This window comes from Fusarium tjaetaba (genome assembly GCF_013396195.1).
Source record: "Fusarium tjaetaba strain NRRL 66243 chromosome Unknown NRRL66243_c0000212, whole genome shotgun sequence".
Classification (NCBI taxonomy): domain Eukaryota; kingdom Fungi; phylum Ascomycota; class Sordariomycetes; order Hypocreales; family Nectriaceae; genus Fusarium; species Fusarium tjaetaba.
Window position 1 is genome coordinate 1 of NW_023501408.1, and position 250590 is coordinate 250590.

Sequence of the window (250590 nt, forward strand, 5' to 3'; positions counted from 1 at the left end):
TATAAAGTCAGGTCTTAACATGTTTTAAAACTAGTTATCTCTTCGATGAACCCTCTTATCCCAATAGCCAGACCCCCGGCCTCTTCTCAAATACTAATTCTTAGCCTCCTTTTCATCATACACAGCCATCTCGACTGGATGCCATTTCCCAATACACAGTCCTTCCAGCCCTATTCAAGCTTATTTCTGCGGAATGTAGTTGCTAGAATAGATGCAGTTACAAGAGCCACAATCCTGAACTATCTTGCGATACGTGCTCTCATCCTTTCTCCTAAAGGTTCTCCATTCGCAACAGGTGACGAGGACTCGGCCTGCGCCAGCTGCGGGCTGGACTTCGGCGGTTTCCATTTGACACATCTTGATATGTTTAAGATAAATAATCTGATAGCTGAAAAGTGTTTTTTCTTGATATTAGAGTTATCGAATTGTTTTGAGGTCAGAGTTGTATACTGGGAGAGGATCGTTATTTATACTTTTTGGATGTTAGTGATCCAGCATCCAACCTCCCGTGCCTTTCGTGGAACGGGACATAATATGAAGCTTCTTGAGTCTTTTTCTATTGCGTTATAATCGCCCTGACTTTACGAACATGTCACGGCGATTTCGTAAGCGCATCTGCTGCGCAAGACGTCTGTGTAGGACAGCTTCAGTTGTTGGAGTCACGAACAGCCACGCGATAGTGTCTCAGACATAGATTCACATTGGAACGGGGTGATACTGATACTCTGTGCATCTTCAGAGCATGGCTGCATTGTGCAACCCCGGCGCCGATATTCATCATATCACGAGTAACTCATCCATCTTCGTGACAGATGAGTCATCGCTTCTCAAACTGTCACACCAGCTACTTCCGGCTGCTGAGCTCTCTAATTTTCCAGTTTGAATAGGTCTCTGGCTCAGATTTATGAGCTGCCAACCTAACGTCTTGAGCATCACTTCACAGGATATATCAAACAGATCAAGATCGATTCACCGGCCTGGTAATGATGCTGATAAAACTTTCAAATCTTTATTTATATACGTTACACCTTCGCTGTATCCCTACTCAGGAACTCCTGACTAAATGCGTAGTCAGTATACCCCCTCGCTATCTTGGGAGTATAAAAATACGTCCTATCATAGCCCTCCAACCCAACACCCGCCTTCAAACGAAACACAAGATCCGGATTCGCGACAAAATATCTCCCAAACGCAATCAACACATCATACCCCTTGTACATCTCATCAACAGCAGTTCTAGCTGAATCACTCTTGAAGCCACCCGACAAGATCACAGGACTTGTGTTGTTCCACAGCTCAACAATCCACTTAACTGTCCGTTGACCACCGCAATCAGCATCATCGTTTCCGCGAATACGAGCTTCTATGAGATGAAGGTACGCTAGACCAAGTGGTTTGAGCTGCTCGACGAGATAGTGGAACTGAGGATCTGGGTCGTCCATGAGCATGCCTAGAAAGTCACTGTAGGGACTGAGACGCATTCCAATCTTATCGGCTCCGATGGCTGCGATGATGGCTTTTGAGACTTCGATGTGAAATCTAGCGCGGTTCTCAATACTTCCTCCCCAACGATCTGTGCGTTTGTTGCAAGTGTCTTGTAAGAATTGGTCAGGTAGATACCCATTCGCACCGTGGATCTCAACGCCATCGAAACCCGCTTGAATGGCATTTCTCGCAGCAGAGACATAGTTTTCTATGGTAGTCTGGACATCATCCTCTGTCATTTCTTGGGGAGTTGGCATCGATGGATCAGCCGGGACAGCACTACTGGAAAGAAGTGGATAGCCCTTTTTCTGGAGAACATCAGGGTTGCCAGCTCGCCCTTGATGCCAGAGCTGACAAAAGACTTTACAGCCCTTTGCGTGAATTGCATCGGTTATACTCCGCCACGCTGTGACTTGTGCATCGGACCATATTCCAGGTGCGTTGTCGGAACCGGCTGTGCTTTCGGATATGAAGGTTGCTTCGCTGATGATGAGAGTGCCAGGTGTTGATGCGCGTTGTTCATAGTATTCTATTCCTCCAGTTAGCTTTGATGGTTTAATATAGTTTCGTGGCTTGCTTTGTTACTACTGACCTTTTGTCATGGAAGTTGGGCAATGATCATCGTCGCAGCGGTATCTGGTCAGAGGCGCCATAACGACTCGGTGCTCCAGCGGAGTTGACCCAACGGCCAGTGGCTCAAAGAGTCGCGACATGATGTTTCTGTTCACAAAGAATCTCTTGTCGATGCGATTAGTTTTCGAACCAAGTATCGCAATGATCACAGTGTCTATCGAAAATAGTGTGATGATGGTATCAAACCCCCTGCAATAAATATAACCCTTTCATTCATTCATCCCCACCAACAAACTCCTCGGTGGGTATATCCACCCTTATCGCAATCATCCGGAAAACTTATCCAGACGTCGGAACAGAAGATGCCGATAGAGAACCAGTCCAACGCCAGCCGATTTATTCCCGACAGGGACATTCTTGGCCGACGGGGACCTTTGCAGATGCTCATGTCTCGTCGAATGAACACAAGGCGGGGGATTCGGGAATAATGGTTCCTGGCGGGAAATGAGTGAGCTGGGGAATTTGATGATGACATTGCAAAATTGATCATCGTTTCTTCACTGGGTGGAGGTTGTTGCGTGTCAAAAATACAAGGGCTTCGGAGGAAGTGATTATCTCCCTCCTCTCATTTGTGTACTCTCTACCTTACCACTCGGGATTGTTTTCAAAGATATCGTCACCATGAATAACGACACCAACGACGGAGATACATCGACCGACAGAATCACCGCTTGGGAGGACACCAGGCAAATACCATCTCAGGTTGCCAACAATGACAAACTCCAAATGTCAAACGTCGATAGCAGCTCCAGCACACAAATACCAGACCAAACCAGCACAGACCAAAGCGACGCCGAAAGCATAGGCGGCCAACGCAACAGCGATCTCCCCCGCAAACGCCTCCTAATCTCCATAACCGCCCTCTCAGTATGTCTCTTCGTATCGTTCCTCGACCAAACGAGCGTGTCAACAGCTACACCCTCTGTAGCGGGCGAGCTCAAAACAGGAACTTCGACGTCATGGATCGGAACTTCGTTTTTGATAGCGTCAACGGCATTTCAGCTTATCAACGGCCGACTTTCGGATATCTTTGGGAGGAAGAATATGCTGTTGCTTTGTTTGTTTCTTATGGGTGTTGGGGATTTGGCTTGTGGTTTTGCAAAGACGCCGGTGCAGTTGTATGTTTTCAGGTCGATTGCTGGTGTTGGTGGTGGGGGGATTAATAGCTTGGTCATGATTATTGTGAGTGATATCACTTCACTACAGAATCGAGGGTACTATCAAGGTGAGTTGTCATAAACATGCTTATCGAGCTTTGGTTAACAGGAACTAGGTATGTTAGGAGCCATCATTGCCCTTGCAAACGGCGTGGGACCCTTCTTAGGCGGTGCGATCGTTCAATCTGCGACTTGGCGATGGGTTTTCTGGATGATACCCATCATCACTCTACCTACTACAGCAATTATCTGGTTCTACCTCCCTCTCAAGCATCGATCCGGAGAATACATGGCGAAGATAAAAAAGATCGACTACGGAGGCATCGTTCTCAACATCGCGTCAACGCTACTACTTCTGATCCCTATATCTGGAGGAGGCGTCACATATGCCTGGACATCAGCTTTCTTCATCGCCACCGTCATCATCAGTATCTTTCTAGCCATCCTCTTCGTTCTGTTCGAATGGAAATTGGCAAGGCTACCGATCATGCCTCTTCGACTCTACCGCGCGCCTCATTGCTGGGCGCTTTACCTGCAGTCTTTCTTGACGGGTTTGGCATACTTTGGCAACTTCTTCTATCTACCGCTGTACTTCCAATCGGTTCTCGGATATGATGCGTTAGTTGCCGGTGCTCTAATCTTAGCAGTGGTCATTCCAACATCACTCACGTCTATCCTTTCGGGGCAGTACATGAGTCGCGTGGGGAGTTACATGCACTGCATCCTAGCTGGTTTCGCTCTATGGACGCTTGGAAATGGCCTCACGCTTATTTTCGATCGTGAAACGAAGTTAGGGCCCCTCATCGGCATTCTCATCGTTGAGGGCGCCGGCATTGGGTTCACTCTGCAGCCTACACTCGTGGGAATGTACGCGAATGGTCGCAGCGAAGACAGAGCAGTAACAACTGGTCTGCGAAACTTTATCCGCACAATTGGCGGCGCGTTTGGAGTAGTCATCTCGGGCGTCATCCTATCAAACACGCTGAACAAAGAGCTTGGTGGTAGAGGTATCGTGTCCAACGACACGATCGCTCAATTGACGTCATCAACATACTCGTTGAGCAGCATGGGCTTGTCGCAACAGGATCAGGATATTATTCTAGATGCGTACATGAAGGGTCTGTACTACACATTCCTCTTCTTTACGGTATGCACTGGATTAAGTCTGGTTCTGACGTTTTGGGTTGGAAACACGAGCCTCAAATCGCCAGCGAAAAGTGAGGACGCGTCGGGTTCGACAGATCGAGAGATGACGGAGGATGAGAGACCTGGGCAGGTCGATCTCGAAAAGGCACAGCGATAGACACAGAGCTTCTTAAGTTATTACAGGCAATAAAAGTTTTTGTCGGTTATTCATAACTCTTGGCCACGAGAAATTGTTGGTGGTGGAGGGAAAACTCGTTGATTGAAGGCGGCGTGTCATCAATGAGACGACGCGAAACTTGGTGGGAATACGGCAGAATATTGATAAGAGACTATTGACAGTACTTCAAGTGACATGCACGATACGTCTGACTAGATGTCGTTTTGTTAGTGCAGCAATTGTAAGATCCCCGCTATACGGGGTACTTGGGTGCTGGTGTTATCGTCACCAAAACAAAGTACCTTTCTTCTGAGGTCAGTTTGGCGCACCTTCACCCAGCTTAACATGTGTTCGGCTTGAGGTTCCCACAACAGATAGTCATAATGACCAAAACATCTGCATTTCTCTTGCATAAGTAAGAAACCTATTATAACATATACTAGTAGAAATATTTAAGAATTAATATAAAAGCTAAATTGCCAGGTTACTCTGCATTGCGACTGTAATTTACTATTTATCCCATTCATTCAGCATTCTGTTGCTCTTACCCTACACATCCTGACAGAGAATCTTTCTATCCCCATTCGGTATAGTCTTATCGTCGAGCCTTGTGTGATAAGCGGGAATAAACTGGACCAACCACAAGCTTATCGTCCCAAGCCATAATGTAACGTCCGTTATCTTCCCCGCGTTCCTTATCGTAGACACGACTCATGACCCCGCGCTAGGGGCGTTTTCCTGACCCGGTCGGATATAGGAAGGTCGAAGGAGAGGGTCGGCCCAAAATTCGCCGATGGGTTCGCAATAAGTTGGCCGGCATCGAGATAAGGCATTGAGTACAGCTTGCTTATAGCCCAGCCATCAGTCCACTGTCTAACTGTGTTGATCCAAAAGTTTCATTCTCAGAGTCTAGTGTTATTGCCTATCATGCCTACTACTTTTGCCTCGCACCCCGATTACGGCTATGACCGTGATTTTAAGGGATATGGAGAGAAGGGTTTAGTTGGGTTGAAGTGGCCCAACAACGCCAAGATCGCTGTATCATTCGTCATCAATTACGAAGAGGTAAGTCAACTGCATAAAAATAGCCCGATAATTGTATCTTCACTGCTAATACTCGGGGCATTAGGGCGGTGAGCGCTGTGTTCAAAGTGGTGATGGCGTCTCAGAGACAAACCTCCGGGAGCACCCTACGACACCACGCATGAACGAGCGCGACCTCAACGGCGAATCAGAGTACGAATATGGTTCTCGCGTTGGCTTCTGGCGCTTATTCAAGCTCTTCAACCAGCATAAAATGAAGTTTACTCTCTACGCTGTGGCACAAGCGGTTGAACAGCAGCCTGAAGTAGCTACTCGCTGTGTTGAAGAGGGTCACGATGTAGCTTCTCACGCTTACCGCTGGGTAGATCATCATGACTGGTCTGTTGAAAAGGAGAAGGAGTACATCAAGAAGGGAATAACCAGTCTGAAGAGCCTGACGGGATATGCTCCTAAGGGATGGTACTACGGTCGTCCTTCACCGCACAGCCGCACTCTAATCCCCCAAGTCTACGAAGAAATGGGTGAAGAGCTCCTGTGGGCAAGCGACACATACGCAGACGACGTCCCATACTGGATCGATCTCCCCACCGAGCGAGAAAAGCCTAACCCAAAGGGCTGTCTGATGGTTCCGTACAGCTACGACTGCAATGATTTCAAGTTCCACGTCGTCACTGGCTTTCGCGACTCTACCAGTTTCTACACTCACCTCAAGAACGCTTTTGATGTGCTGTATGAAGAGGGAGAGGCGGGTGAGCCCAAGATGATGACTATTGGTTTACATTGTCGTATTATTGGAAGACCGGGACGGTTTAAGGCGTTGAAGGATTTTGTGGAGTATATTGCGCAGAAGGAGGGTGTTTGGGTTGCGACGAGGACGGAGATTGCTGAGGTTTTTAGGGAGCAGTTTCCTTATAAGAAGGGTGAGTTGGCTTGATAGAGTAGTTAAAGAGATGACTCATGATTAGTCGCATGCCCTTGATCTGTTCTACCCTGAGGCCGAAGGGCGTCAATAGCTTCGATGAAGGTAATAAAAATGGTATAAGTAACACATCTTTTGTAGTTATTTGATGATAGCTAATGCAAGACGTTCACTGTCCGCTGAAGTCCCAACCTCTGCTCAGGTCCAAGTCTCCCTGCGACAAGTTCCAAACATCTTTGCAGCCCTTCGCCGCTCCAGAGAACACGTTTGAGGTGGACAGTTCTGAAGCACTAGGATCTTCACCTAGCATCTCGTTCCACATGTGCCAGCCATGCCAACCACCAGGTGCTTCCTCATCAACCTCCATAAAGGCCTCTTTAACGGCGTCCGAAACAAGATCACGCATTGTGACATCGTCTGCCTCATTGCTAGTTTGCAAAGTGGCGCCGGACTGATGAGACGATAACCCTGGGCTGGCGCTGTAACCCGGCCGCTCGAACTTGGCCTGCAGAGGGGGAGTCTGATGTGCACCCATTCCCGTATCACCAGACAATCCACCAGGGCTCATTAGCGTCTTTAGAAGACTACCAGATAATGCGTCAAAGATATCGCGGTACTTGACGGCGCCAGCCCACTTTTCGCCAAAGACAGTGAGACTCTGAGAGCATGCTTGCGTAGCCTCGACAACGTGATAGCTGAATAGGCTCTTGTCCTTCCAGATACAGTACATCAGAGTGAGCCCAGCGACGAAACAGCTATGTAGTGAGATCATGGTGTATGTCAGAGTTCTTTGTTGGTTGAGTCGTTTGTATGCGATACAAACACAAGCAGCTGATCGCGCTGTTGTGATGAATCGAGGGTCGGTTGTGGCTAGAGATGGAAGTAAGACTGTGAAGAGAGCCAAGACTGCCTTATGATATTGGCTACTGCCATTAGACTTATTCACAAAGATGACTTGAAAGGAGGGTACTTACAGACTGTAAAAGTCACCAGCATCCTGGTTCGTACTCTCGGGATCGTATAGCCAAGTGATCTTGCCATTATCTTTGGGCGACTGAGGCGTCGTCTGAATCCATCTATCGAGGTCTGCTCGTATAGAAGCCATCTTTTGATCCAGCTTGACGCGTTCTTCAACTGGACCAGAGAAGATATCCTTATCGACCCTAAAAACAGTGCGGTGAATGCGGGACTGGATCTTCTCGAGCTTGATGATATGAATGAAAGGTTCGATGTTGCACCACTCCACTGCATGATCGTCACACGGAGATAATGCATGCGTCAAGTCCCAATATTCTCGTCCAGGGTTTGACATCTACCTCGAGTCAAAGGGTTACTCCAAGTGCGGGCGAGGGTGACTTACCGAAACATTGATGTCTCTATCAGATATCGCAAACGCCCTACCAAGCACCACGCTTGTCCCCCGGTCAAGACAATAACACGACCAAAACGCTCGTCGACGAATCTCCAAGTCTCTCGCTATATCTGCACTAGGCGGTGGTCCTTGCCGCTCACGGTGCAAACCAAGCTCAATGCAGAGAGAAACCGCATAGCGAACTTGACTCCAAGCACCAGCCCCATAAGGTGATCTCTGTCCATGAACAGCTAGCAACAAGAGGAACTGAACAGTAGCAAGATTATGCTGTTCTAGGATGTGATCCATTGGTTCAATCGCTGCTAGTAAATGTTTTTCGGGATCGACTTGTGATGGCTTGCGAGTAAGCTGTTCAAACCGCGCGGTGATAGCGTAGATGAGATGCATGATACTTCTTTGGGTTATGGATAAAGCGCCCTGCTGATACTGGAGTTCGAAAAGCTCAGTGTATTTCTTCCTGTCTAGGATTGGCCATCGGGTATGCATTCGATCGAAGAATATGTCGAAGAGATGACGAGCTTCATCTGGGAAGGGAAAGCCGTGGGATGGTTCATCAGGGTGAAGATGTAGTGCAGGTGCTAAGCTTTCGAGATATGGGTCGACAGAGGGATTGGGTTGTCTTGGGAAATTGCTCGGACGAGTGATGCCATTTCTGGAGTTATGGAATATTGATCGCTGTATCATTTGAGCAATGGCAGCGCCAGAACTTGAGCCCAGATATGATGGATCGGGTGTTGCTTCTGCGGTACCGGAGGCGCAGAGTGAGAGGTATGCGACGCCATCAATGATAGAATTGCGTTCATAGCCATCCAGATCTTCAGATACAGAACCACGGTGCGATGACGAAGACTCAGGATAAGTCTGAACATTGACAGCGTCATGATCTTGACCATCAACAACAGAAGAAGGCGCGAGGGTCTCAAAATGATCTTGCGCATGATCTGGCAATCTTGCCTCAAGGAACGCGATACGCTCTTCAAGAGCATTGATGTATAGTGTCTTGCCGCCTGGGTATTGCGGTCGGATTGTTCTCTCGTAGATACATGGAGTACCGACTCTTTCGCAGGACTTACACGTTGGATGCGAGCCATCACACTAGGATCTCATGTAAGTGTAACTGCCCAGGGGTGTAAGGCTGACTTACCCGCTGTTTACGTCTCTTGCATCGTTTGCAGGCCAATGCTACGCGGCCCTTGCGGCCTGCAGTGTCGGATTGCCTTCCAATGGAACCCTGAAAGTATCAGTGACACTGGTCTGGATGTCATTGAGGGTTACTTACAAGACCATCGAGACGTATTGGGAACCGGTCTTCAGTGGCTGTCACGTTGTCGTCCATGGTTCTCATGTTGTTTGTTCTGTATCATGATACGTCAATGCCCATTTCAGCCTCCCCAAAAGATTATTGGTTTCTCAAATGACATATTGCAAAACAGGATGATTGTGACCAGCTCCAGGAACTACTACTCGTAAACCAGCCACTCGGTAGCCTGCGATGTTCTTGATCGCCGCAAAACCATGACATTGACTCACATGCAAAACACACTGCTCTCATCCAAAATTTCGGTTCAACGAAGCCGATCACAAATGAACAATCACAAATTCAGATAAGACCCAAGAAAAAGAGAATATTTCCCCAGACCCCAGAATCAGCACACGTTGTTCGCAGTGGAACCGTTATCTTCGGGCAACCTTATCTATGCCCAAACCAAACTAGCCCCCTGTAGCGTTACATAGCGAACACCACCATTGATAGAGCCATGTTATCTGGCTTCGATCCTTATCAGACTCTCCAATCGGACGGTCCAACCCCGCCTTTACATCCGGTGCGACTCAGGGACGACGCCACTGGGACTGGGACGTGAGTAATCGTCGGGAGAAAAGTACCCGATGGAGTACTGATAGACGCTGTGACTCTAGAGCAGCTCAGGCTTGGGAGGAGATTGGAGACCATGATGTAAGGCTGGATATTAGATATGAATGAACAAGATCCCAACTTTGTACATCATTGAAGTGACATTGTTCAAGAGACTGACGCATCACGCAAGGCATCTCAATCATGGTTAACATCCCATCTAGGAGTGAGCTCACAGCTCCGTTTCGATCGAAAGAAGCGTTTGTCAACTTTGTCAAGACATCTGACACGGCGGATGGTCAGATGAGAGTTGGTAATGAGCGATGGTCTAATAAAGATCTTGAACCTACGCCCCCAGAGCATCGGAACTGGACATGGTAAGTGAATTGTCCGCCGAAGAGAGTATTGTGTGGGGTGCTGATTGATACAGGTACAATTTACCGCTGTACTGGTTCTCCAACCAGTTTAGTCTTACGGGATGGAACACTGGTTCATCGCTTATTGCTGTTGGACTGGTAAGTACACTATTCTCTGATTGACTCTGCAGCTATGACGAAACTGACTTGGGAATAGACCTGGCAGCAATCATTCGTCTCATGCGTCTTGGGTGCGTTGCTCGCATCGCTGGTTGTGATCTGCATGGCCAGGCCCGGTGTCCAGTACCATATTGGTTTGTCAGTAACCTACATCCTTCCATCCCCTGCACCTATACTAACCTTAACACCTAGTCCCGTCCTCGCTCGATCTAGCATGGGGATGTACGGCGCATACTTCTTCATCTTCATCCGAGCCATCGTATGCATCGTTTGGTACGGGTACGTATCCCCCCTCCCCCAATACACCATCATCAATACTAACTGCAACACAGAATCCAGACTTTCTACGGCGGATCGATCCTCTCCGTAATGCTCCGTTGCATATTCGGTAGCTCCTGGCAAAACTTCACCAACACCCTCAGCGAAAACGCCGACATCTCTTCAAAGGTCCTTCTGGCTTTCTTCCTCGTTTGGCTAATGCAGTTCCCCTTCGTACGCACCCCACAAACCCTTCATTAATGACCATTGCTAATGTTTGCAGATGTGGGTTCATCCAAGGAATATTCACTACGTCTTCACAGTAAAAGGCTTCACCATGCCCATCGCCGCATTCGCCATCTTCGGATGGTGCATGGCCAACGGTGGTGGTTTGAACGGCATGAACATGGCGTCCAAAGAAGCCGAGGCCGCTGCGTCTACGACTCCTCTTGGCTGGAGTATCATGTCTGGTATCAACGTCATCATGGGTGGACTATCACCCATGTTGGTTAATCAGCCTGATCTAGCGCGATATTGCCAAAAGACACGCGATGCAGGTCCTCTTCAGGGCGTTAGTGTCTTTGTGTCTTCTGTTATCGTGTTTTTCCTCGGTCTTGCGTCGACGGCCTCCATGCAGACTGTTTATGGAGAGGCGTACTGGAATATCTGGGATTTACTGGACTCTATTCTCGATCATCATTGGAATGCGGGCGCTCGTGCGGGAGTCTTCTTCTTGGCGCTGGCTTTCCTGCTGGGTGTCTTTGCGACCAACTTTGGCGCCAACTCGATTCCTTTCGGGTCCGATATGACGGGTCTCTTCCCGAGATGGCTCACTATTCGAAGAGGGCAGATTGTCTGTGCTATCCTGGGAATTTGTGTTGTGCCTTGGAAGCTTATGGCTAATGCGCAGGCTTTCTTGTCGTTCCTTGGTAGTTACAACATCTTCATGGCACCTCTGTGCGCTGTCATCATCGTCGACTACTTCTACGTCCGGAGAGGCAACATCCACGTCCCATCATGCTACGACGGAAGCAAGCATGGTCTCTACCACTTCTGGTCCGGCGTCAACTGGGTTGGCTGCTTTGCCTGGATCGGAGGAACTACCATGGGCCTGCCTGGTCTAGTTGGACAGTATCAGCCTCATCTTCTCTCCGATGCGTCGCGGTACATGTACATGATGGGCTGGCTTCTTACGTTCGTCACTGCTGGAGTCGTCTACACTATCGGCGTTCAGTTCGTCAACATCCGTGTCTTCCCTGCTGGTCGCGCTACGGCCAAGACTTGGGAGTGGCTGGCTAAGGATGGTAGAGAGGGCTTCTATGAGGATGAGAGGGAGGGACAGGTCATCTATGCTCAGGAATCACCTTCTGCGGATAAGACTGTCGGAGAGGTGAATGCAAAGGCAGACGATTCGTCGCTGTAAGGAATGGAATGGACATAGATTGTAATACCGGATATAATTACATGGCTTCGTTGACAGTACCCCATAGTTAGTATTAATAATGGTTCTCACACTCTTTTTTCGGCAACTGAGCTTGTTCCCGATGCTGAGTTGACCTTGTGAACCATGTCTGAGCTCCGACCAAGAGAAGGATGTTTGGAACTTGCTCTGTATTCCAACCAGGCCTCCGTCTATGTCATGAACGAAGCTTCATCAAGTGTTCTCGTTTAACATCATCATAAGCGCTAAGAGGAGTTCCCGTCCCGTCAGCTTATCTCCGTCGGCCAAGTTCATTCACCGGACCCACCTCTCCGCATCGGATGCAAACATACCGACCGCTGATAAGCTGATAAGACCAGTAAGCCGATCGGAGACCGGTGCCGGGAATAATTACCCGTCAGGTCTTTGAGGCATTATGTCATCCTCCATAAGAACAGTAACTTCGTGAGATACTCTTCAATCGTCTAAATTACTTTCAACAAGAGCAGTTTGTCGTTCTTCATCATGCTTGTCCAACCCTATCAACTCTCAGCAACTGACGTGGCCGCCAAGATCCGAGATGGCCAGCTTACGGTTGAGGAGTATGCGCAGTCGCTCTTGGGACGCATCAAAGAGCGAGATCCTATTGTGAAAGCGTGGGCTTACATAAACCCCGATCAAGTGATTGAACAAGCTCGTAAATTAGATGCTGTGCCCAAGGAAGAACGGGGACCTTTGCATGGTGTAGCGATTGCGGTCAAGGATGTCATCTACACGAAGGGTAAGCCCACCAGAGGAAACCAGGCAAAATATTAGTTAGCTAACGCTGATATCTCAGACATGCCAACGCAGTTCAACTCGCCCATATACAAAGACGATGCACCCCAAGTCGACGCAGCCAGCATCATCATCCTCCGCAAAGCCGGCGCTCTCATCCTAGGCAAGACGACCACTACTGAATTCGCAGCCACTACCCAAGGACCGCAAACCACAAACCCACACGACAGTTCTCGTACACCTGGAGGTTCATCATCAGGATCTGGAGCAGTAGTAGCAGACTTCCAAGCTCCCATCAGTCTCGGCACACAGACCGGAGGAAGTACCATCCGTCCGGCCTCTTTCAACGGTATCTACGGTTTCAAACCAACGTGGAACTCAATTTCGAGGGAAGGGCAGAAAGTTTTCTCGTTGATGCTTGATACATTGGGGATTTATGCACGCACAGTAGAAGATCTGAACTTGCTCGCTGATGTATTCGCGTTGGAAGACGACGAGCGTCCTACTCAACAGTACTCCGTCAAAAATGGAAAATTCGCTGTTTGCAAAACAATGGTTTGGCCCCAAGCTGGCCCCGGTCTAGTCAAGGCAATGGATAGAGCCGTTGAACTCCTCCGATCGACCGGCGCTACAGTTGACGAGATTGAGTTTCCCGAACATCTGCAAGATCTACCGAAATGGCACTCCATCGTCTTCAACACCGATGGGAGAACAGCCTTTTTGCCAGAGTATAGAGTTGATAAGAGCCAGATTGCAGATCAGTTGGTTGGACACGTTGAGAACCGTCTCAAGATTTCTAGAGCTGCGCAGATCAAGGCTTTTGATGAAATCGCAGCAGCGAGACCTATCGTCGATGAGATGTTGGGCAAGTATGATGCTGTGTTGGTGCCGAGTGTCCCGGATGAGGCACCAAAGGGTATTGAGGCAACTGGAAGTGCTGCGTTCAATTTGATCTGGACAGTAAGTGACCGATAGCTATGGATATCGCTGAGAAGTGAGAAACCCAACTGACTTTTCTCTTCTAGGCATTGCATAATCCCGTCATCAACATCCCCGGATTCGCTGGTGAAAACGGAATGCCAATTGGACTGTCCCTCGTTGCGCCCCGGTATCACGACAGAAAGCTTCTAGCAGTGAGTGCAGCCGTAGGAAAGCTCTTCGAGGCATCAGGAGGATGGAAGTCACAGATCGTATAGACTCAACATGAACAATTCATCGTTCAAGTCGTAACTCAATTGACGTGATATCATACATGCTCTAAACAAACGCCGTGACTATTTATACCTTACAAGTAATAACAAACCCGTCCCTCAAAAAGTCTTCTCGCCGTTCGTGAAACAGCACAGCTCTCAATTCCATCCTCCCCATTCTTCTTTACAAGAACAGGAATGGTACCCTTGCTATGTTCAATAATAATCTGTCTTGTATTCGCAGTATCCTTCCTCTCTCCCTGCATATCAGGTGATGGTGTACGCTCAGGCGTAGGAGGTCCATCGGTAATAGGCGTAGCTGATAGGTCTGCGGCAATAGTACCCTGGATACTAACCGCCGATCCTAAGCAAACTGCGCCAGTGAGTTGGAGTGTTGGATGGGGAAGACCCATAGAGTACGACTGCACGTAGATATCGGGAGTCTTGTTGGCGCGGTGTGTAGGTGAAGAGAGAAGTGCGATCTTGGGTGTACCGCGGGTGAGGCCAGCGACTTTTGTGCTTGTTGCCAAACCCATGTCTACAGCGCCTTGGCATCGAATTGCTTCGACTAAAGCGTGCTGTGTCTCTGGTGCAGCATTGGCGCCGAGGATGGTTGTGAAGTCTGCTGCGCTGATCATGACGAACGGGTTCGCAGCGTCGATGAGAGTAGCGCGGATCTGAAAAGGTGCCATCTCAGGTAATAATGATGAAGGGTCGACGTTAAGCCACTGCTGCTTCTGTCCAGAGGGGAACAAGCTTCCCGCCATGCTACCGGCGGGATCGACGAAAGAGCACTTTACTTCACTGCCGGGTGACTTAACACCAGGAATGATAAAGTCGCCATCCTCCTTGAAGTCACCGTTGCGGTCCAACTCAACAGTCTCGACGATGATTCTGCTCGTGTTGGTGTTGAAGATCCTAACATCAATCTCCGTCTGTCCCGGCTTCGGTGTGACAAGCCTCTCCTGAACAGCAAAAGGTCCAACACCCGAACTCATATTTCCACAGTTTCCTGAAAAATCCACTGATTCTTTACCAACAGCGACTTGAACAAAAGTGAAGTCAACGTCGGCATCTTCACGGTTCGACAGTGAAATCACAGCAACCTTTGACGTGGTAGATGAACCACCGCCGACGCCGTCAACCTGCTTTGCGTCGTTGTTTCGCGAACCCAATGCTGAGATGAGATGTGGACCCCATTCGGATTCCTTCTCGGGGAGGTCTTTCCGGTGGATGAAGAGGCCCTTTGACGTCCCGGCGCGCATTAGCACGCAGGACAGGGCGTGGCGGGTAGGGTAGTGTTCCTGGGGAGTTTCGATTTCGATAGCCATTGTGAATTGAGGATTGATTGCAAATTACGTGGTAGAGACTGGGAGGGTAACGAAATGGCTAGAGTTAAATAACTCGTGGTTTGGCCATGGAATTGCCATTTTTTTGCTCGTAATGTAATTGAGCTCGGCATTGGCGATGCCGGGGAATAACACTCCGAGTGATTCTAGCAGGGAAGAAAAACTGGAGATGCCGTGGGAGACGAGTTCTTGGCCTCCCGTCTGGCCCATATAAACATCCCGTTTCACCAAAAAGTGTCCCGCGGGAACGGGAAGCAGTGGCAAAGTCTTCATCTCCCCATGAACTGAAACTCACCCGTACTCGACCCATTAAACCCGAAAATCGGATCCTCCAAAAAGGCAGCATCCTGATTCGCCGGCCAGAAACTCGTCTGCTGCCATGAATTCCCACCCTCAATGTCCCCAGCCCCAGTGGGCACGGGAGCAAAACTGTTCAAACCTCCCGCGGGAAACCCCTGGGGAAAGTAAACAGGCTGTTGACCCGCCGTCGATGTGTGGAGATAGTGCTCCCCGTCGACCTGAGGTATTTTCTGGGGGTACTGCCCGTACATGGTTGGCTCGCTGCTGCTGCCGTTGAAGTCGCCCTCGCGCAGGAAGCTCTGTATGATGCCATCGATGTTGATCCAGTCTGAACCCGGTGACGGCACCGCGCTACCGCTCAATTCAACTGGTTGCATTTCCTGTTTCGGCGACGTTTCCGTCTGTGCGCTGCCCGTGTTCTCTAGTCCTTCATACCCAATCTGCGCTTGTACCCGCTGCTGCTGCTGCTGAGGCTGTTGATCACGCGACTTAGTCGCCGGTTCAGCTTCAAGCGCGTCATCAGGAATATCATCAACGACAACGCCGTATTTGCTCATGAGCCTGTGAATAATAACGGCGGCCTTCTGCACTGCGGAGTTAGTCTCTTGGTTTTCTTTGAACACGGCGAGACATGTCATTAGGTTGACGTAGGCAGCGGAGCCTTTGCCGTTTTTGGCGGCGATGCGGCAGTGGATTGTCGCGGCGACGTATGTTGCGTAGGAGATTAGGTAGGGGGCGCGACGGACGGAGAATGCGCGGTGGTAGGCGCGTAGAAGACTGCAGATGCTGGAGGCGGCGGCTGAGCATTTGATTACGGAGTCGACGGAGATGGAGCGGAATGTGTTGTAGAGATGACCGTCTGCGACGAAGGGGCGGTGGAGGAGGATAACGAGGACGTGATACATGGCGCTGAGATGTTAGCGTTGAACGAAACATGAGTGTTAATGAGACTCACTGAAGACTGAGAACGTGAGGTGGAGGAACTGTAGCATCAGGTGCATTCGCAACTTCAGGCTTGAGATGATCTGGCAAAGCGGTATGCCAATCTCGTAACTTCTTCTGCAGCTTATCCAACACTTTTGACAACTCAGCTGGACTTTGGTCTGTGGTCCGGACTGTGTATATGGTGCTCATGACATCGCTCATGACGATGGACAACTTGCAGAGCGCAGTAAAGGTTGAGATACTGTAAGCAGGTGAACCGGCGTAGTTGTTCTTTGACGTCGAGTACGCAAAAGGCTGCCAGAATTCGAGCTCAGAGTATGTATCGATGAACTTAATCGGAACCATGGCGTCGTTTTCTTTGAGGGTAACGGGACGGCCTTGATACAGACTCTGAATCTTATCGACCACTGTTTATGTTAGTATTTGAAGATGATCATCTTGGAGGTACCTACCAAAAGCTCCCCAAAACACACGCCGTCGTATCTCAAGATCCTCATCAGAGAACTGATGCGAATTCGTCAAGTCAACATGCAGCCCCAAGTCAATGAGCATCCGAAACGCCAGCCCAGCGTACAACCACGCCGCACTCCTCTCATCACCCAGCGCAAACAACGAATTCGTCATGACAAGCAGCGCCTGAATCGTCGTGATATCGCTCCTGTCCAACGACCCTCCCACCAACTCCCTAACCCTCTCACGATACCGCCATCCCGCAGTCCGAACATCATTAACGTCCTTGCGTACTTCAAGCCTTGGACTAAACTTTGATGAACCAAAGTATATAGCGTTGAGGAGAAGCTTGGAGAAGTATGGCCCGCCGCATGCCATGTCCCGCATGAAGGCGGGACGGTACGTGATGAGGAACGAGTGGTGTTGGCGGTTCCAGTGCAGTGAGAGGAGATGCATCCCCAGGTCGGGATCGACGCCGTCAAAGTCAAGCTGCCCCTTAGCGAAATGGATCTCCTCCAGTTGCCCTATCTCACACAAAACACATTAGTTTCATACACCGCTTTACGAAAAAAAAACTACAAGTATAAAGTAAAGGTGATGTACCCACGTTGCTTAGCTGCCTCAGCGATAAGACCGCGCTCTACCCAATGATCCGGCATCCGCGGCTGCACCTCCTGCTCAACAGGTCTCTCCTGCGCATTATCCTCAAAAAGGGCGCTCGTGCGTCCATGATACGTCGATTCACCGTTCGCGAGGACAACGACTCTCGCGACGCCTGAATCCATGGGCCGCGGTGAAGGATCCCAGGATTGATGGCGAGGTTGTGCTCCATCGCGTGCTGTTGTTGTCGTTACTGCCTGCTGACTACTCGCTGCTTCACTGTCGCCGTTTGACGAGGCTGCGGGGGCGCTTGTCTGGCGGGCGGGTGATTCCGTGCGTGCTTTGACGCTACGGGTCTTTGTGCGCTGATGGCGCTGGCGGCCTGCTGCCTTGGTGACATCGGGGACCGGCTCGTAGACGCAGTCTTTCTCGTATGTCTGGCAGTTGATACACTTTGGCTTCTGGCCGTTACACTTGATCTAGGGTTGTAGTGTTAGTCCCGCGGGAACTTTCACTCGCCTGCTTTACGACAACTGGGGTAAGGGAGGGGGGTATGAGGGGTAAGGTAGGTCTCACTTTTCTTTTGCGGCAGAATGTGCAAGCTTCTGTGGCACGCCTGCGGACGCGGGTAGGCGTGGACTCTGCGGGCATCGTTTACGCTCTGTGCTTCTGCGTGGGAAGGGAAGAAAAAAGGGAAGAATTGTGAGGCACGGGAAGAGACGGGAAGAAAGCTGAGCTGATCAATTCCACCCGGATCCACTGTTGATCCGCGGGTCGTAGTCCCCAAAGGGCAAAGCGTTGAATTATCTCCGTTTTCTTCCCCTTCACTTTTCAGTTTCGTTTACCCGTGGCTGCAAGTCTGCTATTATTAAACTGCGACTATCCTTTTAAATGTTAGTAGACGCTGTTTTATTTGTTGGTTTATTCATTTATTTGTTTCTCTCCGTTTGTCATCAGTGCCAAGTCTTGACCGTTTCTTCTCACCTGGATTCACCGAGTTACCCCAAAAATGGACGCCATCGCTACGACACAACCTATCGCTAAGCCTGCGCTGCCCAAGCAGGTTGTAGCACAGACTGCGCCTGCGCAGAAGAAGAAGATCACTCCTGGTATTTCACTTGCTGCTGGTGCTGTTGCAGGTGGTGTTGAGGCCACAATCACAGTGAGTTTCTTTTGCAACCTGGGAGTAGAGGATTGAGTGTTAACTCGTTTAGTACCCTTTTGAGTGGGCAAAGACAGTAGCCCAGCTGAGTGCCCGCCAAGCACCTGCTGGAGTAAAAGTCTCCAAATCTCCATTTGCCGTCATCGGCCAGACAGTTCGTTCAGATGGCATCCGCGCAATTTACACCGGATGTTCTTCATTGATTGTTGTGAGTATCCCTTTTTAAACCAGTTAACAGATTTGATCTAATAATATCAGGGAACTGCTGCCAAAGCTGGTGTTCGCTTCCTCTCTTTTGATACTGTAAAGGCTCAATTAGCAGATGCCAATGGCAAGCACTCAGCGGGATCAAATATCCTCGCTGGCATGATTGCCGGTGCCGTCGAGAGTGTGACTGTCGTTACACCTACAGAACGAATCAAGACTGCTCTGTAAGTAGCCCGTCTTCTGCTGAATGAAGAGTTGTGTACTGACAAATAACAGCATTGACGATGCTCGCTCAGGGAACAAGCGTCTCAACGGCGGCTTTCACGCTCTACGCACAATAGCAGTCGAGCGCGGCGTCCGCGAAATCTACCGCGGTCTCATGTCCACCACCCTCAAGCAATCAGCCACATCCGGAGTCCGCATGGGCTCCTACAACATCCTAAAAGACACATTCAAGTCCGACGGCAAGAACCCCTTCGTGACATTCGGCATCGGCGCCATCGCCGGTGTCATCACTGTTTACGCTACACAGCCGTTTGATACCATCAAGACGAGATCGCAGTCTGCCAAGGGTATTGGTATGGGCGAGGCTGTGCAGCAGGTTCTGCGTGATGGAGGCGTGAGAGCGTTTTGGAGTGGAAGTACTATGCGCTTGGGACGGTTGATTCTTAGCGGTGGTATTGTTTTCACGGCGTATGAGAATATTGCGGGCTTGTTGATGGGGATGAAGAAGGAGAGTGCTTGGGAGTGTTTTGTCTTTTGGAGCTCATTTACGGGAAGTTTGGGTCGGAGTATTAGCTTATGGCATTGAAACGATTTTATGTATCATTCATAGACGATTTCTCAAATATTCTATGTCCATTTCGAACCACAACTTCTGCACTTTTTCAGTGAATGCTTCTTATAACTAGACGGTGTCGATAAACGCACAGATGACCTTTACTGACACGACTTCGCTCTGCAATTGATTCTCTCCGTATATTATCGTATAGCCGTAGTCTCTGTTTATCAGATCCATCGTACAAGCTTAAACATAACCGTAAACTCATGCCGATCACCGAGGCATATCCGGGTCCTCAACGGCGATCGTCAGCAACATGTCATGCCAGACCGTATCTACCCCAGACCAACCTTCGGACTTCCCCTCACCCTTTCACCTAACCGAAAACTTGGTCCGTGGGAGAACTGGAGTCACTTGACCTGCAACGCAACGCCCAGGGTCCATCGGCCTTCCCCAACTTCAGCCCAAACCCCGGACATCATCCGCGATCATTAACCGACAATTACCTCTCTCCATTCCCCCGTGGGGGAGAAGAGTCACCGGGAAGGCCTTGGCAAAACAGATTCCCGCGGGAACAAATGGCATTCTCTGCTGTCCCCCCGCAAAGCAGATTCGAGACCGTAGTTACTGGGGTTCTCCGCGTCTTGCCAAGACTAAGTTAAGGTTATGCGTAACCTTAACGGGGATAACGCTACGAGGGGGGCGCCGATGAATTTTCCCAGTTCCGCGCTGCGGCTGACCTGACTCGCCATTTCACCCAATTCTGCTCTCTCAGATTGAGCAAACAAACATGACGAGAAGCCTGCCAAGCTGTGTATAAAAGTCTTGGGAGATCCTACCCCAGATTTCTTGTTTCTGCCCAGACTCATCATCACTTCTTGGTTCTCCAGTCCAGTTCCACCCAGCTATCCACTCAAGTCTTGGAAACCAAGAGTTTTGCCCAGCATGACTGTTTCGCAGAATAACGAGACCGCCTCCCACAATGAGGACCGCTTCGATGAGAAGGCAGAGGTCGCGGCTGTTGAGAACGCCATCTCTTCGCCTGTCGGACATATCCCCCCCATTGAGATCCAGGCTCGTTTTCCGCTCCTGCGGGATCTCTCGCAGACGCAGATGGATGCGTTGAACAAGAAAGTTCGCAGCAAGGTTGATTGGCATATGATGCCGTGTGTCACCCTCATGTTCTTGATGAAGTAAGTCAATCCCTACCTCGACCAAGACGGCCAAGACTAACGGTGAGCTTAGCTACCTCGATCGCATCAACGTCTCCAACGCTCGACTCGCTGGTCTGCAGGAAGATCTTGGCATGACTGATACCGTTTGGAACGCGGGTATCTCGACTTTCTACGTCGGCTACCTCATTGGTCAATTGCCCGGCAATCTCCTCATGGCCAAGACAAACCCCAAGTTCTTCCTGCCTACCATCATGCTCATGTGGAGTGCGGGTACAATCTGCATGCCCGCCATGACCAATGGTGTTGGATTCTGTGTAGTTCGCTTCTTCATTGGTTTGATGGAGGCTCCTTTCTTCCCTGGTCTGACACTCATGACTTCATCTTGGTATACTAAAGAGGAATCACCTTTCCGCATGGCTATCTGGCACGCTGGTAACACCATCTCAAATATCATCTCTGGTTTCTTGGCTGCTGGTATTCTGGAGCACATGGACGGAATCGCTGGCATGCACGCTTGGCAATGGTTCTTCCTCATTGAGGGTATCGTCTCCATCATCGTTGCTGTCGTCTCTTTCTTCGTTCTCCCCTCTTGGCCCAATGACACCAAGTTCCTTGATGAGCAGGAACGTGAGATGGCTCAGTACCGAATCCTGGTTTCCAACGGCGGTATCGATGAGAAGGTCGGTGGTACTTGGGATGGTGTTCGTGATGCTGTCAAGGATCCCTTCACCTGGTACTTCTGCCTCATGCACTTTGCTCTCGTCACTGCTCAGAGCTTCAAGGATTTCCTCCCTTCCGTAAGTACACACAGCCCACCATTTCCGTTCCCTACTAACATCTTTAGATCATGAACACCTTTGGCTTCAACAAGATGACCACCTACCTCATCCAGGCTCCTCCCTACGCCCTCGCTTACATCTCCGCCTGTATCATCGCTTGGTCTTGCGGCCACTTCATGGAATCAACATACCACGTCGTCATCCCCATCATCCTCTCAGCAGCCGGCTGCGGTATCCTCATCGGCACCATCAACGTCGCCGCTCGATACGTCGGTATCATCCTCCTCGTCTGCGGTACCTACAACGGTCTAAACTTGCAGCTGTCCTGGGAAACCACCGTCGTTCCCGCTCCTCGTGCCAAGAAGGCTGCTCTTATCGCCATCGCCAACTGCATCAGCCAGGTCAGCCATTGGTTCAGCCCTTATTTCTATCCTCGAAGCCAGGAGCCTTTCTACCGTATGGCTGGTGGTCTTCTCCTTCTCGGCTGTGCTTTGACAGTCCTCTCGGCTTTCCTGGTTCGATGGAGGGCTCAGAAGCTTAACAAGAAGCTTGATGAGCAGGAGGGATGGACTCCTAACTCTGGTGTCGAGCGTGGCTGGCGATACAAGTACTAAGTGTGATACAAAGGCATTAGCAATTATGGACTGGAGTGATGGACTGGTGTCTGGACTGAGAAGCGATTTGGAAAGAAGCATGAGTTGTTGTTTATCCTTGTGATCCATCGTTACGAGTAATGAATATGTTAGCGCTTCATTTTATACTGGTTGCCAAGATGATTTCATGGTGTTCATAATTCGCATTGACTTTGTAAGCATTGGTAATGCGGGTTTGAACAAGTGAACTATGCTACATACAATTAACGCTCTTCATACTGCCGCACCTCAACCGTTCGAAGAATGTGCGAGTCATCCAGGCTTGCTCCATGTCCCCCATTCCCATCACCGATGCTACCAGTGCTTCCCTCAGCAGTACCATCGCCCGCACGAACGTTAGTGGTAACATACGACTTGCCATTCGGTATAAGAATATTCTCATCACTTCCCGTATCCTCGTTATAGTGCCCGCTCTCTGGTGTATGCCCCGTGTTTCGCGATCGCTCTTTGGACGAACTCATCATCTCAAACTGTGACCTCGAATAATTGGAGGAATAGCCTGGCTTGTCCTTGTGAAGAATGGATTTCCATAACATTGGCATGAATGGGAAGCACGCACAGACGACACCAATACCACACTCAGCGATTCTAATTCTAGTTAGCGGTGTTCAAAAGCATGATCTGGAGTGACTCACCCAGTCAGGTTGATTTGCAGAAAGACATATGTCTGATCCGGGCTTTCCCCATTATGGATGATAAAGACTAGCCGCACAAGGCTAAAAATGCAGGCGATTCCTCCAACTCCAAAGATAGCGACGATCTTGAGCTTCGCGACAAGTCCCACTTGGAGTTTCTTGGTAAGCGGACAGGGTAGAAGAAGGACAACGATATCACTAAGAAGACTAATGATGTTATCGACAAGAATGAGAACTCGCTGATTGAAGCATTCGCCATCAGTTGTAGCGCCCCAGAACATCGAGATCGGACGACAGATGAACATCTTGAGGAATAACATGGCAACGTAGTAGACACCCATGACTCCGAGGAAGCCGTATATCCATTTGACGTAGGTCTTGTAAGGGGCGAAAATACTGGCGAGGAAAAGAAGAATGGCTGCTTTGATGGCAAAGACAGTTGGGCCGTAGTTGACCATTGTCGCGTAGACGGTCTACCACAAGCTCAGATCACGGTCGGGTTGGGTATAAAGAAGAGACGTACCTGGTTATACTGCGTTATGAGATGCTCTGGGACATCCCATTGGTGAAGGCCACCACCGTATCTCAGCACTATAGTCGTTAGCTTAAAGTGTTTGGGCACGGGCGGCAAGCTTACTGAGGAGACACATGGTGCAGTATCCCATGAAGCCAATCTGAACAAAGATTAGTACGTGATACAATACAAGGGTGCGTCGAGCACAGAACATACGTATCCAATTACGCAAGCAACTAGATATTAACGTTAGTAAGGGACTCGATGTTGTAGTGAATGCGGACATACTATCATCTAGCCGAAGCCTCATCGCCAACCTGTACCGGGCCCACAGCCGCAGAAAAACGAAGATGGTACATACAGACATCGCAATTGTATTCGAGGCAATGCAGATGTAGTACAACTCTCGATCCGGATTGTCAAAGTTGGACTCCTTCCCCGGAGGCGGTTCCATCGCTGGTTTGGTCATGTTGGCTGCAAAGATTCCGATGCTTCAGTGCGTCCAGTTGCAGGACCAAGAGAGAAACTCAAAAACAACCGATGGTAGATACAGCATGTCAGTGCCATATGTACCCACTAGATGCAGGTAATAGGAGCTTTGACATGGCGAAGAATCCTCCGCTCAGTGATCATCCACAGCTGACAGTGGGACCAGTAAAATTTCTCAGGCCTCGGATCTTGAGGCAATGAATGTTATAGTCACAGATAATATGATCAGTTATCGATTTCACATGGACTCGGACGAGTTATGGACCGGTATGAGCAGAACCCCTGAGAATGGCCCATTGTTTCTGTCGCATGTATACTGTGAGGTCATGGAAGAAAGTTCCTCGCCTGCTACCGAGATCAATACCCGTCTGAGTTAACTAATAGGGCCAGATTTCCTCCGAGAGACAAGGATATCAGATTTGAAGGCCTGCCGGAAGGATACGATTGGTTTGCCACCATCATAACATCGAATATTAATCTTCAGCACTCGGTGGGGGTTTCAATGTGAGACAAGGTCCCCTTGGCAAGCGATGTTGCATTTCAACTGCCAATCCTTCAGAGAGAAGAGTCAACATCACATCTCATAAATCAGCATATCCTGCATAAAGTTGTGAAAGTATTCCAGAAAACCTTCCGAAATTACACCACCTCGGCACTCAACATAGAAAAGATCGCCATGTCATATGCATGTTGGTCGTCACGTCGTTACATCGCTTCCGTACTCGGCCCATTTATTGTCGATCACCGTTGCCGGTTGAATTCCCCGGGCCGTCTTCTTTTACGAGGAAATTTGGTAAGAAACCCTTGCATTCACATGTAATTATTGATTGACTGGCTGTTGCGTAAAGAAGCTGTCGAGGCAGGGCATAAAAAGCAACGATAGTGATACGATGTAATTCCTCTGTTTGATGTATCATCTAGCGACATGTGAACGTAGCCTACAGGTTGCCTAGAAGATTGCTTGTGCATTTGGTGGCGAGGAAATACCGCCCTTCATGTTGAACGGCGAAGATGACATGAAGAACGTCCAGCGGTTCAATTTCTTGCATGTCTCGGCCAATCTCTCCAGATCGAACAATTCACCTGCACTTGTTAGCAATTAAAGATTTACGCAGAAGTAACTCACCAATCGGCGTCCCCCATCCAGCCAACATATACTCATGCATCAAAACACCCCCCTCACTTGGCGGATACACCTGCACCCATCAGTCCCTGACATAAAAATGCTCATAAAAAACATACCTCCCAGCTAATAGCATCGCCCGCCACAGCTGCAAAGCCCGTGTTCCATATCCACTTGAGAACATCCATTGTTCCTTCGACACCTGCATGTTGAGGACTTGTCGAAGCAGCGTATGCCTTCTTGGCATCTACATCCATGACATGTTCCCATTCTTTGATCACGCCGATGCGTACAAGAAGAATGTCGCCGCGCTGGAAGGTGATGTTGCATTCTTTGGCAATCTGGTGGATGTCGCTGAGCTTGATGGTGTGTAGAGAGAAGGTTGAGTAGGTGATGCCCTTTTTCTCAGCCCATGAAGCGTAGTCGATAAGAACTCCGCGACCTGTGATACATGTTAGACATGAAACGAACTTTGGAGACTCTTACTGACCTGTTATCCCTTCCTGAGCCCAATGATGAATACCAATACGATCATTCTGCCTATCCAAAATCTCCTCTTTCGTCGTCCCCCCATAAAACACCCTCTCCTCACTCCCTTCCTCCCTCGGCATAGAAAAATGTCTCAACCCATCCCACTGACTACTCTGCTCTACCATCAAGTCAACACAATCCCCAAAACATATTCAACACAGTACCCACGAGGATTCATAACGTAAATATCATCAAAAGCAACACCACCAAGAAGCGGCACCATCTTAAGCTCGCACGGCTGCCGGTTAAAGCACGCAAACTCAAGCTTATTCAGATCCCAACCGAGATTGACGCGGATCCCAGTCTTGATCTGTGTCTGTGCGGCTGAAGCCACCCGCTCTGGCGTCAGTAGGACGAGGCGGCCGAGACCTTCTTCTCGACTGCCTGGTTGGCCTACCCAGACGCGTTTGGGGTCGGGGAGTTCGTCCCATTGCTTTTCCATGATTGAGGGGTCCATTTTGAAGAGATGGAGAGTGATTGATGCGGGAGGTTTGCAGTAAAGAAGCTTGTTTATAGCGTTGTGATGGTGTACCCCTCATGCTCAAGAGCTGCATGTTGCCGTGATGCGAGGGTTTTGAGACAAGGATCGGTTAACGGATTGCTTGGTGTTGCAATTACATGTTTCTCAGTTACATCCGAGTGGGTAATAATATGCAGACCTGTCACAACAGGTAAAACTCGCTGTCAATCCCTGCACATAACAAGCCCGTCGAAACCGGCACGTCTCTTCCATCTCCCGGCGATCTGCATGGGCTGGGGTTACACTGGGAATGTGACTGTCAAAAGACCACGCCGATCGCAGTTCTTCCCTCTGCCCTCAGCTTAATTGACTTTCTCTTTTCTTCTTTTTCATTTCTTTTTTCCCCTCCCGTATCTCATCCAATTTGCGATTGGTACACGTCGCGAAGAATGCCACAGACCGGGAACCAGACGAGCTTGTACAACAAGCTCGTCATTACTTTTGTCGCAATTGGCGGGACTGTAAGTTTGGCCCCTCGTATCCACGTTTAATTACACTTCAATCTCAGTAGTCAGTGCGACATGCTTACATTGACACACAGACGTACGGATATGCAGCGTCCATCATCGGAAGCACAATCGGCCAGCCGGGCTGGTACCAGTTCTTTAATCTTCCCGCTGATGGCGAGCCGGGCTACGATACTATAACGACACCGGCGATCGCGACGGCCAATGGACTATTTTCTGCTGGTGGCGCCTTTGCGTGTTTGGTGCTGATGTGGGCTTGTGATTATTATGGGAGGTTGAGAAGTATTCAGTTTGGCTGCGCTTTGGGGATTCTTGGTGGTGTTCTTCAGTGCGCTGCGCAGAACCTTGCGTGAGTATCGCCCTATTGAATGTTGTCGCTAAGCAAGACTAATGGTGTTATAGTATGTTCCAGGCCGGACGGTGGATCATGGGAATGTGCGTTGGTCTGATGGCTACCGTTACACCGATGTATCTCTCCGAGATGTCAAGTCCTCTTGCACGTGGCTGGCTCGTCGGCCATCATGCCATCTTTCTCGTCTTCGGCTACATGCTATCCTCTTGGATTGGCTTCGCAGTCTACTTCTCCAAGAATCTCGAGTTCGGCTGGCGCTTCCCATTAGCCTTCCAAGTCTTTCCTCCACTCGTCTTGCTTCTTGGTTCACCTTGGATCCCTCGTTCACCAAGATGGCTCATGTCAAAGGGTCATCGTGAAGAAGCATGGTCTGTCCTCGTTCGTCTTCGCAGGTCGGTCAATGACCCTGAGGATCTGGTTGCCAAAGAGGAGTACTACCAGATTGAGAAGCAGCTTGAGCTTGATGCGAAGAAGCTTGAGGCTTATGGGGGAAATCCATGGAGGGCTGTGGTCCAGAAAAAGAGCTATCGCAAGCGTATGCTTATTGGGTTCATGACTCAATGGGGAGCAGAGTTTGGTGGCCCTCTCATCATTGTAAGTGCCAATCTCTTCAGTCGAGGTCAGGGCTAACGTGGTCAAGAACAACTACGCAGTCATCCTGTATACCAGTCTAGGACAGACCGGATACATGCCGCTTCTACTCTCGGCTCTCTGGTTGACTACAGCTGGACTGATCTACAACCCTGGCGGTGCTTGGCTACATGACAAGGTCAACTCTCGTCGCAAGATGTATATGACTGGCTTCATTGGCATCGTCATCACCACTTCCATCTACTGCGCCATGATCTCGCTGTACGCTGGTACAGACAACAAAGCAGGCAATGCCATGGGTGTGCTGTTCATGTTTCTGTATCTCGCCTTCCAAGGCACCTTCTGTAACACAACCATGTATCTCTACGTCTCGGAGATCTTCCCAACTGAGATTCGATCAATTGGCATTGGATGGTCGCTGTTTGGGCAATTCGCTGGTATGACCCCTCATCACATTGCACAAAGAGCATGCTGACACGTCTAGCTACCATCATCCTGCTTCAGACAGCGCCCATCGGGTTCAATGCTGTCGGCTGGAAATATTTTCTCCTCGTCATCTGCTGGAGTATTCTTTTCATCCCCGCCATTTACTTCTTCTGGCCCGAGACTGCTAGACTCTCTCTGGAGGAGATTGGTAAGCAGTTTGGTGATGAAGTCGCTGTGCATATCACCGATGCGACAGATGAAGAGCGCGCGGCGATTGACAGGCAGTTGATGGGCGAGATTCATGGTGATAGCAAGGCGCCTGGTAATGCTGCCAACGAGATACCCTCTAGTAATAGTAGCCAGTACATCGCGACCAAGCAGTAGGCTGGCGGATGTCTGTCACATACTATGGGGATCTGAGATATTATGAGAAATGGATACCATTTAGATAGCAATGAAGGGCTAGTAGGTCGTTCAGCACATGCTCTAAGAATTATGCAAAGCGTTCTCATGACTGCAATTGAGCACATGCATAGTTCGAAACGCGATCAAAGCTCAGAAGAGTCAGGCATAACGTCAAACTTAGATGAGGCTCTCATGCCAAGACACGATTCCGCAACCCTTTCCTCTCCCCTGGGATTCGGGGCCGCATCGTTAACTTGAGAAAGTCAGTGCTTAATCTGGCCGCTTTCACAAGCACGTCAATCAGTTCACGCTGCCCCCGCTCAATTTTAATTTTAGGAGCCAGACGCGGCAAATGTGACGAGCGCTAGGGTTACAGCACTAATGCCGAGCATTCACATGTTCACCAACGTCCAAAGGAATCAGACCCTGGTTTATTGATCGACAATGTGCATGGGGGGCTCCGGGGGTCTTAAGTGTCTCTTGTCTCTAGTCTCATCCAGCGCGGGATGCTCTCTGTGTTTCACTGCATTGTTCTCTCAGTCAGTGAGTGGCTCTAGATTGCCCTCCCCCCATCAACATCAAGGTTAACACCCGTAATAAACGAAGCCTCCTCACTCGCCAAAAACACCGCTGCCTTGGTCACATCCCTAATCTCCCCCATCCTCCCAAGCGGAACATTCCCCAACGCCTTCTGAACCTCCGGCGTGATCTCCTTCCCAATAAACGTAGGAAGTAGACCTGTCATAGTCGCCAAGGGACAAATAGAATTAACGCGTATTCCATCCGGGCCATATTCCGCTGCAAGACCCATAGTCGCCTGTACCTTGGCGTTAGCTTTGCATGATATGGATTGGTCGATGACTTACGTTTGTGATTGCTCCTTTGGATGCGTTGTACCATACTAGACCGGGACGAGGTCTATGAGCGCCTACGGAGGCGATGTTGATCATGGAACCTTTTGTGCCTTGCTTTTTGACCTGGGCTGTGAAGGCGTTGCTGCCGAGGAAGACGCTCTTGACGTTGACGCTCATGACCTTGTCGAATTCTTCCTCGGTGACCAGATTGGTGCTCTGCTGCTGTCAATTTCGCCACAGCCAATTGAGCCTCAATTGCGTACCTTGTTCTCGTAGCTGGTACCGGCGTTATTGACCAGAATATCAAGATGACCCCAAAGCTGAACGGCTTTCTCAACTGCGCTCTGCCAGTCCGCTGCTTTGGTGACGTTCATGGTCTGAAACTCGAAGGATTCAGATGTCGCAGCTACTTTTTGGCCTGCTTCTTCGTTGATATCGCAGATGAGGACTTTGGCGCCCTCTTCGGCAAAGTGCTCGGCGATGCCTTGGCCAAAGCCAGACGCGGCGCCTGTTTCTGTCTCAGCAGTGATCGATAATGCAATGAGGGGTACATACCTGTCACGATAGCGACTTTCCCATCTAAGCGACCCATGATTAATTTTCAGTACTTGGAACCTGTCTTGATACTGAGAGATGACTGAAGCGACATGATACATATACTTGCCCCTCACGTTCGTCGTTCACGAGAATTGATTCCCTTCCACGATGGGTAACCAAAAAGAAGTGCAGATCTTAACCGTGTACGGTAGGTGGCTTGAACTCTGTACATCTGCAGCGATGGGCCGACTCGCTGATTGTGTTGGTGGTCGAGAAGCGGGGAATCTTGCTATAACCATTACTAACCGAGTTCTTACGTGCATACCCTGAAGGCAAAGCATATGCTGAGGGTAACCAACAGCTTTCATCAAACTTGAACCATTTCAGTAAAGCCTCCTTTGACTTTTGTGAAGACAAAAGGATCGGTTACTCAGACCGTTTGACTCACATCTATCTCATAACTCCAGACCCTATTGCCGAAGATCACCTACAAAGAGTAAAGCAAGATGGCTTACCCATTACCGTTTAAAGTAAGCATCTGATAATGAGATAAACGAACTCAACTGACTATCTGAAGCTCAATCGTCCAGACCTACTCATCACCGATTCTTACATTCAAGGCCAGACCAAGTCCGCCTCGTCCGGCTCAACCTTCGATGTACTCGGTAAGCCCCCTCCTTCCCACGACATCTCACCGGTCTGACACAGCATCTAGATCCCGGGACCAATAAGCCATGGACGAAAGTCACCAACAACTCAGCCGATGACGTCGATACAACCGTTCATGTCGCACACAAAGCGTTCCAATCCTTCAAGAAAACGTCCCCTCGAGCACGTGCCCAATGGCTCCTAAAATGGGACGCCCTCATCCGAGAGCACAAGGCTGATCTAGCCACGCTCTTGGTGTATGAGACGGGGAAACCATATGTCGAGGCAATCGGGGAGATGGACTACTCTTTGACGTTTGTGTCATGGTTTGCGGGTGAGGCAGAGCGGATTCAAGGAACGTGCTTTGCCCCGTCTGCGCCGGACAGACGAGTAGTCACCATCAAGCAGCCACTCGGCGTCGCAGTCGCATTGGTACCGTGGAATTTCCCCGTTGCTATGGTTCTGAGAAAAGCTGCTGCTGCGTTGGCAGCTGGTTGTACAATGGTAGTTAAGCCTTCGCCCGAAACGCCAGTCACTGCTATGGCTTTGGCCAAGTTGGCTACCGAGGCTGGATTCCCGGATGGCGTTCTGAATGTCTTGCCGACGAGCTTGGAAAATACCCCGTCTCTTAGTGAAGCCCTTTGCAAGCATGAGCTAGTCAAGAAGGTCACTTTTACAGGATCAACGCGCGTTGGGACTCTGGTCGCGAACCACTGCAGTTCGGGCCTTAAGAAAGTAGTTCTAGAGCTGGGCGGCAATTGCCCTTGCCTTATCTTTGACGATGCAGACATCGAAGCTGCTCTGCGAGAACTCGTCGGGCTCAAATGGCGTCACGCAGGTCAAGCTTGCGTCACAGTCAATCGCTTCCTCGTGCAGTCTGGGGTATACGACAAATTCCTCCAGCGCTTCGTCGAAGAGACTGCCAAGTATGACATCGGCCATGGCGCTACAGAGGGAACTACCCTCGGACCTGTTACGAAACCAGAAAGTTTGGATCGAGCTGAGAGACTTATTAAAGATGCTGTTTCGAAAGGTGCGAGGATCGTCACTGGAGGTAATCGTGTTTCTCCCAAGGGAGGCGAAGGAGGATATTTCTTTGAGCCGACGATTCTAGCTGACATGTCGCATGATACACTTATCTCATGCGAAGAGTGTTTTGCGCCGATCGCTGCTTTTTATAAGTTTGAGACGGAGGAGGAGGCTGTTCAGGCAGCTAATGATACGCCGATGGGTCTTGCTAGCTATGCGTTTACCAAGAATGCGGATCGGATTTGGCGGATGCTTGAGAATCTCGAGGCTGGAATGATAGCTCTAAACACAGGTGAGTGAAGGTCTTGCAAGCTGATTACATGCGCTGACGAGATACTAGGCAATTCATCTGCAGCCGAGTCACCATTCGGAGGGATCAAGATGTCAGGTTATGGGAAGGAAGCTGGGAAGGACGTGGCTGTGAGCGAATACATGATCTCAAAGACGGCTACTATCACAGTCGATGGACTTGTTTAGTTGGTCAAGTTTGGTCTTTGCAGTGAAGGCTAGCGATGTCTGACATCTATTGAGTTGGTGTCTAGTGTCAGACCAAAGGATTTTCGAATATCTATTTACAACAACGTGGTACTCCTACACCAATGACGATGTAAACTTCGTAGTATTATGACAGGGCTCAGGGGACGAGAAGTGACATTCTCAGTGGCAGTGAGACGAGGAGATTAGCTTGATACGGACTAGAGCTGACATGACACGGAAATCCGTATGCTCCTCCAGCACAGACCGAGTAATTTCTTGTCGCAATTCGTCTTCATGTCAGATAATTTCTCTCTCTAATATTCACTACCGAAATCGAATATTCTATGTGACGTTGTCGCCGAAGATGGAGATTATACCCGTTTCATGGAGCGACCAGCCAAACCCAATCCCCAACCTCCGCACCCGAACGTTCTTCATAACAGACCATCCCCTCGATGAGCAAATCCTCAAAAGCGGTCTAGATAAACTGATCAGAAATCACTGGAGAAAGCTAGGCGCGCGTATTTTCCCATCGCGTGGGGATACACGCCTGGAGTACCATTTACCGCATGTTTTCCCAGATGACTATGAGCTCTTCAAATGGTCATCCGTCAGCGCCGGGTATTCATACGGTGAGACTTATGAACTATCCAAGATTCTGCACCCAGGCGATGGTATAGCCTTCTTGCCAAATATGGAGACCATAGATGCGCGGTTGAGACCACAGGATTGGCCGTATGAACGGAAAGACGAGCCGCCTAATTCACCGCTGTTATATGTCCACTTGACCAAGTTTTCGGATGGAGCGGTTCTTGCGACAAGTCTTCCGCATGTCTTTGCTGATCAAGGCGGCTTGGCCAATATCGTCAAGGCATGGCTTACCGTCATTGAGGGGAAGGTACCGCCAAAGATGACAGGGTATAAGTATGATGTGCTTGGAGGTGAAAAGCTCTCCAACGTTGAGGTCAATCAGAATGATCGGATCGGACGGATGCGTATCCGCAGTAAGAAAGACCAGGCCTTGGTGATTGGAAGAATTGCTCTTGACTTATTGAAAGACAAAAAAGAGGAGTCTAGACTTGTTTTTCTACCAATACAAGTGGTGCAGAATTTGAGAGATAAGGCTAGAGAGCGTTTGGATGGTAAGCACATTCTAGCGAGTGAGATCAGCAACGGTGATATTATTACTGCAATCTTCACCAAGGTAGGCTACCAACGGCTCTAACGCCATTCAGCCATGCTAAACACGTCACATAGCTAGCCAGGATCGATACCGAGACTAAGTACGATATTTCACTTTCCTCAACCATCAACTGTAAGTCCACCTAACCTCGAAAGACATCATCTAACGAATTAGTGCGAGATCGCATCCCCGAGCTTCATGGTGAGAGGGGCGAAGGGTATGTTCACAATGCGGTACATTACGCCACAAGCAACTTCACAATCAAGCCGTCAACAGAGATAGACGAGATTGCTCTCCAGAACCGAATAGCCGTCAACAAAGCCCTAGAGGAATCGGATATCAAAGCGGGTGTCAAGACCCTCCGAGAGCTTGCTAAGGCAAACCAAGTCATGCTCATCTGCGAACCGCATCATAAACTCTATAGCTCTTCAAATTGGAGTGGTTCTTGGCAGGGTATTGACTTTACGAAAGCAGCGCCAAAGTCCTATGACTTGTCAAACCATAGGAAAGAGATGGTTGTTCTTGGACAGAGTAAGACGCTAAAAGCACCGCTGAGATGTAAGTACACTGCCATATGGGTTGGAAGTTACTGACTTGTTGATAGATCGGGTTGCGATCATGTGTCGAACAAGTGAAGGGTTTTGGTGCGATTTTGCAGCTCCAGTCAAGACTATGGCTTTGGTCGAGAAGTTCTTTAGGTGGGATCCATCGTTGGGAATTCTGTTGGACGATATGAAATCTTACGGCACTTCCCAGAGTCGTTGACTAGCGAGCAAGCCGTGCCGTCGCATGTTCCCGTTGCCAATCGTTGTCATTCTTATCCTGTAAGTAAAATCTTGCTTCAGGCAATTTTAGTAACTAACCAGTTAGGTAACATTTCTTTTCTCAGTCTAAGGGAAAATAACCAAAGAATACTTTCCATAAGCTAAAGCAACTTATGATATGACCCTATGTTATTCTAACAGGGCAGTCCTGGGCCAATGTAGTATTCAATGGAGATGGAAACAGTATCATCCTATGAGTAAAAGTGAGGAAAGAACGTCCTAATCACTGGTCGTATATCAGTCACATATTGTCATCACACAAGCCTTTTGGCAGATACATCCTGTATCAGCTGCCAGCATCCCTGACCACATCCATAAAGTCTCCTCACAAGCCCAACGCAATTTCTCACTCCCGAGAAGGTCATTTGATCCACAAGCTCCTGTATAGACATGTAAGCATCAGCTCACTTGTCATCGATGAATGACGTAACCGAAGATAACATCTGTGCTCTTTTGTCAGCAGATAGCTCAAGGTAATGTGATTTATTTATACCTTGGAATTACGGTGATAGTATAATTAGACTCTAATTATCTTACCTTTCTCTACATCATATGCCAGCATTGCCTCGGTGACTATCCTGGGCTTTTCTGAGTGGCGGGGAAGTCTTCCGGGTCATGAGAAACCCTGGGGGCTGCGTGTCCCATTCTGGATCAATCAGATGTTCCCCGCTCTGAAGGCCTTGCCTCGCCCCGAGCCAGCTGAAGGCAGTTCCGAGGATCATAAACATTGGCTTGAGGAGTCCGATAAATGGACATCCCTGCGATGCAAATGTGGTCGCGGCTACTTCTGTCGTGAACACGGAGACTGGATCTCCGGTCATGAGGTTGGCGCAGGCAATGCTGTTCCTGGCGACCAGCAGCAGAATGGGTCTTGTCCCAGTTATCACTATGATGGTGAGAGCAAGTTACCTATCCTTTAGAACGATACTAATCATGATCAGACTCTGAGCGAGAGACATATGTTGGTCAGCGTGATGGTGGTCAAATGTCGACTGCCTAGACCCTTGCGTTTGTGACCAGGATCTGGGAGTCTTACTGGGGACGAAGCGAAAGGACAATCCTGTACTTAGATTGAGTATCCTGGATCCCGAATCTAGCGGCTGGTCGACGGGCAGTACTATTTCACAATAAGATATATAAAGCAAGGTTTTAACTCATTGAAGTGAGGCAAATGGAAAAGGGGGCAACGGGAGAAGTCGATTGCTAGATCAGTGAAGTTAGTGAAAGATCAAGAACAATTGGTTTAGTAGCCTAACAGTGTAGTCTTTGCCTTATCATTAGTGCCTCTTATAGTCTGCCTATAGCCCTCCCCCAAGACTCTTGAATGGCCCCCCAATATCTCTCCGGATCCTTCTTCATATGCCCAACATGTCCACTCTCAAAGACCTGCCCCTCACTAGGGTATCCAGCTTCACGTGAGACGGCCATATACATTTCGATATGCTGCCACGGGATCAGAAAGTCTCCCTTTCCGTACAAGAATAGCCTTGTGCTCTTCTTACTCTCCCATTGCTCATCAGTGAAGATCCTGTGGCTGAACTTGGGCGCAGATTCTCTCCCTGCAAGATAGTCGAATACATGGATCAGAACGAAGAACCAGGCGCATAGCACTTGTGCCACTATGAATGGTAAGTGAAGCTTTGCTGCTATTCCGATAGCCATGGCGTGAGAAAATCGCTTGAGGTTATCCCACGTGAGATGCGGAGTTCCAGGCGTAGAGTCATACACCGTCAGTGTATGGGGCATCGGTCGGTTGTAGGTCTCCTTGTAGGCATTCAAAGTAGCTGAATAGTTGAGAGTTCCAGAATTAGACATAGTGTGGAGCAAGACCGAACCGTCTGATGCATCGTTGGGGAAAACCTCGTTTATGACTGGAAGCATGGCCTTTGTGCGCTGATCCACATGGTCGGTGAAGCCTTTGTAGATGGGTGACAGAACGACGACTTGTTTTGCATGGGGGTATAGCTGCCGATAACCATCGAGGAACTTTGAGATGTGTCTCGGGGGTGCGTCGCCCCAGCCGTAGATGACGACAGTGCGGGGATGTTCAGGGTTTGGATCAGTGCCTGTCTGCGCCTCACCGGGACGAACGAATACTCTGTGCGATAAGGCACTGAAGCCTGGAAAGCTACTTGGACGCGCAGATTTGCTCATGATGATTTAGGACTCAAAAATGATTGAAGAAGGTCGTTGGAAAGAAGGGAATGTCCCGACACTGACCGGTTATATATCACGTTTCCTGAAGGATTCTGAATAAGCTTATCGTTCCGGTGGAGAACACGGATTGGCAGATAAGGAACGGAATCAGGCTAATATGAGAGATGCTCTCACACATCTGACGTCAGATCAATTGATGTGTTGTGATTGACAATCCGGTACGGCACAGTTGGTCTAGATAAGTTTGTGATGCGGAACAGTAAGCGCTATAGTCTTGGCTTATCTTGCAACAGTCGTTGGGCTCACATAACCGTAGAATTTTGGCAGGCTTTTGCAGAATTACATTGATGATTTGCCCAGGACGAGAATTACTGTGGTGCTACCGTTGATTTAAGGCGAGTGATCGTTTCATTAAGGGTATGGTCGGGGACCAGTCATTTGTCATGTAGGACGAATGTTTTACATTACTCATTAAATTATTGTTACATAGTAGGGAATATAGGCGCTAGGTAATCATGAAATGTTTGTATACTTCGACATAAGAAACTCATACCATTCGCTCTTGATCTGAAGTGGACGCCTGGTCCTGGGTTTCCGTAAAAACAACCTTGGTCTCAACCTTCTTCATAATCCCATTCTCCCAGTCGGATCTTCTTCGGTAGTTGTCGTCCCGTGACATATCATCCAGTCGGACATGCCCTGTTCGACTCGCCGTGACAAATGTAGTCATCCGACCGCTGACCAACTCATCGCGAACTCCCCTTCTACCTCCTCCATCACTCGGTCGCGCGTCCTGCTCCCTTGAGCTCTTGACTATGTGGCCGAGAAGAGAGGCGACATTCATCTCGATGTATAGTTTGAGGAGGTAGACGAGTTGATGGAACTGGACATAACTAATAGCTGTTAGACGTGAAGAAACGTAGGTGTAGGGTATACTGACACGACAGGACTGGGGAGGAATGTAGCTCCCATCAGCACACAATCTAGCGACACTGATATAATAACCATGACGACGTTGAAGTGGAACAGTTCGGTATACTTTGTCAATCCGCAGGCGATGAGTCGTGACCGAACCAGATATATAAAGTAGAGGTTGAGCGCTAGATCGACGATCAAGAAGACAGCCTTTTCGGTTCGGTCCCAGACGATGTTAATTTCTTCGTACAGGTGAGAGATCTGTAGACGAGCTGGCACCCAGATGCAGAAACCGCTGATGTTGATCAAGCTCGCAATCACTGCGACTCCCCACTTGACTCTGTTGATGTTCGTTTTGTTACCGAGGAGGAGGGATATTCGGTTGATGATGATCTGAAGGGTGAATTGGATCTGCATGCTCCAAAAGACAACTACAGAAGAGGTAAGTATAAGTCGGAGGCTGAGGAGAGGGTGACGTACTGATAAAGAAGAAGACCCAGAAGCTGAAGAGCGGTGTCAAGTCAGTATGCTGCGAGAGACGACAGAGGAGGGGACTTACCTTGGGGGGGCGAAGCCTCGGAGCCAGCAGTAAGTGATAATTCCCATGCAATTACATCCAATCCAATCAAGCCAGCACATGATGATGTATGCACTGAAGAGCCTTTGTCTCTGGTACGCCTGCATCGTCTGCTTGATGGCCATGCCAGCAGTGAACATTGACGCGCCCATGCTGAACCCAAAGATGAGACTAACAATGTTCATCTCCAGATCCTTTGGAGTCTCGGACTTGTACCACGGGGGAATCAAAAAGCCCGCCATGGCTGGAGTGTAGTATAGAAGGAGTACTAAATTTCGATATATCGGGTGTCACAAGAAACAATAAGAGTGAAGCCAAGAGCGAGACCAAAATATAATAACTTGTAAAGACGGTTCAATACGAAAATTGGCAGAAGTTCTTCCCCTGTTTTGGGCATTGTATCCATGATATGCAAAACCAAGGAGGGGGGTTAGGGGCCGCGGGTTCTTCGAGACTACCGCTAGCTTCGATCTCGAATTACGAGTCAGTGCCCGACACCCACTAACGGTTCAATTTAATGCATGAAGATCACAACCCCAAAGCCACAGCGCCGGCCGCGATCATAGCGCATTGAGCAGTGAAGCAGTCGATCTTGCGACCCAAAAGTCGCAGATTTCAATGCTAAAAGGCCCGGGCTAGACGCTATCCGTCTGACGCCACGAGGATCTTTTGAGTTAGTGACTCGGGAAATTGTTACATTGGGATGAAAAAAACAAGAATCCCGCGATAAGGTTTGGGGTATTATAGCTGAGACTTGCGCTGAGTCTGGGGAAAAGAGAGAGGAGTTGGTTACATTATGGCTTGCAGTGAGTGGCCTGGGGGAAATATGCCGTTCAATTATTGACACGAGTTCTGAGACACGGCACAGGCGGCAGTGATATATCATTACGACGGCAGACGGGGACCAACAGTCACGGCAAAGCCATAATGTAACCAACTCCTCCCCTCCCCAGACTTCGAATTGCGCTGGGTACACGCATGCCCGCTGGGTTGGGTTACAAATATGGCGTTTAAGTTTTCCATGGAACAAGCATGGAGCAGCGGCACATGTCAGCCTTAAACACTAACGAGTCTAGATTGGCTGGAAGCTCCGGGGAGACCTGTTAGTATCGGACGATGGCTGTTTTATGTTTTTCCGGGGTCGGGCGGGACGGATCCAATTGGTTTGGGTGGTTGACCTGGGTTGGGGATCCATGAAGGTCATATTTTATTTTTCCTTGGTTTTTGAGATACGAAGGACGGGAAATAAGGATCGTTGAAACAAATTGGGTCAGTATTATTGAGTACTTATCAGCTTTCAATTAAGGTCTGTGTTTGTGGGGGATTGCAAGTGCAGCCATCGCGTCCGTTGGCTCGCGTTGGGCTGAGATGGAACCGCGATGTTGAGCCCCGATTTAGCCCTGTCGATCAGAGTGCGGGGGGATGACTCAGGGAGATGCTGAAGAATTTTTTTAATTTTAGTAACGGTGTTGAATTGATCAAAGCTCGATTTTTCACTCGTGATCAATCACGGGATGGCCGTCTATGTTTCATAACTAACCGACCGTTACGCTGGGCTGTTCGTCTATCCCGCTAAAGTCAGCTGTCGACAAGCCACTTCAGCCCGTTGATAACGGCCATCATTTGCTATTCAGTCACTAATTGTCAATCGATGCATAACAAGCGAAATGGCCAAAACCCAGGACGGCAAATCAGCCCTAATCGTACTGTCCTATCTAATCGAGGCTCTTGGTTCAAATCCCCCGGGAATTTCCCCCGGTAGATTATAGAAGATTTTCCAGCGAGATTCGTTCCTAGTAAGCCTCGACGTACCCAAGCCACAATGTGGTGACTGCCGTCGGGTCGCAAACTGCGTGCATTAGATGGCAAAACGAGATTGACCTCGCCTACGAGAAGCCACTGAGATGGTCATGCCGCCTTAATCTTTTGATGTCCTCTCGATGGCCTAAAGGAGTTCTTAGGCAATATCAAACTGGTGGGACTATCAGAGATGGCTATGATCTTAACACGACATAGCGAGGAGGTCTTCCAAAAGCAGTCTGGGGTGTTTCGTGGGCCGAGCTTCAATTTTCCGGGCAAATTATAGACAGGATAGCCGAGTTCGACGATTAGAGTGCAGAAGAGAAAGATCGATCACCCTCCTGTACTCAACTCGTCAGTATATCCTGTTCGAAGGCATAACCAGTCCCTCTAGCACACCAAGTCTCAGTATTACCCAGGGGGTTGTATCTGTAGGGATCTTACGAAACAGCCAGGGTCAACGGGTAGACTCACAACTCGCTTATTCGGGTCAACATTTCAACGATCTGAACAGTCAAAATTTCTGCAACTATTTCCATCTACTCAGGACAGATCCCTATCAAGAGATTCATAGAAATTTCCAGTATGATCACGAAAAGATACTCAGCCAGGCACAAAAGGCGGCTTTGCAGGCTATCGCTCGACTGTCTCCCTGTCCGACTGAGGTGATGTGCAGTAATCCAGATTGTCTTCATGGGCATCGCTGCGCATAGGAGAACTGTGCTTCATCTAGTTGTCAATTCCCCAGGGAAATACATAATCTTCATACTAGAGTTATTAAAGCTACTATAATCCGCTTTTTATTTTCGTATTTACTTGTCCTCAATATGAAGCTTATATATAGATAGTCTTCTAATAACTTTTTTTTATATATTTATTTTTAAACTTAGACACAGCGTGCCTTCCAAAAGCTATAGTTAAATAGGATTTTTCAGTGTGTTGGCTTGATCTGTCTCGCTGAGACGTCATAGTCTAAGCTTTAAGTACCAATCAACACAGCGTGCTCGGGAGCATAAGCCCACTCTGCTAACATTTTCTTATGTCGGGGAAAGCCCGATATAGACTCGCAGACCCCCTCGGGGCGCCCCACATGTCCACATTGTAACAATTGGTTAGTTGCATGTTCTCGGTCGTCAATCTCCCGAGAAAGGCCTAACCAGAATCCAAGAATGATGCCAGAACGTTTATTTATGTGTAAGAATTAGTCCGCATCTCTTTGAGAGTCATCTTTCTTTCTAAATCATTCAACACCTTGTTTCTAGTCATGTCTTCGACACCCGTCAGAGCTCCAGTATTCGAGCACCATCACAACGGCCTAGGTGTGAGTGCCGCCAGGCCTCGCCTATCATGGCAGTTCTACTCTTCACCGGACACTGCGGAAGGTTGGATTCAAACAGCATACGATGTTGAAATCCGGTTCTCTTCAAGCTGGGATATGGTGGGAATATACCATGTCGAATCGACACAGTCTGTACTCGTGCCGTGGCCAACCAGGCCCTTAGCCTCTAGGGAGTCAGCCCATGTTCGTGTGCGCGTCTACGGAAAGGCCCAAGGCCAAGTTCAAAATTGTGTTTCGTCGGCTTCGTCGCCAGAGCCGTCGGCGTGGTCACCGCCCTCATCGGTAGAAACGGCGCTACTTGATCATGCTGACTTCTATGCAAACTTCATCACTTCTGCTGAGCGCATTGAATCGCTCGGCACTCTTCGACCTATTCGCTTCCGGAAGACTTTCACTGTGCCTGATAAGTTCCTGAGCTGTGACTCACTCAGTGCTCGGTTGTATATTACCGCTCTGGGGATCTTCAAAGTCTGGATCAACGGGCAAGTCGCTAGTGATGAGTTCATGGCCCCTGGCTGGACCAGCTACAAGCACAGACTAGTTTATCGCATACACGACGTCTCAAAGCTGATAAGAACTGGCGAGATGAATGTTTTTTGTGCTGAGGTAGCGGAAGGCTGGTACGCTGGCAGACTGGGCTTCGATGGCGGGAGTCGTTTCCGTTACGGAGATGACCTGGCGCTCTTCGCTCAACTAGAAGTTCGAACCAATACCTGGACAAATTCCTCATCGGAGTCCTTCAAGGTCCTCTCTGACGACACCTGGTCAGCAATGCCCAGCGCTATTACATCTAGCAGTATCTATGACGGTGAGGTTCTTGACTGCTCTGATGAGGTGGAAGCTTGGACTGAGCCATCAACTGAATGGCCAGCGGACAAGGCTATGACGACTAGGGTTCTCACTAACCCCCAATGCGGCAAATTGGTCGCGCCAGATGCGCCCCCCATCCGGACCACGCAGCGCGTAGCTTGCAAACAAGTACTCAAAAGTAAAACGGGAAAGGTCATCTTGGACTTTGGACAAAACCTTGTTGGCAAGGTGCTGATACCGAGTCTGGAGCTCCTCGATGGGGAGACGGTCACTCTACGCCATGCAGAAGTCCTAGAACATGGTGAACTTGGGACCAGACCTCTTCGAGATGCCAAATCTATGGACACTATCATTGGGGCAGCTGGTAAAAAGCTTACGGACTGGACCCCAAGCTTCACCTATCATGGCTTTCGATATGTGCAAGTTGACGGCTGGCCATCCAGGGAACCATCGCCAGAAGCCCTCTATGCTTTGGTTATCCACAGTGACATGAAGCGACGTGGATTCTTTGAATGTTCAAACCGCGCTGTAAATCAGCTACATAGTAATGTAGTTTGGTCGATGCGTGGCAACTTTCTATCCATTCCGACAGATTGTCCTCAACGTGATGAGAGGCTTGGATGGACCGGAGACCTGCAGGTCTTTTGCAAGACCGCAACCTATCTTTATGATACGCTAGGGGTACTTGCAAGCTGGTTGGAAGATGTCTCTGCTGAACAGCTGGAGCCTGAGCATGGCGGAGTTGTGCCTCTGGTAGTACCAGAAGCTATGCCCACGGACTGGTCTAGGGAAGCTAACTCTCAGGCTATCTGGGGTGATGTCTCGATTCTGGCCCCCAAAGATCTCTTTGATTACAGTATGGATAGAGATCTACTCAGTCGCCAGTTGGAGAGCATGCAGGCCTGGATCGATAGGGGGATCATAAGGGGAGCAGACGACCTGTGGGATCCGAATCTGTCCCATCTCGCGGACTGGCTAGACCCTAACGCGCCTCCAGACAATCCAGCACAGGCGTCTACTGACAGCTTGCTGGTTGCCAACGCCTATCTCGTGCATGTCACTCTGGTGTTTGCCGATCTGTGCGCGAGGCTCGGTAAAGACGCCCTAGCGGCAAAGTACACGCAACAAGGGGTAAGGCTACGGCAGCTCTTTCAAGATCGGTACATTACACCTCACGGAAATCTTGTATCATTGTCGCAAACAGGTATCAGCCTCGCCATTATCTTCGACCTCCTTAGAAATGATGACCCTCAAAGGCATGTGGCAGCCGATACTCTCGAGCGACTTGTCCGCAAAGCAAACTACCGGATCGCCACTGGATTCGCCGGCACCCCGGCCATTACGCATGCCTTAACACGAATTGGTCGTCCTCAGCTTTCATATGGCATGCTACTCCAGACTGAATGTCCCGGGTGGCTTTACCCTGTGATTAAGCATGATGCAACAACTATCTGGGAGAGATGGGATAGCATGCTTCAAGACGGGAATATCAATCCTGGCGAGATGACAAGCTTTAATCACTATGCTTTAGGCGCTGTTGCAGACTGGTTACACAGCTCTGTAGGTGGCATTTCTCCTAAGGAACCAGGATGGAAGGTAATCAGAGTTCGTCCTGTCCCAGGGGGAAACCTTAAAAGCGCGAGAGCCTCATTTGATGGGCCCTATGGCCATGTAGAATGCCAATGGGTCGTTGACGGCACAAACTTCCAGATGAAGGTTATGGTACCACCTAATTGTCAGGCAGTCGTGACACTGCCATCGGAACTTATCCGGGACTACAGTCTGCAGGGCGAGCCTACACGAACTGTCGGATCAGGGTTGCATGAGTTCAATTGCGAGTATATAAGCGATGAATGGCCACCCGTTGCAATTGGGCATCATTTCAAGAGAGATGAAAGTCTCATTGTCCCAGTTGCAGACGGAATTATGATGTCTTGAGAGGACAAGGTATTGGGACTTGTACAGGTAACATACATCGAGTCAAACAAACACGGGGCCCAATCATTGAGAAAAAGAAGTTGGTGGATTGCAATAGTACGTACGTTTTTGGGGCCGAAAATCAAGTTTTTCCGAATAGATGAGTACCTGCGAGTACATGGGCATCCGTTACAGTGCAGACTGTGTGTAACCCACTTCGCCATCCGGATGTTTGTGATGAGACAGTGCAAATAAGCCTTGACCCCTTGCGACTAGTCACAGAGCTGTTGCATCGGTACTGGAGTGCGTGCAGGGTCATGGCGTTGCTGCATGGAGCCCTCCGGAGGGAGAGGAATCTCGTGGCGTCGGTTTGCTAGACGGCGGCCGCACCAATCCTCGAGCCTCACTAATCTCAAGGCCTTCGATCGAGAGTGATTGAGGGTGGAGATGATTCCGAGGGGAATGCACCACAAGAGATCAGGTCTCAGTGGAGCAGTCAGCGGGCACAAAGGTAAAGGACACCAATACTAAACGCTAAACACATACGAGCAAAATACTCCGAGTAACCATCAACCCCGCCCAACATCGGCTCTCGGCCCGATGGTTCATGTCCCCCGCACCATCATCAGAGCACAGCACGACTCAAGGCGCTGCCAGTGTCCTGCAGTCAGGGAGGAGCCCGCAATCCATTTGGGTCCGATCAAAACGTCTTAAATCGATATCAGCTGTCCACTTCCATACTCGTCGATGAAATACGTAATCATGTCCCCCTATACAGCTGGCCACGGGAACCAAGACTCCCCGATCACGACTGGGCCCTCAGCCAGACCCTCTATCGATGACCAAATAGCATCTATAATGATGAGGCTTAGTGAGATATAGCGACGCTTGGACATTTCCCAGAATTCCACGCCTCCGAGATCGAGCGTGTCTACCTTATCGCCAGCCCATGCCGCCACTACACGAACCCTGCTCGTCCCTGCTGCGCAAGGGAGATTCCGACTCTTTGACAGCTTGGCCAGTGAAATAGAAGTGGACTCGGGGGACACTGCTGTCTTTGGTGACTGCTATGAAACCGAACATGATGTGATGGAGTCCCTCTCCCTACGCCGCGACCTCCGTAACCCTGGGAACCCGCCGTTTGGACTGTGGTGGACTTACACCGTTGAAGAGACATTGCTCTTGCCGATCCTCAATTTCAAGGGAAACGTGAACCTCAGTCTAGATGTCGTTATGCTTGGCGCTCCGGGAGGAGATGATTCCGACAGCGAGGATGCTGCTGCTGATGGTGACGATGATGGTGACGAAATGGCTAGTCAGGACTTCATGGCAAGCAACAACAGACGCGTGGGAACATATGCTTCAATCGGCAGCGTCCAAAATCCCACCAGAGGCGAGTTTCGAGGTCTGGATGATGGCAATGTGATTCCAGAGTTGATTGATAGCTTTCTCAAGAACGTCCACGTCAAATACCTTTTTCTTGAAGCTACTCAGCTACGGACCCAAGCAGCCAATGCCATTGAGAACGGGATTGGCTGGGATACAGCATCATGCAAAGTTGTAAGTCTACTGTCACGCGACTTCTTATCCTATCTTGTCAGTAAGAAGACCATTGATAACGCCTACGAAAGCTCCTTGCTTGTGCCCTTGGTGCGATATCATCTCCCTGGGACAGCGATACTATCTATGACTACACCACCAGAGAGCCGTCGGCGGAACGGTTTGCGGTTGCGCAAGAATATTTCTTGGCAGCGCAGAAGCGTTTAGGCCCCCTATACGCCTCTTCGTCTCTGGAAGCAGCGCGTTGCCTGTTTATGGCAGGCATGTACTACATGTATGTGCTACAGCCGTTGCCTGGCTGGCGGCTCTTCAATGCTGCCTCCGTTGCGTGTAGAGCGTATATCTCAAGGAATGTAGGAAGGAAGGACATGCGACAACAGCATAACAGTTCCCGAAGTATGGAGTCGCGACTTTATTGGAGCTCCTTTATGGCCGAAAGGTATGTCCAACTATACCAATAGGGTTGACGACTCACCCTGATCAAGAAATGTTTAAGAACTGACAGGACGGTTGGGCCATCAGGGAGGTAGCATGTGAATTTGGCATGGAGACGAGTGGCCTCAACGTGATCGCCTACTTGACATCTCTCCCGTCACCACCTAGTGGTCAGGTATACACCACAGGGCAAGCTGGAGAGGCATCTCAAGACACTGCTCCCACCATTCAAGATGAAAGATCCTGGTACTTTTTCCTAACACACATTATGCTCCGGAAAGTGGAAGTACGCATCGACACCTATACCCAGGCTAAGCGACGAGAGGCATACCGTCGAGCTGGCGAGCCACCGGAAGATTTCTTTCGCGGCCTATATGAGGCAAATTTTGAGTTTGATTACCAGCTCATCCGCTATTACGAGTCACTGCCACCGAGTCTGCGATTCTCCCTCGACGATACAACCCCATGCGCCGATGAGCTCTGCCATTACCTTAAGTGGCGGGTACATGACGTCCGACACGATATATGCGAGCCCTCTTTCTACGCCTTGCTTAACTATGACGTTTCTCACTGGTCCAGTAAGCTTGTGGACGGGCTCATTACGCACGCCAACACTATGCTTAGGCTGGATATAGCGCTCCTCTGGGCTGCCGGCTCCACTCATCGAGCTGCCAATACTTGGCTGGCTCTGCGCAAAGGCGTCAGAGCTGGCCTTATACTCATCGCGGCACGGAGGCTCAAGGCGCAGGCTCGGCGGGAGCTTATGGGACTTCAGGTTCCGGATGATGAGTCATGTCTAAGGGCAGCCCAGGCCCTGGTCAGAGGGCTGAAGCACTGGGCATCGGAGTCCAGAGACTGCTTGAGCAATCTGGACATGCTTCGGAACTTGCATTCCGACTTTAGAGACCAATGAGGATGGGTTTCGATTTCGAACAAATATATCACTACATGGCAATAAGCTGTGGTCCTTAGGAATAGCCGCCTCTTATACAGTCTCCATGACATGATGGACGAGCCCCTGCAATGAGTTCTAGCTTGGTTCATTCCTCTGCGCCTGGTAATTCCGCAGAATATCCGCTGCTATCCCTGATTCTTCACTACGCAGCCCATCGTGCGCCAGGAAGTTCACGGCCCGTTCGACCACGAGATCGATGTCATGGTCATCGCCAACACCATGCTGCACACGATTCGAAGCAACCAAGAGCAAAGCCAAGGTAAGGCAAGTTTGATGTTTCAACCAACCGACGTCAGGGAGCTTGGGCGATGGCCTATTCAAAACATTCCCTAAACACAGGTGTATACGCCTCAGAAGCAACGCACGGTGCTGCGATACCATGGCTTGCAATTGACTTGTCACATGCGAGGTGAGTAGCTTCTCAAAGCTCCTGGGCTCTTCTCCTTCTGTTGATGCCGTCGCCCATGCCTCTTCAATATGTCTCGAGTGTAGGACAAGATAAAGTGATGGCCTGAGAATCAGCTCTTTCGTCTCGTAGTATAGAGTTTGCATCTGTTGCTGCACCTCTCCCTGATGACTTTCGATATCTGAGTCTCTCTGTCCTGGGCTTGTGTCTGAGTCCTGGTCCACGCCAAGTCTTGAACGAAACCTCCACTCCTCGAGAGCTGTCAGCATTGATGATATGCTTCTCTGGAAGCCATGTAAGTCTGCAACGGAAGCTTCCGGTCGGAGCAACTGGAATTGGGCGCAAGCGTGGCCTTGGATGCACAAGATATCCGTGCCATTTTGAGTAGCAACATGCGATAAGCCATCTTCGAGAGGCATCTGATCGGTGAGAGTGGTGGCGATGGGTAGTTCGAAGGAGACGGGAGCGAATGGTATGTCAATTTCACATCGTAATCGACTGTGTGGATATAACGCGATAGAGTCAGCAAAAACTGCCCTTCGATTGGGGTTCGGCGTAGAAAGAACAGTAGTTGCTTACGACAGAAACATGATAGCTGCTATTCGGATCCGCTGATCCAGCACGTTGTCTATCTTCGTATTCGTTTCCTCAGCAGGGACGCCACTCGCTGCCTGTTCACCAAGTGAGAGCAAAGCGCCACTTATCATCTTCCATGCAGCAACAGGCTCTGAGTTGTAAACGAGGTATACCCTATAGATAAAATGGCAGGTCAGTATGGTAGAATGTCCCCGATCAAGGATGTCGCCGGAGATAGGTGTATACGTACCCGGCAAGGAGCTGACATTGTGCAGAGAGGCGACCAGCAGTATTAATGGCCCAAGACAGTCTTTTCCTGGCCATGTTCCAGTATCTCAAGGATGCAGGTGTAATCTCCGTAGACGCTCCAGTAGTTCTTGATCGACTAGAAGCTGCAGACGATATATGCGAAGTACTACGGGGTTGAGAACGGCTGTCTTCAGTGTCAGACTGATAGATGCATCCCAAAGCAGCAATCAAAAAGACCAAGCACGCTTCCCCATTCCATGGTACACCGTATTCGTCCATACAACTCATTATGCGACGCACTTGCTCCATTTCAACCACAGGCATCATGGGTAGAATCCACTTTGCAAAACATGAGGAAAGTCTGACAAGATCCGAAGTTTGGCAGCTAGCGCTCGTCAGGGCGTGGGTATCTGAGTTGTGACGACGAGATAAAGCTGCACGTGCACACTTTATCTGTTGAATGTGAGTGATGGGGCCTTGCGATCTGGAGAAGATTGGCCATGATGAAAGAATAGAAAGACTGCCGGTGATGGGAGTTGGACCCGGGAGAGGAACCTTGACGCTGCCATTGTTGCGACTCTCTGTAGGAGGGTCCGATATCCGCCGCCTTTTGTTGCGATGACAGACACTTGGGTCAGTAGCTATTTCTCCCTCTTCGAAGTTGTGATCCGTCTCGTGCAGTCTTTCGACAATGCTGGCTGCATCGCTACCTCGATAGCGCTCTAGATTTATGTGTTGGGGTATGGATGAAGAGCGAGTGTTGCTACGATGTAGAGACTGCGCTAGGTTGTCGACTGCCTGCACAATTCTATTTCCCCATTCGTCGAGCGATGTTGACAGTCTACTTTTCGCAGGGTTGATATGTTAGAAAGCACTTCTTCCTACAATGAAGGAATGGAAACGATCGACAGGTGTTTGTGAACCTACGGTGAAGGAATCGGCTGGGCCACGACCAAGCCAGGAGCGTATTCGCATACGATGCCGGCTTTAGAGCAGTACAGACACGATGGTAGATCTCCGCTGCAACGCGTCTTGCGGTTCCTGCAAGCACGGCAGGCAATGGCAGTGCGCGACATGGCTCACTTGGGTTCAATATGCTTTGATGTCTTGGTGTACTATGACAAATCGAAAAGGCGTCGGCCTCACCCCGATACCAAGTTGGTCCTCTGGCTCAGGAATGCAGGTCGGCCTTGCCCCGAGGATTTCGGAATAAGGGAATGCCGAAAGACAAGCCATTCAAGGGCCTGGCCTGGCCAATCGGATGACTATCGGATTAGCATGTGTGATTGACTGCCACTTTTTCCCTGCCTGCGAAGGTTCGCGCCGAGAGGGCAACAAATAGGTCATTGTCTAGGTAAAGACTTCTCATTGGTCAGTTGCCTCAAGCCATGCTGCTAGAGCCTGTTCAAATTCCCATAGTCCTACTAGTCTACTATCAGGCCCCCATAACGTTGATGACCTGCTGATATTGTAGGGTCTTAAAGAAACCCCACTTCGCACTCGGGGAAGGGCCAAATAGGTACCGATTCAACGACGAGGCATCTCTCGCCTATTTAGCTCATGAACCATTGGATAGCGGGGTGGGTTGAAGTTGTACGGAACTATACGCAGCTTCTCATTTCCGTCTCCAGGTTTTACCCCAGGTTGCCCTGAACAAATATTCTGGGGTATGCATCACCAGATCTCGACGAGGCGTCAGGCAGGGGGACAGGCTGCACTCGGTTCTTCGGTCTAAGTTGTGGCGAATGGTGGTGGTCTAGATTCTATGTTTAACTTAATTTAGGGGGCCTCGATGGAAGCTGAGGCCGCGGGGTATCTATAAAGTAACGGTTGTTCTCTGCAACATCAGATATCTTCGATACTTAGTCTTCGCATGTCACGGTGCTCAACCTTCAACTCGCCTTCACAGTTTCATCAAACAGAACATAATCCAGCAATTCTTCCCAAACCCCGGAGCGGCATTCACGATGGCTAGCGCGGAAGAAAAGATTCCAGGCGCTGTGGCCGAGCACGCTGATATCACCATTGAGAAACATGAAACCGCTGGTCATGAGTCACCAGTCAAAGAAGCCTTCATGGTGGCTGCATCCAAGGGCCAAGGACTCTCGGGCTACGAGACATTGTCTCTCTGGGAGACTTGTAAGGCTTTCAAAGTTTGCACCGCTTATTGTTTCCTGGTAGCTTTCAGTGCCGCTACTGATGGCTATCAAATTGGGTACGTTTCATCTCCCGTTGGCGGTCATCTAGCCACCTAGTTGCAATATATGGTAGTAAATGGCTAATATAGTTTGATCAGAATAAACGGAAATATCATCGCCAATCCTGGCTTCGTTCGACAGTTTGCCACCAAAGTCAACGCCGACGGCGACCCCACGTTCGCCTCGCCTATCCTCAGTGCCTGGAGTGCCATCATGTCGGTTGGACAGATTATCGGAATGTCCACTCTGCCTTTTATTTCTGATCGCTTTGGTCGCAAGACGGCTATGTATAGCTACTGGCTTATCCTATGCATGAGTGTGCTTGCTGAGTCCCTTGCCCGGACCTGGCCGGTCTGGCTTATTGCTAAGCTGCTTGCTGGCATTGGAGTTGGATGCCTCCAGTCTACAGTCCCAACTTATATCGCCGAGACAGCTCCTGTGCGCATTCGAGGAGGTCTCCTCATTGCATATAGCTTCTGGTTCGCACTGGGCGCCTTCTTTGCGCCAGTGGCCCTTCAGGTGCTTTCCAAGGTTGATCCGGATGATTGGCGTACACCTATCTACACACAATGGTCTCAGATCGCCTCATGCTAATCATTTATCTTATTGTTCCGGAAACCCCAGCCTGGTGCGCAACCCGTGGCTATACTGACCGTGCCAAGAAGTCGCTCCGTCGCCTGCACTGGGAAATCAGTGATTATGACATTGATCACCAATACGAGCTTCTTGTCATGGCCGTCAATCATGAGATGGAGGTCGCCAGGGAGGCCAAAAAAGAGAAATGGTACAATATCTTCAGGGGTACCGACGGCCGACGCACTCTCACAGCACTGTGGACGCTCATGACACAGCAATTTATTGGTCTCACTCTATTCTCAACTTTCGCTTCCTACTTCTTCCAGCAAGCTGGCATTAAAGACCCGTTTCAGGCTACTTGCATCACGTCAGCGATCAACATCCTCGCCAATATAACTATGATCCTTACCGTTGATCGCCTGGGTCGTCGCAACTACTCATGTGGTGGCTCGACATTGTCTTGGCTATCATGCGTGGCTATTGGCATCCTTGGTGTTGCACCTCGCGTCAAGGCCACGGATTACCTATTCCTCTTCTTTGCCTGTCTGTGGAGTGAGTAGATTCCAGCCCGACATACCGACATTGGCGCTTCTTGAAATCGGAATTCCTTGTCTAACATTCACTCTTTACAGATGTCGGCATAACAGCCAACGGAGCAACAGGATGGGGTTTTATTGGAGAAATATCGTCGCAACGTTTGCGATCATATACAGCCGGGTTCGGCGCGGCGTCTACCTGCGTCGCAGGCGTCATCATGAATGTTTTGACCCCATACATGGTCAACGCAAATGAATGGAACTGGGAGCTCAAGACAGCTTGGTTCTACGCTGGAATTGGTAAGTCACAGTGGTACTATTTTTGCGAACAAATCAGCAACTGTCACGATCAAGGTTGACACGTTACTCTGCAGGCTTGCCGTTCGTGGTTGGTATGTGGCTGTTGATTCCCGAAACTAAAGGGTAAGTATTGTTACTTCTTCTATTTTTTGTCAAGCCCCAGCTAAGAATTTAGACGTTCTGCGGCGGAATTGGATGAGCTGTTTGAAAGCAAGGTCAAGCCCTGGAGGTTCCACAAGACACAGACGGCCACTCAGACTGCCCTGGAAGCTCACCAAGGAGGCTACAACAGTGTGTCGGTGTGAGTTTATTGGTGGCCTGCCTCCACGGAAACAATGTCATCGCTATGTGTTTAATCCTAAGTGGAGGTTTGGTGTATACTCACGGTTAGTTGGGCATTAATGTCTCTATTGTGATCAAGTGATAATAGGAGTTCGTAATCACAGCCTAAGCTAAAGCAAGATAGCACCGATAACAGCGACCAGGCCCGTGCCAACAACTCCGTGACCAGCAAGTCTCATGCCAGAGTTTGGTGCCGTCGTGGCCGACACGACGGGAGTCTCAGTTCCTGATGTCGCATCCGAAGTAGCGCTACCTGACGATGCCTCGGTGATGCCAGCAGTAGCAGCCACCACCACGGTGGTAGCCTCAGTGCTACCGCTGGACTCGGGTTCAGTAGCGGTCGTCTTGGTAGTTGTCTTTGCACTTGTCGTAGATGTGGATTCATCATCACCGGCGCCAAATTCCTTGATATCCAAGACATAAGTCCCATTTCCACTGACGCCTTCCTGCTCAAAGCTAGCCCAGCTAGGCTTTCCATTTGTTCCCAAAGATACACAGGCCTCGCGATACGCGTTGCTAGCGCAGATACTGTTGCCATCGCTGGTAACGCCGCCGCCAGCGTTGGTACACGAAACGAACAGCTGAGTGACGAGCTTGGCAGTATTATCGAAGAATTCATGCTCAGAGTTGGAGCTCAGACAAGTACGGCAGCCATCCATAGAGCCGTACCATCCATCCGGGTTGGGTATGCACACACAATCCCGTGTTTCCTCCTTAGGCCATTTCAGCTTTTGACACTTGAGTATAGCCTGATAAATAGGCCAGCAGCCGCAGTCGTCGAGTTTGGAGGGGCTGTCGTCTGCTTCTTTGGTCTTGGACCAGCCGTTGGGTTCTGCGGAGGTGAAGCCGGAGATGGCGATGAGGGCGGCGAGGGTTGAGAAATGCATGGTGGAGTAAACGAATGACGATGTTGTGAAACGAGTGACGTGAATGGAAGTCCGCAGAAGCAAAGGGAAATGCGAGATGATGGGTTATCGTGAGATTTTAAAATGTGATCCTTCACCGGATAAATCTCGAAGTGACTAGCGCTGTCAGCTGTAATTTCCGGGTTTAGGCGGCAGCATCCATAAATCGCCCGGCTGCCTTCCGTGAGATCTTGGCGTGATGAATGGCACGATCGGTAAAGGAGGCTCAAAGCCGTTGAGCTTGTCTTTACGGGCCCGGGATGCTGTAATACTGCTTGTCAATCTGATAGCGCTTTCATCTGATCATACTACGTATAGTGGTTTAATATCGTCAAGAGACATCAGGGCTGGAAAATGTCAATCGAGTGTCTTCATGCATAAAGGGGATTTTCGCCAAGGAGAAGTCATTCCCCAGATGGAAATCCCCGAGACAGGGGTATGAGTGGATGTCCACACCGTCTTTGGCGAGATACTGACGTACTAACAGCCAACTGCGCAAAACAAACTGACTGACGATATGGAGTATGTGCCCTCGCCTAGAGGGATCGACCGTGATTGGCCACAACGCATCCGAAATCACAAGGATTCTAGCCTTGTGGATGTTGAGTTGGTTATAATGTTTTTGAAGCGTAACTCTTGGCTCACTGCCTGTGACAGTCACGGAAACAACGGCATCGTCTTTATTATTGCCAAGATGTATGAACAGGACTGGCATACTGAAGGTCTGTCTGTCTGTGTATTGGCAAACAGAAAATGCCATTTTGTGGATTCATGGGTAGCTTGACAAGTGTTTTGTACTTGGCTTAGGTGACCACTACCTGACTTACCCTGAACTGCCCTTAACGAGGCGAAGAGCGCTCGGTGACAGTCTATTATATCGTACTGCATATATTCGCACAATTTCATATCTAAAAACTGCGGTCACGACCGTATGTATCTTCTACAATTAATGTATTTTATATACCCTGGGTGCTAGTCAGGCTCTCCGAAATCCGACCTTGCTGCCTAGAACGTAAGACTTTTCCGGGTTAACATCCCACACTTCTTCCTACGCTTGGTTCATCAAAGCAACTCAATAAATGCTGATTGCATTAACACACCTACGCGTAACCTTTCTTTCTAAGGTATGAATTTCGCCCTGCCTAGAAATTACCTATAATATCAGTGATTTGGTAAATCCTTAAGGGCTATTCCTCTTTACTGACCTCGTTAGTCTTCGAACAGTTTTCCTCGTTGAGAATGTCGCATTGTTCAGTCTACCTTGTCGAATCCATAGGCATGCCACGAAACCACCATGCAATCTTCATCAAGATCGGCGACAAAGAGGAGGGAACAATCTTTAACGTCACGGGGAATGCAATGAATGGGTTTGTGCTAGAAATAAGAGTGACCTCTCAAAGTCCCAGGTTGGAAGCAACTTTCGTGTCATGGGCAGAGATAGGAGTCCTTGGGATTGATGATCTGCCTCGCGTTAAATCAATCTGCGAAGCAAATCCTCCGCCTGGAAAACAGTATGATGGCCTCAAAAAGATCGACCCCGCGAAGCCTCTGCGGCGATGTCAGGAATGGACTAAGGAAACAATTGAACAGCTGCGAGAGCAGGGTGTTCTTTTATACCGCAACTAGAAGCTGCAGGAGGTTCAGTGACTTGAAATTGAAGTTCAGCTTGATCTTGACATTCTCAGTAAGCAATCTAGTGTGACTCTTGAATGACGTCATCCAGTGACTTCAAAAGACAATGATCATATAGTGGAAGGTAGTGGATGTCTTGACAACGGGGGGAGGCAGCATATATGGGCCGTCGTAGAAATATGTATTCTAATTGGGTCTACCAGGTACTTTGGTCAGTACAGCTATAGTGATAGCTGGCAAGGAAAGTCTAACTGGGATAGCATAAATAGAAGAGTTTCAGTATTGCATTATCGTTTCTCTATGTTCCTTTGTCCGAGCTATGTTAAAGAATACCTGCCATACCTGGGAGACCAACACCGACAGAGTGGCCATAGAAACTAGGCCACAGAAGCAACAAGGTCCTGATCGTCTGAGAATTGGACGCTCTTGAAAGTAGAGTTCTGACCCCCTGGGAAGCTATATGTCGCCTTATCGGACAGAGGAATATTCAGCATACTAGTTTGCTGAAGACTGTCTCCCTGACTTCGAAGTTCTTGGATAAACCCATCGGAACCAGTAAAGGGGTTCCAGTCACTATTCTCAAACGGAGTTGAATTATCCGTAATCACAGGGTCAACAGTTGTACCCAGAATACCACTCTCATCAACAGTGAGTGTATAAGTTTCAACGATCGTTTTGTCAATAATGTTCCCGCTACCCTCGGCCGAGAGCATTTCAGAGTCGTAGTTGAGGACTAGATGCTGGGTAATGAGAACAGTTGCATCGTTATTGGCGTTAGTGAATTGGATATCCATGTTGTAGTTTGTGCTAATCGTGAGTGAGCCAATCTGATCATTGAAGCCCGCCCCGTCATGGCTTTGGTTGCTATAGCTGTAGGATAATACGGTATCGCCCGCTGTCTCCGTCAAACTGGGATGACCACCAGGTCTAATGGAGGCACTCATGGTGCAGTTCATAATCTCATTGACCTCGCAGTGGGCTTCTACCAGGAAACAAACGCTGGGGAGGTAGTTCTGCAGGCTTTGGGCGTAAAAGTCTCGCAAATTGTTGCGATCGATGGCCAGGGTCCCATTTTGGTTGTTCCAGACTAAGGAAGTCGACATGATTGAGGTGGACTTGACTAGTGGGAGGGGGGAAAGTTACGATTGGAAAGTAGACAGAATTCAAGTCGAGCTTCTTTAGTCAAGGTTTGCGAAAACAAAACCATGAAATCAGATGGAAATAAGATCCATTATATACATCGAGATAAGGATAACTCCCTTCTCAATATCCAAACTAAGGAGCGTCCAAATATGGCCGCTTGTCTTAAAGGAAAGGCCTAGATCGCAGGCCAGCCAGCCACTTTAGATATAGGCAAGAGTCTAGATTAATCTGTTCCCAAATAGTGTCCCCACAAGAACTAGCGTCCAAGAATATATCAAATCAAAGGGATCTTTAATTTCAATAATACACGGCATGAATTCGTATAAAATAGATACGTTGCATTTCGACAATTTTTAGGAATTCGAGTTTATCTGATCAGTTCTTGACCCTCTTTGTAATTATTGAGCATGACCTCAAAAACCCACTATAGCACTAAGATCTACTAGTGATGCATCTCGAAGCCACAACTCGGTCATTTGGCCACTTTCTTGCAGGATAGTGTAAGCTATTGCTGCAAGCTTCAATAGTCCGGAGCGCTTGCTTTGCTTAACTTAGACAAAGAATTCCAGCTTGACTCAAAAGAAACGTGCGTGTCCTTTCGACTCAACGCTCAATACCAAACTTACCACGTGTTCAGGATATCGTCGATTAAGTCGCTAAATGCCCGAAGAATCTTCAGTCACATTCAGAAAGGAACAAGTTATGCAAAAACATTGTGTAACCCCGACATTGACTCAATTATTCTCCGCATGGGGTAGTATCCAGTACCGATGTAACAAGGATGGGGATTTAATGACGATCAGTCCAGATTAATAGAAATATACGCATACCGATTCTGACAGCCTGGAAGGATGATGGGGCAGTGTGCTGATCTTTCAGGCGGTTCTGTGATCAGCATGAAAGGAAGCGGGTCGATTACTTGCTATAGTATCGCTTTCGAGCGGTGTACTACATAGTATGTAAGTTGGATTTGAACCCCAGATATCGTGATGACTTCCAAGGAACTCAGGTCTCGGTATGCTTAATTTGGTATATCAGAAGCTCTGATACAACCTTGAAGGGGGGTTACTCTCTTGGAAGAAAAACTATAAGGCGGGCTGAGCTCGCCCTCTTCTGGCTTCACGTCGACAGCCATTCACACACAGCTTCCACCATCAAGTCTTCAAACAACCATAATCAATCCACCATGTCTTTCAAAGCCCTCCTTCTCACTGCTGTAATGGCCAGCTCCGCCCTCGCCGCCAATAACCTCAACTTCATCTACTCCCGCGGCGACTTTGCAACCGGCGGCCCAGGCGGCACTCAAACCGGCCACGACAGCGGCCTGACCATCACCGACAACACGGGAAAGGAGCTCTACAGCGAGTCCTACCCCGGCAACGCATCGCCCTGCGCCAACCCCAACATGGAGCTCAAGATCAAGTCGTCCTGCTGGGAGGGAGAGTTCTCCTTCAACTGTGCCGCGAGTGCCTTTGGAAGAATCAATGGCTGTGAAGTCAAGGCTGGAGATGAAAAGTTTCCGGGAAAGGTTGACTCTGATGAGAATTTTACGGGGATTTCGGTTTCGGTTCAGGATGTTTGTGGTGGTGGATTTGCGACTGGGGGGATTGTGGGGAGGGAGCTACTTTTGAGATTGCGTCTCACAACCCTTAAGTGCAGACGTGCTCACGACTGGGTTCGAGTGTTCCAAGGACTCTTTGGCTTCTTATAGGCTAAAGGAAATAGACGCGGGCAAGCGCATACACTGAAAATCATAGGAAAGGAAGTGCTCGGGCTCTCAATAGGTCAATAAACGTAAAAGACGCCCATTGCTCAGACAGATTTCGTTACTGTAGACGCTCTCCTAGGCCTCTATGACACAGGTTTCGATTGCTTCCCGCTAAGACTTTGTATCCATGCCTTCCATTTCTCGTTCCATGTTTCTCTCCAAAGCATCCCAAGCTGCATGCGGTAAGTTTCCATGGATACTCCAGCCACCTCTAGCATCATCAATGACTCTTATCACAATCGGCTCCATGGTCAACTGCACTGGTCTCTCAACTAACACTCCCTCTCCGAAATTTGGATTCGAGAGTCCGAGATTCACGAAAGATGTGATGAGGCATCGCTGATTGCCGAGCTTCACTTTCGGGATGGCAATGCGGCCTGCGTTACCGCAATTCATCCTGAAACCCATGAATGTAGAGACGTAGTCTGGATCTTTGAACTTCTCTACAGAAGAGCGAGTTGTCAACGCTAGATCTTCAAGTCGCGCTTTCTGAAGTGCACCAGATTGAACACTCGGCATGACGGCCAGACCTAGAACGTTGCCCGATACACGGGGCGAGATGAGATGATGCTTTCCACGCAGATTCACAGCTCGAGATAAGGTCGTAGATGTTCCTGGCTGATAAATTTCGCACGTTGCCTATCATTCTGTCAGCCTGTTCACTTCGTGGAGCAGTGAGATCTCGCAGATAATTATCCTACCTTGTAAAACCAGCTAGCGATAATGTCGTTTCTCGAGAGTACTACTCCTGGCCCAGCGTTTGACCTTACCCGCGCAACCAGTCCCGCAACAAGCTTTGGGGGCAAGTAGGCCGTTCCAAATGTGCGCGGATAAAGTAGACTGTAGATTTTAGAGACCAGCTTCAACTTCAATCCACCCCAAAGGGTGACGGCGGCCCACCCCGGAAAGGATGAGGGAGAATTTATCTTAAGGGTACTGATCAATTCATCCAAGTTCGGCCTGTCCTTTAGTCCCTCGACTTCCGGACTATGGTCATTCGTGTCGTGCGTGCGCAGGTGAGCATCCCTCGTGAGAAGAAGGCCTTCCCACTCAGCAACTATCAGTTTCAGGGCGGGTGCATCGAGTACGACATGTTGCCATGCGACGCACATCAAAGTTAGGTCTTTGGCAATCACAAAATGAAGATGCATCAACCGCTCATTCTGGGCTACACACTGGTGCGCTGTTTTCGTGAAGGCTGCTAGCGGCTGCAAGCAGGAGACTTTGCGAGGATCAAACCGTTTAACAGAAGGAGACGCCGATCCAGGAGGAACGTAGTTGGGGAGAATCTCATGCAGAGCTCGATCTGGTGCCTTGAACGTAGTGACCCTAAAGGGTTCAGACTGTTTCTGCGACGTTTCGGGAATATCGATTTTGAACTTTAGCCGGAAAGTATCAGCGCCTGAGAAAAGTGCACATATAAACATGAAATAGATATCAAGACTGGAGAAGAATTCTTACGCGTTTGTCTCTCCATGCCAGTCGCCCGGTCAGCCACGGAGCTTTGCGAAGAACTGACAATTTGAGTGTGTTGCTCATCCGTTCGACATTAACATCTCCCCTGAGCGCCCATCCAAGGATCGGCGTCATGCTCCGGTAAAGCTAGCAGACATTTAGAACCCACTCTCGAACAAGTTTGCACGGTCTCATAAATTTACGTACCGGCTCGGAGTCCCATACGGTCAAAGGGTGTGTATTCTTTCTAGTGGCAGTGGCTTGTCCATAGTACTGCGTGCTATAGTGAAAGCGACTTTAAACTCTGTCAGAATCTCTCATCCTGGAATGATGTACCTCGGAAGTATGATGAATGCTTAGCCCAGGCTAGTCACTTACCGTTCTTGTACTGTTTTGACTGTTTTCAGAATAGATGAGCGGTAGCGTGGTCTGAGAAGCAAGAACAACATCATTGAGTTAAACAAGCTAGATACGGTAATACTAATTAGTAGAGGAATCTTAAGGTTAGGACTAATAAGAAAATTTAACAGAGAATAGAGTCCTAAGGAAAGAGACAAGTAAAGGAGCATCCTAGAGCACTTAGCCTATTAACATAAGTCACTGACTTGTAGCGAAGAGATAAGAACTTCAGAAGATGGTGCAAGATCTCTAGCAGCTTGGGATCAAAGCTCGGATGTCATTGGTTCATCGACGGCGATTTGTAATATTTATGTCAATATGTCAGCATTACAAAGTCTTACGTTGAGGTACGCAAGCATTGATTGTGGGGTCAGCGTCGCGATTCAGTTCTAACCCCGACAGTTAAAAAGCATCTGGGAAAGCTTCACGACTGTAGTATTCACAGAGCAAAGACCACTGCATGAAATAATCAACACATTCTATCGTATATACCAGGGTTGCCGAAAGACCAGGCTCTCACGCTCAGTATATTAGTCCGTTGACCAAAGGCATCGTTCAGATCCAGCCATTGATCGCAGATCATCGCACTTGGCACACGTATAAAAGTAGGCAACCGCATCCGCCTCACTTCCCAGAATTAGTTTGTCGACCAAGAGTGCTCATCCACATCCAGTATAGACATCGTCCCCGCTGGCGGTACTCCCACAGATTTTATGGCATACATGGTCAATAATCCTTCCATTAAACCTAGCTAGACGAGCCTGCAAGAAGGGGAGTTTCGGCTCGAGCATACCATGACTACCAAAACACCACAGGGCTTTTGAAACTCTTATATTGACCGCGGTCTAGAAACTGGGAGTCCTTTTGTTGCATGTCCTTTTGTTGCATGTCCTTTTGTTGCATGTCCTTTTGTTGCATATGCTATTATTGCTGATCCCCAAGATTTACATATGTTCATTGTGCACAGGCAACAATATTCCGCTTTTGATAGGCTTATGATTCTGAAAAAGTACAAGAGAGGTTGCCCAACCACTTGCTAACATGGATAGCAAACAGGGAGTGATGGTAGGGTATATGGCATATATTCATGAGAATAACGTTAGGGCTGGTCTGATATGTTTTCTAATCTAGGATCAAATAATTAAATAAACTGAATATCTACTGGAAAGAAAAAGATTCTTATGTTATGGCATAGCTGGACTAAACAAATTGCGCATGGACACTGATCTTATATACAGGATCGGAACAAAAATCACCAGAAAGAGTATAACCTGGCTGCACCAATACCCAACTTCCACTACATGTCCAGAAATCCGCAATCCCACCACCTGGCCAGTAGCAAACCAACTTATTTAACTGGTCCTCGGCGATGCTGCAGACAACCACCTCTTGTGCGTCGGTGTCGATAAGCGCCTCGGGAATGATCTGTAGGTAAGAGGAAGAAAAAGCACCCTTTAAGGTAGTGGAGATCATGGATTCGCCGGGGGAATCAGAGGGTCCGCTGACAACCGTGACTGCGCCTGTTGCTGGATCGATCTTGAAGGTTGGGGCGAGTGCGGAGCTCGGAGTGAATCTCATATAGTAGAAGTTTAGGACCGGCTCGAGCTTGCAGTAGCCGATGCCTCCGTTGAGACTTGGGTCTTGGCTGTCGTAGGTGAAGAGTCGAAAGGTTGGTTCGGGTGCAGGAGCGGCGGTAGTTGTCGCAGCGGAGGATGTCGTGGCCTCAACGGTTGCAGTAGTTGTATCTGGCTCCGCAGTGGTTGTTGTAGCCTCTGCAGTCGTTGTAGACTCGATGACCTCGCCGGATGTTGAAATTACATCAACTTGAGTGGTAGAAGAAACATCGTCAACAGTCGCCGAAGTTGAAATGAGGGTAGCGAATGTAGTAGATGAGCCAAGCGTAGATGTCACATCGTCTGAAGAGGTCGAGACATCGGAAGACGACAAAGAAGGCTCAGCGGTCGAAGTTGTTTCGATGAAGGAGGATTCGGTGGCCGAAGATTGGACGCTAGAAGCGGTTCCAGTGCCCGACGAGGCGACCGACGAAGGGTGCGGTTTGCATACGCTTGCTTCAACAGCCCCCAGTGAAAAGAGCGCGAGGGCGCCAATCAATTTAGCAGACACCATAATAACGAGAGACTGAAATGAAGGAGTGACGGTATGTAAAAAACCAGAAACAGAAACTAATGGCGAGATCATTTATTTTTTAAATGTGCAGTCCCCTTTTACAGCTCGATGTCAGGGCCTGCCTAACGTTGGAGGTCTGTGTAGTCATCGACCCAAAGTCGGTTAGCTTGACTCGCTTGCCAACTCTCAGCTGCCAATACTTGATTCAATATTTTGGCTTGGTAAAGCGCCACAATCAATAGTCTAGCCTAAAACTCAAAATTGGTGCTTATTTACACACGCTAACTACAGGTATGGCTGATCAAGGCTGATCTCAACTTCAGAGCAAGCTATTTCTGTCAGGCCTGGATACTTGTGAAGAATGTGAGAAAAGAAAACCAGATGTAACTATACAGATACTTATGGGGGACTGGTGATATGATGCATATTTCCCTCAACACCAGGAATAGACTTGGACACAGCCATCTTAAAGCAGAGGCATATTTGCTTTTGCTTGCAAGTCCATCCAGGAAATTGGTGGCTGATGCGAGTACAGGGGGATGCTCTAATGGTGCGATTGATCAGAACCGTGATAACAAATAATTCGATTAGCCGAGCTGGAGAACTCCATACAAAAACCAAGCGCTTAGCCAATAAATGTCTTCCCAGCAGTCTCTTGCAATAAGACCGAACCCTGCTTGTTGCCCAGGTTGACGGGAGCCAATTGTTAAGCATGGTAAGCGAAACCTGGCGACAACACTAAAACCGGACGTAGCCAGCTTTTTGTACATTTTTTGCGCTTATTTGCCGCGATACGAAATGTGCTATACTATTCCGACTGCCCACGTCGGCGCAGTCCGGATTGATCCAGTCTCCGTGACCGGCCTCCCAAATCTACCGTCCCCACATGCTCTCGGAAGACCCGCGGGGTAGCGGGCGAGGTATATCCGAGCTGCCGTTAAATGTGTATAACTAACCTCACCTCAAACAACACTTAACCAAATAATTCTCCAAGTAAAATATCATCAAAATGTCGACAAGAAAAGGTCCATTCAGACTGGTCACAGTCAACACTGCACCAGAGCGCGCAAAACGCCTCATCGGACGCTTGATCACCGAGCTGCAAGATGACTACGAGATTATCCACGTGGACAACTGTTCGAGTAAGTTTCTTAACGAGGCAATATGAGCAAATCATTAATTCATTTAGGCATCGATGAGGTTTTTCCGAAAGTAACAGAGCACAAGCCGAATGTATTGGTGCGTGAAGAATTCCTCAAAGCTTATGTGATGAGTCTAACTTTGTTTCGCAGTTCTCGGCTTCTATGTGGTCGGCGGAAGAGGCCGAGCAGATTCACTCGTTGGCAAAGTCTATTGTGCCGGATATTAAACTTCATGCTATTCCGACGGGGCTGCAGGTTGAGAGAGGACCGGATGCTATTGTTGAGTACCTCGTTGAGAAGGTCCCTCCTCTGCTGGATAGCTAGATCAGAAGGTCAAGCAGATATAGTTAAATACATTGGTTACCAGACATATTTGGTTGTGTGTGTTCGACGTATTATCTTGTGTACTGAATCTACATTGCATATCAGCGTGAATGTGGCTACCTGGCTGATGGCTCACATCACGCGCCTCACACACGAATGTGGCTGCCTACCATTCCCCATTAACTCGGACACGTCCCTCCACGCTTCTCCCTCACAGATGACTAACTCTAAACCGCTCAGTGTGAAGTGCTATATTCTAAAAGCTCTGTATCAGTAGCACAATCAAAACCAGAGTGGTGTAGTAGGTACTGCCCTCCACCGGATTGCGAGATCCGTACCCAAAATCCTGGCGTCCACCTGTTCAACTCCCTCCCTCTAATCACAAAAAGAGCAGAGACAACAGCAGCCCTCCGGTGGAAGAGCAGAGACAAACAGCAGTCTAATGCCCTATCCCCCTCTGAAAGAGCAGTGATAACAGCGTCTCTCCCTATAAAAAGAGCAGAGATAACGGCAATTGAGACACTAGCATGGGAAAAACTTCCCAGTCAACCTACTACACCACTCTTCACTTTTTGCTATTTAAATATAATAACACATATATCTTTTTGCCTCATACTGTTCATGATCTATAGTTCCCTGCTCGTTCTTGAGGTGAGCAACCAAAGCTCGATGCATATCAGTCTCAGCTGCCAGGGGCCTGCCGGATTGCTATAACTCCAAGATGAAGTGCTCAGACAAATGTAATACCAAGTTCTGCGTGCTTACATGGGCAATCAGCCATATACCTCAACTGAGATTAATGTATTCAGCTCACACCTTGGACATTTTGCCACGCTAATGCAATGCAGAAATGGTCCAAGGAATGGCGATGGATCCTCTGACACCCGTTGTGTGCTGGTGTCTCTATGAACATTGTGTCCCATTTTTGACCTTCGTAGCAGAGCCGCTCTGTAGCCTAAGGGCTCGCCGACAGAGCTGGCTGGTCGCGTGCCCTCGAGTAGCTGAACTGACTCATCCATCTCAAACAAACTTTGGCAATATCCCCAGGCACGTGTCCACCTCACAGATGCCTAACACCGAGCACGAAACAGACCCTTATGTACCAAAAACTCTGTATTACCAGTACAATCAAATCACGAGTGGTGTAGTAGGCACGAGCAACAAACCACGAGCCTCGAGTTCCCGAACTCAAAAAGCGAGAGTCCATCGCTACAATTCCCGACCACGACAGACGACCACTGCGGGAAAGAACAGGATAACTGTGATATCTTTCCCGCAATACAACGATACATTCACTATAGAATGAATAGAGATAACAGTAATCAGAAAGAACAGTGATAACAGTATCAAAAGAAAGAAAAAAAGAAAAAAAGAGAAAAAAAGGAAAATGGGAAAGGAAAGGGGGCGAGAGAGAACGAGAAAGCGCGAAACCACAAGACACAAAAAACAACAAAAAAGCCTACTACACCACTCATCTTTTTTTGCAAATTTTGGATAACATATAAGATTTGTATTTTTATAAGTATCTATCATACATTGTCTAGCTACTCGTTCTCAAAGGTGTTGACCAATGTCCCGATATGTGGCAGGATCTCAACTCTGAACTCATCGCCATGGGAAAGAGTCTCCTTGGGGTTTCTACCCATGCCTACGCCAGCTGGTGTACCAGTGATGATGACGGTGCCTGCAGGAAGGGTTGTTCCTTGTGATAGGAAGCTGACCAGTTTGGGAACACTGAAGATAAGATCGCTGGCTAATGTTAGGTAATAAGCTCTTGGAAGAGGTGGAAATGGTGGAACATACTCCAGTGAGCAATCTTGCATGACCTTGCCGTTCTTCAGACCCCGGATGTGAAGCTTGGAAGGATCTGGAATCTCCGAGGTCGACACCAAAGTTGGCCCTATCGCTGATTAGCCTTTTATCGCCACGTCCAGGCACCAGGCATTACCGATAGGGCAAGCTCCATCAAAGCCCTTGGAGAAACACCACTGCGACTGGTTTAGTTGAGAGACTCGGCTTGAGACATCATTGGCTGCCGTGAAGCCAAGTACGTAGTCCATGGCATCCTCCTCAGACACATTCTTGGCTGCTTTGCCAATCACGACAGCCAGTTCAGACTCGAAGTCACCACTTCCGTCGTTTTGAGTGATTCTGGGGAGGAGAGTGGGAGCTGGCCAGGGATCGCCAAGTGATGTGTTGGGCTTACTGCAAGATAGATCAGTATAGTGGATGTGATGAGCTGGTGACAGACTTACAGGAACAGCGTAGGAATTGTAGGGATGTCCATCTTGACCTCCTTCGCATGCTGAACGTACTACAGACAATCAGTCACCACTCTCACTCACAACATTGAATGAATGTACTTACGTTCAATCCGATACATCGGATAGTGCCAACCTCCTCCTGCGCCAAGGGCGACAAGAGTCGTTCAACAGATTCCGTGCGGTCTGTTCGAGAACCAGGCGACAAGACAGACCGTCCTGAAAAGACATTGACAGCAATATCTTTACCTTCGCGAGATGCCAAGCCCACATCAAGAGAAGCTTGCACAGGCTCTCCGATCAAGATGCTTGAGGGCGCTGATTTAGGAACGAAGCGCACAAGGCCTGTGGCATCGTTAGCACAGAACTGCCCGCCCTGGCAGTTGGTGAGGATCCACTTACGCTTGAATGCAGAAGAGGCCATCGTGAATACTCTACTATCTCTTGATCCTCAACTCGATGTGCACTTTTTGGTATCACTTTGTACTCGCAATATTATTTACTCTGACGAACGAAGCCGCTGACCAACTCCGCTATTATCTGCCGAACTCCCCTCCTGTATCGGACCCCGGATATCCCGCTCACCCACTCCAACCCCGCATTTGGTGATGCAACGGAAAAGCCGCACACCAATCAACAACCACTAGTCGTCGTAAGAAAGACGGATATCAAAAGCCAGAAACGTATGATACATCCGTTGGATTTTAAGGGAATCGCGTTGTTACAAATTGACCTAGACATTCATCCTCCAGCTTTGTACACAGTGAGATACGTGAGCAACCATCAATCATGACTTCTCAATCGGGCTCTGATGGGGCTTTTCGCCAGTATCTTCCCGACCTAAACCAGCCGCGCTTTCAGAATATGAAGAAGCAGGATTCCTATGAGTATGCTGAGATTTTTACGAGAGAGGGTCAACCGCCTTGGCTTCATGGACTGTACTTGCACTGGCGTGACTTGTTTCAAGAGCCTTACAAGGGCATCACAAATGATGGTACAGTATTTCCTGAGCTGATGGAATTGTCATGGATATCGACTAACGAAATGTAGGCGTCGTGAGGAACGGCCTGTTTGAGCTGCAAGATGACGGTATACCCATCGACACCATCGTCGAGGCCGCGAATAACCTCTGCGCCAACCTCAGCCAGGACCAGAAGCTCAAAACATGCTATCACATCGACAGTCCTGAATGGCGCTCATGGTCAAACCCCGAGTTTCTCCTCAGCGACAAAGGCATCCGTCTCGATGAACTCTCAAACGACCTAAGGTCAAAAACACTTAAAGTTCTGGCACTCACGCTCTCGCCAGAAGGTTACCAAAAAGCCCTCGGTGCCATGCGCGTCAACCATTTCCTAGGCGAACTTGTTGAGACACCCGCCATCATGAACGAGTTCTCCTACAATTTTGTTCTTTTCGGTGAACCATCGACAACTCGGCCTTGGGGGTATTCATTCTACGGACATCATCTGTGTCTGAATATCTTTTTGTACAAGACTCAGATTGTGGTGTCGCCGTGGTTCACGGGCGCGGAGCCTAATCTCATCGACGATGGCCCTTACAAGGGTACACGGATCTTGGACAGAGAGGAGAGTCTTGGATTGCGTCTCATGCAGAGTCTTTCACCAGAGAAGCAAAAGGCATCGCAAGTGTATAAACTTATGAAAGATCCTGCTATGCCTCATGGACGATGGAACCATGATGATCAACGCCATCTCTGCGGTGCTTACCGCGATAACCGAATCGTTCCATACGAAGGAATTCTTGTTTCGGACATGTCAACTGAGCAGCAGGATTACATCCTCGGCATCGCAAATGAATTCTTCCTTTACTTACCCGACAAAGCCAGAAAGCTGCGTGTGGAATTGTTGAAGAAGTGGTTCCATGAGACATACTGGTGCTGGATCGGAGGGTATGGTGACAATGATCCGTTTTACTATCGGATCCAGAGTCCAGTTGTGATATTTGAGTTTGATCACCATTCGGGTGTTTTCTTGAATAATGAGGAACCTGCCAAGTTTCACATTCATACGCTCATGAGGACACCGAATGGAGGGGATTATGGTATGGCGCTGAGGCCTTTAATACCGGGTATCAAGCAGGAGTTTCTTTGGGAGGGGTAGACTAGTCATCGAAGATAGGGGATGTGTTCAAGGGAGAGTTACGATTATCTCATCAGTATTATTGTTCGACGTGGCGTTGTTGCGTAAGCTGAGACTGGGGAATGTGACTTAGAGCGATATGCTACGAAAAGCAATATGGAGCTGCTGGCATTTCTATACGTAATAGAATGTACCGTAACTGTTGGATCGTGCAAGTGATGTTGAGCGGGGTCTATGTAATTGTGGCTAGCTGAGCCGTGCCGTCATGCAGTGAGATTTCGTCAGTGTCCGAGCGTTGATACTACCATGAGTGTGCTTTAGGAATAGGGCTGCACAGCTGTGAGCTGAGCATATTCTGTTGACCAATTCTATGAGAGTGGCACTTGCATTGCCGACGTACTGTTCCTAGTTGCAGATATTGGAAGGCCTCAGTTTTGTTGCAACCAGCGGATCAAGTCTCTCATTCGACAGGGCTATAGCGCTCAAGCTTCACCGAGTTTTCACCAGTTTTGCAAATGGATAGCTGAAGTACTAGGGAAGGAATGATCAACGTTGTTCAGCTGAATCATGAAGATGCTCCTATATCATCTGAAACCACTGGGTAATAGTATAAATGCCGTCTGTTGCGCCTCTCCTGTGTACTAGCGAACGCAACTCATCACACCAACAATACACTACTTCCATCAATCACCAAAAGAACCATCAACATGTCTATGATCAACGCTCATGACCTCGAAGGCAAGACCGTCGCCTTCGTCAACTTCGCAACCGGCACCGCTATCGATCTCAAAGATGGTACGCCCTTCATCACACTATGATTCTCCCTCTAATACGAGACTAGGCTTCACCAACCCGCCCGACGGCACTCCCTGCATCGGATGGCAAGCCCATTTGAACGAGAACCAGCAGTGGAAGTGCGTCAAGTACCAACACGGTCCGGATGATCAGCCCCAGTTTAGACTTCAGAACATCAGGGCTTCTGGGCGTAAGTACCTCTACTGACCTTCTGGGAGGATGTGATACTGAATCTTTAATAGGTGCCATGGATCTGTACAATGGAGGTACTTCTGACGGTACTCAGATTGTTGGTTGGCAGTACAGCGGTTTCGGCGGGCATCAGCTTTGGTGCATTCGGCCGGTTGGATACTTCCCTGCTCATGGGACTATCGTGAAGTATGTCAGCCTAACAAGAGAGTCTTGATGTACTAACGAAAGTTATAGGATTGAGAACATCCCGGCTGGAACCTTTGTTACCCTCCAAGGCGGCAGCGCTCAGTACGGGTGAGTAGTCCTTCGTTCGAACAAGTAGAAAGGTTGGCTGACGAAGGTATCTTCCAAGTACTCGTATCGTTGGATCGCACGGATCTCTGAACGATCTTCGAACTGACCAGCTCTGGATTCTCAAGTTGATCTGATATGGATTCAGTGTTACAGGGAACCATCATTGGTTGGATTATCGGCACTTGGGGGTCTTTGGTGTTCAGCTTTCAACTGTACGAGAACCTGTCTACAACGATAGCGACACATATCTCTAACTCCAGCCGAGAGGTCTATAGTGAAACTTCAAGCTACTTCAACCTTTCTCTTCCCTTCTTTCCCAGTGTGATAAGTACCTCAAATCAGCCTCTTTTGGATCCACCATCAAAAATAAAAGTCGACATGAAGCCCTCTTGACCTCAGTTCATTCATCATTAAACGCTCCATAACACAACTTCTCGTATACCCCCACCAATTTCTCGTCTTCGACAGGAGAATTTGCGCAGCACGGTAAAAATGACAGAGCAACAAGAGAATCCTTGAATCTCCGTCACAAATCCACCGTGCAATCGGCCCAGAACAAAGAACCGGAACTCCAAAGAACAGCTCCTCGATGTCGTTGCTTATAGAAGTCATGTCAAAGGGTATCAGGTCGCGAGCGAGTGATGCGCAGCATAGAAGAGGCGATACACGCTGGATGAGGGTTTCGAAGACTGCGCGGTCGGATTGGGAGGATAGAACCATGGAAGCAGCGGGGTGATTGGGGGAAGTGAACTTATCAGTGACATCGGTGATAACTTCTTTGAGATGTGTGAGTGACTGGTTATGTGTATCCTCCTCACACGGTTCTTCTGCTGGAGGAGACTTGGGCGAAGGATGCGGTATCTGATTCTCCATCCCAAGAAGAAGTCGCCATGCGCACGATGTCGGCTCATCACTCGTCGCGGGGAAAGTATCCCCTTGATATCGAGGATCATCCCAGATCTCCATAAACAAGCTAACAAAACGCTCTGGATCATGTCCCCAAGAAACAAGAGCTTGTTCGATATGAAACCTCGGAGAATGCCGCGCGACGTCGGCGAAGATACTTCCCTGGTCAATGAAGATGGGCATTGATCGAAACCAGAGTTCGATGATTCCGGGGGTCAGGAAGAATAATTGATCTTTAGAAAGGTCCAGTTTGGTCTGGCCGTGGAGGAAGTCGAGGTCGAACCATGAGACGTAGTTGACGAGGAGGGCTGTTCCCATGAGAGCCTCGCAGTTCTGCTTATTGAGTGGGCGGGACAAATTTTTGCGAAACAATTGGACGGCTTTGGCCATCAGATGCTCTGATGCATCTTTGTATCTACTCTCGTGGGGACAGAGGGAAGACAATTGCATTGCTGAAGTACAGAGGATGGCCGACATGACGAAATCTTCCTATTGTAAGTTAGTGAATGTATGATCATTCTCGGCTTGTAGACTTACATGGAAGGCTTGCTGCATGACGATAGGCCAGATCTGCGGAAATGCAAGGGTCGGCCGGGTCTCTTTATCCCAGTGATGAAACAGCTCCAGATGCATGAGATTGATCCACGGAACCGGGTCGATCGTCTTAGCCACGACAGGAATAGCAACAGAGATATAACGCGGTTGAAAGCACTGCTCATTCCGGTGTAAACAATTCGCACACGGTACTTTCTCATCACACTACACGCCGTTAACTCAACCCTACCACAAAATGCCAAGGGTAGTCATACCTTTACTTTCCTGCGCTTGCAGGCATCGCAACCCTTCCGACTCTTCCGATGGGGTCGCTTCTTCCTTGGCTGGTCCAACGCCCCGAATGTCTGTATTGAGGGGGATTGGCCGCTCGTTCCTGGAACGAGGATGGTATTGGAAAAGCGCGGGGATGTCATTGTGCGATATGTTTTGGGAGAACGAGAGAGAGGAAGAGTCTGTGAAGGGGGGCTTGACTTTACTGCTTCTCATTAGACGAGGGAGTCAGAGTGGAGACTCGTTTTCCTAATTGAGAATGCGAAGGGGGCTAGACTTGTTTGGGGATGCGAGATAACGATGGAATGTTAGTGCATGTAAGACTCGGGCTATTTGATGAGGCTATTCCTATGCTTCTTGGAAGAATGATTACATCTCTATATAAGATTCCCTCTGCTATATGGTTGTTCAACATGTTATCATCAACTTTGAGTCACCATCACCCGCTTTTACGCAGCAGCAACATCTCCCGCGATGTCTTCTGTCCCACCTGGAGGTCTGATCCTCATAACAGGCGCTAATGGCTACATAGCTAGCGTCGCTGTGCAAGTCTTTCTCCAGCGTGGCTATCGCGTCCGCGGTACCGTTCGCTCCATCACAGCAAATGTCTGGATGAAGACATTCTTCGGATCCAATTTCGAGCTCGTCGAGGTTCCTGACATCTCGATACCCGGTGCCTTCGACAAGGCACTCCAAGGTGTAGATGGCGTGGCCCATATGGCTATGAACATGGACATGAACCCGCAGAACCAAGGAGTCATAGACGATACCATTAATTCGAACCTGTCCCTTCTTGAATCTGCGGTAAAAGTCCCCAGCGTCAAGAGTGTTGTTATCACCTCATCACTAGCTGCGTGCGCGCTTCCAACGACCGGCGAACCGTACAAGATCGATGCAACGACATGGAACACCGAGGCAATTGACCAGACGTCAGAGCCGTGGGATGGTCAAGGGAACCCGAGATGGCATGGCATTATCCTGTATGGAGCTGCCAAAGCCCGTGGCGAACAAGCCGCGTTTGCGTGGGTGCGCGAGCATAAGCCATCGTTTTCTTTCAACACGGTTGTCCCCAATGTGAACTTCGGTATCGCCATATCCCCCGAGAATATGAGCTACCGCAGCTCAGCCGCCGTCATCGACGCTGTGGTGAAAGGATATCCCGATGCGCCGTCTATTCTACCATCGCAGTGGTACGTCGATGTCGAGGATACAGCACTGCTGCACTTGGCGGCATTGACACTCGACGATGTTAACAACGAGCGACTTCTTGCTTTCGGTGGGAGATATTCTTGGACTGTGATTCTCGAGATACTTCATCGACGGTTTCCGGGCAAGGTTTTGCTGCAGGATGTCAAAGAGTCAGCGGTGGATGCAGGAGAGGTGGATAATAAGAGGAGTGCTGATGTTTTGAAGAAGATGGGGAAGTTGGAGGGGTTCACCAGTTTGGAACAAACTCTTGTCAAGGCCGTCAAAACGATACTTGAGCATAAAGGGAAGAATGTGCCAAAGACGCAGATTGATTTGTACTATGACTCTTTAGCAAAAGCATAGATTTGTGAGAGTTTAAGACAGGTAATAGATGCTTACATATTGCTTATCAAATATGAAGCTTGGTCTTGGCCATCAAGAAGGGTTGTACTGTGACCCGAGACAGTAATACACCTCCTTCTTACTTTTACTAGTTACTCAAGAGGGAGAACTCAGCCAGGACGGGCAACAAAGACTCTATCCATTGAGCCATCAACAACAAAGAGGGAGAACATGCTACAATTCGGAACCCTTTGGAGACCAACTCATTCAGCCTAGGGTAAGTGTTATGATGTCGGATGACTACGAACTCATCCAGCCTGCATCGGAAGAAGGGACTGTGATTACCATTCGAAAGAAATAACACAATAAGAAGACGACTATCGCTCGTGATGCTACAGTCCCGAGAACCTGGTCCATCAGGGAGGTTAGTTGCTCGCTTGATCATCCTCGCTGCCGACACAATACATCCACGGATTCTCCCAACAGTGATGTCTCCGACTCGAATTGCCTTGTGATACACTGCGGATCAGCAACGTATAATGCCATCCGATCGATAGATTAATTTGATGTCCCGACAATCTTGCATCAGTTGGTACTTTTGACAGTGATGCCCGATCTCCATTATCCCGAACCGCAATCTCGTCATCCAACCTGACGATCTCGATGTCAAATATACCGTGACGCCGTCGGCCTTTCATTTCCAGAAGCTTCAACGGTCAGTGAATAACGATTGTTGACAGTAAGTGGAGAAGACCGTATCCGTATTTCCCCAGACTTGTCCTGTCTTGTCGTCCACGCATTCTACCCCGCACGTTTTCTCAGTCGGCAGCTGTAGTGCGGAGCCGACTCATGAACCCTGCCCACCATGCTGATCTGCACGAGCCTTGCCCTATCAAGCTAGTCCCTGAATTCACGGAGTCGGCTCCGACTTTACTTCGAATTTCTTGCTCCATGGGATATTCTTTGAGCTAGAAACCTTAATGTGTAGATCAGTAACAAAACCAACAGGCAGGATACTGACCTAGAGACGCTGAAAAGATGCCAACGATATAGATTGGGATAAGTGTGAGATGTAGGAAGAAGACGACGAGGAGGGCAATTTCGTATCACAGCATCCATGCCCATACCACGTAGCATTTCACACGGCATATGCACTGCACTGACACAAACCTAACTCCTCCCCTTCCATACCGCCATGTGGTTTTCTCCCAGCGTTAACTCAAGCCCAAGCCTCTGCGTAAACAACAAACTTTCCCCGTGGGGTTGCATCTCCCCCCACGGGGATCAAATCCGGCGCGTCTAGAATTAGATCTCTACCCAATACTACCACGCAGGCAGGGACCAGCACCGCAGCCGATCATGCAGTTCGCTACAGTGGGCATAGCGCACCCTGACACACCCCGGTGCCGAAACTGTTGAGCTTCACACAAGTCCCCTCGTCTAGACTTGATTCAGAACGTGGCTTTTCCGTGGCTTCCGTGACAGAGCCTCCTGTCGAAGCTTGACACGGGAACCGACTACCGGTAAGTACTTTTTACTCTGTAATGTACATGTCTTATGTCCGGGAACGTGAATCATAACAGGTACACGTCTTGGTCTCAGGTACATGATCCCCGGGGCAAGGGAGCTTCGCCCTAATCTCCAACCCCAGCTTCCCCAGATTGCCATCGTGGAGACAATCCTCTGGAGTACATATTCTGGGTCGTGCCATCTTCTCTCTTCCTCTCTTCACTCCACTGTTTTTACCCACACATTTCTCCAGTATTTTACCACCGATCAACATGTCTACCTCACCTATCAAGACGTACACCACCGAGCAGGGCGCTGATCATCTGGAGAGGGCCCATACCACGGGGAGTATCTCGATGTCTCCTGAGATGTTTGAGCAGCTGTACTTGGCGCCTCATAGTCGAGTCAAGGGGGATTTGCGGCAGAAGCTGGGAAATCCGACGCCTTTGGGTAAGATGCGATTATACTTGGCGATTTGTGTTTTACTGACGCGATGATTAGCGCTGGGAGGATTCTTGCTCTGCACGACTCCAGCTTCTATGGCGTTGCTTGGATGGCGAGGTTCAGGAGGCTTTGGAGCTGGTGCAAACGTGTAAGTATTACTGTCCTTATTAACTCATCCTTGATCTAATCAATTCATAGCGGCGCGTACTTCTGGTTCGGCGGTCTTCTCATGCTTCTCGGCAGCATTGGCGAATGGGTACAGTCCCCTCATCCCTCGAGCGATTTCTACAAAACAGTCTTCTAACAAGCAAAAGATTCTAGGAAACACCTTCCCTTCGGTCCTGTTCGGTCTCTTCGGCGGTTTCTGGTTCACTTTTGGTTCAACCATTGTCCCAGACTATAACGCTTACGGTCTCTACTCCAAAACTGGCGTTGTTGCGGACGGTTTGAAGGAGGGCGAGTTCTACGCGACATTCTCGTTCTTCCTAATCTCAATGGGCATTCTCTGTGCCGTCTTCGCCGTCGCTAGTATCCGCACAAATGTAGTGTTGTTTACTATCCTGGTTATCTTGGTTCCTTGCTGTAAGCTCCCCGACACTCCTGTTATGCGTCTATGGCTGACAATCTTTCACTACAGTCGGCTGCCTGTCCGCCTCGTTCTTCGCTGCTGCCACTGGTGAGACTGCTAAATCACTCACATATCAACACGCTGGTGCTGCGATCCTTTTCGTGGTATCGCTGTTGGGCTGGTACATCTTTTTGAGCCACATCCTCCTGTCGGTCGACTTCCCGTATACTCTCCCTCTTGGTGATCTCTCTTCCAGAATCCCTGGAGCCACCAAGGTCAAGAAGGACAACCACTCCGAGGAGGAGAAGGTCTAGGGGTCTGTTGGTTTATAGATAGCACGGTGGTTACGCGGTGGCTCTCTGGCTGGATTATGTTTACTTGTAGCATGCTGAATCCTGAGCAAGAATGGAAAGGTCAAAATTGGAAAGAGGTATTAGCATTAGTTTAAAGCGTATAAAACACAACTGCTGGAATACATCAGGCAGTAAATAGTGGCCAAGGATAAAGCTTGCTTCTCATTTAATTGATACCGTAAATACTCGACAAGGTTTACCAGATGTTACATGACCGTCTCACCATTCGAGCCAGCGTAGTAATGCAAGTCAACCCTCGAGGATCAGAATTGAGTTCAATGCTACGATTCTCCTCTTGTTGAATAGATAATAGTTGCACTGTATAGTCACCATCATTCTCATATGCTGTCCACGGACAAGCGGTATCAGTTCCGACAGTTTGTTTGCGTGATCCACCCCCATCCCATTCCCCGCAAGGACTGGGGAACATCCAATCCACTAAACCTCCCAACTAACCAATAACACTCACACCAATTGCAGAGGCTTCCACTAACGATGTCGTTGACTCGTAAACGGGCTAGCGCCGTGCGGGGAAAGAGGGCAGGTCGGTGGAACGGCCCTGAATATCTATGGACCAGTTTCTCTCATCTTGTTTCTTTCCTCTATTCTTTTCCCCACTGACTCTCTTCTCGCACTATATTCACCCAAGCTGCTGGAACTCTAGCCTTGTTAGACCCTCTTTTATTATCCTGGTAGGAAACGTCTGGTCTCTGGTGCAGCATGTCGGAGCCGAAAGTTAGGAGGCAAAATCACTCTTGTGAGCATTGCAGGAAGAGTAAGAAGGCGTGCGATGGGTATATTCGCAATGAGAAGCCGGCAGTTTCGCCTGATGCAACGTCGCCCACTTCTGGGTCGCAAATCTGTAAGTTCTAGCCATGCATACTACCCACCAGGCATTGACCATGTCGCTTTGTTAGATGGAGGATCGGAACCTGGACTCAAGTTCTGCTCGTACTGTATCAGAACCAAGAAAGTTTGCAGTCTGAACCCACAGTGGGGAAAGACTCGTTCAAGGTCTCGAGTTAGTGAGACCGGGTCAAGCATCACCAGTACCTCTGATAGTTCTCAGAGCAAGAGGAAGCGTAACGAGTCTCCCGCTACCACTACTGCTCCTTCACTCACCGCAAAGTATTGCGACATCACCGCAGCGAACATGCTGCAAATGATTCAGGACTCTACACCAGGGCAAGGTCTATCCTGGAACAACCCCTTCACCAACACAGATATCCCTTCCTTTCTCTCCATGGATACAACCCTCGACGCTCAAAGCCTTGCAATGAGCTTCTCTAGTCCAGACAGTGCTTCGCATGCAGTAGCGCAGGATGGTATTGATGAATCGCTGCCTGAACTCACAAAGCAAACTTCACATGCAGCAACCGACGCCCTGGACAACGCGACATCTTATTCAGGCTCACAAGACTTTGACATCAACAATCTCTGGGACTTGGACTTCTCAGACATCAACTCTGCGCCTCTCGAGACATTATCATCCACGGAAACTCCGGCCTATGGACAAAAGGCTATTCAGGTGAAGCGTAGAGCCCGTTTGCCTTCGAATGACTGGTCTGGCTATCCCAACTTCTCACCATCGCCATTTACCAGCGACTCTCTTATCATGCAAACCTCAAACCGATACATGATCACCGAAAGTCTCCTTCAGATATATCATGATGTCCTGGAGAACAACCTTGCTTGCTGGCTAGCTGAAGAAAACTGCCCTTACAAGTTGCAAGTTGTCGCTCGCACTAGTCCACCACCAGAACCCAAGCTAGGTGCAACTCCAGGACCTTCCAGACAGAAACCGAATCTTCCGCCAGAATGGGGCGCCGCTTGGTCGAATAGGATGTATCGTCGCGTTGTGGAACTAGATCGAGCCGCTCAGTCGGCGAGGTTGATCGACCTGACAAGGTCCGAAAGTCAAGCAGCATCTCGGGTACTAGACCTAGTCATAATGGCTTTCACAACCCAATGGGCGCAAGGCAACCGTCGACAAGAACGGTTCTCCATGGGGGGGAATGACTTTACCACTGAAGCGGATGACCTAGCTGACGCTCTGAATCAAGAGTTTGAGGAAAGTTTACAGCAGTCAGTATGGGAGCAAGCAAAGAGGGCACTTCAGGACGTCGTTGATGTCGAGTCATATCGTGTCATATACGCTGAACTCATCTTTGGTCTAACACAAAAGCCTTGGGCCAGTGACGAGTACCAACAAAAGTCCTTTGGATCCAAAAAAGGAAAAAGTGGTAAAGGCATCAAAGAGAATGCGATGCCGGAGATTATCGAGATCATGTCGCAAGAAGGTCCTCATATTTACTTGGAGCGAGCCACGAGGAAGATTCACGCACTCAAGTTCAGGTTTGAAGCTAGTGAATCTGGCTTCACAGAGACTAGCAAGAAATATTCTCCTCGGCGATTAACCGAGGAGAACAGACGGACCATTGGATTACTTTACTGGCTCGCTGTCATGTTTGATACAGTCTCTTCATCAATGAATGAACGGCCAGTTGCGTTGGCCGATGAAGACTGTCAACATGAAGATGCAGAGCAAATACTCGCAGACAGTATGCGAGCGGCTCAGAAGAGCAGAAGAGGAAGTCAGCGATGGGAAATGGAACTCTTCATCCAAGATGATGCAGCCAAGCCAACAGTCGGAACAAGGTGGCCATGCTCATATGACGATGCTATGCAAATGGTTGCCAAGTCAGCACCTGTCAAGATCCTGATCTATCGACACTTGTCATACCTTCAGAATGCTTTGCGAAAACGAGAGTGTCCTCAAGCTATTGAAGAGATCATCCAACAAACCACCCTCCTATACCGGTACTGGAACATGACGCACGGTGCCTTCTTCCGAGATCTCATCAGACATTACGACACAGTTCCACCACGGATCAGAAGTTGGTTCTTCTGCATCGCAGTCCCATGGCATCTCGGCGCCCTTATGCTCGCAGACGTCCTCGAATTCATCGACAAGAACAACTACGGCCTTGACCAAGCCCGTCAAAAGCGACTTAGCGGCAACGTCGCAGCACGAATCCGCAAAGCCAGCGCAATTGAACTCGCCGACCTCGCACAAGTAACTACACCGCGCCTATTCCAAGAAGCTGGTATAAATGCCGCGCAACTTCCAGATTACCATTTTGCAGTTAGTGAAGGGCCGTTGTTGACGGAACCTTGGACTGTTATTCTTATTAGGGGATTTACGAAAGCGTGTTTGTTTCATTTGGACATGGCGGATGATTTCCAGCAGCATGAGGGGGATTTGTTGGGGCATGATGATAGTGAAGATTTTCAGGATAGTTTGAGGAGGGCGGAGTATTGTATTAGAGCGCTTTGGTGTCTGGGGAAGAAATCGGAGATGTCGAGGAATATTACTAAGGTGTTGGTTGGGGCGTTGCAGGAGCTGCAGATATAACTGTCCGAATAATATCTTTAGGAAATTGATAGGAACTTTCCATGCCATTTTAATTAATTTTATCACTTGCTTGAGACCCCCGGAATTACAAGCACGGGTCTGTAGAACCTTTAGAGCCAGTACTGGAATAGAAGCGACATGCCACGTTCAGAAGCAGCTAACTGATGCGTTGTACCAGTTATAATTGAGGCCAAGCCAGGCTCATGTCAGGTAGCCCACCTGATTTGAAGTGATTGGTTGAATTACCTTGGAACATGCATGAGCTGAGGGCCGGATTGTTCCATTGGCGCTTAGAACGCCCCCATATAAAGAGAAAAACCCCCCTCCGAACGCGTATTGCAATTCTGTAGGTGGATCAGATCATCTTTTCAAGGCTGCTTGGAAATAACTCGAGAAGTCCTACCTTACCCGTGGCCATTCAAGCTCACTTGCTCGTACGGATACGAAGCTGAGGACAATCGATGTCACAAACATCCCAAAACGGTCACTGAACAAAAAAGCACATAGCGGATATTGGGCTTGAGACGAGAGCAAATACCTAAACAATGGGAACACCTGGTTGGAACGATGATGCCGCCGCTGGAAACGACCTGAATCCGAATCCGGACCTGAAAGGGGTCAATGGATACATAATCGAGACCAACGGCCGCAGAGTCAGTAATGATAATCCTGGCTCACTAGTTGTGCAGATGGGAGATGATAGATATGAGAGATACTGGCGTGACTGGTGCGACGAAGCCAGAGACCGACATCATGTTGTGCGTTCGCCATTTGTCATCAATTCATAAGCACTAATTAATCTAGGACATACCTGTCGAGCCTGATAATCAATATAGTCCTATGAGCATTAGGATAAGAGGGAAAATTGTGTAAGTAAAGACAGGTTTACGTGGTAGCCGGGTTGCTTTCTATGCAGTTCATGCTAGCTAACCTTGATCAGTTACTGTGCATCTAATACGTTCCGGAAGGGAACCCAATACTTCTCCAAACCCCTTCTTACCTGTGCTTTAGGCTCCGAGGAACCCTTCAGTATACCTCGCGGTATTGCTGCTTTGTTGGATGTCTGGCACTCAGAACCAATCCTTTCGACGGACTTTGCCAGCAAGTGCGGCACGCCAACCGACCATGATTCACAAGATATTATGCATTGGCAAATCCGCTACTTTAACCCAACGCTCGAAAGCAAAGATCTTGGCACAATCTACCGGACTAGCAAGAGACAAACTGTGACAGTTCAACAAGAATTAAAAAAGACCTGCCTACAGGAAAAACGAGTCAGAATAACCTTCCGAAGACTGAAAGAGGCACCGGAAATCTTCAGCATATTTGCCTTTACAGATGAAGACACAAGTCCAAATACATACAAACCCGATGCGGGATTTGACTTTGGAAAGCTATTGGACCGTTATGATTACAGGATTGAAGCTAGTGATGCACTGCCGATTGCGCACTATCTTCACGAAGTCTGCAGGATTTTTAAACTATGTATGGACGCTTGGGGGAAGACACTCGATATTATAGATGAGCTTGTCTATATCAAGGTGAGTCGGATGATGCCCCCTGCTACTGAAACGCAAAAGCCCTTCTGATACGCTTGACAGCTAGGAGATTTGGACAACGTGAAAAGAGTGGAGGAACTTATGTTTGATAGTTCTTTTAACCGCTCCAGGGACTATTTTGTTGCCCTTCAAATACTCAGGATCATTGACGAGTGGTTGGATGAGGCTCGCTCAACTTTCCAAGACATGTCGAAAAGCCCAATAATGGTAGATTCGAGGGGGTTTTTAGATATAGCGATGGAATTCGTGGAAATTCATGCCAACACTGTCCAATATCGGGTTCGGGATAAAAAAGAGGAGATCAACAGTCTTCGGGATGGTGTAGGTTCAAATCAAGCGATACACTTGAGCTACCAGCTAATCCCCTTCACATAGCCATTCAACGCCACGTCTCTTCGAGAATCAACCAAAGCTATGGCGCTAAACCAGGCAATCTATGTCTTTACCGTGGTGACGGTTCTTTTCACACCAATCAGCTTCTTAGCGGTAAGCGACATCTCCCCTGGCCCCAAGTATAACAGCTAACAAAGAAGACTTTCTGGGCGTTGCCGTTCTTGAACAACCCGGCAGAGGGCACTGATATTGTTCCAGTGCCTGCAGCCTTTCGTAACAGCTTCATTATCATGCCTATCCTTACCTACGCTTTGGTGATAGGCGTCGCGTGGTTCGTGGGACAACGAAACAGCGCCTATACACTGTTGAGCAAGTTAAGAGAGCTTGGTGAAGCAGTTGGTCGTTCTCTGAGATCAGGGTGGAACTTGCTTCCAAAGAAGGCAAAGAAGCGTCATGGGAGTAGTTCTCCTCTCCCATAATTGAACTTCCGTATGCATCTAGACGACGATGGTGAAATTTATGATTGTATTTCTTATTATCCCTCACATTTCAAACTTCGAATAACACGCGGGCTGCTAAATCATGCCCCAGTTTATCTAAACAGCGAAAACCCGCGTTCTTCGTGATCGAACTCCCCTGTGACCTCGGCAATGTTGAACTGAGAAACCTGAAACGTAGATGAAAGCGAGAGTAGACTCATCGGCTTGTTGTCCGACATGATGTTCGAGACTTTGTCTGGAATTCGTAAGACATGGAGATGAGGGAAGGTCCCAGTACTGCTCGACTGGTGTTGATCTTTGAGCTTTTTGTAAGCTTCATTGAGAGCTCGCTCCTGACCATCCTTCTCGCCGATCGCGTACACCAAGGCTCCTTTGATTTGCTGCGCCAGTTGGATGTTTGGCTGGAGCTGACTGTGATCAACAGTCTTAGTGTTTTTGGCCTCAACGATGAAGGTAGTTCCGTCTTCGTCGTAGACCATGTCCAGCTCTCGGTACTTATTACCCTGCAAGGGAACAGTGATCATTTGCGAGCTCCCATTCAGACCCTCTCGTTTCTCCGCATCAGTGAGAGGTCTCGAGATCTGGTTGCCATGCATGATCTTATAATCCTGGACGAGCTTGTATGCCGTGAAGATCTCATGATACAAGCCTCTATCAAGCTTGCCGCCCGCGCGAGATGAAAGCCCAGCGTTGAAGATGTCAATCATGACATTGATACGAGCCCTCGGGTCTTCTTCAGCTGGAGGGACACTGGGATAGACGATGGATGAATTATGGCGCGACATTCTGTTGAAAAGATGATGAGAAGATTTGACCGGAGGCTGAAATGAGGGGCTTTTACTACTCTTTATGTAGATTCCTGCAGAAAGCTGTATGCATGTAAGACCAATCATAACAGTCTTGCACTTTGAAGGTGCATATTGCTGCCTGATCATGCCATGAGATGTGTACATGGAGAGATAAATGTGTTACTTGCAATTGAGGTTACAACAAGGAGCTCATATTCACCAGATAAAACGTCTTTGTATACAAAACTTATTATTTTGGTCAATAGCGAATACCCATTAAGCATGTCCTAAAGATAATACTGATACTTATAGTCTGCCGCTTTCAGGCTATAAATAATTAAAATCTGGTATAATCCACAGCCCAGTATCTGCACTAAAGTCAAATGTGTCAAGTCCGGTACTGGGTCTAATAGAATTCTCAGCCATTTCCCTATGACTAGATTCTCCCTGAAGATGTGTTAAAAGACCACTCTGAGGACCATGCCCATCACTCTGCTCCACTGCGCCATGTGAGACTTGTGAGGGAGCTGATTGCTGGTACGAATCTGTTTCCGATAGTGATTCGTGGCATGCGGCGAGATAACGCATCTTGATCGCTTCCCAGCCCGCGAGTGCGTCGCCATACCAGTTCCGTAGATGCTCCGATGACCCCATCTCCAGGGAGAGGTCTTTCACTCGAAGTGAGATGGCATCGATATATGTATCCAGTTTTATGATTGAGCGCGCGGATTCAATGGTCCATCCTTGGGTCTGTATCGACAAAGATATTGAAGCTGTGAGGAGGATGGAGTACCCCAAGAGAGCCCAATGTGTTGAGGGTAGACTTGGAATACTTTCCTGAGGAATGGCCAAGAATGCATCGAAATAGCCCTTTGTGCTTGTAAGCGCGTCCATAAGAATGCGGACCCGAGCCATGGAGAAGTCGGTACTTCGCGTCATCCCCGACAGGCACAACTCCCGGACGAACGCTTCTAAAAGCCAGGGCCAGATTCGCTGACATGCTGATGGGTGGTTAGCTAGATTATCACTGCCGAGCACGTTTTCAATGTTTTACTAACGATCTTGGGTAAGTGAAGATGGGAAGCGGAGTCGCCAGTCGTGCATTTTGACGGCGAACGCATTCAGATAGACCTGTATCTGCTGCTCCCCCATGAACTGAGTCTGCTGGATGTCGGTGTAGTTGAAGAAGGTATATGCTTTCTCTGCCTCGCGAGCAACCTCGAGATGGAAGACAAGGTCTAGATCCGAGGGCGTTTCTTTAGCGGTAGCGAGAGACTGGGCGCATGTGTATAGATAATCGTTGTAGATTAACGGACTTGACTTTCGAGTCATTATAGAATACCTTTGTATCTAGGTCAGCAGGGTGAGCTCGGCAATATTCGTCTACTAACCAGGTAGTCATTTGATAGCAGCCTAAGTAGGCCCGCCTAGCATCGGGGTCCCAAAGTTCCGTATCAACTGCCGACAATCCCTTTGGTCTTTCATTAAATGTCTCGACATTCAACTGCTGGTGTTTGTTCTTTCCAGGCCGCTGAGTAATACCAAACTCGACCGCTATTGATGCTGCAATGGACGCAAGACGATAGGCTTGTTGGGTTTTCGGTGTCGTGTGCAAGTGGATCCTAAAGAGAAGCACTTCAGTATGCAGATGTAGAGTGATTTACAAGGAGTGCGTGCTGACCAATTAAGGTACACCATTAACCCCCTCAGTAGGTCCATATCTCGGTCACCTTCTAGGACCAGCTTAGTACCGAGTGTCTTGAGAAATACTTGATTGAGATGATCTTGCTTGTCTCGCATCCTCCACGAAGATGCTGCGAGGATAGCCAATAGGAGCATTGGGCTTGTTTGTATAAGGGCGAGTGCCGTTACACCCTCCGGTATAATCACATAAGGGAACTTTGCAGCAAAGGTGTCACGATAATCAGCAACCAAAAGGTCCGCCTGCTGTACGGTGATGATATCGTAGATCATGGGGCCAGTAGATTGCTCAAAGTTCGGAGAGAAAGTCCCCAAAGATGGGGGTTCCTCCGAATCAGCAAGTCAGCAAGGGCAGACGCAAGTGAGCTTCGATCGTTACCAGGGAGTAAAGACATAACCCTCCCAACTTCCCGCTCGAGTCGTTCAAGTCTTGACTCGTATACTGGGGAGAAGTGTCAGAGAAGGACCTTATTGGTCACGGGGTAGAGTAGACGAGGTCTTCTGACCTTTCTTCCTGCGCCGCCGAGGACGTGATTCAGGGATTACACATTCCAATTCTCTCTCTACGCACCTTTGTGAATAGGACGGTCAGTACTAGAAATGAATCACGTATCATGGAACAAGTCGTCGCAGTGTCGTCGCACTTACCTTTGACAAGTCCAAGGCGGGCCATTGCTCATGAGGCATCGAAGCTTCTTCGCTTTACAGCTTGCGCATGCACGTGTTGAATGTGGAGCCTGCGGTTCCCCGGACATTTCCATATCAAAGAGAATTGTTGGACGCGTATGGCTTTCAGTTTTCGGCAGTATTTCTTCTTGGCACAGATAAGTTCTCTGATGACGAGAAATGATTGATTCTTCGGTTGAGAGAGAAATCAAGGGTAGCTTCGGCTTGATCGCGTTTCGGAGCTTCCGAGTGCAAATGGTAGGTCCGTTGATCCACATTTGATAGAAAGGATCAACGCTCTGATACGTCAGTCAGGTCTTGTAGCGCCGGAGCGTCGGAGGTTATCTAACAGCCGACGCGAATTGACACCCGAGGTCTCAGGAATTCCCTTTGCGTTCCTTACTCAACAGATTGGCATGCAGCAACTAAGCATACAATAGAGTCTAGAGCATAAAGGGCTCTCGACTGTCTAATCTATTACGTCTAGCTAATAAAGTATTCTACATTCTATGTGTTGAGTTATGTGTCACCTTCCAGTCACTGAGGTTCTGTGGCTGGCCTGTAGGGGCAAGTGACGTGCCCGCCAATAGTAGTCTAGTCCATTCTAATGACCCAAGTCCAATTAATGCCCTGGCTTGTTCTTTTAGGCCTTGTCGAAGAACCAGCCTACCCTTGAACATTTGCGCGTTTCCTTGCAGACTACTCCCCCGAGTAGGCGTATTTCGAGTGCTTGCGAATGGCGGCACCGTATTTATAAAAGACGATGGGAATGAAGCAGCAAGCTAAAGCAAGGAAGCCCAGCAAAGATGATGCCCATCTCGGATTGAGATTGTGATACCTATTCGCGTAGTTAGTATCTGGTCGGAAGATGACTCTTCACAGCGCCTATAGACATACATCTGCGTAGTGAAAAGAACAGTCGATCCACCCCAAATCGAACGAACAAGCGTCTTCGCAACGAGCGCTGAAGCTGCTGTGTGCTGATATGCATCTACAATATAGTTGTTGAATGAATTGTAGAGAAAGACGAATCCGATGCCGATTGGAAGACCGGCGAGGCATGGTCCAACCCATGTCAGGTTATCGTAAGAGGTCCATGCAAACTAGAAGTAAGAGAGCGTCAGCCTGACCTGAAGCACAAAGGGACATGTATAAAGACGAGCATTCCATCCATCAGTTAGTAGGATGGGAGTGGGTACAAACTCACAATGAAGACACCAATTGGGATTAACCAGCAACTCCAGATCATAGGAATCAATCGGAGCTCAGGCGGTGGATGACCGGTGTGCTGCGATCGAAGTTTGTTGTAGTGTGCGTTCACAAAGGGTGCGCCGACGAGGCCGACGACGATGCCTCCAGAGATGGGGATAAACATGAGCCCTGCGATGCCAGGCGAGTAGCCTTTGCCCTCTTCGAAGACAATCGGATACCTAGAGTTTATCAGCAATGCTAGACAGAGAGATCGAAGGGATAAACATACGCCACGAAGAACATGTAAAGAAGGCCATACAGAATTGCTGCATAGATGGCGAACAGCGTGACAATCGGCTCCGTCGCCAGAAGCCTGAGAGGCCGGGCAAGATAGATCTGTGCAATTTCCCCAAACGTGTGCTGGGCAAGTTCGTGCTCCGCAACGTAACTATCGTCCCCAGTCTGCTTCCGAAGCTTCTTGGCTCTCTTTTCGAGAATGACAGGGGCATATGTTTCGGGGACAAGGACGACCATACACACAAAAAGGAAACCGCAGAGAATAAGTTGCAGCCAGTACAGCCAGCGCCATCCTTTGTTCTCGAACACGAAGCCGCCAATCATCGGACCTAGAAAGAAATGGATTAGTTCGAACAGGAGCAATGAGCGCTGCGCTACTTCATACCCATGATCGGTCCCAGGAAAGGGGCAGCACTGAACGCTGTCATTGGAACTCCGCGCTCTTCAGGTCGCCACATATCTGCGAGACTACCGCCAATCTAGCAAGGTGATAAATTAGAGGTATTCAGCGGGACACAGATCTTCGACAAGACTCACATTTGCAACGGGCACACTCATAGCGATGCCATCAATGGCCCGACACACCAGCAACGTCTCGATATTCTGAGCCACGGCGCACGGGACTATGAAGATAACAGCCATGCCAAACGTCAGTAGATAAATGATGCGTCTCCCATCAAGTTCCGACAAGGGACTAAACACAAGAGCTGTCTCGCTGTCAATAAAGTTGTCTACCAGGGGAGTAAGAACGGTTGACCCACGTCCAATGCCAAAGCCGTACACGAAGAGAGTGATGGTCAGCAAAGCGACTTCATCAGACGTATCGAAGCGCTCAACAACACCAACGATGCCCGGAGTTATGACGGCCGAGGCAAACGCAACAGCGAAGCATACCCAGCTCAAGGTGAGAGTGACGGTCCACTTTCGGGCCTTGGACCAGTTCTTGGGGTTGGTCGGGTCATTGGCGCTGAAGCATACGATCTTGCAGGTTTTAGCTTCGCCCTGTCTGGTTGTTATTTGTCTGGTCTCGTAGTGGCCGTGCTGCGATTCCACGTTCTGTTCGACTGTATGGTCTACCCTCTCGGCGATAGTGTCGGATGAGGTATCGTCGACTCGTGACGTCTTCTCCGGCTCCCTGTGATGAATGTCAGCGAGATTACCGATAGAGTACGAGTTTCTGGTAGGGGTTGAAGTACAAATAGCTGGGAATGCCGACTTTTTCGTCTGCTATGTTGGCGGATGACTGGTTGGAGGGAGGCTCTGGAGGGACAGCCATTTTATACGCTTTTCCGAGAGTTATCACAAAATAAGTGATTATACAGGTTATTCGAGATGGGAAACTGCAAACGAGCAGACTGGAAATTCACCAGTTTATACCCATCTCTTCGCTTGCGCAGTAGGACGTAGGTCGGGATCTACTTTGGCATCGGAAGGCCCGAGGCGCCGAAGCTCCGGAAGTGCTAAGGTCGGGAATGAGAACTAATGGCGATATTAATTCGGTAGGTGACACATATTTAAGCTTAGTAGCTAATGTGCTTTTGTGCGGTTCGGAAGCAAAGAATAAAGCGTAAGGGTGACCGGCACACTTTTGTCCTTGCTCGACAGACGCAACGTCATTTGACGTGCCACGCTTTACGCGGTGGCTATAAAACTGAAGCCATAGGTAGGTCGTAACTGCAAATAATACATATCTAGTAACTGTCTCAATATCTCTCCTACCTGTAGTTTGCTGCGTGGGGGAGATTGGCCTGGAGCAAAGGGTTATGGTAGAAGCAATACATACTACAGTTACTGGGGAATGGCAAGCTAGAAGATACCTGAACTTAAACACCTAGAGAGCTTAGCTTCGCAGGCCAAGGCCTTTGCTGCCTGCTTTATCCACATGAGTCGCTGTCTCTGACTATTCAGCCATGAAACTTTTCTTGTAAACATCAATTTTAAAACAAAGTCGATTTCCTGCGCAACTATTCTGTCTTTCTTCATTCCCGCAGAGCATGCGATCCAGACCCTGTTGCAGACCTTACAGCAGCCTCGAGAGGCTGAGGCTGGTAAAACATGGTTACATGGCGTTTAACTTAAACTGCTATAGAGCAAATCATGAAGAGATTTTTCTTCATCAATAATGGTAGTACCAACTGATTACGGAGTACAATAGACCAAGCAGTGCCACACAGAGTCAAAGCCCAATTGCGCACACAAGGGTAAGCTAAACCCGCAATAAGATGTAGGATGTAACCATACAAGATAATCGAGATTTTGGCGGTCGCCTGAGAGAAATTAGAATTTTCGTATAAGTGTACGCTTTCGATCGTCACTTATCACATCGCCGTTTAGCGTGGGCTCGGTGTACGAACGCTACTCCGCACGGATGACGCACCAAGCTGTGCCGTTAAACCGAAGAGCCCTTGTCAAAGGTCTTATCACTGCTATCTTGGTGCTTGTCCCCCATCCTGCGTGCGAGTGTCTTATTTTAAATCCGAGCCCCCGAATCCTCAAGCCGAAGCCGAAGCATTCCAAGCCGAGTTTCCAAGCCGAGTGGTGCACAACGCCCTGTCATATGAACTCTCCAAATAGTCATCCCTGGACTGTAAAGCAGGCTCGGACCGAGCTTGATTGATAATAAAGGTTATGACATCTCAATGAGACATGCTGAGCCAACACACTGAACTCGGACCGAGCTACTTGCGAAGTCCTAAACAAAAGTCCCATCAACGACATGTAAGTATTTATATCGAGGAGCCCTTCCGGGGACACAACGGTGGAAGAAGGGAAAAGAAACCGAACCTTTGTCCCAGTTACAAATTATCTTTTTACCACCTCTCGAGGTCGCATCATATCTATTTATCCTGCTCATAGCATACTTAGTTCCCGTGATGACGGCCCAGGAGAACAACGAAGCTCCAGTCGACCCAGTCACTCAAAATAAAAATGAACTCGAACCAGGCAGTGTCCAACCAAGCAAGTCCGAGGCGGAACCGCTACTGGTATATTTCTCATAGTCCGTGACGCTTCACATAAGCTAATCATACCCTTGTGGCTGTTTAGGTAACCTGGGATGGAGACAGCGACCCAGGACATCCCTACAACTGGTCCCGGCCGCGCAAATGGGCCATAACTCTATTGCTCTCCGGTGGCGGCCTGGTCACTCTCATGTCAGGCGCAATGCTCGCCCCAGCTCTCGAGACAATCTCCAACGATCTACACACCGACGCGGAGGAAACACAGATCTTCCTGTCAATATTCGTTCTCGCATTTGCCTTTGGACCTATGGTTCTCTCTCCACTAGCTGAAGTCTTCGGACGGCGTCCAACATGGATGGCTTCTAGTTACTTCTATATCCTCTGGAACTCCGTTGCGGGTTTTAGCAAGTCAAGTGGTCTGTTGATTGCAAGCCGTCTTCTCTCAGGTCTTGGGGCAAGCGCTGAGTTTGCTGTGACGAACCCGGTTCTATCGGATATGTGGCGGGCGGAAGAAAGGGGTACTTCGTTCGCTATCTCGACATTTATCCCTCTGCTGGGTCCGGCGCTTGGGCCCATCGTCGGGGGTGCGGTCACACAGACCGTGGGTTGGCGCTGGACCTTCTGGGTGCTCTCCATCTTTGATGGTATCCTGGCCATCATTGCTCTATTCGTGTTCGACGAGACTTATGAGGTTGTTCTGCTGGAAAAAAGAGCTGCGCGTTTGCGCAAGGAGACCGGAAGGGCTTACTTCACAGAGCATATGACTGACTCGGAACGAAGTCTTCGTCCAGTCCTGCTCCCAGCACTCAGTCGCCCGTTCCGTCTCCTCTTCACGCAACAAATATTACAAGTCGTTGCCATATTCCTGGCCTATAATTTCGGAATTCTCTATATCGTTCTCTCCACGTTTGCGACTCTGTGGATTGAGCGATACGGCCAGTCAGAGTGGGAGAGCGGCTTGCATTACTTCGCCCTAGTTATAGGTTACACCATAGCAGCACAGGGCGGCGCGATTTTCATGGATAAGCTTTGGGGATATCTCAAGAAGAAAGCTGGCGACGACACGGCACCTGAGTATCGTGTTCCTCTAATGCTGCCTGGAGCCATCCTGATCCCTCTCGGTCTGTTCCTCTATGGCTGGTCGGCAGACAGGCATACTGCTTGGATCGTCCCAGACATCGGTATCGCAATCTTTGGTTGTGGGATCATTCTCAATACACAGGCTCTACAAGCCTATGTTATGGATGCCTTCGGTAAGTATATCGCCTCCGCAAGTGCCGCCTCGCAGTTTCTTCGCAGCATTGCAGGTTTTGCCTTTCCCATTTTTGCCCCGGGAATGTATCGGAAACTTGACTATGGCTGGGGAAATAGCCTGCTTGCCTTGGTGTTCATCGTCGTGGGCTGGCCGGCCCCGTTCCTGTTGTGGAGGTACGGTGCGACTCTTCGAGCCAAAGGCACGCCGCAATGGTAGATTAGTTAGTTCCAGGTGTTTTAATTCCCAAGGGAAGTCTAGCGTGCAATACAATACCTTTTGCAGGGAATGGAAGGGGCTGAGGATTGTAAGAGCAGTATGATATGTTGGTTGGGCCAGGCAATAGTGTGAGCACGGTTGGTCGAATACCAGTCAAATATTCTTAGGTTGTTAATTTTCCCTTGAAACGCTTAAGCTGAGACATAGTTACAATCGGTCGCATCGGCAACAGGAAGTACACCTGACCTTCACGTGGCTTACAAAGTAATCAAGCCCTCAACACGAGGACGAATCAAGTAACCAGGTCCATTGTCACGGCAGTACGTGGGATCGATGTTCCTCCAAATAAACAGTAGTAATAGAATTGCTATACAGCGGCTCTAACTGGCATTCTTTTAAGTTGAAATGTCTTTGCAATCGGGCCGTTGAATCAACATACTTTAGATTCAGGACACTAGCCACCATCTGCCGTGTCTCAAAAGACCAAGATTCTGATGGCGGAATTTCTATGGTCAAGGGAAAATAAATAACTCTTGCATAAGAGGATGTCTTGGGTACTAGCCAATTGCAATTGTTTTTTGTGCAGGTTCGGGATAAGCTTAAACTGTGGAGGGAATATAGTGTGTTATTTGTTGCCGACTTCAGCCTTGTGCTCGCCTTAACAAGATATTGAACAGATGGCTGTGGTCTAGCCACTACTTGCCGTTCAGACAACGCCAGCCTCACGAAGAAACTTTTCAAATGGGTCATTCTTCTTGAGTATAAAGTTATCGGAACTTTCTCTTGTCTTCATAGCACTTTGTATCGTCAATCACCAACTCTTACTTCCAATCACCTGCCCGCAGCTCAATCTCCCTGGTTTTGATCGTTTTAACCATTCCACCCCCTACCATCTGTCATCATGCATTTCATGACTATAATCACCGTCTTTACTTCCGCTATTGCTGCTCTAAGCTTGAAAGGCCGGAGAAAGCCTCGGGTCGAACTGCTCAAGGTCTCTGAAGCCCAGGCAGTTTGTGGGCCGGACACAAGTGTTCGGTGTTGCAATAACGAGGCTGGCAATGCGAACAACAACAATAAACGCGGACTGTTGGGTCTTTTGTCCACGAATCCGAAGACCTCTGACAACTGTGTCGATCTCAGCCTGAATGTTATAGGAATTCTTGATGGCACTCTTGGGCAGAAGTGTAGTGGCAATGTGGTTTGCTGTCGGGACTTCCGGCTTGCTGTGAGGAAAAAACAACTCTTGAGTCTCAGCTGATATACTAATGTATTACAGGACATTACCGGCGATGCACGACCCTGTATTAATTTAAGTGACCTGCTTTAAAGTGCCGAAAGCTAGTAATATAGAGCAGTAGCAAATATGCTAGGATATTTAATAAAGTATCTTATAAAAATGTGACCATCGTGAAACCTTCTGTTATATTATCGCNNGCGATAATATAACAGAAGGTTTTACGATAGTCTTATTTTTATAAAATACTGTATTAAATATCCTAGTATATTTGCTACTGCTTTATATTACTAGCTTTCGACACCTTGCTTTCTCACATCCCAGGTGTCACGCTCAGCGACATCTACGGTAGCTTGAGCGACAAGCAACACAACGACATCCTTGACCAGCTGATCGACTTCCTTACCCAGCTCCAGGCGCACCCATGGGATGGTATCGGAGGATTGACCTTCGATCATCGAGGCGACGTTCAGCTCGGCCCAGTCGTGGACGAGACATTCTGGCAGGTCCCAGATATTCAAGCGCTTTGGCCTGAAGGGGAGACAGTGGCGACTCTGAACATCGGAGGGCCATACGAGACGTACGTCGAATACATTATAGCACACGTCGCAAAGTACATACGGCTCATCCAAACCCACGAGAAGCTGGCCTTCATGCGAGATATAATTCCCCGCCTCGAAGCATTTGTAGCCGCTCTCCCGAGACACTCCAAGGAGCTGAACAACATCAAGCTGCGCCTCGCCCACAAAGATTTGCACTTCGCCAACATGATGTACGACCCTTCGACTGGCAAGATCACTGGTATTCTCGACTGGGAGTTCGCTGGCGTCGTCCCAAGCCCTTCGTGGAACCCACGACGCTCGTTCCTCTGGAACGGAATCGACACACCCGAGTCCCTGGCGCAAAAGTACAAGTTGATGGAAGTCTTCGAGGAGCGTTGCAAGGACAAGGGCTGCACGGTTTTGGAGGATGCTCAGTTCACTTCAACGCTTCAGGAGCACACGCAAGGTGCAGTCGACTTCTTGCGGGCTATTGTGGAGGTGTCACCAAGAGGACAGAGGCAGGATCTCGTGCAGAGTTGGAAGCTCAAAGTGCAGGAAAACATTTCGTACTTTGAGGCCTAGGTTATTGAGAATGGTTCTAGGTCCTACGCATCGTTATTTAGAAAAGTCTGCATATCAATACCAAAGCCAAGTCTCTCAAACTCAGATTCCGTCCCAAAAGTCCCCAGTATGCCTTCAAACGATAGGTCCAAAGCCCCAAGTTCATTGAAGTCCATGTCTTGGACCGTGCCGGCTGAGATGGTGTTGCTGTCCATCGCCATAGGAGCTTCGACGGGAATGTCCAGCTTCTGATGGAGTGTTCGTATCACGCCAGCGGCACTTGAAGATGTGCCAAAGAAGTCGCCCATCTTCTCTAACACCGTAATACTTTGCGACAGAGCCGTGCGGGCGATCATAGCAGTTGTACTGCCTTGGGGATATGACAGGAGATATCCAACAAGTGTTATCGCAGCATTCCATTGGCAGTTGAACGGCTCGTACCATCCATTCAAGATGTCGTATTCTTGGTAAACCTGATAAAGGAGTTTCGTCGTCGCAGCAGCATGCAAAACTGCGATGTCTGCCATCTCATGATATGAGGTCTGTATGCTTCCAGCACGAGTCAAAGATTGGCTCATGCAATGTCGTCCAAGTGTAAGCATCAGTTCATGGTAGAACAGCTCAAGCATCAAGCGCTGTCTCCGTAGCAAGACTGGTGCAAATGGCTCAATCTCGATCTCTGAGAGATCAGTTGAGAGAGGCTTTCCACCATTCCGTCTCTCCGTCTTCAGCATATGAGGTAGGGATTCGGCCCAGGCCCGCATTCTCTCCATGTAAGAGGTATAAAGGTTCGATTGGCTGTTGGAAGTCGTGGTAGCAACTTCGCCGCTCGGTCGGTAATCGAAGGCACTATCAAAGGCTGATCGAGCTATCTCGGTGAGCTTAGCTCTTTCAGTGGTGTATCTTGTCTGGCCGAAGCCAACTGTAGCATGGCATCGGTCGCTGGTAGGCAATAATGGCGAAACCGGCTGTGTTTGGGTGACCCAAGGCCGACCTAATCGAATACATGATCTCGTTTCAAAGATGAACATGATGCACCAGGCTCTTTTTCGCGCTTCTCTTTCTTTGACCGGTAGATCGCTCCCTGGCTCAATGTGCAGTCCCAATGTATAAGCTGTGCGTACTGTAACACCCAACATGTTCTGTGCCATATTTTGGTAAGAAGCATTCGCCAAGTAGATTGCAGACCATAGCTGACACTGGAAGGTCTCGAGCGTTGGCCTCTCCAAGTCACACGATATGAGCGTTTGACAGCGCTGATATAGCCAACGGCCTGCCACAGCTGCGTCGCGGGAATTGATCTCTGCCCTGTAGCCACTTTGACGAGGCAGCGAGGTGACGCCGAATTGCATACAAAGTGCTAATACAATATCGACAAGAGGGGAGTCCTCCCTGCATCCACCGGTTGGTTCATCCCATAGTGATTTGTATTGTGCCCTAAACTCTCCCTCGTCGAGAAGCTGGTAACAGCAATGCCAAGAGTCCCAAAATAGGTCGAGGAAATAGGCCTCTTGGGTTGCCGATAAGTCTCTCCCAGAGAGGGTTTTCTCAGTCAGTCCATGCGTCAGTCGGTCGGCTACCCCATCATCCGAGCTTTGGTGAACATCTAACTCGGCATCCGGGGTATTGATGACGTTGACCATGGATCTGCTTGCCGAGTTGGGTATCAAACTGTGAGGCTCTTGGCCACTACTCAGGCTGTAGCCAGTTGCTTCAAGACGCTGGCTGATGCAATGGATGAAGTAGTATGTGGACGAAGGTCCGTAGAATTGAGTGGTCGGGGCTAATGAGGGGATAGTTGTCGTAGTGTCGAGTTGAACTCCGTTATTAGCGTATGAGAAACTTGGAGCAGAGTCGCTTGATGCGAGCTCTGGACTATGCTCATCTGGTGGCGTCAGGATGCTCGTATCTTTGAGCTGTCCCTCAAGGTCTTTCACTCGTTCTCTCAGTCTATCGATCTCACTGTGAGTTGTGTCAGCCGTGAGGTTTAGCTTGACACATGGCCAGAGGCATTCGTTCTTATACCTCATCGCGCGCGAGAGATTCCATCCCGGATTCTGCCGAGTCGTGCTGTTGCACTGCCAACCTTTGCTTGAGCAATTCTGACATGGATATTCGGTATCGCATTTCACGCGATGCAGTCGGCATGAGTCGCAGGCCTTTGATACCTGGCTGCGCTTGGGTTTTCTCGCCGGAGCGGGTGAGCTAGAAGCAGAGAAGGTTCCAAACATACTTGCGACGCGATTCGGAATTCGACGAAGCTATTCGGAGTGAAGTGGTAGAGTATGAGGTGCAGGTCAGCACTAATATCCGCCCAAGCCGTTTCGTCGGAGTTAAACCAAGCTGATTAAAGCCGATCCTGGTATTTAAATGTGGATTCATATCGCCTGCGATAAAGATCATGATTGGTTCGGCAGGAGATAAGCTTGAATGCAAGTCTGGGCTTACCCTTCACTAGAATTCCTCAACTGCTGCGGTATGTCAACACTAGATGAGAAGCTGATATATCTTTGATTTTCTAACATATCTATAAAATTATTCCAAGGTAGAATTACGTCAATCTGGGCACTTCAATACACTCCAAGCGCCTTGGCGATCTCCTCAGCGACACCCTTCGACGACGCTGGATTCTGGCCGGTGATCATCTTCCCATCAACAACAACCTTCTCTGCAAGAGGACCCTTCTCAGCCTTGACATACTTTCCACCACTGGCCTCACCCAACCTCTTCTCGAGACTAAAGTCCATATCCTCTGTAAACTTGAACATTTCTTCACCCACGTCATCAAAACCAGTGACCTGCTTCCCCTTCAAGATCAACTCCCCCGACGCGGTCGTCGCATTGACGAAAGCAGCTGGTCCGTGGCATACAGCTGAAATGACCTTGTCTTGCGAGTGGAAGTCCCGCAGGAGGTCTTTTGAGTGCTGGTCGTGGACAAGATCTACCATCGGGCCATGTCCACCAGGGTAAAAGATTGCGTCGAACTCCGAAGAACGACCAGCAACGTCGCTGAGCTTGAGGGTGTTCTTCCATACTGATTCGTGGTTCTCGAGGAAGTCCTTGCATACGGGATCATCCTTGAATAGCTCTGCCGACACGGGATCAAGTGGAGACTCGCCGCCTTTTGGAGTCGCGTAGACTAATTCGGCCACAGGATTAAGAATGTGAAATGGATGAGCAAGCTCGGGCTGGTTATATTAGCACCGCTCATTTGAAGCCTTTGCATGATATTCTGTAGATGTGGAGGCCATGACTGGGAATGTCTTCCACTTACCAGAAACCATCCGATCTGCTTTCCGGTCTTGGGGACCTTGTCGGCAGAGGTGAGGACTACAAGAATCTTGGGCTTGGAAGTTGTCATCTTGAAGTTAAAAAATTCGAATTATATGCTGCTGTGTGAAATGAATATGCCAGAGCTGCTCGGTGTTACTGAGAGTGATTGATTGCGTTGGGCTTCTAATATTACAGGAGGCTGCTCGGGGTTTATATACTCAACTCTTGCGATAGTCTGTCTTGCAAGTCCCCAAGGAGGAACGGAGTCCAATATCGACTCGGCTCATTCTGTTACGGGTATGGCTCGTTTCTCGTTGATGACTGGGTCTAACTCGCATGCTGACTCCGTCGCTCCTTTCAGAAATGTGGACCTACGTGTGACCTCACCCTCGAATATCATAAGCCTCAACAGCCGAATCCGACGACACAAGAATTATGGATTCACGATCGTTTCAACTCAAAGAATCCGTGACCAACAATGGGGGCAGTGAATTCCACCCTCGCAACGACCTGAACAAGACTGCCTTGAGGAGATCTCATCATCAGCAGCCTGCAAGACCACCTCCTCGATTCAAAGAGAAACTGGAACTGTGTAAAATTGAGGACGTGGGCGAATGTGAGGAAGGCTAAGTTTACACAGGGGGAGGGACTTTCGATTCGACTACAGTTTTGCTGCATGTACTGTCAGCTTGAGTATTGTTGAGAGATTCGGCAAGAGGACAGGCAGGGTTCTGTAATCGCGGACGGCTAGGTATGTCATGGGATCACTGTGATGTTTAAAATGGAGGGCATAATACTCGACGCATAACACTGATCAATTCCCTTTTGCCGTACTATCTATTACTCTATCATTTATCTTCTGGGAACAAAGGACATAAAGTCAAAGTTGTTTGCCATCCCCGCTACCGCAAAGCTTCGCTAGTCGGCATGGACCTTTGTGATATCCTGCCCTGTCATGTCTGGCCCATCCACGTTGAACTTGCCCGCCAGGGAAGTGCTCTCTACTGTAGCACAAACATCAGAAATGTTTTGCTGTGTTCGTTCAATAGCGACGGCCTCGAGAGCCTTTTTGTAGACCTTCTCCGATATTTGAACCATATTTTTGTGTCGCTCTACATCAGAAGCAAACGACTCTTTGTCGTCGGTCTCGCTTGCCACTGATGCCTCTATCTCGTATTTGACGACTTCCATTTTGTCCTTGTGAACTTTATCGATCTTTTGTTTGAGGGAGGCTTCGAGTGACGATAATTTGTGGTCACGAAGCTCTTTGATCATGCCTTTTTGACGACTCATTTGGATGCTGTAGTAAATAATCATCAGCCCAGGCTTCACTGCCATGAAGGTCAGACTAACGTGTTGTTGGTCACCAAAGTGACGTTGAGTATCTTCATACACTGATCAAGCTGATCTTTCATCAAGCGAATTCGACCTTGGCGCAAAAGCCCGATCTTAGTATAATCCAGAACGGATGTTTCGTCTTCACTGGAGTGTCTTGTCCAGTGTCCAAGTGAGTTGCTGAACTCAGTACATGCCTGATAGCAGTTATCAAGAGCAGACTTGACCTCAGCACCAAACTGGTCGGTGTCGATCTGCTTTTGGTCTACGGCGTACGCAAGCTGCGTAAGAATAGGTTTAAGATGTTGGAGTTGGCGTTGGATGTTCTTGATGGACTCTGGGGCGCTTCGAATGTTTTCTATGGTACTCGACAGGAAAGTTGCACCCTGGATGATACCCAAGATGGAGGCGGTAATACTGACGGGGTCAGGCATGTTGAGGAGAACTGTAAGACGGATGTTACAGCCTATTTAGTTGGCTTTCCATCTCCTTATGTACTACAGTTTCATCTAAGCACTATGGCTCGGACCCAATCCTGTGCAAGGATAAGCGAGAGATGTTCCAGTTCTGAGGGGTTGGTGCCGCATGGGAAGGCACCAGTGTAACACCAACATGAGCTTTGGGGACACCATCCGTCACAGTCACGGTCACCAGACACGAGAATGTATTCTCAGGTCACCACGCATGAAAAAATATTGATTAATGGTTCTCTTGGTAAGTCAGTACGACTTCAGACCGCCAACCTGCACAAATTCGGGTCCCGGGCGAGCCGCAACGCGAAAGCATTTCCCTGAGAGGATTCCCCGGATCTATGCTACCAATTTTTCAAGTCGTATGAGATTTGAGTCATCATGTCGCCTGAGCGCTCGGATCGAGACTCTATTGTTTCGCCAGGGGGCCAGCAAAACATTCATGACATCACGGCAACCAACGGATCGTATCTGTTCGCAGGCAATGTCAGAAACGTCAGCTTTTCACAACCAAGACGGGCCGCTCGTAAGTCAAAGTTCTCACCCCTTCCATCCATCCTTGCTTACCATCCTTAGCCAATCTTGAGGATGTCATCAAGAAGTGTCGGGATGTTCTGTTCGTGAGCCATCTTGATGCCGATAGGGCCAGTATCGCAGAGGCGAAGGGCCAAAGAGCCCCTGGAACCTGCGAGTGGATTCTAGAGAACCCCGACTTTCAAGCATGGCTCGATAAGAAGTCTCCGATCTTCTGGATATATGGTGGCCCGGGTACAGGCAAAACTGTCATGTCACTCTTTCTCGCGGAGCAAATTGAGAAAATGTGCCAGGGCACAGACGGTCACTTGATATTTTATTTCTGCCGATTCCAACACGAATATTATAACAAGCCCATTAACCTTCTTCGAAGCCTATCATATCAGCTGCTCAACTTCAGCACCGATATATCTAGGATTCAGGAGGTCCTGAGTTACTTGGACACACCAGGGAAAGCAAAGAATGCCATGTGCAGTCTGGAATGCCAGTGGAGGATATTGGAAATCCTTCTATCGCAGTCTGGTCTTTCTACAGTCTATTGCATTATCGACGGGATCGACGAGTGTGAGCTTTCTGATGTCTTGGTCAGCAAGTTCCGCGACTACTGTACCCTACCCATTGGTCGCAACGGACCTCTTAAGGTGGCACTTGTAGGACGAGATGTTGATATACTCGGAAACCGGATCCTCGCCTCAAGCTCTGAACCGTCTCGCGACTCCACTCCAGGGACTACATCTGAGGGAGCAGAAGCATGCCAAGTATTCCCTGGTATCAAGCTCGATCCAGATTATCACGGACGTATCAATGATGATATCGCGAGATTCATCCCGTGGAGTCTGGAACATCTACAAAGAATACAAGGTTTTGCGGCTATCCGTCCTCAGATCGAACAACATCTGCTCGACAGAGCAGAGGGCGCCTTTTTATGGGTTGCTTTCGTCGTCCATGAGCTGTCTAAAAAGAGAACTTGCCTTCAGATTATCGAGACGGTTCAGGACATACCAGTAGGATTACATCCGATATTCAGTAGGATGCTGCGCCACATCGACATCAAATACCACCACATCAGTGCGAGGATCCTTAGGTGGATTGCAATTGCAGCGCGGCCTCTGACCCTTCAAGAGTTGGCTTGCGCTATCGAAACTAGTGTTGAAGGTATGGCAGATATGGTAGCCATCTGTCAACCACTTCTCAAAATTAGCGATGGCCGAGTATTATTTATTCATCAATCCGCCGAGGAATATCTCTTGAGAGAGCAGCCGGATGAAGACCCTGTCGCCGAGGGCTTTCGTCTAGAGCCAAGGGAGTGCCATGCTGAGATTGCGCATAAGTGTTTGCAAATTCTTGAGCATAGCTCCTTGCGCCATAAGCGAAGCAACAAAATCCTCAAATACATTTTAGGCGACCATATGCAACCTGAAGAAACTCACCCGGAGTGCGAGCTTTTCGAGTACGCGAGTGTCTATTGTATGCGGCATGCAAGACTGGCATCGAATGCAGGATACTTGTTCGACTTTAGCAGGCCGTTTTTTGCGAGAACTTCTTATGTACGGGAAAACTGGGCTGATGAAGAGGATGCACCGTCGAGTCGACTGCGTCTGGCGGCTTATATTGGATTTATGCCATGGCTCCAAGCGCTCCAGGAAGAAGGAGGCGGTTTACCTTTCTATGGGACCCTACGGTGGTGGACATAGATTAATGCTAAATACGAAGGTAAGACACCCTTGAGATGAGGTGGGCAATCCTAGGTGATAATAAAGAGGCCGCTCGATTTCTTCTTTACCATGGTGCCGATATGCAGGGTATGACCTCCCTCTACGAAGCGATAAGATTCCGTTCACACAGGACTGTACGTGTCCTTCTTGAACACGGCGCCAAGATAGTAGACGATAAATGGGACGTGAGCTTCCTCACTGTTGCAGCAAATAAGGGCTCCATATCCGTGGTATAAGCGCTCCTTGACCATGGCGCCGATGTCAACTACAGAGGTCGAGGGGGTGAAACCGCCTTGTTTGCGGCTGCCACGTCTCGTGATGTGGCCATGGTACATTTTCTCCTTGCTCGCGGTGCACGTGTTTGTGCTTATGATGTCGTGGAGTGGCAACGAATGGCCCCATCATGGAATCCACGGAGTCCAGAGATAGCGTTGATTTTACGTCGGCACCTCAAAGGCGCATAGTGCGTCGAAGCTTGGAGTAGATGAGATATTTGTCTATTATGAGGTAGTTGAAGTGGGCTTTAAGAAAAGTGCTTATGTCGACTGAAATCATCGAAATGGTCGTATAGATCTGATATAAGGAGTATTGCGGCCCAGAAAATTAAGTCTGACAGATGTGAATGGATGGGGAGCAGTTGGACCACAGTAACGATAAAACCTCTGTGCAGACATCAAAGGCCTTCTATACCCACCGCTTGTATTTGCAGCTAGCTGTGCAGTCAACTGGTCAATCGAAGAATTGATGGAGCATAATGGGGTTTTGATGGCTCTTCAAGATGATAAGGACAACGAATAGGGTGCCATTCAATATGAATGACTTTTGTTACATTATATCTCGTCGATTTTGTCCGGATTGTCCTGTTCTGGTGGAGCAAGACTTCGATCCACGTTCATAAGAAGGCACCCGCTCGCCTTGTCAACCAATATGTCCAAATGTCGATAACTGCCACCGAACCTCGTCCCGACAATTTTCACTGTCTCCATCAGTGTATCAATAACCCCAACATCCATAGTCGAGCCTTGACATTCTAGCGGTACTAACGACAGTAGATCCGCCAACGAGCAGCCAACATCAAAGACCTTTTCCACAATCCCTATACCATTGGCCTCGAAAGCCTGGGTCGGCAACAACTGCGAAACCATTACGATATCGCGTGCTATACTAGCCGGGTAATGCAACGACATGACATCCTCGCTATTTGCGGTGGAGAGGACTCTTTTCGAGGCGCAAAGCTTCCAGACGACGATCTTGAGCCATTGACGGGATATGAGAAGATCTGCTTGTTGGACTTGAGAGTGATTTGAAAGGTTCGGAAGTGAATGTTTGAGAAGATACTGCAATCGAAACAGGTTTGCGAAATCTGTCGAAGTGGATGATGTTGGGGAGTTCCACTGTGAGATGAAGTCTTGGCCGAAAGGGCGGAATAGCGAGATAAGATCAAGAAAGCCGCGTAGGATCTCTGCGTCGGAAGATAGTGGGTCGACGTCTGGCAGTTTTAATGTGTCTTGTAATCTGATCGGTCGGTTCCTTTGCAATGCATATGCTCTCTCGGTGATGAAGAGTACCCAAAACATTCGTTGAGCGTACTTGACAAACACCGGGTCGCTGGCATCATCATTAGTGTAGGTGGCCTCCTCATGCAAGCGTAATGTTTGAAGCATAGTGATGGCTTCCTGCAAGTAATACCATGCCGAATTATCCTTGTTCATTGAAAAGAACGCAGCATGGAGAAAGAATGATGTCTGAATGTGCATTAAAGACGGATATTCGATCAGATTGCAAAACTCTCTTGCGCGAAGAGTCTCCGCTATCAAAAAGTCCGTTGATGGGATCGTGAAATTGTCCTCGACAGGGCAGGGTGGTAGTATTTCTGGTGACAGTGCGATAACAGCACAGCAAGCCGTGATCAAGCCATATTGCTCGGCTGATCTTGGTGTTTGTTCGAGATAAGGGCGATGGAGAATTGGAGTCAGTGGGTATTTATGCTTGAAGTACGCGTCGAGACACCATCGAATAACTGTGTCTGTCATTTGTGGCGACTCCGAGAACTGTTTAGGACATGGTGGAGATGCCGTGTTGTTAGAATTGATGCTGGGCTTGTCGACCTCAGGGCTGGTAGAAGACTGAAATGTTGTCGCCGGTCGCTGCTTGGACCTCCGCGCATATCGTGGTCCCTTAGGTCCCGTCTTCTTAGGCACAGCCAGATAGGTACAGCTTCTATCCAAGCTTTGACAATTGTGACACGGCCTACAGCCATCGCAGCGGATCTTTTTCTTATGGCAGACATCGCATGCTTGACGGATCTTGGTAGGTTTTGGCGGCGCTGGACTTGACATGGCTCGATTCGATTAATTGAAAGCAGTTGCGACAAGGTTTGAAGTTTGCGGGGATTGGGTTTTATATAAATGCGGAGAACAGTGCACTTCGTCATGGCTGCACACGCCACTGGGTCCACCGAATTTAGCACTAACTGCTCTGGAATCAGCTCATGAAGACGAGACGAGAATAATATTACGATGGAGCACAAGAGACATCAGCGAGAGAGTGAGTTGATAAGTAAAGACATTCATTTAATATGCTATCATCCTCATATACCACCAGACTTTTTGTTTCCTTATCCCATGTTAACTACCAAAATGCAAACTCCAAACCCGACGCCCATCCACGACACTGGAGACCCTCATCCCATCACATTCGTAATACCCTGCTAGTGCAATTACTTCTTCTCCGCAGTGGGCTTTCGCACAACAGCTCCATCGTTGACAACATACTTGGAAAACTTTCTGGGAGGAACGCCTTCAGCATACAAGCAGTCAATGTCATGATAAGTCCTGTTCTTGGTCTCAGGCTGGAACCAGAACAGCGTAGCCAGAATGAAGACCTCAGCCCCAACAAACAAGAACATGACCTTTCCACCCCAATTCAATTGATCAGGGTTAATGAAGTAAGGAAACACGGAAGAGAGCATGAGCGCAGTGAGCTGCTGGCAAACAAGACTGAAAGCAATCGTCTTGGGACGCGTAGCCTGAGCCGCAGTTTCTTGAGCGATAGCCCATCCGAAGCAACCAACTGTACCGGTGTAAAGCATCGACCAGGTGATCATGAAAACGAGGAGGGCGGTGTTGGCGGCTGTGTTGGCAGTGCCTGCGAGGGATGTTCCGGCGATGATGATGGACCAGCAGCAGAGGAGTGTACCGCCTCCGATGAGGGACTTTCGACGGGGAAGGACGTCGGAAACGCAGACGGCGACGCAGTTGGAGAGGAATTGGAGGGTGGAGGAAATAGCTGTGAGACCGAAGGGGTCGGATTGGCCGATGAGTTCGAAGTAGTAGGTCTGGTAGGTGTCTGCGACAGTTAGTACTTAGGTCAACAGGAGCGGTAACTGGCTACTTACTGGCAAAGTATCCACCAGAGAAATTCTGAGACTGAAGTCCCATGACAGCGATGAGGGTTCTACTTCGGTGCTCCTTGGAAAAGATGGCCTTCCAGCTTGTCTGCTTAGCCATGTTGGCTTCACCAGCAGAAACTTCGAGTTCAGACTTGATGAACTCGAGTCTCTCCTCAACGTCGATAGAAGTACCGTAAAGCTTGAAGATGGCCTTTCGCGCATCGTCGTCGCGACCCTTCTTGACGTACCAAACAGGTGATTCGGGAAGGAAAGGAAGACAAATGGCGAAGAGAGTAGGGACGAGGAAGGTCATGACAAAAGCAAGTCGGAAGCTCCATTCGCCCTTGATCTTGGAAGAGCCCCAGCCAGTGATGGAGGAGAGGAAGAAACCCAGAACAATGATGACGTTGGTCAGGGAGCTGAGAGAGCTTCGAAGAGCGGCGGGTGCATTCTCTGTGACGTACAGAGGAGGCGTGACAGTTGAGAGACCAACTGAAAGACCAAGAAGAAGCTTGGAGACGAAGAGGATAGGCAGACTGGGAGCAAAGACCAGCGCGAACGAAGACGAGATAGATAGAGCGACTGCAGTCCAAAGAACATACTTGCGCCCAACCCAATCCGCAAACGTACCCGCCAAAAACGCACCAAAGATCTGCCCAATCGTACTCGCAGCGTTCCAAAGAGATTGCCACAGCGCGGGAATGACATATTGATCACCAACGCTGTAGTACTCTCCATAAACCTTGCGGAACTCTGGGAATGCAACGGCTACACCTGAGAGACCAGCGTCGTAACCCCAGCCAAAGACTAGGGACATGATGTAGATGGACCATAGGACGAAGCGCTTGTCCTTCTTGAGGTTTGTCCAGAGGCGCTGGTATTGTTGCTTTGGGGTGAGGTCTTGAGCGTCGATGGCTTTTTGGATGGCGATGGAGTCTGGTGCCTTCTCGACATGGTCGGACACTGTGGTGATGGCTTCGACTTTGGTTGTCATTTTGAGGATTGAAGGGGGAAAGTGATTGAGGTTGTGATGATGAGCTGGTCAGTGGGAGGGAATGCCCTCAGGATTATATATCATTTCATGATCATTAGACTTAAGAAATATCTGGAGAGGCGTTGAACATTCTCCGATGAATGGAGCCCCCATGGGGAACAGCAAGAGCGAAAAATGGCCCCATCTCATCGGCCGAGAAGAAGTTTGCAAGTCACCATCCTCACAACCCGGATCGAGATAGTGGATCCATGGGTGAAATGGTTGAATTTCCATTGGACCTTTCGTGTCTGGAGAACAAAAGGACCGCGCGTTTGGAGACGATGATCATTGGGTAAATTGTCGGTCCGATGCAATTGGTGCACATCTTGGGTCAAGGGTAAGTCATCGACAAATCACAATTCACCCTTGAGAGTTTCAGCCCAGAATGAAAAGGCACGAGATCGACGTGGAGAAGTCATCACACGATTCTCTCTTTTCTTTGATGTTACATGAGAATAATTATTGTCGGACCGGGAAGTAATCATCGGGTATAAGAAACCTCAGACACGAGTGTAATAATCTCCTCATCGCAACATTCACACTCAATCCAGACCCCGCCATCATGTCAGCCTCAACCCCTCCTGATCGCCAATGGTGGAAAGAAGCTGTTGTCTACCAAATCTACCCAGCTAGCTTTCTTGACTCCGACGGCGATGGACTAGGCGATTTGCCTGGTATCATTTCAAAGCTTGATTATATTCGTTCTGTAGGCGCAACGGCTATTTGGCTGTCGCCTATCTTCAAGAGTCCTCAGCATGATATGGGGTATGACGTCTCAGACTATCGCGACATTCATCGTCCGTACGGTACGATTCAAGATGTTGAGGCATTGATCTCTGGGTGTCATGAGCGGGGTATCAAGGTGCTACTTGATCTCGTGGTGAATCATACTAGCCATGAGCATGAATGGTTCAAAGAATCACGCTCGTCGAAAACATCACCAAAGCGGGACTGGTATTTCTGGCGTGATCCAAAGTTCGACGCTGATGGTAATCGCAAACCGCCGAATAACTGGGCTTCCATCTTTGGTGGTAGCGCATGGACATACGATGAGACGACAGAGCAATACTATCTCTCGCTCTTCCTGCCCGAGCAGCCTGATCTCAACTGGGCCAATGACGACATGCGCGAGGCAACATACGACGATATGAAGTTCTGGCTCGACAAAGGCGCCGATGGCTTCCGCATTGATTCGATGAATCTCATGTCCAAACACCCTGATCTTCCCGACGCACCTATCACCCGACCAGACGCCGAGTTTCAACCAGGTGATAAGTACTTCGCCAGCGGTCCACGCATGCACGAGTATATAAAGGAGATGAGGGAGAAGGTCATTGACAAGTATGATTGTATGACAGTGGGAGAACTAGGCTTCACTAAGGATGAGGACAGTGTGGCTAGTTATGTTGCCAAGGATAGGCATGAGTTGAACATGTTGTTCACGGGAGATATTGTTGATATGGACTTTGGTCCAAGTCATAAATATGAGCGTGATGACTTTCGACTTTCGAAGTTGAAGACAATTACGAGTCGGTGGCAGGGAGCTATGCCCAAGTTTGATGGCTGGAACTCCGTTTACATGGATAACCACGACTCTGGACGCTCTCTATCACGGTATGGGTCTGATAAGCCCGAGTTCCGAAAGGAAGCTGCCAAAATGTTGGCTATCTACCTCGGTACACTCAGCGGAACGCTATTTCTTCTCCAAGGTCAAGAGATTGGCATGGCAAACGTACCTGAATCCTGGAAGACCGAAGACTACGTCGATGTCGAAGGCTTGAACTACTACAACAGCGTTCTCAACAAGAGAGGTACCGGAGCTGATATGTCCGACGTCATGAGAGAGATGCGCCTCAAGGCCAGAGACAACGGCCGCTTGCCCATGCAATGGAGCGGCAACCCCAACGGCGGTTTCACCACGAGCGACAAGCCTTGGATGCGCGTCAACGACGACTACGAGGAATGGAACGTCGCACAACAAGAAAAGGATGAAGATAGCGTGTTAGCGTTTTACAGACAGGTCCTTGAGCTGCGACAGAAGGAGAGGGATGTTTTTGTCTATGGACGCTTTGATATTTTGGATGAGTATAAGGATAGTGAGGATGTGTTTGCATATACGATGACGAGTTATGATGGGAGGAAAGCACTTGTTTTATTGAGTTTCTCGGAGGAGGAGCAGAGGGTCGAGGTCGAGGGGGATTGGGGGAGGAGGTTGTTGGGAAGCAATATTGATGCTTTTGAGGGTGGAATTGTGTTGCAGGGGTACGAGGGCGTGGTTTATGCTGGACGGTGATTCAGCCTTTCATATACTAAAGAATTGTCCGACGATGGCAAAATGACGTTTTTTATTGACTGTCCGGAAAAGCTTATACACAGTGCTTGCGTAGGTGGAAAACATAACACCACTTCATCTTAGGTATGGGAACTGTCCGTCGTGAAGGAACAGTGATAACACGAGGAACTTGTTATATGACACGAATGTAAACAATCCACCACGTACGCGAAATAATCCCGGTTTTACTGGCAGGCTCGGGAAAGTTCGGTCTCCACTCCACTGGGCTTGATCAGTTAGGGTCTAGCAGGTATAACAGCGAATCCTAAACGTTCATCGACCGCGAAGTTGTATTACTAGATATGATGTGTATCAGGTTGGCCCAAGGCTCTTCTTAGACAGATAAGACCTATTCATGATCCCCAAGACCACACTTTCCATAAATCCGGCCGTTGGAGGGCTGAGTCCGGGTGGAGCTTCCTGCTCTCTAAGAAGAAGCCAACTTCGCCAGATATGATGGATAACTAGAGCGTGACTTGGTATCAACTCAATGATACCCTCCCACCCACATGACTCCAGTTGGCATTTATATGAACCAACGGTCTGCAGTGACGGAGATGAAACGACTCCTCCTGAACTCCGGCATACGAGACATCGGAAGCATTCGGGATGCCATTTATGACCTACTTCAGAAGGCTCAGCGAAGGCGTCATGGATTAGAATCTCGTTGCACTCCTCGCATCTGAGAAAGACTCCGCGACCTGTTGGCTTCCTGTCGTAGTCAGAATTAGACACAAGAGGAATATCGGGATCAAGTCCCTTCAAAAAGTTATCGAGCTCAGTGGGAGTTGTATCCCACGAGACACGATCCATCCCTAGAAGTGTGTTCAATGCCACCTTAAGGACAGATCTGAGAGCCACCACAATCTTCTCACTAACTATATAATACTCATCATTTGATCCTAGAGCAATGTCTGTGAGGACTCCGTGAAACGTCCGAGAGAATGTTCTGACTTCAGCATCAGCAACTGACATCGTGAATGTCAGTAAGCCGCCTTATAGATTATTCATAGCTGAGAGAAGGGACTCACCATCATTGGAAAGCTGGGCTGTTGCTTGCAAAAGGCGCGAGACGGCATATAACATAATTCTCCAGTATCTGAAGGACTCGTGGCCAGCGTACCCTGCTTTACGAAACACCAAAGCCAGGCGAAAGTTTTCCGTAAAGGTCGACAGAATATGTGTTCCAAGTTGATATATGCGTTGAAGACAAGCAACATGCTGTTCCCGAATATCGGCCATGAGGTCCTGCATTGAACCACTCTGGATAGTTCTGAGATATTTGCGGCCTGTGTGCGATACTGGAATCATAACACCCCAGTACTGAGTCATGATGACGCATTCGGGATGCCAATTCCTCTTCACTCCTGCCCTGTCAACCGCCTCGAGATAGTAGTTTGGAAGAAGAAGGGGAAATTTACAGCCACCACAGTAATGTGCAAAGGTCCGGCAAAAGTGTAACTCGCAGTATACCCTTTTCTCGTACGTGTGGTGGCTTTCCATACTCAAGACGGTACCGCATTCATCGCAGGATAAATGCTGAGGGTGATAACTTTGCTCTAAGGCGAATTCCCGGAAGGTGGTAATGTAAGTCCCTATTAGTGCCCCGTTGCACTTGAAACACTTTGATTCTAGTCTACGAGCGTAGTCCTTCTCGCAAAGAGGTTTATCCTGGTTTCCCTCTTCATTTGTGGGGAAGAAATGACCAGCAACTGGTTCGCCACAATCCTGTATGGGCCTCAATCAGCTCTGACTTCTGAGATCCGGATTGTGAAACTCACGTAACACACAAAGCAGTTTGGATGCCATGCATTGCCCAAGGCCGACACACACCTTCCTGTAATGTCGACTGAACACTTGTTGCACACAAGCTGGGACACGTTCTGGCTGAAAAGAAGACCTTGGAAGTCAGAGCTGTTCGTATGAGCAGTTTGATACGTCTCATCCCTGGTGGCTTCGTCTAGTGAGCCCGTTTGGCTTTCAGGATACAAGCCTTCATCTTCGGCTGGCGCTTCAGTGGTATCACATAATGTTATTTGTGAGATGCCACGTGGTGTATCTTTCGAGGTAGTCACCAATCTGAACGTCATGCTATTGGGTGTATCAGAGTCAGGATTAGCGGTATCATCTTCGACCTGTTTATGTGACTTCTGATTTTCGGTATGAGCTTTGGCGAACGCTCGCCTGTACGCATTGCTATTAATGACCAAGTCATCAAACTGGAAGTCAAGTTCAGAAGGCGCGAAATTTGAAGTCGCTTCGAAAAGACTGAGTCTGGCGGCGTCTTTATTGAATATAGATTCGGATTCAATCTTGATGCTGGGAATCCGGGATTGGAGAGATTGGGCTTCTGCTGCTGTGGCCTCGATCTGGCGTGTATGTTTGCGAATGTCTTTCTGGATGTTAGAAAGAGTATCCCTAATGGATCATTAGTAGGGTAAGCGAGACGACAGTATACTGACATTTCAAGAATACTTAAGAGGAATGTGATCGATGTCTGTTGTCCTCTCAGCGCTTCCAAGAGCTCTTTAAGCCGGTCCTGATTCCATATAAACTTAAGCTTGGCAAAAACCCCAGGGAGCTTAGCTAAAACTCCAGGGTTTTTTAGCTTGAGATTCCGTGTCTCGGCCTCTAAACAGCTAAAAACCGTCATGCAACCTGTCAATGCAATCTCAAAAACATTTAGAATGTCTGTCCGAGATGCCCAAGCCTGTGCAAGATCGTCGCGATGTAAAATTTTAGACTGTAGCTCAGATAGGCCCATGCTGATCACAGTCGATTCGGAGCATATCATAGCGATGGTGGTTGGCACATCTTCATATTCGCCGGCAAGGTCATGAAGCTTTTTGCAAGTCGAGAGACACGTTGCTGTCAGACCTACCTACTATCAGATCAGTATCGTAAGCGTCGTAAATGGGAGAAAACAACTTACCACAGACGTAGCGATTGAGAGCGGGTCCATTTCGCCGTCCTCAGAAGGTCCAATTGAAGTCGCTGAGTTGAGAAAAAAGGACGGAAGCGCAGGAGAAGAATGGAAAGCGGGTTGAGGGGCATTATTTTATCTGTTGGTCGCAGCCAAGGCTCTCTCAGGTACCCCTGCGTAGCTGAGAGCCTTGTTTCCCCCTAATGAGCACAGCCCCCAAAAAGCAATTCCAGGTTGAAAGACGGTTGCCTTGTAAGGCCGATTCAATCGCATGACCTCATGTTGAGCACCAAGCGTGCGGTCGGACCAGAAGCCCAGTTTATCACTATTCTCTTTTCACTTTCCACAAATCAACAAAGTCATCTAAAGTTGACATAAATATGTAGTTGGCAAAGTCAAAAGAGGCTGCCGAAAAGACTTATGATATTACAATAACTGAGCTTAATTCGGCACTTCCCCAGCCTATACAGCTCGACTTCCAACACAACACTGCAATGCTTACCGTGAATACTACGTTTACCTTCCAACAGTCCTCAGACACTAGAATTGTGGCTCTTGTTCGATACATAAGGTTGTGTATCAGCCGGAAGAAGCATTGCAATAAGCCCAATGGCCAAGAAACAGGCACACGCGACCCAAATCGGCGCCGAAGTCGAAACATCCGCAAAGGTCGCAATGAAAGGCGCACTCAGCGACGCCATCCTCCCAACCGCCATGAGCAACCCCATACCCATCCCACGATTCTGCACCTGAAGAACCTGCGGGGTGTACGAGTAAACAATAGCATACAAAGCATTGAGCGAAAAGTTGATCATGCATGAGAACGCGAGGTTTTCCGCTGCTGTTCGAGCTGATGTGAATGCTCCGGAGAATGCAGAGCAGATTATGCCGGTGAGGAGCATTGAGCGCTTGGATTTGAAGTAGTGGGATGATACGAGGACAGTGCTTAGGAGGGGGCCGAAAATTCCCACGATTGAGGAGACGGTCCAGTCGCGGTAGGTTATGTAGTTGCTGGTTTCACCGAAGTTGGCGCCGTGGGCGGCTAGGTAGTAAGGGAGAAAGATGGTGTAGAGCGGGTATCTGTTCCTCATTAGTAACTCGCTCAAGATTTTTAAGACATGGACTTACGCGATGCCGATGAGAGCCCAGATCATGATGAGGCCAACCATCAACCGGATCTACTTAGCACCAGAGAAGAGCCTCGAAGCTCGATCAATATTCGCACGCCAAGACCTAACCTCACCATCGGCTTTCTCTTGCTCAGGCTGCAGGAAATTATCACCAGTGACATGATAATCAGACTTGTTCATCCTGCTAATATGGTTGATAACCTCCGCAGCCTCTTGCATCTTTCCACAAGAGACGAGCCATCTGGGCGACTCGAGGGATCGTAGAACGAAAGCTCGGATAAGCGACATGACGAGACAGAGTCCACCGAGAGTGATGTAAAGGTATCGCCAGCCCATGTTTTCGCTGCGGCTGCAGGTATCGGGGGTCGAGCCGCTGGGGCATCCGAAGTTGACGAGAAGAGGCCAAGCTGTAAGGGTGAGCGAATGTGATACTGGTGCTTAGGAGGAATTACCAATGAGGCCCGTGACTGCGTTCCCGAAGCCCCAGATCCCAGCGAGACTTGATAAGATGAAAGACCATTCCTGAGGAATGGCTTCCGCCAGAAGTGTTAAGTCGATAGCCACTACATGGAGGTTAACGTAAGCAATCATATTAGGCCACACTGATAGGCATTGTAGACTCACGGTTACCACCAGCAAACAAGCCAATCAAAGCAATAAAGACGTTCAGAGCAGCCCAATTCGGAGAACTAGCAGCAATGGCAGTCATGATAGAGCACCCAAAGATAGAAGCCTGCCAGACTAATCGTCGGCCAAAGTTATCGGCGAGGGTACCAAGAAATAAAGCGCCGATGAGTAACCCAGCATATGAAGACGCGGAAAGGAGAGTTGCATATCGAGGACCGAATTCCATGGCAGCTTGCGGTGTAACAAGACTGATAGAGACAAGGACCATCTGGTGACAGAGTTAGCTCAAGGGCTTGGTGATGGAAGTCGTGGCGTTGACCTGATCAACTAGGAAACCGAAACCACAGGAGAAGGTTAGCTGCCACTGGAACTTGCCGAAGCCAATGGCTTGGATCGCTTGAGTGATAACTTCATCGTTATGAAGAGTTGCAGGGTCTATGCCGTCGATGGTGGCGATTGTACCGTTGGCATGGCTAGGGACATGGTCAAGAGATGTCTCGAGCATCTTGCCATCCTGCTTCTCGCCAACGGACGCAGCATCTGTATTGTCCTTATGAGTCGGCATGATGAGTTCTAATGGATACGAATGAACACCAAGTTAGACGAGATGTTTTGAACAACGTGAACTGAAACTATGAGGCTGGTGGAGACTGCTGGATGGAGAGACGTGATTTGTCTACAAACTCCTTTCTAATCGAAACCCTTCCATTCGTGCAAGACTCACCTCTCCCTATCAACACACTAACAAGATATCAATCCAGCCTTTCCGATTCCATCGCAAGTTACAAGCCTCCGGAGAACGGACCGCCTCATCTTACTACCTAAGATAAGCTATCAAGCCAAAAGATGCCCAGCTGATACCTATCAACCCCGCAAGCCCGGAAGCGGCCCGTGTTCCTGGCCACCACCTATCAACAGCAAACGCGGAGTAAACCAACCAAGTTTATATGGTGAGGCAAGTACTGGGTGTCAGGTGCATCGATAGGCTAAGTTTACCATCATGAGTTCAAGCGTCGAGTGTTACCTCGTTCCCCGAACGGAGGATGCGCCTAACAGCCGACTTCCGATCCTTGTATATCGGGATGTGCTACCTCAGCCGAGAACCGAAGAGACGGTAACAAGATTCCTAACTACGTACCGTTGGGAAAAGAGGGTATGCAATTATTTCTGCTTTTTGATGTCGGATGTTGAGTCATGATTAGGGAACTTGGGGACATATTGCCATCCGCCATTTCCATCCAAATAGCCATGAGTGCTACGGTGAGTTGCTTGCTTGGTCATGTCTCAGTAGAAAGTACTCTTGTAACCATTCACAGGTATATTCCAGGGCTCCTCAACACTATTATTAGGCAAGATTCAGAAGGGAAAAGGCGTAGAAGTCCCCGTCAAGGCAGGCGATGTTGTCGTCCTACCAGCCGGAACAGCCCATTCATCCCTTGAAAGCTCTTCGGATTACAGGTACATCGGTGTATATCCAAAGGTATGCTGTTTTCTCTATCATGTCTTGGAGGAGATACTGATAATCTATAGGGTTGTCCCAAGTGGCGGAATGAGATGGGAAAGAAGTCGTCAAGTGTGTTTCTGGATACTATCGACGAAGTAGATATGCCTGAAGATGATCCTGTATATGGACCCGATGGACCGTTACCTATGCTCTGGAGGCAAGCTCCTCGCGCGAAGTTGTAGATAGCAAGATAATACAGTATCTGTTGATGATATCATAAGTCACGCGTAATTGACAGGGTTCTTTAGTCATACCATCACTTGCCAGGAGAACGCGGTTGGTACTATCATAACCATTTCCCACGTGTATAATGAACCGTTAAGTCCGACCTTCCAGACAGATGAAGAAAGGTCATCTGAGAAACCATCGAACCCGATATGTTATTATCGAAACTTTTAGAAAACGTTCACTACGGGTCATTGGCAGTGTGGCACTGAGCTCCAATCTGCTTGAACTATGGGTTCTCGTTATGAAGGTCTATCAATCCGCTAAACTGGTACGGTGACACAAGCTACCGTAGTATGCTTATCAACATCTGAAGTAGTAGTGGGATGCAATACCTTGTTCCATGCCAAGTTGTCGCCTTTCTGGACTCTCTCTTCTGAGCGCCCATTTGCAAAACAGGTCTCAGGCAGAGGATTGCTCTCCCACAGGTAGAAGCTCAAGTCAGAGTCCTTCTTTGGTAAAGTCGTCATTGCTTCAATCATATCCTGCTTTACGGCACCCAACGGATCAAGGCCAGGCTCCTCAATCCATGACAACCCATGACCCCAGTAACTATACCTCTCCAACCCATGGGTCCATTCATAATCCTCCCATCTATCTTCTGAGAGTACCTGGATGTAATGAAGGGAACTCCCGGGCCAGAGTCCAGTTACCTTTCCGTTTGTACCCTGCTTGTCTGCAAGATGCTCAGTTGTGTTATACGAAGGTGATAGGCGGAAGTGACTTACACCAACTGCGACAAGTTCCGGTCCACACCATGTCTTGCATCACCTTCTGCGTGTGAGCATTGAAGTCATTTTGAGCATCGATTCGGACTTCGAAAGTCTTGACACGCTGGCGTATCATCTTGTGAAGGAGACGAATGAAGTAGTCTGCAGTCGCTTCCACAGAACCTACAGAGGTCAGCATAACTATTACCAATCGCGATCACAATACCCAGTTACTTACCCATCAAGCTTCCATTCGAGATTGGAGTGTTTGGTCCCAAGAATATGAGGTAATTGGGGAAGCCTGCGACACCAAGGCCCAGATACGACTCAGGATGTTCTTGCCATGCATCTTGAAGGTTGACACCATTGCGACCGATTATAGGGAAGCGAGGTCTGAAGGTCGTGTTGAAGCCTGTAGCAGCAACTAGCACATCTACTGGATATTCCTTGTCACCAGCCACGATACCATTCTGAGTCACTCTCTCAATTGAATCGAATACGGGCTCCACGTTTGGCTTTTGCAAGGCGGTCAGAAACCCCTCTCCCGGATTGATTCTTCGACACCCAGCCTCAAATGGAGGTATCAGCTTCTTCTGCAGATCTTGGTCAGGGATGAGCTGTTTCATGCGCGACTCGAACATGGCACGTGTTCTCTCCTGCTCTGGACTGGACTTGAGAAAGAGGCGGAACATCCCGTTGAATTGATCCTCTAATCCCTTTCTGGTATCGAGATATATGTTCTTGTCTGTTTCGAAGAGAGCCTTCTCTTCTGTGCTGTAGGTGTAGTTCGTCGCGTTGGGATCGGGTAGGGCGACTGGCGGTGCAATCCAGGAAGGTGTACGGATGAAAACCTTCATATCCTTGACCACAGGCTGTATCGAGGGAACCAACTGGATTGAACTGGCTCCCGCACCAATCACGCCGACGCGTTTATCCCGGAGGTCAATCGAATGATCCCAGGATGCAGTATGCAACAACGGGCCGTTAAATTTCGACAGCCCCTCGATGCTGGGAATTTGTGGGTGATTGAGAATCCCGCCGGCGTTGACCAGAATTTCTGATGTGACCAGAGACCCATCTTCCAACTCTACTGCCCAGGTGCTGTCATTCTCAGACCATTGTGCTGAAACCACCTTGGTGTTGAAGGATATGTATCGCTCGAGGTCGAAGTGCTTAGCAACTCCCTTTAAATAGCCCTGTATCTCGTCGGAAGACGCGTAACTTTGGACGATTAACAATGAACACTAATTTGGCAGCTGAAAACTCACAACTTTGACCATGACGGGTTAGGAGCAAATGAATATTGATAGCAATGACTCGGCACATCACAAGCGCAGCCGGGATACTTGTTCTCAAACCATGTTCCTCCAAGTTCCGGTGACTTTTCGAAGATCTGAAAAGTGACGTAGTCGTTGAGATGTTGCTTGAGCTTGTATGCTTGGTCGTGTCAGCGTAGTCCATTGGTGTATTAAATGGCCAAGAACTTACCCATCAGGATACCAGATACACTAATCGGAATTATTAGCCAAGGCCATTATATACGGGCAAGAATTATACTTACCCTGCTCCGATGATAGTGCATCGGATCTGCTTTGGCTTTTGCTGTTGTTCGGCGGACATGATTACTGAGTAAGGTCAAATATCGTGGATAACTAAAAATTGTCGTGCAAAACTACTATTATGAATCCTTAGGATGAACTAAGCCCGCAATATCAAGTTCGGATTAAACTGACTGTAGCTGCCCATCTTCGTAGGCTACTGCTTATCATGGCACAGTCTCACAAGGGCAAGGACGCACACAAGCCGGAAGCGGTCCGGGTCTTGGTGGGTACGGAGAATTGCTATGTTGAAATGGTCTAGCGTCGAGATAGGGTCGTATCACAAGGTCTGATGCTGTGGGTACGGAAGCGGGCCGTGATCTAAACAGGATGTGAGAAATCATGATTGGCGCTCGTCTTATTGGCTCCAAGTGAATACACCAAGAACAGCGATTGATGGTTGATGAGTGCGGAGTCAAGAATGCGCATCGTGTCATACTGTCACATGCATGATAGTTAGAAGGGTATAAGGGCCAGACTAGAGGGTTACATTCATAGGCGAATCTTATCATACACAACAGCATAGTCTAGTTACCATCCAAGCCTAAGCCCTGTTCCGTCAACTGGTCGCCAGACCTTTTGAATCATAGTATCAGTTATTATCGCAAGCCACAATGAGTCGTTGGTTCAGTTTCGGTACAACGAAAGAGGCTGAGCCTCAGACTACCCGAGCATTGCCTGCCTCATGGTACCGTTCTTCAGCGATGTATGAACTGGAACGACGAGCAATCTTTTCCAAGAAGTGGATTGTTGTATCACACAAGGCGAGATTCACCGAAGTGGGTGATTATTTGCGTATCACCCAGGCTGGCTTCACCTTTTTCTTGATCAAAGGTCGTCAAGGCGAGATTAGGGCCCATCATAATGTCTGTCGACATCGGGCATTTCCACTGGTAGAACAGGATGCAGGAAGAGTCAACATTCTTTCTTGTAAATATCATGGTAAGTGAATGATCTAATTCGTGTCTACGAAATGGCGCTGAGAATTTCGAGGCTGGTCCTATGGACTCGATGGCAAATTGGCCAAGGCTCCAAAGTACCAAGAGGTTCCGACATTCGACAAGTCTGTGAACAGCCTCTACCCGATCCATGTCCATGTCGACAAACTCGGTTTCATCTGGATCAACATGGACGTCAGCCTTACTCCTGCAGTGGCCTGGGACGAAGACTTTGCCGGTGTCGATACTCAACCACGCCTACAGCCATTCGATATGGAAGCTTATCACTTTGATCATCAGTGGGAGATGATTGGGGACTATAATTGGAAGACACTGGCAGATAACTATAATGAGGTAAGTATCAGCGACAAGAGTCCATATTCTAAGCTTCTAATGCAACCATTTAGTGTTATCACTGTCCTACTGGACACCCCGCGCTCAATGCCCTCACTGATCTGTCAAAATACTGGGTTGAGACAGCTGGAGGCCATATACAGCACTTCAACGTGGATAAGCCCGACAAAGATGGCATGGGCATCTACAGTACTTTCTATTACCCAAATGCCTCTATCACGATCTCGTAAGCATATCCATCCACCAAGTTACAATCTGACCCTGACGTTCAGACCCCCCTTCTTCTACATCATGCGCTGTATCCCCATTTCCGCATCACAGACCAAGATGGAGTACGAAGTGTACAAAGCCAACAGTGCTTCTGACGAAGATTTCAACGAGATCAGCGACTGCTTTAAGCAGATTCTCAAAGAAGACAAGGATCTCTGCAACGCAGCGCAGAAGAACTTGAATGCTGGTATCTTTGTCAATGGCGAGCTCCATCCTCGCGTAGAAAAGGTATGAGCCACCCCAAAAGTCATTCATAGTTACTGATGAGTCCTTCTATCAGGGTCCTCTGTTCTTTCAAGAGACTACACGAAAGCTAGTTATGGAACATCATAAGCAAGAAGAGTCTGAAGGACATGAGATTTGGCCGGCTACACGAAAGAGTGGGCAGTCAGGCAATGCGCAGGGCGATATTGACTTCTGCAACAAGCTAGAAGCGTGTGCTGGGTCTGACAGTCTCAAATGGTGATAGTTTGTACATAGTGACCAGTGTAATGGTAAAAAGAATTTGGTAGTCAGTTCCACTACTTTACAGCATCGTGTTTCCCCAATCAAGACTCAACCACTCATCAATGGCCCTTCCAAAGTCGTGTACTTCGGGAAAGATGTTGTCTGGTTCCATGGCTGATCCAAAGCCTTCCTGAATGTTCTGCTGAAGGGATCCCAGCAACCCAGAAGCATCAGAAGGGACACGGCCTCTTATGGGGTGGCTCACCTCTCCCTCACCTGGGGCATAAAGAGGTGTGTCCTTTGGAACGGTTTTGTGCCCAATGATACCGGCTGATCCGACCAGATCGTATCCATCACCATCATCATTAGCGCCTCTCGACGGATCCTGGTGGATTGATGCTAGACCGCTGTAGATAGACTCATCGGCGCGCGCATCCGGTCTTCCAGCTTGCTCGTAACATAGAATATCCCAGAGAAGTCTCGTGTCGATGGAGAACTTCTGCTGGGCTGGCCTAGTCAGCCCAGGGTCTTGGATGCCTAGTGGCACAACTTGTATACTCTGCTGCAGCTTCCGCAGATTCTCATGCTTTGAGGATGTCAGTGCTGTATCTCTTCGCCATAGCTCTTCGTAGTACTTACCATGACTGCGACACCATGCCATGTCAGACCCATGCATCTCAAGAACTCGAGACACTTCTCAAATCCAGCCTTAGCCTTTTCGCGCAAGGCAAAGTCCTCCACAAAACTGTGCTGCAGATGAATGGTGGCAACCACTGCAACAATATGGGCCAAGGTCGGGTCAGACACTCGATAGTCCAACTTCTCCAATACATCAAGATGATACATGATCCATCCAATATGTCGGGTAATAGCGTCAAAAGAGCTGTTGACAAATGATTGGGGCATAGTGTGTCGAAAGTGCCGTAGTCTCATGGACAAAAGAAATGGGTGATTGAGGATAACAGGAATGGAAGCATAGACGAATTGAGTGAACAAGTAAGGACCCCAATACCCTCTGTTTTGTTGCAGAGTTTGAGGCGTCTGCTTGTCAATCTGGTTAGCAGAGAAGCGATATTTCAGTGGCACACTACAGTCAATCTCGAGGTGTCGATATGTAACCTGGGAATAATCGGAGCGCGGATTCCATGGTGGCAAGGTGTCTGAGAAAACACGGCGCGAGGCGTAGATTCTCACTGCTCGCCATATTTGCGAAAGAGGAATTGTGTACTTCATGATGCCTCGATCCATATCGCATGATGATGACTTCTCTGGCGGAAGAAGCCACGCTGAGCACTGTGAAGTTCCCAGGGATGTGTCCTCGCCGTGCGTCATGGCAGTGGGCCATACGCTTGAGACTACGCTTCCATGCAGGTGATGAAGCACAAATATGCTTCGAATGCAGTTGTTGAACTCGGCAGCTTCACCGAGGAAGCTACCCTTAGGAATGCCGCTCAGCAGCTGAACCGCCGTACTGAGGTGTAGCCCTGCTTGGACAGTATTTCCTTCTAGATCCGAGGTCAGCCTTAGCCAGAACATCACAGACCTCTAATAACATACCTGCATGTTCAAAAAGGCTCAAAAGACATAGCGTTTGTAACACGGAACAGTCGACACGGCTACTGAACACTTTATCCATCACAGATTGCCGCGAGATTCGTGCCATGGCATGAAGGCGCTGGCGATATTGTTCACTCAATAACCTGGGAGGAAACCGAAGGCATAATGCCCGTAGTGCCAATACCAGGTCTGCCTCTCTACGTGGCAGTGACTCTGCAAACGTTTCGGCGTTGAATAGGACCAGAGGTTGTCGATGTAGCCAGGTTAAATAAAGTGAAGCTAGTTCATCACTACTTGGCTCGACGAGTGATTCTGTGCTGTAGTTGTCCGTCAGTGACACTCTCGGGATATGAGAAGACTTGCTTACCCTGGCGCGGATCTTAGGTGTACGATTTCACCGATGTATGGAAGCTCATCGTGACTGACTATGGACCTCGGTGTATGTCCTCCTTCCTGCTGCGACGCTGAGCGGCGGCGTGAATCATTGATTACAGGACTGGATTACGTCTGTTAAAGCAATGGCTGCCATGATATCGGGCTTATCACTTACTCAAGGCGATCGATAAACAGGTCCAATTTCTCCTCTAGGGTTTCCATTCGAAGCTCCTACAAGCATCGCATATTAGCCAATTACAGCTAGAGATCAATGAATTACATACCAGCGATCTATCCGAACGCGCTCTTTGACCTTGGCTATCAGAGCCTGATTCATAAACGCATATCTGGCCGAGCCGCTCGCAGTATGAACACACGGGCTTCTCGCCAGGACACTTGGACTTTTTGCGACTGTGGCCAATGTCAGCGCTGGGATTACCTCTAGGATGTAAGGGACTAACCGACATGGCTCGCAAGCTTGTCGTGCGCGCTTAGTTGGGCGAGAGTCTTCCATTACAATATCAGCTGATGAAATTGAGGTTTGGGGGACGCGGGGAATGTGTTATATGCGTGCTAGTCTGCTAACGGAGAACTAGGCGACTCGGTTATCGCTGGGACAGCTTATCTGACGGTGACGGACAACTCCGAGCCAATCAAAACAGACCTGGAGATCACCCTTACCGTTGGCATATCACTGTGCATTCCGCAGAACAGGAGTATAACCACTGTCATGTTCTACCAATGGGCTATTACAGTGAACACCACCAGTGCGTTTGACCACGCTACCCTGTGCGAATGAGCGTTGTCGCTTGTTCTAGGATATTCCCTTCCGCTGACTTACCGGCTTTCTACATGTTCGAAGTGGATAGTGATACTTTCCCAGTGTTATTGTGAAACCAGGCATTAGAAACACAAAATACTCTTGTTTGACACTGGCAAAAACATATAGGTGCCTACATGGGCTTACTGTATTCCATAGTACTTAAACAACCCCAAGCGCCCAAAGCGCCTAAAGCAATCATCTCTATCCTGTCACCAACAAGCATTAACGAGTTGATAAATCTCACGACACCTTGCTTTCTACACTGGCCCGAGGTTCATACTTCTCAATGATATTTTTCTCAAATCAGCAATAGGGACAGGACAAAAGCTCTGTCTGCCGCTTATCCAGGAGCTTACACCTTGAACCACATACGCCCTTGGTCACCAAGCCCTAGACACGACCGTCACCATGGAGGGTCCTGCCGGCAAGGATATAAGCCTCCCAACTGAGATCCTGATGACTGTTTGCCGCCATTTGTGCAAGAAAGACCGGCTCCGTGCCAGGTTGGTGTCTCGAAAGCTTAGTTACGCGGCAACAGTTCACGCATTTAGAGCCCTCAGGCTCAAGCCTGATGGTGATACGCCTTTACATTTTCAACAGATTGCACTGTCGGATACACTACGAACCTTTGTCCAAGAGGTGACGATTGATACAGAACCGGATCCAGTGTTAGGTTTAGGGGATCGCCCCTCAAGATTTCATCGTTGCGAAAACTTTCTACAGTTTCTTCCGTATCTTGGCCTTTTCAACAATCTCATACATCTCCATCTTCGCTTTAATAGGTCTTCAAAAGCACAAAGATTGCTGATACATTAAAGGTGGTACTTCCGGTACTTGGTCCTAGACATTGTTTCTCACTGCGTGACGGGAATGTGGACACCGGCGAATCGAACCAAGATCTATGATGCAGTTACACCTGAATGGAAAGCTAAGTTTGAATATACACACGATGCGCCAGTCCTTCCAGGAGAACCCCTACAGATCAGAGAACTGACCATTTCACACCTCGCCGACTACAATGATCCCAGACTTTTCCAGTCCAAGGCTTGGTACAGACTTCTCCGGTTGCCAACCCTCATCGATCTGAAGCTGCTCATGGGAGAAACTCATGGGTGTCTCAGAACCATCTTTTCTGTCGAGAAGTTCGAGTTCTTCAGTTCTTTTCCAATACGGTGGCTAAGACCTAATGTCGTCCAGAAACTTCAAGTTTTATCCCTATTCTATACCGACTACTGGGGACAGTACCCGAGAGTGGACCTAGACCGGATTGGTGCCTTACCATTCCTCAAGGTTCTGGCTCTCGGGCGTTATGTCTTTACTAATAAGGACGAAACAGACTGGATCGCATCTTTGGGCAGTAAAAACAGGAGCGGCGGACTAGAAGAGTTATATCTCGACGAGTGCTGTGTCTTGTTTCAAGCGAAGCAGTATGTGAATTTGACAGCAGTTCTAGGCACTAACCCCGACCAGAACGCCCCTATGGAAACAATCTTATATAGCAGAAGATGGCATCACGTGCTGTCGGAATGGAGGGTAACTATGAAGGGATTGGAGAAATTTGTCATGGGGGTTGGGGAATGGTCTTGCCCCTTTCGAACTAAGGAGAGTTGGGACAAGAAGATGAAACCGGTCACGTTGGAAATGAGGCAAGACTCGCCAGAGTGGTATTTCGGGCACAATCGTCACAGATTCTTTGCGGATCCTGGACCAGAACACTACACCAGAGGCTTCATCGCAGCCTACCATTCGCGCCGTGACAAATCGCAGGCGGTGCCAATGGGAAACTATTTGCTGGGCGAGGGCTTGAGACAGAAGCGAAGAGCACAGATGCAATATGCTTGGTATAACGTTCGCGGATTAGCTCCCTGGTATATTGGCAATCAGTATGGGGACTTCAGTGAGGATCTAGGTTGGGCGCCTGAAGAGGAGACTATCGAGCTGGATGATGCTGCTTACGCACTGCTTATGGAGACTATCCGACAGAGACTAAGATCTTAGAATGTGGGATGGCCGATCTGGGGATGCAACCTTAAAGGCTATTCTGGAAATGTACTACCCCTTTCTATAGCACGGTTAGCATGTGAGTCTAGACCGTCTTGCAACATCAACCGCAGAACAAATAAATTAAAGCTTTTTGAGATTACTGGCAATATGAACTTGTGCACGTGCCTATGATAAGCAACAACAAAAGGGTTGATACAAGATTGAACAGCGAATTATTTTCTAGATAGGTAAGTAAAGAACGTGGGATGGAATCCAAGAAGTAAACCTCGCTTAGAATCAACATGCCCCAAATGGCATGGTATGCCCTCACCTGAGTAACTAACTGCCGACGCTAACTACTCCGCAAACTCTAATACCCCGCCAACTCCCCCGTAAACCATCTCATTCGGGCTCATCCCGCCGATGGCAATTAGATTACCACGAGATCCCTCTCATTGATCCTTGCTGTTTATTTGCCGACAGCTGTACCGAGATATTACGGGCGCTGGATCTCATAGCTTAATACGAATAAAGGAGGGAGCTAGCTGAAATAAGTCATCCGAGGTTTTTGGAGATGTTGGAGATGGAATCATTGACGCGGTGATAATGAAGAATGACTAGGAAGTGAGTTTAGATAAATAGAGGGTTGTTGGATGTCGAGTATTGTACATCAAAAGATTGAGAATAAAGCAACCGTACAATACTAAGCTTTGCAACACCGCAAGAATGCCTACCCAAGAGGTAATCACCATCTTCCATCTCACTCCAAAACACATCCCCTAACTCCAACAGGCACGCGAAACCATCCAGGATGAACTTCACATCGAAGTCCTCCCCGGAACGGAGATCATGACAGACGTTGGCAAAGAGCACTACGTCCGAGCCAAAGAGTCCGACCAAGTCCTCGTTCCCCAACCATCCCAAGATCCTCACGATCCCCTGAACTGGTCGCCCTTCTGGAAGTTCTCTGCCATCTTCTGCGTTTCTACCATGACGTTCACGCAGGGCTTTGCGCCGCTAGCTCTTGCGCCCATGTTTCCGGACTTGATTCGTGCTTATGATAGTACCCTTGAGGATGTCATTCAGTTTACGGGTGTTACTATCCTGATTCTGGGATTTAGTAACTTCTTCTGGTGAGTATTGAAGTTAGTACTGAGGTGTAAGTGCTATGACTGACTTTTTAAGGGCACCGATCTCTACCTCGTTCGGCCGTCGACCTGTCTATATCGCTTCGCAGGTGATCTGCCTCGCATGTCACATCATTCGCGCCAAAGCATCTACCTACGGTATCTTCATGGGAGCTTGTGTGTAAGTTCATCCTCAGAGACCAACCCAAAGGCCTCCCCAAGACCTCAGCTAACACCTTCAGCCTCAACGGAATAGGTGCCGGTCCCTCAGAAATCCTCCAACCAGCCGTCATCGCCGATATCTTCTTCCTCCACGATCGCGGAACATGGAACGCACTATACTGGGTTGTCTACATGGGCTCATTGATGATCGCGCCAATCATCGCTGGTCCCATGGCAGATCGCACCGGTTGGCAGAACTTCTGGTGGCTCAACGTTGCTGTTACTGCACTGTCTATCGTGCTCGGCATTTTTGGCTTTCCTGAGACGAAGTGGACACGCATCGATTCGATTGAGGCTGAGCGTGGAGTTAATGAGATTGTTGATACGACTCAGGACAAGCCGACTCATTCTCATGCTGATGCTGAGAAGGTTGCTGGTACGCGTGAAGCTCAGGGTGAGCCTGCTGCGGATGCGCATTTGGGTAAAGGAACGCCTTCAAAGCTGCAGTGGCGACTGTTCCAGCCCAACTCCGCACCTCTTCAAAACATCCTTCTCGATATTTGGACTCCATGGAGACTCTTCGTCTATCCTATTGTACTCTTTGCGTCTTTCGTTGTCAGCTGGAGTTGCAGTAACTTCCTGATTCTTAACCTCACGCAGTCTCAGGTGTTTGCTGCTCCTCCATACAACATGAGCTCACAATCCATTGGTAACCTCTACAAATCACCCAGTTAGGTGGTAAGTGCTAACACGCGCAGGCTTCCTCAACTTCTCTATCCTCGTCGGCGCTTTGATCGGACTTGTCACAGCTGGTCCTTTCAGCGACTGGGTCTCGGCAAAGGCAACCACGAGAAACGGCGGCATTCGAGAACCAGAAATGCGTCTTCCCGCAATGATCCCTTATATCATAATCATGATCTTCGGAAACGTTATTACCTCGATCGGATACGAAAGGCACTGGCCATGGCCTGTCATCGCCGTCCTTGGCTACTCATCAGCTGGTATCCAGGTTGCTGCTCTCCCCAGCATCGCCAGTACCTATGCAGTGGATTGCTATAAGCCAGTTACTGGGTCACTCTTCGTGGCTATCACAGTTAACAAGAGTCTTTGGGGATATGGTATGGGCAAGTTCGTCACGCCATGGACTATCAAGTCAGGGTAAGCTGTCCTTTGCACTAGCTTCTTAATGTCCGTTACTAACAGCTTGAGCAGATTCATCCCTGTTTTCATGACCAATATGGGCCTTACAGTTCTGTGGTGCGGCTTGGGTGCGGTGTTCTACTTCTATGGCAAGACGTTCAGAAGGTGGACTAAGGACAGCAATGTTCACGGTTTCTAATGTCGACGGCGCTGTTCGGCGATCTACATTCATTGCCAAGTCACGCAATTTGACGTTGCCATTACCAACCTTGCTCTACTTTGTACTTTCTTCCATAGCTACTATGAAGTGCCATTTTCACTTGCGGTGTGGATTTCCTTTTGGTACTCAATTGACCTAGCATTCCTATCGGGCTAATGAGGCATCGACATAAACAAGCTCGCAGCGTCAAAGTCTATCGACGACATATCGAGGTTCTGATCCAACTCTCCGTCGAGTAGATTCAGTGGTCCCCAGTAGTGATTCAAGTACACCATCCCATCAGGCCAAGACGTCCCTGGATTTGCAGCTACCGCAACTTGAGACGACTTCTGTGTGGCCTTTTCTCTCGCTCCTTGTAATAGCTTAGCTGCTTGTAGCGCAACAACGCATTCATCCATGATCATAAGTATCTCGATCGCCATGTCGACTAGGCGAAGTAAAGGTTGCATCTCGCTCTCGACTGCGTCTTGCGTCATGTACACCAGTATGATGCTGGCAGCGAAAACAGTGTATGTCGTGTTGTAGAACCTTTGACTTGTTAGAGGTTGCCTTCTTTGAGAGTAAGGTAGTGTGATACGTACCATGTTCGGAAGAAGTCACTGTGCTGATACGTTTGATATATGGTTTCAATCGTTTGCTTTGCGGATTCAAGGCACTTTTGAATGCCGGTTTTTGTGTCACTCATAGTCGCCCTCTCCTGTGCCGTTGACCTCAGGAGAAAAGACCCAAAAAGCAGGATCCTGAGATTGTGATATCCTAACCCGTTTGTTAGCGTGCCCTGCTGACGATTGCGCCGTGGTCAACTTACTCAAGTTCAACACAAGCCGCTGCCGCTTCACCCACTGGACATCCCTGACCCCTCTCAAAGACGGTACCTGAGTCGGTGATCCCATCGGCCGTATAGCCTCCGGAAGCTTTTGTGTCCACGCCTCCAGGTCCCTCTCGATTTGGCCAGCCATTGCTACCATCATCGGTATCGTCGTTTCAGGCAGGTAAATACTAAGGCAGATGTTTCTTGTGATCTTGGAGAAATGCACCATGTGCTCGATGATGGCGCAACAAGGATGTTCGGACATCTCAGAATCCATCCCTGTTTCGTTCTCGCCGTTACTTATACGGGGGAATCGTCGGTTATGGTACAGATCTGCTCCTAAAGTATCTGGTCTGCCCATGGCGAAAGACATTTCACTTCACACGTTTTAGAATGCTGATCTCAAGAGTTGTAGGTCGAAAGATACTCACGTTTCTAAGGAGTATAGTCCCCTAGTGAGAAAGGTTAGCAACTGATCTCTTCAAGTTGTAACTCAAGGAACGCCTTGACATACCACCATGTCCGTGTCTCTGCTCTCAGTACAGCTGGCGGTTTCTTACTATTGGGCCCGGGCTCGCGATTTATGCCCATTGCCAAAGCGGTTCTTATGGCAAGGCCGACGTACATATATGATACTAAGAATATCAGTAGACTTCTAGGACATGGCCATGGAAGACTGACAGTGTGGATGCAGTTCGTTCTGGCAGACTTTGGCCTGTAATTGTTAGTTGCTTTCAGCTGAGCGTCACGCGCAACCTACCAGAATAAAATAGCACTGGACCATGTCTAGGTCAGTCACCATGCCCAGCCTATTACAACAATCCTTAGCTCGATCAAAGAACTTCCGGCTCCAGGCCAGATTCGTCATTCCATCGATAAGCTCATCCTCTCTCGTTCCAACCAATGCGCCAATGGATAAGATGCTGTAGTATAAGGCAACAAAACTTGTAATCCTCTTATTCTCCGGTCCTTCACCCGCCCACAAGTATTCGCAGCGATGCACGAACGAAGTCTTGTCTAGGATCGGGTGTATGTAGTGGATCGCGGAGAAGAAGCCGTCTATGAAGCTGCGGCATTGTAGATACCATGGTGACTGATCAGACTCTTCAGTACCCTTTCTCCCTCGCTGGGTATCTTGTGATTCACTTGGATCAAAGTGGGGATTATGCAACGAGGAGAGAAGTGCGCCCGCATCATCGTCATCGTTGTCCTCCTCTCCAGTTCGCCGAACATGAGACAGAAGAGCAACGGATGAAGAACTACCGTAGAACTCGACATCTCTTGTGTGAGTGTTCATGCCAGAGACCTCTTGTTCTCTGGTATGCCATGACGAAATACTATTCGGCGTAGGAAAGGCCTCCATTATCGAGGGATGCTGAGCTATGGGTAACGAAGAAGCATTCATCGCTATCCCGTCGGGACTGTTGCTTGGTCCATCGGTCGCTGCCTTCTCATAATTCTCTACAATGCTAGAGAGGCTTTTGACCTGCTCTTCCAATTGTCTTACATAGCTATGGTTACATTAGTGAGCCAAGAGCAAAACTAAAATGCTGTAGGTTGATGTACCTTGATGTCATGCGCATACGCGACATGTCCTGGCCTTTGTACACGCATTCAACATTGCGGCCTTCACACGGTCAGTTTCTAATCGAGGTTGTGAAGATTGGCAACTAACTTTGGCAATATGAACAGGGATAAGATTCATCGCACTTGTACTTCTTGGACCGACAGAGATCGCACGCGCGTGCAGCTCTTGGTCGCCTTGGACGCTGCGCTGCAGGCCTGTTCGGCTGAGGAGCTTGAGAGTCTGTTGATTCATCCATCTCGTGAATATCAGTATCAGTCAATTAGTGATTATGCACAAGACCCCAGAATGTCGAAGCGTTGAGACCTGAGTGCGGAGACCCCAGATGAACGGAAATCTCGAGCTTGGAGGCAAATCTGGGGTAACGCGAACGACGTGCTGGGCGAAAGTGATCTGGATCTTGTTTCGGGAGTCTCATTGGCTGAGAAGGTTTCTCTCTAAGCTGAACATGGTTAGTCTGAAGGTTCTTAAGCTGCGGAAAAGCCGGACACGGCCAATGTGACCTCGGTTGTTCCGAGCGAGCTACTGTACGAACTACCCTACATCAACCACATTCCGAGGGTCATTTCCATATATGTAGTATCGCGGCAAAGCTAGTTGCTTCCTCTTCTAATTTCTCTTCTATCACGAGACCTATAGTTGGCGATAATATCTCTATCAAAATGCCAAGTTATTCTGTAGGTCATTAAAGCATTCGACGTGTTGATCTAGCTAATTGCTCTTCTCAACAGCAACCGAGTCAAGCTAGTGACGACGTTCGTCTAGAAGTAGTTGTTGTCGGCGCTGGCCTTGCGGGTCTTGCCGCAGCGATCTCCATTTCTCTTTCAGGTCACAGTGTCACTGTCTTAGAGTCGGCAAAAGAACTACTCGAGGTATACATCCCCTCGATCACACATGATAGCCAAAACAAAGGCTGATAAACTCTTCAGGTCGGTGCTGGCCTACAAGTCACCCCCAACTGCACACGCATCCTCCAAAAATGGGATCTCCCCGACAGACTCTGGAAATCAGCTGCCGAACCCACGTCGCTCGTCGTCCATCGATACTCCGGCCGAACGCTCGCTATAGAACCCGATTTCCACAAGCATATCCGCAAGAAGTACGGCGCCCCGTTCATCGATCTTCACCGTGTAGACCTCCAGCTTGCGCTCTACGACAAGGCCAAGGAATTGGGCGTTCAGTTTAAGCTGGGTGATAGGGTGAAGGACATTGACTTTAGCATCCCCGAAGTCAGCACCGAGGCTGGTGCTAAGTACACTGGTGACTTGATCGTCGCAGCGGACGGACTCTGGTCTAAATGCCGGTCCAAGTTTCTTGGTAGTGAGGATAAGCCCATGCCTACTGGAGATCTGGCATATCGCGTTGTACTGGACGCGAAGGATATTGACGACCCTGAGCTGCGGGAATGGGTTGAGCGCCCGACGGTGCATTTCTGGATCGGTCCAGGTGCTCATGCTGTTGGATATTCTATGCGTGGTGGACAGATGTATAACGTCGTTCTTCTTGTTCCTGACGATCTTCCATCGGACGTCAGTCGACAGGCTGGCTCGGTGGAGGAGATGCGAGAGTTGTTCAACGACTGGGATCCAATTCTGGCAAGATTTCTCAGTCAGGTTGATAAAGTCGACAAGTGGAAGCTGATGCATAGTAAGTTACAGTTACGCCCCAATATCCGGTTTCTCCAAGCTGACACATTTTGTAGGAGAAGAGCTTGATTCGTGGATCAACGATGATTCAAATTTTGTCTTCGTGTAAGCAGTCGATATATGTCAAAGTTGTACGATATCTTACTAATATGTTGCTTCAAGTGGTGATGCCTGTCATCCAATGCTACCCTATCTAGCCCAAGGTGCCAACTCCGCCGTGGAAGACGGTGCAGTTCTGGGTCTACTTCTCGGCCATGTCAAGTCGAAGCACCAATTACCCCAGGCCTTGTCTATGTATGAGCGGTTACGCAAGTCACGTGGAGAAGCCATCGTGAGAGAAACCTTTAAACAGGCACGAGTCCATCACTCCCGAGACAATTGACAGTTATAGCTAACGCTTCGTAGAGAGAATCATTCCATATGCCTGATGGACCAGCTCAAGAGGCTCGCGATCAGACTTTCTTGTCTCAACTTGGCGCTGAGGAGCTCAAGGGTCCCTTCCCGAGCAGGTGGACTTGTCCGCAGGTTCAGCCTTGGCTTTATGGTTATGATGCGTTTGAGGTTGTTGAAGATGCAGTGAAGCGTGATCCTTTTACGGAGTAGCTAGTCAAGTCTGTGTAGATTATTCAGTGCCTCGTTATATTAGTAACGTTTCATCATAGCTGCAATGGGCTTTTAAATGGTAGATAATGCATAACATGAACCAAAGCATTCATTCTACGACGAATCGACTTTCATGGTCTATATCTTCAGGCTGAGTTGACCATGAAGTATTCGCATTCACTATGGTGACCGGATGTATGTTATTGAGATACGTTCAGCTTCCGCTAGCTACTGACAGAACACTATTGCTAAACAGTAAAGTCGCCATGCTCTACTTAATCAGAGACTCCAGAAAGTCGAATCCCTGTCGCTGAAGATTCCAAGTAACAGATCCCACTTCCATCTTGGCTGCAAAAGTATGCTCCTCCCCAGGAACCTCCACCATCCCGCACTCAACACCATTCTGCTTCAGCACTTCAAACAACTTTCGACTCAGATGAATAGGGACTTTTGTGTCTGCATCGCCGTGGACTATAAAAGTCGGAGGAAACGAGGAGTCAACATTCAAAGCAGGGTCGACTTTGCTCCACTCTTTCGCAGGGAAGATGGCATCGAGGACAGTCCCGTTGGCTAGTTGTGTCAGGGCATATGCTTGACGGGGGTCACTGAAATCTGGAGGTCCTGTTGCTTGACCTTCAAGGGAGACTCCTCCTGTGATGGGAACTGGGTCTTCGTCAAATACTTTGTTGAGCAATGAGTCTGTGAGTCCGGGTGGCAGCTTCATGCTCTCGAGCTTTGTCGTCCAGAAGTCATCGGCAAAGTTGCTAGGTCCATACATGTCGTAGATTCCTGCAACAGGACGAGGAACACCAAACCCCTGTCTCAACGTTAGCTCCTGATCACAATTTGCTATATGCCAAGCTCACCAAACAAAGTGATAAGTGCCCGCCGGATGAGGTGCCGAATGCAAAGACATGGTCGAGATCTGGTACGAGTGTTGAGTTGGCTTTGCCTAGAGCTTTTTCGAGATTTCCATCATGAATCCAAGCCAGTAAATCTCGACAGTCCTGCATTGGGCCCTCCAAAAGATTGACTTGGGGACAAAGGCGATGATTTGGTGCCAACACGATCCATCGTCTGCTTAGGCAATCTGATACCTGATCTTTATTGACCATCTTGGAGGATCCGAGCATAAAAGCCCCTCCATGAATATTAATTACTTAAGGTAATTAGCATGGGTATAGAGACAGCTAGATAATTTGACTTACAGACTGGGCATTTTGTGGTCTCAGTCTCGACAGAAGGCAGGTAAACATCAACATCAATCTCTTGTTCACCTAGCCGCTTGTATACAGCTCGAAACGAAGCTGGAGGACTCATTTTTTGTCACTTTGAGACTGAAAACGCAATCACTTGGCAAAGCGTACATAAAGGTCTGATGTCCATAAAGGGTATCTGGGAAAACATCGCTACCCCCTCAGTTCCGATATGCCGCTGTGAATAAGCCTTCCGGTGATGCCGTGAGCCCAGTGTCGGAATTGCGGCTTATCCGCACTTCCAACTCAGCTTTCGTCAGCGGCGGAAGTGAGTGTGAGGGGTAGACATGGAAAATCCGGGGCCGATGCGGGGTTCTCCAGCGCATCCGAACCGTGATGTGGAGATCGGGAAGTGGGAGGTCGAAGGAGTAGAAGAGTAGAGGGTCCTGCTAATGATCCAGCATACCTACACAAGCTCAACAATTGATCAATACTTGGCAGTTTTCTCCGAGTACCTCACAGACACCATCACAAACTACACTATACCCAATTCACCATGAGCGTTCCCCTACATACATCCCCTCCCAATGAGAGGACAAGCTACATGATCGACCAGCTCGAAGGAGAGCGCATTAGCATTCCTGGCAGCAAGGGTGTTTTCAGAATCCTTGCTTCGTCGAAGCAGACTAATGGCGGCATGGCTGTTTTTACTAGTGGTGCTGTTTTAGCTGATGCTCCTGGTTTTCACTGGCATGAGGAAGCTCATGATGTCTTTCTTGTCACCAAGGGTTTCTTGAAGTTATGGAGTGGTGATAAGTGTAGAATCATGGGTCCTGGCGACTTTGCTTATATCCCTCCTGTAAGTTGCGAAACCGTGCCAAGCTGGTGATGATGTCGGCTAATGGGGTGCAGCATGTTATCCATAACCCTCTCCTGCTCGGACCTCATACTGAGACCGTAGGTCTAGTAGCACCAGGTGACTGGGTCGACTTCTTCAGATATGTCGGCGAGACATATAATGGCATTCTCGTTCCTGAGACTGATGATCGCGACATCAAGTCAATGCTTATGCAGAAGATGATGGCAGCCAAGGACCGTTTTGATGTACACTTCAAGCGTGACTACCAGCCACCTGAGGTCGGCGAGTGGCTTGACTCTGAGAATCAGCTCGCTGCCCCTGGTGAGGCCTACTTCTTGCGCGCTAATACTGGACCCCGATGGCTTCTTGGAGGTGTCATGTCAAGACCTTTCATTCTCGCATCCCAATCTGGCGGCAAATTCTCAATGTCAAGTATCGAGTCGTCAAATGTCTATGCGAAGTCACCTCTAAGCAAGTGGCTCACTTTTGCCTCCACTGATCATTGCTTCATCGTTCAAGAAGGTCTTCTGAGGGTAAAGATCAAGTCTGGAGATAATAGTTCCTGGAACGAAGTGAGAGAGGGCCAAACAGTGGTCATTGCCGCCGGAGAGACTTTCACATTGGACTTTGGCAGTAAGTATGTCCGTGTCTGGACCTTCGCCAATGGAAGAGGTATCGAGGAGTTGGTTCAGAATGCTGGATCTCCGGCCACGGGATTGGTGTTGCCTGATGAGGTTGGAGGCTGGGAAGAGTCAAAGGTGTTGGAGGTATGTAAAGACCTTGGGGTCGAGGTTGCAGGCCTGTAGAGTATCAGCGTAACGAATAAATTGCATGTTTCATTTAAACCTATTAATCTGAGTATTGCTGTTGCGTTCCGTTGTGTTGATACGCTGCTTGACTCGGCCGCGGGGAAGCATACTATCAAAATTACGTGTTCATCTAAGCATCATGCCTACTTCAAGTAATTAATACCATGAAGCATCAGTGGACTTATTAATACCTTATTATGATATAGGGAAGGACTAGTCTAATCGGTGCACATCTATTAACTTCTATCTAGTCTAAATAATAAGAGTAGCACGTTGGCTTCCAACCTCCACGCTATACTCGCCCTTGTCCATCGCCCAAGCATGCGACTCCTCATTCCAATGACTGTTGAAATTATCGACCTCAATCTGCACGGACACTTCTCTGGTCTCACCCGGTGAAAGCTCAACCTTGGTGAATCCCTTCAACTCCCGAGTTGGCCTCCATTCAGCTCCGTTCTTCGGAGGGCAGATGTAGACCTGCACCACTTCCTTACCAGCTACACTGCCAGCATTGGTTACACTTACGCTGACTGTGAGAACTGAAGGATTTGACGAGGCGTCCAGTTTGGCGCTCAGACGGTCGTACGAGAACGAAGTGTAAGACAGTCCATGACCAAATGGGAACTGTACTCGGTGCTCAGTCACTTGTGCACGGTAACCGATCTCCAAGCCCTCCGCGTACTTGATGGTAAATACCCCAGACTCATCTTTCTGAGCAGGGAAGTTCCCAAAGCTAGGCCAGTCTTCTAATGTTTTGAACCAAGTCGCCGTCAATCTCCCACTGGGGTTCACCTTTCCAGTCAAGACGTCAACCATAGCCTGCGGTCCCTCCTGACCAGGGAAGTGCATATTCACAATAGCATCAACATCATCAGCGAAGCAACCGATGTCAATTGGGTTGCCACAGTGCAGGAGAACAGCCGTCTTCTTAGAAGCAGCAGCGACAGCCTTGATCATGGCGACTTGATTGGCAGGAAGGGTAATCTCCTCAAGGTCAAATCCTTCAGACTCGTACTGCTCGCTGCGACCGGCGTAGATTATTGTAATGTCTGATGACTTCGCGACTTCGACTGCCTCTGATATCGCATGCTCTTCGGAGTATTCTTCCTCGAAGGACAGGGTGAGGCCATATGGAGTAGGTTCGCCAATGACAGGTTCTCTGGATTGCATTGTGACAGAGATGTGGTATGACTCTCCTGCTTCCATCTGTAGCTCAACTCGAGACTCAAGTTTGATCAAGTTGAAGAGGAACTGTTCTGTTGTAATATCCGGAGCATTGCCCTTTAGCACAGAGACACCATTAACCTCAACGTTGAACGATCCCGAGTGACGAAGTGCGAGCGTGTGTGTTCCAGTAGTCGTAGGAACAAGATTGGTAGTCATCTTCACATGAGAGCCTGGTGTCTTCAGCCCTGGCTTTCCCTGGGCCATCAAGTTAATAGCAGCGTCTTCTAAAGTCTCGGTGAGAACCGGCTCATCTTGATCGGCGTTGTAATACGCCACCTCAACGCCCTTCTTGCCCTCATGAGTCGTAACAATATCCACGGGCACTGTAGGAATGATGCGGCGCATTCGAACACCACTTGCATATGAAACTGTATGCTCATTCGGTAATGCTTCGCGTAGCAGATCGAGTGGAACCTGGCGATACTGGGGGTTGCATGATGCACTACCACCACCAGTGAAGACAGCCTTCATGGCGTACTCGCCAACGACTCCAACCTTCAAACCAGTAGATGCTGGGAGTGGGAGAGTTTCGTTCTCATTCTTGAGAAGAACGATACCTTCTTGAGCTAGTTGACGAGCAATGTTGTTGGTCTCCTGGATGATCTCCGACTTCTCTGATCCTTCGCTCTGTGCCGCCTGCGTGCGGTTTCGTAGCTCAAGAAGTCTGGCCACGCTAGCGTCGATCACGTCTTCACTTATCTCACCAGCGGCCACTGCCTTGATGAGTCTTTCACCTCTGAATACAGGAACGGGCATCTCAACGTCGACGCCAGCCTTCATGGCTGCTACGGTAGAGCGAGTACCGAACCAATCCGACATGACGATGCCTTTGTAGCCCCATTGCTTTCGGAGAATGTCTTCAATGAGAGTTTCGCTGTCGCAGCAAAAGGCTCCATCAACTTTGTTGTACCTTGATACCATGTTAGCACTAACGTCATAAACGGTATCAATGGTCCTCACGCTGTCATGATGCCCGCAGGGTTCGACTTCTTCAAGAGAAACGACCAAGCAGCCAAGTAAATCTCCGTCAAAGACCTTCCATTTGGCGACTCTTCAACATCGTAATACCGCCTTTGAGTCTCAGAGTCATTACAAACAAAATGCTTCGCACAAGCTCCATAGCCTTTACTCTGGATACCATTCACAATAGCCGCAGCCATGTATCCCGAAAGTAGCGGATCTTCACTGAAGCACTCAAAATTGCGTCCAGCGCGAGGATCTCTCTGAATATTGATCGTCGGCCCAAGGATCATCTGCGCATGCTTGATCTTTGCTTGGCGAGTGAGCTCAGTGCCCATTTTCTCCAAGAGCTCGGTGTTCCATGTTGAGGCTATGCAGGCTGTGTTGGGAAAGCATGCAGTTGTGAGTGTGCTGTTGAATTCACTGGGGCGTATTCCGCTGATTGAATCAGCTGTCTGATGATGTTGTTAGTAGTTGATGCGAGAGTGATGGATATGAAGCTCACTTTGAGTGGTGCAATGCCCTTTTCGGGGATTCCTGCAATTGAGACAAAGTCATCTGGCGTACCAGACAGTAGTCTGACCTTTTCTTGCAGAGATAGAGTCTTGAGAGTAGCCTGAACATCCATGATTGCTAAGAATAATTGCCTTAACTGTGTATATCGTGTTCTCAGGTGGTGTTGCGAGTCTGTATATATGACCGCGCCTGTCTCTGTTGGCACCTTTGCCACTCCGAGAAGCCAAGTCTAGACCTGTTCCACAAAGGGATTGTGGGAGGCACTGCGTGCGCCCCATACTCGGGTTTTCCGGGCATGATCCACAGCACTACTTTCAATCATGCGGAGCCGGATTCATGAGCTTGTTGTCTTCACCATGCAATTCGTGCGCTTGCTGGAAATTTCATGAGCTAGTTCGCGTTAATTCAAGAGAGGATGCTTCTGGGCGATGATGCTTGTCATGATAGTCGGTTGTACGTGGAGATCTGGAGACAGTCAATACTGAGTTGGTCAAAATGTTCTCATATTAGCGGCGACTTAGGGAGGATCAATCTGCAGCAAAACCAATGGAGATTGTATTATCTCTGTAGTAAAACTACTATAGGCCTTGCTTTAACAGCTTTACAGATATCTCTGTTCCAGAGCCTTGAATAATACCATCATTCTCCAAGCTCCAGCCCTTCGGAGCCTTGACTACGGCAGTACTACCATGAGGTACCAACAGCTTAATGCTGCCTTGTCCCTGCTTCTCGCTCACAAGCACTACCACCGAAAATGACCCTTGCAGAGTCTCGAGTGAGTATGCCACCTCTTCCAAACCTGCAAGAACAGGCTCGACACCAATCCTCTTCCAGCCAGCTTCAAGAGGATATACTCCAGCAAGGTACCGTGGTAGCAGAAACACTGGCCATGAAGACCATCCGTGAGCCAGCGATACGTCATGATTGAAAGGCGAACCGTCAGTTTTCATGGCCTCCCAGTGAGCCCCAGAGTAGTTCGGACTATCCTGGTCCGCCATGACACCCCATACCTGAGATAACAGCTCTCTTGCTTTTATGCCCTCGTTCTTAGCGAGCAGAGCTTCTAGTGCAAAGCCAGATGCGTAGGGACTGGTAAGTCCAAACTTGTCCCATTTTTCGAGACCTCGGAATACGGAGGGTAAAGATTCACTGGCTGGGAATATGCCTTCTACCAATTTTGGATGGTCTGGGCATACGCCCAGAGTCGCCGCATACGCGTTGACATCTTGGAAGACACCATCGCGGTCTAGAGATAGAGCAGGTCGTATGGTGCCTTGCTCATCATTCCAAAGTCTACGGATTAAGGACTCCGTCAAAGTGGCTGCTTGGGAGGAATATTGAGATGCAGTTTCACTGTCCTTGGACATTGATGCCATGGCGTTGAGGGCATCCAAGTAGGCAAGGTTCAGTCCGGTTGAGACACCAAAAACAGGGCCACCCATAGGGAACCACGTCACTGTTCACTATTAGTACTCAAAAAGTAATTTGGCGGTAACAACATACTCGAGAGATATGGCGGTGCTTGTACCAACCCATCAGAGTTCAAGAACCCCCTCGTAAACTCCATCTGTCTTTGAAGTTGACGGTATGACTTCTCTACGAGAGACCAGTCGCCCGAGTGTAGCCAGTAGTCCTTGATCGAGACGACCAATAGCAGTGCATATGTCAACGAGTAGTGGCCGTAGTGCGGCGGGTCCTCTGTACCATCATGCTCTGGGGCCTGGATGGGACAGAGGTTGCCAAGATACCCTTCCTTAGTTTGGTGACTCAGAAGGAGCTGAATGGTGCCTCTCCATGCCTCGAAGTCGGTGGTGGAGTATGCGATCGAACGGCCCGTGACAAAGGCATCGCCGCCAAAGGAAGCTCTATCTCGCTTGGCGCCGTCGATAATACAGGCGAGTTTGTTTGTTCCAACCTGGAAGTCATCGAACGTACGACTAGCATCAGGCTGTAACAGCGAGTTCTCGTAGAGAATCTGTCCGTTGTGATCTGCGACTGATAGATCTCGGTAGAGTGCAACCCAGCCAGGGGGTCCACCAAATGCGACAGAACCAGTGTTGACAAGCCCGTTTCCAAGCATTGCCTTGACGTAAATGTCTCTAACAGTAGCAACCTCTTTGCCTCCAATAGTGACAGTAACGCGATCTCCCACCGCTAGCGTCTCAATGTTCACCCATCCAGAGAGGTCGATGCTGTCAGGAAGCTGCCATGACCCTCTTTCGATTGAAGGTAAGATAGATGATTTGTTCGAGAGTCCCTCAACGGCTGTCAACATTCTACTCCTAGTATCCAAGCATAATATCAGTCCGTTGGTGATCATACGAACAGCCCAACTCGCACCGTGTTCCTCAACCTTTGTCTGGAACGTGACCTTGTAGTCCTTCCATCTCGTACCCTGGCGACACGGGGCCCAATGGCTTCCGTAAACACGGTTGCCCTCGTCAGTAACATCCCATGCTGGAACAGTCTCTTCTCTATCGACGGTACACAAGTCAGCTGTTCGAACACCATCTCTCCAGATGCGATTGATGGTTTCGTCAGAACAGTGGAAGTTGGCTTTGACGGTAGCATCAGGACGCACGGCTTGGAAGCCGACCTTGGAGAACACAATGCTCGTATTTGAGTCGAGCAAGGTGATCTTTTGAAACCTCTGGGATGCTTGAGTGGCTCGAGGTTTCACGGTTTGGGTATCGTTGGTTACGCTGGCGTGATGATGGCAGACTCGATAGCTGTCCATAGCGTTGGAGAATAAGAAGAACGGGCCGTCGCCTGTAAGAGTTAGCATTAAAACTAGCAGATACGTAGCAGAAAGTGGCTGTACCATTCTCGTTGTCAATCCCCTCTATAGTCTCACTGTAGGTGACTTGGAACGCGACTTGTTGCTGTCCTTCGGGCGCTGATGCAGACTCAATGGTAAAGGCGGGAAAGCCGCCTTCGCATCGGCCATAGTCAAAGATGACTTCAGCCTTACCCTCAGAGTCGCCATTGCTCAAGGTAAAAGACGATACCTCGTTACCGCATGTCACATTCCCTGAAGTTCGCAAAATTCGTTTTGGGATAACGAGCTTTAGTGCCCTGCGGGTCTCCCGTGAATTCTCCATGTTTGCTCACCGAACAAGTATTCTGATGTGGCTGCAGGTTTGTCTGGGGCACACAATAGCTTGAAAGAGGTGACATTAAGCTTAATAGAAGCTCAAACAAGAAAAAGTCTGCAGGTTTCATTCGGTTTGTGATACCACGAGCGCACAAAATTACACCGACGACCGAGTCAGATCGGGGGAATCCTAGTGCCCCCCGGAAAACCCGAACCCATCCCCAGATTACCCCACAAGACAAGAATCTAGATCTCTGGGGTACCACTAAGGGCACTCGCAACCACCAAAAGGCAAAGGAAGAGGAAATTGATAAAGGGGCCATCGAGTCCAGGGTTTTTCGTATTCTCATCTCAACATCCACAAACTCTACAGTGGACTATTCAACATCACCACTTTCTTTCTTTTCTTTTCTACTCCTGTCGAGATGACTACTCAGGATTTCGATCATGATGCGAGGCTTGAGAAGGCGGGGGTTGCGCATGCTGAGGATGCTGTTGCTGTGAGGGATCATGAGATGACGACTTGGGAGTGTGCGAAGAAGAACCCGAAGGCGATCCTTTGGGCAATCTACGCCAACCGTGAGTCTCTAACACGTACTCAAACTGTTAATGAATAGTTCTAACTTGATGAACAGTGGGAGCTACTCTCGTTGGCTACGAGAACCTCGCTCTGGCCGTCTGTCTCGCCCTCCCAGCCTTCCAGTAAGTCCAACTTCCCTTACCTTCATCCATCACACTAACATAATTACAGGATGAAGTTCGCCAGCCTCGTCGACGGCAACCTCATCATCCCAGCATACTGGCAATCCCTCTGGAACGCCACCTACAACATCATGCAGCTCTTCGGTTCTCTCACCGCTGGCTTCGTCCAAGACAAACTCGGTCGACGTGCTGTGTTCCTCGCAGGCATCATAATCGTTTCTTGCGGTATCACTCTGGCCTATCTGGCTGAAACACCTGCTCAGTTCATGGGGGCCAAAATCATCTCTGGTTTTGCGGTTGGTGCGTTCCAGTCGACCACGCAGACTTATGTTTCGGAGATTACGCCGCTGCCTCTGCGTGGTATTGCGTTGTCTCTTAACATTCTCATGATGGTGGGTCCCTTCAAGTACCAGTGTCAGCGACTTCGCTAACGATATTTCAGAACGTCGGCTTCCTCATCGCCATCTCCACTACCTACGCGCGCGTCACCATCATGAACGAATCCGCATTCCGAGTCGTCTTCGCCGCTGCATGGGTCTTCCCCGGCATCCTCGCCCTCGGCCTCCCATTCCTCCCCGAGTCCCCATACTATCTCATCGCGAAGAACAAGCGCGATCTTGCCCTCAAGCACCTCGCCAAACTCTCTTCCAAAGATGAAGATCTCGAAGCTCGCATCCGTCACATGGAAGACACTATCGAGGCTGAGAAACTCATCTCCTGCGAGAAGGCTTCGTTCTTGGAGTGCTTCAAGGGCAGCAACTGGCGCCGTACGAGGATCATTCTCATCTGCATGTACATGCCCCAGATTGTCGGCTCGAGCTTGTCCTCCAACGCTCCGTACTTCCTCAGTCAGACTGGTTTGAGCAGTGGTTTGATCATCAAGATTATGCAGATCGGTCTTGGTGTTTCTATCCTGTCATCGTTGGTCAACATCTACATGATGACTCTCTTCCGACATCGACCATTGATGTTTGTCGGCATGACCATTTGCGCTCTTATCTATCTGATCATGGGCGTTGCAGCTGCTTCTCCACAGTCCGAGAAGACCAACCTGGCTATTGGTGTCTCTATGCAATTCCTTGCTCTTGCTTACGGTCCAGCCATTGGATCCAGTCTCGCGGTGGCTGGCGAAGTGTCTGCTTCTAGACTGCGAGCCAAGTCTCAAGGTATCGCTTTCGGATTCCAGGCTATTACCAGCACTGTTTGGGTGACTGTTCTGCCGTACATGTTCAACAAGGATGAGGGTAACATGGGTGGTCATATCGGTTGGGTCTTCCTTGGCATGACGCTGTTGATGATGGTGGCTGTCTTCTTTGATGTACCAGGCACCAAGGGCAGGACATTCCATGAGCTCGATATCATGTTTGAGAAGAAGATTCCTGCTCGTCATTTCGAGCACTACAAGAGCGATTGATAGCGTGATGTGCGCAGCTATGAGGGATGGTTTATCTTGGCAGAACTTTATTTTCTACGTGTCACATAGCAAGACTTCATAACTATGGCCAAACTGACTATAGACACCTTTTCACTTTAATCACAGGCCTTAGTCCATCTGTACATGCGTTGTCGTGATGGGCAGTCTCTATCATGTGAGCTTCGATTTGACTTTACTCCAGATCCTTAGCTCGCTGTCAAGGTACACCAGAGCTTGTGCATTGAGCCTGTAGTGCTTAAATTCTGCAATAATAACAACCGAATGAGACTCTGAGGTTACAATGCATGTAATCTACACGGCGTAATTCGTCCAGCGCCATGAGCAAGTTTGCGCATATTTCAGCCCTCTTATCATGGGCATCAACACAATCTGGATCTTGGCACTGAATATGGCTTGACTAAGTGAGTCGGTTTGCGCATGAACCCTTCTTTTTCTCTCTGATATTGAATGGCTTATTACTCTTGTAAATTGCAATGGATTAATTGGCGGTATGCCACCTCGCGTAGGTGACATGCATGCGACTCCAGTTCAGCCCTCCATAAACCGTCACTTCCCGTACTTTTCTCAAGCTCTAGTTGCACTCCCATTTTCTGCCTATCTACAGCTAGCAAGATGAGACTTCTTCTTGTAGCTCTGCTCCCGTTGCTGGTGTGCAGTACCAATGCCTACAAAACAGGTCTCATGGGCTATGGCCAATCATGGTACGATCCTCCCTGCGCATACGCCTGTCGCGCCGTGATCGGCAGCGCACCTCTCGACTGCCCATCAATGGACCACCATAGCACGGGCACGAGCGAACACTCGCACGGTGGTTCACCACTAGCGCCCTGCATCGCGACCAATGGTGACTTTCTGCGCACTCTCGCATATTGTCTCAGCACCTGGTGCGAAGATGTGTCGGCCTCGAAGCTTGAAGCATATTGGGCACAACAAGCTACCGGGGATAAGACTGTATCTGCGGAATGGACGTATGGTGCTGCGCTAGCGAATTTGACGGGGTCTCCGAAGAGGACGTATACGGCGGGCGAAACGTTGAACTACACGGCGCTTACAGCAGATGCTGATTATCAGTATCAGTATGACTTTAATGTCTTTTTTGACTGGGAAGAGGCTGTTCAGTCCACTTATGTGTAAGTCCGAGATACCTTTGCTCACTGTTTGGCTAATAATCTGGTCTTAGTATCGTGTTGATCTCTGTAGGCGTCGCAACACCAGTCTTGTTCTCAGTTTCGGGCTACTTCCCTTTCATTACTAGAGCCACAGATAAGATCAAGCCATATCTCATTTACCCATCTTCTATTCGCGGTTACAACAGCCGTCCACTGCCTTACCTCCTCGGCAACGCTCCAACAATGGGTCAAGGCCTTTGGGTCGCTATGTTTGTGATCCTGAATATCATCCTCGGCGCTGTTTCTTACAAGAACTTTGCTTACCCGCATCCCTGGGGCTTCACCAAGTCAGCCGAGATACTCGCGTACGTCGGCTATCGAACAGGCCATATATCATTTGCCCTGCTACCACCCACTGTGCTGTTCTCTTCGCGCAACAATATTCTCTTGTGGATCACCGACTGGCCTTTCTCGACTTTTCTGGTACTTCATCGCTGGGTCGCTCGTCTCTGTGCGCTTCATGCAATCGTTCACTCTATCACCCTTCTTGCCGCCTACGTCAGCCTTGGGACTTACTATACAGATGTACACAAGCCTTATTGGATCTGGGGTATAGTTGGAACGTTATGTCTAGTACTCCTTCTCGTGCAGAGCATTCTCTGGTTTCGTCGCGCTTCGTATGAAGTGTTTCTCGTACTGCATATACTCCTCGCCGCTTTCGTCATCATCGGCTGCTGGTACCTTATCTACTTCTGGAAGCCATTCTCTGGAGTTTACGAGCTGTGGGTATATATGGTTTGCGCCATATGGTTCTTTGATCGACTCTTCCGTGTGCTACGCGTTGCCAAGAGCGGTATCCGTCGAGCCAATGTCAGTGAGTTGTCTGATGAAATTGTCCGTCTGGATATCACAGGTGTCAGATGGGTATCAACCCCAGGTTACCATGCCTACATCTACTTCCCTACACTACAACCGTTTCGTCCATGGCAGAATCACCCATTCTCCGTTACCAATACTGCTCTATTGCAGAAATTGTCTCCATCGGAGCAGGCATCATCGCACTCGGGTGATGTCGAGATGAGCCAGAAGATCCCTCAAGTTGCCATATCACAGAGCGTTGTAGGCACTGACAGCATCTCCCTCTACATCAAAAAGCACAGGGGCACCACCAGTCTGCTACGAAAACACTTAAACCTTCCAGTTCTTCTTGAGGGCCCTTATCACGGCAACATCACTCGTGATGTGCTCAAGTGCGATCGTGTACTCCTTATCGCTGGTGGAATTGGCATCACTGGTATTCTATCGTGGACCCGAGCTCACGTTAATGTCAAACTGGCGTGGAGTCTGAAAGAGTCTTCCCGGCCGCTTTTGCAGGACCTCGAACCAGCACTGAGCGAGATAGCGGATAAGGTCATATCGTTAGGAGAGAGATTGGATGTGAAGGCGCTTCTCGAGCATGAGGTCGAAGCGGGTTGGAAGAGGATTGGCGTTGTCGTTTGCGGTCCACCCGGACTCTGCGATACTACTCGTTCAGTTGTCGTCAGCGTTGGAAGGGCAAGCGATGCCGTGTTTGAGCTGGAGGTTGATGCATTCAGTTGGTAAGCGAGGAAATATACCTGACTAAATATCATTCGCCATTTGTTGAAGATTGTTCACTTCGACCGTGACCAGGGGGTAGCATGAAGGTCCGTCTCATCGGCTGTCCGATAGTGGTAGCCTTCGTGTGCCCTTTCAGGCCAATAAAAAGAGTAAACATTCTGAACGAAAGGAGACTTATCGTAAGGAAATGAGAACTAGAATCCGTGCGGAAAACATAGCACTGCCTGACTGGCATGATATCAGATTGTCTCTTGGCCAGAGCATGCCTTGTCCTCAGCGAGAATTGACTTGATAGTCCCCACAGCTGATGGCTCACATCACGCGCCTCACACACGAAAAGATACTGACCTGGAATACGGGATCGACTAATGCGTATCACTCACTGGCCGACTATGAATGAGAGCTCTGGGACCAAGAAGGGGGGCAAGATTACAAGGACTGAACTCCATAACACAACAATAGGTAATCACCGAGGGTGAGCAAGCAAGGGGACAGCGGTTGTCAATAGTGCTCTTACATCGTGTTCATAGCGGCTGCCTATTGGACGACGCGGAAGACGTATTGGAACACCATATCAGGAGTAAACTCTGGTGCGTCTTTCCCTACCTTAGGAATGGCTGTCAAACCCCCTATCCATTGTCAATGGCAGCGCGGTTATGCTATACGTGGGCGCTAAGTAGCCGAACGGCCCGCTGTAGCCGGCTTTAGCAACCATCACATATTCAGAATGTGGTCGCGTGCTGGTTAGGGGAATTACCGTTCCTGACTAGAAGGGGGAAAGGGAATCGCTAGTCATAGTACGAATAGAAGTGAGAAGTGAAGTTAAAGGAGTAAAGGGGCAGAGCATGGTCGTCAGCGAGTGAGAAGTCTGGCATTTACTAGCTACCTGAGAAATATTGGAACTTTTGCAAGGAGGATAAGGTTAAAAACAAGCACTTGCTACCTGGCTTCGATGCTGTGGGTAGGATCTCGTAACTGTGATCTTACAAGGAGCTCGAATACGGGGTTGGCCGAATGTTAGATCGGGGCGATGTCTATTACTGGGACGACATATGTCCACGTGAAGTGCAGCACTAGTATTAAAGTGCAGGAGAAATAGATGGCGATATACAATAATGTTCAGTCTCGGAACCAACATCTGTGATGGTGACTGTCTTTTGGACGATGACCGAAAAGTCATGCGGGGTCTAGCATGGCCTGAAACCATTTCCCTTGTTGAAGCTGCATAAGACCACTTGTGCTGGGCTATGTATAATCTGTATGAGATGTCATTTATCTCGTATAACACGTCAAGGCAATCCCGGCCCCTGGATCCAACAGCCCGCATGTCAAACCATCGAAGCTCGGTAAGTGCAGAGGTTCCGGGGTCCCGAATCCACAAAACGCGGACCGCGATGCGCTAAGCTCAGTAGCGGAATGATGGATTACCCATGGCATCATGAAGCGTCAAATACGAGAAGGCCATTCAGAGTGTATTCCCAGCTGGAGCTCGTGATCATTTTCTGCTTTGGTGTTAACGCGAGGAATAAACTACCCTGGACTAACAATCCAGGGCAGCCAACCACATGTGAGACGTTTCATTTCCGTGTACCCGGCCGGTAGAGTCTAAAGTCGCTCCGGAGAAACTGTCTTGTGTTTCACCTCAGCCCAAATGGCCATTCATGAACAGCACAGCGTGTCTGCTACATTTACCAGCCGTATAGAATTATCCAATGACATCAATACCGAATCAAGGGATAAAATCCCAAGCAAATCACAAATATTCTGGCGTTTAGCCGCAATGCCCTAACTCATCTTAGTCGGATGATCTACTGCAACCCTTCCCTGTCACACTTCCCCACTCGCCCCAGGGGTCCAGAACAGCTCCCCCTGCAAAATTGGGATGCCGCTATTCCGCGACAAGAACAACATTTCCGACGTAGCCGGTCCCTTGGTTTTAGCCACCTTGGCACCTTCCTTCGCGAGAGGGGGAAGGGGACCTTTTTGATCTACACGAGAAGGAAGTGGCTGACGTTGGATTGGGATTGGGAAGGATTTGCCAGCGCAGAGAGAGGCTGAGCTGAGGAGGACCTGTGCTGTTGTTTTGGTAGGCAGAAGTCAGTTATATGACTCAGGCCTTGATGACCCCACCAATTTCGCTCGTTTAATGCAATGTCCTTTGAAACGAGGGATAATGAGTGAATGCGCTTTGTTCCGTTTCCCATTGTGTTTACATACCGAACATGAACAAAACATTGACTTTTGCACTTCGGATACCGGCTTGCACACTGACTCCCTACCTAAACCATGTGAGGGAAAACCTTGTTGCCATGCTACTGTCCATTCGGGTTATGACGAAAGAGTCAGCAAAAAGGGTGCAATGACATGGCATGACATGACTTAGGGCTGCAGCTCACTCTCAGGTCCAGATTCGGGAATAACCGAGCCAGGGTTTTTTTTTCTCCTCCATTTCTAGCGTCCGGCCGCTATGCAGCGTAGAGAAATTGGTCTCGTGATGCATGACCTCGGGTACAATGAGATTAAACGAGCTCCTACGGCGCATCATACCATGGCATGTTTAGCCTCCGTGTACCCCCCTCGACCAATGGACACTAGAAAAGGCAGCCTAACACTGCCCCCTTTTTTCCCTTAGTTGAAACTCGGCTCCTCGGCTCGCCCTAAAAACAGGTGAATCCCGCGTCTCCGCCAATCAAGTGTGTTCAAAGCATAAGCAGACGGTGCCGAAAATCCGTAACACGAGATTGAGCTGCTAGCCTAGAGCCAACGGCCCAAAGCAAAGAGGAAACAGCGCACGCGAGCTGTTCTTTTTTATTTTGCATAACGTAAAGGGGGGCGCTCTCGGTCAGGGCTTTTTGGGTAGACGCCGCAGCTAATTAAAAAAGGATTCATCCATAGACGAGACGATGATGGCCAGAAAATCTGTTATAATAGTCCCGGGCTCCCGGTTGCCTTCTCCACATTTTCGATTTCCTGTCTCGAGTTTCTCTTGTCTTTTTTTTCCTTCTAGAACGAAACGGCGATCATGGTGCTTGGCTTTCAGCTCTAAGGTGACATTTTTTTTATTATACGTGATCAGTGCTACATACTCTCATTCATTTATCTTATCTTTTTTACAAGACTTTCGTCTATCATCATGGTCTGCATACCCTCTTGGCTCACGAGGTTGGGCGCTCGTCTTGCCAATCGCCCATTTATCTTTACTTTTGCTGTCTCAGCCCTCTTCGCATCCAAGCTCGCCCATATCCACAGCCACCGAAACGCCGTCGCTACCGGTCGATTATTCACCTTCTTCAGTACATTCTTCGTCCAAGATATTCTCGTCCTTCTTTTAATCCGACTCCTCCTCGATCAATGGTCTCCCAGGACCCAAATACTACACTACGCCACTACAGCCGTCGCTGGTTTATTAATATTATACAATGTCGCTCTGTCGTTAATATCCATTACTTTTTACCTCGTCTCCGGCGCCGAGATTCACTGGCGAAACCTCAACCTTGTGTCCGACCCTACATCCAGAGCCATCTTCCTTTCTGGTCTCGTGACCTTTATCTTGGTCGCTTCTTGCTTGATCGTCCTTGCTTGGCTGCTTCAGAATGTGTGCTATAGAGTGTTTGGGTGGGGTGCGGACATGATCCATTTCCCTTGGGCTATGGCGCGGACTGCGACAAACCGATTCTTGAGGAAGCGAAACATCTACAGCCCTCTTCCCGACCCTGAGCCTGTCATTGCTGAGGAGGCCCAGTACGACGATGTTGACGATGAGGCATGGATTGAGGACTTTGTCGAGCATGGCAAGTCGCAGACTCTGTACTCTCGAATCTCGCAACGAGTCAGCACTTTCGGTGTTCGAGTGCAGCCTTCAACTGTGAGGCGCATTCACTACGGCATGCCATACTTCTTCTGGTCTCTCTTCACTATTGTTATGTTGGTCTTGTTGCTTGAGCGTCCTGATGATCGATCCCTGCTCTTCCTCTCATGGACCACTGGTCTCCTCCCCTTTGTCGACGTCTCATCAACCGCACCTCTCCTCGATCAACTTCCGTCCAAGTTTGAAAAAGTCGGCATCCAACACCAGTGGGATGAGAAGTCAGCCCTCGGCGAGCCCCCCAAGATGGATTGGCTACCCAAGGGCAAGCCTCTAGCTGGCTTCGAGGATTGGTATACACCCAACGAGCTTCACTACAACGCCGCCAAGGATCCCATGAAGATCTCCAACCTCGACCAGCCTGTGTTGGAGGAGTTGAAGGATAAGCTCAAGGATGTCTCTGTCAAGCACGTCATGCTCTTCCTGCTCGAAAGTACCAGGAACGATGTCTTCCCCTTTAAGAAGGGCGGTCATATGTGGGAGAAGTTCCAGGATTCTTACCCTGATAAGAAGATCCCCGAGGATGTTGAAGAACGCCTTAAGAACTTGATGCCCAATGCCCGATATGTCACTGGCGATTACGATGATGGCTTCAAGCACGACAAGACACCCAAGCGTGGCGGTGCTCATTTCAGCAATGCTTACACCTCCGGTACCTACACTCTCAAGAGTCTTGTCGGTACCATCTGCGGTCTCAACCCCCTCATCGCCGACTTCAACCTCGACTACAAGCGTCACATCTACCAGCCCTGCCTCCCTCAAATCTTCGACGCCATGAACAAGGCCGAGGACGAGAAGGCTGCCAAGTGGAAGTCATACTTCTTCCAGACTGCTATGATCCACTACGACAACCACCACAAGCTCATGGCTGCCTGCGGTTATCCCGAGGAGAACACCCAGGACCGAGACTCTCTTCGCAGCGAGAACGCTAAGCACCGTGTTGATCTGGAGGATATCAACTACTTTGGCTTCCAGGAGGATCCTCTTGAGGACTACATGCGCGATGCGTTTAATGATGCCAAGGAGAACAATGGTCGTGTCTTCCTCACTCATATCACTAGCACGAGTCATCACGCTTACGGTATTCCTAAGAATGAGACATACACTGCTATTGGCTCGGGCAAGGATATTGATGAGATGTCTCATTACGCCAACGCTGAGAGCTATGATGATAAGTGGATTGGCAAGGTTCTCAAGATGTTGGATGATCAAGGTGTTGCGAATGAGACTCTCATCGTGTTCCTTGGTGATCACGGTGTCTCACTGGTTGAGAATGGCAAGGCCTCTCCTTACTACAACCCCAGCGTCGGATCAGACCATGTCCCGCTTGTGTTCTCTCACCCATCTCTTCCCGCTTTCAACGTCAAGCACGCCGTTCACTCCACCCAAGTCCTCCCTACAATCCTCGATCTCATGCTCGAGAGTGACTCATTCGAAGGCGTCAGCCGCAAGGCCGCCGAGTCGCTTGTCGGTAACTACGAAGGCCAGTCCCTCCTTCGCCCCCTGCAAATGGTCAACAACCAAACAGGCCAAGCGCAATGGCACTTCACCGTCGTCAACCCCGGCCGAGCCATGCTCAACGTGCGCGACGTCCGCTATCCCGACCGTCACCTCAGCGTTCCTCTCATCGACAACACCGAGTGGCGCCTCAGCGACCTCGCTGTCGACCCGTTAGAAAAGGATCCTGTTCAGGCCTTTGACTACCTCTCATTCTTGGACTCTGTGGAGAAGAAGTGGGGTGTTGAGTGGGCGCAGTGGGTTGAGGAGGGTGCTTTCATGACGAGGTGGCATGTGCAGGAGAATGGAAAGCGTTGGCGTTATGAGCGAGATCCTAATGTTCAAGAGACAAGGGATCAATAAAAAAAGACTGGGGAGTTAATCGGCATAAATAATGAAGATGTATGAATAGTTTGCATTTTAGAGTTTTGCATTGCGATATCCATTTATATCATTTCAAAGATTCATCATCAATTGGTTTCTCCGTGATATGTCTATATCTGAACTTCACCGTCATGCTCTAGGTAGCGTAAGTGGCATGTGCATAGTACACCGCTGTCTAGCTGATAGTAACAGGGTCTATCTGGACCATGTGCTCCATGTATGATGTAAGTGAGCGTCTTGGCCACTGAAGCTCGCCGCAGCAGGCTGTTCGTCAATCCGGTGCCGTGTCAATCGGATTACCGTTTACACTAACGAACCGTGGTAATAGCTGACAGTATGCCTAGACAACAGGTTGCAGAGACCCTGTCATTGGGCCTATGCGATGACGTCGTCTGCACTGAGTCTACTACGGCTTTGACACCAAGGGATTCCCGTCACATCTATGGATCAATGAGGGTCGTGATCTACAGCTGCTTCTGTACAAGTTATATCTTACAATTATCTAGAGGATACTCATCTTGATCAATGGCGAGTCATGGAGCTGGGCTTATACTCTTGAGCTACATTTACCATACAAATATCTTAATGTCTGGGTCGATGTAAGTCCCAGCTGGAAGTGCTTGTTCTAAAAGAAACAACCTACCCTAAAGACAGATCATCCATACCCAGCGCACTCTGAGGCCATTGATGCAGCCTGGCTTTATGCCGGATAGAAGAAACTATTCGTGCGGACTGGCAGCAGATATCATGAGCTTGAAGGCCTAGTAAATGGCGATGAAAGAATAATAAAGTAGCCATTGACGTGATGAACTTACCGACGATGAGTTGTCTCGATTTGGCATGCATTGCGGGGAAGTTCTAAAAATAAACCAGTATAAAGTTATGCAACTCCATCACAGCCAATCAACGCGTCGATCTCAACCACGACAATCTTATGCTCATTCCAGCCAACGCATAAACAACTCACAACGAGCCTAACAAGTCCCAGTCCGCCCGATCATCCAGCGCGAGTCCCGACAAGGCATGCATCGCCGACAATCCGTGATCAACTCCCTGTAAGATCACGGCACATTTCATGCTAAGTTTTCAGCTCTGCTGGAATTGCGGGGATGATCGCTGCTCTGAATCAGCCTTATGCCCTCCTATGGAACCTGGCTTGACTCTATCGGGATTAAAGTGAGCACGGTGAGACAGTGAATCAGCAATTAACTGCCTTTGTTAGTTAGATAAGGTTGTAAGTGGCTTGCAGCTGGGTCTTAGAGACTAAGACGGTGAAATTTTGGACCGTCGATGGTTGGCGGTGTGTTGGGTTATAAGAAGTAGATGTCGTCCCAGCTTAGCGACAGTTCATCATCCTGCAGAGTTAATTAAGCATAAAACTCAATTCACCATGAAGTTTAGCACCATCCTCCTTGTTCTCGCCCCTCTCGTCTCTGCAGTTGCTTCGAAAGAGGCTGCTGCTGGCCTTCCCGACCTTGCTTCTGCGAGTGAGAAGGGCCACGACCTCTCATCGCACGGCGAAGGACTTCAGCTTGCTGCTAAGGTCTGCCCAGCCAAGTTCCCAAGAAAGTGCTCCCTCGGAAACTTCTGCTGCCGAACTCTGAAGTGCTGCAAGAAGGAATGCTGTCAGAACTCGGCGAGATACTGCAGCAATGGCCGTTGCTACAAATAGATGGCAAGTCAATGAGACATAAAGTAAGTTCAAGGCAAACCTTAAGTAAGAACAAGTACTGACCAACTGTAGCATGAATGGTACAACAACGGACTGATGTGAATAGGTTCGAGGGCTGGAAGGGATACTCTACGCTTTGGGAGTCGGCTTATTGGAAAGGAACCCCGATATGACTAGCTAGCATAAGAATGAATGAATGATATTTTATTCCAAAAGTCGCAGTGTATTTCAACCTATCTTGTAACTTTCTCCTTGTCTCTATACATCTACCTAAGTCAAAACAACATCTGGCTGAGGATCATTTGGCCTGTCCCAAGGAAACCCATTCCTGAATAGAAGCTCCTCTTTCGACTTCTCGGTAGACATGACCACCACGCATGAGTATTCACTGACGTTCATACTGATAATTCGATAAAGGCCACGAGCTATACGCTTCGTCACCTGGGTTACCGCATGGTGAACATGTTCGTTGGTGCCCGTTCGAAGGATGGTGAAGTTGGAGTCTGCGTTGATGTTGATGAAGACGACGTCGACTCTGTTGATAACTGTGCCAAAGCCTGGAGCTGGCGGGGACCATGAACTGGGATTGGTGGAAGGGTCAACTGTATAATAGACTGCGGGTCGATGGGCCATAATAATTGGTTCTTGGATACGATAATTGGTGCGGCTCTGTTGCCAGAAAATATCCAAGTTCGAGTTTCAACGAGTTCGACTGGGAGGATGAGTATTATTTATACATCACTACACTCCAGCCATTGTTATCTTGATCATTTGCCTTATCTCGCGGTTGATACCCTCTGTTGGTCGGTCACGTCGGTCACGTTTCATCAAAAGTTCCACTACGCCTCAAACGTATCTAGCATTCCCTGCTCATTTATTATCCGTAGAAGCCCTCATGATATCCAATGTAGCGCAACCAACAGCCAATAACCAACATGCCCACTCTTGGGCAGCCGAACACGATAAGTAGCCATCCGAGAGGCAAATGGAATAACTATGAAAGATTTGAATGTTTCCAGCCCTCTATGAGACAAGCTCCAATGTGAGCTGCGGTGAGCTGAAATGTAAGAAACGCGACATTGTCTTGTTGATCCTTATCTTATCCTTATCTTATCGTGTCGCCATTTGTCCCAAGTCGCGACGACATTCAGCCAGCCATCATCACGCACAGCCTGTCGATCACTAACATGATTGGACGCGACAGAAGCGTGTCCGCTGATGATTGGCGATCTGCCAAGCACTGCCCCCGCCTGGAGGATTGCTTATTTCCGATTAAATACAGGGTAATCGCGGGCATTTTTGAGAGAAACATTCTTGGCGTTGTTTCGTTTCAATTACAGACTTTTCGTTGAAACAATGTCTGATAAGACGGGTGCCAAGAGTACGGAACAAGCGGGACAGCCCGAGAATAATACCCCGTCTTGGTCGTCAAGGTTGTATCGACAAGTTGGTTTCTCGGCCAAAAAGACATGGCAGGATAGAGGTGACATCATTCGTCACTCTAAAGAGCTCTTCACTGTGAGTCCATGGACTAAATACTCCAAGCCAAACTCACGATCTATAGGGTGCAGGACCAAATGGACTTTCATACTCCCAACTCCCAACAGCCTCAAGTATAAGGCTTCTTGAGGTCAAGCCTGGGAACCCCAGCGAGATGCTACAATGCTCTCTCCACACAGTTGACTTAGTAGACAACCCCAAATACCACGCGCTCTCATACACATGGGAGCTAGACCCACCAACCTTCCCTTACGAACTGAGATATCTGTCTCAGAAAGTTCCAAACTTGTCAAAAGCCGTGAGCAGCGGCGTCGACACAGTCAACCATACCATCAACCGTCTCATGGTTCGGTCGCGCTCTGAGCCAGTAGATCCAGATGCCAAGCCAGTCAATAACACGACCGACCGCGACAAGATTCTCTGTGATGGCAAAGGCGTCTACGTCAAATCTAACCTATACCAAGCTCTTCTCCAGATCAGAAAAGCACATCCAGGGCTTTACTGGATCGATGCTATTTGTATCAACCAGTCTAACCTTACTGAGCTGGGCCAACAGGTCCAGATGATGAATCGGATCTACAGTTCAGCTTCCCAAGTCACTATTTGGCTGGGTACTTGTCCCCACGTTTTCGCGCCAGGTGTAGCGAACCTCATCGAGATGACCAAATCCGGACTTCCCGAAATTACCGAGGCTGCTGAATTCAAAGACTTTTACTACACCAGAGTCGGAACAACATCGCTTTGGCATTTAGTTCTCTGCGTCTTTTTCATCGTCACGCGTAAATGGTTTAAGCGACTCTGGGTTTTGCAGGAGCTATGCCTCGCAAAAGAAGCCATCTTCCTTTTGGGAGATTACAAATTCGAGGCTGATGACATTTCTGTGGCTTTCGGTTGGATGAGAAGTATTCTGGGTGCTTGGAACACCAGTGGGCTGCATATGTTTGCACAGATATTGACGTGGGTTGGCGACATGCCTGATCAGGCTGTCTCGCTGCTCAATTCGCGCCGCACGATCTCTGAGGGCGACAAAGTTGGTCTACAAGAGTGGTTCAGGCTGGTCAAGAATCGCGAGGCAAGAGATCCGAGGGATATGGTTTACGGTGGACTTGCTTTGATCACGCCAGAGACGCTATTGATGGACCCAAGCTTGAAACAAGGCTCCGGCAGCTCATCGCTGGACCATGATGAAATTGCACCAGATGGCAAACGGCGATGGCTATCACTGCACGCAGACTACGCCATAGAATTTCCCTCAGTTCTCGAGAAGGTGGCGCTGTGCCTTTTGTCCGGTCCTGAGCCGATGAACCTCCTCTCCCTTGCAACGCGATACCGCAGTCCATTCTTCTACGACATGACAAGAGACACATGCATCCACTACTCAGCTATGAAGTATGACAAGCTGTCAGAACTTGAACTCGATGTGCCATCATGGTACCCCGTCCCATGGTTTGAGAACTCGCGGGGTATGAAGCCTCTCATCTGGCAAAACAGTACACCACTCGAGAGCATCTCTAAGATGACCAATAATCCGACCGTATCGGCTGACGGCAAATCGCTGTTTCTCGAGGCAGCGCAAATAGACGTCATCGAATCCTGTGTCATGTACAATTTCTTCGGTGATTTGGCGCACGATATGGAGTTGATGATCACGCTGAGCGACACGGAAAATAAGCAAGCACAGGAAGCTGCGGCGTTGAAGGATTCTTTCAACTATGCTCCGCCATTTCATCTACTAGGAGTGGTGCTCAGCATGACTGCAAACACAAGATCACCAGGAAAACCGCCTCTTGAGGTCTTCTGTGACCTGCTCACAGCTGGAACGTGGAGAGGCCCAACCAGCAGCAAGATGATCGGGTTCTGTCAATGGCTTGACGACTGGGTAAATAACTACGTCAAAGAAAATGACAAAGAAAAAGCAAAAATTACCGACGAAACACCCATCCGAAAGGAATTCATCGCCAAAAGAGAACCCATCCTGGCAAAAATAAAAGACGACTACACCAAGCTACGCGCCGCATATCCAAATGAACCGTGGTCACCCGAAGACCGCAAAGCCATCTCGGAAGAACGCAAGACCCAAGCCTCGCACTTCGCAAGAACCCTGCAAATAGCACAGACGGTCCGAGCTCTGTTCAAGACCCAAAGCGGCAGACTCATCCTTGCACCGGCCTGGGCTGAAAAGGGCGATGTTGTGATGGCGGTGAAAGGCGGCAAGGTTCCTTACGTCTTTACACCAACAGATGAGGACATTAAACGGAAAATTGCGTTTAAAGAGAAGTACAATGGTGAGACATCGATGGAGGCGTTGAAGGTGCGGGCGGGACATAAGGAGGCGGAGAAATGGGATGCGGCAAGTCTGCGGGGTGACATTGGAGGTAATGATCGTTATTTACTCACTGGTGAAGCTTATTTACATGACTCGGACTTGGAAGAGATTCTGGGGACGGAATTGAAGTTTGGTAGATTACAAATCGTCTAATTGAGATCATGCGATGCGGAGAGTTTTGCTGTCATTTTCAGTTGCGTACCTGGACCTTGACAAACTTCTGTCATCTTCCGAGCTTGGATGTGCATGTTGCCCGAGATGAGATTGATAGCTGAGCTTCAATCTGCACAGACTTTTGTTCGTGGCTTACCAACTCTCCGGATCTCAGCGGAGCGGCAAACAACAGCGGTTATTTAACCGTTTTAACGACCGTGAATTGATGAAATGAAGCAATAATAGCGTATGGTAATATCAAGAACACTTCGCTGAAAAAGCCACAGGCGCTGTTTAGACGCTCGAGGCTTGGAACTATTTCCAATAATTGTTTTGCCTTTTCGATATGCTTAAACAGTAGATGTAAGCCCAGCGGTTAAGCGATGTTCATCGACCACTGCGAGGTTGATCTCATGTCACTCCAAATACTCTTACGTGATGCGATCAACAAAAAAGGAAGGCAATTCACTGCTCCGGTTCTAGATCCCCCAGAAACAGTACAGAGTCAACCCCCTGAAAGCCCTACTCGGGACTCACGGGAACAGTCTCAGCGGCGCTAGTACCTGAATTTAGCGCTGACTCTGGATATTAACCTCAACAAACACAGACGCCTCAACGGCACCTGCTACAGAGGTCGGTAACAGGCTCTCCAATCAATCACCCCTGACCTCGTATTCCCCAGATGAGATCCACGGAGAAAAGCTTAGCTCAGTTGAGGTTCCATCGCCAAGCCAATCGATCAGCAGCAATCTCCACGACGGTAAATCAGTGGGTATCAGCCGACCTGGCCTAACCTCAGGGGTAAGACGTTCTAGACACCGCTAGCCCGGACGGCTAAACCACTGCAGCCAATAGTAGCCAGCGACAAATTTCCTACCTGTAAGCCATTGTCATAACATACGAACTTGTGCCCTGGATTAGTTCCCAATAGTGCTTGTAACCGCGCGCTGCCGAGATGCACTGCACCTCGGACTTCTCCAATCACCGTAACTTTCGCCGACCCCTGAGCACGTCAATTGCTTCTCAGCTGGCGTAGTGGATGATGTGAATTTGTTTATTCGATGAGTTTTGCTGCTGGTACCTTCCACTATGAGCCGTGAACCGAGATTAGTGCAGTGTTCACAGGGCTGCTAGCCGAGCATGTCACCATTGCATCTAAAAGTAGATTCATCGTGGGAATAGACAAACACATAAAAGACCTGGATATCCTCTCCTTAAACTTCCTTTCCTTTCTGCTCTTCAGTCACTCACTCACATCCACTCTTTACTCGCAACTTCTCTACGCTCTTTAGCAAAAGACAACAGTCCTTCCTTAATTACCTTTTCTTCAATAACCAAACCGCCAACATGAAGTTCTCTGCTGTCACCCTTCTCACCCTTGCCACTGGCATCCTCGCCGCCCCCGTCGCCGAGGCCAACTACGACGTCTCGTACTCCAACTACCAGGCTCCCAAGGCCCCCAAGCCTCACTATGAGAAGCCCAAGCCTAAGCCTCACCACGAGAAGCCCAAGCACGAGTATCCTGCTCCCAAGCCTCACCATGAGAAGCCCAAGCCCAAGCCTCACCCCAAGAAGCCTGAGTACCCTGCTCCTCACCACGAGAAGCCCAAGCCCAAGCCTCACCCCAAGCCTCACTACGAGAAGCCCAAGACTCCCAAGTACCAGGCTCCCAAGCCCCACCACGAGAAGCCTAAGCCTAAGCCTCACCCCAAGCCTACCTATGAGGCTCCCAAGCCCGTGAAGCCCAAGTACACCAAGCCCAAGGCCCCCAAGCCGCACAAGCCTGAGTACACCAAGCCCAAGTACGAGGCCCCTAAGCCTGCTCCTAAGCCTCACAAGCCCGAGTACACCAAGCCCAAGGCTCCCAAGCCCCACAAGCCTGAGTACACTGCTCCCAAGCCTCACCACGAGAAGCCCAAGCCTCACCCCAAGCCTGAGTACAAGGCCCCCAAGCCCGCTCCTAAGCCTCACAAGCCTGAGTACACCAAGCCCAAGACCGAGAAGCCCAAGCCTGCTCCTAAGCCTGAGTACAAGGCTCCCACCTACCAGGCTCCTCACTACTAGATTCGCTCTGAGAGGATGAAGGACAGAAGCTGTTTGTGCTGTGGTTATTGAGTGGGTGACTCGTGCTGATTCACGATCATGGTATACGACCTGTGTGGAAACGCATAGCGCGAGGGTGGCGCTGGACTTCTGACTTATGAGAGATTCTGGAGGAATGGCAGACATGTGTTTGGATGGATGGACCTTTGACATATTCTTCTTGTACTTTATTGGCATATTAGTTATTAATAACTGCATCCGAATGAACTGCGTTGCTTAACTCTATCTTTCCCTGAACCATGTCCTCCGGTCATAGTACTCTGCTCAAGTCTTGCGACTTGACTAAAAGCAATACTCCCATAAGCGACGTTCAATTGCCAAGTCAAGCTTAAAATCACCAAAGCTCTCAAAGATCCGATCAACGACTGCCAGCCACCTCTTATTGAGCTTGGTAACATAATGCGCTTTAGTGTACTCCCAATAATCGGGAAACCATCCGGAGTTCTCCCAGTCCACGATACCCGAAATCCGACCATTGTGCATCAAAACGTTCCGCATATTAATGTCAGAGTGCGTGAACACTATGTCATGGCCCGTGGAGTGAAATACATCTGGCAGAGCGGGGGTCCGCAGTGTACTATTGAACTCTTCTTCGTCGATGAATGGCCCGAAGAAGTCACCACGATCCTTGTCGTAGTCTTGACAGGCCACGATTCGATAGTCATAACAGGGCCCACCAGTGGCATTGCTAATAGCATGCTTTGGTGCCCCCTGCCTTGAGATTGAGCGTAGCTGTGCCATGTACTTCTGCATATCGCGCTTGAAGATATCAAGATCATCATTGCTGAGTACATCGACGTACGAGCCGAAGCGCTGTCCCGGCAGGGTCGTTATCAACATGTAGGATGTTTCGGTGTCAGATACCAGGCCCAACGGGCGAGGAACCGGAATCTGGGTCTGGCTCCCAACTAGACGAAGTGCCCCAAACTCATTTGCCAACGCTTGGTGGTCTTCAACGCTCTTAATCTTCATGTACATGCCAAAAGGGAGCTGTTGAGCCCTCAAGCTGCAGGACGGCCCGTAAATACGAACTCCCAATTGAATCAAGGAGTGGTAGATTCGAACGCGGAAAGGCACTGGTATCAAGTGGAAAGCTGAAGCAAGCGCAAGGGCGACATGCTCCGTAACGTAGTGGTATAGCGAGAAGGTTATAATGCTAGTAGCCGGAAGTTGCTGCCGATGCACAATCTCTCGAGCAACTAGTGTCCATCGTATGGGCCTGGAAAACCTTGATACAGCTACTAACAGACGGATATCTGGGGTCTCAATGCCAGAGTTCGAGTGATCTGTAAAGCTGCCCCATTGTACCTTGGGAATGCTGGCAAGAGCAGATGGTTGAGCGGTAGGGCCTCCAATTGTGACTTGCGTCATGCGATACTGTAACAGCGTCAGCAAAATTCCGAGATCCAGGTGACAAGGGCGGGGCGAGTCTTACATCGGAGCCTTTCGTGGAAGTAAAGCGAAAGCACCCCTCTGATAACGCTTTTGCCGCAGAATGGCGTACAAGCCAATGGCTTAGGGCACCATCAATACAAGCAGTGCCATTGACGACTCAATCTTGCATATCGGCACTAATGAAGACACCAAGTAGCTCCTGTAGCGACTTGAGGCGTGATCAGCTAAAGCTCGTCCATGCGCAGAGCACAAGGCAAGACTTACCCTTTTGGACAGCCGAAATACGGGAAAGATTGGCTTAACAATTAGGGGATCCAGAAGTGACTGCCCGAGCCCGGTGATACAGCATTTGTGGCCATCTCTACCTGTTAGATTTGCAACGGTGTTCTTATTTGGCTTTGCTTGGTGGGAGAATTGCTCGGCAACTTTTTCAGTCAGCTTCCTACTGTAGCATGGTAGGGAGACGGTGCTTACCAATTCCCAAGAGCTCTTTCCATTCGCATAAGAGAGGCGCTACATCAAAAGTTTCCTCCCTGTCAGAGCATTCGTCGGAACATCTCTGTAGCATGTAGCGGGAACTAGCTTCAGGATCTTCAGAGTCACGTAGGAAGCATTCCAATAGCTGATCATCAGGGTGCTGAAGGCGGGAGCTATAGATAGCAGCGAGGGCCTTTCCAAGACTACTTGCACTTTTATCCATGATTTGTAGCCGGTGTTGAGTATGTACAAAGAAGAGGGGGGTTAGAGTGAGTGACTGTTGGTTGATCAATCGAGGCGAGTCGCAGCGGGGCGGCACTTGGTGGGTCATTGGGCTACAGTTATCAACAGTGCATTTTAAAGATGTATCAGTCTCGGAACTTTAGTTATTAAGGAAGTTTCTATGTGATAGAAAGATTGCCCGATTTCCTTCCGAGATATAACTTATAAAAATCGTAAAAATAACAGAGGCGCATTTAGAAACCATACGTTGAACATTTTGAGGACATTTCCCGGGAGCATTTCTTTACAGACTTGAGAGAAATGAAGTGATGTCTTGTACCTGAAAGGGTTTATAAAGAACTTCAAATAGGACACTAATAACAGACAAATGCGCCCATTACCGACAGATCATTACCAGAGGCTATACAGAGCTAAAGTAAAATTTCTAGGAATTTATCAAGAATCCTTCCAGTCCTTCTGCTTTGTTAAAAACTCCTCCTTCAAGTTCTGATATTCCTCATCCTCCTTACACCTCTCCCAATACCCTCTAAAGATCAAGCTCGCCCTCAGCTTCTCATCCTTATCAGGATGCTCATCACTCTTCGGTAATTCCTCCCTCGTGCCTTTCTTATATTTCCGTCCCCCAGCATGGTTCGCGTATCGCTTTGCACGCGTCATACCCATCTGGATGAATTTACGCGTCATATCCATCCCCACAAAATCACGCTGGTCTTTGAACTCATTGAACTTGGACCATAGGTCTTCGGCGCTTTTTCGCGCGATGGGGACTGTGCGGAAGCGCCAGAGGGGGAGAATGGCGGATTTGTAGGGTTCGAAGGTGAGGACGCCTTGTTCGCCGCGGCCGATGCGATAGGACATGCGGTGGGCTTCGGATATTGTGTTCATCAAGGGCTTGGCTTTTGATCGTGATGCAGCCATTTTTGGTCTTTGAAGTATGGGTATTAGGGGCGGAGAATAGTATTTTTGATGACTGATACTATTTGAATGAAACTCTGGGCTGATTTCTATGGAATATGAAATAGGTGCGATGGGTTCGTCGCAAGCAAATGGGGCTAGAGCTGGAATGACAGAATCTATGACGTCGGTTGGCATCGAGCTACTAGTCAGACATATAATAACAACGACTATCTATTTGATAGGTACCGTAAATTCTCTAGAAATTTATCACGGCTCGCTTGAGTTCATATGGGGAACGAAGATGACGGATTGATTCTGCAACCTTTTGAGCGACAGACTTGAACCGGCTTCGTTAACATATTAGCCTGAAATACAACGGCGGACAAGAGGTTTATCACATGTAACTGACACGCTTGGATACCGACCCGTGCTATAGGATGGCCCCTAACTTTGTACGTGCCGCAATTTATGAAATCTATTGTTGGGGGCCGGTTTTGATAGATTGATAATTGAGACCATGATTTTCTGCTTGGCCGCCATGTTACCTACCAGATGGAGCAAAACGTGTCGCTTCCCCGCTCCTTGGACGGGCATCCAATGTAACCAAGATATCAACGGCGATCCATCATTGGTCGAAGCCATCTTGGCTCGAAAGTTTGCGGATAGAAGGGTCGGCATTCCGAGTGGTCTTGACAGGAATATTGGGTTCAATAACCATGCAATGATAACCAAGCAACATATACCCGGAGATTACTGCTTTTGACATTAGCCTTATGTTTCATTTAAAGTGCACTGCTCTATAAAAGTGCTGGCTGCCCCTCACCATCCATTATCCGTAGCAAATAAACGCATAACACACTGTTCCGACCATGCCGGGATCAGACAAGACTTTCGCGCCTCTCAAGGCAACAGATTACTTTTCGCCTTACCACCGCGCAGGCGCTCCCAAATCCTCCCAACTACCCGACCAAGATGATCCCTACGCTGCCCTTCGCGCAAAAGCGCTGACAGCCCTTGAAGCGCAGGGATTTGAAGCCAAGACCATGGTAGAACGCGGTGTGACCTGGGCAGAAGATCAAGACCCGTTCGGACATGTCGCGCACTCACAGTACCTGCATTTCTTCGGTATTTGCTGGCAGCGCGTCATGGAAAGCTACGATGAGTTTTTGTCTAAGCAGGAATACGAGGATATGATCAAGGGCAAGAGTGTCATACCCGTTGTGCACAAGTATGAGATATTGTTGAAGAGACAAGTTCGATACCCAGATTCGGTAAGTTAAGCCATACGCGACACGATATTGAAGACCAGATCTCATCGTGGGACAGCTCATTGTGGCCAATCGTGAAGAAAAGTTCACACCGAACCACAATATTGGCACGACGGTTCTGTTTTCTTTACAGCAGCAGGCTGTAGTGGCACAGGTTACAGGATCAATCACGTATATTAATGCGAAGACTGGTCGACCAATTGATATCAGGACTGTAAGCGAGGGATGGGCCAAGTTGTATGATGGATTTACCCGCAAGGTTGAAACGGCAACGGCACTGCTGAAGAAGTGGGAAGAGGAGCATCCTCCCAAGACTAAGACGAAACTGTAGATATTGCTTTTTCTATATATAGCAGTGAAGTTACATGAATATACTTTCTATTACCACATTTGGGGAGCGGAATGCTCGTGAACTAGGTACGAAGTCCAGAGGTCTGGCTAGGTACTCAGTACTCCGTCAAAAACTTGTCTCGATTCTAGGCGGTTTTTGAGAGAGTATAGATCATGATAAGGCCTGCTCTAGTAGAGTACTTAGCGTCTGAAATATCTTCGGGGAGCAGATGACCATCTCCGTTCGCGACAAGAGCCTCAGCCAATGTGCATTTTCCGACGGTTTCGAAACCGAGTTTTTCGTACAAGTGAACAGTAGCGGTGTTTTGAGGCTTGACCATCAATCTCACAACGGTTCTAGCCTTTCTCTGAGTTTCTTGCAAGTGTTTAATAACCTCCCGGCATAGGCCTTGTCCCAGTTTCCGTCCTTGATGTTCCGGTAGAATGAACAGGCTGAGCATCTGCCAACGATCTTCCTTGTCGTCCCCGCCAGGTGTCGGCTGACCAGAAACTTCGGGAAGAGTGAAGTCTTTTCTATTGACTGGGCCTCTCAAAGTCACTTGTCCTACCCACTGTGCCGCGGAAGAAGAGCCAGTGCTGGCAGGGGTTGCGATGCAAACAAAGTTCTCTCTATCATCTTGGAGGAGGCGATCCACCCATTGGGTCTCTGTGAATTGAGATTCGATTTCGTATGTGGAAGAGAAAGACTCTGGAGAAGCCTTCAGCGCGTTCAGACGCAGTTCGCGGTATTTAATTGCGGATTCATGAACGGAATCTGTCTTGGAGACGTGGGAGAACGAGTAATGATACTCAGATGACATGGTGGCTGCGCCGCGACCGATCTGGCGTATTGTATGTGATGAAGACTGGAGAGCTATAGTAAAGAAAGACAGACAAATACGTGGCTAAATATATCTATCTAAATAATCGAGCCGCGGTGAAATTATGTCAAGTTGCTCTGATTAATAATCTGGCCGATGGTAATACCACAGCTAGCTTAACCTGACGCAGTTAGAATACAAGATAGGGTGCAGTATAGTGGAGCTCTCCTACTGCAAGAAATACAAGATAGGGTGTATTGCTTATATTTTCTCTTGAGGGCTTATTATAAGTGTTGGTATTGCTTAAAAGCGCGAGTACTCATTCATATCTAAGTCAGTCATTTCCTCCACAGCCATCAGTCCATCCGCCAGCACCCTTGACAACCTTATTATTCTTAAAACACCGAGACCTCACGAAAACAGGCGTGTTGAACGTGAGCTTCCACTCATAGCCCTCCTCAGTAGGTTCATCGTAGTACTCAAAGTTCCAAGCCGTCGTTCCAAGTCCATAGCATCCATTCATACTCGGCCTCATCGTCTTCTGACCAAAGTCCCACGTTGAGAACCCACCGCCCTCGATGGTGTACGAACTATGAGAAATGTGATACCATCCTTTGCAAGTTCCTTGGGCGTATTCTGGTGGTGGCCAGGGTCTGTTGTAGCGCGTTGGGCTTACTTCGTAGGTATAGGCTCCGTTGTCGCGGACGTATTTACCTCCAGTCTTCCAGTTCAGCCGACGATTGGTGTCGCAGTTGTGGATGAGCTTCTTGAAGGAGTCGATGCACTGATTAACGTCATAGTCCGCGACGTCATTGCTAAGCGAGATTCTGAACTCATGCTCATCAGGTGTGTCTTCGTCATACACTTTGTAGTAGTCCCAACCCTTCTCATGATCTGGCTGCTCAATGTTCTTACAGAAATCCTCATAGTGCTTGTCCAGTCGATCAGCGCTGGCATAGATCTTCCAGTTGTCATCGGACCAGCATTTGAACTGGTCCTTAACCTCACACGAAGGGGGATCAATGCCAAGCACCAAAGACCGAAGGTCCATTGCCTCAGCCATTGCGAAGCTGGCCATAGTGACGTGTCCCTTCTCGTTGGGATGGAACTTCTCCGCAAAATCGTTGGGAAGACCAAGACCCATTGTCCAATCTCTGCTGTAGTCCGAGGGACAACCTGGAGGCTTTGGAGCACGACGACCGAGGACTCTGCGTACCAGCGCAGAGTCGTTGGGGCTGTTGAAGAACTTTGACCCCCAAATGCTGTCAGCAGCTCGTTTCTTTTTCAGCTCTGCCTGGGAGTAATCATAGTAATCGGATTCAGGAACCCCCCGCTTCTTCAGTTCATCGTGCTCTCCAGGTGAAGGATTCGTCTTTGGCTTGATAAATTGCATTTCAGGCTGATCCTTACTCGGGTAATCTCCATTGGCAGACGGAGAGCACATCTGTCCGTCGATGCTGGCATCAGTGACCCAAGGGTTCCAGTCCGCAAAGCCGATTTTGTACTTGACGTCGTCATCTTCCGAAATGGCATTGACAGCATCAGCAGTTGCCTTGTTGATCTTCTTGACGAGTGCATTGAATCGGTGGCGCCGGGCAATCGTCAGCTTCTGTGGCCATTGCACAGGTTCTTTAAATTCTGATATGTCCCAAGACTCGTTCTCACAGTCATCATTCTCGGTGCTGAAGAATTCAGCATATCCCAGGACGACGACAATGCCATCTTTTTTCACCTTCTTATTCAGGGCGTAAAGAATCTCTTTCATGTTGTCCGTGATGATGTTCTCGACATTTTCTTCAGCAATCTTGAGGACGGTTTCGCATGCTTCGTCATGACCTGCAGAAAGGATAATACAGTTGGCTATAATACCAGACTGAAACTTATCATTAGTTACCATTCGCATGTCATTCAAAAGGAGTATCTTACCAAGCAGAGATCGTTGCCACCGGCTGTCAACATGACCATGTCAAGATCTCCATCAATCTGTTGTGCTTGTTGGTAGATCTGTCCAGCACGATCCCCACTGCAAGCAGCATACTGGAAACTCTCGACTTGCGAGCCAAGGATTCTGTTGATGATCATGGGATATGACATGTCATATCTAGAACAATACCAGTTGCCGTGTCCGCTAAACTCGAGGTTGGGTAATGTGATGTTAAGAGTCTTGACTTTGACATCAAGTTCTTCGCCGTCAAAGATACTGCCCATAGGCCGCCCAGAGCCGATTCCAGCGGTATAGCTGTCACCTATGGCTGCCCATCTCTTCACCCAGGAGAAGTCTGATGGATCGTCATCAGCTCTCTTGGTGAGCTTAGAGGGGCTTGGAGCAGAGTGAAGGCGAGAATGTCTGAGATGAGGAACATGGCCTTGCGCGGCTGAAAAGATCGTGAGAAGAAAGAATAAGATAGTAAAGTCCATGATTGCGCCAAACGAGTACAAGGCCAACCGGCAAGTTTGGTGCTTGTAATGATCGAAGTTGCAAAGAGGGAAAGTGACAGATGATTTCTTTTCACGGGCGCTTCAGTGAGCGAGGCTTCCTTGAGTTCTCACAAGGCGTTTCGCTGTCGCACTGAGAATACCTGCAGCCGCCCGAAGAAGTGTACCTGGGTGTTCATACTGTGCGACATTCACTTTCCTCATCGACGCAATCCTCTGTTGGTCGATAAATAACTCACACTCCGAATAGATTAGAACAGACCACTGATCGGCACATGACAAGGTAAGCGCCGACGCTGAAACATGCACGAGCCCATGTGTACGTTTGGCCAACAGAGGATTTGCTGCCCTGCCGCGACCCAGCGTGGGACACACACACCCTGTTTCGACGATACTGTTGTTGGTCCGGGGTATTAATTAGTCATGGTGCTTCAACAGCTGCGTCCAACCCCCGCAAGCCCCTGCATTGATGAGTGGGCTGTGCGGGCTCATTTAGATTGAGCGCCAAGATGTTTTCAGTAAGAACCAACAACCAACAACTGGTGATGAATGAAGAGGGAAGTAGGAGAGTTGCAATGATGGGGGTCTTGAGGATTCCCACGTCCATCTATTCAAGTAAATTTCATCTCTCACTATCTCGAACTTGTTTGCATTTACTCACGACTCCAATCATTCTCTAAGATGTGTTCACCACGTTGGCTTGTCACCTTGGGACTTTTCTGCGCCTTGTCTGTCAGAGCGTTGGATCTCAACTCTTTTACGGGACAAGCTCAAGTTCTCGGTCGCCAGCGCGAGATGATCTTGAATCAGCACCAAGAGGATGGACTAGTGAAACCCATGCGTATGATGGCCGAGCCAGAAGCGGACGACTCGGACGGAAAATGCACCAAGACGAAAGGCTGTAAGCTAGGTTGCTGCGGTCCATTGTAGGTGAATATGCATCGCCTAGAGGGCCACGATGATTAACATGATCTCAGGAACAAACAAGGTGTCGGAATCTGTGGCACTGGTCCAAAGTTCTGCGGCAAAGGCTGCACATCAGAGTGCGACTACAAGTCGGAATGCGATCCAGGCGGCTGGGGCCTCAAATATTCCAACTTCACCACCTGCCCACTGAACGTCTGCTGTAGCGACTACGGCTTCTGCGGCACCCTGCCCAGCTACTGCAAAGGCAAGACAGTTGCCTCGCCCAAGTGCGACAAAGCGAAGCACTCTTCAGACAAGAGGACCATTGGGTACTATGAGGGCTGGAACTATCAGAGGCCCTGCGGTAACATGGAGCCTGAGGACATTTCGCTCGGATACTACACGCACATCAACTTTGCCTTTGCCCTTATCAACCCTGATACTTACCGCCTGGATCCGATGGATGCAGGAACAGCCTCTCGCTACGGGAGAGTTTCTGCACTGAAGCAGCACCAAAACGATCTTGAGGTCTGGATTGCCATCGGAGGATGGGCTATGAACGACCCTGGGAAGTATCGAACAGTTTTTTCTGATCTTGCCAAGTCTGAGAAGAAGCAAGACGCTTTCTTTGACTCCCTTGTCACGTTTCTGCAGCGATACGACTTTGACGGTGTCGATCTTGACTGGGAGTAGTGAGTTCCTCTGCAACCCTGTGATGATTTAATCCACTAATACTTTGGACAGTCCAGTCGCAGAAGATCGAGGCGGCGTAGAGGAAGACTTTGAGAATTACGTTAACCTTTTGGCCCGGCTTCGGAAGAGACTTAATTCTTCAGGTCGCAAATACGGCTTGACCTTGACACTGGTAGGCTTTCCATTTAAATACCAATGAAACTACCCTAACTGACGACTGTAGCCCGCCTCTTATTGGTACCTCAAGGGTTTCGACATCGTCAACATGGAAAAGTATCTCGATTGGTTCAACATCATGACGTACGACATTCGTAAGCTCCCTATTTCAAGACTTTGGAGATTCAGCTGACAGAACGGCAGATGGCGTCTGGGATGAGAACATCGAGTCCCTCGGTCCTTACGCGCACGCACATACCAATCTCACAGAGATTCAACAGGGCCTCGAGCTTCTCTGGAGAAACAACATCAATCCCGAACGGGTTGTCATGGGCCTTGGCTTCTACGGTCGAAGTAAGTAACTCCCCAAAAGCCACCAGAACTTCACTGACACTACGTAGGCTTCACGATGAAGAGCCCCAGCTGCATGGACGCTGGGTGCGACTTTAGCTCAGGCGCCAAAGGCGGCGAATGCACTGGCACCAAGGGCGTTCTCTCAGCAAGCGAGATCAATAAGATCATCAAGAATGGAGGAAAGATGAAGCTTGACAAGGAGGCAGCCGTGCAGATTGTGACCTGGGACTCAAACCAGTGGGTTTCTTGGGATGATGCCAAGACGCTCAAGATGAAGCTTGACTATGCCAACGAGAATTGTCTTGGAGGGTATGTTTCACACGAGAACTTGTCGTGAGAAAAGGCGATACTGACTTAAGATACAGAACCATGGTCTGGGCGATAGATTTGGATGATGGTACGCTTATTGAGGCGCTTGGGAAAGGCATCAAGCGTAAGAAGTCACGGGTTTCCCCACCTGAGATGATTGTGAACTGTTTTCGTAAGGGAAGCTCTCTTCACGAAGAGCTGTAAATGTTAGATGCAACTGGAGTTGTTATGAAGAGTCTGTTAATATATTTATTATCTCCTGCCTATCTTGCCGAGACATGATAATCTTTGACTATCGATCAGTCAATCTCCCGCCTATTAGTTTAAAAAGAAAACGCCCGCCAGTGCCCATTCACGCTACCTCCCAAGTATCTCCAAGACGATATCTGTCTTCGGAAATGACTTGAGTATACTATGCGTGCATCATCGATCGCATTTCAATTGCCGTTATACTTGATATCCAATGGATTAATGAAACAACGACAGTAATTTTGTGTCATTGCATAGGGAGCAAATGTTTAGATAATAAAAAGTGTCACACTCAATAACCTAGTCTGCACCCGAAGCCAAGAATACAAATTTGTTCCCTAAAGTACAGTCATACCAAGTGTTCTTATCTCCCTAACAAATTCCTGCTGAAGTATCTCCAGCTCTTTTGGAAGACTTTCCACGAATCTTGTTGAAAAGTCCCCGAGCTGTGCTGTCCTTATCATTGAGCAACTTGCTCTCTCCGACAAAATCAGTTCCATAAATTTTCAACAGTCTTTGGATGTCGCCAGTTGACGGGCTTTTTCTAAGAGGAATTCTTTCTCCACCGGGATAAGTGAGAACAGGCAAACGCTGGTCGCGATCCTTCTCGTCCTCTGCATTGATATTGACTCTTCCTTTGCCCCCGGCACCGCTTGGATACATCATCAGCGAGTCTTTGTCAATCTCATCGTCGTGGGTGAAACCAAGATATGGTAGAGGGACCCAGTCCATTGCGCTGAAGCCATAGTCCTTTGCTACTGAGGCTATTCTGCAAAGACTGTCGAGAGTGTCCTTGTCCTTGTCCTCTTTGGAAGCGTTTGCTTTCTCAAGCTTGGCCTTTGCGGCCTCATAGTCGTCTAGGTTCTCGCAATGATAATCCTCTGTCATGAAGTTGGTGCCCATAAGATACTCGATCCATGTCTCATCAGAGCCACTCTGGCCCCACCATTCTTTGATCTGGTGCTCGTGTCCAAGGCCCCAAACATGACCAATCTCGTGAGCAGTGTTGACGGCAGTGTCGAGGTTTCCCACCCCAATCACGTCACTCAGATGCATGGTAGGGCCCTCTACGCCTTCACGCCCGTTGACCGCTGGTAACCCGATGCTAGATCTGAATGTGCCTTGGTCGTTGTAGTGTATAAGCAGGCATTCACTTCTGCGGGATCTACACTTTCTTGGTTTGATACCCTCATATTTGAAGCCGTTTGCGCCGAGGATTTGCCAGATATCAATGGCCCTGCGAAATTGTGCTTCAAGCTTCTCCTTTGCTTCATCGTTGGCGAAAGCGTATGTTATTTTCTTGTTTGGCCAAAGACGGGTACGCGAGTTGTCACGGTAGTTGTGCTGAGGGTTGATAGATATAGCCCTTTTCACTAAACAATCCTCAAAGCCGTTGTGACTTGCTGCAGGGATCTCCCAGAGAGAACTGCCTGCTTTGGCGAGGCTTGCTAGTAGGGTAGCGAGAAAGAAACAGAAAGTGGTATGCATGTTGCGAAGTTACAGCCTACGTTCGGCGAAGTCTGGTCGAGAAGGGAAAATCGTAAAATAATGTAGAGACAATGAGAGCCAGACAGAATGTGCGCAAAAGTCATCGAACTCGCAGAAATGAGATTAGATGGGGACCTCAGTGCTACCGGTTCTTCAACAGGGCTCCCAGCTCTCTCCCTCGCACCAAGATCGTCATCTCTCTGCAAGCGCCGAATACTCCTCGGTCAATTTCTGTGGGCTGCCATCTTGCATGTAATGGGGACCAACATTCGTTTCATGATATATTACGCCCCATAAGCCACAGAAATGCTTCACGTGTTCCGATTCGATGTCGTGAAGAGCCAACAGTCAGTTCTTAGAGATCGGAACTTCGGCGTTGTGCCAAGAGACGCAATGCTTCATCCTGTAATCACATAGGCACGGTCCGCCTCGTGAATCAGTTTGTCAATGAATAACATTCGGACGCTTGAGCCAACTAAGCCACAGGGCATCAGCTGATAACTGTATGCTTGGTTGGTATCATGTTAAGTATATCCAGCCAAGGCAACACATCAGTGGAGAAGGATCAACACCAATATGCAATGGGCGCCTAGGGAGCCCCTTCACTCGGCTGATTATGGAAGGCTATTCCTTATCTGAGACGGCTGTTGGTGATTGTAGTGACATTGCTTGTATGGAACCAACCTACGGAGTAACCAGGGGCGATAACGGCCCTTTCAGGCCGTGCTTACAAGGGTGCGCTTGCAACCAACAGATGTAACTTTAATTCCGGCCTTCTGTTGGGCCCGTGATGCTAAAGACAGTTCACCAGGACTGTGCAGAAAGCAATGCCCCGCCCCAATCCTTCGCATCCCCGCAAAAACGATCATCAAGCCTTGTTTCAAACTTGATGTCCCAAGAATCCGATTGGGTCTAACTGGGAACCTAACTAGGAACCTAATATCTATGCTTCTTTTGGGCCCAACAGGACCAACAAACAACTCAGTGGAGTCCATCCATGAAGGAAATTGCGAGGACAGACAGATGAAGTGGTTTTGTGCACCCGCCACGCCATTACTGTTTTGTGATATAATCAACCAACAGTCATTTCACATGTCGCAGTTTGATGGTGCCCCTGATGGACATAACAATGGGTGGATGAATTATCTGGGACTTTAGCAAACAATACTGCAGGTAGTACAGCACAGTCATTGTCCCACGGTGCAGTCCCCGTTTCGGCCAGCGCCGTGTCCTCCTATAGAGAATCCCTTCTATGAACTGATTTACATGTGCAGTATCAATCTCCTCCAGTGAACTCACCTTCATCCTGATTGTCATTACTCTTCTCTTCCTATGGGAGCCATTCAAACGGAACTCAGTCGCGCTTCATTATGCTGTCTCTTTTCACTCTGGCTTGTCTCTGGGCAGCCTTGCCTGTCGCCTTCGCTCAAGATAGTAAGCCATGTGGTCCAGTCTATCCGGGCCAGCCCACGAATTGTATTGCCTGGCATACTGCCAAGAAAGGCGATGACTGTGATAGTGTTCCGAAGAAATACTATATCAGCAGGCAGGAGTTCATGGCTTGGAACCCAGCCATTTCGAAAGACTGCTTGGACAACTTCTGGGTCAACTCCGCCTACTGCATCAGGATAGACGGTACTTCAGCTATTCGCAGCTCCACCAAGATCATCACCACGAGCAAGGCTACCGCGTCCACTACTCGTCCAATAACAGGCACTGCTACCACTACGAAGCATGCGACGCCATCAAGTCGCTCAACTACCAAAGACCTTTCGTCAGCTACCGAAGAGCTGAGCCACACAACGTCTCCTATCACCACCAGCACTGTAAATACGACATACTCAGTGCGGCACCCGGTTTCGACATGGAATATCACCACTCCAACTACTGACTTGAGCTGGCCTCCCAAAGCAACTCAGAAGGGTCAACCAGTCACATGCAAGAAATGGCACCTAGCCCGTCCAGGCGAGGGATGCCAGGACGTCCTGAATAGATACAGTGCTTTCATGAAGAAGGATGACTTGCAAGTTGAACCATTATCCGAGCCGTGAGACCCAGCTGACAAAGTATTCACAGCTTCAAATGGAACTCCGAAGTCCATACCGACTGCTCCGGTCTTTTCGTTGGCTACTGGTATTGCGTCGGGATCAAGTCCAATACAACGAACAACCTCCAGTGGTCAACATCAACACCGCCATTCACGCCTCCTCCGGACCCAACGACTCATCAGCCTACAAAGCTCACTCCAGCCAACTCCGACTTCACACCAACACCAACGCATGGTTCTATCTCAAAGGACTGTGTCAACTTCCACCAGGCGGAAGCGGACGAGAGCTGCCGTGACATTCTCAAGACATACAACTACCTCTCAAAAGAGAAGTTCTTCAAGTACAACCCAGTACTGAAAGATAACTGCGATGGTCTCTGGAAGGGTAACTGGTACTGCGTCGCCGTCAAGAGTGAGGCTCTGATGCCCCCGACAGTCACCACAACCCCCAGTGATGTCCCAAGCGGAAGCACCAAGAACTGCACCGCTTGGTACTACACTACGAGTGGAGAGACATGTGACCAATTGGCGAACATGTTCGGTACTTTCAGTGTCGAGGAGTTCATCGCGATGAATCCGTCAGTTCTAGACGAATGTGATGATATTTATGATAACACCTGGTACTGTGTCGCTGAGCACGGTACTCCCACTACCAGAACTGCAGCCCTGACAACACCTACTCGACCAGCAACAGCTATGCAAACTCAGTCGGGTATAGCCTCCGACTGTAAGGAATATTGGCTTGTTTCGAAGACGGATACCTGCAAGTCTATCCGACGAGCTAACAGTATATCACTGGAGAAGCTGGTAGGCTGGAACCCAGCCTTGGGTAGCAAATGTACTGGATTGAAGCCTGATTCCTATGTTTGCGTGGATGCAGGTAAATAGCTTTGTACAAGAGTTCAGTTACTTCTTGATAGTTTAGAGTCCAGGCTGGTGGAGGCTGGAGACCTTGAATATGTTTCATTCGTATCATCAAAAGACTTTCGCATTTGTAACCTTTCAATAGCAAAGCTGCTCTGGCACCGTGATACACAGTGCATTCCGTCCTTCATACAGTACGACATCACCAACTGCATATAAAAAGCGTGGCCCCCTCCACTATCCCCCTTCTGCACTGACAACTAACATCACACCACCCAAAGCCTTTCTCCGTAATTATGCATCGGCGTTTCAAAGCATGGGTGGAGGCCAAACGTCACGGACACCCACGTATCCCCCAGGACCCTGAAATGACATGTCTTCCCAATCCGCGACCGTACGCCTTGACTCCATCACCATCGCAAGAGCAAATCACAAAGCTAGCAGAAACGGTTCTTTTCTTTAGACTTCCACTCGAACTCAGACGAAAGATTCTCATTCACGCATTTGGAAACCGAACTGTTCATATGGACCTTGTTTTAACTCATCCATTGCGCAAGCCACTGAACGCTGCTTCCTACAGAAGCATAGACCCGAAGGACAGATTTTGTGGTGGAGGCCATGGGGTTGAGCATCTTTATCCATACACACAACAAAACCTAGGTTTGGACACGAGTCAGCCTAAGTATTGGCAATGGAGGGGCTGTGTATGTCATCGCCTGCTCCCGCCTGAGTACAACATCACAGTGAAATTCCCGCACTACGCAAAGCCTGGCGATGATCGATGCTGTGATGGTTGGGGAATCCACTGTGGAGTGTGGACTAGGAAGCACCGTATGCTTGACTCTTGCTGGATTGGAGCCATGGGGTGGATTTTGACCTGTCGTCAAGCGTGAGTTGCTCTGAAAAAATGTGTCTGTCTCGCTTGTGTGCTGACCAGTCTGCTTACCAGATACACGGAAGGAATCGGAATCCTGTACGGCACAAACATCATCCACATATCCAGCAAGCCACTTCTCAATAACCTGAGCACACTGGTCCTTCCCCAAAGGCTCTCGATGATGACCTCACTCGAGATTGTGTTATCTCTTGACAATTACGAGCATCAAGGCAAAGCAGTCCCGAATCAACAAGAACTGGAAAGAAGTCTTCTTATTCTTGACACTTATTTCCCCTCTATATTGACCCTCCACCTTGGGTTAAGGCTCAACCTTCCCATTCTCGAAGAGATTACAAGTCGTACAAGGAAGATCAACAGAAGACATGCGTATCTGCCAGGCATATTCCAGTCGATCGACGCCTTTGTCAAACGAAGGAGTGATGAGCCTCAGCTAGGTCATTTCCGGGATCCCTTCTTGTTATCGATATCAGAGTCAGCATATGAGGATTTCAAGACGGACGTTGAGACTGATAGCCTGCACTATTTTAAGCTCCAAGGTATCCAGGTTTGGCGCCATCTATCGTCTGAACCTATTGTGCTGGATAATGAGGGCGAAATAAGCAATGCAACAGCAGATAATGGCTACTGGATTTGGGGAGATTATGAAGACAGGTATGAATTGGATAACAAACCAGTGGATGGCATTGTCAGCTGTTTCGGTTCACCCTTGGGCGGCTGATGATACCTGACGTTGTTGGTGTATTCTTAGATAAACTTTGGGCTCCAGGTCGATCGACTGTGATTTTTTTGCACAAGGCGCGAAGCAGATATAACTAAAAGGCTGTAACCTCTGTTGCTTGCAGTCATGTGCACAGTACTTTGCCATTTTTCACACTATCCTGCCCCGCCAACACCTGGTCATAACTTGCCTCAGTGCGCTTTTGCCTGGCGCTTACCTACAGGCTACAACCAACATAAGCACGAATGGCGATTGTTGCCCGCTATGAATGATGAAGCAACGCTTTATGACATGGTACGTTGCGAAACGGGAGAAGCACAACGGCGTTCCCGAGCCTCCAACTCTCCCAAGTCCGCGATCGCATATTTTAACGCCTTCGCCTTCAATGGAGGCCATGTCCCCGTCACAACAGACTGCACTCTTTTTCCAGATGCTTCCTTATGAGACCCGAAGACAGGTCCTGATTGAAGCATTTGGCGATCGCACAATTCACATGGACCTTACATACAACCACCCACCATTGCCGGGTAACAACAAGGCCCACGCCATGGTTCAGGAATGGAGGTTGGGCCTGGATAAGAGCAGACCTAAATTTTGGCACTGGAGAGGCTGCACATGTCATCGGAAGCCTCCGCCCTGGCATCCAGCTATCGCGACAGAGTCTTATAGTGTGAGAGCCGTTGATAAGGATAGGTGTTGCGTAGGTCTCGCGCAGTGTTGTGACATGTGGAGTAAGAACTGCAAAGAGCTCTATGGGTGTTGGATTGGCGCTATGGGATGGCTTCAAACGTGCAGACAGGCGTGAGTCTCCCTTTTGGGGTCTTGTTTGTGGATGCTCACTATTTATCTGTTAGCTATACTGAGGGCATTGACGTCCTGTACAGTACGAACACCATACACATCTCGAGTGCAACCCTTCTTGTCGATCTTACAGCTTATATCCTCCCGCAAAGATTATCATCGATAAGATCCCTGGAAATTATCTGGTTCGTTGAAACAGACGTCTGTATAGGCAAGAATCTCCCACGAGACAGGGATCTGAACGCAATCCTCCTGGTTCTCGACAGTCACTTTCCGAATCTCAAGAGACTCAATCTGGCCTTGAAGCTCGGACTGTCCAAAAACATGGAAACGCATTACCAATATCTCTTTGACATTCTGGACAAGTTCTTCATGCGTCGGGCCTCTGGTTGCATGCGGTAACCTTTCGCCGTTTCTATCCCGTATATTGTGTACGTCGAGATGCGGCGCGAGATAGTTCGTGCACAAAAACATGAGTGTCGCGTCTTTCACTGGCAGATATGGCGAACCTTGGGCGGTGAGTATGTTCTGCCGGAGAAGCCGTGGATTACAGAGTCGTTTCACACGACACCTCCGGCAAGATGTAATAATGGCTATTGGATTTACGCTGGTGAATTGAGTGCACTCACGGGACAAAGCGGGGGTTAGATACTTGATGGGGTTTAAGCGGTCTAAATTGCGAGCTATATTTGCTATTTTATGTGCCCTATTTATGACTCAGAAGCAGCCTAGGCAATGGGGGTGTAAAGTGTATCAAACTTCTTATATCCCTCTCCCTTGACAAAGGTCTGCATCCAGGGTCCCTGCTCCTTACTCTGGGACAGGGCCCAGTACAAATCAGCATGTGCATCTCCATCGACGCGATACTTGGGCGCTCCATCAGGCTTGCGTTCATCAGCATAGTAGAACCTACAGAATGTTAGTTCATTATACGAAAACCTCTGATACGTTGACTTACTTGAAGCCTTTGTTCTTGTACGCATCCGCAGCAGCCCACATCATATGGGCTGCGCCAGACTTTCCAACGCCTGCATCGAGGAACTTTGGAAGGATGGTGACGTTGAGGATGTTGCCGGTGTAGATGAAGGTACGTGAAGCTGAATCTGGGAGCTGGGCGAAACCAGCGACTGCCTGTTGTGCTGCGATGAAGGCGCTGTGAATGTTGATGGCAGTGTTGTTGCTGAAGTCGGTGTAAGAGACAGACAGTGGGTCGTCCGCGGGAGGAAAGGCTGCGGCGCTGGCTGTGGTGCGTTAGAACCTGTCTTGGCTTTCGATTCAAGACGGAACTTACCATTGTAAACAACAACGCTTGGGGTCCCGAAGGTTGTCTTCACCTTACTGAAGGCATCAGCAACCTCGAGTGGCTTGGTCAGATCAGTCTTGATGTTGAGCTGCTTGTCAGTGCTGTCTGCCTCCTTCTGGGACCGAGAAGCAACAGCGACTCTGAAGCCCTCGGAAGCAAACTTGCGAGCGACGGATTGGCCGATGTTTGGGCCGGAGCCGAGGATGAGAACGATGGGAGACTTGGCTGCCATGGTTGATTATGTTTATTGATGTGTGAGGTGAGTTGATATAGAGTGGTACTGGTTGTAGAAATGCTGTCAAGGTGTGAGCTTGGTAATGTGAGATGAAATGCGAATTTAACATTGAGACACAGACGATGGGCAAACTTATATAACTATTTACACTGAACAAATACATGCGGGGCTCGAGAACCCAATGGAGCTCATTATGAAGCATCTTATCAATCACTTCGCAAATGTTGACCCGCGATGCGACGGGAAGCACCAGGTATGTTTATTGTCAGGTTCCGCGGAACCAAGGTCAGATCGATCTTATCAATCACTGGTCATGTCAGATCAAAGCCAATCAGATGTCGATAATATGTCATGGAGCATGGAGCGTCTTACTGGCTGTTGGTGGCAGCTTGGCTCTCTGTAGAGTCATTTGTCAGCCCTAACAATTTGTCAGCGCTGGTGGTAACCTTCACCTTGGAACTGTTCAATTGGATACAGTAGCCTTGCAAGTATTGCTGCGATTGAACTCAATTACAAAGGAGAACTATACTGTTAGAATCTGTACGCCATCACTCAACATAGTAGCTATTCTTGATGCTAAGTAGAGGATTATTATCGACGTGGTGTCGTGGTTTACAGACACGAAAAGCCATACGAGAGAGGAACACCAAGACAATTCATTGCGACGTCTCGGCGCTAGGCTCTACAAGCTCGATCTGGCCAATGCCCATAACGATACGCGATAGCAACGCCTTGTTGACCTACCATCTCTCCTTGTTACCTCTCTTCGCTGATGGCCGTCTTGGAGCATAACCCTCGCGCTATTTGAGTCGAGGTGCAATGGGATTAATGCTTCCTGTATCTCGTCAATGAGAGGTCATGGGCAGATTCAAGTAGCTCTAGTGCCTAGACCACGTCTTGCATATTGTAATATGCCAAATCGATTCCCGCGACACACCAGTCCAACACACAGGGCAGAGAAGAAAGAGATGATGTCTTGAGCGATAATATAAGACCGACGAAGCTACTGCAGCCTTACCTCAGCCATCTAACACCGCTAAGAGATGCAGGAACACGATCATTATCCATAAACGTCTGTCCCGAGGGCTTTGGAGACTAGACGAGGAAGGCAATGAGCCCAGTGATGTGGGGGATACAGTGATGTGTCTAATTCTTCTCGTATCTAATCACTCTGGTCATGCTCAGCGATATTGCAAACTGCTTATGCTCCAGCGCACTGGTATGCAAACTCAATCCAGTGCATGCGTCGGCTACCATTGAGCCAATAACACGCTGTCTAAAATTCTGCTTGGCTAAAGACTCCTCGGGAATCTTTTAGGATCGTTAGAGTTTGAACTTGTATCCCACGTTGAGCACGTGTCGAACGGTTTTGGTTAATGCTTGGTAAGGTAGCAAAGCTAATTTTTATCGAAGGACTAAATATGGTCTTGTCGAGAGGCGAGACCGTTCCTTCACCATTGGCCGGAAGATCGGCTAACTAGCTCTTTGAAGAGCCGCAACTGTTGTACGCGCATTGTGGTTAGTATCTGTAGTAGCGTTACGATAGCCTGAAGCTTGTCTTCATTCGTTCTCGCCCAAAGCGGAATTTCATCGTTTGCTGGAATGCAGAAAATCTCGCAACGACTGTAGCACAGAACTAGAAAACTAAATGAATATTACCTAGCACTTATAATACTACCATTGATCCAGATTTATATTCGAAAAATATTAGGGCCTGGACCTTCTTAGTGATATCTTAGGATCCCAATGCGGTAAGTCATTGACATTGCAAAGGTCTAGCAGTAGATCTAGCCTGGGAGGATCGATTGTGTGTTGAAAAGCCGGTATTAGTTAGACAAGCTAATACTTCTTGCTCTCATCTCTCAACCATGTGGTATATAATACCTCTCTGGCATTCAATTCAGCAGTTGTAGTGAGTGTAATTCTCTGCCTTGATACTGAACCAATACACCAAAATGGTTGCGCTCAAGATAACACTAGCGCTGCTCGTCAGTGCCGTTAGTGCTATACCGACTAGTGCTCAGTGGCCCAAATACGATATCAATGGTCAGATCCAGGACTTGGCCTTTGACAAGAGAGCGCCTGGTATGTGTTGGCCAAGTTTGCAAGAGTAAAAGGTTTAGATAGCAAGTACTTATTTTCTCTAGCTATCTGCCAGCCCGACGACAAAGATATCGTGGCCCTGAGGAGCAACAAGGCAGACGGATCCGCTTTCTGCTCAACCTACCTCCAAAGCACCAAGACTGTAACAGCTACTCCTCTGGTCACTACAGACATGACCAAGATGATGACCAAGACAGCGGTATTAGTTCAGATCCAAAAAGTTCGCATTAATGTGTATCACATTGTTCGAACCAAAGTGATGCAAACCATCTCGACGGTCATCACAGAGACACAGACATCTACTGTTACCGACTTTGCGACCAAGATAATTACCAACACCATGACAGACGTTTCGACTGACACGGATACTACTCAAGTGACTAAGACTAGCACAGCGCAAGCGACGGATGTGGTGACTCAACAAATCACCAAGACCATCACGCAGACAATTGACCTGACTTCTACCATGGACGTTACAGACATTGATACACAAGATATCACCGTGAGTGTCCCAACCACTGTCACTGTCACGTAAGTACTATCTCCGATATGCCACATACGAAGCTAACAACCATTCCAGTGTCACGTAAGTTTTTTACAAAACAATTCTGCGAGAGCAAACAATAACATAAAACAGAGGAGCAGCACCCACAACTTCAGTTGGCAATGGTAACATACTCTCAAAACCACAAACTACCATGATTTGATACTGACTGCCACCCTCCAGAATACCACTGCGCTATCCCTGGTTACGGACATGGAAGCTATTCGGTTGGCTCAGGCTCTTTTGGTAGCTGGGACTTGTGCAAGTCGTATTGCGAAACAATTCAGGGTGCTGTGAGCTTCGGGTATGGCCCTGGTGCATGCGCATGCTACAACCAACCAGCGTAAGTAAACCCGAGAATGGCACTCCATATAGCCCGTTTTGTAGTTCCTGGCCCTGTTTGTCCTGCTTATGGAACTAATGGTTGTTAGGGAAATCAATACGAATAAAAACCCTAGTAGTTCATACCAATTCTATGATATTGGATGCCCGGCACAGACCAAGGTATGTTTTTTCCCCCTCTAATCTCTGTTCACATACCTTCAATCCCTAAATCTCTGCTAACTCTTTTCAAGCCCGCAAAGCGAGCTGTGCCCGTCAAACAGGTTCCTTCTTACCTACCACTCAAGAATCCTCTCGTCGTTAGCAGTGCTTGTTCGTGTCACATCAGCAACAAACCGGCTGCTGCAACAACACAAACTGTCACTGCTAAGGATCCCAAGACTCTCGCTAACATGGCAAAAGAGTACACAACAAGCTATATTACCAAGAAGCAAGTTACGACTGTGTGGAATCAAGTAACCAGAACAGCAACAGACTTCAAGACCTTGGCAGTAACAAATCGCAATACCAAGTCGGTAACACAGCGTAAGAGTGCCACGATGACCAAGCCAGTTACACTCACGGTGACGAACTACAAAACTATTGTTGTCACCAACTACAACACTGTCGGCGTGACCAACCGTAACACTGTTTACACAACGAATTACAACACTGCATCTGCGACTGCATATAATAGTGTGTTTGTTACCAACATGGGTTATGTCACTGTCACCGAGTACGATACAGTTGTAGCAACTGATATCGCTACGAACACTGTGATACCGGATGCAGTAACTGTATCAGCCGGCGATTCATATGTTTGGGGGTCTTAGAGGGCGTATGGACTTTACAATACATTCAGGCAGTGAGATAAATAAACTTGTTGGTCTTTACGTGGATAGCACACATACGATTAATTTGAAAGAGAAACGGGATTCTGTTCAATACCTCTTCTGCGGAGTACACGGGACACGAGGCATGATGTGACGTGGAACGGGCTCTTTGATGACGAAGTTGAGACAGTGGCTGACATCCACGCTTGATCCATGTTGGAATCATGTAGATATCGCCACGTTGTGATAAATTATTGTACAGTAAGGATAAATAAGGTAAGTTCGTGCAACAGCGACATCACCAAATGTCAAGGGGACATCTAACGTCACTTGTCTAAAGCCTGGCTTTGACACTGGTTAAAGTCAGCACTCAGCTCAACCAAGGCACCGTAACTCCAGGGCATGAAAGGACTTACCATCTGCCAGTAAACACCGCGAGCAGCCAATAACTCGCGATGGCTCCCCTTCTCAATCAACTTGCCCTCACCAAGAACAAAGATGACATCGGCATTTTGCACCGTCGCAAGACGATGAGCAACGACGACCATAGTACGACCTTTGCCAGCCCTCTCAAACGCCTCTTGGACCAACTTCTCACTCTCTGAGTCGAGAGAACTTGTCGCCTCATCAAGGAGCAATATATCAGGGTTTCGCATCAAAGCCCGGGCAATAGCGACGCGCTGTCTCTGGCCGCCTGAAAGGGTCACCCCACGTGAACCTACTTGGGTTTGGTAGCCTTCTGGAAGGGACATGATAAACTCGTGGATAGACGCTTCTTGACATACGCGATGGACAGTTGCGTCGTCGACTGTATCTTCGACGCCAAGAAGGATGTTCTCACGTAGTGTACCTGTGAGATCATCAGCTGTGTTGTTTGATGATAGTGTGATGTGTGTGGCGTACCTTGGAACAGACTTGACTCTTGAGCAACCAAAGAGAGATGTCGGCGGTATGTGTAGACATTGTTGGCAGCGATGTCTTGACCATTACAGAGGATGCGACCGTGATCAGGGTCGTAGAATCTTTGAGTAGCATCATGTTAGCATTTTCCACAAACATATGAAGAAGAATTTACGTACCTTTCGAGAAGAGAGACAATGCTACTCTTTCCGCTGCCCGACGCACCAACAAGAGCAGCGAACTGGCCCTTCTCAATCGTAAGACTGAGACCCTTGAATACAGGCACGTCACGAGTAGGATACTTGAAGTGAATGTTGTCCAGTTCAATCTTCATACCATCGCCATGAGAAATGAAATGTGCGCCAGTCGCTTCAGGACCGTCCTTGACCTGACTATCCCTCAGTCCAAGGATACGATTGGCAGCTGCACGGACTTGCGCGACATTGGGTCCAAAGCTGAGCGCACGACCTGTAGTCTCGCCTGCGTTCAGCACAGACATGAAGCACACGAAGAAGCTCTCTAGATCATACTCGCCGCTAAGGAGAAGACGACCACCGTAGTAGAGTACTATAGCCTGGCATCCGATAGTCGCGCTGTCGGAGAAAGCATACAGTAAGCTCACCCAACGAGCCTTTTTGAAGGCATCCTTGACATGGTTGCTGTTGAGAGTGCGGAACTGATCGCAGATAGCGCCTTCAAGAGTGAAAGATGCCACTGTGCGGAATGCACCGATCGCTTCAGAGGCGAACTTGGAGCTGTCGACGAACACGGCGTTGTTCATCTCTTCGAACTTGATCTCATACCGCATTCGCCAATACCCAGCAGCGAGGAGTATGGGGACGACGACGCATAGCGACACGAGTGCGAGCTTCCATGCAAACGCTAGTGCGATAGCAATAGTACCCATCAGAGTCCACAGGGCAATAAACACACTTGCCATATTAGACCCCAACAGCTCCTCGAGCTGTCTTGGATCCTCAGCGCTCCTCGCCGCCATAGTCCCCTGCGAATGATCATCATGATCAAAGAAGGCAACCTTCTGATGCAAGATAGACAAGAAGTACTGCTTCTGATACTTGGCACGAACAGTGCTTGCTGTGCGCGTTGACAGGAAGAAAGTAGCGCAGTAGGCTAGACCAGCGGAAATAGCGAGGACGGTCCACATGAGCGACCAGAATGAACTTTCGCTTCTGACCTTGGACTCGTCGGGGAGGTAGCCGAAGACGATGATGACTTTGGCGAAGAGCCAGGCTTGGAAGGGGACGGCGGCGCCGGCGCAGGCGGAGAAGAAGAGGGTTAGAGCCATTGTCCACCAGTTGGACTTTGTCTCGTAGAAGAAGCGGCCGAAGCTGGAGATGAGGCCTTTGTTTTTGGGGGTCTTGTCTTGAGGTTTGTCTTCAATGGTGGACTCGGTATGTGCCTTTTCATGAACAGAGGATGGTCGATGCTCCTTAACAAGGACATCATGATCATCCATCTGTTCCCCAAGTGACAGTGCTTGGGCATTGACAAGGTTATAATAGAGACCAGCCTCATCAGTTAAGAGACTCTCATGAGTGCCAGACTGAATAACCTGACCCTGTCGCAGGACAACAATCCTATCAGCTTTCTTGATAGTGGAAAGACGATGTGCAATAACAATTGTTGTTCTGTTCTTGGAGGCTCGGTCGAGTGCTGCTTGTACGATTCGTTCGCCGCGGACGTCGATTGCGCTTGTGGCTTCGTCGAGGATCAGGATCGCGGGACGGCGGATGATGGCGCGGGCGATGGCGATGCGTTGGCGTTGACCGCCAGATAGCTTGATGCCGACTTCGCCGACGGCGGTATTGTAGCCCTGTATTGAGGGGAATATGTTAGTATTTTGCTTGAAGCAAGTGGGCTAACTGGGTTGTCAATGGTGATCTAACGTACCTCTGGAAGCTTCTCGATGAACTCATCTGCGAATGCCTCCTTGCATGCTTCATGTACCATCTCCCTCTTCTTTTCGTCAGGCTCATTCTCCCACTTTGTCCCGATGAGGCCGTTAAGCACGTTGCTGTAGATAGTGTCATTGAAGAGGAACGGCTCTTGCTGGACAAGTCCAATCTGCGATCGCCACCACTTGACGTTGATGTCATCAAGAGAGTGGTCGCTTGTAGAGATTCGGCCACGAAGTTCAACAGGCGGACCTGTTTCGTCTCCTGTGAACGAGAGTTCTTGTAATTCTTGCTCGTCCTCCTCTTTGTCACCGTCCTTCTTTTTATCCACCGGCTTCTCGACTGGCTTGGAGATGACGTACTGGTCTTTGAGGCTGTACCATCGCTCGACAAGACCGACGATTGTACTCTTGCCTGAGCCAGAGGGACCGACGATCGCGGTGACCTTGCCTGTTTCGATTCGCAGATTGAGGCTATCGAGGATCTTGACGTGTGGTCGACTAGGGTAAGCGAAAGTGACGTCCTCCAAGAGTATATCCGCTGTCGCAGACACATCTGGGTCGGTGAGATGACCAGGCTCAGGTCGGGGTGCATCAATGACGGTGAAGAACTCGCAAGCTGCAACTGTCGCTTTGCTAACCGCTAGAAGAGGCGTAGAGACGCGTTCCATCGCCGTCACGATCATCATGACAGAGAACAAGACGACGATAATAGCCCCGAGCTGATTGATCTTATCGTCGAGCAAGAGTCTTGTTCCATACCAGAATGCAAGGCCAAAAGCAGCATAACTGCTGAAGAATACCAGGCCGTATTGGAGGGCAATGAATGGACCAGCGAATTGAGCATGCTTCTTTGCTTCGTCAACGAATCTGCCATATTTGCTGCCAATTCGTGACTCGGCACCATAGGCCACGATCATTCGGATACCGCTCATGGCTTCGCTAGCTACAGACATCGCCAGAGCCTCGGACTAATCCTTTCGTCAGCAAAATCTCGCAGGATTTAAGAATCGGTGCATACTTTAGTCTGGTTTGTCTGGCCCTTGGTGATGTAAGGAAGCACCAAGCTGACACTGAATGTGATGAAGACAACTGCAGTGAACGTTACTAGGGAAAGCTGCCAACTGTAGATGAACGCGACGATGATTGAAGCGATCATGGTGGCATTGTACTCCACGAAAACACCCAACTTCTCGGAGATGCCGAGTTGCAGCGTGTTTCCGGTGGTTGTGATGATCGTGGTCGCATATCCAGGTGGCATAGAGTCCAGTACATGCACGCTTTGCGAAAACAACGCCGTGAAGTAATCCTGGCGAATGGCGGAGGTGATTCTCACACCGGTCATTCGAAATGCGAACTGAGAATTGGTGAGCCGACGAGAAGATTTACTGAGACAAAGAACTCACGTTGTTGACGTAACCTAACACAAGGCGACTGAGGAAGAGACCAAGCAAGTACAGACTATCGCGACGGGTATTAGCGACCATCAAGCGAAAATTAGTTTTCGTAACGCAGGTCAAACTCACCAAAGGTCGCTAAGTTTCGAGCGGAACTCATCGCCGGGCAGTGTTTCGGTGCCAGCATAGTCAGAGAACTTGCTAGCGAATTGACCTACATTTTGGCGGACCCATTAGCATGAAGCCTCGATGTTTGGCTTTGGCTTTGTTTTCCACTTACCGAAAACGATGTTTAAAAGAGGCAAGGTTATGCCGACGCCGATCGAGGCGATTACACCAACGGTGTATGCCAGAAGGTCCCATTTGGAGGCATACTTGAAGACTCTCTACATGACAAGAGATTATATCAGTATAGGTTGCAAGTATTTGCTTCGATATGGTGATGTTGTGGCTGCCATACCATATAATCCTGAAATGTAGGCTCTCTCTCAGGGCGTCCATCAACACCCATCTCAGGATGCTTCTCCTCAGCCTCCCCAACCGTTGCCGAATTCTCCGCTGTTCGTTTTGCCATAGTAAATGATTGACAGAGGAACGGTTTGCAAGCGTCAAGCCTCTCTTCTCATTCAACAACACTGCATCCTTACCCCCAAAGCAAATGGGGAAACAACAAATACCGTTCCTCGATCGGGTGTGCGGACACGCGTATTTTCCCGTCGGATTGCATCCAGAGTCCGAGGACCCGCTGCAACTCAGACATACTGGAGGGATTTCTCATGCGTCAGCACGGCGCAGGAAAGGGAGTGGGATTCTTCTGGGCGTGGTGTGATGACTGCATGGAACAAAGGAAAGAATCTCGGGAAAGAGACTTGCCGGGCGCTTGTCTCAGCGGGGAGCACAATAGCGTTTTCTTACATGAGATCATATGTCTAGAAATCTCTTGGTTCTTTTTTCGTGGGGGCTAGGGGGGGGTAGATAGGTATGAAGTGGCGTTGACAGTTGAGGCCAGCTACGGCTGCTCAGCGGAGAATTACTCAAAGTTGAACTACGGCTCGGAGCGCTTCCGCCGGCAGTGGGCCACTGTCTTGGTGAGAGTCTGCACTGACAGTCCAATCGGAGTATTCACTCCGTAGCTATCCCTGGCGGCAGATTTGACGGCCCATCTTTTGTCTGAGACATGTCGCAGATTAGCATATGAGTATGATGTGATATGCGAAATTTGAGTTGCCGATGACATGTCGATTGCCGCTCGTATAATGCCCGATTGGGAATACGAGGTTGTCTCAGGCTCATGTGAGGTAAGGATTCGTACAGCTGTCTGCTTTGGGTAAGCCGGGATATGAACCAATACCAGCCAAAAGCACCCATTGCCATTTGATGTTTGGTTATTGGGAGCCGTAAGCACGAGGTTTAAAGCTTGGAGCTATAATTATTATAAAGAACTTAGCTAGAAGATCAATGTAATAAGGTAACAAATAGCTTAATAAAATACTAGATAGAATGTTATAATTAATCTAGCCAGCGGAAATTAAGTTAAGTAATAATGTCAAGATCTTTAAAGTAAGGTAGTCTAGGCTTGATCTACCCTGTATTACAGCAATGCTCTACCTAACTCCACCTTATCCAAGCTCTCACACTGCTCAACTAACTCAATTAAGCCTCTGTGCACGCTAACATCCAGATCCGTCCCTAGAAAGCAAGCCATGTCTACAATCCAACCATTGAAGTCTCGTATCTCAGTCTTCCTTCCAGCTTCTATATCCTGTAGCATAGAACTGCGATGCTCAAATATCTTGAGACCAAATGCATAAAGCTTTGCTCTCAAGACTGGCTGTGAAAACCTTTCCATCAACTTCTTTCGGATCTTGGGGACGCTGGAGCTAGTCCCAAGTCGTGATGTCTGTTCAGCGTAGGACGTGATAACACTGCCACTCGTGTCGTGATCAACAAGCCCTTGGATAACAGCGCTTGCTTGCCAGAGGAGCTTGTCAATCACCCTTGCCAAAGGATCATCAGAGTCATAGGATGTGAACAGTTCTCCGGTCTTGCAGCGCAGTAAAGCCGTAAGTGGATTGATCGCCGCATTCATGACCAACTTCTCCAACTGAAGGAGCCAAATCTCCCCGGATGACACCTTCTTTGTGTTCACAAGCGGCGTCGAGGCAATATGCCGGATAAAGAAGTCCTCTAATGGTTGCCTCCGCAGCGAGTCGCGATCAGATGCCCAAAACACAGGTCCGATGTATGCGTCAGCTGGAGCCGCATGGATGCTCAAGAAAGGACCTGCTGATGCAACCCCATGACTCACGACACACGCGGAGAATGTAGGAGTGTCACCGCTCGGGTATCGATGTGAGATGTATAAAGGACCGTGGGGAGGCCAGAGCTTGCAGACGCCGTTCTGCGCAAAGACAACTGAGCTGCATCGACCAAGGTACCGGCGAATACGGTCTGCTTCAGATAGTCCAGCCTCTGCCTTTGTAGAGATGAAGACATTGTGAAGCTTCTTCCCGTCTGCAACTTCCTTGACTGGACCGTTGTGAGGTCTCGTTTCGGTCCACCATTCAACAGTGAAGCGTTTGTTGAGGAAGAGTTTGCCGCTGGTTAGGTCAGCGAGACCGACACCTTCACATGCTGCCCACTGAGAAAGCAGTTCCTTTCGATGTACGACGAGCGTGATGGGAAGTGCATTGGGATGACGAGCCATGTGAGTTGCGTACAGTCGACCAATATTGCCAGGGCCAATGATGTAAATACGCTGGTCAGAGTCTGCTGAAGGACTGGCACAGGAGGCATTGTCGGATTCTTCATCGCTGCTGGAGCTTCCCATGTCAATACCCTCATCGAGCTTTGGCTGGATATTGGCGGGAGACCATGCGAATAGCTTTGGGGGCGGCTTTGCGTCGGCGAGGAGGGCCTTCAGCCAATTTGGGTGCTCTTGGGATGCCATGGTGCCTGCAAATGATTGTGCCTTTTCAAAATTCCTTGGGGGGAGTGGAAGCTGGTGAAGGGCTTAATGTGTAAGTAGGTAGTGTGTTCACAGTCTGACAGTGTGGCAGAGAGAGATAGGAGGGAATTTGGTATACAGGATGTCAAGGATGATCCCAAGATACCTGTGCTGGGCACTATGTGAGTAGTTGGTATGCTGCATGAACTGTGTTTCTGGGAGTATTACTTGGGTTGACAGACCTGATAGCTGACGCTTGCATCGCGCATCCTACTCGAAAGATGCGTGGAATTTATTTTAGACTACTGTTACTATTTTTGTCAATCCGTTTGTAATTAACTCGCTATCCTCAATACTGGAAATAGCAAATAAGATTTTGGCCCTTGGCTGGCTCACCTTCCAACGAGGTATCACGCTCTCAACAGCTAGGTAAGCTACATCCGGCAATTGCCCACTACCGGCAACTGTCCGGCTCGCATAGATTCGTAACCCGCGTGCTACCGAGACACGGGACGATTCAACATGCAGATTGCAATCACAGACTGATTGGCCTGTCTCCCCCAACCCCTCCCGTAGGATTTAGGATTCACCGGGGAGTAAGACCTACTTATGCAGGTCAGCGCCACAAACACCGATTATCAATCTCCCTGCAGGATAGCCCGTGGTAGCCAATTAGTGCAACCGCCCAATTGCAGGATCAGGATCTGGATCATATGAAGGATCAGCAGGTCAAGTATGCAGTTTAGTTGCAGGTTTTGATGCCGTCGAGAAATGACAGCGGGTGCGGCTGAGGGAGACAGAATATGCCTCGTAGGATCTTTTGATGAGACCTTGTGATGGAAGCACCGAGAGTCTTAGACATGGCATGATCATGCTTGCGGTGATGTGCCTCTTTGGTAAGGAGCACGTAATAATGGTTGAGATATGGTGCCAACACGAGAATTGCTGCATGGTGCGTTGCATTCCTGCAGGTGAGGTATATACAGAAAAGTTGACGGCAAGGAGAATTGGTTCACCGAGGGATATTGAAGTATTCTGTCCTATCATCTCGAACGAGCTGTGACTTTTGTGGGAGATTCTTATTGCCTATCCATGCCCCCATGTTACACACTCGGACGATCCTTCAACTTCAAACATTTCTCTTACATTCAACATGACATCACTTAACACCAAGAGTGGCTCTACACAAGCAGTCATGCCTTTGTTGCTGCCCAGTGATGATTCAAGTCACACCGACACTCTTGTCGAGGAAGTCACTCGTTCTTTTGGCTTAGGCCGAGATAGAATCGAGAGTATTCTCCCCAGCACGGCGTTTCAACAAGATGTCATTGACTGTGTTGGGATTGACAAAAACCGCTCCATTGGCCATGTTGCTTATGAGATCAGCAATGACATCGATATCCCAAAGTTGGCTGCTTCTTGGAAAGATACCATCAACCGGACTCCTCCTCTGAGGACTTGTGTCTTCACTTCTAAGAATGGAGATTCGTATCAGGTTGCCTTGAGAGATAGCTTCGTCTTCTCATGGATGTTTTGCACATCTGCTGACCAGAAAGATGCTGTTGTGGAGGATGAAGCAGTAGCTGCGGCTTCTGGACCTCGCTGCAACAGATTTGTTCTTCTGGATGATCCAATGGCAAAGAAAAAGCTCCTCATATGGACTTTTAGTCATGCTCTTGTGGATAGAAAGTTTCAAGAACGGATTCTCGGACGAGTTCTGAAAGCTTACAAGCATGGGCAGGGCGAACTGTCCAACAGACCCTATACGCCTGACTCCTCTGACCCTGAGGACGATGGTGTATCGTTGACTCCCACTGATGGGTCGAAGACTCCAGAGACTGATGGCATTCATCCTGCGACTCAGTTTTGGAAGGAGTACTTGAGTGATCTGAATGCTTCGGCGTTTCCGCACTTGACATCCCCCCTTACTGTTCCCTGCCCCAATGCAAAGTCAGAGCACCGCATGACTTTCACAACTTTGCCAACGTCAACTTGTCCCGGTACAGTTGTCTGCCGAACAGCACTTGCGATTCTTTTGTCGCGCTACACACAGTCGCAAGAGGCCCTGTTTGGTGTAGTGACAGAGCAACGGCAGCTCCTGGCTGATGGCCCGACACGGACTGTCGTCCCTTTCCGCGTACACTGCGCTTCTGACCGGTCTCTGTCAGACATTATGACCGCAGTCAATGCGAACGATGATGCCATCCGTCAGTTTGCAGATGTCGGTCTTCGCAGCATCGCTTCCTCTGGAGAGGACGGCTCTGCTGCTTGCGGGTTTCAGACCGTCCTGCTAGTTACTGAGAGCGACACTACGCACGCTGCAGATTGCGAGATTCATCGGAAGACTGGAGAGTCTGAGCTCTTTATGCCCTGCACCAATCGTGCTCTGTTACTCCACTGTCAGATGGCCAGTGATGGAGTATCCATCATTGCCAGGTATGACAAGAGCCTTATCGACTCTCTGCAAATGACTCGTCTCTTGGGACAACTAGGTCACTTGATCCAGGTCCTACGAGACTCATCAGATAAGCAGCTGTGTATAGGAGAACTCAACATGATCACACAAGAAGATCAAGCTGAGATCCAGAGCTGGAACTCACACCCAATCCCCTCCCAACCGACACTCATCCACAAAGAGATGCTCAAAACAGCTTCTCTCTTCCCTGCCAATCCCGCAATCTGCGCTTGGGACGGTGAATGGACCTACTCTGAACTCGACAACATCACATCTCGTTTAGCAGCGCTCATCAAGTTCAGCATGCCAGACCAAGAGCACGCAATACTCCCCATTTACTTTCAGAAGTCAAAATGGGTCGTCGCCTCAATGCTAGCTGTCATGAAGGCCGGCCATGCCTTTACACTTATTGATCCAAATGATCCACCTGCTAGAGTAGCGCAGGTCGTTGGGCAGACGGGCGCGACAGTCGCGCTTACTTCCAAGCTTTACAGTAGTAAAGTGCAAGAAATCGTCGGACGATGCATTGTTGTTGATGAGGAGCTTGTTCAATCACTCATTTGCACTTGCACCTTTTATCCAGATCTTGTCCTCGCTGAGGTTCTTCCAGAGGACTTGGCCTATGTTATCTTCACATCCGGTAGCACAGGCGATCCAAAGGGCATCATGATCGAGCATCGCGCCTTTTCATCCTGCGCTCTCAAATTCGGTTCCGCACTCGGTATCAACGGCGACACGCGCGCTCTTCAATTCGGATCTCACGCATTCGGCGCGTGTCTTCTTGAGATCATGACGACGTTGATTCACGGCGGCTGCGTGTGCATTCCCTCTGATGATGACCGCATGAACAATGTTCCTGCTTTCGTCAATCGGGCCAACGTCAATTGGATGATGGCTACTCCGTCTTATATGGGAACGTTTCAGCCTGATGATGTCCCTGGGCTGCAGACTCTGGTGCTTGTTGGTGAGCAGATGTCGCCGTCTGTCAATGCCATTTGGGCCCCTCGTGTTCAGCTCTTGGATGGCTACGGACAGAGCGAGAGTTCTTCGATCTGCTTCGTTGGGAGCATTAGTTCTTCCGGCGCTGATCCAAATAACATCGGTCGCTCAGTCGGCGCGCACTCTTGGATCATTGATCCGCGCGACCCCGATCGTCTGGTCCCTATTGGCGCCATTGGTGAACTTGTGATTGAGAGTCCAGGCATTGCGCGCGACTACATCATTCCTCCACCAATAGAGAAGTCGCCTTTCTTCTCAACAGTTCCAGCATGGTATCCTTCTAAACATCTACCTGATGGATTGAAGTTCTATCGAACTGGTGATCTTGCGCGTTATGCATCTGATGGCACTGTTGTTTGTCTCGGTCGCATGGACTCGCAGGTCAAGATCAGAGGACAGCGTGTTGAACTCGGAGCAGTGGAGACTCATCTCCGACACCAATTGCCTGACGACATGTCAATTGTTGTTGAAGCTGTCAAGACATCGGACTCGCCTACGAGCACTGTTCTCGTTGCATTCTTGATCGCCTCTCAGGAAACCGAGGCTGCAGGAGATTGCACGATTCTTGATCTTGCTGCGACCAAGGACATGAGTGCAAAGCTGGAGCAAGTCCTTCCACGTCATTCCATCCCATCGTCCTACATCAGCATGCTGCATCTTCCTCGCACTGCGACTGGCAAGGTCGATCGCAGGAAGCTTCGCTCTATTGGTCGCGACATGTTGGTCCAGCAGCTCCAGGGAACAAGCCCACGACCATCTCAATTGAGCTGTCGAGCAAACAGTAGCCAATCCAAGCTTGAGGAGGTTTGGTGTCAATGCCTAGGTCTCGAACCCAGCGCTTCCAACATTGGGTCAACTTTCTTTGAGCTGGGCGGCCACTCCATCACTGCCATCAAGATGGTCAACATGGCTCGGTCAGCTGGTATTGAGCTCAAAGTCTCTGATATCTATCATAACCCTACGCTCGCTGGCCTTGAGGCTATCGTCAACGGTAGCGTTGTGCCGTACGCGCTCATCCCAGCGATCACTCGCGATGGACCTGTTGAGCAGTCCTACTCTCAAGGTCGACTCTGGTTCTTGGATCAGCTGGAGGTCGGTGCCTTGTGGTACTTGATCCCGTACGCTGTCCGCATGCGAGGATTGGTAGACATTGATGCTTTGAGTCGTGCTCTGAGGGCCTTGGAACAGCGCCACGAGACCCTGCGAACTACCTTTGAAGACCACGACGGCGCAGGTGTACAGATTATTCACCAGACCCTCTCTAAAGAGTTGAGAATTGTGGATGCAACAGACGGTGACTATCTCCAACTGCTGGAACAAGAGCAAACCACGCCATTCGATCTCACCTCGGAAGCAGGCTGGAGAGCGCTCCTCATCCGCCTCAGCGACACTGACTACGTCCTTTCCATCGTCATGCACCATATCGTCTCCGATGGCTGGTCAATCGACGTTCTCCGCCACGACCTCAGCCAACTCTACGCTGCAGCTCTTCAAGGCCGCGATCCTATCTCAGCTATGAACCCTCTCCCCATCCAGTACAGCGACTTTGCCATGTGGCAGAAGCAAGAAGCTCAAGCTCTCGAACATGAGAAGCAGCTCGACTACTGGAAGAAACAGCTCGCTGATTGTTCGCCGGCCAAGTTGCCTACTGACTTCCCCCGGCCTGCTCTGCTCTCCGGTGAAGCTGGTGTCGTACCAGTCTCTATCGATGGGGAACTGTACCAGAACCTACGTGAGTTCTGTAATGACAACAACACCACTTCATTCGCGGTGCTCCTCGCTGCTTTCCGCGCAGCACACTATCGTCTCACAGGCGTTGACGACTCTGTCATCGGCACACCCATCGCCAATCGCAATCGCTGGGAACTAGAGAACATCATCGGCTTCTTCGTCAACACGCAGTGCATGCGCATCACCGTCAACGACGAAGACACCTTCAGCTCTTTAGTCCATCAAGTCCGCGCTACTACCACCGCGGCATTTGAGAACGAAGATGTACCCTTTGAGCGCGTCGTGTCAACCATGCTACCCGGCTCACGAGACCTTTCGCGAACACCGCTTGCACAGCTCATTTTTGCGGTTCACTCGCAGAAGGATCTTGGGCGGTTTGAGCTTCAGGGTCTTGAGTCGGAGGCTGTGCCGAGCAAGGCGTATACGCGATTCGACATTGAGTTTCATTTGTTTCAAGAGGCTGATGGTCTCAAGGGCAGTTGTAACTTTGCGACGGATTTGTTTAAGCCTGAGACTGTTGAGAATGTGGTCAGTGTGTTTTTCCAGATTCTGCGGAATGGTCTTGAGAAGCCCAAGGTTCCGATCTCAGTGATTCCTCTTACGGATGGGATCGAGGAGCTTCGGCGCTTGGATTTACTCAGGATCAAGAAGGTTGAGTATCCGAGGGACGCAAGCTTAGTGGATATCTTCCGTACGCAAGTCGCTGCTTATCCCGACTCTCTCGCAGTCGTGGACTCCTCGAAGCGACTTACCTATGCAGAGCTGGACCATCAGACTGATCTGCTTGCGGCATGGCTTCGTCGACGAGGTATGCCGGTTGAGACTCTGGTCGGAGTGTTGGCGCCGCGTTCTTGCGAAGCGATTGTTGCGATCGTCGGCATTCTCAAGGCGAACTTGGCCTATCTCCCATTTGACGTCAAGTCTCCTTCTGCTCGGCTCAACGACATTTTGTCTGGTCTTCCGGGTCCTACAATAGTACTTCTAGGCTCAAGCGTGCCTGTTCCCGAGCTGGAGGTGCCCGACTTGGAGTTTGTCCGTGTCGCTGATGCCGTAGAGCAAGGCGATACAAGCGACCTCAATGGCCATACCCATATTGGCATGTCGAACCCTACCGCAACAAGTCTCGCCTATGTCCTCTTCACCTCTGGATCTACAGGCCGGCCCAAGGGCGTCATGGTAGAGCACCGCGTTATCGTACGTCTCATGACAAGCAACATCATCCCCGACTTCCCAACCCAACCACGCTCAGCCCACATGTTCAACATTGCCTTTGACGGCGCCACCTACGAGATATTCTTCACCCTCCTCAACGGCGGAATGTTGGTCTGCATTGACTACATGACTACTCTTGACGTCAAGGCGCTTCAAGACGTGTTCATCAAGGAGCAGATCAACGCTGCTTGCATGGCACCTGCGCTGCTGAAGCTGTATCTCACTGATGCGCGTGATGCTTTGAGGGGTCTTGACTTTCTCATGGCTGCTGGAGACCGCTTTGATGGTCAGGATGCGATTGAGGCGCAGAGTCTTGTGAGGGGACAGTGCTACAATGGGTATGGACCCACCGAGAATGGTATCATGAGCACGAGGTATCCTATCGCTGTTGACGACTCGTTCATCAATGGTGTTCCCATTGGACGGGCTGTCAACAACTCCGGAGCATACGTTACCGATCTGAACCAGCAGCTTGTTGGCGTCGGCGTCATGGGAGAGCTCGTCGTCACTGGCGATGGTCTTGCGCGAGGGTACTTCGACCCATCCCTCGACAAGAACCGCTTCATTTACATTGAAGTCGATGGCCAGCGTGTGAGAGCTTATAGAACAGGCGATCGCGTGCGCTACCGAGTAGGCGATGGCCTGATCGAGTTCTTCGGTCGCATGGACACGCAGTTCAAGATCCGTGGCAATCGTATTGAGTCAGCTGAGGTGGAAGCTGCCATGCTCACTCACGCCTCTGTGCGTGACGCTGCTGTTGTCGTGCAGAAGGATGATGGTGGGAAGGCCGACTTGGTTGGCTTCGTCGTCGTTAATCACGATCATTCGTTGGAGGGTGATGCGAACGATAATCAGGTTGAAGGATGGCAGGACCATTTCGAGACTGAGATGTATGCCAACATCGGAGACATTGATCCGTCTACCATTGGAAAAGACTTCAAGGGCTGGACTTCCATGTATGATGGGAGTGAGATTGACAAGGTGGAGATGCAGGAGTGGCTTGATGACACTATCAAGACGCTTCGTGATGGCCGGGCTCCAGGTCATGTCCTTGAGGTTGGAACAGGTAGCGGTATGATCCTGTTCAACCTCGGCGATGGTCTTCAGAGTTACAGAGGCCTTGAACCATCCAAGTCAGCTGCTGCATTCACCAACAGCGTCATCAAGTCCGTCCCATCTCTCGCAGGCAAGGCCGAGGTCCACGTCGGCACAGCTCAGGACATTAGCCAATTGAGCGATCTTCACCCAGATCTCGTGGTGATCAACTCGGTCGCGCAATATTTCCCTTCACCAGAGTACTTGTCCCAAGTAGCGGACACCCTGATCCACCTCCCCGGTGTGAAGCGCTTGTTCTTTGGCGACATGCGAACGAACGCTACCAACAAGCACTTCCTCGCTGGCAGAGCTGTCAGGACTCTAGGTGACAACGCGACCAAGGAAGCTGTTAGGCAGAAGATGGCGGAGTTGGAGGAGCGTGAGGAGGAGTTGCTTGTTGAGCCATCGTTCTTCACGACACTACAGGATCGCTTCCCCCACTTGGTCCACCATGTTGAGATTCTACCAAAGAATATGCATGCTACGAATGAACTTAGTGCGTATAGATATGCGGCTGTGGTACACATACGCGATAGCGACTCAGTGCCTGTGCATACGATTGAGAAGGGCGCTTGGGTTGATTTTGGCGCATCACGAATGAATCGCACTTCTCTCTTGCACTTTCTGCGGAGTTCCAAGGGCTCATCAACCGTGGCCATCAGCAACATTCCCTTCGGCAAGACCCTCTTTGAGCGACAGATCGTTGAGTCCCTCGAGGCAGAGGAAGAGTCCAATCTGGATGGTGCTGTTTGGATCTCAGCTGTTCGCTCTGATGCTGAGAGCCGTGCATCTCTTTCTGTTCCCGACCTTCACCAACTAGCTGAGGACTCTGGGTTCCGCTTAGAGGTCAGCGCAGCACGTCAGTGGTCTCAAAGCGGTGCCCTCGATGCCGTCTTCCACCACTTCCCGTCGCTTTCGAATCGTCGCACGCTGATCAAGTTCCCGACCGACAATCACCTCCGAGGCTCAGCCACCCTTGCCAATCGTCCGCTCCAGGGTTTGCAGCGTCGTCGCGCCGCTCTCCAAGTCCGCGAGCGACTGCAGTCTCTACTTCCATCGTACATGGTCCCCTCCAACATCGTGGTCCTGGATCAAATGCCTCTCAACCCCAATGGCAAAGTCGATAGGAAAGAGCTTGCGCGCCAGGCTCGAATTATACCCAAGCAGCAGACTGCACTGCCTGCACAAGCGGTGCCTATCAGCGACATTGAGGCTATACTCTGTGATGAGGCGACTGCGACGTTTGGTATGAAGGTTGACATCTCTGATGACTTCTTCAAACTCGGTGGGCATTCCCTCTTGGCTACGAAGCTCATCTCGCGAGTTGAACAGCGTTTCAACGTTCGTGCCACTGTCAAAGACGTCTTTGACAACCCCGTCTTCGCGCATCTCGCCGTCGTCATTCGTGAAGGCCTTGCTTCACGAACCACGTTGACTAATGGTCAAGACAAGCAAGGCTGGTCTGCCCGTGTCGCCCCTCGGACCGAGACTGAGATTATCTTGTGTGATGAGGCTTCTAAGCTTCTGGGTATTGAAGTCGGTATCACGGATAACTTCTTTGACCTTGGAGGACACTCGATGATGGCGACAAAGCTGGCCATGAGACTTGGTCGTCGGTTGGATACTACGATAGTGGTCAAGGATATTTTCGACTACCCGGTTCTGTTCCAGCTTTCCAAGAAGCTAGAGTCGGCTGCTTCGGGGACGGGTGATGACGAGGTTCAAGTCGATGAGTACAACCCGTTCGAGCTTCTCCCACTGGAGGATCCACAAGACTTCATCCAGCGAGAGATTTGCTCCCAGCTCGGCGTTGCATTCGAGTCAATCCAGGACATGTACCAGTGTACACAGATGCAAAAGTCCTTCCTCTTCAGTCCCGGGACTGGTTCCCCGCGGCCTCTCACGCCTTTCTACATTGACTTCCCAGTCGACTCAGACCCAGCTACCCTCGTCAAGGCTTGCCACTCCCTAGTTCAGCACATTGAAATGTTCAGAACTATCTTTCTGCTAGCTTCGGGTCAGCTCTACCAAGTGGTTCTGAAGCATCTCGACGTGCCAATTGAGACGATTGTCACTAACCAGAACGTCAACACTGTCACCAACGATTTCTTAGATGAGCATGCGCAGGACCCCATTCGTCTTGGAGAGTCGTTGATTCGCATCGCTATTCTCAAGCAGTCATCTTCAGTACGGGTACTACTAAGGTTATCGCACGCTTTGTATGATGGCTTGAGTCTAGAACCCATCGTGCGTAACCTTCACATCCTGTTCAATGGCATGTCGCTGCTTCCGCCAACGCAGTTCAGGCGGTACATGGAATATACTGCCAATAGCCAAGAGAAGGGTTTTGAGTTCTGGCGTGATGTGATCGGAGACTCTCCCATGACTGTCTTGAGCGATACGAGCAACGCGGCTTGTCGTCCGGAAATATTACCATCGAAGGCTTTGCATTTGTCAAAGATCGTCGACGTTCCAAGCCAAGCCATCCGCAGCAGCATCGCTACGCAGGCGACGGTGTTCAACTGTGCTTGTGCTTTGGTGCTCTCGAAAGAGTCCGGGTCTAGCGATGTTGTCTTCGGGCGCATTGTCTCAGGACGTCAAGGATTACCGGTCAATTTCCAGGACATCATCGGCCCTTGCACAAATGCCGTTCCCGTTCGCGCACACATAGGTACAGACGAGAATCATCACCAGATGCTTCGCGACATGCAAGATCAATACTTGCGAAGCTTGCCATTCGAGACCCTCGGCTTTGAGGACATCAAGCGCAACTGCACAGACTGGCCTGACTCCACCACGAATTTCGCATGCTGTGTCACATACCATAACTTTGAGTATCATCCCGAGAGTGAAGTGGACCAGCAACGTGTTGAGATGGGGGTCTTGTCGAAGCATGTTGAACTGAGGAAGGATGAGCCGCTGTATGACTTGGCGATAGCGGGAGAGGTTGAGCCTGATGGGATCAGCTTGAAGGTCACGATTATTGCGAGGGCACATTTGTTTGAGGAGGAGAGGGTACAGTATTTTTTGGAGGAGGTTTGCAACACATTTCAGACCCTGAACCTTTCTTTATAACGTGTCTCAGTGAATGGGAGGAGAATGATACTATCGCATATATTATAGCTTAGGCTCTTTACCGAAAGCTTGTTAAGATATTGTTAGTTTGTTACCAATCTACATAAAAGCATCTATACTAATGGTAACACGCGAGGCGAATGATGTGCACCATTAACTATAGGATCTAATAAACTAAAGTAAAACCCCTACAAAGTCAATTCGGGCAGTATACCAGCTACTCAATATAACTTCCTGAGCTAGGCTTTATAGTCTATCTGATGATGATTACCTCCGATATATAAAGGTCATTCAAGAAGTTAATTAAGCTACATATCAGTCTCTGGCATCTAAATAAGTGAATTCCTCTATATTGGTAGTTGTAACCTGCTGCCTGATAGTAATGACGTGGTGTTTGTCGCTGTCAGTCTCTGTTATTTGCAGTTGAGACTTGTGGCTGTGAGCTTCGCAGGTCACGATTACCAACATGGAAGAATTCACTAGAACCTAGTATCTATACAGTAATAAATAAGAAAATACCGAACCTCAATATACCAGTAGGGTATTGCAATAAACTAGGTTCTCTCTGCCGGAAGAAGCTCACAGCCACAAATCTCAACTGCAAATTACAATAAACTTAGCAAAGAGTACCCTAAGTTTAGGCTAAATTTTACCTAATATTTTTATCGCTTAACTAGGGTTCAAGGTCTTCGGCCCAATAGCAACGCGCAGCCTCTAATGTTCAATCTTCAACTTCTTCTGTGCCAACCTCAAGAGCCAGTTCTTCTCACCGACCTTACTCTCGTACATCGAGAGCGTCTCGGTAACCGAATCCTCCAATCCAAGAGCTGTCTTCTTAGCATATTCCGTTTCACCAGCGGCGAGGTTAAAGCTGACCTGGGAAATCCCTTGGCCAAGGAAAAGGCTATGGGTCATCGTGATCATGTGGAGTGGGAGAGGTCTCAGTTTGGGGATCAGGGCCCTCATCTTGCGCGGCCCAGTATTCGCCGGCAGCGGCTATAGTTAGGATAAGTGTAAGGAAACTGGGAAGGGCGCAGAGGGATAGGAAGGCCAGAAGGATGATACTGCCTGCGCGGCTAGCACATTTGGGTTGATTTATCTTTATAAAGAACAGAAAAAGTGTACTGATATTGGATAGTGGCAGATCTTGATGAATGTCTTAGGGATCGCTCTTACTCTCAGTTATTCGCACATGGGACAATAGGCGGCTCCGGCCGGTTGAAGGAAAGAAAACTCGGGACCTTGACCCTAAGCGATGAAAATATTAGGTAAATTTAGCCTAAGCTTAGGGTGCTCTTTACTAAGTTTATTTTATTACCTTACATTAAGGTTCGGTATTTTCTTGCCCCCTAAGGCGCCTCAACAGTGTCGCCAACAACAACAAACCCAGCAGCACAATGTTTCCACAAAGCCGGATACACATCCGGGGTGCCAGCTCGATATCGTGCTGTCGCATGCTCCAAGCAAAGTTGCCCGCCGTCACGAGGTCGAGTAGTTCCAGCCACTGTCGTGTCTTCTCGGTAGCAGCACCTTTGGCAAGGAACTCGTCCTTCAAGCTGCAGTGCTTGTCCTCGCGTGACATAATCTCCTTGCGGAGCATCTTCTTTCCCTCTTCCTTCTCGATTGAGTGCTACTTCATGAACATGAAGATGGAGTTGGCGATCACGCCAGTGGCTCCGTTAGACTGGTAGTTGCTCCACTCCTTCTCCCAGGAGAAGTAGTCATTGACAAGGACCCAGCTGTAATAGGCGGCTGAGGTGATGTTGGCTGTCCTCTTGTCTTCTTCAGGTGAGAGTTTGAAGTCCATAGAAAAACAGAGGAGACATATGGTCCAGCTAGCACAGGTGTGTCAGTAATGGGATCAATGCAATATGGGGTTTCGTACGTACGGGCATCCGGCGTCGAAAACACGGAACTTGAGATAATCTTCCAGGACAGTAAACTTCATGTATCTAATCTGGACGAAAACCTCCGACATCTCCTTCCAGAGACGCAGTGTTTCCTTCGCCTGTTCTTTGTCGACCTCCATGAGTTCCATGACCATCTCAGCCTGCAGTTGGCGTCGCTGGACGTGATCGACGTCGGGGCAAGGGGATAGAGTTGCGGATAAAGGATTGCTGACCCATGGTTGGTTTGTTGGAAAGAAAGCTTGGATCGATACTGATAGTTGTGTGATGTGATGTAGTAAGAGAGATTCTCAGGTGATGAGAGCTTCCGTTATATATCCACTAGGTATGTCGCATCCAGTAGAAAGGCCGTGCTAAGGAAGCAAGGGCAATGTTCCAGTCTTGCGGAGATGAGTCCGATGCCGCCGTTGAGTATTGCTGCACTGAGCCTGTTGTATCGAGGCTTCTTATCGGAGTGGACCACTTGACGCTCTTAATAGGGCGGTCGGGACCTAATTGACGATCCGTCCCGAATAGGACACCGAGGCTTATGATCTAAGACAACAGCTCGGGTCGCGAAGATCCCGAGTAGAGGTTGTTTAGGTAGGGAGGGCTTATGCTACTGCGATTGGCTGAATTGCCCAGTAGCAATACAGTTGACTCAACTCAGCTGCACTATTATAGACAGTCTTACTGTCTAGGCCCAATTCTGTTTATTGGAATATCCTTACCGTCCAGAATGAGATCATATACTGTCAAAGCGGCTGCAGATGCATTAATATATTGGCAATATAACGTCATTCTCTTATGCCCCTACATACAAGTAGGGAGAGCTCAAGTAGGTCTAGAATAGTTTCAGACTCTGACTCATTCTTAAGCAGGTATCAATGGGGGGTGTTATAGAGCCAGATGCTTGTAGTACTGAAGACTAGCGATGTTACTTCTTATGTACGTAGTTTCATTCGTTCTACTGTGAATTCTAGATAGGTAGTGGCTTAAATCCGCCCACCGTTACCATATCTTGCTAGCCATTAACTATCTCTGTAGGCGCTCTGTATGATCCCCCCTACCATGCATGTACCTGTTGCTTGCCAAAATGATAAGTCATTTCCACCAACTGCAAGGCTAATAAATTGTAGCAAGACTCAAGACCAGTATCGCTCCCATTTCCAAGACCCGTCCAGTAGCCAAATTATCTGCCCCATTCTTCTTAGCGGTCTCAGTAGCTTTGCTGCTGTCCCCAGTTGTGGTGCCAGTGGCGGTCGATGAGTCGTCGCTTGCACCGGAACTACCATCGCTATCAGAGCTCCCCTTACTACCAGAATTGTCTTTGCCAACACCGGCAGCAGTGATAGTATAGACAGTGCCATCGCCCCCGTTTGTGTACGAAAAGACCTTTCCGCTGGCCGGTGCCGTGACGGAGCCTGGGTCGTTGCTCAAGGTGGCGGTACCAGTCTTGAGGGGATCATCGGGTTTGTAGTATGTGCTAACACCATCCAAAGAGTATGAGAGTTGGGACGAACAATCGTACGTCTCCATGTATGACCCGCAAGATTTGTAGTCAACGTTTAGCTCGGACTCGAGGGTGGATATTTGTTTTAGGCCGATAAGGTTGGGATCCGTCTTCGGGCAGATCTCGACGATACTATCGCATGTTAGTGTTGTTGTCCCAATGGTTCATGCAGTGTGACATACCTCGACAGAGCTCCACTGATCTCACAACAGTTGCAGCCCTCAATCTGTTGTAAATTGTTTCCCGCATCGCCTGAATCGGCACTGTTGGAACACGTCGCCGTCTGTTGAATCGCATCCTGGATGTTGAGATAGACTTGCCCAACGTTACAAGAGCAAGCGCCTTGCGCATCCTTGGGGGCGGGAAAGTAGGGAACAGGTTGCTTGGCAGTAGCGCAGTTCATGAAGTACGAAACCATGTACTGCTGGTACTCGCATTCCCAGACCTTGTTCCAACAGAAAGCCGCGTAGCAGTTGAAGTTGTCGACATAATCCTGGCAGCCGCATGCGAGGAGTTCTACCTGGCTGTTGTCGTGACGAGCTTGTGCGATGCAGCTGCTCGTCTTCTTGTTCGTAGAGGCCTGGCACTTTTCGAACCCTGATGCGTCGGCACAGCCTGAGCTTGTGAGTGTGACATCAGCTGTAGCGGATAAAGCAGCCAAGCTGACAAGAAAAAAGCCGTATGCTTTCATGGTACTCGGTCGTGGCTTGCCAAAGGAAAGTTACTGTGCAAAGGATGCCAAAACATTACTTGTCTAATGAAACTTATGGTGTCCATAATATACTTTTGCAAGTCTCTTTCAGCTCTATACAGGGGTCTGTTGGCATATCCCGAGCTATCCGCATTCCGCCTTACGACAGAGGGTATTGGCTGAAATGGATAGAGAACAAAGCTTTCATTTAGCCTAGACTTGGCCAGATACAGAACGCGAGCCTGTCATGTTGTTCTGTTTATATTACAGGCCCACAGCGAGAATGCCGAGATGCCGGGCTGAGATATTTATCCCAGCTTTCATATCCCTCTTGTCACAAAACACGCCGGTTGCTGCACTGTTTGAGTTATTGATGGGATGGATCTTCTGGCATTCTTATTGTGTTAATGACTGACTCAGTACTATAGGAGCTTTGAGAGCCAGGCACTTATTTGCTTAATGGAATTACTGCGTTGAGAATTCTTATTTACAGTCCTTCCAAGTACATGGGCGGAGCTCATTCCGCGTCCTCAGCCTTATTGACATTTGATTCCGCTGATGAGCGGAACTGTTTCGCTTATCTTATCTACTCCTAAAAATAGCTTATCTGCTTTCTCTTATCGGACTGGGCATTTTTCTATCTGTTGCTGCTGGTTACCGTGTTTACTTGGCTAGCTAGCTAGTGCGGATCCCCGATAACACCTCAGGCATCTGATCACCGTATTTATGCTACGGTTAACTTTGCCCGATCAAGCATGTGCAGGAAGCGTTATCCTGGTGGAACCTCCTCTCCGGAATACCGGAATGCGGGGTAGCGTGTCTGGGCGCTCAATTGAGAGAGAACATCTGCCGGGATCATCACTCTGTAAATGCAGCGGGCTCCGGCTGTGACCATGTCGGACGAGTCACATAGACGCCGTGCTAAGAAGGTGAAAACACGAAGTTAGTGTATCTCAGAGATGTGAAAGACTCAACTAACAGGCGTGTCTAGCTGGCTGTTCTAACTGCAAGAGACGCGTAAGTCGCGGCCTTGTCAAAACGAGAAGTCCATCGAAATACTAACTTTTGAGAAAAGAAAGTGAAGTGCGATGAACAGCTTCCGGGATGTAAGAGGTGCGCGAAAATTGGCGTCGAATGTCCCGGCTATTATAAGCCTGTGAAATGGTCAGTCAAGTATGAGAGACACATGGTTATTTCATCACCGACTGCCGGAAACTCCTTTCATTGGGTTGAATCAGGTGCCAATAATCTATCAAGCTCTATGCAGCTGAAATCAGGCCCTGGAAGCGGCAAGACTCAGAACGACAACGACTCCGAAGTACGAGCACCTCGTTCTTTCACGCAAGGTTCTCGTTCGACTTTATCTGATGCCAGGGAGCACTTGGAGGACATGTTAGAAATACAACCACCATCGATGTCGAATTCAGATCAACCTTCGACATTGTGCGACGATGTCCAAGTGGATGAACAATGCCCTCTTGCGCTCGATGCCTTATATGATGACTCTTTTTGCCTGATGTCCTACACACCAACTCCACAGACATCACTCATCCTGGATCACTACTTTACGACAGTTTGCCATTTCAACTCATCCTTCGACTCGGCGAATAACCCGTTCCGATCAGAAGTTGCCAGAATGATGGCCGACTCACCCCTACTCTTCAGTTGCGTGCTCAGCATGTCAGCAGCTCATTTGTACCAAGGCGACAAAAACAGCAGCCATGTTCCATTGGAGTTCCAGACTGAGGCAATGTCACATCTGTCGCAGACATTGTCCGAACTTCCGATAAGCAAGGAATGCGCGGTACATGATAACCGACCTACAGCCTTGGTATCTCGGGAGAGGATTCTGAATGTTTCCGATGACTTACTCTTGAGCATTATATTCCTGGGAATGACTGCGGTAAGTATATATGCCCCTTTCAGCTGATCAAGACTCGCATGTTGACTCACTAGGCTTGGCATGATGTCTCTGCAACTGGTCTGCCGCATCTTCATGGGTCACGACAACTATTCAAATCATGGGTAGTATTCAACAAACTCACAGACATGGACAACAGAAGACAAATGACAAGAACACAAACATTCGTGGTCTCATCTATGGTATATTGGGAAGCTATGAGCTCAGCGCTCTTCGACCAGCAGTACGAAGGCTTATCACATCTCAACATCTTTTGTGATCCCCATCCCCCAGCACTTATTCAGCCTTGTCCATGGACTGGCATTGCAACGCCCATCTTTGTGTTCCTTGCAAATACACTGACACTGGTGCGGAACAACCAGGCTTTGAAGAGCTTGCGGGTTTTTGAGTCTGGAGAGAGTCATCGGAAGGCCCTGTACGCTGAGTTACTTGCCAAGGCAACTAGTCTTGAGCGCGAGATTGTGGAGTATCGCCTGCCCTTTGTTGGTCTTATTGACAACATCGGAGATCCATGCACAACGCCTGATCACTTGCTGGCTATTTCTCGCTGTTATCGTATGGCTGCCCTATTAGAGCTCTATTCTGCATTCCCAGAGACAACAGGGAGAGAGGAGATGCCAGACGGTGTTATTGATCTGCCTCATGGCGATGACGGGACACGCCTAGTCATGGGACTGGCATTTAGCATATTGGAAACATTGGAAAAGATTCCGGATGACTCAGGGACAATATCGATACAGCTCCTATCACTACTGATTGCTGGTAGTGTACTGGGGCCTGTCTGTGCAAAAGGAGAAGGTCTAGGATCGAAGAGATTGGAAACACTTCGTCTGCGGACATTTGTTCGACAGCGGATTCACAAGATGTATGCGGCTGTTCGTTTGGGGCCAATTGGAAACGCCATGCTTATACTAGAGGAGGTTTGGGCGCGTATGGACATCTTACCGATGGTTGATAATGTGAGCTCAGCGATGCCGAGCTGTCACTGGATAGACATCATGTCAGAGAAGAGGCTGGAAACAATGTTTGGATGACCCGGTTAAACTTGGAGATTACCACTGGTAACAGAAGGGTTCACTATCTTATGAAAAGTGGTTATGTTGGCCTGTGATTATTTACAAATGGACTCGGTTAATTGGTCCTTTAGTATTGTATCTTCCGTCAAGTAAATGCCATGTTCTGAATTGCATGTAAAGTCTGGGGTCTACATCGTCAGAAGCGTTGTTTCCGTCGCTGACATGTTTCAGTCTAGTACTAAAATGGATGTAAAGTGCGAGGTTGCTCAGCCTCGGAACGTCGGAATGACCACTTTGGCCATCTTATCAGCAACCTCGTACATTTTGTCCCAATCAGGAAATGTGCCCATGAGACCTCCAGTGCATTTAAGATGGCCATGTTTCTATCAATGAACCTGAGCATATCATCACAAAATTCTCTTGTCATCAGCATCGCACTAGTCATTATGCCGACTTCAAAAGAAGGTTATCTCTGGACCCCCAACGGCCTCACAACTGGCCTTGAAACAGACTCTGTTATCAACGGTACACCCGAGTCGGCACTCCTTGACAAGTATGATGTTGTTGTAATTGGAACTGGCTTTGCTGGACTTATCGCTGCTCGGAATATCGGTCTTACCACCGGTAAGGTTCTTCTTGTCGAAGGCCGCGATCGCATCGGCGGAAGAACATGGACTGCCAAAACTTTGGGTGAGGAGTTTGAGATGGGAGGAACATGGGTTCATTGGTAAGTCCTTTATGTGGCGGCTGATACATAGCTCAGATGCAGTGATTCTAGGGGTCAACCACACGTTTATTCAGAGATTCACCGCTACAATTTTCAAAGCAACCTCAAGACCTCATCAGGAACAGCAGACGCCAAGTACACGGCTTATACTGCAAGCTTTGCTGGCCCAAACAAGCTTGATACGAAAGAGACAAACCAAGTAGTCCAGAAAGTAGCTGATGCTTTCTTCGCCATTGACGGCTTGACCAGTTACGATTTAATGCCATATCCCCACGATCCATTGCGCGAACCTGCGCTGTGGAAGAAATATGAGCATCTCTCCGCCAAAGACCGCCTCGATCAGTTGGACATTCCCCAGTTCGAGAAGGACATGTTTGATGCCATGATCAGCTCTTTTGGCTCTGTGCCAGGTTCTCAATGTGGCTTTGTTGAAGTGCTGCGATGGTATGCACTTGGTGGACATTCAATGGCTGGTGTTTTCGAGCGTGCTGGGCTCTGTAAGCTTGGAAATGGCGGTATGACATCTTTGGCACTGGCAATACTGTCTGAGTATAGGGGACATTTACTGTTCAATACTGTGGTTGAGAAAATCGACCAGAAAAGCAACGGGGTTACGTTGACTGCAAAGAATGGTCGACGTATCGAAGCCAAATACCTGATCTCGACTATCCCGTTGTGAGTACGCCCAACTTCCGTATAGCTGCAACTGGAAGCTGACAATTATCCAGGAACTGCTTGTCGGATATCGCGTTCAATCCTCCTCTCTCGCCACTCCGCCAAGAAGCTGTCAAGGCAGGTCATATCAACCAAGGTGCCAAGATTCACTTCAAGTTGAAGCAAACCGAGCCCGGCTGGTTCGCTATGGCAAGTGGCTACGGAAATTCCCCCTGGTGTTTTGCATTCTCTGACCACAATGGCAACACTAACAAGAACAATGGTACATATTGCATTGGCTTTGGCTATGGCGGGCATCTCGCAGATCCGCGAGCTAGCGGAGACATCATTGCAAGCTTTAAGGAATACATTAAACCTGATGCGGATGTTGAAGCCTATCTCACCCACGACTGGATGAACGATGATCTCGCGAAAGGGACCTGGAGCTGCTGGGGACCTGGCCCAGTTATGAGTCGTTGGCTCAAGGAGCTTCAGACGCCTCATGGCAGAGTCTTTTTCGCCAGTGCTGACTGGGCTAATGGATGGAGGGGTTTTATTGATGGAGCTATTGAAAGTGGTATTACAGCAAGTGTTAGTGTTATGAGGTCGTTATGCTGGGAAGGCTATTTGTTTAAACTTTAATAATAAATAGTATAACTAGATTTAAAAATCTATGCTTCCTGGTACTTGTATAGTATCTTCTTCTTTGTCTTCTTTATCTTCTTTGTCTTCTGTATCTTCCATTAAATCTTTCTCTGCTTTCTTCTTTCTCTTCCTCTCTAATGCTTCTGCTTCCCTCCTTAGCCTCTCTTCTTCCATTTTCTCTTGTTCTCTTAGAGTTCCCCACTTCTCCTCATCTTCTATCTCTAATCTATCTTCAAGCTCCTTGCTCTCCCGTTGCTGATCCTTCCATGCCGGTATACCTTTAGCTGCTATTGTCTCTCTCATTCTCTCTAACTTGGCGTTATATATTGCGTCTGACTCTGGACACTGCTGTGGACGACGTTTACTTCGATCCAACTTAGGTGGATATCCAGGAGGTGGACACCACCTAAGATGTTCATCTTGCCTACCGTAGCAGTCCCAGAATCTTTCACCCATCGATCTGCATTCATCATTGTATTTGCAGATAACCCCACCACCCTCATTTCCGTTATGAGGGGCAACTACCATATTTTGCTTACCATGGATGTCACAGGTATTAACAACCCCCTTACCGGGCTCTCGAATCACAACTATATTATCCATTAGCATTTTGCTTATAGCGTCTAGATAAGCGTGTGACTTACATGCAGTATGGGCAACCCTGTACCAAATGCAGACTTGATCACCTGGGTTGCCATGGCAAGTATATGAATTCCCTTCAGTCCAAGCCATCGCAATAGACCAACCCAAGGTTATTTGATTGCAGACATGAATAACATTCGCAACATTGATATTCGTGCCCATGGCCTGCAGGAATTGGGCCGACCAGGTTGCAGTCTGCGACCTATCACTGCTAACACAACAGGTATGGTTTCTGCCACAATGCACAACGTCCTGTAATTAGTTAGTATCAAGAGTGCGGGTAGAGAATAAGGCTTTAAGAGGCAAGCTTACTGAGATCTGCTGGTACAAGTACCTCTGGTGAGGCCATCCTTGATATAAATGTTAGCTACGTCAAGTCCAGTTAATTAAATCATTATACTAACCAGCTCCGTCAGCGTACAGAGGCGCTATTTGTTCCCCTTCCTTCTTCTTCTTCTCCTTCTTACCACAACGACGACCAATTTTTGGCATTGGGTCGCTCTTGTAATAGTCCGAGTCAAATTGCCCCCTCAGTGGGGGCCAAGGGCCAAAGCAATGGGTGTCTACTGTCTTCATGTCGGAGATGATGTCTGTATAATCCCAATACAACATTGTGCAGTAAACTAAAATGCGCTGGTTGACAGAGTCAACATCTGTCTTGCATGAAGGGCCTCCTGAAAATATAGGATTAGGATGAATCGCGTAGGTATCGTTCCCCATTGTGAAGTTTCCGCTTGTAATTGGCATGATATAAGTGCTGTTTATGTCATAGTTCCCATATGGTGGTAAGGCGCCGTAATTGTTAACGGTAACTTGAGAAAAGTCAATAGGCACTCTGCTGTTGATTCTCCTACCACATCTCCCCATAAGAACGCCCCCATTTCTGCGATATATAACGAGGGAAGACATGTTTTTTCCTTGGTCTAAAGTGAAAGAAAGACTGACTCTTGCCGCAGAGGCAACAGACAGAACTAGATAGAATGTAAAAAGTAACCACATCTTTGACTCTGAAGAAGGCGCGAATCTGCTCCTGTGAGTGAGGTTAGTCTGCGAATAAGGCTTGACTATCCAGATGCTTGATAGTACTTACCGATTGGAACAGACCCTGCTGATGCTTCTTGAAGGAATAAATGTCTTAGGATAATGGTTAGAAAAGGGGTTTAAATGTAACATTAGATCTCGAACTCACCAAGGGAAGGATCGGTCATTTTATACAAGTTCCTTATCAGCATTTGTAGGAGAAACTTTAAGGGCGCTTTGTATTTATCCCTCAATTCGTTTCGGGCCGCAACCTTCACGTCGTTATCGGCAGGCAACGTTAAAAAGAAAAGCCGACATCAGTCACGATCTGTGGCATTACTGTTATTGTTATCAATTCTCGGAAACTCTGATCTGGTCAAACTCCCATGTGACTCTCGATCGAGGTGCCTCCCTGTTGCATGTTCGCGTATCTTTGATGTCGGTCAATCTTTGCGTTGTGTTTGGTTGTCAAGAAAACCAAGTGCTCAGGATCATTTTGCAGCAAGGACTTGAACGTCTCGTTGCCACTAATGATTAGCATGTGTCTGCCTCAGTCTGATCATTCATACAGTAGAACGCGTTTCCAACGACAAAGAAATTGGCAAACATGGGCTCAACTGTAGACTGATGTTGATCCAGGGTTGCAGATCATTTCACCTCCTCCATCCTGGAAGCTGAGTTGCCAATATAACTAAATATGAATGGTATCAATTTGCACGGCATGCGATGAGCTGTTTTTCTGTTGAGGGCCTCTTCTGTTGAGTCGTGTTGACTGCGATAAATATTCCATCAAGGTTGATCTCTCTCTCTTGATTCCATTGCAACCCACAGAAAACGACAGGAGGTTGTTGTTGTTGTTGTTTGTTGTTGTTGTTCCGTTTCAAGCCACAGCTCAACCTGACGTTTTCCCGAATCATCCCGAGCGGCTGAGTTGTTTCTCCGCAAATTGACTTTTGCAATGCCAGAAGGTCAACGCCCCCCGTTTTCTGTTTGTGGCGGATACTCTTGGTGAGAAATGCCGACACGGACATCAGATACGCAAAGCTTGACTCCTCCAGTGCCTTGATGTACTCGCCATCATTGTTAGCGCCGAGCAGTTGGCCTGATTGGGATGCATAACACATACCAAAACCGCCGAGCTTCCAGCATGGCTTGTCTTGGATGTTCTTGTGTTTAGGGTTTATTATCCTGAAGCTTCTGCCCGCTTTCTCGGCAGCGACATATGCCCGAACAGGTGCCGAAGTGAGCTTGTATTTTTGAGAGATATATTGAATCATCAGTTGGTTCATGATAGAGGAGGCGGGGCATGCACAAAGTGACTGGTGTGTTGTACACCCAACAGAGGCGGAGAACAAGCTGATGACAATGGGATGTTGTTTTGGCGTGAATTGACCTTTTCGGCTTTAGGAAAATGGAACACCTGCTGTGTTTGCTCCGTGAGAGTCTCGCAAACACGAGGTTTTGTATTGAAGCTTTCGGCCGAATACCGCTCGGCAGTACTTGCCCCAAAAGCTTATCGACGAGATTAAACGGCACCTCGGCAAAGACCGCACGCAGTGGAAACTCGGCATCATGATACTCCCCCATTCTAGCGGCTCGTTGTTCCTCGCTCGTTGTCACAAGATCATCTCTAAACGATGGTAATAATGTTCAAACCACTCTCCATTGTGATGAGTACGGTGAAGGATGCTAGGAGATGTGCTGACACAATGCAAGTTGTTCAGTCAGGGCCCATGAAGTCAATGATCGATTCAAAGACGCTGTTGTAACGTGTTATGTTCTCGATATGAACCTCCTCGCGGTTGAAAACAGGCGTCCAATGTTTGTAAGTTGTCTTCAGTATGGCTGTTGTGATATTCGACCATGAGTGTCTAGAACTCTTTACAGAGACTAGAGTCTCTCAGATAGTCGATCACAAGACGCGAAGGATTAATGCGAGGAGTGCAGTCTCACGGCAGTGTTCACTACCCACTCTTACATCCAAGGAGGTCCAACCGTCCTTGACAACACCATCGATGTTTCATTCACCCGCAACGAGAAGATTGATAGCGCATTCAAGGCCGCGTCTTCTCAAAGCTTCCAGGGCGTCAAAATCGCGGAAGCGGGGATGCCTGGTCACTTTGCGTGAGCGGCTCATCGAGGGCGACGGACTGGCCTTGGGCAAAGAGTTGGATGGTATTTTTTCCTGCAGGTGACGCGTTTGTAACTGGTTGTTATAACCCGATTTCTGTGCGACCTTGCAATGCCTGAGCTATCCCAAGTCGCTTCAGAGAGATGGCCGGTAATTGGCAGAGAACATTGAATAGATTAATTGAGGACGGGTCTTTCGTCAATCGTATTCATCCATATGCGCCTGAGAGCGATGTGCTGTTGAAAAGGAACAGGATGCTGTGAATTGTATGATACTGATTCGAGGCTGGCTTTCTAAACCAGGGTCTACCTTTTACCTCACAAGATATCGAGCCTCAGTCACTTGCAACGGGTCTTTATTCTCCATCATGAACATGCTGACCGGAAAATCGCACTCGATAAGATAAGATTGACGGTTCCTCGTAATTCTTCTTCGCATCATGTTCCTGTTCTTGATGTAGGACGTCGCTTACAGCCAGCTCCGTCACTCTCAATGTGGAGGGTACTCATTGCATAACAGGTCAAAGTGGGAGCCACGCTACAATGTGATACAAGACAAGTACACTCGCTTGGGATCCGACCAATAGGACAGTTTGCCCGATTGGTGCCATCAAATTTCCTTTTCAGCGCCCGATTGGCGGGGACCTCAGTAAATAAATTCCGACTTGGCTCTAGGCAGTTCAATAGTTTTCAGCGCCAAAGCACCTAGCATCAATAGTTTCTTAAAACCCCTGACTAAATACGGCACAACGGCTGGCCGGTCAGCGCTAAAAAGTGCTTTTAAAATGAAGTACGATTTACGGAGTAGATTGCCATATTTATCTCTTAAGTCGCACGTTTGCGATTTTGGTGGTTTCTGCTTTGACTTTCTGCATCCATAGACTATTGCAGCCATGATCGCTAAGAGTCTGGTTTTTGCTGTGCTAACGGCTTATGCTGCGGCTGGGCCTTGTAAGCCTGGTGGGGCTTCGTTCAGCACGCTCTCCGCCAGTGAATCGACCAGCGAGCCTACTACTTCTGATCAAGTCACGACTACTATGGAGGCAGCTACCACTACAACGAGCGCATCCGTACCCGCTGGCGAGGCTATCATCTTCCAGGTTAACCCTCAACGTCGTCTATGGAAGCGAGATGCTACATTCGTGGGCAGCAACAGTCCGACTGAATGCACCTTTGCTTCGGTCTTTCGCCTCGACGAGGGAAAGCTCTTGGAGGATGGAGTGCCTATTTACTATTCCGGCCGTGGCTTTCAGGAGCTTGCTGCTCAGGGCGAACCACCAGCTGATTCAGTGACGACGACATTCTCAATCGCCAGTGGTCGTCTTACATGGACGGATTCGTCGTTCGGCGAGGCTGGGTTCTGTCAGACCGAGTCTGATGGACAGGTGTACATCACCTTTGGGTCAGAACCTGTTGGCTGTGAAACTGTGACTCTCACGGCGTACAAGGGTATGCAGGACACGTAGCCTCTGCGTTTTATCTTGCTAACATGGTGATGCAGAGGAACAATGTCAGAATGGACAGATCGTCGGAGTCGAAACGTCCAGTGCTGAGACGACCACCACAGCAGAGATGACTGCCTCGTCCGATGCTGTTCAACCGACCACTTCTTCCGATGCCTGTTTTGTCGGCATTGATGGTTTGAACGGCGAGCCTCCACGAGAGAGCCGTCTGGCTGACTGTTCGAGACTGAACACAGTCACTGTCAGCCCATACCCCGAGTAAGACTTCTTTCCTGCTTTTTTCGATCGTAGACTGACATTTACAGGACTTCAACCGTATTCAAGCGCGAAGTCGCGTTCCGCATTCCGACAGCCTTCCCGACCTGGCGGCCTGCGATGAATACCCTTGCAGCCCGTGCAGAGGGAGAGCCTACAGCCACTACCATCCAGCCAACTGAGGTTCCTGTCTATGCTACCTACTGCGACTCTCCCGAGGAATACTACGCGGCTTGCTCAGAGGCTGGGATCACTGCGTTCACGACTACTCTTCCTACGACGACTACTTCCACATCAACGACTGTTAGTGATTGTCCAGCGAAGCGACTTGTGAGGAGAGCTGGTGAGCATATGGGGTATGAGTTTGAGGATAACTGGGATGCCCATATCATGCCAGGTTATAAGCTGTTTTAGACCGTCCTTTCCATAATCTAGATGGCGATACAACTGACATGTTTCTTGTTTATGTGTACTGACAATGATCAATGTGAAGATGCCGAATAGAGTCGCCTGTCTGCACTTCGTGATTGCTGAGCGCAGCTTTTACATTTGGCTGGACCCCCGGCTTTCGTGACTGATAAGGCTGAGCCCGTTTGGCGGTGGCGAAGCAACTAGCTCAGGCGCATTTTCAAGGATGCCAGGGGATGATGACAGTGAAGCTCCAGGGTCAGTCGCTGGCGAAGGCCATTAGCGCCTCGACTAAGATTCAGCTCAGTGACACGAACACCAGATCTGGTAACATTATTCATGCGTCACTCTTTGCTGATGACATCGGCCTTTGGGCCAATTTGAAGGCTTGGATTATTTATCCTGAGTCATTCCCTTCTTCTGTTGCCAGCGACGCTTGCTGAATTATTCTTGACTCCTTCTGGTGATGCTTGCGCGATCAACACATCAAGCTGTAAGGCGATTCATAATTGCCAACCGCGCGAGACCTCAATTCGCAATTCTCATTCCACCAAAGGCTGACTCTTCATTTGCACGTCGGCATTTGATCACTATGAACCGCGAACAATTGACCGCCCTGGGCGAAAAGGCCTTTGCTGAAAAGGTGCCGACAATGCTCTGGTCAGACCGAGAGACGCTTTTCGAGGATGGAAGTGAGGATATCGACATTATCAGGTCCCGTGCATCAGAGCCTGGTACCGTCGAAGCCGTCTCGACTGCTCTCACTTCTGCTATCGAGGATGAAGATTACGATACATTGAGGGTGCATCAGAAAGCCTTGTACTCTGTCCTTTTCAAGCTCTCCCTCGAAAAGCTCCAGCTTTATCGACCAGCTTTGGCTGCACTCGCCGCATTTGACATCTCAGAATTTGCGCATCGCTCATCCCATCACGCCCAGACGTCTATTCTCATTCAGAACGCCGGTCTTCTTGAGCGCTTTGCCGCAGATCCCAAAGCAGTTTGGGTCAGCAAGGACAAATTCGACATGGTCAGCGATCGCACGCTTACAGAGCGTGTTCACACTGCTGAAGAGATGAGGCCGTACATGCCTGAGCTGTTTGGGTGGCTTGTTGACGCGAACAATCCGGCTTTCACGCCATGTCGAGACCAGCTCGCTCGATTTCCTGAGACTGCGGCTGCTGTTGCAGCGGAATTTCTGGCCAAGGCAAATGAAGAGAAGGATACGGAATATCAGCACTTCCTGATTGACTTTGTATATGACTGTGTGCCTGTTGGTAAGAGCTGGATGCCGATGCGAGAACATGTTCAAGCGCTGGTGAAGGACTTGGAGCGTAGTTCGGATGAAGATGATGGGGAGCTGGTAGGCGAAGCCAACGAATGGTTGACTAGATTGGAGCAATGGGAGTCTTTGGGTAAGGAATAAGACCAGTTCTAATGTTGAGTTGCGTTGGAAATTACATATTTCATTGAAGTATCCAGTATCCACTCAGAATCCCTGTCGAGGGAGAGTTAGTTGACTTGGTGAGATTACTCATGCCTTTGTGAAACATTTTTAATGCATCAACGCTCCAGCGCTGAGAACACAATGCAAAGAATGCCTCCGCCATTTATACTGATATTTTTGTACACCATGTGTCTGCGATCGAGTATCCGAAAGATCATTTTAAACCTCCATCTCGGATGGGGACTACCCTGAATCCGAAGAGAATTTCGGAAATGTCAAACTGCATGATCAACCAACATCCGAAACTGGAGACCCGCACTTGCATACGAGGCTTCGATTGACCATACCCCAGATTATTCTTCTTCCGATAGTTTTGCTCCTTTCCCCCGGACGTAGATCGGGACTGACAACTTGACTTGATGACTGCTCCTCTATTGAAAACGGATAAGCTTATCAGCAAGTGGCTAGCGATAATCCTCGATGCTATTCGCTACTCACAACTGGTCCCCATCTTTACCCCGCAAGCTAGAGCCAAGTTGGGCTAAGGTCTTGACGGAAATCTGCCGTCAATTCGAGATGGTCATTCCGACACAAGCCTCGACCTATCAAGGCCGACGAAGTGTTAGATAATGTGGCTTCTGTACATATGGCCTGACCATTCACTCGAGGGCCATTCGTAACTGTTCCGATCTCATCTGTCAAGGCACGTAAGCACCCGTCTTCCGATTCGGATCTACCAACTTGTCGGTTCGCCCTTGCATCACTTGACCCTCTTCAAATCATCAATGAGTATAAGATCCTGCGAGTGCATCTTGGCAGATTGACGATACCACTACCGCACTATCAGACACTCCGCTCCTTGCGAGAAAATACGAAATCTGTACGAAAATGACTGTTGGTGCAAAGACGGACCATGTCGACGTTCTCATCGTTGGAGCCGGACCTGCCGGTCTCATGATGGCAACATGGCTCGCCAAATGCGGCATCAAAACACGCATCGTCGACAAGAGAGGAACAAAGGTGAGCTCAATCGTCTCTTATTGTAGGCTTAACTGACAAGTTTGTAGGTCTTCAATGGTCAAGCAGACGGTCTTCAATGCCGAACACTTGAGATCTTCGACTCCTTCGGCTTTGCGCACCGAGCTTGGATTGAATCTAATCACATGCTCGAAATCTCTCTTTGGAACCCTGATGAGAAGGGTGTTCTTCGTCGAAGCTCAAGGATTGCCGACACCATTCCTGGCATCAGTCGCTTTCAACAGGTTGTTCTTCATCAGGGTCGCATTGAGAGATTCTTCCTCGACGCTATCAACGACTTTAGCGAGGGAAAAATCTCAGTTGAGCGGGGTGTCATGCCAACAAGCCTGGAGATCGATCCCAAGGTTGTTGAAGACCCAGATGCATACCCCATCACTGTCAGCCTTCGACATCTCAGTGAGGAGGAGGCTCAGCCAAAGCAGACATCAACATCTGCCAATGGGACTACGGTTCAGGACGGTCTGTTCCGCAGCAACCTTTCGCCAGATGATACAGCCGACATGCTCAAAGCTGCTGAACTGAACGATAAGGCCGATACTGTCGAGGTGGTAAAGGCGAAGTACATGCTTGGTGCCGATGGCGCTCACTCATGGGTCCGAAAGGAGCTCGGATTCAAGCTTGAGGGTGAATCAACGGACTACATCTGGGGTGTTCTTGATATTGTGCCCATTACGGATTTCCCTGATATCAGACAACGCTGTGCGATTCACTCAGCGAGTTCGGGTAGTGTCATGGTCATTCCGAGAGAGAACAAGTTGGTCAGACTGTATATCCAGCTTACGACAACGGCGAAGATTGGGGAGCAGGATTCACGAGCTGACAGGTCATGGATCACCCCTGATGTCATTCTTAAGTCCGCTCAGAAGATTCTGGCTCCTTACAAATTGACGTATCGCAAGTTGGATTGGTGGACGGCTTATCAGATCGGACAACGTGTCGGATCTAACTTCTCGGCGCACGACCGGGTCTTCCTCGCTGGTGATGCTGTTCACACTCACAGGTTTGTTCTCCGATCTCAAGGATGACGCAAATATCTGACAATTTCCAATAGCCCCAAAGCTGGTCAGGGTATGAATGTCAGCATGCAAGATTGTGAGTCGTTCACCTCAAAACAATTTTCTTGACCGAGCTAACAATCTCAGCTTTCAATCTCGGCTGGAAGGTCGCCAATGTTGTCAAGGGCCTTGCTAGCCGATCGATACTCAAGACTTACGAGACTGAGAGAAAGGGCATTGCTAAAGCTCTCATTGACTTCGATCACAAGTTCTCTCGCCTCTTTTCTGGCCGCCCGGCAAAGGATATCATGGACGAAGAGGGAATCAGTATGGATGAGTTCCGTGAAGCGTTTGAGAAGGGCAATTTGTTCGCCAGTGGAATTGGTAAGTTCATTCGATAGACTTGACGCTCATAGCTAACGGACTCCAGCCGTGGACTATGGTCAAAGCAACATTGTCGCCAAACCTACTTCTGATGATTCTAGTCTGAAGGACATCGCTGCCAAGAGGCAGAGTTTGGCCCCAGAGATCAAGCTCGGCATGCGCATGCCCAGCGTCAAGGTTCTCAGCCAGTCTGATGCTAGACCCTGGCATCTGCAAGAACTTCTCCGAAGCAATGGATCATGGAGAGTTCTGGTCTTCCCCGGAGATATCGATCTCGACAACCAGAACAAACGACTGAAGTCACTGTGCGACAAGTTGTCAGCTGAGTCCTCGTTCCTGAAGCGCTTCACACCGGCCTCAGCTCGATACGATTCCGTCATTGAAGTGATCACGGTGCACGCCTCGAAACGTCAGGACCACGAGATCTTTGACTTCCCAGAGGTTCTACGACCGTATCACGAGGTTGACGGTTGGGATTACAACAAGATCTTTGTGGATGATGAGTCTTATCATGAGGGACATGGAAAGCTATATGAGACATTTGGTATCAAGCCTGACCAGGGATGTGTAGTCATCTTGCGGCCTGATCAGTATGTGTCGTATGTGGGAGAGCTTGATGATTATGATTCGCTTGATGGCTTCTTTTCAGAGTTTATGATAAAGCAGAAGGCTCTATAAAGTATGTTTTATTGACGAGATATGGTACTACCATTGAAGAACTACTGCGCCGTCTCTCTAAGAAGTGCGTGTCCTCGAACATCCAGAATATAACAGTCTCCGCATTCCAAAGGCCAATGTGGCCAAGTCAGGAACCACCTAGTCAACTCACAAAGATGGGAACCCCATCAAAACCAAATCCACAACTGAATGACATGCTACCGTAGTCCACGAATCCCATAAGGTCACTGAGTGTACATACACACCAACCTGCCTCAAGATCCCCGTTCTCCAACCCCAAGACCATCTACGGCTGTTCAATCCAAGGCGCCGAAATCAATGAGTCTCCCAAACTTATCCATCCAATGGTTTTGGCCGACTTGATCATTGATGAGTCGAAACATCAGGACTGCGAATCTCTCGTTATCGATACCATTCACGGTTTCCAGCACCTCGAAGTTGGGCCGCATCTTATTGAAGAAAACGGTCGGCATTCTGTGGATTGGCTCAAAGTCAGGGCACTGGGTTGATCCAAGACTGAGGCACTCCTCGAATGTGCTGACCTCAGCACAAAGAACTTCCAAGATCACAGTTCCTGTGGGAGGGTCGTTTCCCTCTTGCCAATGATCGCAACCATCTCCGACAGAGCATTGTCCGGCATTCTCGTGCTGTAGATAAGAGAATACGTAGCGGGGAAAAGCCCACTCAGTACCTTGTTTGGCCCAGAGAAGAAACCCCTTTTACCAGCCCCAGCCCGGAGGTTTGTTGTAGAGCCATTCGTCCTCTTTGAATCTGGGATCGGGAGTCGAGAGGTAGGATCGCATATCTCCTCTTCCGTAGATCAGAGACAATTTTGAAGGTGCAGGGGTGCTCACGGCGTTGCTGTTGGTATGTGCGTCATCGGAGAGTCCCTTGGAAGCGTTCTGGGCCTCATATCGGTTGAATGTCTGGAGAGAGAGAGATGATACCATACGTCGCAGTTCGGCCACTTCTTCCTCGAGTGACTTAACACGAGACTGAGTGTCATCTGTCATGGTCATGTTGAGGGATTGCTGTGTTTACTTGTGAGTTGTTGATATCGTGATGCTGGTGTCGGTCAAGAACTTTTGATGGTAAAGATCGAGATTCTGTTGCGTTCTGGGTTTGAAGAGTTGTCTAAAGTTGAGATGTGACTGACCAGGTGCTGCCGAAGTATGTCGCATGGCCAAGGAGCCCTATGACAGTGGCAGGCTTTGCTAGTTTGCTTCGCAGTGGCAAACTTCATTTGTTGTCGGAACCTGGCAACTTAACGAAGAGAATACTTATTCTGGCACCACGCGCGATCCTATTGGATATGCCTTGTCCAGTGGAAGGTACCACTGCCATTGCATGATAGAGACCAAGGCGTAAAATTGGCGAGAGCGGCGTGAATTTCAGTCCAGACTAAGGCATCGACCCTTCCACAGTGGCGGATACTGATAGTGAAAGACATTAGAAGGATCAATACACAGAAATTCAGTACTAGTGGAGCTCTGTTGAGCGGGTAGTAGTGGAGGCATAGATGAACATGGGACATATCGAGGTTCACAATCACGCTTCGTGAGAACATGTAGTGCTGAACGGATGAACAAAGTCAAACAAGGCGGTTTACGATTGAAGCTCTGCCACTATGAGAACAAGATACTGCAGGAGTCTAAGCATCAACTCCAAGTTGACTACCGTAAACGTTCCAGGACAGGTTACGGCTTGTGTCATTTACAGCCTGGTAGCACCGAATTTGGAGCATGAATTGTGGCGCGCGCACGAAGAGGTCCTCGTCGTGGACAAGCGGAAGAGAGAGTTTGTTGATGACTTGGAGTGCCTGCAGTACTTGGACTTTCTAAACGGCGGTACCCCGAGCTATAGACAGCTGGCGAGCTAACATGGTAATTGGAGTGTCAGTTAAGATAGAGCTGATTTGTCTGTTTCATCCCATGTGGGTAAACTAGATTAAGTTTTTTCGTCGTGAGATGCTCCTCTGTCTTATTGGCAATGGTAATTAAGAAGATTTATTATTATGGTACGATGATTAGTTCCTGTGAATTATTGTTCCCATCACTGTTTGCGGCATCACTATGAGCAGCATCACTGTTCGCAGGCTGTAGCTCATAACAGCGGTGATCTGCTCCTTTGCTCTGCAGATAGAATGGACCTTCCGATCTACTCGGATCGGAAGCTGAAGGCTGTGTACCCTTGTGTTGCCCAAGCTCTCTCAAGATCCCATAAAAGAAAGGCGTGTTGGCCACAATGCAACCGCAGAGAATCTCTATAGTTGCCCACTAATTGAAGTCAGACTCCTTATTGGTATGAGTGAGCTCCAGCCTGCAACACTTACTGTGGACCGAGCCTTTTGAGACATGGCATCGCCGAGGATAAGAGGCACTCGCACAATTGTAATCGTAATGACTAGAATGCCGATACTGAACAAGATTCCGAGTTGGATCTTACTGTCGATTGTCAGCGCAATGTTCATCGAGAACTGCGAGGTTCGTTTACGTTCTCGTATTCAATCTCGCCATTGAGAGGGTCGGAAAAGGCAGTATGAGTAGTGCAATGTCCGTGCTGATATTGCCTGCGGCTAGAGCGAAGAAGTAAACAATGCCTTTCTGACACACAGGTTCTGTAATGTGTCAGTCTCATTGGTAGAATCAGGGTCACTATCGCAAAGCAACAAGAAAATAGAGACGTACGATTCTCCTTAGAAGCAAGCTTCCACATCCTGACACGATTAACAATGAACGGCCGGAGAGACATGGGACTCATACAGAGACATCGGGCGACATTCTGCCAATATCGCTACGATAACAACAATAAGAGAAACAAGCAAGAGAAACCATAGCAGCCTGACTGCCACCTTGCCCCAGCTTGTCACCTGAACGAAGCGAGAGTAAAAGGAAAGTAAGGCAGCTTTCAAGATCCAAAGACTAGAGGTCTTAGTATGTTAAACAGACGTCCAGACAAGGAGTCATACATCAGAGTGTAACTCGACCGAGTGCCAATCAGTAGTGAAATTCCAACAGTCCGATCATGTTCAAGCTTCTCGACAGTTGTGTTCTGAGCTGCCGCCTCCTCCTTGGTTACAGGCAGGCGTGAGCTGGAGGGGTTCAAGGTAAATGATAGGGCGATGCAGACGGTGCGCGAGGTGAGAGGCAGCAGAGCAAGGGCCATGTAAATGTCGTCGGCGTGCCAGATTCGATGGGAACCCCCATTGCCTCTGTACCGATGGTAGATACGATAGGCGCATCGTGACAGGATAAGAGCGGAGCAAATGCATGCAATAGCAATGTCCTTCTCGACTGTCGAGGATAAAGCCATGCTTAGTTGTCGATCTGATCCACTGTGGATGGAGGGGAAGCGAGCCCGGGAGAACTGTTCGTTTTAAAACGTTATCAAAGCAGGGTCGGGGTATTAGAAAACCACTCACACATGCTGATGGGCGTTCAATAGTGCTGTCGATAACTCAGGGGAAGCTCTGGTGATGGTGTGGAGGAACAAGGATTAATCTTTCAGCTGCAAATGACATCAGGGCGCTGAATCAGTGTCAGACCACATAAGATTTACGCTATGTATGTATCGCGTTACCCCAGATTCTACCCCAGCTTTCACTAGAGAGGATTGAGCTAGTGGGCTGGAGTCCATCTTGTCGTGACTCATTCTGGGTGGGCATTATTCGCTGAGCAAGTTCTAGAAGCAAGCCACCACATGGGCTAAAAGACTAAAGGCTTGTGATGAAACGCGATAAGGTTTTGAGCTCGCTTATTCTCATTTAAAGGAAGAGCTTATCCTTAGATCCCCGCGTGATTGAAGCGCCATCTGTAGGAACGGTCGAAAACTTGCCAGTTGTGGAAGACCGCGCCTCGGTGGTGCCAAATCTGGCAGCTGTCACGACACATAATCACATGCGTGTGTGGAAAAACCCCCTTACCAGGCTTTCTAGCGCACTGCAGATAACAGCAAGTACTGACAAACGTTCTAGAAGTGGTCAATGCTCCTCACCTTGATCTCATTTTGGCAGCTTAATAATGTTGCGAATTTCAAGAAGCGTGTTAATAGTGCTCATATTGATTAAATGATATACGGGGTCCAGCCCAGCTCTCGTTAATATAATGTCCCAGACTTGCATCCTATTCATTCGTTTGACAGATAAATTCCATTTAAATCTGAAGCCTGTTATTTGTTCGGCTTTGCGCCCGAGTCAATGGTTTGCTTGTCAATAATGCCTTGTCTTCGAGGTACCAGGCCTTGAGCTGGAGCGCGGCCGAACAACATGGCGGGAACGGAGGTGTGAGACTCTCTGGCCTCTTGGGTAGTCTTGAGTGCTACAGCTACCAATTGTTAGTGTATCTTGGCGACGCGCTATGTAGAGGCCTTACCAGCCACTGTTGCTGCGACTAATACAACTGGGAGGGCTTTGTGGATGCGCGCCATACGGGATACAGCTGGGGCTGGTTGTGACGGGAAGTCAAAGCGAGGGAGGGCTCCGCCGAATGAGTTGGTCGTCATGATGAATCTTCGTTAAAGAATTGAAGTGTGATTGTTTATGATAGATACCACAGCGTGTGATATGAGCGGAGATGAGATGCTTGTCTTTACTGAAGAGAATTGTGTGATGATGATGGCTTGAACAAGATGAATTGGACATTATCTTATATCAATTCCCTCCATCCCTATTCTCAGCTGTCTCAATATCTTGCTATATCACCGGTGAGTTCCGTATAGTAGATTCATCAGGTCAGCCCACCGACCCCAGTCTCAGGGCTTGTCAGATTCGTACCACGCGGGGGCGCAAGTGGCGTGGATTGTGGAGTAAATGGGCTGCTTTCTCCATGCCTTGGGTGTCGAACATCTGCTGATTCAATTTGGCTTCTCCAACGCTGCCAATAATTGCAAAGAGTACAAAGATTCAATTGAGATCGTGTCAGATTTTTGCTTGCTTGTGCCGTGCTGAGGCTTTGTTTGTATCTGCCGCATCTCGGGATGTTTCAACGCGTCAAAGCGCCTGAGATCTTGTCTCAAGGAGTCTCGTTGACGTCCATTGTCCTGCTACAAGTTGCCGTCTTACCTGGCTTGGTATTATTCCCTGTTAATGTAAATATTGCACTGCCTTGGAGAATGAAGGTGCCCAAGAAATTGGGGTTGCTGAGTGCCGCGAGAATATCCCGGAGTCATCAGATGATTCAGTTCCGATCTTTCACGATGGTTCACCTTTAGTCAGCATTTGATCAAAGCACGACATTGGCACTAACAGTCAACCGCTGGAATTCTACACAGATACGTTAGTTCAGTGGTACAACGACTTACTCCATTCCCCACTGAGGAAATCTCACTGTTTGTATCCCCAGAAATAGCTCTCCGCAAGTGATGAGGCACTTTAATGAGATTACAACCGGCATCAACCCTTGTAGGTCATCCATTACCTTTCGAGTCTTGAAGATTCAATCACAGCCAATTGAAGTGGTACGATTACCAAACTTCGATGATCAATGCACGCGGGATGACGGGCAGCCGGATGCAAGAACTCACCGAGTTTCTCAAACTCTTGTCATGACATGGCCTCGTGCCATGTAGTTTAGGTACTATTTGCGGATCATAACACCAATTTCGCTATCCATTGTCTCAAACAATTCCGAGGCGCTCGATGTGACGCTGGCTTGGACGGAATGTTTCACTCACCGACTCACCGAGGGGATCATCCGTGGAGCAACGGCACAGAACATTCGGTTATTGTTCCAAACTGAATGATGACTTGCATAGAGGTCCACTGCGAGGTAATAACTATCATATCCCTCCTTGCCTCTCTGGTAACCACGTGTAAGCGATTGCTTTATGTAGCGTGATGCGGGTTCCTGACAGCTAAACACCGCTAAACTCTTATACCCTTTCTAGGTTCTCAGACACTCAATTACTCATGGGGGTAACTCCATGTTGCACTGATCTTAAAGTCGAAGTAAAGAGAGTGTCCCTAACCTGTCAATTCTATTCAATAAACACTTACACTAAAGGCCAAGCCTGAAACTGCAGCATGAAGGCCAAAAGAGCATGTACTAAGTCTCTAAAAGGCCTTTGAAAAACAACGCAATCTCTGCTAACAATATGATTGCCCAATATCGCATTAATTTATATACAACCTGTTGGGGTGCCTACTTGACTGTCAATCTGATTGAGCGGCCTATCTACGTATTGAGCAAAGTACAAAAAGTGGGTTATTGGAATTTGCAATAATCCGAGCAGCTAGTAGGACCACTACTAGCGAGCGTTCACCTGAGGGGACAATCTACATCATTACAAACATCACCAACTTTCGCTGCGTTTCTTACCAAGCCCAGACTGCCTGCAACTAAAACGCCCAATCTTAAGGAGTTTATAGCAGACTCACCTAAGCCATCCACATATGCCACCAACGCAGGGTGCACGGCGCCGCCATCGGACGTTTACCGTATGTATGCATGAGAGCTCACAAGGTCTAAACAGCTTACGTTGTCATGTAGGGTTGCTGGAAATGCCGGTTACGTAAAGTGAAGGTATGAAACTGCTGATAAATCGCACCAATTCAACAGTCCGCGCGGGCTAACTTATTCAGTGTGATGAGGAACGTCCCTGGTGTCTTAACTGTCGACGTATGGGCATCCAATGCTCTGGCTACGAATACAAGCTGGTATGGACAGAAAAGAATCAAAACGACCCCATTCAAACAGATGGGCGGCGTATCTTGCGAAGCGGTATGTAATTCAATGTCTCGGGGTTATCATTATTCCTTTATCATTGTTCCTCTCTAGATTTTACTCATCAACATCCCGGGTAACTCTGTTTCCGCTAAAAACGCAATAGAATGAACATGGGCAGGGTTTAAGACTTTATCTAGCGAGCTTTTAGACCTACTGATATTCTCTTGCGATCAGGACCCTTCATGTACCGGTGCCCATTCCAACCATAGACTATCATCTTGGACGCCTAGATGTCACAATCCCTTCTCCGTGTTCTCCTCGGGTCCTGATTGTCTTAAACCGCCAGTACGTTCCTTCAATACAACTCATTTAGGAGGGCTGCAACCGCCTAGTCCTGACTCAATCACGAGTCCGTTTCAAGACGAGCGTTTCTTATTTCATCACTACGTCAACCACGTAGCCAGCCTAATGCTCCCATACGAACATCCTCACAATCCGTGGCAATGCTACTGGGCCACTGCCGCTTTAAACTTGCGTTATCAGGCCAAAAGGTTCTGCACCGGGCAATATTAGCCCATTCAGCATTCAATATCGCTCATTTGCTTGGAAACGATGCCAATATGTTCAACATTGCGTTACAGTACTACAATGCAGCACTGTCGCACCTAAAACATGATTTGGGACATAACAAGATCGACTCATCGGCCATGCTAGCTTCCATCATGAGCTTGATATTTGCTGAGGTATGTCATCAAGGCCGGGCTTTTACCTTTGGCACCTTTATAAGCGTCATCTTCCCCGACCACTCTCCAGGCCTACCGTGGTCACTCCACAGATTGGAAACACCACCTACGAGGAGCAAGGACCCTTCTTCAGCTAGACAACGAGGCCTCTTCTTGGATATTGTCAGATTTGGCTCGCTCTTCTCTAGAAAGCCTCGGCGTGATAGAAATTATAGCCGGGTCCTCTACATGGCACAGTCGCTCCAATCTCGACGCGAATTATCAGTCATCAAACGCTGGAAACCCGGATCCTCTAGGGATGTTGTCCACACCTGATTTCATCTTCACTATCGGGGCGCCACGCTGCATATTAGAATGTATTGCCAAAATAACGCACTTCAGGCACATAGCACCTGGCGACAGAGCTCAGACAACGACAAACGAACTTCTTCACGAAGTCCTTTCACATCTCAATTCAGTCCAAAATGGCACAGGCCTCATTCCCGATAGCCCTCTAGAGGCCAAACATCAAGCGAAAGCATTCATATCCGCAACGTATATTTATTCCTACCGGACATTACTTGACGTACCTCCACACGCCATTCAACAACACGTTCACAACACCCTGAGTCACGTGTCAGACTTTCTTACCAACAGTTCAGGCAACTTTTCAGCATGGCCAGCCTTCGTCGCCGCAGCCGAGGCGTACACGGAGGAAGACTTGTCGACAGCACAGGAGTGGCTCGATTGGGCAACGTCGGTGGGTATAGGAAGTCGAACTTCGATAAAAGTCGTCCTTCATGAAATATGGCGGAGACGGAAGGTCATCAGCCAGCAAAGTGGTCTGGATCCTGGAAAGGTTACCTTGGATTGGAAACAGATCATGCATGAGCTTGGATGCGATAGTTTGCTTATTTGATGATCTATACTAGCATATTGCTCCCTATGGAAGCATGCCCATAGGGAAGCTCGTTTACCGCTTGGACGTTGATGTATACTACCCCAAACTCACTTCGCCTAAAGCAACTTTCCCAGCGATGCTGCCCATTTTGGCTCGATAAAAAGCCCCGTGGCCTCGACGAATACTGCACCGTCCTCTGTATTCTCAATAACGCCCCGAACCCACGCTTTCCGCCCCTGGACAGCCGTAACCTCGGCCCGGATCAGGATCATACTATCTACCTTTATCGGACTCTTGTAGTTCAAATTGAGATTTGCCGTAACCGAGATCTTGCCAGTCAGCCGGGGAAAACTCGCTCTCCCCATGCATTCGTCCAGTAACACGGCTGCTATGCCGCCGTGGACGAGGCCAGAATGGCCAGACAGCTTGTGTCCAAGATGATAGAATGCTAGGACATGCCCAGCTGTATCATCCTTGTATACGAATGGAGATGGCGAGATGGCATCGAGACCAGCCAAAGTTGTTGAGGTCGGGTTATTTTGAATGCATTCTTCTCGTACAGTCAATACTGAGCGAGTCACTTCAACGCCGATCTTTTGCTGAAGCTCGACGGTAGCTGGATGAGAAGCAGCTATAGAGGCGAGATGCTGGGACAGATCTTGAATTGTTTGAAAACCACTAGTCGCAGTTGATTGTTCTTGGGTAGCCATTGTTGTAGAGACTTGGGTCCTGTAGGGGTGCCTAGTAAAAGAAGTAAAGAACACGAGATAGTGAAACACAGAAAGAAGGATAGAAAAACGACATAAAAGAAAGGACACAGGGCTCGGCGGTATGCCCAACTTAATTATCCTCGTCATTAGCCCTAGATTGCTTTCGGAGATCGACTCAACATAAAAAGATAAGTCAACAAAAAACGGCTCATACTAGACATTAAACCAGTTCACGTTCTTGTAACAGCATCGCCTGGGTATTTTAGCGATAACAACCCGCTACCCAACTGGCACGTAACCTTGGTTTTACACTAATGCAATCAGGTGGGGAAATGCTCGGTATGCGTTTCTTGCAACTCCTGAATAAGTATAGCGCGGGAGGTAGTAGCAGACCGCGCTGCTATCAGAGTCATGTAGCTACTTGTTACTATCCTTAGACACCAACTCGCTATAGCATGCTGTATTTTTCTCTTTACGGGGCATCTAGATCGGAATAAGTTTCCCAAATAAATATAGAAGGATATATAATTTCTTATCTGCAAGTCCGAAATCGGCTCCTGACTTTAAGGTACCTTAGTATATAAGAACATGAAGTGGGAAACATGTCCTCTCAACTATTAACTGTCGCCTGGCACTTTGAATTTGTATTATTATTTATTATCTGATCCCTTTCTTCAATTGGATACTTGACTTTCATATACAATATGGACAACCGCGAGTCTGACCCAGTGGTGCTTGTCGAGCACCCTATCCCCTCGGTTGTAAGAATCACTCTGAACCGGCCAAAGTCGTTGAACGCCTTGAATGCTCCTTTACTCTCTTCTTTTGTCGAAGCACTCCGAGCCAATGTCAGTGCCCGCGTCATCATTCTCGAGGGACAAGGTGACCGGTCATTCTGTGCCGGCGAAGACCTCAAGCAGTCTCTGGCACCAAAAACAGGCTCGGCCGAGGAGCTGAAGCAGGCGTTTGACCAGCTGCAAGACATTACTCGTCTTACATCATCCTCTCAGTCCATCGTTATTGCTGCCGTCCAGGGCTTCGCCATCGGCGGCGGTGCAGAGATTGCGCTAGCAGCAGACTTCGTCATCGGTGGGCCCGGAGCCAAGTTTCGCTTTCCAGAAATCTCACTAGGCCACGCTGTTACTGGAGGCATCACCCTTCGCTTGCCCCATATGGTGGGACTGTTGAAAGCTAAGGAATTGCTCCTAACTGGCCGCTGGGTGGATGCTGATGAAGCCCTCAAGCTTGGTCTCCTGACAGAGATCAGCCATGATCCTAAAGTGCGCGCATTAGAGCTTGCTAGGCAACTCTCCGAGCTTCCGAGCGTCTCACTGGCATCCTCCAAAGCATCTCTAGAGAGGACGCTTTTCGATAACATGGAATCATGCTTGAAGGATGAGGTGAGCGTGGCCAGTCACTGCTTCGCCCAGAGTGATGCAGCGTTGGGCTATGCCAACTTTGCGGCTCGGAAGGTCCCTACAGCACGGCTAGGTCATGATGCCAAAGATGTTGCAAAGGGCGATATTCGAGACCTTAATGCGGCACTATCTGTTTCTGCCGTCAATTACCCGAAAAGACCATTCTTTCGCTTTGGAGGTCAAGAGGTCACTTTCCAACAGTTCGATACAGCGGTCGGGGCTCTCGCTGGTGGACTGAGAAAGGTTGGGATTACCCCAGACGATAGAGTTCTGGTCATGATGAGAAACAGCGTGGAAATGGCGTATTCATGGATGGCCGTTAATCGACTGGGAGCGATTTGGGTACCAATCAATCCTGAGCTCAAGTCTGTCACGCTCAAAGGTGTGATCACATCCGCTCAGCCCAAGTTGGCCATCGCCGATGAAGCACTGTTGCCTGAATTCCAACAGACTCATGTGGTTGACAATGCTTCCGTCTTTGTTAACAGTTCGGATGGGACTGGTCCTCAGAGCTTGTCCAATTTGATGAGCTTGGCTCCACCTGTTACCGAGCCAGTAATCGTCACTCCCGCAACAACATCAGCTTTGCTGTATACCAGCGGCACCACTGGGAAGTCTAAGGCATGCGTTCTCTCACATGAGTACTTTCTTCTCCAGGGCAAGGCATTGATCGAAAGCTGCGAACTGCGTGATAGTGATGTACTTTACTGCCCTTTCCCCTTGTTCCATTTGGATGCCACAGCATTGACCATGGTACCCGCCCTCTTGCTCGGCGCCGTTGCTGCATTATCTGTTCGATTCAGTGCCAGCAAGTTCTGGGACGAGATCCGAGCCACAGAGGCCACTGTCTATAATTACATGGGAGCTACGTTGGCAATCACGTACAAGCAACATCCCAATGAGAGAGACCGTGACCACAACGTTCGTCTTACTTGGGGTGTACCTCTGCCGAACTTCGCGCAAGAGTATGAGCAGAGGTTTGGCCATTCATTAATCACTTTATACGGAAGTGTCGAGTCCGGCGTTCCTGTTTTCCAAGTACCTGGGGTTCCTTCTCCGCAAGGATCCTGTGGGCGTGTGCGTACAGGATACCAAATACGTATCATCAACGAGTGGGGTGACGAGGTTCCAGCCAACACTCCCGGCCATCTTCTGATCCGCAGCGACCATCCCAACGCTATGCTGAAAGAGTACTTTGGCGATCCTGCATATACAGCTTCAGCATTTAGAAATCTCTGGCTACACACGGGCGACCTAGCCAAGGTAGACGAACATGGCAATATGTACTTTGTCGGCCGAGACAAAGATGTTGTGCGCCGACGCGGCGAAAATGTCAACGCCAAAGAAGTGGAGGATGAGTTCTTTTGTCACCCAGACGTCGTCGCAGCAGCATATGGCGTGCCATCACAGCTGGGTCCGGGCACAGAGGACGACCTCAAGTTAGCTGTGCAGCTCCATCCAGGAAGCACAGTAACAGAGAAGGAGCTTTGGCAATGGTCGGTTGCGCGTGTAGCTCGATTTCAGGTGCCAAGCGTGATAGAGATTGTACAGGATATTAAAAGGACACCAACAGGGAAATTGGATAAAAGCGCTATACCCTTAGTAGGTGGCAAGTGGTTTGACATGAGGAAGCACTAAGAATGAAGTTTGTTATTATTATTTTATTCTTAGCAGTACCTAAGGGCTACATGATGTCCGTAACTACATTCTGTTATCCTAGCCGGGTTTGGGAAGTTGGAGGCTAGAAGTGTTACTTGGAGTTGTGACTTGTGACTGAGAGCTTATTCCGGTAGAGAGAACCTAGACGGGGATTTGGGTCTTGGTCGTGGATGAATCTCACCCAAAAGCTGCTCCGAGTGTTGCCGTCTCTCCATAATCCGCCCTCTTTTTCTTGAAAGGTTCCTCTGCCCCATTCCATACAGACATGTTTTCAATATTATACCCAACTCTATAGGGCTTATAGCATGACTAGTTAGGCGTTACTAGCCTGACCTGATGGCTAACTAGGTAGCTTAAAGGGATCTCTTGAGCTTGTGGGGTGCTGAAGGTTTCTGAGATTGACACTATTGCAATATTGAACCGATAGGATCAAACGTCTAGGCCCGCATAAGACGAAATCTCCCTAATGCGTGTTTGTCAACAATGATGATAGAGTCGCCACAGTAAGAAGGAAGGACAACGCGACCCGGTCCACTGATCACTGCCCACTCCGAGCAGACAAATAATGAGACCTAAAAGAACGATCAGAGAATGAAAGGAGGGATAGAAAAGAAGATAAGAAAAGAGGAGAGCATCACTCAAGCAACATGATCATCATCTGACTTCAGGAGTCAAGCAAGGGAGCGATCCTCTGCTGACTTCACCACTACACTTCCACCGCTTGTAAAGAGAGCCACACCATCCGAGCCTTCACTGGGAAAAATGAGGTCAGAGATAATAACCTAACCCAGGCCTCCCAGACTTCAACGGAGCACGTGTCAGCCAATACACGCACATGAACAGTACCGTCAGGATCAGCCGACAGGTTAGCTGTGTGAATACCACCTGCATTCGGCCACCTGCGTTCGGGTTGAAAGATGTATTTCCACCCTGATTACGATCAACACTGACAGCCGACTTGGACTGATCATAGTTGATAATAGTCTGCTGCGAGCCTCCCTTCCTGACTGCCAGAGATACAACAGACCCAGGGGAGGGAATCAAGGAGAGCTGAATGTCCAGAGCTGTTCCACGAGTGTCTGATAGAAGTGTGGAACCAGGTCCGAGTGTTTCGTTAGGGTTAACTTGACGAGTGAAGTACTGGCTGATTCAATCTCTTTCACGGTTTCCTTTACAAATCGAAGCTTGTTGTTGATATTCTGTAGCTCGAAGGTACGCGGGAACCACAGCATCCCCTTCCAAGTGTTGGTTGGTGGGTCAACTCCATAACTGTTCATGACCGAGGCAAGGATTTCGCGCCCATCAGAAGAAGGCACATTCTGCCGTCCCAATCACGTCCGAAGTCGAGCCACGTGTCAGTTGAGTCAACTGCATCAGCGGAGAATGTGGTGCCGTCGAATGATCCAGTGACTGCAAAGGCTTTGTTGCCGCCGGCTGGTGAAACCTTGGCTGGAGTGATCAACAGGACCCATCTGGTGTCGGAAGTGCCCTTGACGGTACGTTCAAAGAAGTCAGACCCTCCCAACCTTTAACATTACTTGCAAGCCCGGGTATGTCGCCAGCCTTCAGGTCTGTCTTCCATGTCCAGGCCTTGGCATCTGGGGAAGTCCAAAGTGACAGCTTGTTTTGTCCTCCATGGGAAAGGACCATGACCTAGGCTTCCGAGTCCTTGTGGAAGAACACTTTCGGGTCACGTATTTCCAATCCCCCCGTAGTATCGTGGGGGTTCTCTTGCTCTTGCGAGATAATGGGGTTCCCATTGTACTTGGTCCAGGTATCTCCTTGATCTGAGCTTTACGCAAGCCGCTGGTCTTGCACGCCGCTACTGGGAAAGTATCCAGTATAAAACGCGAGATATGGTGGGTCACTAAAGGTTCCCAGCCCAGAAGTGTTAGCTTCTAACAAGAAGGAGGTGCCAGTGAAAGCCTGTATACCATTAGTGCTTGAGATGGCAACAGGGAGATGAGTCCAGTCGACCAAGTTTGTGCTAGTCGTGTGGCCCCAGCTCAAGTTGCCCCAAAAGTTACCATTGGAATTGTGCTGGAAAAATAGATGCCACTTGGATCCAATCTTGATCAGACCATTCGGCTCATTCTTTCAGTTTTTGTCTGGGACGAAGTGATAGATAGGGCGGAAGTCATCGGCTTGAACAAAATAGGCCAGAACGAAAACAAAGGCCAGCTTGAAGAGCTTTGTACAGGGCTGGGGAAAAGACCCCGAGACCATGATTGTAAGCCATGACTTGGTGATAAGTAAGAACGAAGAAGACTGAATGAGAATGAAATGTTGTGACTGTTCGAACATTGAGTACGGTCGCTTTTGGGGCTTATATACCAAGCCGGCACGCTGTTAGTATCGCAGTATCTGTACGTATTGAATGGTAAACAACTTCTATTCTCACTCAGCCAAGTCCCGGTTGCCCGACTAACGTGAAGACCCTCGACATCAACCCACCCATTCTCTGTTTTACAACTCGGGTGGTGCCTCAACCCCAACGATCCTGCATGTCTCGAGGGATTGCATACTCAAACAGGAAGGAAGATAAGGTAATGCGGGGATGCGGGGATGCAGCGACATGTCCGAGTTGTATAACCTGTTAGATAAGTAGTAATTATCTAAAGTATTCTTTAGCCTTTAAAGGCCAATCATACTGCGGAACGTTCCACGCCGTCACCGCCCAATTCTCAGGGCTCTCCAAGTCTGTCCATCAGTGTCCCAACTACTGATAGGGCTATATAATATCTCATACTCTCATATAGATAGCACTGTTTAACCAGCTACCCAACTCAGCTATACGCCGAGGCTATCTTGCAAAACTCTGCACAGGACGCTCTGGCCTACACAATATGAGCTGCGTTGATGACTGCCCTAGTCAGACGTCATCGGAGCCAAGAGACTCCATATCATGCATTCAAAGAGTTCTCAACAGCGCTGGGCCAAACCAATGCTAGCCCTGCTGGCCCAGCCACGGCAATACTCAATGCCACTCTAGCAGCTGTGCTTACGTTGGGTCTCTTCGAATCAATCGTCTCCACTGGCAAAGGCGACATCAATAGCTGGACGGCTCATACTCTTGGGACTATTGCATTGTTGCGTTTACGAGGGTTTCAACAATTCGGATACATCTTAGGTCGACGTACGTATGTCCACGTTGTCTACAACATCCGTGTCAGCTACATTAACCGTGCGTTTGAGGCTCCTTAAGCTCTCATTCGGCTGGAGGAAGACTTTTACAAGGCATTCAATTTCCCCAAGGCGGTCCGACACCACTGCTCAGCCATGAACAAAAGCTATAGTATCGAGGCCGAGTTGAAAAACAGGCTGGCTGCTGAACTCATCTGCCGAGTTACGGAAACGAGCATGAAGCAGACGTGTTCATCCAAGGGTTCATCAGCAAATCCGGTAAAAGCAGGGTTATGCAGAGCATTTCCACGGATAGATCGTCGAGGTCTGACCAACATCATTGTGCTTCACAGCGCAATTATCTCGCCACCTTTGGCATTGATAGCTCGGTGGCTGTTTGGGATGTCGATGCTTCGATTGGTGCTGAACGGGATTATTTGGAGCGGTGGTCCAATGTACGACGGCCACCTCAAAGTTTTGCAGAGAATTCACCAGGCCAGCAATGGACTCTATAGTGAAACCTCTAGCGAGAACTATCAGCCACTTCTGCTGCCATATGCTACAAAGAAGATCTGCCAGATCTCCAAATGATCTTGCTTTTGCACCCAAGCTCATAGTCGAAGAGGAAACAGTCCCTCGTTTCCCCAAAATGGCTCAATGCATAGTATCACCTCTGGCGTTTATTCAGAGCAGCCCTTGCTGCCCAACTGATGTTTATCAAGAAGCCACTAACCTGTTTTAAGGATCAGAAATGGTAAATAATTATCCCAATGTCAATTCGCAGCAACTGTTCACAATTTTAAAACTAAACTAAAAGACCTGCAAACAGTCGGCCGAGCTTAAACTCTAGTAGAGAACTCCATACAACGACTTAATGCTTTAGTACACCTGTTAGATAGGCTATAAAAGACACTTAAATATTAGACTTTGCTTCATCCTGCTTTTTCTTTATGATCTTCTTCTTCAACTCTTCCATAGACGCAATAGTCCATATCGCATTACTGACTCTGCCCGGCTCCCGCTTTATGAGATCCATATCAGCAAGCTGCTTCTCAGGAATTGGTGCTGGTGCTGCAACGCTAACAAGCATAATGAGTGTGATAAAGATATTTGTAGTTCTCATTGTAATAAAAGTTAAGTTACAGTGGCTTTGGTGATAGTATCTGTAGAAGAGGAAAGGTTAGTATTCTAAGAAAATAAAGTCTTAAGACAGTAAAAAAAGAGCTTACATTTTCTAAACAGAATATCAAGTTATTCTCGCTACTACAGGGACTTGTCCTCTGTTTTATTAACAATCCACCCCTGCAAATATCAGAATCATATCATTGCCGCCTATGTTTTTATGCTGTTGGTCTGCAGTCAACACACATTAGGTCGCACTAAGAGTAATCGTTCTGGGCTGGCTCTTAGCTACCAGTCTTAACTGGAACATAGTACCTAAAATACAGCGCTTATATATAGCCATTCAGATTGCCATAAATATCTGGATCTATGGCTTTCACTCTGGCCATCCCTTGATCCTATATTGCTCTAGCATTGCAGTTTTAGAATGACTGTGTATATTAATAAATATGTGACTGATAAAGCTGATGTATTGGTCAATCTCCTAGCCTAGTAGGGCCAGGCATTTAAATAAGAAATCTTACTTATTAGAAATAACTAGTATAAGATAAAGGATATCACTAGTGTGATTAATATGCATCGCTTTATAACACCACGTTTCACTTCGCAGGACTAGAGGCCTGGCACACTGACAGCTTTAGCTATAGAATTTCAATTTAAAGATAAGTTTATACGCTACAATTATCGAAAGTAAGCTTCACCGCTGGTAATTCGTCCACGTCAGAGGAAGGGAGCTAAGGGACTACTACCAATAAGCATGGCATGTTGGTCATGTGCTGGCTCGCCTGAGGCCCCTGCGTTACTAGTCTTGCTATAGAGAAGCACAAAGCACCGACCTCTAAGCCCTAATATATAAAACCGCAGGTATTTACTATAACTTACTCTAAGACTCAGCGTCTAATAGACTGACTCACTGATTTACATATCAATCTTCCCCGGTAAATCAATTAAACAGTTATCTAAGTACAATTGCGAGCAGTTAGGCTGCTATTTAACTATTGAATATCACCGCTCATTGACATATCCTTGTTGATACTCAGATAAGAGTGCCTGCCTTCCAGCTCTGGGGTCTTGGTAAGCCACTGAATAAGTTCCGGTATTTGCGTCTCCTTTTGTTTCAATTGTGTAATGTCCTGGGCTTCTTACAGGCTGCATGGCGATAGGGGCTGGGTCAGCGACTGTTACAACCCTGCCATCCACAGCTAAAACACGTTTCTGGCCAATAGGTACCAGGCTCAGATTTGGTACCCGTGTGATGTAGCCTGGTTTCACCTTGTTTGGCTCCGATATTGTGTGTATCAAGTTTGCTAAGAGGGTTCCGGTCCAGTGTGCATCAGTTGCGACCATGAGACCCAGCCACATTACAATGGCCAGGAACAGAGCTAGACAGCTAAGCGCCAGCTGCAAGCGAGACATGGCCACCATCAATTTGTCAACGCTTATCTGTACAAGTGATGGGTCGACGCTGACACTGTACCCTCTAGCAATCATCAACGACTCGATTGTTTCAGAGTTGTCCCATATCCAGTTCAAGACATGGTTGTCGAGGGACTCGGCGCTGAGATTAGACCGAGGGGCACCCAACCCTCGTATGATCATCATAGCAGCAGTGTCAACCTGGCCATAAAAGACTTGTTCTCCAACTGCAGGCTTTGACGCCGCGCAATCAGTCTTGGTCACCTTCCCACCAAACGCCTCATTCTGAAAGTTCGATCGTTCGCATGTCTCAAAAGGTTCAGGTGCCTTGTCAAGTTCTTCAGATCGAATGAGAGTCATGTTTGTGGTGGTGATGCTGACAATGGAGTACTGGCTATTGTTGTTATTCTGTGGTGTGTAAAAGCCCCACTCGCTTTGAAGAGCCGACCTGTTGTCATTACCGACTGCGTTTGCGCCGAAAAGATAACTGAGGTCATTGTTTTGTGCATTTATCATGCCATCGACGATGTTGCCAATAAGGGGATTTTTTTGTTCTGTCTCATTGGAGCTCCAGGTGCGTCGGACTAGGTCAGTGACTTCCCCTCTGGCAAATGGGTCACCAGGGCTTGTTATCATGGTAACCTTCAAAGTGGCCTGAGAGAAAGTATGCCGCCTCTTTCCCTTAGTGACAGTAAAGACTTGTGTCATCAAGGCTGAACCACCACCTTTTCCAACCGAGACCCAGATATTGTCCAATCTCTCAGGGAGAATATATCTTGTATCGAGATCAGTAGCATCACTCCAATGCACCTCAGGCATGCCTGTTACGGTCTCTACATACTCGATTGCGAAACCGTTGTCGAAAGTGCAATTCCAGACAGCAGAGCCTCCATCAAATCTCACACATTTCGTGTCAAAGGTGGCGTTACCAATCTTCCCTACTGAAGGGTACATTGAAAGAGTGTCTGGGGAAACTGAAAATCCATCACTGTCTAACCAGATACGGGCACCGACACCATCTTGTCGTGTTGGTGGGATAACCTCGGGAGTCTCGTGGCCATTAGTGACTTTTCCGGTCAAAGTGTAGTTCAGACCAGGATTAAAAAGCTCGGAGCCAACGACTTGAGGGAGTTTCTGTGTGATACTCCCAAGTTGACTCCTGTTGACAGCGAGTTGAATGATATAGGGAGGATTGCTATTTCTCTGGAAGTCGTAATCAGCAACTGTCGCATTTGTCGCTTTGAATATGTAGCCTGGCGAGTCTAGTGCCCAGAGAAGAGTGCCATAAAGTGAAAAGACAATGTTGAGTAGGCTAAAAGCAATAACAACTAGTCCCGCTCGCGATAAGCAACGAGATGAGATGTAGAGTGTTCGCTGGATATAATCCTCCGTGAACATAAGGTATGATGTGAACTGTCCTGATCGGGCCGCAACGAGCGAGAAAAGCTTGAAGACAAAGATACCCATAAGTAATTCCGCGCATTTGAAGATGACGGATTTGACCGCATTGTGATACAAAGGTATCGATGATTCAATAAACGACGAAGATGATTCAATCATATTGTGAGTTTCAGAAGATATCAACAGAATGAGGGAAAAAATAAAAGAGACAAGAAAAGGTAGCCCTTCTTGGCAGGCAGCTGGCGCCGACTTGATTGCCTTTCTAAGATCCGGTGGCCAGTATTCTTATACAGGCTTGTACTTGCAGGCGCGTATATCCATAAAATGGATTATCAACTTGGGCTTATTGGTGGGCTTGCGAGAATCAGCCAATCACTTCCTTCTTAGGTTAGCGTTAACTTTCAGCTTAAGGTTGAAAATCAAGGGTATTGCAAGAAAGAGGGGTAGACACACGGGGCAATTCCGTAGTCCCATTCCGCTATTTCAAAGTGCTCACTACCCTAGATACCCTTAAACCTTATAACACAAGTAGAAAGATAATCTATCTGCTTCGATCCAACAGGCCGTTCCCCAGTATACTGCGCGTTAAATAGCGTATTATAAAAGTTAAACACTTTTGTCTATGTTTGTCTGAAAATTCCTGGTTTATGAGATTCCAGTCGTTTAACTCGCATACATGTATTGATTTGCTAGGTGACATTAAATAGCGCCGTCAACACAAGCGGCTCATCTGCCATGCATTTCAACGCTGTATCCCGTTGACTTCCTTGCGTGATGATGGATGATGCCTCTGAAGAGGTCTATCTCTTCGAATCCGGGGTTCCCAATGCCAAGCAAACCTGAGTTCTCTCTGATGTATCTGTCTCTAGTAAAACACGTGAACGATGTTACATGGAACATTTCAATTTGCTTACAAAGCAAAATGCAACCATTTAGCATCACTCTTGAGTAAAATAACTCATAAATCCATTGAATTTACTTAAACTCAACAGATATGCTGTTTTGTCACTGAGAAACAAGGAAGCTGCACTGAAGCTTGAAAATTCACCTACGAAAGCCACGATCGTATGCCTCTTGGTGAAAAAGGCAATACCTAGCAGGCGAAAGTCGCATTCAGCAACCTACGCTAGTCGGCCACGCGATATTTGATTCACATGACGCGTTATCCCTCATAGCTGCTGAGTCAGTGAGAGGATTCATGGATCTCGATTTCAGGCTGGCTGTTTCACTGTCTGTGTCTAGTGAAACCTCGAAGTGTGTATTAGGTATAGATCCCTTTCATTGCAGTGACAACGCTGCCTCACTGACAAGAGTGACAATATAAGGACACATCGAGCCCTTGGGCTGTAAGCTTATGCTTTACTCCTATCAACAAAATCATTAGTTCGCATTATGATACACACTGAACACGTCCAAATGCTACTGCAAGCTGGTCCGGCAACTCAATCCGCATGGAAGACTTTGGACAAATGGCTCCCCCCTTTGTCGGGAGACAAAGAATGGTGGTGGAAGACTCTCGGCCTACAACTCCACACCCTCCTCGCAGAAGCGGACTACGACTTGAATGAGCAGTACAAAGCTCTACTGCTGTTATACCGGTGGGTCGTTCCAGAAATGGGGCCTAGACCACGGTCTAGCATGGCACCCTGGAACAGCTTCATGACCGATGACCACTCTCCCATTGAGTACAGTTGGAAATGGAATTCTGGAAACAAGAAGCCTGACATCAGATACGCCATTGAGCTTGTCAGTCCCTTAGCTGGAACCAAGCAAGATCCATTCAATCAAATCCCGACTCGGAATTTAGTTTACAACCTCGCCAGAAACATTCCTGAACTTGATCTAACCTGGTTTGAACATTTCTCGCACGAGCTGCTGGGTCCTGAGTATCTCACAACATCCACTTCTGGAATTTCGACAAAGGGCTCAACAATATTTGCAGCCTTGGAATTGCTGCACGGTCGCTTGTCGGTCAAAGTATACTTTATACCAGTTGAGACACAAGATGCTAGCGCTTGGCACCAGATAAAACATGCGATTGAAACCTCAGGATGTCAAAATATCGAGGCTTTGCATCACGTGGACGCATATCTCTCCAGCGACGATGATGGAAGACAGCTCCGCCCGTTCATGCTGGCAATAGACCTTGTCGAACCCGGTGCTTCACGGCTCAAGATATACGCAAGGTCCGACCAAACCTCTTTCCGCTTTGCCCGAGATGTTATGACAGTTGGGGGACTTCGCATAGGCATGGATAAGTCTCTAGAGAAGTTTTTCGATTTGTGGAAACGTGCACTCGGCCTCAACCATGACGCGTTACCTGGAGATGAGCTACCTAAGGTGGATCATCTGACATCCGGGGCAGTATTTAACTTTGACGTTGCACCAAAATCTTCGATTCCAGACGTCAAGGCATATATACCAGTTCGACACTACGCTGATAACGACCTTCAAGCTGCAGTGGGACTTATAGGGTATCTTGAAGAGCATGGGAATGGGTATGGGGTTTACTCGCAATCATATCTTCGTGCATTGGATATGTTGGCACCGCCAGGTCAGCTCGACCAAGCCACTGGGGTCCAGACCTACTTCGCTGTCGCATGTCAAGGCGATGATCTGGCCTTCACGTCATACTTGAATCCTCAATTGTATGCAGCGTTTCGAGAATCCGAATGTTCATAGATCTGTGTAATTTAATTCCATAGCGATCAGGTACTCAAGCCGGCAACAGGAATTAAGAAGCAACCTCATATTTACTCTGGCTTCCTAGCCCACACAGTTCTCAGGCGGATATATGGGTGATTCCTCCTGTCTCTGATCTCTCGTCGGAACTTGGCGATATATACATGGACCTCCTCGGGAGTCCATCCTAGTGTGTTGGCAACGAACAACACAAGCCCTTCAGTGTCCTGAGTACTGAACAGCTCACCAAACTGACCGATTTGTTTAAGCTTGGGATCTTTGGGGAAAGGGTTCAAAGGTAACTGAAGGTGGGACTTGTCAGCGTATCCTTATCAATCACGGAAGAATGGCTAACCTTTGAGTCCCATTGCTTGACATCTGCAAATCCTGCTTTCTCAATGCCGGGTCTCTGAAGATCGTCTCCCACGACGGTGAACGTATTTCCAATCGTTTTAGAGGCCTTGATAAAGATAGGTCCCCACTGTGCCAATGCCGAGTCGGGCTTCACACTATCGTCATCACTCTCGATGATAGCGGAAGCTTCAAAGGACTCTACCCAGCCACCTGGCTTAAGAACCTTAAAGGCCTGTTCAAATAGATAGTCCCAGTTGGGCACGCATCCAACTAAATAGCGTAGGTGGACGTAATCGAAAGACTCTGAAGGAAAGGTCCAATCTTGGTTAAAGTCCTCGATCTCGCTATAGATAGATGAGACGATGGCATAATTTAGCGAACGGGTCGCAACTTACAACTTGACATTAGGTGGTACCCATGAAGGCTGAATGGGAGAAATGTCCGTCCCAATTACTTCGCACCCTGGATGCTTGTCGGCAAAATCACTTTCAGGTCAGCAGGGACAGAGGCTCGAGATCTCTCGGTTACTGACATGGCCCATATGCCTATGAGAGTTTTTTGAAATCAGCATGGTAACTCCAGATGACTTTGCTACAAGCATTCACGTACCTGTTCCGCATCCAATGTCAAGTACCCTCTGGTAGTAACGGATGGCTTTAGCCTAGAGCTTATTGTTCTGAGAGACCAAACGACTTACTTGAATTTTATCACCGAGGGGAGCAAAGTACAGCTCACCGTCTTGCGAAAGAGTAAACATGTGATGCCTAGACGTATTAGTTGACACATCTCCGCAAAGGATTTAGATCTTACGCAATGTCCATGGCTTCACTTTGCCGTTCATCGTTAGAGCCCCTGGCACAATATCAGCCTTGCCTTCGGCCACAAAACGACTGATAATACCAATAGGCGGCATTCCCTCTCTCGCTGTGATAGGTCCTACCATTGATGGTGCGGTAGTGGAGAATGCTCGAGGTGATGGAGGCCGTCGAGCTTTCGGAGTCTTCGCCAAGACCTGGGTCATCTTCCTCCCCCTCAGCAAGGTCGTCGACTTCTAGCGCCTGTACAGCAGCTGCCACAGGCCCTTGGCTGTGAGGAGACCTTGGAGAACGCGGCGAACCGCTCTTGGGGCTCTTTTGAGACATTTGCAGCAGCGCAGTAGTAGACAAGAGTTGGGCACGAGCAAAAGTGAAGAAGAAAGCTGCGCTCCGACCTAGATCAATCCGTCTTTTAATTGTGCGCAGAGCTACGGGGCTTACCCTCAAGTTCATGATCTGATTCGATATACCCCAGGTGCAGTGTAACATGTGACGGATGTTACTTGCCTATAAATATGAGGGCCATCACCAATCGGCCACTTAGAACATGGTATTAAGCGACTCGATACCACTTACAAGCCCATCCGGAGTGGGAGGAAACAAGGGGTTTGCCGTCTTGGCGACAGTTATTGACAAACGCGCAGTCGAGCTAAGACTTTATAAATAGATGTGGAAAAAGAAGGATATCTGTTCTTATTGGGACTAGTTCCTTATTGCTACGACGTAACTAGGTACCTAAGAGATTGTCTACCGGTATCTTTGCCGTGCTATGGTACGTATAGCAACCCCGCAAAATTTGAAGTAGACCCAACCCCGCATTTTTATTATCCCGTAACTCCCCGTCCATTTCTCGATAAAAAAGCCATATACGGTATACCCATGGGCTAAGCAGTTGACTCCAATCTTTACAATACTGTCCCTTACGAATCTGTAGCCAGTCATCACTCCCTGCAATGACCCACTCTTGTAGTGACTGCGGTGCCACTTTTGCCAGAGACGAGCATCTTCGACGGCACCAACGACGGCACCTAGACATTCGTCCTTACCGTTGCCAGGATTGCAACAGTACCTTTACACGAAAGTGAGTTAAAGGGAAACATGTGTTAGCTCTCGGCTATAGTTATGTTGACTTAAAGCTAGGGATACTCTGAATCAACATTTGCTTACCCATGATCCTGCAAGGACGACTCGTAGGCCTCGGAGGGTGGCCTATGTAACCAAGGCTTGTGTTTCCTGCGCCCGATCCAAACAACGTTGCGACGGCCATTCGCCATGTGGAAGGTGTTCTCTCAAAAATCTCGATTGCGTCTATCGCCCTTTGCAGCAGAAGGGACAGAACATAACCTGTGGTGCCAGCCCCCAGTCTCCTTCCTTCAGGGAGAGGGACGACCACGCACATAGCACTCTCCCCGCAGCCCAGAGCCATCCATATCCTTTGCCAGTTAATTCAGCACTAAGTGTTCATAATAGTGCGTCTGAAGCGATCAACGGGGCTCCTTCACTATCAACAGACGTGGGCAACAATGCTATAGAGATGCATTCAGGCACAGGGCAAGAAAACTTTCCTGATGAAGTCTCCGTCAATAATCTGACACTTGGGACTGATGGATTGGACTTCCAAGGCTGGTCGCCGCTTGGTATAGACTTTCATTGGGACAGTTCCATGCACTCCATGCTTGATAACTCCTTGCTTGAACTACCTCATCCCATGGCATTCTTTTTCCAGAGTCCAATCGAACCACTCGACCAAGCAGAGGTCCATACAGTACCGCCTCCCGTGGATAATGAGCCCATGGTATATCAACTCGAATACGAAACCCCGACCCCTAACTTTACTCAGCCCTTAGCCATCCAAGGTTCTCAAGCCCAAAGCAGCCAGACATCGCCCGAAACCACTTCGCATACCTCTGTCAGAGATGATGGCGACCTTGAGCCATGGAGGGCAGAAGACTATGGGCATGTACCCTATATAAACGATGAAGCTTACCAAGTCATGGTCTCCACCTTTGAACAACTCAATAGCGACAATGCATATTGTACCCCCTTTACGAACAAACATTTGCCATCTCAACAGCATATGCAGATCTATATGCAAGTTTACTTTGAAGAGTATCACCCTGTTTTCCCTTTACTCCATAAGGCAACATTCTCGCCCAGTAAAGACAACTGGCTACTGAGTCTTGCCGTTTCAGCGATCGGGTGCCTGTTTTCGAAAACATTACAGTCAAGGGAGGTCTACCTCGTCATCCAGGAATTTCTACGGCGAGCTATTCGCATCCAGGTCAGTGCGTCGTTTCTAATTACTGGACTCGTCTTGTTTAATATAAACGATATTGACAAACCTTACGTAAATAGCTGGAACGAAGTCAGACTTCTGTACCCAGTATCTGTGTTGCTCAGGCTTCTGTCCTCAATCAGATTGGCATGATGTACGGCGGGGACTTGAGATTGGCAGAATGTGCCCAGGAGGCAATGGCGCAGCTTGCAACGCAATGTCGCAAAATAGCTTCATTCTCACACAACTCAGCAAAGTCATCAGTTGGTGAAAATGCGGTATCTCAAGGCTGGCAAGCATGGATCAGGGCCGAGTTAGAAATTCGTTTGTTTTATTGCGCTTGGGTAAGTATCTTGCTTCTGATTTCTTTATCCTTCAGCAAGGCTGAAATGATAATAAACTGACTGAGCCTAGCTTGTAGATAGCCAGCAAGTTGGCTTCTTCGCCTTTTCATCCACGATTCCAATAGACTTTCTTCAGTCTCCCATGCCGGTCGATGGAAATGTCTGGGGCATGTCTAGCACCGAGACATGGAAGAATAGTTTCAAAGAGGGTTTGGGCTGCAAGCATACTTGACAAATGGCCTGGAGCTAACAACAACTTCAGATTCATATTCTCAAGAATTATTATCTCTCCGACAGGTGCTCCTGGGCCTTTACCGCTATCGTGAGGTCCCTGGCCAGCTTGATGCGTTTAACTCGCTTCTTCTGGTCATGGGTATTCTTAATGACCTCTCTTGGCTTCGTCATGCCCATTTATATCTGGATATACTGCATCGACATGTCGAGACTTTGCCACCAACAGCTCTTGCTCGAGCTGCCGCGACTAGTATTCACATGGTTTCACTCCTGACATACTTCCCGACTAGAGAGATTATTGCCTTTGGACGCTGGAGAGTCACCAAAACCCAGCATTCGATGGTTGTTGATAAACTGAAGAGATGGATGTCCAATCCCCGCAGTGCACGAGAGGCTTTGATACATGCATGTCGCATCTGGTCTCAGATTCGCTTAAGCCGTACCAATGCCCATCACGAGGCACCGGCATTCTTTTATAGCGCTATCTCGATATGGGCTTTGGTCGAGCATAGTAAAGAATTCGATGTTGGTGATGAATTCCCAACCCTACGGCTGGACGCTTCAAGTCAAGATGCCAAGTACTGGGCTGCTGGAAACGAGAAGAAACGCCTGTATTTGAGCGGGGTTGGTCGTCTGGAACATCGAGGTGCCTTGGCGCGGCTGATAAATGAGACTGCGAGGTTGCTAGAGGAAAGGATTGCCTGGCCTCAAGCTTGGAGAACAGGGCCATTCCTGAAACAGTCTTATGCCGAATCACGGAGGATTCAGTAATTTGTGAGTTGTAAGTAATACTGGCTGGGAAGTTGTAATGGTGGCAGATACACAAGGTAGCGGTAAGATCTATATTCGATACATCCATATGAACATGTTACCCAGCTAATGGCTCCATACTCTCCCGGTTCCGCATAGCTGCCTCAAACTCTTTCTGTATAGTTTCAAGCCTTTCTGGGCTCCTGACAGTCAATACGACCGGCATTTCGAGTCCAGGGTTACCTGGCATATCGCCTGGAAAGCTTTGGGGGTCAAGAGGAAGCTTTGTTCCTGGCTTCAAATTGATGTCGAAAGCCCAAAGAATGCGCATAACACTGACAGCAAAGCTCCTATCCGCAATATGGTAGCCAGGACCTATAGCAGGGCAGATTCATTAAGAGGCTGAGTTACATGGATCGTTACGAATGACTTACAGATACGACGTCCAGCTCCGAAGGCAAAGTGATCTCTTTTGGAAACGTCAGGGGATGCAGCACTCTCTTGGCTCTGATATTTAGTCAGCATGCTATTGAACATCTCGCAGCCTTTGTAATGTCTCACTGATCTTGTGTCACCCTCAAAACGCTCAGGGATGAAGTTTTCGGGGTCTCTATAGCGTGTAGAGTCCCGATGAATTGCCCTAGTTTGCGTTAGCATGTAAGCTCATCAAAACTAACACGAGAGCTTACCAAGCATTCAAATGTATTCTCGCTCCCTTTGGTATGCGGTAATCCTTATAAATTATGTCTCGAGTCGTGGTATGGGGATGGCCCAGGGCGACAGGTGGACGCCATCTCCATGATTCCTTCATGACTTGACGGATGTATGGCATACTGTCCAGATCCTCGAAAACCGGGACTCTGTCTCCAACAGCCGAATCTGTTCACATCAGTACCCTATGGCATTTTGTACGCGAGTGCCATTGAAACGCCTCAACAGACTTACCAATTACTTTTCTCGCTTTGTTGCAGACATCTGGAAACGTTAACATAGCCTCAAGGAATGACCAAGTTGAAATCCGGCTCTGCCTTCTTGTCAGTATTACAGCATGGAGAAATCGAGGTACGGTAAAGCTTACCGTATCCGAAGCCCCGATGATTAACATCATGCCTAGGTATGAGGCATCCTCGAGGCTGTCAAGTCCCAGATGGTTTGGGTCTTCGATGACCCTTCTCATGAAAGTCATATAAGGCGGAGCCTCTCCAGCATCAATCTGTGACTTTATCCTCTGGGTGATCGTGTCAGTCGTAGACTTCATGACCTGCGGGCTACCGAGGCGGATCTTACCTTAAGCTTGTCACAACACCACTCATAGTCACGCTTGTGCCTGGCCTTTGCGTTTCTTTCCCAAGGTTTAAGAAATAGTGGCAGCTTATCCAGAATGTTGAAAGTGTCAACTAAATAGTAGCCAGGGAGTATACCAAGGATCTGGGCTAGGCCCGTTTCGAATATGTAGTCGATAACAGGACTGTTGTCTTCAGGGACATCAAGGCCAAAGATCTGCGACGAGAATGTGCTATATGTGTAGCGGCCAATGCTCGACCATAGGGATTGCGGATCGGCACCTTTGTTGGGATCTTGTGCAATGTCATTTAGGAACTTCAATGTTTCGAAATGGAGGAATGGAAGACCAGCATCAGCAAGATTCAAATTAGTTAGTCCAAAGGTTGTGGCTTTCCGCTGACTTTTCCATGCCTTTTCACTCGAGCTAACAAGGAGAAGGTTAAGTCTGTTGCATATCTGCTCGTTGCTGACAATCCAACGCGGTCGTTCGGATGTTTGGGCCGCAGCCTTGTCGAAGATTGCCCTGACGGCTTGGTCGCTATTGATGAAGTACTCCTGGAAAGTACCGAACTTGACGAAAAACACCTCGCCGTATTCCTCGGCCCACTTTTGGAACAGAAGATGCTGGCGGTGTTCCTTGGCTGCTTTCAGAACGGTTGGAAGATGGCCAGCGATAATGTTGGTGGTAGGGGGTGAAGGCGGAAGAGGAAGAAGTCCCTTGGTTGCCCAGCGCCTTGATATTGCTTTTTGGACTAGGACCAGGAGCAAGGTGAGTACAGCCAAAGCTATGGTCAGCTCCCGGCTAAGCATGGGAAGTGTTTGGAGCATAATGAGTCTTAGTTATGTAAAGCAAAGAGTAAGAGTCGGCGCGTTTGTCATAGATGTGGCTGTAAAAGGTAGGTTATATTTACCATTGTTATAAGGGATACCAGAGGACTAAATAACTTATTTCGTTTAAATGGAATAACAAACATGGTCGAGGAACTGTAGCTCCATGTCCCGTTGAGCTAGCTGTATTCGTGCTAGTTATCCCCGTGGGGTAATCCGCCCGAACGCGGGTTTTCCGAAAGGCTGCGACCTCTCCATATTCCGATTTTTCGCCTTGCGGAATATGGGGTTCCGGTGTGACAGACGCACGAGCATTGATTGGGCTCACCACTTTATTCAATTGACTACCATTTAGAACCAGAATGTAATACCCAAGTACTCATTACGTGCGGGACTGACAGTATGCTTTTGTCTCCATGTTCCGAAATGCCTTTCTATACCTTTCCCCCTTAAGCCCGAATGGAACCTTGATCATTTTGAGCAGCTAAATGAATATTGTGAAGCCAATTTCATAAGATTAACTTTTGCCGGTACCCTCAGACTACCTATCCCACTAGATATAGCCCTCCATACCCATTACCCATACCTCTCTCAGTGTCTGCAACCCTTGCCTCTCTATAGTAAAAGCCCCCTCCATTGAACTCACCTTTGAGACTTGGGTAGTCAAAGTCTCGGTAAATATTCTTTATCCGTCTAGCACTCTCAAGAAAGCTTCGTCTGATGGTTGAATAGTTAGCAATAGCTAGCTTTCTGTCCCGCTTCACAAAGTCCCCATTCACCATGACATGCAAGATATCGCCAACGCTGGCATGCAGCATAATTGCAGCAATGGGGTCTGTCCACCCCAGCAGTGAGGGCGATTCGGCTGCATTCCAAACAATCAGGTCTGCCTTTGCTCCTTCACGGATGACTCCAAGTTCTGGACGGCGAAGTGCGAGACCCCCGGCTCGAGTTGCAAGCGAAAAAGCCTGAACAACACTCATTGGGTTATTCTTGGGCACCTCCCATCCAGAGAGTACCTTGTCAAAGAAGAAATAGCGGACGCTTTGCAACCAGATTCGGGCTTGGGTTAAAATGTCGGTTGAGTAGGTGAAATGGGTGTCGACGCCGAGCGCAGCCTGATCCTGGATGTAGTAAGAGTGTGGATGCGTATGTCCGTAGTGCATCTCCGACTCCGGAGTGATGGAGAGATATTGGTTTGTCTGACGAAGAAGGTTGGCGCCAGTGGCCGTGAGGAAGCTGCCGTGAGAAAAGATGACTGGTATCGATGTGTTGAGTAGGTCAAAGGAGTGAACATCCTCGGGAAGGTTGGAGACTCCAAAGGGTCCAGCAAGAGAGTGGGTTGTGACAACCGAGACATTAAATTCTCGCGCCAGGTTTGCTACCTCCTTTGCAACATCTGGAGGATTCGGGCCGAACGAATCATACGCGATTCCTATCTCAACATTGCTGTCTTGCAGAAGGCCACTCTCAGCGATGTCAACGAAGTTAGGAATCTGATCCTTGACTGCGTAGTTCAAGGCCGGAACATCATGGAAAGCATAAGCCCAAAACACACGAGCACCACTCTCCACTGAGGCATTGAGACCCGCATAAGCTGTTTCATTCGACCAAGTATGATGAGCATGGTCCAGCGAAGTTGTCACTCCGGCGTTCAGGGCCTCCAGGAGTCCTGCTAGCTGTCCCCAGTAAACGTCTTCGGCATTGAAATGGGGTGCAGCTGCGAATTCTCCGTAACGTCCAAAGTATTGAGCCAGGGTAGTATTGGATCCAAGTGTCTTGAAAGCTGTCTGCCAACCATGGCGATGTGTATCAATGAAGCCGGGGCTTATGATCTGGTCGGTAGCATCGATGACCTCGGTATTTCTGGGAAGTCTAGATGGCTTGGAAGTGGTGATGCTTGCGATCCGATCGCCCTCGACTAATAAATAGCCATCGCGAATGACCCGAGGCTCTGGCTCAGATTCATCCCAAGCAATAATAGTGGCACCGGAGAAGAGCTTGTTACTAGCGGCAACACCAGCTACATTGCCGACAAGCGACGCAGCAACATAAAGGGCCTGTTCAAACCTCATGATTGTCGTTCAAGAGAAGAGAGAGGTGGAGAATTTAAGTAACAGGTATGAGGTCTCTGCGTCATTATGAAGAATGAAAAGTGCATGACAACAGCACTCTTTTATAATATGAAAAATTGCTCAAGGAGAGCGCTAGGCCGGATATACAAACGATACAACTTGTGATGTACTTTTAGTCAGTGCTTGCAAGAGTGGATATTCAACGTCTTGAAATCTAGAAAATTCTGGAGATAGTAGGAGGTTTAAGACGGATATACGGAAATAAAAGAAATTACAGTTATAACCGAGACAATGCGACTCACGGTACTGGCACTATTTTACTAACAGAAATACAAGTCAACCGCCAAGTCATGGCGCGTTACTGACAGGTTAGTACTCAATTCAACAAATGTTTAAAATCATTTGCATTCTTACTAAGTACCTGACATAAACATCTAATCTATCTCTTTCTCCGGTCTCATTTTAATACTCCCACTAAGTCTTAAATCACCAAGCCAACACCTCCTGAATGCCACCACAAGACAAGCTCGAACACAAGGCTTCGTCTTCCTTGTTAGCCTCAGCAGCTTCGTCAGATGGCAACTTCTGTCTTGCAGGCCAGATCTGCTTGCCTGCTTCCCTCTCAAGTTTGGCATGCTCGTGAATCGCCTGTCGGTGAGACTCTTGGAATGATAGTGGGCCATGTTCCAATCGTGGATGCAACTCCCCACTCACAAAGATACCTGCGTTGAGATTCTTCTGGGCGCCAATACACAAGTCCTTGTCTTCCGAGACAACGCGTGCATACAGATCAGCGATATTATGGAAGTCCTCTTCGGATGAGTTCTTGTTGCGGAAGATTTGATAGTGCATGGAAGAGGAGGTAGGGCCAAGTGGCATGAAACGCTGAATCATCATAAAGTGAGGCCTGCATGGTGTCAGAGGCACCCAAGATCGGAAGAGATCAGATACTTACAAGACTACCACTGAAGCACTGGGGTAGAAGTATGTGCTTGCGAGTTGCATCCCGCTCTTCTTCTGCTCCTCAGTCTGGATGCTCGAGTGTTTGATCCATCCTTCGCCGGTGTCGCACTTTGTCTTGCCGAGATCTGCAAGAGTAGGAAGATCGGGATGGGTCGTGGGACAGTGATAGCATTCGTTGAAGTTGTCGGCCAAGATCTTCCAGTTGTATTCACCCTCCATGCTATATTCATTATCGAGGGTGTAGTCATCCCAGTTGACCTTCTGAAGCCGTTCTTGCTGATCAATACCGTCGAAGTAGCGAGTCCAAGGTTCCGGGTTCTCAGAACTGTCGAGGTTGACCCAAACAAAGCCATACGCATCGACCTTTAGATGGATCTTGAAAAGGCCGTTCTTGCTCTTGTCAAAGTTCTCGAGCTGATCATAATTGGGTGCCTTGGCGAGGTTGCCACTCAGTCCATAAGACCAACCATGGTACTTGCATGCAAAGATGGATGAGTTGCCTTGCTGTCCGCCTTGAACGACAGGAAAAGCGCGATGACGGCAGATGTTATGGAAGGCGTTGAGGTTTCCCTTTCGATCACGGGCAATGACGAACTCGTAGCCAGTAGTGTTAAACTTCATCCAGTCGCCCGCCTTGGGAAACCGGTTCTGATGGGTAGTAAGCAGCCACTTCTTGGAGAAGATGGCACGCTTCTCTAGTTCGTACATCTCGGGAGAGTTGTACCATGTCGAAGGGAGAGCACGGACGGGACTTCGGTGGCTTGTTTCGGTGAAGTTGTCGCTCTCGACGTTCACCTTGAGCTTATTCGCAGTTGACATTTTGTGGTGGGCTTTATGGAGATAAGGTTTGATGAAATTGGTTATGTTTATTTTACTTGACAGAGTAGCTCGACAAGACAGGCATAGCACTTTCTTATAGAGAATCGTGTGCCTGATGGAACCCGGGCTAGAAGATAACGACCCCGATGTTCCGGGTCGAACCCCTCACGATGACAACGTATCGGATGCATACTTTTGTCATAGTGAGGCTGGTCTTCGGGAGTTCTGATAGTGCACGCACGCTTGAACAGGTCTTGTGACGCTGATCACCCGACCCCTTCAGCCAGAGATATGGAGAGATAGCAATGTTAATTGTCGTTCGGTGATTGGTCATCACGCCGAGTAGCGGTATCGCAGACCGAAGCCGTATCTTCCGTCAAGCAGACATCACCAGTAACGCAGTGCCAAACGATATCGCGTCTCCGCTCTATTGGGTTTAGACTCAGGCACCTGATCGGCTTCTGGACCGCTTCGGGACAGATAAAGAGCATGCGCAAAGTCAATTGGTGGGTGTCAGTGTAACCCCGCATGGTCCTCTCGGTACTGGGACCCCTCGGCTTCAGAACCCGAGAAGCTTCAGCCGCGTCGAGTCTAGAACCCGAGAGATGTGCAACCCTCGCTTCGGTTTGGGAATCCGTGTGAAATGATTGAGTGTCATCGATTTTTTATTCTTCAATTCAAGGCTCATCTTTTCCCTTTGTGGAAATGGGTATGCAAGCTGTGCATATCATGAATGAAGCGTCGAAAACTCTATGGCGACTGCAGCCAGTCCCGAGTTTGGTGGCTTCAAGTCATGTGTTTTCCGACCAAAGTCTGATAAGCTTGGAAATAAACCGGGCAAGATCGTGATGAATGCGGGGGTGGATCATTGCAATCTGTCTGTCAATTCCGCACTGTTGCCTCGCCACTGTTGGGCTGCTTACTGTTCCTGACTGAATCCGTAAAACGGTGGAACCATTCCTTTCACAGTTTAAAAAACGGATTTGTCGGATGGAGTGGGTCGTTCAGTTACGTGGAGGTTCAGTCAGCCAAGCCAGAGTTAAAGGCCATGAACACCTAAGTCAAAACAAGTACGTCAACTGGTTTTGCTGCGGAGTTTTGCGGAGTTTACTCTCAATGCCTAAATAAATGACTTACATGCTTCCACTGAAAATAAGAAAACTCCAGGCTTGAAACTTGACTTATACTATCGGGGCAATTCAAATTGTATTCCTTGTACCTGCAATGTAATTAATTCACCTGGAGAGCACGGAGTCGGGCTTTATCTGCCTTAACTCCGCAGCGACCAAACTGGGTGGACCGGCCCTTGCGGAGTTTGGTAGCGAATATGTTAAATACCTTCAACTTGCAGATCACTTCCATCAAACAAACACATATCATAAACTAAAAACAAAATGACAACAAAGATCGCGATCGTTGGTGCCACTGGAGAAACTGGAGGTTCGATTGTCAATGGCCTTCTCGGATCCGAAACCCAATTTGTCCGCCCCTACACTCTTCCCGCATGATTGACTGCGCTGACAGACAACAGGAAATTACAGCTTTGGTGCGACCAAGCTCAGTTGAAAAGCCAGCGACTATCAGCTTGAAAGAAAGAGACATCAAGATTGCGCCAATTGATCTTGGTGGAAGTCATGACGAGCTGGTCGCTGCGCTCACTGGGATTGACACAGTCATCTCGGCCATTCACTTTCAATCGCTTGATGATGAAATTCCATTGTCAAATGCAGCCAAAAGAGCTGGTGTGAAGCGATATGTGCCCTGCTTCTTTGCCACCATTGCACCTCGCGGTATAATGGATGCTCGCGATAGAGTACGTTGACTCCTCATCATGAGACCACATACCTGACTATCACTGTAGAAAGAGGCAGTCCTTGATCACATCCAGCGTATCTATCTCCCCTACACCGTAATAGATGTGGGTTGGTGGTACCAGATCACTCTGCCCCGAGTCCCGTCCGGCAAGCTGGACGAAAGCCTCGTCTTCCCCAACAACAATATTATCGCCGGCGGTGATATCCCTTCTGCGCTCACAGATGTTCGAGACATCGGAAAATACGTCGCTGCCATAGTGGGCGACCCGAGAACTATTAACAAGAGAGTACTGGCCTACACAGAGACCAAGACGCAGAATGAAGTCCACAAATTGGTGGAGAAGGTGCTTGGTGAGAAGCCAGAGCCTACTACTGTAAGTCTATCGACCTGAAACCTCGTCAACCATTATTGAACCATTGCAGTTGTCAAAGGAACAGCTCGAAGAAATGCTAGCACCTTTCAGAGGATCCACAGAACAGAACCAAATGCGAAGTATCTACGAGTACTGGATGTCTTGGGGCGTGCGAGGCGATAACACGCCGGAGAACGCCGTTTACCTTGGGTATGTTCTTGCAAAGGACTTATACCCCTCCCTCCAGGGTAGAAGTCTAGAGGAGTTTATTAAGGATGCTGCTGAAGGAAGGGTCAAGAAAGTCTACCAACAGTGATACCCTAATTGTTAGTGCATTGTCTCGATCGTGTAATAGCACTTAGTTAGCCGATAAAAATTTCTTAGACGGACAACTCTGACAATTGCAGCTTTGCAGAAAAGCATTGATTAGTCTCGTAATGTCTATGAACCTGACAGAAACACTTATTAGACCCCTTTTTATTAGTGCTGACGCATAATGGATCCCAGTTACAAGGTTCGGGATTCCGATTAATTACATTAGATTTTAAAGTAAATAAGAGCCAGTTGTTAATAGTGTCTAAAATGAGGTGTAGGGTTTGGTT

The 250590-nt window shown here is 48.7% G+C and overlaps 100 protein-coding genes across 100 annotated transcripts; 47 read left to right on the plus strand and 53 right to left on the minus strand.

Moving 5' to 3' along the window:
* Positions 1–1022: 1022 nt before the first annotated feature.
* On the minus strand, positions 1023–2198 carry FTJAE_9290 (NADPH2 dehydrogenase; the record flags this gene model as incomplete). Its single annotated transcript, XM_037356196.1, has 4 exons — positions 1023–1059; positions 1111–1573; positions 1631–2014; positions 2078–2198. 4 exons carry the CDS (start codon positions 2196–2198, stop codon positions 1023–1025), a joined length of 1005 nt encoding a protein of 334 aa, XP_037203542.1.
* A 541-nt stretch (positions 2199–2739) lies between these two features.
* On the plus strand, positions 2740–4578 carry FTJAE_9291 (major facilitator superfamily transporter; the record flags this gene model as incomplete). Its single annotated transcript, XM_037356197.1, has 3 exons — positions 2740–3236; positions 3325–3343; positions 3385–4578. The coding sequence occupies 3 exons, from the start codon at positions 2740–2742 to the stop codon at positions 4576–4578; spliced, it is 1710 nt and encodes a 569-aa protein (XP_037203543.1).
* Positions 4579–5505: 927 nt separating this feature from the next.
* On the plus strand, positions 5506–6556 carry FTJAE_9292 (chitin deacetylase 1; the record flags this gene model as incomplete). The annotated part of the gene is made up of 2 exons (XM_037356198.1): positions 5506–5643; positions 5708–6556. The coding sequence occupies 2 exons, from the start codon at positions 5506–5508 to the stop codon at positions 6554–6556; spliced, it is 987 nt and encodes a 328-aa protein (XP_037203544.1).
* Positions 6557–6710: 154 nt separating this feature from the next.
* FTJAE_9293 (positive regulator of purine utilization) lies at positions 6711–9258 on the minus strand (the record flags this gene model as incomplete). Its single annotated transcript, XM_037356199.1, has 5 exons — positions 6711–7296; positions 7516–7853; positions 7902–9008; positions 9058–9144; positions 9193–9258. The coding sequence occupies 5 exons, from the start codon at positions 9256–9258 to the stop codon at positions 6711–6713; spliced, it is 2184 nt and encodes a 727-aa protein (XP_037203545.1).
* A 711-nt stretch (positions 9259–9969) lies between these two features.
* Positions 9970–11982, plus strand: FTJAE_9294 (uracil permease; the record flags this gene model as incomplete). The annotated part of the gene is made up of 6 exons (XM_037356200.1): positions 9970–10142; positions 10196–10280; positions 10339–10439; positions 10494–10580; positions 10634–10793; positions 10843–11982. The coding sequence occupies 6 exons, from the start codon at positions 9970–9972 to the stop codon at positions 11980–11982; spliced, it is 1746 nt and encodes a 581-aa protein (XP_037203546.1).
* Positions 11983–12504: 522 nt separating this feature from the next.
* Positions 12505–13952, plus strand: FTJAE_9295 (amidase; the record flags this gene model as incomplete). The annotated part of the gene is made up of 3 exons (XM_037356201.1): positions 12505–12760; positions 12818–13716; positions 13782–13952. 3 exons carry the CDS (start codon positions 12505–12507, stop codon positions 13950–13952), a joined length of 1326 nt encoding a protein of 441 aa, XP_037203547.1.
* An 89-nt stretch (positions 13953–14041) lies between these two features.
* FTJAE_9296 (uncharacterized protein) lies at positions 14042–15277 on the minus strand (the record flags this gene model as incomplete). Its single annotated transcript, XM_037356202.1, has 1 exon — positions 14042–15277. One exon carries the CDS (start codon positions 15275–15277, stop codon positions 14042–14044), a length of 1236 nt encoding a protein of 411 aa, XP_037203548.1.
* A 287-nt stretch (positions 15278–15564) lies between these two features.
* FTJAE_9297 (pathway-specific regulatory nit-4) lies at positions 15565–18241 on the minus strand (the record flags this gene model as incomplete). Its single annotated transcript, XM_037356203.1, has 5 exons — positions 15565–16504; positions 16551–16947; positions 16993–17514; positions 17598–18069; positions 18167–18241. 5 exons carry the CDS (start codon positions 18239–18241, stop codon positions 15565–15567), a joined length of 2406 nt encoding a protein of 801 aa, XP_037203549.1.
* A 358-nt stretch (positions 18242–18599) lies between these two features.
* Positions 18600–19770, plus strand: FTJAE_9298 (CTP1-mitochondrial citrate transporter-member of the mitochondrial carrier (MCF) family; the record flags this gene model as incomplete). The annotated part of the gene is made up of 4 exons (XM_037356204.1): positions 18600–18752; positions 18805–18960; positions 19011–19183; positions 19236–19770. 4 exons carry the CDS (start codon positions 18600–18602, stop codon positions 19768–19770), a joined length of 1017 nt encoding a protein of 338 aa, XP_037203550.1.
* Positions 19771–20685: 915 nt separating this feature from the next.
* On the plus strand, positions 20686–22308 carry FTJAE_9299 (vitamin h transporter; the record flags this gene model as incomplete). The annotated part of the gene is made up of 3 exons (XM_037356205.1): positions 20686–20933; positions 20986–21712; positions 21760–22308. 3 exons carry the CDS (start codon positions 20686–20688, stop codon positions 22306–22308), a joined length of 1524 nt encoding a protein of 507 aa, XP_037203551.1.
* A 242-nt stretch (positions 22309–22550) lies between these two features.
* On the minus strand, positions 22551–23965 carry FTJAE_9300 (uncharacterized protein; the record flags this gene model as incomplete). The annotated part of the gene is made up of 5 exons (XM_037356208.1): positions 22551–22935; positions 22983–23455; positions 23506–23573; positions 23620–23656; positions 23858–23965. 5 exons carry the CDS (start codon positions 23963–23965, stop codon positions 22551–22553), a joined length of 1071 nt encoding a protein of 356 aa, XP_037203552.1.
* A 969-nt stretch (positions 23966–24934) lies between these two features.
* FTJAE_9301 (uncharacterized protein) lies at positions 24935–26096 on the minus strand (the record flags this gene model as incomplete). Its single annotated transcript, XM_037356209.1, has 4 exons — positions 24935–25068; positions 25112–25181; positions 25228–25550; positions 25808–26096. 4 exons carry the CDS (start codon positions 26094–26096, stop codon positions 24935–24937), a joined length of 816 nt encoding a protein of 271 aa, XP_037203553.1.
* A 452-nt stretch (positions 26097–26548) lies between these two features.
* FTJAE_9302 (sugar transporter) lies at positions 26549–28379 on the plus strand (the record flags this gene model as incomplete). Its single annotated transcript, XM_037356210.1, has 5 exons — positions 26549–26620; positions 26701–26975; positions 27029–27572; positions 27619–28006; positions 28054–28379. 5 exons carry the CDS (start codon positions 26549–26551, stop codon positions 28377–28379), a joined length of 1605 nt encoding a protein of 534 aa, XP_037203554.1.
* A 574-nt stretch (positions 28380–28953) lies between these two features.
* FTJAE_9303 (short-chain alcohol dehydrogenase) lies at positions 28954–29846 on the minus strand (the record flags this gene model as incomplete). Its single annotated transcript, XM_037356211.1, has 4 exons — positions 28954–29217; positions 29267–29470; positions 29518–29762; positions 29810–29846. The coding sequence occupies 4 exons, from the start codon at positions 29844–29846 to the stop codon at positions 28954–28956; spliced, it is 750 nt and encodes a 249-aa protein (XP_037203555.1).
* Positions 29847–30297: 451 nt separating this feature from the next.
* Positions 30298–31945, plus strand: FTJAE_9304 (succinate-semialdehyde dehydrogenase; the record flags this gene model as incomplete). The annotated part of the gene is made up of 4 exons (XM_037356212.1): positions 30298–30321; positions 30369–30456; positions 30507–31760; positions 31809–31945. 4 exons carry the CDS (start codon positions 30298–30300, stop codon positions 31943–31945), a joined length of 1503 nt encoding a protein of 500 aa, XP_037203556.1.
* Positions 31946–32309: 364 nt separating this feature from the next.
* On the plus strand, positions 32310–34952 carry FTJAE_9305 (uncharacterized protein; the record flags this gene model as incomplete). Its single annotated transcript, XM_037356213.1, has 7 exons — positions 32310–32949; positions 33004–33149; positions 33203–33260; positions 33303–33686; positions 33733–33826; positions 34512–34846; positions 34894–34952. 7 exons carry the CDS (start codon positions 32310–32312, stop codon positions 34950–34952), a joined length of 1716 nt encoding a protein of 571 aa, XP_037203557.1.
* A 287-nt stretch (positions 34953–35239) lies between these two features.
* FTJAE_9306 (transmembrane 53-B) lies at positions 35240–36106 on the minus strand (the record flags this gene model as incomplete). Its single annotated transcript, XM_037356214.1, has 1 exon — positions 35240–36106. One exon carries the CDS (start codon positions 36104–36106, stop codon positions 35240–35242), a length of 867 nt encoding a protein of 288 aa, XP_037203558.1.
* A 550-nt stretch (positions 36107–36656) lies between these two features.
* FTJAE_9307 (glutathione s-transferase) lies at positions 36657–37843 on the minus strand (the record flags this gene model as incomplete). The annotated part of the gene is made up of 4 exons (XM_037356215.1): positions 36657–37002; positions 37050–37455; positions 37505–37527; positions 37584–37843. The coding sequence occupies 4 exons, from the start codon at positions 37841–37843 to the stop codon at positions 36657–36659; spliced, it is 1035 nt and encodes a 344-aa protein (XP_037203559.1).
* Positions 37844–40665: 2822 nt separating this feature from the next.
* FTJAE_9308 (alfa-L-rhamnosidase) lies at positions 40666–43488 on the plus strand (the record flags this gene model as incomplete). The annotated part of the gene is made up of 1 exon (XM_037356216.1): positions 40666–43488. One exon carries the CDS (start codon positions 40666–40668, stop codon positions 43486–43488), a length of 2823 nt encoding a protein of 940 aa, XP_037203560.1.
* Positions 43489–44325: 837 nt separating this feature from the next.
* On the plus strand, positions 44326–46375 carry FTJAE_9309 (uncharacterized protein; the record flags this gene model as incomplete). Its single annotated transcript, XM_037356217.1, has 5 exons — positions 44326–44338; positions 44414–45027; positions 45099–45301; positions 45416–45466; positions 45550–46375. 5 exons carry the CDS (start codon positions 44326–44328, stop codon positions 46373–46375), a joined length of 1707 nt encoding a protein of 568 aa, XP_037203561.1.
* Positions 46376–46492: 117 nt separating this feature from the next.
* On the minus strand, positions 46493–47723 carry FTJAE_9310 (C6 zinc finger domain protein; the record flags this gene model as incomplete). The annotated part of the gene is made up of 3 exons (XM_037356219.1): positions 46493–47321; positions 47403–47573; positions 47650–47723. The coding sequence occupies 3 exons, from the start codon at positions 47721–47723 to the stop codon at positions 46493–46495; spliced, it is 1074 nt and encodes a 357-aa protein (XP_037203562.1).
* A 1892-nt stretch (positions 47724–49615) lies between these two features.
* Positions 49616–51563, plus strand: FTJAE_9311 (sugar transporter; the record flags this gene model as incomplete). The annotated part of the gene is made up of 6 exons (XM_037356220.1): positions 49616–49863; positions 49945–50365; positions 50509–50974; positions 51055–51258; positions 51333–51381; positions 51434–51563. 6 exons carry the CDS (start codon positions 49616–49618, stop codon positions 51561–51563), a joined length of 1518 nt encoding a protein of 505 aa, XP_037203563.1.
* A 147-nt stretch (positions 51564–51710) lies between these two features.
* On the minus strand, positions 51711–52487 carry FTJAE_9312 (uncharacterized protein; the record flags this gene model as incomplete). Its single annotated transcript, XM_037356221.1, has 1 exon — positions 51711–52487. One exon carries the CDS (start codon positions 52485–52487, stop codon positions 51711–51713), a length of 777 nt encoding a protein of 258 aa, XP_037203564.1.
* Positions 52488–54514: 2027 nt separating this feature from the next.
* FTJAE_9313 (uncharacterized protein) lies at positions 54515–55240 on the minus strand (the record flags this gene model as incomplete). The annotated part of the gene is made up of 1 exon (XM_037356222.1): positions 54515–55240. One exon carries the CDS (start codon positions 55238–55240, stop codon positions 54515–54517), a length of 726 nt encoding a protein of 241 aa, XP_037203565.1.
* A 1226-nt stretch (positions 55241–56466) lies between these two features.
* FTJAE_9314 (uncharacterized protein) lies at positions 56467–56991 on the plus strand (the record flags this gene model as incomplete). Its single annotated transcript, XM_037356223.1, has 1 exon — positions 56467–56991. The coding sequence occupies one exon, from the start codon at positions 56467–56469 to the stop codon at positions 56989–56991; it is 525 nt and encodes a 174-aa protein (XP_037203566.1).
* A 168-nt stretch (positions 56992–57159) lies between these two features.
* Positions 57160–58525, minus strand: FTJAE_9315 (chloramphenicol acetyltransferase-like domain protein; the record flags this gene model as incomplete). Its single annotated transcript, XM_037356224.1, has 3 exons — positions 57160–57687; positions 57750–58450; positions 58510–58525. 3 exons carry the CDS (start codon positions 58523–58525, stop codon positions 57160–57162), a joined length of 1245 nt encoding a protein of 414 aa, XP_037203567.1.
* A 1577-nt stretch (positions 58526–60102) lies between these two features.
* FTJAE_9316 (CMGC kinase) lies at positions 60103–61029 on the minus strand (the record flags this gene model as incomplete). The annotated part of the gene is made up of 1 exon (XM_037356225.1): positions 60103–61029. The coding sequence occupies one exon, from the start codon at positions 61027–61029 to the stop codon at positions 60103–60105; it is 927 nt and encodes a 308-aa protein (XP_037203568.1).
* A 1009-nt stretch (positions 61030–62038) lies between these two features.
* Positions 62039–62495, plus strand: FTJAE_9317 (uncharacterized protein; the record flags this gene model as incomplete). Its single annotated transcript, XM_037356226.1, has 3 exons — positions 62039–62171; positions 62219–62268; positions 62322–62495. The coding sequence occupies 3 exons, from the start codon at positions 62039–62041 to the stop codon at positions 62493–62495; spliced, it is 357 nt and encodes a 118-aa protein (XP_037203569.1).
* Positions 62496–64039: 1544 nt separating this feature from the next.
* Positions 64040–65180, minus strand: FTJAE_9318 (bifunctional 4-hydroxyphenylacetate degradation enzyme; the record flags this gene model as incomplete). Its single annotated transcript, XM_037356227.1, has 5 exons — positions 64040–64395; positions 64444–64700; positions 64751–64809; positions 64863–65101; positions 65159–65180. The coding sequence occupies 5 exons, from the start codon at positions 65178–65180 to the stop codon at positions 64040–64042; spliced, it is 933 nt and encodes a 310-aa protein (XP_037203570.1).
* A 365-nt stretch (positions 65181–65545) lies between these two features.
* On the plus strand, positions 65546–66876 carry FTJAE_9319 (uncharacterized protein; the record flags this gene model as incomplete). The annotated part of the gene is made up of 2 exons (XM_037356228.1): positions 65546–65750; positions 65807–66876. The coding sequence occupies 2 exons, from the start codon at positions 65546–65548 to the stop codon at positions 66874–66876; spliced, it is 1275 nt and encodes a 424-aa protein (XP_037203571.1).
* Positions 66877–67562: 686 nt separating this feature from the next.
* Positions 67563–68140, plus strand: FTJAE_9320 (carbohydrate-binding module family 13; the record flags this gene model as incomplete). The annotated part of the gene is made up of 4 exons (XM_037356230.1): positions 67563–67650; positions 67697–67840; positions 67893–68028; positions 68077–68140. The coding sequence occupies 4 exons, from the start codon at positions 67563–67565 to the stop codon at positions 68138–68140; spliced, it is 432 nt and encodes a 143-aa protein (XP_037203572.1).
* A 396-nt stretch (positions 68141–68536) lies between these two features.
* On the minus strand, positions 68537–69597 carry FTJAE_9321 (uncharacterized protein; the record flags this gene model as incomplete). The annotated part of the gene is made up of 3 exons (XM_037356231.1): positions 68537–68650; positions 68701–69531; positions 69580–69597. 3 exons carry the CDS (start codon positions 69595–69597, stop codon positions 68537–68539), a joined length of 963 nt encoding a protein of 320 aa, XP_037203573.1.
* A 744-nt stretch (positions 69598–70341) lies between these two features.
* FTJAE_9322 (aldehyde reductase II) lies at positions 70342–71418 on the plus strand (the record flags this gene model as incomplete). Its single annotated transcript, XM_037356232.1, has 1 exon — positions 70342–71418. The coding sequence occupies one exon, from the start codon at positions 70342–70344 to the stop codon at positions 71416–71418; it is 1077 nt and encodes a 358-aa protein (XP_037203574.1).
* Positions 71419–73178: 1760 nt separating this feature from the next.
* Positions 73179–74232, plus strand: FTJAE_9323 (GPR1; the record flags this gene model as incomplete). Its single annotated transcript, XM_037356233.1, has 5 exons — positions 73179–73356; positions 73408–73498; positions 73549–73606; positions 73665–73932; positions 73988–74232. 5 exons carry the CDS (start codon positions 73179–73181, stop codon positions 74230–74232), a joined length of 840 nt encoding a protein of 279 aa, XP_037203575.1.
* Positions 74233–75076: 844 nt separating this feature from the next.
* On the plus strand, positions 75077–80057 carry FTJAE_9324 (regulatory alcR; the record flags this gene model as incomplete). The annotated part of the gene is made up of 7 exons (XM_037356234.1): positions 75077–77416; positions 78376–78444; positions 78491–78555; positions 78627–79227; positions 79288–79566; positions 79621–79731; positions 79776–80057. 7 exons carry the CDS (start codon positions 75077–75079, stop codon positions 80055–80057), a joined length of 3747 nt encoding a protein of 1248 aa, XP_037203576.1.
* A 113-nt stretch (positions 80058–80170) lies between these two features.
* On the minus strand, positions 80171–80863 carry FTJAE_9325 (uncharacterized protein; the record flags this gene model as incomplete). Its single annotated transcript, XM_037356235.1, has 1 exon — positions 80171–80863. One exon carries the CDS (start codon positions 80861–80863, stop codon positions 80171–80173), a length of 693 nt encoding a protein of 230 aa, XP_037203577.1.
* A 330-nt stretch (positions 80864–81193) lies between these two features.
* On the minus strand, positions 81194–82198 carry FTJAE_9326 (c6 zinc finger domain protein; the record flags this gene model as incomplete). The annotated part of the gene is made up of 2 exons (XM_037356236.1): positions 81194–81867; positions 81925–82198. 2 exons carry the CDS (start codon positions 82196–82198, stop codon positions 81194–81196), a joined length of 948 nt encoding a protein of 315 aa, XP_037203578.1.
* Positions 82199–83932: 1734 nt separating this feature from the next.
* Positions 83933–85997, minus strand: FTJAE_9327 (multidrug resistance; the record flags this gene model as incomplete). Its single annotated transcript, XM_037356237.1, has 7 exons — positions 83933–84071; positions 84131–84336; positions 84441–84663; positions 84714–85050; positions 85107–85200; positions 85259–85856; positions 85918–85997. The coding sequence occupies 7 exons, from the start codon at positions 85995–85997 to the stop codon at positions 83933–83935; spliced, it is 1677 nt and encodes a 558-aa protein (XP_037203579.1).
* A 1597-nt stretch (positions 85998–87594) lies between these two features.
* On the plus strand, positions 87595–89152 carry FTJAE_9328 (major facilitator superfamily transporter; the record flags this gene model as incomplete). The annotated part of the gene is made up of 2 exons (XM_037356238.1): positions 87595–87705; positions 87767–89152. The coding sequence occupies 2 exons, from the start codon at positions 87595–87597 to the stop codon at positions 89150–89152; spliced, it is 1497 nt and encodes a 498-aa protein (XP_037203580.1).
* A 901-nt stretch (positions 89153–90053) lies between these two features.
* On the plus strand, positions 90054–91513 carry FTJAE_9329 (uncharacterized protein; the record flags this gene model as incomplete). The annotated part of the gene is made up of 3 exons (XM_037356239.1): positions 90054–90353; positions 90432–90456; positions 90684–91513. 3 exons carry the CDS (start codon positions 90054–90056, stop codon positions 91511–91513), a joined length of 1155 nt encoding a protein of 384 aa, XP_037203581.1.
* A 23-nt stretch (positions 91514–91536) lies between these two features.
* Positions 91537–93723, minus strand: FTJAE_9330 (transcriptional regulatory; the record flags this gene model as incomplete). The annotated part of the gene is made up of 1 exon (XM_037356241.1): positions 91537–93723. One exon carries the CDS (start codon positions 93721–93723, stop codon positions 91537–91539), a length of 2187 nt encoding a protein of 728 aa, XP_037203582.1.
* A 339-nt stretch (positions 93724–94062) lies between these two features.
* FTJAE_9331 (uncharacterized protein) lies at positions 94063–94853 on the minus strand (the record flags this gene model as incomplete). Its single annotated transcript, XM_037356242.1, has 2 exons — positions 94063–94680; positions 94767–94853. 2 exons carry the CDS (start codon positions 94851–94853, stop codon positions 94063–94065), a joined length of 705 nt encoding a protein of 234 aa, XP_037203583.1.
* Positions 94854–95683: 830 nt separating this feature from the next.
* On the minus strand, positions 95684–96534 carry FTJAE_9332 (uncharacterized protein; the record flags this gene model as incomplete). Its single annotated transcript, XM_037356243.1, has 2 exons — positions 95684–96065; positions 96119–96534. 2 exons carry the CDS (start codon positions 96532–96534, stop codon positions 95684–95686), a joined length of 798 nt encoding a protein of 265 aa, XP_037203584.1.
* Positions 96535–96951: 417 nt separating this feature from the next.
* FTJAE_9333 (NACHT and ankyrin domain protein) lies at positions 96952–98798 on the plus strand (the record flags this gene model as incomplete). Its single annotated transcript, XM_037356244.1, has 2 exons — positions 96952–97096; positions 97147–98798. The coding sequence occupies 2 exons, from the start codon at positions 96952–96954 to the stop codon at positions 98796–98798; spliced, it is 1797 nt and encodes a 598-aa protein (XP_037203585.1).
* Positions 98799–98941: 143 nt separating this feature from the next.
* FTJAE_9334 (uncharacterized protein) lies at positions 98942–99154 on the minus strand (the record flags this gene model as incomplete). The annotated part of the gene is made up of 1 exon (XM_037356245.1): positions 98942–99154. The coding sequence occupies one exon, from the start codon at positions 99152–99154 to the stop codon at positions 98942–98944; it is 213 nt and encodes a 70-aa protein (XP_037203586.1).
* A 495-nt stretch (positions 99155–99649) lies between these two features.
* On the minus strand, positions 99650–101158 carry FTJAE_9335 (sucrose utilization SUC1; the record flags this gene model as incomplete). Its single annotated transcript, XM_037356246.1, has 1 exon — positions 99650–101158. One exon carries the CDS (start codon positions 101156–101158, stop codon positions 99650–99652), a length of 1509 nt encoding a protein of 502 aa, XP_037203587.1.
* A 380-nt stretch (positions 101159–101538) lies between these two features.
* Positions 101539–103204, minus strand: FTJAE_9336 (maltose permease; the record flags this gene model as incomplete). Its single annotated transcript, XM_037356247.1, has 2 exons — positions 101539–102167; positions 102217–103204. 2 exons carry the CDS (start codon positions 103202–103204, stop codon positions 101539–101541), a joined length of 1617 nt encoding a protein of 538 aa, XP_037203588.1.
* Positions 103205–103805: 601 nt separating this feature from the next.
* Positions 103806–105536, plus strand: FTJAE_9337 (alpha-glucosidase (maltase); the record flags this gene model as incomplete). The annotated part of the gene is made up of 1 exon (XM_037356248.1): positions 103806–105536. The coding sequence occupies one exon, from the start codon at positions 103806–103808 to the stop codon at positions 105534–105536; it is 1731 nt and encodes a 576-aa protein (XP_037203589.1).
* A 388-nt stretch (positions 105537–105924) lies between these two features.
* On the minus strand, positions 105925–108537 carry FTJAE_9338 (GTPase-activating of the rho rac family (LRG1); the record flags this gene model as incomplete). Its single annotated transcript, XM_037356249.1, has 6 exons — positions 105925–105975; positions 106203–106390; positions 106607–107303; positions 107357–107993; positions 108038–108456; positions 108508–108537. The coding sequence occupies 6 exons, from the start codon at positions 108535–108537 to the stop codon at positions 105925–105927; spliced, it is 2022 nt and encodes a 673-aa protein (XP_037203590.1).
* A 494-nt stretch (positions 108538–109031) lies between these two features.
* On the minus strand, positions 109032–110820 carry FTJAE_9339 (major facilitator superfamily transporter; the record flags this gene model as incomplete). Its single annotated transcript, XM_037356250.1, has 6 exons — positions 109032–109578; positions 109627–109676; positions 109737–110035; positions 110081–110191; positions 110253–110523; positions 110575–110820. 6 exons carry the CDS (start codon positions 110818–110820, stop codon positions 109032–109034), a joined length of 1524 nt encoding a protein of 507 aa, XP_037203591.1.
* Positions 110821–111255: 435 nt separating this feature from the next.
* Positions 111256–111941, plus strand: FTJAE_9340 (cupin domain protein; the record flags this gene model as incomplete). The annotated part of the gene is made up of 4 exons (XM_037356252.1): positions 111256–111408; positions 111458–111515; positions 111572–111735; positions 111786–111941. The coding sequence occupies 4 exons, from the start codon at positions 111256–111258 to the stop codon at positions 111939–111941; spliced, it is 531 nt and encodes a 176-aa protein (XP_037203592.1).
* A 306-nt stretch (positions 111942–112247) lies between these two features.
* FTJAE_9341 (sterigmatocystin biosynthesis monooxygenase stcW) lies at positions 112248–114314 on the minus strand (the record flags this gene model as incomplete). The annotated part of the gene is made up of 6 exons (XM_037356253.1): positions 112248–112660; positions 112713–112877; positions 112933–113915; positions 113963–114131; positions 114183–114202; positions 114256–114314. 6 exons carry the CDS (start codon positions 114312–114314, stop codon positions 112248–112250), a joined length of 1809 nt encoding a protein of 602 aa, XP_037203593.1.
* A 592-nt stretch (positions 114315–114906) lies between these two features.
* On the plus strand, positions 114907–116320 carry FTJAE_9342 (cytochrome P450 monooxygenase oxidoreductase; the record flags this gene model as incomplete). The annotated part of the gene is made up of 5 exons (XM_037356254.1): positions 114907–115234; positions 115286–115584; positions 115638–115810; positions 115857–116082; positions 116135–116320. The coding sequence occupies 5 exons, from the start codon at positions 114907–114909 to the stop codon at positions 116318–116320; spliced, it is 1212 nt and encodes a 403-aa protein (XP_037203594.1).
* Positions 116321–116380: 60 nt separating this feature from the next.
* FTJAE_9343 (quinic acid utilization activator) lies at positions 116381–118747 on the minus strand (the record flags this gene model as incomplete). Its single annotated transcript, XM_037356255.1, has 7 exons — positions 116381–116887; positions 116941–117806; positions 117859–118175; positions 118226–118354; positions 118409–118464; positions 118518–118644; positions 118695–118747. 7 exons carry the CDS (start codon positions 118745–118747, stop codon positions 116381–116383), a joined length of 2055 nt encoding a protein of 684 aa, XP_037203595.1.
* A 1179-nt stretch (positions 118748–119926) lies between these two features.
* FTJAE_9344 (uncharacterized protein) lies at positions 119927–121054 on the plus strand (the record flags this gene model as incomplete). Its single annotated transcript, XM_037356256.1, has 1 exon — positions 119927–121054. The coding sequence occupies one exon, from the start codon at positions 119927–119929 to the stop codon at positions 121052–121054; it is 1128 nt and encodes a 375-aa protein (XP_037203596.1).
* A 711-nt stretch (positions 121055–121765) lies between these two features.
* Positions 121766–123667, plus strand: FTJAE_9345 (HOL1 substrate-H+ antiporter; the record flags this gene model as incomplete). The annotated part of the gene is made up of 6 exons (XM_037356257.1): positions 121766–121780; positions 121832–122172; positions 122225–122347; positions 122409–123037; positions 123087–123486; positions 123541–123667. 6 exons carry the CDS (start codon positions 121766–121768, stop codon positions 123665–123667), a joined length of 1635 nt encoding a protein of 544 aa, XP_037203597.1.
* Positions 123668–123840: 173 nt separating this feature from the next.
* On the minus strand, positions 123841–126322 carry FTJAE_9346 (C6 transcription factor; the record flags this gene model as incomplete). Its single annotated transcript, XM_037356258.1, has 9 exons — positions 123841–124216; positions 124270–124444; positions 124497–124876; positions 124931–124951; positions 125014–125134; positions 125181–125214; positions 125260–126010; positions 126066–126126; positions 126175–126322. 9 exons carry the CDS (start codon positions 126320–126322, stop codon positions 123841–123843), a joined length of 2067 nt encoding a protein of 688 aa, XP_037203598.1.
* A 424-nt stretch (positions 126323–126746) lies between these two features.
* Positions 126747–128333, plus strand: FTJAE_9347 (salicylate hydroxylase; the record flags this gene model as incomplete). Its single annotated transcript, XM_037356259.1, has 6 exons — positions 126747–126761; positions 126816–126956; positions 127014–127731; positions 127787–127835; positions 127893–128061; positions 128136–128333. The coding sequence occupies 6 exons, from the start codon at positions 126747–126749 to the stop codon at positions 128331–128333; spliced, it is 1290 nt and encodes a 429-aa protein (XP_037203599.1).
* A 271-nt stretch (positions 128334–128604) lies between these two features.
* Positions 128605–129653, minus strand: FTJAE_9348 (uncharacterized protein; the record flags this gene model as incomplete). Its single annotated transcript, XM_037356260.1, has 3 exons — positions 128605–129150; positions 129200–129258; positions 129542–129653. 3 exons carry the CDS (start codon positions 129651–129653, stop codon positions 128605–128607), a joined length of 717 nt encoding a protein of 238 aa, XP_037203600.1.
* Positions 129654–130085: 432 nt separating this feature from the next.
* Positions 130086–131194, plus strand: FTJAE_9349 (uncharacterized protein; the record flags this gene model as incomplete). Its single annotated transcript, XM_037356261.1, has 2 exons — positions 130086–130388; positions 130442–131194. The coding sequence occupies 2 exons, from the start codon at positions 130086–130088 to the stop codon at positions 131192–131194; spliced, it is 1056 nt and encodes a 351-aa protein (XP_037203601.1).
* A 255-nt stretch (positions 131195–131449) lies between these two features.
* On the minus strand, positions 131450–134012 carry FTJAE_9350 (beta-glucosidase I; the record flags this gene model as incomplete). Its single annotated transcript, XM_037356263.1, has 3 exons — positions 131450–133334; positions 133385–133839; positions 133890–134012. 3 exons carry the CDS (start codon positions 134010–134012, stop codon positions 131450–131452), a joined length of 2463 nt encoding a protein of 820 aa, XP_037203602.1.
* Positions 134013–134478: 466 nt separating this feature from the next.
* Positions 134479–137001, minus strand: FTJAE_9351 (alpha-L-rhamnosidase A; the record flags this gene model as incomplete). The annotated part of the gene is made up of 3 exons (XM_037356264.1): positions 134479–135356; positions 135404–136669; positions 136722–137001. The coding sequence occupies 3 exons, from the start codon at positions 136999–137001 to the stop codon at positions 134479–134481; spliced, it is 2424 nt and encodes an 807-aa protein (XP_037203603.1).
* Positions 137002–137419: 418 nt separating this feature from the next.
* FTJAE_9352 (maltose permease) lies at positions 137420–139110 on the plus strand (the record flags this gene model as incomplete). Its single annotated transcript, XM_037356265.1, has 4 exons — positions 137420–137573; positions 137630–137696; positions 137746–138088; positions 138139–139110. 4 exons carry the CDS (start codon positions 137420–137422, stop codon positions 139108–139110), a joined length of 1536 nt encoding a protein of 511 aa, XP_037203604.1.
* Positions 139111–139743: 633 nt separating this feature from the next.
* On the plus strand, positions 139744–141842 carry FTJAE_9353 (ferric reductase Fre2p; the record flags this gene model as incomplete). The annotated part of the gene is made up of 2 exons (XM_037356266.1): positions 139744–140261; positions 140312–141842. The coding sequence occupies 2 exons, from the start codon at positions 139744–139746 to the stop codon at positions 141840–141842; spliced, it is 2049 nt and encodes a 682-aa protein (XP_037203605.1).
* Positions 141843–144972: 3130 nt separating this feature from the next.
* FTJAE_9354 (sulfatase) lies at positions 144973–147564 on the plus strand (the record flags this gene model as incomplete). Its single annotated transcript, XM_037356267.1, has 1 exon — positions 144973–147564. One exon carries the CDS (start codon positions 144973–144975, stop codon positions 147562–147564), a length of 2592 nt encoding a protein of 863 aa, XP_037203606.1.
* A 1963-nt stretch (positions 147565–149527) lies between these two features.
* On the minus strand, positions 149528–149890 carry FTJAE_9355 (uncharacterized protein; the record flags this gene model as incomplete). Its single annotated transcript, XM_037356268.1, has 1 exon — positions 149528–149890. One exon carries the CDS (start codon positions 149888–149890, stop codon positions 149528–149530), a length of 363 nt encoding a protein of 120 aa, XP_037203607.1.
* A 723-nt stretch (positions 149891–150613) lies between these two features.
* FTJAE_9356 (heterokaryon incompatibility 6 OR allele) lies at positions 150614–153236 on the plus strand (the record flags this gene model as incomplete). The annotated part of the gene is made up of 2 exons (XM_037356269.1): positions 150614–150775; positions 150822–153236. The coding sequence occupies 2 exons, from the start codon at positions 150614–150616 to the stop codon at positions 153234–153236; spliced, it is 2577 nt and encodes an 858-aa protein (XP_037203608.1).
* A 1347-nt stretch (positions 153237–154583) lies between these two features.
* On the plus strand, positions 154584–155300 carry FTJAE_9357 (early nodulin 75 precursor; the record flags this gene model as incomplete). The annotated part of the gene is made up of 1 exon (XM_037356270.1): positions 154584–155300. One exon carries the CDS (start codon positions 154584–154586, stop codon positions 155298–155300), a length of 717 nt encoding a protein of 238 aa, XP_037203609.1.
* Positions 155301–155621: 321 nt separating this feature from the next.
* On the minus strand, positions 155622–157434 carry FTJAE_9358 (kinase-like domain protein; the record flags this gene model as incomplete). Its single annotated transcript, XM_037356271.1, has 3 exons — positions 155622–156716; positions 156775–156782; positions 157209–157434. The coding sequence occupies 3 exons, from the start codon at positions 157432–157434 to the stop codon at positions 155622–155624; spliced, it is 1329 nt and encodes a 442-aa protein (XP_037203610.1).
* Positions 157435–157889: 455 nt separating this feature from the next.
* On the minus strand, positions 157890–158372 carry FTJAE_9359 (uncharacterized protein; the record flags this gene model as incomplete). The annotated part of the gene is made up of 1 exon (XM_037356272.1): positions 157890–158372. One exon carries the CDS (start codon positions 158370–158372, stop codon positions 157890–157892), a length of 483 nt encoding a protein of 160 aa, XP_037203611.1.
* Positions 158373–159220: 848 nt separating this feature from the next.
* On the plus strand, positions 159221–159950 carry FTJAE_9360 (uncharacterized protein; the record flags this gene model as incomplete). The annotated part of the gene is made up of 2 exons (XM_037356274.1): positions 159221–159622; positions 159678–159950. The coding sequence occupies 2 exons, from the start codon at positions 159221–159223 to the stop codon at positions 159948–159950; spliced, it is 675 nt and encodes a 224-aa protein (XP_037203612.1).
* A 145-nt stretch (positions 159951–160095) lies between these two features.
* Positions 160096–160770, minus strand: FTJAE_9361 (acyl n-acyltransferase; the record flags this gene model as incomplete). Its single annotated transcript, XM_037356275.1, has 1 exon — positions 160096–160770. One exon carries the CDS (start codon positions 160768–160770, stop codon positions 160096–160098), a length of 675 nt encoding a protein of 224 aa, XP_037203613.1.
* A 334-nt stretch (positions 160771–161104) lies between these two features.
* On the minus strand, positions 161105–163188 carry FTJAE_9362 (SGNH hydrolase; the record flags this gene model as incomplete). The annotated part of the gene is made up of 2 exons (XM_037356276.1): positions 161105–162643; positions 162697–163188. 2 exons carry the CDS (start codon positions 163186–163188, stop codon positions 161105–161107), a joined length of 2031 nt encoding a protein of 676 aa, XP_037203614.1.
* Positions 163189–163887: 699 nt separating this feature from the next.
* On the plus strand, positions 163888–165828 carry FTJAE_9363 (killer toxin subunits alpha beta; the record flags this gene model as incomplete). The annotated part of the gene is made up of 7 exons (XM_037356277.1): positions 163888–164132; positions 164184–164804; positions 164857–164977; positions 165029–165116; positions 165166–165315; positions 165363–165624; positions 165681–165828. The coding sequence occupies 7 exons, from the start codon at positions 163888–163890 to the stop codon at positions 165826–165828; spliced, it is 1635 nt and encodes a 544-aa protein (XP_037203615.1).
* A 417-nt stretch (positions 165829–166245) lies between these two features.
* On the minus strand, positions 166246–167361 carry FTJAE_9364 (zinc-dependent metalloprotease; the record flags this gene model as incomplete). Its single annotated transcript, XM_037356278.1, has 1 exon — positions 166246–167361. One exon carries the CDS (start codon positions 167359–167361, stop codon positions 166246–166248), a length of 1116 nt encoding a protein of 371 aa, XP_037203616.1.
* Positions 167362–168731: 1370 nt separating this feature from the next.
* FTJAE_9365 (uncharacterized protein) lies at positions 168732–171888 on the plus strand (the record flags this gene model as incomplete). The annotated part of the gene is made up of 5 exons (XM_037356279.1): positions 168732–169408; positions 169458–169494; positions 169538–170215; positions 170554–171161; positions 171210–171888. The coding sequence occupies 5 exons, from the start codon at positions 168732–168734 to the stop codon at positions 171886–171888; spliced, it is 2679 nt and encodes an 892-aa protein (XP_037203617.1).
* A 1529-nt stretch (positions 171889–173417) lies between these two features.
* Positions 173418–174224, minus strand: FTJAE_9366 (short-chain dehydrogenase reductase like yusS; the record flags this gene model as incomplete). Its single annotated transcript, XM_037356280.1, has 3 exons — positions 173418–173598; positions 173648–173930; positions 173981–174224. The coding sequence occupies 3 exons, from the start codon at positions 174222–174224 to the stop codon at positions 173418–173420; spliced, it is 708 nt and encodes a 235-aa protein (XP_037203618.1).
* A 1958-nt stretch (positions 174225–176182) lies between these two features.
* On the plus strand, positions 176183–178028 carry FTJAE_9367 (uncharacterized protein; the record flags this gene model as incomplete). Its single annotated transcript, XM_037356281.1, has 7 exons — positions 176183–176312; positions 176375–176861; positions 176911–176916; positions 176968–176999; positions 177058–177217; positions 177306–177378; positions 177450–178028. 7 exons carry the CDS (start codon positions 176183–176185, stop codon positions 178026–178028), a joined length of 1467 nt encoding a protein of 488 aa, XP_037203619.1.
* Positions 178029–178354: 326 nt separating this feature from the next.
* FTJAE_9368 (multidrug resistance) lies at positions 178355–182814 on the minus strand (the record flags this gene model as incomplete). Its single annotated transcript, XM_037356282.1, has 10 exons — positions 178355–178381; positions 178445–178878; positions 178932–179050; positions 179108–180762; positions 180840–181814; positions 181865–182200; positions 182250–182304; positions 182370–182454; positions 182521–182626; positions 182701–182814. 10 exons carry the CDS (start codon positions 182812–182814, stop codon positions 178355–178357), a joined length of 3906 nt encoding a protein of 1301 aa, XP_037203620.1.
* A 1017-nt stretch (positions 182815–183831) lies between these two features.
* FTJAE_9369 (2-dehydropantoate 2-reductase) lies at positions 183832–185190 on the minus strand (the record flags this gene model as incomplete). Its single annotated transcript, XM_037356283.1, has 1 exon — positions 183832–185190. The coding sequence occupies one exon, from the start codon at positions 185188–185190 to the stop codon at positions 183832–183834; it is 1359 nt and encodes a 452-aa protein (XP_037203621.1).
* Positions 185191–186340: 1150 nt separating this feature from the next.
* On the plus strand, positions 186341–195754 carry FTJAE_9370 (enniatin synthase; the record flags this gene model as incomplete). The annotated part of the gene is made up of 1 exon (XM_037356285.1): positions 186341–195754. One exon carries the CDS (start codon positions 186341–186343, stop codon positions 195752–195754), a length of 9414 nt encoding a protein of 3137 aa, XP_037203622.1.
* Positions 195755–196658: 904 nt separating this feature from the next.
* FTJAE_9371 (Terpenoid synthase) lies at positions 196659–197783 on the minus strand (the record flags this gene model as incomplete). The annotated part of the gene is made up of 4 exons (XM_037356286.1): positions 196659–196750; positions 197141–197369; positions 197421–197589; positions 197644–197783. The coding sequence occupies 4 exons, from the start codon at positions 197781–197783 to the stop codon at positions 196659–196661; spliced, it is 630 nt and encodes a 209-aa protein (XP_037203623.1).
* A 982-nt stretch (positions 197784–198765) lies between these two features.
* Positions 198766–199844, minus strand: FTJAE_9372 (uncharacterized protein; the record flags this gene model as incomplete). The annotated part of the gene is made up of 2 exons (XM_037356287.1): positions 198766–199285; positions 199336–199844. The coding sequence occupies 2 exons, from the start codon at positions 199842–199844 to the stop codon at positions 198766–198768; spliced, it is 1029 nt and encodes a 342-aa protein (XP_037203624.1).
* Positions 199845–200737: 893 nt separating this feature from the next.
* Positions 200738–204804, plus strand: FTJAE_9373 (lysyl oxidase 2 3 4; the record flags this gene model as incomplete). The annotated part of the gene is made up of 7 exons (XM_037356288.1): positions 200738–200786; positions 200836–200861; positions 200920–201747; positions 201801–202695; positions 203037–203508; positions 203608–204183; positions 204237–204804. The coding sequence occupies 7 exons, from the start codon at positions 200738–200740 to the stop codon at positions 204802–204804; spliced, it is 3414 nt and encodes a 1137-aa protein (XP_037203625.1).
* A 21-nt stretch (positions 204805–204825) lies between these two features.
* Positions 204826–206169, minus strand: FTJAE_9374 (uncharacterized protein; the record flags this gene model as incomplete). The annotated part of the gene is made up of 5 exons (XM_037356289.1): positions 204826–205328; positions 205380–205397; positions 205452–205701; positions 205762–205799; positions 205854–206169. 5 exons carry the CDS (start codon positions 206167–206169, stop codon positions 204826–204828), a joined length of 1125 nt encoding a protein of 374 aa, XP_037203626.1.
* Positions 206170–209492: 3323 nt separating this feature from the next.
* On the plus strand, positions 209493–210731 carry FTJAE_9375 (uncharacterized protein; the record flags this gene model as incomplete). Its single annotated transcript, XM_037356290.1, has 3 exons — positions 209493–210048; positions 210101–210320; positions 210368–210731. 3 exons carry the CDS (start codon positions 209493–209495, stop codon positions 210729–210731), a joined length of 1140 nt encoding a protein of 379 aa, XP_037203627.1.
* Positions 210732–211317: 586 nt separating this feature from the next.
* On the plus strand, positions 211318–212148 carry FTJAE_9376 (uncharacterized protein; the record flags this gene model as incomplete). Its single annotated transcript, XM_037356291.1, has 1 exon — positions 211318–212148. One exon carries the CDS (start codon positions 211318–211320, stop codon positions 212146–212148), a length of 831 nt encoding a protein of 276 aa, XP_037203628.1.
* A 909-nt stretch (positions 212149–213057) lies between these two features.
* Positions 213058–215773, plus strand: FTJAE_9377 (phenol 2-monooxygenase; the record flags this gene model as incomplete). Its single annotated transcript, XM_037356292.1, has 6 exons — positions 213058–213189; positions 213237–214207; positions 214259–214299; positions 214350–214586; positions 214633–215185; positions 215524–215773. 6 exons carry the CDS (start codon positions 213058–213060, stop codon positions 215771–215773), a joined length of 2184 nt encoding a protein of 727 aa, XP_037203629.1.
* Positions 215774–215983: 210 nt separating this feature from the next.
* Positions 215984–216283, minus strand: FTJAE_9378 (uncharacterized protein; the record flags this gene model as incomplete). Its single annotated transcript, XM_037356293.1, has 1 exon — positions 215984–216283. The coding sequence occupies one exon, from the start codon at positions 216281–216283 to the stop codon at positions 215984–215986; it is 300 nt and encodes a 99-aa protein (XP_037203630.1).
* A 993-nt stretch (positions 216284–217276) lies between these two features.
* On the minus strand, positions 217277–218576 carry FTJAE_9379 (uncharacterized protein; the record flags this gene model as incomplete). Its single annotated transcript, XM_037356294.1, has 5 exons — positions 217277–217540; positions 217597–217708; positions 217758–217881; positions 217952–217980; positions 218233–218576. The coding sequence occupies 5 exons, from the start codon at positions 218574–218576 to the stop codon at positions 217277–217279; spliced, it is 873 nt and encodes a 290-aa protein (XP_037203631.1).
* An 855-nt stretch (positions 218577–219431) lies between these two features.
* On the minus strand, positions 219432–219764 carry FTJAE_9380 (uncharacterized protein; the record flags this gene model as incomplete). The annotated part of the gene is made up of 2 exons (XM_037356296.1): positions 219432–219586; positions 219635–219764. 2 exons carry the CDS (start codon positions 219762–219764, stop codon positions 219432–219434), a joined length of 285 nt encoding a protein of 94 aa, XP_037203632.1.
* A 3901-nt stretch (positions 219765–223665) lies between these two features.
* Positions 223666–224259, minus strand: FTJAE_9381 (uncharacterized protein; the record flags this gene model as incomplete). The annotated part of the gene is made up of 1 exon (XM_037356297.1): positions 223666–224259. The coding sequence occupies one exon, from the start codon at positions 224257–224259 to the stop codon at positions 223666–223668; it is 594 nt and encodes a 197-aa protein (XP_037203633.1).
* A 704-nt stretch (positions 224260–224963) lies between these two features.
* On the plus strand, positions 224964–227315 carry FTJAE_9382 (long-chain-fatty-acid ligase; the record flags this gene model as incomplete). The annotated part of the gene is made up of 1 exon (XM_037356298.1): positions 224964–227315. The coding sequence occupies one exon, from the start codon at positions 224964–224966 to the stop codon at positions 227313–227315; it is 2352 nt and encodes a 783-aa protein (XP_037203634.1).
* A 5271-nt stretch (positions 227316–232586) lies between these two features.
* Positions 232587–234557, minus strand: FTJAE_9383 (uncharacterized protein; the record flags this gene model as incomplete). The annotated part of the gene is made up of 1 exon (XM_037356299.1): positions 232587–234557. The coding sequence occupies one exon, from the start codon at positions 234555–234557 to the stop codon at positions 232587–232589; it is 1971 nt and encodes a 656-aa protein (XP_037203635.1).
* Positions 234558–235790: 1233 nt separating this feature from the next.
* FTJAE_9384 (tryptophan dimethylallyltransferase) lies at positions 235791–237080 on the plus strand (the record flags this gene model as incomplete). The annotated part of the gene is made up of 1 exon (XM_037356300.1): positions 235791–237080. The coding sequence occupies one exon, from the start codon at positions 235791–235793 to the stop codon at positions 237078–237080; it is 1290 nt and encodes a 429-aa protein (XP_037203636.1).
* A 71-nt stretch (positions 237081–237151) lies between these two features.
* FTJAE_9385 (methyltransferase) lies at positions 237152–238702 on the minus strand (the record flags this gene model as incomplete). The annotated part of the gene is made up of 6 exons (XM_037356301.1): positions 237152–237382; positions 237436–237778; positions 237830–237896; positions 238044–238071; positions 238132–238198; positions 238335–238702. 6 exons carry the CDS (start codon positions 238700–238702, stop codon positions 237152–237154), a joined length of 1104 nt encoding a protein of 367 aa, XP_037203637.1.
* Positions 238703–239521: 819 nt separating this feature from the next.
* On the plus strand, positions 239522–241873 carry FTJAE_9386 (uncharacterized protein; the record flags this gene model as incomplete). Its single annotated transcript, XM_037356302.1, has 5 exons — positions 239522–239598; positions 239720–240530; positions 240605–240868; positions 240939–241077; positions 241131–241873. 5 exons carry the CDS (start codon positions 239522–239524, stop codon positions 241871–241873), a joined length of 2034 nt encoding a protein of 677 aa, XP_037203638.1.
* Positions 241874–241970: 97 nt separating this feature from the next.
* Positions 241971–246039, minus strand: FTJAE_9387 (oxidoreductase; the record flags this gene model as incomplete). The annotated part of the gene is made up of 8 exons (XM_037356303.1): positions 241971–242227; positions 242287–242359; positions 242414–242492; positions 242542–242731; positions 242798–242876; positions 242931–243080; positions 243140–243888; positions 244611–246039. 8 exons carry the CDS (start codon positions 246037–246039, stop codon positions 241971–241973), a joined length of 3006 nt encoding a protein of 1001 aa, XP_037203639.1.
* A 486-nt stretch (positions 246040–246525) lies between these two features.
* On the minus strand, positions 246526–247821 carry FTJAE_9388 (cytochrome P450 monooxygenase oxidoreductase; the record flags this gene model as incomplete). The annotated part of the gene is made up of 2 exons (XM_037356304.1): positions 246526–246946; positions 246995–247821. 2 exons carry the CDS (start codon positions 247819–247821, stop codon positions 246526–246528), a joined length of 1248 nt encoding a protein of 415 aa, XP_037203640.1.
* A 1394-nt stretch (positions 247822–249215) lies between these two features.
* FTJAE_9389 (isoflavone reductase) lies at positions 249216–250304 on the plus strand (the record flags this gene model as incomplete). The annotated part of the gene is made up of 4 exons (XM_037356305.1): positions 249216–249302; positions 249353–249634; positions 249683–250009; positions 250059–250304. 4 exons carry the CDS (start codon positions 249216–249218, stop codon positions 250302–250304), a joined length of 942 nt encoding a protein of 313 aa, XP_037203641.1.
* Positions 250305–250590: the final 286 nt, after the last annotated feature.